At 50.7% G+C, this 287,403-nt stretch overlaps 9 protein-coding genes and 2 long non-coding RNA genes across 17 annotated transcripts in view; 9 read left to right on the plus strand and 2 right to left on the minus strand.

The window, feature by feature from the left end:
* Positions 1-205: 205 nt before the first annotated feature.
* LOC122366436 (peroxiredoxin-5, mitochondrial-like) lies at positions 206-3,224 on the plus strand. Its single transcript, XM_043338683.1, has 2 exons — positions 206-1,538; positions 2,573-3,224. Exons 1-2 carry the CDS (start codon positions 1,476-1,478, stop codon positions 2,780-2,782), a joined length of 273 nt encoding a protein of 90 aa, XP_043194618.1. The 5' UTR covers positions 206-1,475; the 3' UTR covers positions 2,783-3,224.
* Positions 3,225-22,948: 19,724 nt separating this feature from the next.
* LOC122366420 (vang-like protein 1) lies at positions 22,949-114,386 on the plus strand. Of its 2 annotated transcripts, none has more exons than XM_043338666.1 (5): positions 22,949-23,197; positions 60,648-60,829; positions 63,073-63,991; positions 82,832-82,994; positions 113,201-114,386. In XM_043338666.1, exons 2-5 carry the CDS (start codon positions 60,669-60,671, stop codon positions 113,626-113,628), a joined length of 1,671 nt encoding a protein of 556 aa, XP_043194601.1. In that variant the 5' UTR covers positions 22,949-23,197; positions 60,648-60,668; the 3' UTR covers positions 113,629-114,386. The 2 variants fall into 2 exon arrangements, with proteins under 2 accessions (XP_043194601.1, XP_043194600.1); XM_043338665.1 differs by having other exon boundaries at positions 22,957-23,197; positions 63,070-63,991.
* Positions 73,721-76,886, plus strand: LOC122366422. Of its 3 annotated transcripts, none has more exons than XR_006253887.1 (4): positions 73,721-73,730; positions 73,819-73,902; positions 75,190-75,311; positions 76,042-76,886. It is a non-coding gene; the product is annotated as an uncharacterized LOC122366422 (long non-coding RNA). The 3 variants fall into 3 exon arrangements; XR_006253886.1 differs by lacking the exon at positions 73,721-73,730 and adding an exon at positions 73,740-73,756; XR_006253885.1 differs by having other exon boundaries at positions 73,726-73,902.
* A 1,117-nt stretch (positions 114,387-115,503) lies between the features above and the next one.
* On the minus strand, positions 115,504-123,259 carry LOC122366421 (E3 ubiquitin-protein ligase CBL-like). The gene is made up of 6 exons (XM_043338667.1): positions 122,474-123,259; positions 120,494-120,640; positions 118,818-118,949; positions 117,408-117,624; positions 116,782-116,922; positions 115,504-116,295 (listed from the first exon to the last, which is right to left on the minus strand). Exons 1-6 carry the CDS (start codon positions 122,998-123,000, stop codon positions 116,092-116,094), a joined length of 1,368 nt encoding a protein of 455 aa, XP_043194602.1. The 5' UTR covers positions 123,001-123,259; the 3' UTR covers positions 115,504-116,091.
* Positions 123,260-123,659: 400 nt separating this feature from the next.
* Positions 123,660-124,808, plus strand: LOC122366419. The gene is made up of 3 exons (XR_006253884.1): positions 123,660-123,796; positions 124,113-124,427; positions 124,754-124,808. It is a non-coding gene; the product is annotated as an uncharacterized LOC122366419 (long non-coding RNA).
* A 1,382-nt stretch (positions 124,809-126,190) lies between these two features.
* Positions 126,191-173,233, plus strand: LOC122366423 (dynein axonemal heavy chain 6-like). Its single transcript, XM_043338668.1, has 71 exons — positions 126,191-126,406; positions 126,858-127,023; positions 127,547-127,682; positions 127,971-128,175; positions 128,487-128,722; positions 128,978-129,110; positions 129,349-129,445; positions 129,666-129,840; positions 130,104-130,233; positions 130,539-130,640; positions 130,898-131,047; positions 131,234-131,362; positions 131,633-131,746; positions 132,000-132,143; positions 132,565-132,783; positions 133,142-133,267; positions 133,459-133,545; positions 134,966-135,112; positions 135,395-135,499; positions 135,683-135,754; positions 135,972-136,133; positions 136,339-136,485; positions 136,798-136,908; positions 137,182-137,318; positions 137,627-137,817; positions 138,121-138,236; positions 138,414-138,559; positions 138,841-138,986; positions 139,285-139,417; positions 139,699-139,837; positions 140,149-140,274; positions 140,633-140,719; positions 140,901-141,086; positions 141,400-141,596; positions 141,955-142,368; positions 142,661-142,872; positions 143,133-143,382; positions 144,067-144,259; positions 144,477-144,700; positions 144,879-145,119; positions 145,354-145,544; positions 145,779-145,951; positions 146,186-146,369; positions 146,681-146,852; positions 147,080-147,241; positions 147,506-147,682; positions 147,973-148,169; positions 148,787-149,032; positions 160,524-160,761; positions 160,963-161,123; positions 161,577-161,718; positions 162,290-162,475; positions 163,030-163,202; positions 164,171-164,351; positions 164,583-164,762; positions 165,063-165,299; positions 165,588-165,740; positions 165,903-166,090; positions 166,401-166,602; positions 166,837-167,077; positions 168,651-168,851; positions 169,145-169,243; positions 169,393-169,535; positions 169,775-169,948; positions 170,122-170,301; positions 170,499-170,591; positions 170,839-171,000; positions 171,230-171,337; positions 171,654-171,777; positions 172,113-172,220; positions 172,678-173,233. The coding sequence occupies exons 1-71, from the start codon at positions 126,206-126,208 to the stop codon at positions 172,797-172,799; spliced, it is 11,730 nt and encodes a 3,909-aa protein (XP_043194603.1). The 5' UTR covers positions 126,191-126,205; the 3' UTR covers positions 172,800-173,233.
* Positions 149,574-152,390, minus strand: LOC122366433 (organic cation transporter protein-like). Its single transcript, XM_043338680.1, has one exon. The coding sequence runs from the start codon at positions 151,794-151,796 to the stop codon at positions 150,192-150,194; it is 1,605 nt and encodes a 534-aa protein (XP_043194615.1). The 5' UTR covers positions 151,797-152,390; the 3' UTR covers positions 149,574-150,191.
* Positions 154,954-159,322, plus strand: LOC122366432 (organic cation transporter protein-like). Its single transcript, XM_043338679.1, has 2 exons — positions 154,954-156,755; positions 159,117-159,322. Exons 1-2 carry the CDS (start codon positions 155,253-155,255, stop codon positions 159,225-159,227), a joined length of 1,614 nt encoding a protein of 537 aa, XP_043194614.1. The 5' UTR covers positions 154,954-155,252; the 3' UTR covers positions 159,228-159,322.
* Positions 173,234-182,625: 9,392 nt separating the features above from the next.
* Positions 182,626-192,850, plus strand: LOC122366427 (cytochrome c1-like). The gene is made up of 2 exons (XM_043338671.1): positions 182,626-183,237; positions 191,168-192,850. The coding sequence occupies exons 1-2, from the start codon at positions 183,081-183,083 to the stop codon at positions 191,959-191,961; spliced, it is 951 nt and encodes a 316-aa protein (XP_043194606.1). The 5' UTR covers positions 182,626-183,080; the 3' UTR covers positions 191,962-192,850.
* A 5,990-nt stretch (positions 192,851-198,840) lies between these two features.
* Positions 198,841-287,403, plus strand: part of LOC122366430 (neurexin-1-like) — an 88,633-nt gene continuing 70 nt past the window's right edge. Inside the window, exons 1-26 of one of the 4 annotated variants that reach the window (XM_043338674.1) lie at positions 198,841-199,670; positions 212,410-212,545; positions 223,052-223,201; positions 226,822-226,910; positions 230,603-230,674; positions 232,207-232,236; positions 235,953-236,111; positions 236,810-236,962; positions 240,864-240,914; positions 243,515-243,619; positions 246,562-246,754; positions 268,861-269,052; positions 270,720-270,866; positions 271,413-271,526; positions 273,373-273,473; positions 275,249-275,357; positions 277,126-277,722; positions 278,252-278,410; positions 278,680-278,799; positions 280,596-280,774; positions 281,105-281,276; positions 282,118-282,156; positions 283,025-283,257; positions 283,710-283,836; positions 285,791-285,958; positions 286,346-287,403. The exon at positions 286,346-287,403 is cut by the window's right edge and continues 70 nt beyond it. In XM_043338674.1, the coding sequence (XP_043194609.1) occupies positions 199,077-199,670; positions 212,410-212,545; positions 223,052-223,201; positions 226,822-226,910; positions 230,603-230,674; positions 232,207-232,236; positions 235,953-236,111; positions 236,810-236,962; positions 240,864-240,914; positions 243,515-243,619; positions 246,562-246,754; positions 268,861-269,052; positions 270,720-270,866; positions 271,413-271,526; positions 273,373-273,473; positions 275,249-275,357; positions 277,126-277,722; positions 278,252-278,410; positions 278,680-278,799; positions 280,596-280,774; positions 281,105-281,276; positions 282,118-282,156; positions 283,025-283,257; positions 283,710-283,836; positions 285,791-285,958; positions 286,346-286,929 (4,773 nt within the window). In that variant the 5' untranslated portion in view covers positions 198,841-199,076 and the 3' untranslated portion in view covers positions 286,930-287,403. The remainder of the gene's footprint in view (positions 199,671-212,409; positions 212,546-223,051; positions 223,202-226,821; positions 226,911-230,602; positions 230,675-232,206; positions 232,237-235,952; positions 236,112-236,809; positions 236,963-240,863; positions 240,915-243,514; positions 243,620-246,561; positions 246,755-268,860; positions 269,053-270,719; positions 270,867-271,412; positions 271,527-273,372; positions 273,474-275,248; positions 275,358-277,125; positions 277,723-278,251; positions 278,411-278,679; positions 278,800-280,595; positions 280,775-281,104; positions 281,277-282,117; positions 282,157-283,024; positions 283,258-283,709; positions 283,837-285,790; positions 285,959-286,345) is intronic. The other 3 variants (XM_043338675.1, XM_043338676.1, XM_043338677.1) reach the window with 3 other exon arrangements.
* On the plus strand, positions 203,720-206,590 carry LOC122366428. The gene is made up of 2 exons (XM_043338673.1): positions 203,720-206,405; positions 206,499-206,590. The coding sequence occupies exon 1, from the start codon at positions 203,730-203,732 to the stop codon at positions 206,247-206,249; it is 2,520 nt and encodes an 839-aa protein (XP_043194608.1). The 5' UTR covers positions 203,720-203,729; the 3' UTR covers positions 206,250-206,405; positions 206,499-206,590.

Consider the following 287,403-nt stretch of genomic DNA (forward strand, 5'->3'; position numbering starts at 1 on the left):
GATAAGCATGGCTAGATAATTCATCGGTGTGGCGTGATAGGCCTAGTATCTTTATCTGTATGATGACTCATGAGTGGCATCGGTCCTGGTTATTGACTTTATCCCAGCTGGCTGTAATTGGGCCGGGTGCAGTGCTTATTACTTTTGCTATCTTCTTGCCATCTGTCGTGCACACCTTCGTTCTGCTGGGAAGCTGAGGGACACTGTTCGGCGTCGGCGCTTTATTGCTTGGTTTGGTCGTAATCACGATATCTGGGGTATTGGCTCATATGTATGATCCGCCATGGTCATTGAACTTCCCAGCTGTTCCTGTTTTGGCCGAACGCTTGTGATATTAGCGAATTCGTCAGTTATTACTCTGTTTGCTGGACGCTCATTTGTCCCAGCTGCCGTCCAGTATCAGTAGTAGTACCCGACCGTCGGCGTCGCTGCTCGTCAGGTGAATGCCAGATATGGGCATTGGCGTGCCCCACTCTCGGCACGGAACATCTGCTCTTCTGGACGTACATATTTGCACCTCCGATTCCGCAGGGAGGGGTGATTGGAACTTTTGGTGAGCGTCCGTCGGCGGCTGATAACTTCGTCGGTGTGAGCGTAATTTTGATGGCTTGACGCCTTCTATTTGCGGCACTTGCGGCATGATACGGCCCGAGGGGTCCCTGCGTCAGCTGTTTCTTGTTTGACATGCTCACACCGGTGTCGATCCACTAGGTCGAGGCGGTGCCGGTGGCGATATCCCAGGCGCAGGTGCAGAGGGTTGGCGCACAGGATGCCGGCCGATTGCGCTTTGGAGAGATAAAGTTCCGTTATGAGCTTTTCCTGTAGATGCGGGCGGGGAGGCGGCAAAGTTTACACCTCTGCAGTGCCAGGTGTAGCCCGTTTTTTGACGTGGCCACCCAATTGGCGTGCGACCGATAAGAGGGGTCGGCGCTACGTCGGGTCCAGGTGGGGTAAGGCCATCTGCCGCCTGCGCCCTGTTGACCCGCGTTATCCATGAAGGTGTCGGGAATTGAAGCGCCGTTCTTCTCAGATGATTTCACTTTTGCGTGTTTGGCTTTTAGTCTCACACCAATATGCATGCCTTATGATTCTGTCAATTCCTGTAAGCTGTGATTCGAAAAAAAATGTGGCTTCCGTCACAACTACATCAGGGAGTTACAGCAAGCTTGTCTCCCCGTCCCCCGTAACCCTAAACTTGTCACTGGCAACCCTATTCTCTTTTCTTCTTGCTTTCAGACTCACTTTCCCGGCCACTTCAGGGATGGTGACCTGCGTCCCCATATTCGGCCATCAACGACTCAGCACCCTCCTCCTTTTTCAGACCCACCTGCCCGGCTACACAAAGGAGGCTCGTCTGTCTCTCTTACGACCCCGGTATTGTTACTAACACCCTCCTCCTTTTTCAGACCCACCTGCCCGGCTACATCAAGGAGGCCGACACCTTGAAGGCGACTGGCGTGGATGAGATTGTCTGCATGGCCGTCAACGACCCGTTCGTCACCGCCGGCTGGGCCAAGGCGCAGGGAGCGGAGGGCAAGGTGAGACGTCCAAGGCTCAGGGAGTAGAGGGCAAGGTGAGACGGCCAAGGCGCAGGGAGCCGAGGGCAAGGTCAGAGCCGGAGGCGCAGGGGGCAGAGGGAAAGGTAAGACGACCGGATGAGCCAAGGTGCAGGGCGCCAAATGCATGGGAAAACGATTCGCTGGAGGAACGGGCTTGGGGCTTTTTCTGAGAATGCTTTGGGATATGTTCAGGGATGCAGAGAGCAGAACAGTGGGGTGGAGATGGTCTGTTAATTATATGGCTGGGCACTGCGGGATAAATGCACACCTTTTACAGAAATGCAGACTTGATGCCCGCGTATCTGGCGTAAAATCGCCAACAGGTACGGATAAAATGACAAGTCAGTAACGATCAACTAGCCATCGGTGCTGTTATTTTTGCACTGTCACCGACCCTCTTGATGCGTGAATTGCAAATATGTAACAAATTATTCGTAGCGTGAGCAATAATTCTAAAGCAATAAACACACCATCCCTGGAGTACGCTACCGTTTTGGCCAGTCGCTGGCTCCTGTTCACCGACGCCAGCGCCGCCTGTATGTTTGTCCGTCTGTCTCTCCGTCCCCGTGAGCCTGTGTATTCCCGTCCTGCTAGATGGCGCCACTCGGCGGGGAGCCCCTGTAACTGACGCGGGCGCGAGAGGGCACTACCAGCTGGCTGGTATGCTCTGACTAGCCTCTCTTCTTCCACTGCCCTGAGCATCCACTGCCCAGTTCTGCCTGATACTGCATTGGATGCGAGCCTGTTTGGCGATAGTTAGATAAGCAAGCGAACGTGTCAGAAGATTAAAGACGAATCTGGTACGAGGACGTGGTATGCACGAGTACGACTTTTGTCCGCCGTCGACACCCCACTTCTGCTCACGTCGCAGCGTCAATCGGCTGAGACTGATCTGTGGCGACTTGACCAAACCCCTTGGTGCTCTCTAGTGTCGTGACACGGCCCCGTAGTATTATGACTCGTTCCAATGACCCCTTTCTTGAGGATTTTAACGACACCCCGTCTCTCCCCAGGTTCGTATCCTGTCCGACGTGAAGCGTGAGCTGACCTCTGCGATGGGCATGGATTTCGACCTGTCCGACATCCTGGGCACGGTGCGCTGCAAGCGCTTCTCCATGGTGCTGCAGGACGGCGTGGTCGAGTCGCTCGACGTCGAGCCCGACGGCAAGGGCCTCTCCTGCTCCCTCGCCGACGTACTCGCCAAGAAGCTGGCCAAAAAGTGAGCGCGGCGCTGGCGGCGGCGGCGGCGGCGGACCGGCCAGTACGGGCGCGCTGAGGGTGAGAGGGGTGGGAGAGCTTTGAGACGGAGGGGTGCGAAGGGAGAGCTGGGCGCGCTGAGGGCTGCGCGGGGTGAGAAGGGGAGCTGGGATGTCGGGCCGTGGCAGTGAGAGCGTAGGGCATTCGGAGAGCTGAATGTTGTAAATGTTTCTCAGAAACGTGACGTGACTTTTGTCGGATCGTTGAGAATTAACTTGTTTAGAGTCTGGTTACGAGGTGTTAACCGGCGAATCATGGCTGTTCACTATATTAAGCTTGTAACAAAACCTCTCCAGAATATATTGTTTAGAATGTCTATTGTCCAAGCACCAGATAGGTGTGTCTTTGTTTATTATACGAAGCACAATCGTGAGCACTGCACGGTGACAATAAATATTTGGTTATGAATGACCAGCTTTTTGCGTCGCAAACAGATCAGATCAGATTTTTTCTCGGGGCGTTGGCTTTGCAACGCCACCCCATCCGTATTATCTTCGTCTGATATTTTATCGATTCTTGTGATCTCCCTCTTTGGCGTTCATTTGTTATTTCTACATCTCCATAATTGAAGTTGTTCTTCTTTTTCTCCATTGACTGGTGACACATTAATTGGTGACAAACATATGACTACAGTTATAAAAAGTTCTTGGCTACTTCTCGAAAGCGAGCTCCCCCCCCCCCCCCCAAAAAAAAACAATATTGGGTCAAAAAGTGAGACGTTCTCTAACTGACCGATACTCACTAAGTTAGTACAGACACAAGGAGCCCCACGACTGTGGTACTCCAACACCAGACATACAATTTACGGTCACTTCATGGTGACGATTTTAGCGAATTGTTTTTGATTGGGCTTTTATCGTTGTTTTTTGCAGAGGGGCTACATATTAGTGTATTATGCGCCCGAGTGCAGTCATTCAAATCAAAACGATACCGTAGGTGGCTCATAAATGGTCTGAAATACATAGAGCGACATACCGTAAACGGTACTAAAATTTGTCCATGCAGCACAATTTTCACCGGTTCTTTATTTTTAATCGATGCCATTTGCCAACGTTGCTTAATGTTTCGGTTGTGGGTTTTTCCGGAACCGGTTCTTTGTTTTCATCGTTCAGAGTGCACCTGGAGTTTTCCCAATGCCTTCTCGTTAAAAACAAACCGCTCGTCCATTGTAACTAATGGGCATCGTGGAGCTGTCTTTGTTCTGCTGACGCTCTGCAAATACTGAACATCTCTACTGTCGAAATTGAAAACATCTCAAGCTTCTGATGAGGATGCAATGCAACTGCAGCTGCCTACGAACAACCAGTTGCCTGGTGTTTGGTTGCAAAATAGCGATTGATGCTTTTCAGCGTTATGCATTACACTTCATCTGTCAAAACTCTTCAATTTGTCATCGACCTTAGCACACGCCTACTGAAGCCAAGTGAATCCGAAGCCCTGTCGCTGACATTCATTTCGCAAACATGCGCCGATCGCTTTGTTTGTGTCGGCTTCCTCTCCGACAATTAATTGGTGAGATGTCTGTCGGTTCGCGCGGCGATTCCTTCTTTGAAGTCGGGAGCGTGAAAACACGCGAACCGATTGGGAGCCGGCGGCTGTGACATTCCCGGCGCGGGCCGACTGTCGCTGTTTGTGTGTGTGTGTGTGTGTGCGTCTGACCTTCTAATTGGGATCGGTGACAATGGACGGACGTTGTTAGCGCCGGCCGGCAGTGAGCCTCAGTGGCTAGCGGCTGGGTGTGAACTGGCGGAGGACGCGGTCACGGCGGGAGGAGACGGTCGAGCCGGAAACCCCGGGGGTATAACTTCTGGTGAGCCTGTGACTACCGTGAGAGAGAATGCGGGATGCGGGCCGGGCCTACAAGATGTTGGCATGTCAGACAGAATAAGATGGCGATGTTTTGGGGAGCACGTAGTAGAGGATGCAGCTAAGGAATCTCAAGTTCAAGGAGGACACAATCCCTCGAAAAAAAAAATCATTTGAAGATGAGAGAGCTGACAGCAGAAGCTGACATGGAGCTGACATGGGCGGGACAAGTGTGATTGGCTTGAATAAATAATTGTTAGTCTTCCCAAGTACAATGCTGTGGTACTTTCCATGATTGGCGTCAATGTGATACTTGATTTTAAGATAAAAACTGACTCTTCCTTGGGCTAGTTCAATGTAGCTCCTGACGTTCGCTCGATGTGCATTCTTTGTTCGTTCGCTAATATGTAATTTAACTTACATTTTTGCACTTAACTGTTGGTTTTGCCTCTGTGGACTGCAGATGATTGACACCGCAGCTCCAGGTCGTGCGTCCCTCCCCCCCCCCTGACTCAGCGGCGCTCCCGTCGGCCCGACGCACAGTCGCACAGTCGCGTGCCGCCGGCGACCGTCGCGTGCTACACTCGGGTGGGGACAGCCGCGCCGACTTACCCAGCCGGTGCCAGAGTTTTAATTATACCCGTCGGTGGCAGGTGTTTGACAAAACGCAACCGAATTTATAACGGTGTAATTAGGTAACTGGGTGAATGAGTGTAGCACTGGCCTAATTTCTAACTTAGGAGAAATAGGGTTGTGTTATCGGCAAGTGCATATGGTGGAAATGTCCTTTATGAAGTTGCTGGCAAATTTTCCGGCAATGATGCTCAAACATAAGTGGCTATTTTTGGACACTTTCACGCGCTATCTTGTAGGCCTACTCTTTTAACCCTCGCCCGCACATGGGGGGGGGGGGGTTGCCACCCCCCCAGGCAGTCTGAAAGAAAAGTACACCTGGGTAATTTGAATTTGATTATTATACACCGCCATTACACCGAAATCAAGAATATTTATACCCTTGTTCGACGTATATGGAGAATAAAATAATGCTCCGGTGCGAATGTACTCTATCACGAGCGTATTCTTGGGGGTTAATTCAATCCAGTTTAACACTCATGGTGCGATTCTAACTTTTGAGATATTTACCCCTCTAATTGATGGATGGTAAAATTACTACTATAGTGTATTTTCTTCAAGTGGGATAAGAATACCCATCTGATAGCATAAATTTGCACTCTGATTTGTCAGCTGATAATTCAACCCTCATCATGGTGTAAATATACATCCTTGGTAAAGTGTGTTTCGATGAGGATGGTGTTATTTTATGACAAGGATTTAAAATACCCTAAACATGATAGTTCTGCACCCATATGCTCATTATTTTACGATAGCGTCCACGTGCGGCTCGCGAGCCTTCCGTTTCCGCCATTTTCATTTTTGTGTCTGCTCCGGACCGGAGCCACGGAGAATTCTGGCGCTTGCAAGTGATCTTCTGGCGGTTGAAACAGTGAGATAGGTGCGATTGTGCTGGTGCGTTCGATGTGGTGATGACTGACTAGTGCTGGACCCATTTCCGAATAACTTTGAGGGTAAGTTGACTTGATAATGTTTCGATGTAGCAGTTGATGAAATTGATTTGCTGCTGTCTGTATGAACGTCACTCACCTAGCTGTTTGTGTCAATACGTGGCATTCTGATTAGTGATTCCAGAAGCTCAAATTGACCCTCTCAGTTTGTTCTCAAGGGCAAATTGAGAAATCAGTTAAGTAGGTACCTACTGAGGTTGTTAACTGTAACTTCATCAAATGTTCAATGTGTCGATTGATCAATATATGTTTAGGTAAGCTTAGTAATTTTATTTCTCTACGTTTTACAAAAGTACTAGAATCTTGGCCTGAAAAAGTTGCTAATTTATTTTGTGTATTACTTTCAGGTTTGGGGTGACCTGGCTCTAGTCGTGGGTCACGCCGGCGAAAATGGCATTAGGACAAAGTCACCTCAATGACGCGACAGGCGTGCTACACCGCACAACTCCTGCCTCCGGAGGGCGCCACACCCGTTGAAGGTGAGTTTTAAACTACCATTAATGATGACTGACGACAATTGTCCGTCTGTCCGTCTGTCCGTCTGTCCGTCTGTCCGTCTGTCCGTCCGTCTGTCCGTCCGTCCGTCCGTCCGTCCGTCCGTCCGTCTCGCCTATCTCATCCATGGGCTCCGCCACCGGGGGGAGGGGGAGGGACGGGGGACGTGTCCCCCCCCCCAATATTTTACATTTGTCTGTTTCGTCTGTCTCGTCTGTCGGTCCGTCCTTCCGTGACATACAATATCGTTCTGTACTTAAATGTTACAGTGCTTACTAGTTATATCTTTCAGTTTTCACGGACAGACATACAATTAACAATATCGTTCTTTGCCTTATGATTACAGTGCTTAACCCGCGCACCGACGGGGGAGGCCCCCCCCCCCCCCTCAGGTTTTGTCAGATAGCATAAAAAAGGCGGCGCATAGCGCCGCCAGATTTGGCGCGACTGTTGATACATCCATTTCGCACACCCTCTGGAAATTTTTAGTTCATATCTTAAAAAAGTCAGGCCACCAGGCCACGTTAAGTGACCTCACCTCGAAACACAATCTTCGAAGTTTGCTATCTCGTTGTTGAAAGCAGATCTTGAAACTCACAGAAATAATTTTGGTGATGAGCACCTACAACTCGTATATCTCAGAATTGCATATTGATGACCTACGAAATACGAATAGGTCATTTTTTACCTGCCCATTATAAGTCAATGGAATAAATTTCAAGACTCTAATTTCAAGTCATTCTTATTTCCATCAGATTCCTTTTTTATACGACTTTTTATCTCTTCTGTTCATGAGCTACGGAGTCGTTTGTTGAATGTTGTCGGTCTTTTTACGGTTACTCGCATAATTTGACCTTCGATGACCTCTGATGACGTCATTTTGAACCCTAGCGAAAAATGACCGAAGTACTTTTTTCATAGACCGTCTTACGAGCTTTCGAATGTCGTTTGCCGCTTCTCGCGAAGTTACTTAGTTCTTGAGATCTTTGGGGGGCGGTCATCCACCCTCTCGTCGCTTCTAAGTTGGCTCAGAACCCCTTCGGTGCGCGGGTTAAAAGATTCATCTGCATGTCAAATTTTAAGGATCGACATTCAAAATTGCTATTTTCTTAAAGATTACAGTGCTAAATATTTCTTTACATCCTCCAATTTACATGGATGGGCGGATGGACGGACGGATGGACGGCCTGACATACAAAGTCGTTCTTAACTTAAAGATTGCAGTGGTTAATAGTTCTTTTTATCTTTCAATCTTGGTAGATGACGACCTGGCGGCCACCTTGGTGATCGGTGGCGGCACGACGATTTCGGAGCTGCAGGATGGGCGCAACTCTGTGTCCGTTCACCCAGAAACCCAGTGCCTGGTCAGCGATGTGAAATATCGTCTCCCAAACAATGAGATGAAGATGCTGGCTGCCTTCGCTGCGGCGCACGCTGTGCTATATTTGCCTTTTAGAGGGCCCAGCATGATCCTTTTTGAGGTCATATATGCACGGGTTATGAAGTTCGCGATTCCTCTCAGTGCGGCTGAGAATGCCATCCTTCGTATAATCCACTGTTGCCGATTCAGAGGCACCAGTGCAGTGGTCGGGTGACCGAGCAGAACATTGAGAGCGTTCGAGGTGGATGTTTCCAATAGGAACTCAGCACCGCGATACACGTAACGCACTGTAGTGTCGTGCCGTGAAACATCTTCAGTACCTATAGGCTCTGAAGATGATGTGAGTTGAGAAGGCCTCAGTCAGTTTTTTTTACGGAGTTTTTGTTGTCAGTGCTTTCCTAGTTCGTACACCTGTGCTTTGATTTCAGAGACCGTACGTTTGGTGTCGATACTCGTTACAGGAAGAAATGCTCAGTTGTTTTTAAAGTACATGATGAAACGTGACTTAGTGACCTGATGACCTGTGCTGTGAATAAAATGTGATTTGTGCAGCTTGTGATCTCCTCAGGGAAGTCAGTGTTGGGAGGAACCAATCTGTAGCAACCTGTGATCTGTCGTTTCAAGTTATTTTAAATAAACAACACGTTGGAGAGATGCACCATAGTTGACTTTATCGAAAGTGCTCAGAAGACGACAGTAGATACAATCACGCTGGGGGATAGTTATGGCTGGCGATGTATATTTACCCAGTCGTATTTTTACTCCCTCTGGAAAAGAACATACAATTATTATCGTTTACTTTTGTTTTGTATGCGGATTATAACGTGAGCTATTTTTACATCTTGACTTAAATTGTACACATTCAGCTTCGCAGCCTGCTGGTATTTCTACACCATGTCGCAAGGCGTAGAAATTGTTTTGGCTTAAATTGCACTGTGGCGTAAAATTATTATCGTAAATTACATGCTTAATTCTTCCTAACGCCCCTTTACACCCTTTACCTAGGGGTGTAAAATGAATTGATTTGGGGTGGAGATTTGTGTACCGTACTTTTATTCCGCAACGGGTGTAGTTCTAAGCTTACGAGAATATATTACTTACTACCGGGTGGCAGAATTAATCTCCGATTGTCCATGCAAACATCTTTTACTCTGGCATAAAATGAAGTTAAAAGGGGTGGAGATTTGTGTACCGTAATAATATTCCAATTTCAGGTGTAGTTTTTCTCTGCACTCAACATTTTTAGAGCTAGAAGGCTGATTTTTCGTATAGCTGCTCGTCCATCCTTTCTTGATGTCCACTGAAAATTTCAAGTTTCTGTGATTTTTGGTTTCGGAGATATGACCTTGTTTTTCAGGTCATGTCATGACCCAAATGGCCAATTCTCAACATCTTGCGTTTGCCATGGGCCTTGTGAGCTTTTGACACCCTGATTTCGGCCTTTTTTGCCAGTCTTACCTCCCACCTATCATGAAACATGTTGTTCGACGATGTACAGGGGTCAAGTTCAGGGTCAAGGTCAACCTAGGTCATCTAAGATAATTGCGTTTTAGGCAAGCTGAATTTACTTTTTGTGAAGTTTTTTGACTGCATTTTTGGTAAAAGCTTCTCAGATCATGATTTCATGTGATATGGACCCAAAAACAATCGGTGCACACATCAGTATACACACAGACACACACAGACATACAAACACATATAATTGACCTTGACCTAACTTGACCTGAAATGACCTCAGCAGCAAAATTCTGGTCGGATAGTGTGACAAAGAGGTTCTAGCTGGCTTGGCACCAGAAAACAGCATCGTCATCGGTATTTGATAAGCAGCGCACTTGATATCCAACGGTGACCCAAAACAGCAACATTTTTTAGTTTGACCTGACCTGGAAGGTCAATGACTGACCTGAGAAGGTAAAACTGGGTATCATTGGATTCGTCTCTTCCCAAAGAATCTTTTTGGTCTTTACTGCTAAGCTCTATCTCCAACAGGAACGAAATGGCGCGGGGGGGGTGGCAACCACCCTCCCCCCCCCCCCCATGTGCGTTCTAGGATGGGAAAATGGCATGTGCGGGCGAGGGTTAAATGTATCTTCGTATGATAATGCGTCGTGCTCAGCGCATACACTGAGTACATACGAACGGTTTACTACCTCACCAGCCGATCTTTTTTGTTTGGTGGTTGGCCGTTATACGTCGCAGGATAGTTGCGCTGGTGGTCGGCATATCAAGACTTCCGTCGTCTCAATTTCACGTCGATGAAATGGAACTTCATTCCCAGCTCCTATAACCCAAAATGACATGACATCTTCTATCCCAGCCCGAGCTGAGAGCCATCCTTCCCGGTCGGTCCCCATTTACAGCCCAGTGCCGATGGTCTCCGGCCGGCTGGGCCATCCATTGTCTTCGGGTGAGACGGTGTGGCCCGCGGGGCGTGTCAGGGCCCTTCGGCGGGCCATCACAGCCATAAAACGATCCACCGAGCGAATTCGCCGGCGATCGGAGTCCATTCGAAGTTCATCTAGTCCATGAGAACAGACACTGCTGAAAAGAGAGTACTGGCGCCGTCGAGTGCGGTGGTAGAAGACTCGCGTGGGAATAGGTTGACCTCCAATACGTAGTTTCGGCTTCCACGTAAACGCAATTATACGTTTACGTATAAGTTTAAGGAGAGTTGTGTAAGATGTCTGTCTATTAACTGTCGCAACCACCATCTAAATTATGTCATGTCGAAACTAAGATCACGTCAGGGTGAGGTGACGAGGTCATAAAAGGTCACTGTGTGCTAGTGAGGCCATCGTATAAAGGCAAATCGTCAAATCCTGGCAAAAGTTCAACATATTTTACTTCGTGCAGCGTAGATGGTTGACGTAAACGTATACACGTGTGAATAATGCAGACCTCATCCCATTCTACAGAGCTCATCTGTTTCCAATCAGCCGCTAGCCTCTGATCACCGCAGTCCACCCGCATTACTGGCAGACAACACTGGCAACCCCTCTGGGACAGCAGCAGCCATTCTCATCTCGACATATAATTAATTAATTACTCCGCTCAGAAGGGGACGAGGCCGTGGTCAATAGCCACTGTAACAGCCGGCCCGCCACCCGGGACCCCGGGGCTGATCAGTTCCCTGGCCAGAGAATTAGAGTCCTTGGCTACCAGCGACGCACAGCATCCACTATTAATGACGGCAGATTCTGAGGGAATTGGTTTCTGGAGATGCAGTTTATATGGTGCTCTCCGACTCGGAGATTACGTTCCCAGATCTACCGATGCACATTTGATATCGGTGAGAGGTCGAAGTATCAGCGATTCGGTGTCCGAATTGAAAAATCAAATAACACTGAGTTTGAGACCGTTGTATTCGTGGTCTGCTAATTATAAAAATAGAATATTTTGTGTGATTATGCACGTTCAAAATTCGAACTACATTAATGTTAAATCGGTACAAATTACAAATAGTCGATGATTTTGCATTTATCCACGGATAATGTATGGTGTGCCATCTTGCACGTCAATTGCCTTGCCTAGTTATAATTTCAAAATTATATTTTTACAGTTGAGCTGTGCCGCCTTGGCCCTTGCACATTTTGTCTAAGGGATGCTGTGCCGCCTTACACTTTTTGCCTAAGGGATACTTGCACCACCCTACATATCCTGTCTAAGGGATGCTGTGCCGCCTTACACATTTTGTTAAAGGGATGCTGTGCCGCCTTACACATTTTGTTCGTGGGAGACGCGGAGACGGGAGTTACGGTTGTATTTAACCCGCGAGTTGCTGGGGGGGGGGCGTTAAACGCCCCCACTTTTTTCGCCGGGCCATAGCATAAAAAAGCGCGCCAAATTTTGGGTACCTGTAGGGAATTGAGCAACGTTTATTGTGACAGAGTTTTAAAAAAATCGGTCGGAAAATTTTTGAGATATCGAGGTTTTAGTGACGTCATGATTTCTGAGTTTTCGACCAAAAACGGCATATGTTCAAAAAATCATATAAAATCACAAAATAGTCATACAGACATGCCGTAAACGCCATTAGACTGCCAATACCATGAACAATCAAATGGCTATCTTCGATTATTGATTATTGTTCCGCATTTTTCAAAATCTTGAACTGAATCTCGGCAATTTCTCGTGACTACTTCACGACCATGATACATGCATTTCTTAAATTTAACTTTTTGAGCCAAACACGTACACATATGATAAAATGAATGTCTTCATCGTGTTCTACGCCCCAAATTACCCATAAAACATGTGTCACAGGCTGCGAATATCAGTTTTGATTTTCGGGGATATGTGCCTACCCGGTTGACCTGACCTTGACCCTGACCTATGCTTGACTGACCCCTACATGGAGCTGACACTCTTGTAGGTCTTATATGATGGATTGTGCACCGTTTTGACAGAGTTTATGACGAGAGGCGCCCATTGCGAAGTCCTGAAAACCATGCTACTGAAAGCCCGATTTCAGGTGTTTGACCTGACCTTGACCCGACCTGTGACCTCAAAATTCAACTTTAAAGTACTCATCTGAAGCGTCTCGTCGCGTTCTTTCGTTTGCCGCCTCGTGCGTTTCGCTGCGCCTATTGGTTCTCGAGTTATCGGCTGGGGGCGTTTAACGCCCCCCCCCCCCCAGCAAACGGTGGGTGGCGAAATACCCCAGCAACTGCCGGGTTAAAACCACTAAATCACCATGGTTTCATATCAACCGTAAATTTACTACAGCTATGGTTCATCTACTGTCAGTTGTCACATTATTTACAAGTTAAAACTACCGCTCACCTTTAGTTCCCTGTCATTCTATGTGACGGGTACGTTTCAGTTAAATGACTCTATCAAGCCCGTTTGGTCGATATGATCCCTGCCTGTGAATACAAGAATTATTTCTGCCGGAGGATATAAAGCTTTCATGTGGCGCTATTCTCCCGGAGTCCAGTAATGTAGGTGTGCGAGTTAATAAGAAGTCGGTCGTTGGCACATAGCAGGCCATGCGAATTATGATGCCAGTGTCTGTTTTCGCCGCTGTCCAGCTCTCCAAGTTTACATCGATGAAAGGTAGCAGCAAGGCACGGTTTGCAATGTTACCTGGTGCTTCGTTCACGTCCCTCCTGGGTCGTGGATGCCTACATTGGCGACGTATTGCTGTTTATTTTCATTTGTATGTCCATTTGTACCTTCATTAATTTGGACGTTATGTATTTGTATTTATGAGCCAATAGCGATTACGACACATCAAACGAAACGCACTCATCCAACACGTACTGAACGTATAGTGCGCCCACCATCAATCCGTTTGCACAATGGCTGCCATTCACCGGCCGCGTACGGCAATGAATGCACCAAACCCCACGCCCTGCACGCAGCCGCCTGGGCCCTGGCGGGTCTGTCACCTTCAGATCCCGATGACCGAGTGGCCGGTGGCGCAGGGTGGGCGAATGGGCACATGACGGTCGGCGGCGACCCCCGCACGGTAGGTGACTGATGGTACCGCGGGAGTTATGAGGTGTCGCGGCTCGATGGATCCCGGCGAGAATGGATAGGGTGGTGCTACTAGTGCGTGCTATATTAATGGATCTGAGTAACGTCTATAAATGTCATTTGTGGGGTGTAGATATGTCGTTATCGCTAGGCAATGTGACTTGATGGATTTCTCATGCAACCATCAGCTGGTAACTGCTGCCACAAGCACCCCGCCAGGATCCATCATGCCCCAAAATATATTACCCCGAATGTTGATGCAACTGTTGTTTGCTCGTCCCTATTTCTCATCATCAGTGTCTGTGCTTATGAAACCCGTGCCGCCGAAAAAGAAAAGCAAACATGCACATCAGCGCTACACCGCTGCGCTGACGCAACATCTATGCCGCTGACGATATCCTATCCACATCCGTTCTGGGTGGTAACCTATCGAGCGGGTTCACAGGGGCGCATACCCAGCGCGTGGCCAGGTGGGCGTCGGCCGGGGGCGCCCTGTGGACGCCCGCGGCCAGGTTCGTCCGCGGCGGTCGATAGTCGAGGGCTGAGTCACCTCTGGCCTGCCGTCGGCGCCGCGCACACTCGACGGTCGATACCGGCCTGATGCATGGCACTGAACCCGCCGCGAGACGGGCAGACTCGCAGACAGCGCCAGAGCTGGGATGAGAGTTGATGGGCACGCTGGGAACGGGACTGATTAGAGATTCCCCTGTGTGCGTGTGAATCTCCACAGGTGCGGATGTGGCAGTATATGTATTGGAGATTGGCAGGAGGGTTCTCGATGTGGGGACGGCACGGCTGGTAGCGCCATATCCTTGGTTATTTTCAGTAGTGTCTTATTCAAATTACGCATTACGCTGGCATAACTTGGAGCATTGACGTCCACAAGCTCAAACGAGCAAGTTCGTTCACAATTTGCATCGTCAACCTATCTGAATAAAAATCGTGCCATTCTATTTTATTGACTAACTGGAAAAGTGGGCCCCAAAACGCTATAACTGTCTATTCGGTGTTATGCACGTTTTAACAGGGGCGTCGCCACGGATTTTTGAGTGGGGGGGTCGGGTTTCTAGTCTTCACCCGATGGGTAGGGGTGTTTTTTTGCCACACTTGCCAGTTTTGTGCGTGCGTATGTGCATGTGTGCGCGTGTAACAAAGCGGCGTGCAGCGCCGCGAAATTTGGTATAACCTATTAGGTAGGTATACCTACCTACATCACTTGCGTAAAAATTATCACTGGTCACTTAAGGTCAGGTCGCTATGTCAAGTTCAGTTATACGGTACCCCTCTATCAAACTTTCCCCTCTCGCCATTCTTGTAGCTGTTCTCCCATAACTTCGAAATTTGGTACACTGTATACCTAATGTATGGGGTTATACGTGTCAGCAATTCATGATTCTGAGGATTTACATCTTTGATCTGGAGGCAGGTCAAATACGTGACCTCATCATTAGAAAATAATGAAAAATTATAAAAAGCACGAATGCCTCTTGCTTTGAAAAAGTTCGTCAGAAACGCAAAATATCTTTGGAGCCATGACAAATCAGCTCATCATTGCCAGGGACAGGGTGCAACTTATGGCAAGTGATGACTCGAAAGGTCATTAGTGGAAATGTCCATCGATGGCCACCAGCATTTTTTTTCTACAACTTTTGACGAAGACGCGGTAGAGCGATGACAGCACCTGGAAGGTGTTGTCATCAACACGGAAGGTCAACAACACGGATCCATTCATATGCAGCAGGAGGTCCTTTTTCGATCTGGACATAACGTTGACCTGAGGTCGTTTTAACGTTAATTCCGTTACGGTCCAAGGCGGACATGAGGACAGGTGGCGCCGCCGCCACTCGCATAGCGGCGGGAATGTGAACTAACCTGTTTACCATAAGGCCGCTGTGCTAACGGCCGCTGCGGGCGCCGTTTCGGGCTAGTTTTGACTTTGTACCGCAATTAATGGTTTATTTATAATAAAAAAATAGACTAGCGAGAGTCGTGCCGGAGTCAGAATTCAATGTTCTACAAAACTAAGCCATTTTCATTGTGATCACGTCATCGACTTCACCGCCCAACCCAATAAAGCAGAAATATGTCGTGTCACCGGTGATTACACGCAAAAATTCTTTGGCATATAGCATAAAAACCAGAACACCTTTGACTGCAGCGACTATGCGGTACTACAGAAAATTGTATGGCCTACCTAATGGTGCCCATTACTTAATAATCAAGCTGAGTATTTCGTCGCCTAACTCTTGTAAAACCGTATGTCCGCTTGTCTATGGAGTTTGGACCGTAACGTCTGAATGGTCAAATTTTAACCCTCGCATGTGTGCGGCGTTTGCCAGCTTCTAATGTGTAGGGGGGGGGGGTCGGTTGGACCCCCCCTTGCCGTTTGGCCCCTGATCGAGCTAGAGCTTCGCGGAAAAAACGAGCGTGTTGCCCGTGACGAGAGAAAGCCGATGATACCCAATTTTAAGGTCCTAGGTCATTGGTTGACCTTCCAGGTCAGGTCAATGACCCAAAGTCGGGAAAATCGGGACCTATTAGAAAGTCGTAAAGTGTGGCTGCTAAGGGGTTTTTCGGGGTGCTGATCACGAATATCGTGTTAGTTTTGATCACAGATGATGTCTTTAAGCATTTAGACCAGGTCGGGTCAGGTCAGGTCAGGTCAACCAGTAGGCGTCGTGACGGGTATTCGTAGTACGTGTCAACCGCCTCTGACAGCTTCGCAACATGTTACGAAGGCACCAAAACTGCTTCGTAAATGTTCAACTGGTTGCTAAATTCGAATTCAGCTCCAAAAACTAGCCTAGAAACATGTAAAACTCGAAAAAGTGAACCGAGGTCACCCGAGGTCACCAAAGGTCAATGACCTGACCTGACCTTCAGGTGACCTTGACACCCACCCTAATGCATGGGAGTAACATCAAATCACATGTTTGAACGTTTGAAACCACGAAAAGCTTGCAAACGCGCGGCTAATGCGAGCCGACATACGCGGAATCGCGATTCCGGCCAAACATGGTCTCGGAAAAGAGGTCACATGTCAAAGGTCATTTGGGTCAGGGGCATGAAATTTTCAGGGTCGGTGTAAAATTGATCAATGCGAGGGTACTGAAAGTTTCGTCGCGATCGGCCGCTTTTTACGCGAGTTATTCGCGAAAAACCATGGGGGGGGGGTCCATCCGACCCCCCCCCCCCTACACATGCGAGGGTTAACTCATGTGACGCGTCTCAAAGAGATAAACACAGTGGTGACAAGACAACATATGTAAATACCATACAAACTCACGGAATCTAAAGTTATTGCAAAGCAAATGTTTCGGCAGAATCTGTCCAGTTAGCTGTTTGCCTTCTATGGGCAAAACATAGACCTGAGATGAAATCTGACCCGAAGCTAGCGAAAGAGCGTTGAAAGAGCTATCAAATATGTTTTCTGCTTCACTGTAGCCCTTCTATTGGTGGGCTCCCAGTCGCTAACTTATAACGTATACTAAAGTAACGCTGATGTATGCTTTCGACCCCTGATCGATCTAGAGGTTTGCGGAAAAAAGAGCATGCTGCCCGTGACGAGAGAAAGCCGATGATACCCATTTACAAGGTTTCGGGTCATCTCAGGACTCAGGTCATCGCCAATACGTAGGGAAACTCGGGACCTGCTAGAACTTTGCGAATGTAAGTTGTGATGGTTTTTCGAGGTTCTGATTACGAATGTTATCTTAGTTTTGAACGAAGATGATGACTCCATGCATTTGGGGTAGATCAGGTCAGGTCAGATCGACCAGTACCTAATAGTGGATGACCACCACCGATTGCTTCCTAACATGTTATACATATGTATAAGCAACACAACTACTTCTTAAATGTTCAGATGGGCGCTAAGTTCAAAATCAGCTCCAAAAACTATCCTATACCTAAATTAAAAGCATGTTATGAAAAAGTGAACCAAGGTCATCTTTATTTGAATCAGGGATATCGATTTATTTTTAAGTAGGTGATTAACACGAGCGCACCGGAAGTTTCGTTGCAATCGGCTCCTTTTGCGCGACTTCTTTGCGAAAGCCCGAGACGGTTTCATCATGACTCCCTTTCCCCTACATGTGCACTGTACAGCTAGTTGTGACGATAGCCATGGGGCTGAGGCTAGTTTGTAGTTGTAGTTAGGTACTGATCCGACGAATCGACTGCGACCATTTTTTTTTTTAAACGATCAGACGAACGCTCGGGGCAGTTTTGGCGCGTCCAATCCTTTGAGGGATAAAAAGGTACTAGAATGGTAGCTACTTAAAAATATTGTTGTGCTGGTGTTCCCCGCCCACAGCTAATTGAACTTTAGGTAATTGGCTAATTGGCTTTAGGGAGCTCTTGAAGCGATTCTGAATCTGATGTATTTGTTGGTGTTGCTGACGCCTGCTTCACTGACATAAAAGCTAAAAAAGCATACTCAGCATCGCAAAAAGTGGGGGGGGTCGACACCCCCAGTTTTCAAGAGTGGGGGGTCACGACCCCCCCGACCCCCCCGTCGGCGACGCCCCTGCGTTTTAAGATTCGCCTTGCAATTCGTCGAATCGGACATATGTCGTTTCCGCGATGTTGTCAGCCCTCGTGGCTGAGCGGCGTCCATTTAAGTGCATCTGGAATTGCAATGCATGCAGAATATCTGATGACTCCCAGAACTGCATATATGCCGCGTGCTTTCAGCTCGGGATATTCGGCTGGAGATCAGGCCCCCGAGTCTCACTGGCAGCTCAGTGTTCCTGGGAAACGGCAGAGGTAGGCACTTATATCGTAGCCCAGATGGGTGGTACTGGAACGTTGAAATGCGGAAGATATTGTTGCCCTCGCAAAGGGGTAATAAATCATATTAAAAAGCTCCAGTTCGAGCAAGTGAAGCTTGGTAGGTACTCTTCCAGTCTTCATGAATGTTTTTCCCGCTTTTCATATTCAGCAACATTTTTATGAGTGGATTGTCGTCATTCATCCATGGCTTGTCATTCGACACGAGTTATTTATATCTACTTATTCATTTAAACATCAAACCCAAGAAGACGTTTTCGAGACTGAGCTGGATCTCACGAGGTCCAGGCGCCAGAGGTTTAGTTTTTCTACCCATGCTCTCTCAAAAGTGCTATGCAGTACCCAGTACCTACTACCTACCCGCTAGAGCATTCCACCGTGAGTCATTCCAGTACCAATCTCGTCAGCTGTGTCAGGTCAACTCCAAAGAGCGTCTACTGACGTCACTAAGTATTATAAATACAACACTCAATGGCAGCCTGCCGCCTGATGCAACACGTTCTGGCAGACTGGCTGTTCCTGTGCCCAGTTGGTCCCGTGTAGTACGAGCTACCGTGTCCCCAATTACTGTCTCTGACTGTGGGCGAGCCAAAAATCAGTCCAGTGTCATCACCTATGGCAGACGCTCACCGACGACCGGCCAACTCCCGGGGTTTCGTCACCCGGGTGTCCAGTCCAGGAACGGGAGACACCTGAATGGCCGCAGAGACGCCGCCCGCCGCCCGAGTGCCAGTTGGCATTGGTCGTCCGCCAAACGGAAGGTGGGTGGTCGATCAGGGACATCGCGACTGACGTAACCGAGGCAGGACGAGAAATAAACGCGTCTGCAGTGACTTCGTAACATAACTTCATAAATGAATACCTAGATAAATAAGCCTTTTAAATTGCTGAAAAAGTAATTGGGCCCTATCACACCAAACGTCGAACAATTTTGTAGCAGTGGCCTACCAACGCCGTTTAACTGATCGTGAAATGTCGAGAAAGCTCTAACCGTTATTCGATTTCAAGCAGCATGGAAGGGTAAGGGACTGTTAAGGGTGGTATATTATTGCAAGCAATATTTACAATAGGTACCGCAACCCGCAACAATGCATATGGCGGTGCAGCATCCTCGCAGGCGAACAGTGTATGGCGGTACAGCATCATTACAGGCGAACAGTGTATGGCGGTACAGCATCCTCACAGGCAAGCTATGCATTGCGGCACAGCATCACCGCAGGCAAACAGCGTATGGCGACACAGCATCACCGCAGGCGCACTGTATATGGCGGTACAGCATCACCGCATGCGAACTGTGTATGGCGGCACAGCATCCTCGCAGGAGTGCAGTGTACGGCGGCACAGCATCATCGCAGGCAGTCCATGCATTGCGGCACAGCATCATCGCAGGCATGCCGGGGGAATAGAAGAAAACTGAGGCAAACTTCTCCACTTCCTCCGAAAAGTCAATTTTAAACCAGCGTAAGTGGTTGAAAGTTACCAGCAGCTTAGGCGTTTAGCCCTTTCCAAAAATCAAAACGAATCCACACGCGGTTTCATCTCCTTATCATTATCATTGTCTCGAATCTGTTACAGCTCTACTTGTGCATCAGGTGTGTCTCACTCTTGATAATTTTCAGACCAAAAACTGCTAACGGAGCATTAAAACGACCATGCTAAAAATTAAGCCTCACAGATACTTATAGTGGGCACCCCCTTAAAGCCCAACATGGAAACAAATTTTAATAATACCTCTTGCGTTATACGTGGGTTATTACATAAAGCATACTTGCCTTCTTAGCTGTTACCCAAGCTCTTGGCCATTAACACTTAAGGCACTGAGGTACTGACAAATTACTTCAGGAAGTGGTGACTAGTCCTGTTTGCTCCAATAACCTCTGGTCTCTCGTAATGGCTGGATGTCGTGCGACAGAGCGACTCGGCCCGCTCTCGGACCCCTGGGTCACGCTGGTGTCCAGTCAGCGGTGCAGCCGGGCGGCGGCAGCGGTCACCTAAGTGGCGAGACGATGACGACCGCTGATGACGGCTGGTGATGACGGCCGGGCGCCGCTCTCAGGACGGGGAAAGTGGGTGATTGGGAGCACCCCGGGTGCTGGCGCCGGTGGTTCTCCCCCGGGGTGTGGCGGACAATTACACCGTGACCCCAGCGGCACCCGTCACCAGTGCTGGCTCGTCGCATTACTGACTTATCGGGAAATTTAACTGGTAATAGGTAAGCAGGTTCACTCAGGTCGCTGGAAGGCATCAAATCGAATGAGGTGTTGACAATTTTAGGAAACATGAAGCCTGACTTTAAGCACGTCAATGGCAGTGCCGAAACGAAATTTAAAAACCGACCATTGTCCATCGATTTTGGTGGGTATCCTCGTTCAGTCTCAACTGAGGCGCGAGGCTGCCAATGGCGCCTGAGGCCTGAGCCTCAACTTTGTCTCCAGCCCAGCTCCCACGACGCACCTGACCAATATCAAAAGTGGACGCCGAATCAGTGTTTACCTTCAGAGCCGAGGCTCAATTACATTTGTCGACAATTTAGCTCCGTAAATCTGCTCCCCTTGACACTTATAGGTCCGAGTTCAATTTAGTGGCGCATTTCGTCCTCGCTCGAGATTGATTCTTGCGGCCGGAGGTGCTTGGGGCGACCATACGAGGCGAAGAGACTCTCGAAATCGAACGGCCGAGTTGTGCGGCTTGTAGCGTGCGGTGTTTGGGTCCCTGGAACCCTCCCCCTGCTTCAAGGCCACACGGCGCACAGTGGGCCGATATGCCATTCTAGCGCGACAGGGCCTGAATCTTCGAACGGAACCCTTGGTTTTTCGCGAGTAATTCGCGTAAAAAGCGGCCGATCGCAACGAAACTTTCAGTACCCTCGCGATAACTACTTTTACAGCTAACCTGAAAATTTCATGACCCTGGCCTTAATGATCTTTGACCTGTGAGTTGTGACCTTCTTTCGAAACCATGTTTGGCCGGAATCGCGATTCAGCGTATGTCGGCTCGCATTAGCCGCGGGTTTGCAGTCTTTTCTTGGTTTAAAGCGTTCAAACATGGGATATTATGTTGCTCCCAAGCATTAGGGTGGGTGTCAAGGTCACCAGAAGGTCAGGTAAGGTCATTGACCTTTGATGACCTTGGTTCACTTTTTCGAGTTTTACATGTTTCTAGGCTAGTTTTTTAGCTGAATTCGAATCTAGCAACCATTTGAACATTTACTATGTAGCTTTGGTGCCTTCGTAGCATGTTACAAAGCTGTCAGAGGCGGTTGCCACCTACTGCAAATAGGTACCCGGCAAAACCCTTACTAGTTGACATGACCTGACCTGACCCGAGCTGGCCTAAATGTATGAAGACATCATCTATGCTCGTAAATAATATTATATTCGTGATCAGCACCCCAAAAACCCATAGCAGCCACCCTTTACGACGTTCTAACAGGTCCCGATTTTCCCGACTTTTGGGTCATTGACCTGACCTGGAAGGTCAACCGATGACCTAGGACCTTACAATTGGGTATCATCACCTTCCTCTTGTCACGGGCAACACGCTCGTCTTTTCCGCGAAGCTCTAGCTCGATCAGGGGCGAAACGGCGGGGGGTCCAACGGACCCCTTCTATACGTTTGCGGCTGGAAAAACACCACTAGGAGCGAGGGTTAAGCCAAATCTGAGGGCTTATTTCAGAAAGACCGCTAAAAGAGCAATTGCACTTTTCCGCGACGATGTAGCTCTATTGGTCCCCGAGGTAAGAGCCGGTTTTCGATAAATGTTGATAAATGCAACATTTTACCTTTGATGACCTCTGGTGACGTGACCTTTGACCTGACCTAGAAATGACTAATTACTCCAACTGGAATTTCGGACGCTCTTTCGAATGCCACTTACTACGTGTCGCTATGTGGCCCAAGAGCCGAGTTAGAAGGGGAGTGTTCAATCAACACCTCCCGGCCCGGCGCGTTTGACGCCGAGCACCGGTCCGGCGCGGGTTGATGTTTGGCTGCTACATCCAAAGTCGCAAAAAGTCGCAAAAAATGACTGTTGGATCTTGTAGTGCAATGAATCATTGACATGTAGCGAGATTTTCGAAGCGGTACTCTGCGGTACTTTTTTTAAAAGTCTATTTGTGTGTGACATCAATTATGTGAAATTATATTTTCGTCTTTAAATCTTTGCGGTGCCAATACATCATAACCAAGTAAGACTTCGCCATTTTGATGTGGTTATGTGTGTTCTGCAGACCCGGAGCTATCGTTTGATGTATTTAAATGTGGAATTCCTCCTCAAATTGTGATTGTTTTCGTGGATCAAAGATACGTTGTCGAAGAGTGCGGGGGACGAGTTCGGTCCAAACGATTCCGAAGTTCGTGTTTAAGCTGAGTTTTCGCCATGAAATAGCAATTGTGTTGGAAAACAAAGACCACAGCAGTGTAGTATGATCATTTTTGAACAAATTGGTATAGGATTCATTGCACATCCACAAAGTTCGATTTTTTTACCCATGTCGTGCTAGACCTGGCGATCGGCCCCGCCTGCGGCGGCTCCGTGAGTAGTTCCGCGTTCGGCCGCCAGAGGCGCTGCAGTGCCGGCACGCCGTCGCCGGGCTCTAAAGTCGCAGCAGAAGCGGAGTGTCCGTCGGAGGTGTGGGTTGTCGGCGGTCGGGGCGCGTCCTCAAGTGGAATTCGCGTGGGTGCCACCGTGTATTGCGAGTGATTGGGCATTGTGTGAAGAGAGGACGAATAGTGAGTGTCGCGTGAGGTGTCTCGGTCCTCCCGTGATCTACCTCGTGAGAGGAGTGAACTCTACTCGGCACATGTGCGCGTCGCCACCGGCCGCTCCAGGCCGCTGCTCTGAACAGGTAGGTCGTTGAGGCACGTTGCTGACATTGGACGCTACACCGGTCTAGGCTACAGCTCGAACCAGAGCGGCGAGGTTGGGGGTGGGTGGGGGGGGGGGGGGCTCACGATGCCGGCGGGGGCGGCAGGAGTATCGTCGTCGTCGGCTGGCGGGGGCGGTAGGGGTGCTGGTGAGGCGGGGGAGGGCTCCAGGACCACTGGCGCCAGCTCACATCGATCGGCCGGCCCTATATTGCAGTCCTCACCGCCGAGCGGCCCGCCGTGGAGCAGCGGTCGATGGCAGCAGTGGGGCGAGGGTCGGTCAGCGGACCAAATCGGAGCCACCCAGACCCCACTGGACCACCGGTGGACCAGCAGTGGACCACGGTCCCGTCACCACCGCACCACGAGCGGTCCCGAGCCGGCACAGCTGCACCGCAGGGCCTCTAAGTCCGCTCAGAAACATTCGTAAGCCCTGGAAATACTCAACAATCAGATAACGTGTCGGCAGTCGGCACTCGTAAGTTTTCGTACATGACGACAAGACAAATCCGTGTATCGCTGAGAGACATCTTAATGTCATCTGTCTAAATATAATTCATGTGTTTCGACTAAACAAGAGACAGATCCGACTAATCGGTCTATAAAGACCACAGACTACAGAGAGACGAGAACAAAGCTATCACGATTGATTTAGCTCGTCGTCCATTCGAGCCCCGATATTGATCGGGGCTCGTTAATGATCTCGTGGATGGTCAAAACAGGCGGGTCGCTCCGGTCGGCTGAATCCTGTCCGCCTTGCTTTCGGCATTCGTTCCACGCTGAAAGGGATGATGCCCAGTCACCCAGCTAACCCTCTATTTCGTGGCCGGTGGACCGACCGTCGATGTCCTTCGGATTCAGTCAAACTGATCGATCTGGCGTCCAAAAAGGCTCCATTGAGGGGCTGTGGAGCGGTCTCCATTCACTGGGGAGGGGTCGCAAAGGGCAGGGTGCGCCTGCGACACCACCCAGCTGGCACAACTTTCATAGTGAAACGGAGAATGTGATGCAGACGCAGAAGAGCAGGCAACATGATAACCATTAACCAGTATAGACATTTCGCGTCTATGTAGTATGTAATGTGTTTGTTATGACTGTCTGAATGCGTCTTGTTTGCTCATATTGTCATCGTTTTTCCCAATTATATACGGCCTCCGGTGCTCTTTTAAATTGCTCACATAGTAACCCGACAGCATTGAGGCGGTATAATTGTTTGCCAAGTGGGTCACAGACGGCTGAAAACCAGTCTGTCCTCGGAGTGGCTCAGGGCAGGGCCCGCTGTCACCTGTTCACCGACCAAATCCATCACGGAGTACAAACGTCTTCAACCGGACGGGCTCGGTCGTTTGCCCTTTCACCCTGCCGGCGCGCGGCTGTAAAACCGCTGCCTGGCATGTCCGCTGCCGCCGTCCGCCGTTTTCAGGCGCTTCGGGTCTACACTCGACTGTAGTGCCTACTGGCAGTGTGCCACTGACGCGGCTCGGTATGAATGTGCTCGTACAGACGGTCTAACAGTGGAAATGAGGTGAGAGGGACAGTTCACAACAGACAGCAGACAACAGTGGAACAGAAACAAACAGTGGACAGTGCGTGGAGCGAACAGTGGACAGTGCGTGAGAGCGAACAGTGGACAGTGCGTGGAGCGAAGAGTGGACAGTGCGTGGAGCGAACAGTGGACAGTGCGTGAGAGCTGTCAGCGGACAACGGGACAGCAGAGAGCGAACAGCGGGACAGCAGAGAGTGAACAGCGGAATGCATACCACAGCTCTGCTGCCGCTCACTCGTCACAAATCTCGCTGTGTTTACTCACAGAACTGTGAGCGAGCATACCTTTGGGCAGCGCGGGGCAGAGTAACAGGCAGTCCCTCTTCGGTGACATGGAGTAAATATGATCCCATAGGGTCATTGGATGCTCGGCGCTCGCGGCTGTGACGGGTTAGATGGGGGAGGTAGGGAGCGGATTACGGTGTTTCTGAGGTGACGATAAGTGACCAGCAGGTGGTCGTGACCCCACGGCGGCTTCTGTTTGAAGCCGGACGATGACCGGAGCTCGCCCTGCACTAAGCTCAGCTTTAGACCAGGTCCCAGTAGGAGAGCAGACAGATCCAGCTGTTATACGGCCCACAACTCTCTACTGCTCCCGTAATTGACTGCAGATATAACCTAGCTCGGCTCCTGGCTCGCTTTGTGTTCGGCTGACTCGCTGCAACTCATCACGGTGATTTAACTCAGCAATCGTGTTGTGAGTCAAAGGTCATCGGCCGACTCTTGTGTTCCAGTAGCCTCTACCACGACCCACAACACACGAGTTACAACCGTGACCGTGACTGGCTCCGTGCGCTCCGCTCGAGCTGTGACCTGTCAGCTGCTCAGCCAGGCTGTCCCGCCTACCCACCGGACTGGCAGGCCGGGCGCACACCGCTACCCCGTGGCTAGTGTGATCACTGATCAGTATTCCGGCTGCTGCAGCGGCCAGCCGGTGCCTGTCCCCACCCCGACCTCCGCGACCGGCGCCGGCCTGTTCTCGCGCAATTACTGCCCTGATTGGGCCGATAGCGGCGCCACCCAGACGCCACTCGTCGCCGCAGCTCCGTCGCTGCTCGCCGCGCTCGGCCGTATTATTGGATTATGCAGGCAGCGGTGCCGGGCGAGACGCGTATTGCGGAGATATTGGTCGGGTCGGTCACGGTGACCACGTCTGGGGTAACACGTGCTCGACGTGGTGCTTATTGCGAACCACCCTGAAATCGAGGAGTTGGAGAGCCTGCCTTCGAGCTATTATTTATTTCTACATTTTACACTTGAATGTGTTTCATCATAAACTCATATATGCTAGGCAAAAATATACACATTTTACTTGGGTATGAGGTGTACGAGTATAGGGTAAATGCTGTGGAGAATAAACCCTTTTCCGACCGGTTGCGGTCAGTGTGTCGACACGGTCATTTCCTGTAATTTCCTTCCCGTCGTCTCCTTCTCCACGGGTCGCGCAGCCGGTCGGAGATGGACCGACCGAGACGATTCCCTCAGATCCTGTCATTAGTCGTCGAGACCGTCGGTCACAGCGGGGTCGCCGCCCGCCCCAGAGCGCTGGGAACAGGCCCGGTCCGGTGGGGGCGCGCCCTCCGCGACCAGACTCGGATGTGACCTGAGCGGTCATTATGGCCACTCCCTGGCGATGGGGACACGGTGTGACGACTTAATTACGGCCGCACTAATTGTCAGCGCAATCAGTCGGACTTGGGTGGGGAGCGTTTCCATGAGGGGAGCAGGGAGAATCGTACCCTGTGGTTGTCTGTGTCTTCGCAGGAAATGAGGAAATTTAGTGTTTTTTGCTGTTTTTTTTTTGCGCGTGTCAGAGAAGAGGAAGAGGTCATGTTGAACTATTGTTGCTCTTAATTAGTTGGGACCACCCGTTACCACTTTTTCAACCTCCCCTATTAGTCATTTCTTTGTTGCTACTGTCTCCCTTCATTTCAATATCACGCTCACGCATTGTCTGTTTATTTTCACATTTCCTTTCGCTTCCATTTCCACCTCCCTAGACCCCAATTTCATTTCTCGCCTCACATATTGCATCTCGCAATCGGCAGTTCGTTGGAATGGGAAGCCAGAACGTCCGCCTTCCCCCCGCTCCCCACCGTTTTACAGCTGCTGTCTGCTCCAAACGCTCGTCGGAACTTCAAAGACAATGCGGCTCTCGGCCGGTGAGACGGAGACGCTGACAAATGCCGACCGGTTAGTTTTATGTGCCCTGATGACGGAGTTGGTGGCTGACACGCTAGCGCTGCGGTCAGGAGTGGCGTTAGGAGGGCGGCTGGGGCTCTCACCGGTCGGGACACCGGTGTTTTGTCTGCGACAGGAGGCATGTCGGGGTCTGGGTCTGCCCTCTGCCGTGACCTCTGACCTCGGTGACCTGGCGCTCGCTGGCGCGGCAGGCGATACCAGTTGGTACCAGTGTGTAATTCTAGTGGCACGAGGCGGATAGCGTGCTCTCCAGCAGACGACAGACGCTCTCCAGTGCTTCTGAGATGAGCTGTTCGGCGGTCTGGTCGCTGTGTTCTGCGGTTTGACCACTGCACAGTGGCCCTTTTTCAGAATTAGCACGCATAAATCCAAAATATTTTTTCTCCTCTTTTGAGTAAAAAGCAGTCTAATCGTGTGCAAAACATTCCAAACTATCCGATGGTGCCATTTTTACCTCCTAAAAGATAATTATCTTTGGTAAAACTGACCGCAAACATGAAGTTTGTCGAGAGGCGCGCAGACACCACCGGCGGACCCTAAAAAGTAGGATAAGATGAACATCAATTTGTAAGGCTTTCGGTGAGAAAATATTAAAAATTAGTGGCATGGCTGTGAAGCTGAGTTTACGTAGAAGCCCTAGAAACCACAATTTTCATTGTACAAACTTAAATAGACCACTTTTGCCAAATATTGTGGACACAATAACAAGACAATTATTAACTGGAGATGGCGGCATACATATGAAGCTTTATGTTAAGTAGCACACTCTGGGACATGTCGTATTATACATCGTTCGAATCGTCGATCTCTTCTGACCATGTCCACCAAAGGGCATCGCGCCATTTTGCGCCATTTTGCTTCTACGGTGGATAACGTGAGCCAGTTCAGTCCGCGAGCGGCTGTGGCTCCTGTCCGATACGACTAAGCTCATTGACCTGGCTCGAAGCTGGTGTCACCTGGTGTGCGCCTAAATGTGGCTTGACTTTTGCCATAAGATGTGCTTATTGAAATGTCATGTAGGCATAACGCTGTGCTCAAGAAAAACTGTCCGATTTCTTGTCGCGTTTGATGTCCAAGCCGCACAAGTCCCGTGGTCGGCTTAAGATCTAACGTCAAAAGCGCCTATGTGTTTGTATTGTTCGCGTCGCGCTGACCTTAGTTGCTGCCCGGCCGGGGCCGACTAACGGTGGCTGGCAACAGCTGTAGATGCGGTCACGTGACGCCCTGGGGCGTCCTGGCGGTCAGTGCAGCGCGGTCGGTTGGCGGGCTCGCCACACTTGCGTTCGGAGCGGCCTGGGCCGGCGGGCGAGCCGTGCGAACGTGCGCCAAATCTTGGGCCGAGCGGCCTGTCGCTGTTGGGCCGAATCTCCTTGGGCAGTTCGTTTCTTTTCTTCTCTTTGCATTGGCAGGGAATACGTCCTTGATCACGTGGTGATGTCTTGCACTACTTTCAGGTAATGTGAGAATTAATGCGTGCTAATTCTGAAAAAGGGCCACTGTGCACTGTTTGTGTGCCACACCGCCGCATGTTCCATGCTGGCTGCGGCTCGATTGTCCTTGCAAGAGTTCGGTTTGAGGTGGCGCCCCGCATTGTCTTTGGTATGCTGCCGGATATTTTCCCCTGGCACACCCACCCTTGACGGCTGGCTGCCAGACAGTTGCGGGAGGTCTAAAGATTGCACTGCGTCCTAGATGCACATGCATGCTCTTAGCATGTGTTAGTAGGGCGTCGGCAGTGTGTTGATGGTAGCTGACGAATAGACAATGTATTCTCAGCGCTACCTCTGACATAAGCGAGTGTTGAGAGCTGCCAAAGTGCCCTGTGTGCAACAGTTGTTGATAGGTTTTTGCTGGAATGCCAAGCATTGTTCACTGCAGCTCACTTTTTTGGCTGGCTATCCGGCAGTTGGTAGACACAAGGTGCTAATTCTCTGACAGGCCTCTTGAGCACGCGCTACCTGTGTCTGCAGTCTGCACCGGTTGCTCGTTGTAGTGAAGGAGTGTGGTGGGAACCCACTGGCCAACATTCTAAGCTTCTCAACCTGCTCCAACCGCGGTGATATTGCTGTGTCTATGTCCGCTTTTTCCGTCTTAGTAAATTATGCATCCCACTAAGCCGGACACAACTCCTTCGTCCCAGATAGGGGGAGGTAAATGCTAAAAAATAATTCCAGTCGCTGACTTATGGCAATCCGATCCCTAGCCAATACATCGGACAAACTCAAAACTATATTAGCAGTATCGTTTGAGCTGTCAAGAATTAACATGACAATATCAGTGCATGGGCCTTATTGAAGTAATTATACGCATTAAAACGTTACTTTTGTCTGGAATTTGCATATGGTATAACAAAATTACAAGCTGCTTTGCTTGTGTACGCTTCGGAATGTTTTAAACGTAGCACACATGACATGCAAATAAGATAGCTGTCGCTGAAGAGCGGTAAATAACAACAATGGTAATTACTACCTTATAGAGGGTGCCGTAAACATTACGTTATGCCGCCCTTATATTGTCAGCTATGGTGACAGGAATTGTCATTCCAATGACACATCCATCTCATCTCACACCGTAGCTATACTGTATAACTGGCTGAATGATTTACATAGATGTTAAGATTTTGCGTAATTTCTATCTCTCTTATCCGCCTTTGATTCGTGAATGATAAACTTAGTCTAATGTTTTCTGCATCGAGCCACCGAGATCGTCTAAAATTCAACATCGAATCTGAAAAGAGGCTGAGGTTTAACAAGCTCATTTCCCAAGGGCCATTGATCCCTGGTGATTGAACGGAGCAGCTCTGTCCTACGTAGTAAAGATACCTACGATGCAAGAAATCCATCCTTCTATCGTTTATTTCCCGTTTATTGACAGAGATGACTTGCCATTCCCTGCTTTCGCGAGAACCTGGTAAGGTCTGAACTGGGCGTCTATCATGCTAATGACGTAATTTGGGCGCGTGCGTTTAATAGTGCAGTCTGATTAATGATGATTCTGCCAGCCAATTTGGGCGAATGGAGAACTATCATAGATCAAATTACATCAGTTGTAACATGGACCAGTCTCTATCGCCAGCGTCTTAAAATCAAAGTTGATCAGTTAGACGTCTTACATAATCATGATGTAGGATTAAGTTTTTGTTTAATATATTTTTGAACTTAGAGGTACTTTAATTTAGGACACATTACCACAGGCTGATGTTGAAAACTTTTGAAAGCATAATTACTGCTATACGTGGGTCGATTGTAAATAATGCACAACTAGTAAATGATTCTAATTATAGTTTTGAGCGGCATTTCTGCGTGTGGTCGAATTGGTCTGCGTGTGGTCAAACTCGCGATCAGTTCAGATTTAATTGGCCGATGAGAGGGGACAATCGCAGTGGGCGGATGAACACGGGACTTCTGTTATTTGTGTTTACATGACTCGAATAACATGATGCCTTGTCTCCGAATCATGATCGATCAGGCATTGAGAGTGGTGTGAGCAGGCCCGCTTGTGTCTCTCCTCAATTACCGTCTGACCGATCGCTCTGCCTTCTCGTGCCGTCTATATCTGTCGGGCGGCTCCTTATTCTGATGCGGAACATATCGCTAGCATGGGGCGCTGCGGGAATAAGTACCATTAGCGACCGGCTCCGGCGGCATTATTCTTGTAATGGCGGTGCGTTTTCCTGATCTTCCCCGGCCGGCCGACCGATCGACCGACGGAACGACCACACCAGGTGGGGTCCGAACCGCGTGCGGTGACTGACAAGTGGTCAGGCTGCGCCGCGCCTATGTGGTCGATGGACAGTATTTACTACTCGGTGTATGGTGGTCAGTACTTACTCGGTGGTTGATTTGATTGTCAGTGGTCAGTGATCGCTGGTCAGGCTATAAGCTGGTTCAGTGTGTGGATACTATATCCAACACCTCGTACTGCTATGCCTTTACAGTGCCGGCGTGGATACACGGTTGCCGGGCCAAACTTGCTGACTGCTCAGGTGCCTCGGATAAAAGTGGGCACATTCAGCCGGAAGGTGCCGATTTTCTCCAAACTTCTCAAAAGAAAATTCTGCCTAAGCTGCGCTTTTTGCGTTTGCTGGAACTGGCATTCGTGCACGTCAGCTCGGCACAAGTCGGGTGGCTCAAATTCGTTCACCACTTGTGGTGACGTCTGTCCTTATGAGCTGAATGTTCTGTCCTTAAGACTTCACATCCGCGCAGCCTGACACTGGCAAGCTAGTTAGCTACGCAATATGCATGGCTGGACAGTCAATGCAGCACTTAGCGCACCTGACTTAACCTCCCACTAAAAACTCGGGTGCTCATTAAACTGTCGCGCTCCGCCAGTTCCGCATATGCGCAGAAGCTGACCAGCATTTGGTGAATATAACGAGCACGGTTGCAGTCCACTTCCGCTAGCTCCCGAAACCGGTTAGCTGCTCCACATTATGCATGCATCTCTCATGAGTATCGCCATCGCTCGTTTCTTTCTTTGTCTGTGCGCGGCGTGTGTCCCGCCCCCCGGTCACGCGCGCGATGACGGGCGTTTCGGGCGGAGAGGACGGCTGAACTGGACTGAGATAGCAGTTCGCATGGGCTGTGTCAGCACCGCTGTTCACTCTAGACGGCTGGCGAGGCCTGGGAGGCTTTGGCCCGGTAGGCCCGGTACCGCTGGAGAACCGGTCTGTGCGGTGACGTTATACGGGCAGCAGTCAGCTGCTGCGTGACGTCACGGCGTCCCTGCCAACCGGCGTGTGGCGGCCTAATCCCGAACGTATTTATGAAAATGCTATAACAACAATGACACACCTTTCTGTGAGACGAAAATTAACAATACGAGCTCACTAAAGATGGCCAACTAACAATCTTCCCCCAACATTGTATTGTATTGTATTGTATTACCGTCATGCAGGGCTCCGGAGTCGATGGGTTTACGGCGACTCCGACTCCGAATCCGACTCCGGCTTTCAAAAACCAACTCCGACTCCGACTCCGACTCCGGGCAGAAATGTCGACTCCGATCGACTCCAACTCCCGACTCCGACTCCGCACACCTGGCAGGGCTGCGGAGTCGACAGATTTTCGGTGACTCCGACTCCGACTCCGGCTGGGGTTTCCAATATCGACTCCGACTCCGACTCCGACTCCGGTCACAACCGTCGACTCCGACCGACTCCGACTCCGACTCCGACTCCGACTCCGCAGCCCTGCCGTCATGGACAATCCACACGGGGCGTGGCGATTACAGTCCAACATCCACTCAGTACAGACTAACGTGAAGCCATGTGGAGCTGTTATGTCCCGGTAGGAAGGTAAATGTTGTTGCTAGGCGATAAAAATGACGTCACCAGGCTGCTGTCTCAGTTGATAGTTTATAATTTATATCACATAAATTGAACGGCACACACCCACCACCGGACATGACTATGAAAGTCGAGGCCTAAACCAAGGAAAATTACGATTTATTGGCCAAGATAAGCTTGTCAAGATCTCGAACAGCCGGCTGTGTAATGTTCGGGAAACCCAGGGTACCGTATTATTTTGAGTTGGGGTGTGGAGTTAATAGAAGAATGCACCAAGAGATCAGTGCCATAGTATGGAAGCCTTTCGTGGAAATAAGACTTCTTAACATTTGGAGGATTTGTGAGCTCCTGGTTTAAGCCGTTTATAAACGAATGCTCTGGATCCTCCAGCGACTCAACGGGCTTACAGTTTCGAGGAACCGTGCAGCAACGGCTCAGATGAAGACTTTCATTCATTTTTGATGCGATTAGAAAATGAGTACAGCTATGCCGGCCACATTATTTCAATGATAGGAACGTCACTTTAGGTTCAGTTTCACATGTAACCAACTTGACCAGAACTGACAGTGACATTGACAGATCTGCTTTCCTTGTCACACGCATATATCCAGCGTTGTTTTCCATATCGCTGCGCCCGTCTCTCTACATACGGCGCTTCTGTTCTGCGAGTAACATTTGGGCCGAGCGGAGCTGCTTGACATTGGGCCGCTGTCGGCAGTAATTTAGCGGCTCGTTTCCCTCCGCTTCCTGAGCAGCCCGGGCCCAAAGTGGCACTAAATTACGCGTGAAACAACGCCAGCGAGAGACGGTCGGCTCAAATTGCATGCTCCAAGTGCCATATTTCAATATCGATAACTGGTGTGGAGGCTTTTTAGCCAGCCGGCCGCTGGCGTGCTGAAAACTTATATAGTTACGGCAGTGATTTAATACAGACATTAATCAATGGTTCTACACATGTGGTCTTCCATCTTAGCGGAGCTAAACCGTGACCGTGCCTGGGGTAGGTCTGTAATTAAAACTCTGTAATGTGACACATTAGCCACTAGCACTGCATGCACATCATCTTTATCCGTTTTTGCAAACATGTTCAGAAAATTGACATGATTGCAGCGCGCTAACATTTTCTCATTCTGCTAATTTCCATTAAAAGTTGGTTTATGTGCCTGGTATGCCCAATAATTGATGGCATCTCATATTGTTGAACACGGTACAGAAACATACATAGGTGAAGCTCGACCAGCTCATTGGAAATTTGTGGGTACCTAAGCGACCCTTTTACATAAGATACTTTTTGCATTTGATCTGGGGGAGGGGTGTTCACAGACATACACGCACCAGGAATGCTATTTGCAGGAAGGAACGGCCACATCTGAGGATGATGCAGAGGATGGAAGAGACCGTCCCTGTGATAAGGCGCCGAGCGCGGGTGGGGCGGCCGCGCTGGCCATGTTTTATGTGGAGCACGGCCGAGTAATAGGCGGGCGCGTCGGTCGACGCCTTACAAAGCGGCCGTTTAGCTCGAGCCAGAATCTTAATTACCGGTTTGTGGCGCGATCGTGCAGTCGGCGCCGGGCGATGCGTCACCACAGCGAGGGCTGGGTGGCGGCGGCGGCGGCCGGCGGACCGCCCCTCGACCCCGCCCCTCCGCTCGACCCGCCCCGCCCCGCCGCCGAACGGTTTGCGGGAGGTGGGCGGGTGCCGAGAACCGTTTGCACGGGACTCCGGTATCGTGTATCGCCGTCCGTGTCGAGGGAGATGGATCACGGTAGAACGGTGAAGCGAATGACCGGGCAGCAACGCTGAAGTCGACACCTGGTGATGGAATCTGCAGTTCGACATTCGACTGGGATGCTGGCTTATGCATTGGTGATTGTTTTTGTAATTTGATTGAGTTTCGCCGGTGTGCTTTTGCTCATTCCTATCTCATTTGATCATATTCTTTTTTATACCTATGCGATCTTCTTTCAGTCATTTTGACCGCTGTCCTTTTATAATCGACAATCGACCTTGTTAGATATGAACTTGATAAAACGGACTTGTAGCGAAAGCAACATTTTTTTCGTTTGGTTTATTATGCTGATTATGTTGTCTTCTAAAATGATTATTTGTTAGTAGGTGGTTACCTGCCGTGGTAATACTAAATCACAGCATGTATCCCCTTACCTAGCAGTTCAGTATGCCTATATTCATGAGAAATAAGCCGGTTAAGAGCTTGATACGACGAAAGGTCCGGTCACTATCCTTTTGGTCATATCTGATCTGAAATTCAATTTGCAATTCATGGCCAACAGTCGTTTATTCGATCTGTTTGCATTACTTCCTGGTTGGGGAAGCTAGGCACGCTGCACCCAGGTAGCATTGCGACATAGTGTTGCCGTTTCTGGCTGTGGCAGCCCCTCAGTACGCCGCCCCAGCCGCCTGCTCGGGCAGTGTTTATCCGGAGAGCACGGAGTGCCGTCGGTACGGCCCCTCCCGCTAGCTCGCGCTATTCCCCACCGTTTACGGCGGCCATAAACCTCCCGGCCATGTTGGTCCGTTCGCCGGCGGCTCGGAGACACAGCGTGGAGGAGGCGGCAGCGGCGCGGCGGCCTCCTCACTGCACTGCCGCCGCTGCACGAGCAGACCGGCGCGCCGGGTCATTGCGAGGTCAACGCTCCTCGGCTGGGCTCGCGCGGCCGCCTCGCTCCAGTGGTCAGCACGGTCGGTGGCTGTGGACGTGCGAGCGCGCCGCGCCTGGTTAGGCCGGCCCGCTGCTGATTGGGAGGTCCGACAGACTCGGCTCGCCGCTCCGGGACGCACGAACGCGCGCACTGCGGACGTGCGGAGCCCGGTGGCGTGACGAGACACAATTGATTCGAGACGCTGCGCCGTGCGGTTTGGTACGGCTGGCGAGGGAGGAAACAGGAGCCGCGCTCTCTGAGGGAAGACAGAGCCGAACTGCTCGGAACTACTCCTCACTCGTCCGAGAGAAAAGATGAGTGTCATCGGAGCTAGCGCAGCACTAAGGTGTCAGGCCGGGCGTCCGCTGACGGCGCCGCGCGCTGCCTCGTCATTGCGTTCGTGCCTGCGCCGATCTGCGCCGCCTTAGTACGAGGCTCGGCCGGCACGCTCACCGAGACAGACCGGCGATGAAATCAGACTTGGTGCGCCGAAGTGGCTGTCGTCCGCCGGCCGGCGACACGCAGTCCGCTGGCCGACCACGCCGCACTTTTTGCCCGTCACCTGCGTCTGACTGGCATTTTTACGGCAGAGGCTGTAATGTGTGAATATTTAAAGTCCCGGGGCGCAATTATCCTATTTGCTACGGCGGCCGAATGAATAGTCAGCGCGGCGATTGTGGCGCCGATAAGCGGCGGACGCGGCGCGCCGCGGCGGTCGCGGTGCGCCGCGGCTGCGCCGCGCACGTCTCTCTCGTCGTGCTGCGATGCGTTACGCTGGCTGTGGCGTGATCGGAGATTGATCTATCGATGGTTAGACGTAAATGGTCACGAACAAAACGAGATACTATCCTGTCATGTTGTCTCTAATTTCCCGTGAAAATTCTGTGAATGAACCATCGCTAAGGATCATAGAGTATCCTACCTCCTGTGCAGACAAGTGTTTCTTTTACTCTATGAAGTAGCCCTGGAAGCCTGGTAGCCAACTGCATTGACAAAAAGCACCGTTTTTCTGTTGAATGACGTACCGCATGAGTGAAAATGCTTGCAAACTAAACGACAAAAACCCTCACTTGAAGACTGTTCGTCGTTCAGAGTGACACTTAGCGATTTAGATCAGAGGCTCTTCATCTTCGAAGCTGCTGTGCGAGCGAGGTGAAAATTTGACCGTCATCTTCCCACGGTTGGACCGTTGCGTATTTTGAGCTAATCCACTCGTCTTCACAGTCTGCTGCTAGTCATTGAGTCTTCTTTAGAAACTGGACTGGAAGCTGCATACCTATGCCGTAATCATTTCATTGCAAGAACTGAGAACGATTTGTTGTCCTCCATTATTGCAATGGTGAAGCAATAATCCTAATATTTAGAGCGTTAAAGATATGTCAAATAAAGTGTGACACTTTTTGGGCCTAACGAACGACCACGCTCTTACCGACCGCACTTGACACTTCACATACGTAGTGGCTATAGTGGTCACCTCTGACACATCGATTTCTGTTCGATTTGTTCGATTTCTCGATTCGATTTCTTCGATTCTGTTCGATTCGATGTTCGATTTCTTGGCCACTAGCAGCACCGTTTTCGCGATACGCCACACACGGCCTGCCCAAGTGCCCAGCCCTCAACCCTCTCCGGTTTTTGCGCGGCCTCACGCCAGCCGTCATGGTCGTGGGCCGCCTGGGGAGGGCTAACCCTCCGCGGACCCTTGACGGACCCTGCCGCCCTCCGCGGACCCGGTGAGCCTCGGAGGACCCGGTCAGGACCAGCCGTTCTTTGTTGGAGCGCCCGCGGGCCGGTCCGTCTCGGCAGCACGGTGTGATTTATCGATCGGAACTGACCGGCGGCCATTTGTCCGGCCGCTAAACCGACCATTACCACTGGAGGCGAATGATTTAATTCAGCGGCCGGGCGCCGGCTGCCCGCCGTGAAATGCCGACGATCGGGGAAGGTTCGATCGGTGCGGGTGGTGGATCGACCGACGCGGGGTGGAGCCGTATCGAGCAGGGATCGGTACGGCGTGTTACGGGCACGGTAACTCGGTAAGATGATTAGGTAGGAGATCTGCCCAAATTAGACAGATCTTTGTTTATCGATGATTTGAGCGATCAGCTCAGAGAGCATAACTGCCACTTTGTCCAGTCAAATACCGTATAGATCAATGATAAGTTCATATTTATTTATGTCAATGATGTCATACTAATAAGACGGCACTCAGGGCTTTCCATCGCTGCATCCGTTCTCATATCCGCTCTGATATCATAGAGCCAAAATTTGCAGAGCGGAGCTGTAAATTGTATACTTCTGATTGAGTGATGTATAGACAAATAGATATATATTGAGTAGGAAAAACATACAGCACATGGGTGGACGCTAGGCCCCGTCATATTTGATAAAGTTTTTGGAAGACCAGCTCCCCTGGTGTTTTCCCATTGCTTGTTGGCCCAACAAGAAGTGTGCAAAATTTCAGCTTCCTAGCTCAACGTTTGCATCTGCCTCAACGGCCTCGAAGTTTGCCTCATAGGGCATAATGGAGACTGCAATGCCGGTGTTAGCTGCATTCTCCCGGCAGCGGCATTCCTTGGCACAATATCGCCACGGATCAACTGCTGCCCCAGCAAGAGATGAACAAAACTAATCTTTGCCTTCGCCCCCCCCCCCACGCACGCCCCTCCCCCTCCTCACCCCCCACCCGCCCCGATTTTTTGTGCATCGTTTGATTTTCACGCATTGTTCACGATCATTTTGTTTTTTTTTTTCATAATGCCTAAATGCTGATTGAGACAAATATCACGTTGGTTTAAGATAGTACCTATCTTAAACATGCATGTACGTATATCAATATCGACTCAATACTGCGGCGACGGCAAACTGCTAACTACGAACGACAGCAGCAGCCAGAGACCAGGACGGCGGACACGGCACTGGTGACGCTGACGGGCACCGGTGTCACTTACTATGGTCCAGCCTGTGTGTCCGGTGTCGTGGCCTACCTACAGCAAGAAGGTTTTCTTGCGGGGCTTTTTGGAAAACTCCTTCAGTGCGGTCTAGGAGTGAACTCCGTAGTCCGCACTATTCAAAACTCAAGTCATTTCTTTCCATGCGACCACATAATATGAGGGCGCCTTTAGCGTCCAAAGAGGGGGGCAAATTTAAAAGTACAGGACAATGGGCTTGACCTGAATGCCCGCGAATGCTGGATACGGCTCTGCTCTGGAGGGTGAGGGGCGTCATGTTTTTTTTTTTCGATGGGACGCCCAATCGCCTGTGATCTTCAAAGGGGCGCTTGTTACGCTTTGCAGATGCGTCTGTGGTGTTGGCTTGTGTGCCGAGCGCCCTGATAACGCTATATGTAAGGCGCGCTTTAGCACTATCAATACCCACGACCCGTGCACCTGCGCCCCACACAAACCTCTGACGCAAGCAACATGGTAGTGGATTGCATACATAATAACATGAATCCCTGTGGTGCCCTTTCAGATCCCGACATCGCCCCTATCAGTATTATGTGCGCATCATTCAGAGTACCTATATGACGTGCCCCTTCCGAAAAAAATGTTGCCCCCTCTTGATCACTCGGTACGCCATTCAACACCACCGACGTGTCTCTAAAACGTATCAGGCGACCCATTGAAGATCACGGGTGAGTGGGCGCCCCATTCATTATCGCTAGCGTCCCTCTCAGAGCATCCGCCGCACCAGTAAATATCACTGGCGCCCCTCCAGAACATCCCGCGCCCCATTTTAATATTATTGTCACCCCTCAAGAACATCCCGCGCCCCTCTGAACGATGACGCCCATTCCGCGGGGCAGGGCACTCGGCACACTTGTCAACACCACGGACGCATCTGCAAAGCTTAACAGGCACCCCATTGAAGATCACAGGTGATTTGGCGCCCGATTGAAGAAAAAACCTGGCGCCCCTCAGCCTCCAGAGTAGAGCAGTATCCAGCATACGCGGGCATTCAATTCAAGTCCATCGTCCTGTACCTTTAAACTTGGGGCACCCCCTTTGGGCCCTGAAGGCGCCTTCATATAATGTAGCTGCATGGAAAGAAATGACTTGAATTTTGAAAACTGTGGAGTTCACTCCCAGACCGCACTGCAGGAGTTTTCCAAAAAGCCGCGCAAGAAAACCTTCTTGCTGTAGGTAGGCCACGACCCCGGACACACAGGCTGGACCATAGTAAGTGACACCGGTGCCCGTCACCGTCACCAGTGCCGTGTCCGCCGTCCTGGTCTCTGGCTGCTGCTGTCGTTCGTAGTTATCAGTTTGCTGCCGCCGCAGTATTGAGTCGATATCAATATACGCACATGCATGTTTTAGATAGGTACTATCTTAAACCGACGTGATATTTGTCTCAACCAGCATTTAGGCATTATGAAAAAAACAAAATGATCGTGAACAATGCGTGAAAATCAAACGACGCACAAAAAATCGGGGCGGGGGGGGGGGGTGAGGAGGGGGAGGGGCGTGCGTGGGGGGGGGGCGAAGGCAAAGATTAGTTTTGTTCATCTCTTGCTGGGGCAGCAGTTGATCCGTGGCGATATTGTGCCAAGGAATGCCGCTGCCGGGAGAATGCAGCTAACACCGGCATTGCAGTCTCCATTATGCCCTATGAGGCAAACTTCGAGGCCGTTGAGGCAGATGCAAACGTTGAGCTAGGAAGCTGAAATTTTGCACACTTCATATTGGGCCAACAAGCAATGGGAAAACACCAGGGGAGCTGGTCTTCCAAAAACTTTATAAAATATGACGGGGCCTAGTGGACGCGTTTCGTCAGAGACTTTTTCAACACCCGAATATCGACAAAACAATACGAACACACAAGAACAAAGCTAGCAAGCACAGTTTCATACCTGTTGATATATCGCGTGTACATATTATGAGAATGTGCCTAAATGCAAATACACTTCCAATACTGCGCGTCAGTTAAATGGCAAAGAAAGAGAGAATACATATATAAGACAATTCATGTTGACAGTATCTGTTTTTCTATTTAACATTTATTTTATAATCTGAGTACAATATACGGCCGCAGATTTTGCCCATTTTATAAACCCAACCCGTGTATTGATCGTTTCGTTCGTTGCAATGTATGCCGCTTCCGTCGCCTTTCTACTCCCCTTGCTTTTGCACTTCGCTATCACTTTCGCCCCTCCCCAATTCGGTAAATGATTCGTTGAGTGAGCATGAAGCACGAATGCACTGTGTTCCATGTCGTTTCTTACATCTCTCCTATGTTCCTTTAATCTTTTGTCCATGCCTCTACCTGTTTCACCTATATATGACTTTTCACAATGCCCACAGGGTACCTGATATACAACGCTAAGATCTACATTCTTACTTATTTTCTTTTGCGTGATCTCTCCTATTTTTCTGCCAGAAGTCAATGCGACTTTGACGCCTGTCGTTTCAAGTTCTTTCGCGATGTTTTCGGCTGCTTTTGAGTTCGGTAATGAAATATATCTTATGTCGTTCTTTCGTTTCGCTTCAGCTTTTGCTCTGTTTCGAATGTTCAACGCTTTTTTCTTGAGACGAATGAGATAGCCTTTGGGATATTTAAGCTTCATGAAACTGGAAAAGATGTGCTCAATTTCTTCAGCAAGATACTCCTCACTACAAATACGAAAAGCCCTTAAGAAAAAGCCCAATACCACCCCACTTTTCACTCTATCACTATGACCGGAAAAGAAATGAACATAATCTTCCCGGTTTGTAGGCTTACGATATACTTTGAATTTTGCACGACTATCGCGTCGGACTACTTCCGTATCTAAGAAAGCAATGGAACCTCCCTTTTCTGTTTCCACAGTAAACTGAATCTTCGGGTCGACTGCGTTGAGTTCGTTGACTTTGGCGTTCAAATCGATCGTTTTTGGTACTACTACCAGCACGTCATCGACGTATCGTACCCACAGAACATTGTCCCCCATAATATTTTGGTACCTGTTTTGTTCCAGCCATTCCAAATACAGGCACGCTGCTACTGGACTCAAGGGTGAACCCATTGCCAGCCCGCTGTGTTGGCTGTAATCATCCGACTCAAATACAAAACCCCCAAATTTCATACACATTGACACAAGCTTAAAGTAGTCAGACTTTGCGAGCGGCAACTGGTTCGCATCGATCTTATCAACTACATCTTTGATCACTTTTAGGGCGTCGTCTACGGGTACATTCGTGAACAGTGATTTTACATCAAGACTAGCCATGTACTTATCTGTGAAGTCGAAGTCTTTAAGTCGTTCAATTAAGTCGTTGCTGTTCCGAAGGTGTGCATCACTGATGGCACCCAGACTATTCGATAAGGGCTTTGCCAGTACTTTTGCGAGTCGATGTGGCGCGCTGCCGATTCCTGACGTAATGGGCCGTAGTGGGATGCCGTCCTTGTGGAGTTTTGGAAGTCCACGCATCTTTGGAGTTTCCGGTGATTCTTCTAAAAGATGCAATAGCTGTTTTCCTTTTTCCGATTTTCGTAGAAGTTTTCTTGCCTCCTGGTTGAATTTCTTACTTGCCTTTTCGACAAATCCGTGTGGTCTTTTCTTGTATGTGTCATTGTCATTCAGCAGCTCTTTCATTTTACTTACATAGTCAGCCTTATCCATAATAACCACTCCCCCACCTTTGTCCGCAGGTGTGATCACTATAGTCGGATCGTTGGCAAGACTTTGGAGTGCCTTCATGTATCGTCTGGGTATCTTGTCTGGTTCATTGTCCGATAAGGCTTTGCAGCACAGCAGTATTCCTTGGATAAATCCCTTTTCTATATCATCCTCATGATTCTTGTAATTTCGCTGGACGTGGTCCATGTAGTTGCTCTTATCTCTTCCGGAGTCGAATTTCATGCCAAGTGCTAATGCTTCTTTCTCATCGTCATTTAGATGTCGTGAAGAAAGATTTGTCAAAATGTCCGTGTTACCTGCTTCGCCCCAAGGGCTGTTCATGCACAGCGTGTGTAACTTTCGTTTCAGGTTCATCTGTTGGCGTTCGTTGAAATCGTTCAGCTTCGTTCGTAAGGTTGCTGGTAGCGGTACTCCAATGACTTCGTCCTTCAGTTCATGTATCTTATTTCGTAACTCGGTACAAGCCTCTTCTAGATAACAACGAGCTGATTCGCCAAAAGGGTGATTTTTACTTTTGTTCTTAAGATATTGTGGAGCAGATTTAGGTAATACTTGTTCCAATAAACACTCACGTAAGAATTTCAGACGATTGAAACTGCTTGCTAGTTTCTTCTTGGTGTTGTATTCTTTCATCTCTGTGCTGCTTGTTCCACTCATATCTGACATGTTGAGTGATGTATAGACAAATAGATATATATTGAGTAGGAAAAACATACAGCACATGGGTGGACGCGTTTCGTCAGAGACTTTTTCAACACCCGAATATCGACAAAACAATACGAACACACAAGAACAAAGCTAGCAAGCACAGTTTCATACCTGTTGATATATCGCGTGTACATATTATGAGAATGTGCCTAAATGCAAATACACTTCCAATACTGCGCGTCAGTTAAATGGCAAAGAAAGAGAGAATACATATACCGGGTGGCCCAAAAAATACGTTCCGAACTTTGGAGGCCTATATCTCAAATTCGAGTGCAAATAACGAGCCAAAATTTTCATCAAGTTTGCGTCACTTCTTTGCGCATTGGTATGCCAAATTATAACACTGTACCATCATTGTCAAGCCAGCAATCTTATGTTGAATGAAGTAAGACGTTTTTGCTTTTTTTGCCGTTGTTGAACGGAAGTAATGATTGGCTTAGACGTACAATGTTAGAAAAAATGCAAAAAATAGAACGGCTTGAATGATACCAGCACGTGTGTTGCTATTTTATATTTTTTGTCACACTTATGTGCTAAATATTCAAATACTAAGCCAAAGTTGTGTTAATGGATGCCATTCGTTTCAACACAAGTTCTGTTTCAAGGCGAAGGAGTGGCACGGTGCATGGGTTACTGCTGATCGCCCTCCCTTCAAGAAGATCAAATAGTAAATCGACCGAATAAGGAAAAAAGCTAGAGGGAGTGTGTCACCCTGAGGCCTGAACCACCAATGAGACTAGTTGCCAGTAGCAGTCATGGCTGTAGGCCGTGGTGCCGAGATGGAAGTGGCCCGTTCAGGCGTTCACTCACATTTTTGGTAAACATCAGAGCAAAAAAGTGATTTTTACATGGCATGCTAGAAACACGAACCGTTTAAAAAGTAATTGACCGAATAACATAAAAATCACACCATTTACTGAAGATGTATGCCGCATTGACTATTCGAAGTTTCAATGTTGTATCTTTATCACTTTCTGAGAAATATTGATTTAAAGTTGGGAACGTTTTTTCTGGGCCACCCGGTATAAGACAATTCATGTTGACAGTATCTGTTTTTCTATTTAACATTTATTTTATAATCTGAGTACAATATACGGCCGCAGATTTTGCCCATTTTATAAACCCAACCCGTGTATTGATCGTTTCGTTCGTTGCAATGTATGCCGCTTCCGTCGCCTTTCTACTCCCCTTGCTTTTGCACTTCGCTATCACTTTCGCCCCTCCCCAATTCGGTAAATGATTCGTTGAGTGAGCATGAAGCACGAATGCACTGTGTTCCATGTCGTTTCTTACATCTCTCCTATGTTCCTTTAATCTTTTGTCCATGCCTCTACCTGTTTCACCTATATATGACTTTTCACAATGCCCACAGGGTACCTGATATACAACGCTAAGATCTACATTCTTACTTATTTTCTTTTGCGTGATCTCTCCTATTTTTCTGCCAGAAGTCAATGCGACTTTGACGCCTGTCGTTTCAAGTTCTTTCGCGATGTTTTCGGCTGCTTTTGAGTTCGGTAATGAAATATATCTTATGTCGTTCTTTCGTTTCGCTTCAGCTTGTGGACTTCCAAAACTCCACAAGGACGGCATCCCACTACGGCCCATTACGTCAGGAATCGGCAGCGCGCCACATCGACTCGCAAAAGTACTGGCAAAGCCCTTATCGAATAGTCTGGGTGCCATCAGTGATGCACACCTTCGGAACAGCAACGACTTAATTGAACGACTTAAAGACTTCGACTTCACAGATAAGTACATGGCTAGTCTTGATGTAAAATCACTGTTCACGAATGTACCCGTAGACGACGCCCTAAAAGTGATCAAAGATGTAGTTGATAAGATCGATGCGAACCAGTTGCCGCTCGCAAAGTCTGACTACTTTAAGCTTGTGTCAATGTGTATGAAATTTGGGGGTTTTGTATTTGAGTCGGATGATTACAGCCAACACAGCGGGCTGGCAATGGGTTCACCCTTGAGTCCAGTAGCAGCGTGCCTGTATTTGGAATGGCTGGAACAAAACAGGTACCAAAATATTATGGGGGACAATGTTCTGTGGGTACGATACGTCGATGACGTGCTGGTAGTAGTACCAAAAACGATCGATTTGAACGCCAAAGTCAACGAACTCAACGCAGTCGACCCGAAGATTCAGTTTACTGTGGAAACAGAAAAGGGAGGTTCCATTGCTTTCTTAGATACGGAAGTAGTCCGACGCGATAGTCGTGCAAAATTCAAAGTATATCGTAAGCCTACAAACCGGGAAGATTATGTTCATTTCTTTTCCGGTCATAGTGATAGAGTGAAAAGTGGGGTGGTATTGGGCTTTTTCTTAAGGGCTTTTCGTATTTGTAGTGAGGAGTATCTTGCTGAAGAAATTGAGCACATCTTTTCCAGTTTCATGAAGCTTAAATATCCCAAAGGCTATCTCATTCGTCTCAAGAAAAAAGCGTTGAACATTCGAAACAGAGCAAAAGCTGAAGCGAAACGAAAGAACGACATAAGATATATTTCATTACCGAACTCAAAAGCAGCCGAAAACATCGCGAAAGAACTTGAAACGACAGGCGTCAAAGTCGCATTGACTTCTGGCAGAAAAATAGGAGAGATCACGCAAAAGAAAATAAGTAAGAATGTAGATCTTAGCGTTGTATATCAGGTACCCTGTGGGCATTGTGAAAAGTCATATATAGGTGAAACAGGTAGAGGCATGGACAAAAGATTAAAGGAACATAGGAGAGATGTAAGAAACGACATGGAACACAGTGCATTCGTGCTTCATGCTCACTCAACGAATCATTTACCGAATTGGGGAGGGGCGAAAGTGATAGCGAAGTGCAAAAGCAAGGGGAGTAGAAAGGCGACGGAAGCGGCATACATTGCAACGAACGAAACGATCAATACACGGGTTGGGTTTATAAAATGGGCAAAATCTGCGGCCGTATATTGTACTCAGATTATAAAATAAATGTTAAATAGAAAAACAGATACTGTCAACATGAATTGTCTTATATATGTATTCTCTCTTTCTTTGCCATTTAACTGACGCGCAGTATTGGAAGTGTATTTGCATTTAGGCACATTCTCATAATATGTACACGCGATATATCAACAGGTATGAAACTGTGCTTGCTAGCTTTGTTCTTGTGTGTTCGTATTGTTTTGTCGATATTCGGGTGTTGAAAAAGTCTCTGACGAAACGCGTCCACCCATGTGCTGTATGTTTTTCCTACTCAATATATACTTCTGATTGTTTAGTGATCTTATCCAGGCGAGTGACCGTCGATGGTTCGCTGAGAATTCGTTTGTCCATTTTCGATATGACTTATCTTTTACGTAGCCCATGCAAAGGCCAAATTAGCCCGTGGCGGGCTTCACAGATAAAATACTGAGAGAAACGCCTCCTTATCAGGATTCAAAGACACCTTGTTAGAAAGTTCAGTGTTAGTTTCATTTTGATCCACGCGCAGATATCTGCTTTTCTCGCGCGCACAGCTGATGTGAACCATAAGGCCCCTCCCGAATGCACCGACACAACTTTCCCTGTGACTTATGATCTACTCTCGTGCTGACGGTGAAATCAATAGGCTCGTCTGATATCTTCATTAGATCTGGTTATCCCTGCCACACAGACTCCGCCACCGCGTGGCATCCCCATTGAGCTGACTGTGAGACCGCCGACACAAACACCTCCATATTTCAGTTCAAATGGGGCTCAGGAGCCACCCGCGGGCCTGGAGCACGGGAAGGTGGCTGGGGGAGGAGGGTGCCGCGTACCACGCTCTACCGGCACTCGCGGTATTGCCGGTGGGTCGTGCTCCCTGCCCTGTCATCACCTGTCTCCGCCGACCGAACTGACGGGACGGGTGCCGCGCAGAAAACAGCCAATTTGAAGGCGCCGGGAGCGCGTCGCTGCGGTGATGACGGGAGATGAAGTCGGCTCGGATGTGGGCAGATTGACACGGAGCGCGGGTGCGGGCAATCGGTGCCGCTGAGATGCTCGGGTGACAGCTGACGCTCGCTGTTTGCGGTGTTTGCGGCGGCGGAGGAGGCAGGCAGACCGCCTGCGAGGAAACAGCAGCTGGTGTGTTTGTACAGAAGACGCCGCCGCGTCGGCCGGCGTCGTCCTTTCCCACGAGCGCGGCGGAGATGCGCGTGATTTCTCGATTCCCGACGCTGGAGGCGTTCACACGGCTCCGTCGGGGCGGGGGCGGGGGCGGCGGGCTGTCCTGTCCGCCAACAGAGGTCGGTAGTTAGTACTGCCCGCCGGGCGGCGCGCGCATCGTACTGGAACCGAGTTTTCTCGCTCGAACGCGCACCGGCGCCCGTTCCGTCCTGAGCTCTGACTGGCCTGGGAATATCGGCCGGGAGCAGACACCTGCACTCAGTAGAAAGACACCCTCCCACTACCCAGTAGACAAGGGCAGGCCGGCAGTAGACACCTACCCACCTACTGTAGACACCCACGCAACAGTCAGTAGACACCTACTCAGCAGCTAGGTTTGACCATTCGTAGACACGCAGCAGCCAGGGGCGGCCGGCATCTGCAGATACGCAGCAGCCGGGGCCGGCCGGCGCGGGCGTGTCGGCGACGGGTCTAGTGAGCACCAAAGGTGTACCATTCAGCTGTCACGCACGAGCGCCGTCGCTGAAAGAGCCGCCTTCCAGCCTCCAGGACCGCCGGCGGCCGGCGGATGCTCTTCTTCTTCTTCTTCTGCATCCCGCCGCCAGCCCGCTCAGGGGGGCGGCGGCGCAGGCGGGTCGAGCGGCGGCTCGGTCCGCCCGACACCCTCGATGAAGTCGACGACCCTCGCCGCCGGGCCGCCGAGGACGTCGACCAGGCGAGGGTCGACACCCCAGCGGCGGCGGCGGGCCGCCTCATAGGCCGGACAATCGGTCAGCAGGTGCGTCACGCTGTCGGGCTCCCCGCACGCGGGGCATTCGTCGTTGGCTGCCAGGCCAATCTTGTAGAGCGTGTCGCGCGTCAGCGGTGATGTGCCGGTCCTCAGCTGGGACAGCGTCACCGACCCCCAGCGCGCCAGGGAGTCGTGGCCAGGCGTGGGGTCCGGGTGCGGGTGGGCAGCGGTTGTCCTCCGTCGCGACAGCTCCCGGACATGGCGCGTGACGGCGGCCCGCGCACTCGATAGGTCAATCGGCGCGCTATCTTGGTCGCCCGCCGCGGCCTCGCCAGCCAGGCGGTCGGCGGTCTCGTTGCCGTCCAGCCCGGCATGGCCTGGCACCCACTGGAGCACCGTCTCGGTGCCGTTCTCGGCGAGGGTGTTCAGCAGCCTCCAGACCTCGGCGGCCAGAGCCATGGTCTGGCTAGCTGGGCCGCGGCCGAGTAGTTGAAGCCCAGACCTTGAGTCGGTGAGGAGGCGGACCGACTTGATTGATGCCAGCTCCCCTTCCTCCAGGCCGGCCACAGCCGCGAGCGCCTCGCGCATGGCGGTCAGCTCTGCTCTCAAGCTGGAGCAGACCGCCCCTGCAGGAGCGCGCACGGTTTCTTCATTGTTGTGGTGGTGAAACTGGATCAGCGCGCCTGCGCCGCCCTGTTCCATCCCGCCGCGAGCCGAGCCGTCCGACCAGATAGTAATATCCGGCGGATGCTCTCCAGCACAGCGTTGCAGTCTCCACTCACTCCGGCGCAGTCTACCAGCCCAGGGCGATCGGCGGCGGCGACTGCGACGCGCACAGGAGGCTATCCGTCAACCGCCAGAAACCAGCGCAGAGCCGCCGCCGCCGCCTCCGGGCCTGCATCTGATCTCTCCGAATGGGCGCCACTCGGAGACGGTCATGAATAAATTACGGTGATATTTGCGTATTCGGCGTCCCTTTGTCTTCCTCCTGTCCGTTAAGACAAATTTGCGCTCGACTGTGAGGTAAGTGAAACGGAGTGTTTACAAGACCTCGGGTCGGACGCCGGGTCGCTAAAGGACAGTTAATGGCTCTGTGTGATGTTCCCAGGTTGTTGGCACCGGCGGCGGGGCGGTTCACACGCGGTCGCCGCCGGGGACGATTTGACAGCAGGTGCCACCTCCGCCGCCGCGCACCACCGCCGTCAACTCCGCTACCGCCACCACGCCGCCACAGTCAGCTGCAGTCCAACTAACCAGTTTTCTTATCGCACCACAACGTACAAAGGAGAACCCACAATCGCACCGCAATATCAGAGGCGTGCTTGTCCGTACGGGGAAACCGCTCGAGCCAGCGGAAAATGGCCGTCCACTGCTGCCGCGCGCCGGCTTCTGAGGGCGGTATGTTGTGCTGTGTTCGCCGCTTTGCGTCGTGCCGTGTCACAGTGGACAGCTGCCTGATCCACAGCCGGATATGCTAAGTCGACGCGTTTGTTGCCTGTAGATCACACTGATGGCCCGTGCGTCGGCGAGGGCTTAATTCAAAACCACCTGAGCTCATGACTGTGAACTCAGCGGGCACGAATCAGGTTGTAAGACATGGTGGCGAACATTGTCTGGGTTGGGTGGTGCTTGTCACATCTCATTGGCAGGTGTCTTCTGGAATGTTTACTGGCTGAATGCCGACAAGTGGGAAACAGTTGATGGCGGAGACTGTTCATGACAGTGACTGATAACGGCACTGCTACTGAAGAACAGTGACTTAATGCGGGACTGAGTAACTACCAGACTAGACCCGTGGCAGTAACTGGCAGCGGGGAATGCACCGTATTCCGCTGGCTGACTGATTCAGTCAGCGGCAGGAAATGCCGATCGCTGGTCGAGAGGTATTTGGTTGGGCAATGTCGGATTGCTGGAGACAAGACGTCTTTTATGGCGACGAGGAAATTAAACTGGCATATTGTGTTCAGGGACGATAAATGCTGGGGTTGCGAGAAAGCCGAGTCGAATCATTGCTGGATCGCGATTGCTGTAGTGCTTCGACTTTGATTAATTGCGGTACCTACCAGCAACCTGAAATGGCTCATGTATTTTCTTAGAATAACCGGTGAAACATTTTTTTAAGGGTGAGCTAGCGGGCTATGATAGCCTTCAATTCCCAATTCCATGAATCGGTGTTTTGGACAGTTAAGTTTGCAGTAAGTTATTCACTAAACCGTTTTCCATTGCATGCAAGTCTGTTTGCATTCGGCTGTATCCTCTTGATCCCATATGTTCCGAACATTTGTCAGAATTTAGCAGAATTTAGCATTGTTTGTTCAGTATTTGATAGCTTTCACTGTGCCAACCGCCAACTGGTATCATGTTCATGCGGAGGTTATCCTTTCTAATCTGGACTGGATGTACCCTCTGCTTTCTGTGTGGATCTGGAAGGAGGCTTACCTGTTCCAATGGCTAATGGTCATCCTCGTTATCCTCCGATTCGTCGTCTTTTTGGGCTGCACAGTCTATTCGATCATCTCTCTGCATTGACCATCAGGACCGTTAGCTCATCAGCTGCAGTACCATGGACCGTATGACGTATCAAATTAATGGCTTCTTGTTTCATCATCACAGCAGTGAGCCAGGTCTTGGGCGTTTATTTTACAAGCCGTTTTCAATTTATTTTCCAAGCAGAAGTTTTGCGACCATGGTACATTCTACACGATTCTTGGCAATCCTAGGCCAGTGCTTCACTTGCCATTTCTCCCAAGCCTCCTACCTCTCAACTGCAACCGTTGCCGCTTCTGCGTCACTTATCGCTCTGTCTACGTCACTTGCCGCTCTGCGGAGCGTGAGACCGCCCGAACCACCACACGCACTCAGTGAGGCGTCCTGCGGTGGCAGAATCCGGCCGGCACTTTTTCTCTCACCGCCCGCAGCTCAATCATAGAGCACGCTCCTAATGAGCTGAAAATGAGCGGCCGCGGGCGGCTCCAATTGCCGGTCGCGGTGCGCTTCTTTTGGCGCTCATCAGCTCTGTCGGCTGTTCCGTCACGCACCGAGCGACCGCTCCCAGGATCGACTCCGTCGGCGGTGACCGGGGTGACCCGAGAGGTGGGTGGTGTCACCTGAGTGACCCGAGGAGTGTCTGGTGTCGCCGGTGTCACCGCCGACTGCGAGTGTGGCCCCGACGGACGCCGCTAATGACACGCTGTGGAGATTGCCGCTCAGAGCCGACGCACGACCACGCGACTGTGGCGACTTGTGTGGGGCCTTACGGGCGTCAGTCGGTAATAAGAGTCCTTGAATGATGTCGCACACTTATGCCTAAGCTTGTGGCTCTGCTAATGCCACTGCAGAAGATTCACTGAAGGCCGTTGGGGGAGAGCTGCTGCTGATGCCTCGGGCAGCACCCCTGTGGTCCTCGTTATTTGCATGACAGGGTAGCGACGGAACACAATCAACCCTATTTGTCGTCGCGAAGAGAGGACTTGTTTGCGGGCGGGTGGTTCAGTTTGTATTCTGGAAGTGGCGCTTCTGCGAAACTTAGCCGTCACAGGCGAAAAATACGGTCGGCTAATGTTTGTTAACTGCCAGTAAAGCGCATAAACATGCAGTTTGCGTAGTGTCGCTTATGGGACGCGGAGTAAATGGTTTCACAAGGGGAATTTAAATGTCCCGGGCTCTTTAGCAAGTTGATATTGCCTTGTGTCCCGGGCGCATATAATTTGATTAGGTTGGACAATATATGTCCATACAGGCTCAAATAAACAACTGACTGGGTTTACTTTCTCAAATTAAGTGCGGCCTTGTTAGGCAGACGTTGCATGTTATGTGAGGGCCTGTTATGCATCAGGCTTTGACCAGATACATGGATTTTGGTATGTGTAAGTACATATTTTGCAGCTTTGCTGCAGCCGTCTCGTGTAGATAATGAACAAAGAGTTGAGGTTCGAGTAAACAGCGGCTGATTTTATTGACATGACATAGAAAGATAACATGCCATTAGCCTATTATAGCGAAAACCGTGAAACCACAAGCGCCTCAATTATTACCTTATAAAATTCCTTATGATACACCACTACCTATTTACGGCTAAGTGTTATATCGTGTAGTAAATATGTTACGCATGATGTCTAAAACGCAGCATCGTCCACCTCTTGTGTTCTGGTTTGACCCTGAGGTTTCCTCGCTGCTGAGCGAGCCAGCGTACAGTGCTCGGTCTTCCCAGCCTATGACGATTTATCATCAGAGTGGCCCGGGGCTGATTGAGGTAGCGCCCGCCCTGTCCCATTCCGAACTCCTTAATTGAAAAGGTAATCTCTTGTAGGCACCAGTCTGGTAGGCACTGGTAATGGTGTCTCGGCGGCTGTCTGCGATCACTTTGAGAAGCCATTTGTTTAAGATGATATTTTTAATAATTAGAAAATGGCATCTTCTAAGTATTAGAAAATAAAAATTAAAACTTAGAATGTTAAAATAAAGCCAAAGTATAACATATTCAGCTCATCCGTGTATGGGTCAGACTTGTGCCAAGGTCCCAAAAAGATCCGAGATCCAGGGTTCGCAGAGTCCAAGGTCTGGGACCTTGATGGATCCTGGACCTTGCATTGTCATTTTTGTCGCGAGACCTTGGAAACCCAGGACCTTAAAACATCCATATGCCGCGAGACCTTGGAATCCCAGGACCTTAAAACATCCATATGCCGCGAGACCTTGGAATCCCAGGACCTCAACATGTGCATATGTCGAGAGACCTTGGAAGCCCAGGACCTCAACATTTACATATGCCGTGAGACCTTGGAATCCCAGGACATCAACATTTCATGCGACATGAGACCTTAGAAACCCAGGACCTCAACATTTCACATGCCGTAAAACCATGGAAACCCAGGGGTTAGGACCTCAAAATTTTGGTATGCTGCAAGACCCTGCAGAATGCAGACCTTCAGTACCAGTTTTATTATTTGTCATGGGATCTTAGGAGAACGGTCTGGACCTACACCACCATTTTGTTGAGGGACCTCAAGAATCCTGGAAGCTGGACCATGAGGTTTATGTTGCACATGGGCCACTAAGGACCCTGCACTAGGTTTTGTCTGTAAGCACTTCAATAAATATCTATGGTTGAGCGACCAGCTGCAAGGGGCTTGATAGCTACACGAAGAGAAAACGAACCAGACTGTGTAGACATATATAGAGCAAAATCATTGCCATGGTTGTGAGGCAGGACTGGAACAAGAGACCTGGTAGCTTTTTACATTATCAATGCTATGGATTATGAAACTGTCAAACAGTGGACAGTGGTGGTTTGGAAAGTTCTTTTCTAATCTCACCTCACATATTTTCTGGGTTGTGATATGCCGGGCTTGAAGCTACTTGGAAGCTACCCACTGACCAAGTAAGTGTCAAACTTATTTGTTTTGCAATTCATCAAATCACCATTGAGCAATGAGCAATATAAGCAAACATTCCAATTTCCATGACAGTTCAACTTTTTCGTTTAGCAGGTTTTCGTCGGACAATTTTTCGTCTGCAGATTTTCGTCCGCAGACTTTCGTCTATGCATTTGTTCGTCTGTGCATTTTTAAGTCCGCGCATTATTTTCAAAGGACATTTTCCGCCTCGTCCAGACGAAAAAATGCCGGACAGAAAAATACTTAGACGAAAAATGCACCAAATTAATTCGAACAGACGAAAAAATGCAAGACGAAAAAGTCAGACGAAAATCTGCTGACGAATAACCGGCTGACGAAAAAATTGTCAGATGGAATTTTGTTCAGAGCCTTCAATCTAATGTGAATGAACAGTAAGTAAGGTTTGCGCTCGCTGATACTCTAATTCTATTGGCTTAGTCGATCAGTTTTTCTGTGAGCGCTCGCGCAAACAAGACTTAGAACATATTTTGCTTTTTATCCTAGGTATTATGCACTGTATTATGTAACTGAATGTGCAGAAAATCGAAAGCATATACCTATCCAATTCAACTTTTCCATTTCTATTAAGCCTGTAGGTTTTATTTCTGGTTTTTTATATTGCCTGAAAGAATACTTGAATGTCTGTCTTCAATAACTGTAAGGTGCTATCCTACATTCCTACTGATAAGGTAAGATTGAATTGAAAGGGACATGACAATATAAATTGCAAGGTACCTATTACCTACCTATATTTTTTACGAATTTGTCAGGTTAAAGAAGGAGAGATTGATATTATGATTCATTTTTAACTTGTGTTGAAGCTCCCCCTACCTATGTTGGTTAACGATAAAACCACCACAGTCCACAAGTTTGCCTGGTTCTGCCCCTTTAAATGTTGCTGGGCATCCATTGGCAGAATATTTAGAAGTAAGTCTGCTCATCAGAATGTTAGTTTGTTTAAGTTCTTGTTGTGGGACCCAGGACCCTGAATACTTTGGATCCTGAGATGTATTCTTGCCGTGGGACCTTGAGGACTGTGGACCCTGAACTCTGAAGTGTGTACTTGTCATGGGACCTTGGGGACTGTGGATCCTGAAATTCACACTTGTCGTGGGACCCTAGGGACTGTGGATCCTGCAATGCATTCTTGTCGTGGGACCTTGGGGACTGTGGACCCTGCAAAGTATACTTGCTATGGGACCTTGGAAACCTTGGATTCTAGAAACTGAATTTGCCATGGGACCTTGGAAACCTTGGATTCTAGAAATTGAATTTGCCGTGGGACCTTGGAAACCTTGATTCTAGAAATTGACTTTGCCGTGGGACCTTGGAAACCTTGGATTCTAGAAATTGAATTTGCCGTTGGACCTTGGAAACCTTGGATTCTAAAAATTGAATTTGCCGTGGGACCTTGAGGATCCTGGATCTTGATTTTTGGTCCCGGCACAAGTCTGGTATGGGTGTGTTATATTGTGAAGTAAGTAGTAAGTATAGCTGACCTTTGTTTCCCTTTATATATGTAGTTCAAGTTACGCTCGTTTCCCTTCACTCTGTTCTTCAATGGACACATCACGTTTGTTCCTCGCTACACTATAACCTGACGTTCTGATGAGGTGCCCGCCTTTTGAGCCTGCCAGCGTGCGGTCCTGCCACTGGCTTTATTCTGTCGAGACGCGTGTCGGGAACACGCTGACACCACGTCCGGCCGACGTCGGTGGCAGCGATGAAGCTGTCGGAGTGGCGCTCCGGTCCCGGCGGCCGACCCCGCGACCGACCTGGACCGTGGGACCGCCGCCGGACCGACCGGGGACCGCCCGCGGACCAGCCCGGGACCAGCGGCTGCGGTCGGCGGCCGCCGCTCCCGACACCGATCCCACCACCGGCCAGACCGCGGTGACGGCTCCATCGTCGCAAAAAAAAAATCGCCGCCATCCATTGCTCGGCCGGGCTACAAAGCGGTGGCGGCGCCGCGCTGGTGGTAATTGTCGGTGGGCCGCCGGCGCGGTGCGGAGCTCAGGTCACCGCACGGCGGCCACCGGTGGAGCCGGCGGCTGCGGCGGCACACCGAGCGGCAAATTACACCGGATCGGGCGCCGCCGCTCGCCGCCGTCGACGAGCTGCGCCGCGGGAGGGCGCGCCGCGATTGTCGCGCCGTGGGACCGGCCGGACGTCTCCTGGTGTCCCGCCGAGCGGCGCTGTCCGGAGGTCACTCCTCCGCGGCGCGCCGACGGCAGATCTGCCCACTTTATGCCGGACCCGCCGACACTAATGTGCACCCCGAGGCGGCGGGACATTTATCTGCTAAATGGAGCCGAGATCGGGCCAGCCCGTATACGTGAGCAGGCGGCTGCGCGCTCAAAGCGTGCTCACGCGGAGAGAGTTCGACAGTCACCACAAGGCGACCTGACAGCTCCGCATTCGCGGCCCGGTCAGAATCCGCGGTATTCGCGGCTCCATTTCCAGGGTGGCTTACGAGAACTGACGGCCTTCGCTAGGATGGAGCGATATCCGTATGCCGGGCCGAATCTGTGGCCTGAAACGGGCCCATGCTCTAATCCTCAGATGTGCAGCTGTTGCCTAGTCTCACAGCTCTCTCAGAAGTCTGAGGCTGGGCGGCGTGCCGCTGTCTCTGGCTGGCCGATTAGCAGAGGCGACTGTGGATTTATTCATCATCGATCAGAGTCCGGCATGGTAGCCGCCCCCGCCCCCGCCCTCCGGCCGCCGGCTGCCGGCCGCCACACCACACAAACAGCATCGTTTGTTACCGGTAATACGGCGGTGAGAACCGCCAACGGCGCGTCGATGGGCTGCGAGCTCCTCATCTGGTGAGTCACGGATATCGACACCGGCTCCTTACTGCCGATACCAGCCCGGTGGTGCTCTCAGCTTTGGCTTCTCAGCGGCGTCCTAGCTCCCTCTGCCCATTGGCGCCCGAGCTCCTTCCCACCGTCATCCTTACTATTTCCCATCGACATCCCAACTCCTTCCCATCAGGCATCCTAGCTCCGTTTCCAGCTCCGCTCCAGCTTTCCCAACGACGCACTAGCTCGGGGCAACAGCTGGAAATCCGCTCCCCTGGCGGTGATCAGGACTTCGCTCTGAGTCCCACCAGGACCAATATGGCGATAGTAGTGGCAGACGGCACCGGGAGTCGGCGCTGGGACTGTCTCAGCAGCAATCCTCGAAAGCCGGGCGAGACAGGGGATAGAGTCATAGCTTTCAGATGTCGCTGTGAGCTGGTTAGCAATTTCTCGCACGGAATCTGGTGAGCTCAATATGAGTCATCGAGGCTTAGGTATAAAAAATGTGGCAACGCAATGCGACCCAGCTTCCAGAAGTTCGCGTTCAGCTTAGCTGACGTTCATTGCAATATCACTATCACTAATCACTATATGGGGATACCTACTTGGTGGTCGCCCGCTCGCCTGACCTGTCATGGTAACTTTGTCGCTTACGCTATACGCCAGTTTCGAAACAAATGAACCTGTCTTTTTTACTTCTGATCTTTAGCGTCCGCTGCTATATGGCTTCTTCATTCATGTTGATGGCTCCCAAAGATCCGATTACGGTTTCTTATGGACGGCCTCTGACGGCACGCCTCAGCGTTGTGCCGCGATGTTCAGATAACATCTATACCTTGTGCACCGCGCAGATTCCTGGGACGCGGGATTCCCAAAAGATGCCTGTAATTATTGCATAGTGCATACCTTATGACCTCATCTAATGTTATTGACCAGACAACTATGTTATAACGAATACAAACTATCTGAAGGGTTCATACATGTGCTGCGGGCCTGTCTGTCTCGTCCTGATGTCACGGATGTAAAAATATCGCTCTCTCGGTGTCATGACCCCAGGGTGTCAGATACACACCCATTGTCACCGTGTCGTGTCCAATACACCGTGAGGAGCAAACTACGAGTCGTGCCACTCAGTCACGATGATGGGTTCTGATAAGGCGCTGTACGCCGCCCTATGCCACTGCAATTAGACGGTGCAGCGCATTGGAGAGGCCATTGTAGTGCTACACGGCCCATACGAACGCCAACACAATGATGAACTTGATGCTCTGGGGCTGGCATGTTTATGTTCAGTTTATTTCATACCTGATTTGTCGGACGTTGAACACGTGAATTATAGCTCCGGCTGGTGCATCATGTTTTGCATATTTTCCTCCGTCCAAACTTGCACGAAGTCTGAGATATTTTTAATGTCACTCCCAATCACAGCCACTTGAGGTCCGCATTTTGATTGTGCATTTGTAAGCATGCCCTCAAAATGCATTATCATAAATGAATGTAAAAATACGTTGAGTCTGCGGCCGGCAGACGAAACGGTACCTAGAAGTGGCGTCACTTCTTCGGTCACGACTAGTCGGATGAAGACCGGCCGATTAGGGCGCACGCCACGGCTCAGCCCGTGAGCAAAATCGTGCGGCTCGCTCCAAAAACGACACCGCTTTTCGGCCCCTGAGCCCCGCTCGCCACTCGGTGCACCTTACAGCCCACTGGCGTCGGAGCGTCGGAGTCCGGCTTCCTTATCATCAGCCGACCCACGCCACCGTCCCTTGCCGAGCGGTCCGTTGCGTCGTTCCGTGTCTAACCATGTCCAAACATAGTCCCTCCCGGGCTGGGAACCGTGGCTCACGCCGGTACAAACTACGGTCGACTACCGAGGCTGGTCACCGCTGCAATTCGTCTGTCTGGCTTCGGAGTTTGGCGTAAGCCTATAGCGTCAGCATATTATTGGGTGACGATTTTTGATTGATTGCCCGTTTAACGTTATATCAGGATCCTGATTATTCATGCCTATTGTGCTATGTTTCCGAAATGCTAATTAACTGTGTAGTTTGCATTTGAAGTTGAAAGGGATTTTTGATATTCCATTCCGTCCAATCACCATGCAGGCACTGTAGTGTGAAAAGACATGGGCGTAACGTTCAGTCTCTGTGTTTACCATCCGCTATAACGATTAACGGAGTTATTTCCTCTGCCTTGAGTGGCTAAAGCCATGTCCAGCACCAACCCTCCGCGCCCTTGCTCTCCGCCGGACCTGCCGACACCGTGTCACCGACCTGTGCCACGCAGACTTGTGACAGCTCAAGAAAAAAGTGAGCTCGCTCAGCTCAACTCCGTTTTATCCGCTCCCGCTCAGCTCCCGCTCAGTTTAACACGGCTCAGCTCAGCTCACGCTCCGCTCAAACCGGCTGTGCTCCGCTCACGCTCAGCTCAGCTCAGCTCAGTTTCCGCTCAGCTCAGGTCAGCTCAGTTTCCGCTCAGCTCAGCTCAGCTCAGTTTCCGCTCAGCTCAGCTCAGCTCAGTTTCCGCTGAGCTCAGTTTCCGCTCAGCTCAGCTCAGTTTCCGCTCAGCTCAGCTCAGCTCAACTCAGTTCCCGTTCAGCTCAGCTCAGTTTCCGCTCAATTCAGCTCAGCTCAGTTTCCGCTCAGTTAAATTCACGCTTAGATCGTTCAGTCGTTCTTTTTAAATCGGACATGCTTAACCCTCGCCCGTATAGGGGGGGTTTTTCGCGAATAACTCGCGTAAAAAGCGGCCGATCGCGACGAAACTTTCAGTACCCTCGCGATAATCAATTTTACACCTATCCTGAAAATTTCATGACCCTGACCCTAATGACCTTTGACCTGTGATCTACTTTTCGAGACCATGTTTGGCCGGAATCGCGATTCGGCGTATGTCGGCTCGCATTAGCCGCGCGTTAGCAGTCTTTTTGTGGTTTCAAGCGTTCAAACATATGTATGATGTTGCTCCCATGCATTAGGGTGGGTGTCAAGGTCACCGGAAGGTCAGGTCAAGTCATTGACCTTTGATGACCTCGATTCACTTTTTCGAGTTTTACATGTTTCTAGGCAAGTTTTTGGAGCTGAATTCGAATTTAGCAACCATTTGAACATTTACGAAGCAGTTTTGGTGCCTTCGTAACATGTTACGAAGCTGCGTCTACTTGGACTCAGACTATAGTTACATGAAATGGACTGTTCTTGGCAGTGTTATCACATGTTATCAGAGTGTGCACCCGCGATGTTAACATAACATATAGGTAAGTTCAAAATATACGAACGAAAAAAGTCTGGACGAAAAAGTTTACAGACGAAAAAATGTACAGACGAAAAAATGCCAGACGAAGAAAAGTCGGACGAAAATCTGCGGACGAAAATCTGCTAGACGAAAAAAAACGCCATGGAATCATCTCAACCCTAATATACGGCCTTGATCTCAACTAGGCGGTGTTTCACGGCCGAGAGCAGCACGCCCACGCCGCCATCCGCTCTTGGCACCCTGCCAGGAGCTGACGTTACATTTTGGGGTAGTGTTGGAACTTGGAGATAAGAGTTTGTTTATATCTCCATGGAAACCCCATTTGACACGTGTGATAGCAGCGCGCTGTTATCAGTGAAACCAACACCACCCTGATCTCAACCAAGGCAATGTCAACACCATTAGAATTCATAGTCGGTGTGTGAATAAGGGAGCTTTTCCCATATTATGGACATCAGAAGGTGAGAGTTCCAGTTAGCGCCTCTGCCCCACCCCACTTTCAATAGGATATGGTTGCTTAGCCCACATTCAACCAACGAAGAGGAACATTATTTGCTAATTCCTAATTGTAAATATTTTATGCAGAGGTAAGAACCCTTTTTGATAAAATTAATTTAAATAACTGCTTGAATAACAAAGTGAAGAATGCTGAATTGTACATTGCGGAGCAGAGTGTCAAGGCGAAGCATCAAAGCCTGACAGTAGGTATTCATCTTGCAGTCAGACTTGAAACTTGAGACTGGCTGTATTAGCCTGTAAATTGGCCAAGACCCTGGTCTTCCAATTTCCATGCAATATGGATGAAATAAATTAAGCTTGATTAGTGATTAATATTAATTTCTTTAGAGTTTTGATATTTTTAAGTGCGATCACGAAGGCAGTGTAATTGCTCACTCCATAGCTAGCTCATAGCTGAAGCATCAAATCCTGAGTTAATTTCCAAGCATGAACTGAAAAGAATTAGAACTGGATCAGCTCAGCTCAGCTAAATCAGCTCAGCTCAATCAGCTCAGCTCAGCTCAGCTCAGCTCAATCAGCTCAGCTCAGCTCAATCAGCTCAGCTCAGCTCAGCTCAGCTCAGCTCAGCTCAGCTCAGCTCGCTCAGCTCAATCAGCTCAGCTCAGCTCGCTCAGCTCAGCTCAGCTCAGCTCAGCTCAGCTCAAGCTCATTCAGCTCAGCTCAGCTCAAGCTCATTCAGCTCAGCTCAGACAGCAGCTCAGCTCAATGCATTACTGATCCGGCTCAGCTCACAGCTCAACAATTTGGCAAAATGTTGAGCCGGCTCATGAGCTGAGCTGATTTTTGAGCCGGCTCAACTGAGCTGATCACAAGTCTGGTGCCACGGCCACCACTACGTCGAGTGGCCGTGAAGGTCCACTGAGAGCCGTGACGCCATGCCTTCTGAATGCGGATTTTTGCGTCCCACCGGTAAACTGTCGGCGAAGGTCGCTCTTTGGGTGGCTGGCCGTCTCTTGCTATGAACTTGTTGAAGAGCATCGTGTCCAATGGATCTAGAGGGAATCTGCCACCTCACGTGTCCAAGTCCTCGACATAAAATATCTGCCGAAGGATGAGGCCGCCACCAGCAACGGAGCTTTGCTGGGTTCCGTTTGGGTCGAATCGGCCTGGAAACTGGAATTCCCAGGGGTGTGTTGGTGTGGGAACGTGAGCGCACAGTCACGCCAGCCTCATTGAGGAAGCGGCACTGCCGTCATCAGGTACCGCTTGCTGTCAGCGCTGACAGTGAGGATGCGGATGAAGATGTGGATCGCTCGGTGCGGTGTCTCGGGAGGTTTACTGTCCGATGTGTGATGATTTCTTGCCGGTGATGACCTTTACCGTTGTGCTATTTGATTTCCTACCTACCACAACCACAAATTTGTGGTTGTGTAATGTGTAATGCCAACCTGTTCATGAGTGAGTGTTTGCATCATGCATTCATGCATGCTCAATATCTTCATGCTTTAGTAAATGTGTTTGCCAAACATCCAAGTGTTGTTTGTGCTACAATAATTTCGCCTAAAGCCCAAAGCTGTTCGCGTTCCCATTGGCACTAGCATTATGACGACTCACCTAATATTTCTGTGTGTCCGCAGGCGGCGGCAGCCGATGTCTGAATGCTGGGTATCCTGCACGCCGACACGGGCCCGTGGGCGGGGATGGAGCCGAGCGGAGGGGGCGGCACACTGCGCTCGGCCACCGTCGAGCGCAACAAGACGGGGCCGCGAGCCAACGGCAAGCTGCCCCAGCACAGCTCGCTCTCCAGACAGATGAACCAGTGAGTCACCACCTGGGTGTGTCTGTCTGTGTGTATAGTTAGCACCCATGTGTCCTTGTATATGCGGTCCGCTTGGTCTAATGATATTGGTAACCGGATATAGCGCGGCTGTTTAAAACGTGACATTTCCCCGTCGCCAGGGTAAACAAAACGCATTTTTAACGAAAGGCACTGACAAAACTTTGACTGAATTTTACCTAAACACTTACACTTATCAGGCATCTCGTGAAGATAATGCGTCAGTGTCTCCTAAAATATCTAGATTCGAGCAAAGGCGTGACTCATGGACATACACTAAACTCACCGCTTTGACGCTGTCATAAACAGGCTCACCAAAAAAGTTTTATGTCGGCGAAAGTGACAATTTAAATCCACTCACAAACCTGTTCTGCACAGCGGACATGCCGCTATACATGAAGCGCTTATCATTCCGTGATGCGGGGAGTAGTCTCGTGTCAGTCTCATAACACAACGCCTAGCAACAGACTGATGATCTCAGCCTGCGATCTCAAAGCGGAACAGCGAAACTGCGAGAATGGGGAGCGGCGGGGGATGGGGGATAGAGGATGAAGGCGGAAGGCTGAGGTTTGGGTGGCGAGAAGCGATACGGTAAATGATTTATGATGTTTCCCGTCAGCCGCATCCAGCGGATGAGGTTGGGAGCTGAGCGCGAGGATAGATGACAGAACTTTGGCAGCGTTGTGAGAAAAGTTCGGAATTCCTCCTGCTGAGGATATCGCGGAATGCTGTTTATTTGCTCCGTTCCTGGGACCAAGAGCCCAAAGTTTGATAATAAGCCAGAGCAGCAGCGGTGAGATTTGTGAAAACTTCCCAAAGGTGGCTACATGTTACAATCGCAGGCCTCCCACGAACGATCAGTGATCGTTGATCATGAAGATTTAGAGCCCTTCTGACCGCTGGCAGTCGCTGGTGCTCGGTAGCTGGTATTCGGTCTTAATAAAACCGAATCTTTCTCTACGATCGTGTCGTGAATCAGCGAAACGGCTTCCTGCGTTACACAACAAAAGAGTCGGCCTGGGTTTGCCCATTTCGACATTAGTCGAATGGCGACGGGCAGCAGCGTCGCATTCGATTGACTCGAATTAGCTGGTCACTGTGTACACCATATTTCAATTTTATCCGAAAATTTCATCATTTTTATCTTAGGCTCTAATGCATTTTAAACAACAGAAGGAACCCATAACTGTCTTTTGTGCAGTTAACTTGAAGCCACTGCGCCGTCTGTAATTGTCTTGATTCTTAATTTGCTTGCCGCTGCACATTAATGCAGTTGCTCCTTGCGTGTCATTGCAGAGACCGCTGTGTCACGCTGTTCACTCCCAGAATATAACACGTACAAATGCGCGGGTCGCCGGACCGCTGAGCGTTAGGCAGCGAACTCATCACACGAACAATTACCTAATTTGTGCTCCAATCCCGGTGCGACCAATCGCAATGATGTGCCCACTTCCGCCCTGCGCGGGCCGCGGATGACTGGTCGGATTCCGTGTACCTGTGGCCATACTGTCTGAGCTGAGGAGTTATGTTGCGGGATATTGAGGGTGAAACTGACTGAGATTTGACGAAATAAGCACGTTGTGTTGTCTGTGGAAATTTGTGTTCCTTAATTGCTCATGGTTGTCTTATTCCTATCGCAAGCTTGTCACCGTTTTTCATGTACAAGCTGAGTGATTTTCTCTACAACATAAGCATCTGTAATTATGATGGAGAGTCTGTGTCCACGTCACTTGCTTTGCACTACACGATTTATAACGGAGAAAGATGTCTTCTGTAAATGATTGGACTTTGAATGTAATGCACCCCTCCATGACTTGGAGAATATTTAATTACCGCCTCTGCTGCTTCACTGCCGACTGCTTCCTTGTTCCCGCACCCGACGCGACGCGACCGGTGCCAGTTGCCACCCCCATGACAAGCATTTGACCCGTACCGCCACTGCAACCAGTCTCGCACTTATGCCGTCTGTGACCGGTTACCAGTGTCTGACCTGTAATGTCTATGCCCGGCGTTTGTACCGGACTATCTCTATGACCTGCGTCTATAATCCGTACTGTTTCTGTGAGTGGTAGCTAACCCGATCCGTCTACTGCCTCTGTCTCTGACCTGTAATGTCTCTGCTCCCGGTATCCGACCCGCACCGTTAATAGGTATAACCGGTGCCTCTCGCCCTTCTGCCTCTGTGACTGCTGCCCCTGACCCATGCCCTTCTCTGTGACCAGCAGCAGTCGGCTGGAGGAGTCGTTCGACGGCCCCGGCTCGGGCGGCACCCCCGTCTCCACCGTGGTCAACATGTTCTCCGAGCCGACTCACGCGCAATCGGCCCAGGACGTGATCGAGGTGCAGATCCTGCCGCAGGACTCGTGGGCCGACAATGCCACCGCCATCACAGGGAACACGTCCGACGTCTCCACATCTGTCGACGACTTCGGACGGTTCCAGAAGGCGCCGGAGCAGACGCTGAGCTTCCAGTGCCAGCGCTACCTGGGCACCACCCTGGCCGGCATCGTCAGTCTCTTCGCGTTCCTATCGCCCGTCGCCATGGTGGTAATACCCAAGACTAGCCTACTCGGACTGAAGCAGGCACAGTTGCAGTGTGGCGCAGAGTGTGACGGTATGCTGATCGCGTTCGCGTTCAAACTACTCATCCTGTTGGCGGGCACGTGGGCAGTGTTTGTGCGTGCGCCGCGCGCCACCATGCCGCGCATCTTCACGTTCCGCGCCATCGTGCTCGTACTGGTGTTTGTGTTCACGTTCAGCTACTGGCTGTTCTTCTTTGTGCGGGTTCTGGAGGAGCGCGAGGCGCTGCGCTACTACACCATCCTCGTGTTCGCCAGCTCGCTGGTGGACGCGCTGCTGTGGATCCACTACCTGGCCGTGCTGCTGCTCGAGCTGCGCCACGCGCAGCCGCAGTACGCTGTGCGCGTGGTGCGCAGTCCGGATGGCGAGTCGCGCCTGTACCCGCTAGGTCGGCTGAGCATCCAGCGAGCGGCGGCGCATGTACTGGAGCGCTACTACACAGAGTTTCCGGTGTATAACCCGTACCTGGAGCGGCTGCCCACCAAGGCGTCCAGGAAGGCCAGCAGCGTCACCAGCTACAAGTACTACGACGTGGACGGCTCGACGGCCGGTTCGACACTCCAGGTGAGGACGGGGTCGGATGATACCTACAAGGGGACCGAGGGTCGGGTGACGGGTGATGTCAAGACTTTTCAGGGATGTAGTACTGTAATGATCAAGGCGTTATTTTGTGTCTGAGGGATACGGTGATTCAAAGACCTAGAAAATAGTTCTGGAGGGAATGTCAGGCTAATTGTCATCAGAAAAAAAAACGGCTAAAGGCGATAATTGAATGCTATTCTCAACCAGAAAAATACATCTGTCGGTTGTGGGGAGGGTAGTTGCTTCGATTTTTAAAACAGAATCGCGTGAGATGGAAACAAGTGCACAGCTTAGTTACGTTGAACGTACAATTCCACCAGCGTTTATCCTCATTTCTTTCTTGCTACTATTCGCATGACTCAGTCATAATGTATTTTCATGATCGGTTAACGGACCCTCCATCTACACGGTAGCATGTTGTTGATGGAAATTCTACGTTTGACACAATACTGAACATCGACAAGCACAACAATTCGACGACTTTGAAAGTTATCGATTACCAGTAAATTAATGAGCGGTGTACTGTGAAATGGAAAGTCACTACTTGTCATGGTTCGTGCGAGGGAATGATTTAGATTCCTGCATGAAATGACCGCAAACCATCACCGGCTGCTCCAGTAGTATTAATTTCGCCTGTCCGAAATTGGCGATGACAAATTGTTACAAGGCTTAGCTCAGTCTTCAGCAAGCTTATGTACGCTTCAATATTAATTGTCATCAATCATGCTGCTTGACTGCTGTAATCGTTTCCTGACCGACTGTTTGACAACTCAAATTGCCTCGTCAATCGCACGTGTGTTGTCATACCTTCGATACCGCTGTCATTAAGTCACCGCGCGGTTTCATTCGTGGTCACACTCGGGGAGCGGTGATCCAATTAGACATCTATCGCTCCCCTCTCGGCCCTGGCCTACGATCAAAGTCGCCGCTGACCTCCCGCCTCCCGTGTGTGTGTTGCCCTCTCCGCGGGACCCACAAAAACTCACCGGCGCGGGGCCGGCTGAGCAGCGACCGAGCCCCGTCCCGGTTCGGTCCGATTCATCTCCCGATAGTGGCAATGATTAATGGAGCGGGACGCCGGATAGTGATCACGGTCCAAGTAATCGGAGCCGGCGCGGGCGGCGGCCGGCCGGCTTCTGTGCGTGGCCCGCCGCCCGACCCCCGCCGGTGCAGGTGAGCGCTGCCCCGCGCCCTGTGCCGGGTGTGCCCGTTAGCGCCGCCCGCAAAGTGCACACTGCACGACGTTCATAAGCTGCAGGCATTCGGTGCCCGACCCCTGCTCCATTTGGAGCCGTAATGAATGGAGTGGCGGTCGATATGCTGGATGTCAAAGAAAGGGTTGGGTGTAGCCCCATTTAAAAGCTATTACAAATGTTCATAACACATTGGCCATGCATATCGTCGATTCTTATCGTCAATATTCAAATTGTTAAATGGAAAAGTACGACTTTGAATCCTTCAGTTCTGCTGCTTTACAATCCACATACGGTTCTTCATGAGCGTCGTAGTCATTTACAAGACCACGACTTACCGTAAAACCACCAATAAAGTCCGCCACAGTTGGAAAAGGACGCCATGTTCGTGAATTCCGTCCCGTTTTACCAGTGAACCACCGTCACGAGGGACTCCCTTATAGCGTGGCGTGCCATGATATGACAGGACGGGCGTCCTCGCCGGACTGTCGGCGGCTCCGTGCCGTGACAGTTGAGACATGTCGTCTCCAGCGTGACATGACCCGCGGCTCAGCCGGTCCGACTTAGGCCATGTATTCCCGTGGGTGCCCCGATTTGAGGCCGTATGCGGGACACGCTCGCGGATCACAGGGATGCCGCCGCCCGGGCGAGCATCCGGTCTACTTGCTGGGGTGGCCCGATAGACGGCGTCTAGCGGTGCTCCAAATCTTTCACCAAGACTCCAGAGACCTCGCCACACTGTTTCAAACGGGGTCGACAGAGTGGCGACAAGCAACGGAGAAGCGACAGGCGACACAGTGTCAGACGAGCTCTCGCCACCATATCAGGTAGCGACATGTGCTCTCAGTCACTTCAGTCTCCCAACAAGGTGGTTATTGGCCATAGCAGAGACTGTCCCTGAGCTCTATATGTACTGCGATTCATGGTCCGGCTGATAGATAAGGCGGTGCAGCGGGTTAAAGGGACCCTCCCACCTTAACATTAGATTTGAGTTGAGATAGCCAAAATGGGGTCCCTGGCTCACAATTACCGGTTTCGGCACTCACAACATCGAGAAATGCCTTAAATCGGAAATATTGAATTTCAAAATTGCAGCATTTTGATTCAGAGGGGCTAATGCTTAGGAATACCCCTCTGAATGTGTGACGTCAACGCAGATATCTAACGATTTTTAAATGTTTGACTAAAACGTTTTGTAGCACGTGGTGGTATATGCTATTTGCGCGCAACATCTGCCGCAAACGCCGCACTTCTAAAATAAAGTCGCTAGAAACAGCGGAGATCCCAAAAAAGTAAACAAAAGTAAAAGTCTAATATCTTGAAAACCGGTGAATATTTTTCGGTGAAATTTGGTAGATATTCGTTTTCGCTCTTTCTGAACCGAGCGACATCACTTTCATGCCAATTCATAAACTTTTTTGAAGGTGGGAGGGTCCCTTTAACATCAGTTGTGTCGTATCGTTTTGCCAGAATCGGCCGTCGTTGAGTACAATGAAACTTGAAAGGAGGGCGGGGTTGAACACCCATTGGAGCACATTTGGTGTGTCAGCAGTGGTCAAAGGCCGGTGGCCTGTGATCAGTGACCGGTGGTCGATGGTCGTTGGCCACTGATCAGAGATCAGTAGCCGGTTGGCCACTGATCAGAGATCAGTAGCCGATGTGTTGGGTGTGGCAAGTGCAGACAGATGGTGGATGGTCAGTGCTCGGTGGTCAGTGGTCAATATCCGATGCGATGGGAAATGATAGATTACCGGTGGTTAGTGGTTGGTTGACGGTGGTCAGCTTGGTGGTCGATAGTCGGTGGCCATTGCCGGTCAACGCCCAGTGGTCAGATGGCCAATGATCAGTAATAGGTGGCCACTGGCCAGCCGACCCCGTCCCCCCTCCGTCCACTGCCTGTCTGTCCGGAAGTGATAGCGCTGTATCAGGCCCGGGCCGTCCGCTCGTGCCAAGTTGTGCCTCAGGGGAGCTGACTGGGCAGCCGTCGCGCGGCGTCTCCCACCCTCTCTCCCTCCTCCACCCCTCTCCCCGGGGAGGTGGGGAGCGGGCTGTTGGGTTTTTATGGCCGACCGCGCGCGGAATGAGGCTGCGTTTAGTGCTCGCGTCCTCAGTCCCGCTCCACGGACCTGCCGCCGTCAAAGAGCGATGGAGCGTCACGCAGTGGCAGAGGGCTGTCAGCCATTAAAACGTCGAGTGCTGAGCACGTCAATTTCTACGGAACTGACAGGCATAGGTACTGAGTTGTCCCAATCTGTTGGGCTGAGCTGTTGACGGTGGCACGCCGCTAGCTCGGAGCCATAGTTCCTGTCCTTCATCATGAGCCTGACTATGCTGGCTGCTCAAACAGTGCACTGGAAGTCTGCTGATGTGTCAGCGGGCCGCTGTGCTCTGCGGTAGGCAGAGCAGCCGAGTGCTCACTGGGACGTGCTGCGCCCAGCTGATCGGCGGCCTCATTTGGACATACCGGTCCGACAGCCGGCTCAGCTCGGCACAGTGCTCTGCATGATACGGCACGGAGGCCGGAGATCTCTGCCGGTAACGAACCGCTGCGCTGCTCGACACGCCCACCCGCGGGTGGTGGACGGGAGGGGGATGGGAGTGGACAGCGACGACGGCGGGAGGTGGAAGGGAGCAATGGACGGCACCGACGCGACCCAGGGCGGCGGGCGGTGGGCGGTAAACTTTGGACGGTGAGTCAAGCACTGAACCGCCCGCCCGGACTCCCGCCTGCCCCGTTCGTAACGAGCCGACCGGCGCCCAGCCGAGCGCCGCCAGCTGGCCAACCGGGCCGTCACGACTTCCCACGGCCACCGGTCACGTGACACAGTGCTGAGAGCCGTCCGGCGGTCACGTGGGCGGCCGCGTATAATGGAGAGCGGGCTGAAGACGACGAGTTTTTGTTCGGGAGGAAGGACAGAAGGCGAGCGGCTGTTGTGGTAGCGGGGAGGGGAGCGGCGAGCTGTGACGGTTGGATTAGAGGGGGACCACAACACAAAACATCGTGCGGTGGAGTGAATAGCTGCAGTAGCCTCATGGGCGCCGATGACCGTGAAGTCAAAACTCCAATCATCATAACGAGCTGCGTCAGCTCTCCGAGAATAAACTGAGAGCAGACTGAGACAGAGCGCCTGAGACGAGGCTTTACTGCGGCTGTTTGGGGCCTGAAATGGACCATGCCCCCGGATTACGCGAAACATTTCTTCGCGTAAAATCCTCCTGATTGGGTTGAATGGCCCCGACTCATTGATCTGAGCCCAGGAGCCGCGTCGGTTCGGCCAGCCACTCCGTCGAACCCCGTCCAGTCACGGCGTGGCCCGCTCGCCGGTCAGACGTGCCTTCACGGACTGTCGGCGGCCACTCCGCGGTCAGAGCAGTCCCAAAAACTGGACGGCGTCGCCGGCCCGCCTCTGATCGATCGCCTGTCATCGGCTCGGTTCGCCGCGGCGGCTGATACAGGGGTGACAGTAGAGTGACCGGACTGCTACTGGCCAGGAGAAATGCCACGGCGGTTTGATAAAGGGGGACAATAGAGTGACCGGCGCGGCTACTGGTCTGGAGAAATGGCGAACCAACGGCTACAGCAGCGGAAGGGAGTCCTCCCAGAACAGAGGCATAAAGAACGCGTCTTTTTGATGGACTCGTTCAACCCTCAGTATGAAAATAAAATAAAAAGTTAAGCGAATGAAAAACACGCCTGCATTGCCAAAGTAATAAGAACTGAGCGATACACATTTTGTGTTGACAGGTCAGTGATCTGTCGCATCAGGTAATGGATCATAATTCGTAAAAAGCTTCGCTTAGTGGGCACCCGGGACCCTGGCCCTCCATTACAATTTTTGAAAATAAAATGAATTTTATTTACATACGGCGGAAGAGGCCAATACACTTCTTGCAGTCATATTTTCCCTCCGCCGTTTGAAATAATAAGTAGGCTCTTTGCCTTTATTATTTCTAGCTCGTAGGTGTAGAATTCCCATCAGGCATCAAAAGTTCACTATCGACCCCGAATTCATATCGTGTCGTTTCAACACTGTTTTCCTACTATATGCAGCCGATACCGCCGTCGCCGTACTGTTGCATGCATTGCACATACCGGGTCTGTGGGCGCCCTGTCTGCACACAGTCCTCTGGATTCGGTCCGCCCGAGTCGGATGGCGTGCCACTGACCATTGTCCGTCTGTCTGTCTGTCTGTCTGTCGGCGCAGGCCGGTTGAGGACTTTCCTCGTGTGGGTAGCCGCGTAGTGCGACTGGGGCCCGTGCAGGGGTGGCCACGACAGCCCGCAGCTGGTCGCGCGACTGGCTGCGACAGCTCGGCAGAGCTCTGACGGATTGGCTGCGCTAGCTAGCTGATGACTGCGTTGATTGGTACCACTGCGGTCGACAAGTGATTGATACCGAGCTCTGGCATACGTTCAGGTGGCGTTTTGGAGGTTATTTGAGTAATTCGCTGCATGTGCTCGATCAATGACCAGTTTATCGGCAGAATTGGTCACGGCAGGGCGATCAACACTTTTCAGTTGAGCTACCAAGAATCGTTTATTGGTCAGATAGTGATGCGCGCTACGGAATAACTGAATATTTTGCTTTGATCTATCCGATGTTAGGCTATGCCGCTGGTCGCTGGCCGATCATTGATAGGCAGAGTTTAAGCATTCAGTCGTCAGTGAGATGGTGTCAGACTCACGTCGCTCGAACAGCCCTCACTCATCACACAATCACTGTTGCTATGGATACATTACGTGCTAAATTTGCATGCTACCGCCACCAATGAGCGTCAAATTCTGATGGTGATGGCTCCTTATTACAAGGCTTACATTGGGGCGTGTTCTGTTGTCGTTTTTGGATATTGCGCGGATTACCGCCCAAAGATTCAAACGTTAAGCCTGTTAGGAATGTCCCTGTTGAAGGGATCAGATTCCGGCGAAACTGCATGCTTCTGACCAGCCAGTGGCGGATCCAGGGGGTGGGGCAAAATGGGCATTTGCCCCCCCCCCCCAAACAGCATAATTTTAACATTACGCCTATGGACGATGCATGGAAAGAATCGATAGATTGTTATGGTTTGCCCCCCCAAAAAAAAACTCTGAGCTGGATCCGCCTCTGTGACCAGCCGAACATTTTAAACGTATTTCTGTCGGAATTGCTGATATATAGTTATTCAGTTTATTTTGCGTGAACCATTCGTAGCTTGGGAGTCTTTGTTGTATGTACGGTTGATTTGTTCCTCGATAGCTGTGCGCAATAAGTAGCTTGTTATTGTTCTTTTACGCCCACCAGACAGGTGCTCATGGGTTAGTAGTTATAAGTCTCTTGAAAACTGATAATTAACTTATCGATTGTGTAAGCACGACCCTAGCCGTGGCAGCCATTGTGCCGAGGCTGTTTTTCTTCTATTCAGGTGCCGTGTGAGCCTGACGCCAAGGAGATGATGTATTGGTCAAGTGTGTAGATGAACGCTCCAAACCACTATCTCAAATAGTCCAGACTGGAATAGGGTGGCTCCCAGCGAGAAGGCTCCTTTAATTAGACTTCGCGGATATTTTTTTGTGGGGAGGGGGCTGTTGGTCGTGAGTATCGGGCTGGGCTTGTTCGGGTCGGATATCTCGGGTGTTCCGGGCTTCTAATTGAACTCGTGGCTTTTTTGTGGAATCGTTGTTTGCCAGGTGCCAATGCCGGGCACCCAGCATTTTCTCATTACGGTATAAATTAAACCTTGCTTTACAATATAACGGCGTAAGCTTGGGCGTAAGTATCAAGGACGTATTTCATCTCGCCTTTTACGTAATGCTAGCTCGCCTTTGTCACTGGTTTGGTTTGTCGTTTTCCTCTGTTCACATTTCATATCTCTGCGCGTTCAACATTCCACAATCCACATCTTCCCTCTATTATGTGTCCAACTTCTCCATTTACCTTCACTTTCATACGCACCGGTAAACGTAAGGTGGCGTTGAGGTAAGATTGTAGATTTAGGGCAAGGGGTCAATTTAACCTTTTTATATTCATTTACGAATGACCATCATACGTAGAAGAATAAGAGTGGAGTCGTCAAATAGTGTCCTTAGAATGACAACCCGTCCCCTTTCCTCCACCTCTTCCGACGTAACGGCATGTCCTGGACCAATGTGGGCACTTCTCCTACGCGTTGTGTGATCAGGCCACAGTTCTAATTTAAGATCTTCACAAAGGCCTGCTCATAGAAGCCGAGTTGAAAACGTAGGGCGATATTGGTTGCAATGAGTATTCTGGTCTGTCAGACCCAGACCGTTGAAGGCGGAGTTACGGTCAGAATGAGTGGTTTTATTGCCGCTCCTGAATTACCCAATGGCGAGGAGCTAGTTTGTAGACGAATTATTCCGCCGTCTTAAAATCGTAACAAACGGTTGAGTTGGAATTTAATTTTTGCTCTAGTAGATTATTACTGAAGGGTACAGGGTTGTATACGACTCAATCAATAGCAATCAATTCAATCACGACAAATTTGGGAAACCAATCAAATCAATCAAGTCAGAGCAGTTTTCGGGAATTGATTCAATCGACTCAAACGCGACAATGAAAGGAATCAATCAACTCAATCAAACGACTCAAACCAAGATATACATTAGGTTTTTTGCCCCACCAACTTGGAAAAGTGTCCATAGCAGTCTGGTGTTATATAATACTGAACGAGGCCGGTGTAAATAAATTTTCAAGACCGAGGTCCTTACTGGATTTTTGAACGAGGCCGAAGGCCGAGTTCAAAAATCAGTAAGGACTGAGGTCTTGAAAATTTATCACCGGCCGAGTTTGGTATGTATTTTACTGTATGCCAACGATAAATTTATTTTCTGGACCGAAGCTCTTAGCCGACTTAGGAACGAGACCATCCCAAAATGTTGGCTTAAGTGCATTCTGGTAATGCATTTTTGACCGTGGTCAATTTGCTTACACCAGTTATTACCACACCCCTCTGGCTAATGTATTTGAATAGGCCAGGCATACAGTAAACCTACCTACCTACCTACCTACAGAAGAAACAAAAATATTGTCATTTAAAATTATAAATTGCCATGCCATTCAAAGTTTCTATGTAATAAGGAAGGATACCTAGTGATGGACAGGTGGATCATGATATTGAGGTTCAATGGGTAGAATTGGAGCAGAAGTTTCATTTAATGGGTGCAAAATAACCCAGTAGTTGACTTCAACAAACGCCCCTTAACCCAAATCACCACCTTTCACCTAAAAGTTGTCAATTTAATTTTGGCCATATTCCAGCTAAGTCATCAGGCCATCTACCCCATGTAAAGCCCCCGTCTGTCTCTTATGTGAGTTATGCGGAGCTCTTCTGAATTGAACCCTGAACATAATGAACCTAGCTAGGTTACATGCCACACTGACACCATATTGATATGAAAGTGTTGAAAATGTGCTATAAATTTGACAACTTCATTAGGTATGCTTTATGAAGACAGCAGGAAAGCAGGTAGGTAGGTACCTACTTACCTGCCTAGATGTGTCACTGGCTACCAACAGTACCAACAAGGAAATGGAAAGGACAGGGACTCTGGAACTACAGGATAAGTTAAGGACAAAGGAAGAAGAACAAGGAAAATTAAAAGCCGTTGGTGCGACTGCGAAAAAACAAAGAAAACGTTTTGCCAAGAAGTATGCTAAGCTTTTATAAATCATTATTCTTCGTCTTTTGATTTTTTGGTAAGATGACGTCATTGATTATCATGTAGTATGGTAGATCATCATAAAATAAATCGGTTGTACACAACTGTCGGCCAAATGTCACGTGACATTTGACCTTGACTCGGCACCAAAATTTGATGACAAATACTGCGCGGTTGATACATTTGATGGCGTCAACAAACTGCTTGCTCCAAATCTTATACAATTTTAAGCAGGCCCATGTCGTCCCCTATCTCTCTGCGTGTCCACTAACACGAATGACGTCACGCATGTGGGCGGAGCTATGGGCGGAGCCTAACGCACGCGGCAGTCCAAGCCGCCATATTTGAATTTATATTTTAATAGAATCTTGCCGATATTTTGGGTGAAGTCAATTTATATGGATAGCTTGGTGACAGTTTAGCTATACGAATAATAATTTATTATGGATGTGCGTATATTCAGCTTGGAATTGCAATTAAAGTTCCGCACCGCATAGATTCGAACTCGGGACCTTTGGAATACTGCGCGGGCACGCTAACCACTACACTACCGCGACCGCGCGGCGGCCGGCGGCAGGGAGGCTGCGGAGACATGGGGGGACATTTTACGCTTTTGTGAAAAAAGCAAAAGATTTAGCGAAAAACACGTAATAGATAACTTGCAGAAAAATGTCTGCTCTTTCAGACAAGATACTTAAGTTTGATATATCTTGTGCAGACTTCATTCTACAGTGCTTCGAAAATCACTCATTTACATGGGGATTGAACGGGGCTTCGAGACTTGACTCCAAATGACGTCACGAGCTGACGTCACGAAAAGGTAGAATCGCCGGACGACCCTACCTGGTATATAGGGCCTTGATTTTAAGCTTGTATCAGATTTTCAATCTTTTCTCTTGTATTTTGCTGTGACCTGCCTAGTATTTTATTGCAGATTGCAGAGCTCTTACTCTGATTCAGTTTTGTGTTGCTGCAAGATGTAGGTACATTTAGGAGGTTTCCAAGAGAGGAGAAGATGAGGGTCGCTTGGGTGAGGGCTGTCAGGTAAGATCCAGATGTGTCCTTGGTAAGATCCAGATGTGTCCTTGTTAGCTGTATTGATAAATGCAATACATTATGTAGTAATGATAAATGTAATAAATGTTATGTAATGACAAGCACAAACCAGGAGCTTTTACAGCCCAATGATCACCATAGGCAAAGATTCCATTTCTCGTCCTGAAAAGTGCCTTCTTGAGGAATTTGCTGAGGAATGCAGCCATGTCATCGTCAGCTAATCAGCATTGGCATGCTGCTAACAGCCAATGGGTTTGAATTTTACAACATGATTAATCAATGCAAGCTTCCGCGTCAAACAATATTTTCTATAGAATATTGGGTAGTTGTAAAGCAGGCGTCACACTACTTTTTGCAATGAAGGAGAGGTGCTATACCCAGAGATGCTTTCTAATTGAACCAAGCCAAAACAAACCTAACTAAACCTGACCTAGCCATACCTACAACCTAAACTCTACAACCTAGGTACCTACAACTTAGAACCTACAACCTAACCTACAGCACCTCTCCTTGGTTGCAAAAAGAAGTGTGACGCCTGCTTTACTACTACCAAATATAGTTCTTCTTTTATTAAAATACAGAAAATATTATTTATATAAAGGTTTTATTTTTGTGCTGATCATAATGAGCATAACAAATCAAATCCATTGCATAAAACTAATTACAGGAAAGAGAACATGAAATCCATTAAAAGCTTATCATGTTTACCACAAGTTACCTAATGAAGGTAATGCTTTGACCTGGTAATCCGTTGAGTGTAATGCCGCAGGCAGCTCTAAGGGATGTGTTGGGATGGGTAAGGAAAATATTTTTGGTTGAAGAGGTGTGTTATAGGCTACAGGCCAAATGCATACCTCTTTAACAAAAAAAGAGAAAAGATGTAGGTACTCTTACCTAGCATATATTCCAGTTACTATGTACAAAAAAGACGTGCTACGAATGTTGCTAGCGAACCACTGTAGGTTGGGTTAGTTAAGGTTTGACCATGTTCTGAAGCATTGTAAATAATCATAATTGTTCACTCTTAGCACCTCACATTGATATAAAGCCAATTAACTACATTTTGATTGCTAGGTGAGGATGTCAACCTTCTGATTCTGGATTCTGGAGCCAAAATAACATGATACAGTGTCAGTGATACCATCTTGTTTAGAAGCTGTGGCTGTGCTGTCTGAGTCAATATCTTACCTCTAAACACAAGGCATTTTGTATGTAAAAGTCCACATGCAAGAACAGTATGCCAGTTGTTACATTTGTTGCATCTGTCATTTACAGACGTGCAGATGCAGTTCCCAGGAGCACTTCCCAGCTCTGTTCCTGTCATTTTGAGGAGGGCAGCTGCATCCCAACACTCTTCCAGTACAACGGGACATCGGGTACCAGATTGCTCATTTCCGGTAAGCACTAGCCACTTAACTTCATTGTTTGAGTCCAACTCATATGCCAGGTTGCTTACCATACCAGTATATGCATAGTAATGATGCAAGTCTTGAGCCTACGGGCCCGGGCGGTGTTTCACGGGACGCTGCTACCACGCTGCTATCAAATTGCGCGAGCTGACGTCACACTTGTGGTAGTGTTGGAGCAATGGGCCTGTTCATGTCTCCATGGAAACCCAATTTGACACGTGTAAAAGCATCGTGCTGCTATCACCGGTGAAACAGGGCCCCGGTGTCGGGCTTAAAATCGGACCCGCCGGACTTTTGCCGGGCCTAAGCTCGAGGAGGCCGGGCATATGCCGGGCTCGGCAAGGGCTTGCCTGTGTTAAAGGGACAATGCCACCTTCCAAAAAGTTAATAAATTGGCATAAAAGTGATGTGCCATAAATCAGAAAGAGCGAAATTTTTAGGTTTACATTTTGCACGAAGCCATCAAAGCGATGCAGCAGGCTAGTCATATGTATTACTTGTTGCACACTCATATCTTGGGCAAAATGTATTGATGACAAGTGGAAGAAGTGGAAAAAACGGTTTTAGCCTTTATTTGTGTATTATGTGTATACCTGTCAGCGCAGTGTGGAAGTTGAAATTGTTGGTTTGGTAAATCTTCATAAAAAAACATAATAGTTGTGGTTCAGTTCAAAGTTGATTCAAATTCACAAACTCAGTTTTTGTGATGTGGTTGCAGGTCGCCTGTGCTACACCAAGCTCAGAAAGGGAAAGCGGATCACACAGCCACCATCAGCGCGCTAGAACTCCAAGGAGGATCTGCGAGCGGCGCGCCAGGCGCCGTCGGAGCAGCCCCTGGTAGCGACAGCCGCCGCGCCGTCGGAGCAGTCCCTGGGAGCCACGGCCAGCCGCTGTCGGAGCAGCCTCTGGGAGCCGGCCGGCCGCCGTCGGAGAGGCCTCTGGGAACTTACCTGTAACTGACTGCGGCTGACGTGTGTGTCCGTGTGCGCGCGTGTGTGTGTGCGTTTCCACTGGCAGTGATAGTGACAGGTGAACGGTGTTCATGACCGATGGCCGGCGGTCTTTGTTGTTATTCTGATAATACGTATGAGACATTGTTTTAATATGTTTTGTTCTGAAACGTTTCCAAAAACTGAATCACTTCATTATCATTCTACTTAATTAAAGCATGTTTACCAGATAAAAGGATTTGCAAATCAAAGGAAGTAAAATTGTGTGAAAATTTACTCAGTTGCGCAGCTAGCCAACACACATTTGCTACTGTCAGGCCGCTATGGAACATGTTCAAAGTAGCTCAACGTATTGAATGACTCACTGCTCCCCCCCCCCCCCCGCCAACGTTGGCGCGCATTGGGCGCGGGCACAAGAGTGGTATCAACGACCGCCGTCTTGAGCTGCACCAGGGTCTGCTGGCTCTTCGTCATGTATGGTGCATTGTTCAGATATCCCCGCTGCACGCTGTACGCTGTACGCCACTGTTTCGTTATAATATTTTCTGCTCGATTTGTTTGAAATATGGAAATATGTATAGACACTGGATGTGCAAAGCGTCCGTGTAGGACATCTACTTGTTTCAAACTGTCCCGGAGCATCCATGTTTCGGAAGTGCACGGCGTCGATGATGGCGAAAACGAGAGGTGCAATAATGTTGTAGCGGAACACCGGGACTGCACACAACTCACTGCAGTTGTCGACGTTTACACCGAATTATCTTGCTCAGCTCAGGTTGGCTTTGAAAACGGCAGGGTCATCGGGCGGGCTTAAAGGCGGTTAATACAGAGGACGGGATGGAGTGAAGGTTCCCGTTCAGGCGGTAAAGGGGGGGGGGGCGTCAAAATACCGGACTGTGACCCCTCAACGTGCGGCCGCCTCCCCCCTCCCCCAACTTTCATGACAACCATGTTAAGGACGGGCGTACAACTGTAAGCACACGTTGCATTTCGGATGTTGTGCCTGTAACAAATGCAAAGTTTTGCATTTTTTGACAATCAAAGCTCATTTCCTCCCAGCGAAGTAGATATTGAAACAATTTTTGAAGAGTTGATCTACCATTTGCCTATTCCGGCGACCGCCATAAAAGCCTCAAAAGCGTGTGAAATTCAATGGGCCTGAGCTGGGCTGGGTTCGGCGCCCATGGGCCCCGCTTGGGATGGGCTGTGTTCTGTGGGTTGGCTGGCCCGTGACGAACACTGCACCCTCGAGCCCGGCATAAACTAAACATGGCCGGTTCATAGTATAAAAGTCCGGCTGAGCCTTCTTTCAGCTTAGCAGCAGCATTCTAGTATTTGCAGATACCGTGCATGTTTCATACAAGACACAATTATACCTACAGATTCGCCCATGACAACCCCGATTCGTTGTTTGCCCGCATCAATAGAACGGAACACCTATCAACTACTAGCTCCAGCATAAACGTATCAACATGGATGCTCGTATAGTCCTATTTACCTTCGTATCCATATTTGATCTAACTGCTCTTTCTGGCACAGTTCAACACAAAACCTTAGTTTGTTGTCTGGAATAGATCAGAACAATACCTATGGGTGTTGTTGGTAGGTAGTTAAAAAGTAATACCTAACGGTAACGGGTGACCTAATACACCGATCACTTCCACTCATCGGTTGCAGTGACTGAAAATGGCTTTAATGTAATTCAAAACTGCATTTATACTCCGGTTTTCAACACTTGTTCGTTGTATTTATAATTAGTGGTGGCTTCTCTTCCGTCATAAGCGCGAATCGAACCTAAAATGGGCCTGTACTTATTCAATTTTGCCGATAAAAATATATTTTTGGTACCGTTAGAAAGCTTACACACGACTGCATGTGGTGCTAGTTGTATCTTTGAAAAATTCGTCCTAGTTTAGTCAGGAGAGCTAATCAAAAAGTAGGTCCCATTGTATCCCTATGGGGGCCGAGAGCGAGTCGGCACCACAGTTACCGGGTGGTGCCCCCGCCACAACCGCACGTGCGGATCCCTCGAAAAACAGCGAGTCCGCCGGTCACGTGACCAGGCTCATTTGCCGACACTGTATTTATATACACTGTGGGTTGTACAACACCAATTTCGTTTTAATTATTATTTCAATTGAAATAAAACCACTTAATAATATTCGGTAAAATATTTTAAGGAAAATGAAATATGTTATGCCTAGGCTCTCAGAAGAAAAGGATCAACAAACGTTCTGCTGCAAATTAAACAATGCAGCAAATTAGCTATTAATGTAAACGTAATTAGCGAGACGAAAACGGCGCTTTTGTTTCAGTTATTTTTGTAGGGGTTTCAGATATTTATTCGGCGAGGACGCTGACGCGGTTAGGGTTGTTGATCTTTTTCGCTAATTTTGATAGCGAGTTCAAGGTGGACGAGCTTCACTCTCCTTTTTATTACTTGAAATCTTCTGGCTATTCGTCTCACAAATTTCTTTGGTTTATCAGTGGCATTTCGCGGTTTTCGCCCGGCGCTTGGCCCGGCGGCCGGCGAACTCCTGTCGGCCATCTTGATTTGCATTCCAAAATTGTTTCTTCTTACGGGTAAGCTTTCTCGGTTCTGCGCAGTACATTTCCTTCACTATTTTGATAATTAGACCCTCTTATTCAGCTACGAAATTCCATCTCTCCCCTCTTTCTGAATATTTTCGTGTGTTGGTGTGTTGAGGCCAGTTCACGTATTTCCGGTGACACTTCTGTGTCCCCTCCCACCATCCTGCACTCCTATCGCTGGTTTCTGCTCTCGGTGCTCAACATCTCTCCAATTTGCTGCAATCTCCATCCAAGCTGTGTCGTGTGTTGGTGTTTTGAGGCCAGTTCACGTATTTCCGGTGACACTTCTGTGTCCCCTCCCATCATCCTGCTCTCGGTGCTCAACATCTCTCCAATTTACTGCAATCTCCATCCAAAGCTGTGTATTCTTCCTACTCCATTTTCTCCTCATCACTAGACCTATTGAGCCAATTACATTCAGGTACCTAGGTACTATTCCTATCGCTGCACAGACATTTCTGAGTGTGACTCCTTGTTGAAGCTTTCATATCCATCTACCATTCTGCTTAAATCCATTTGTGGCATCTGTGGCAGAGTAGAAAATGCCACAAAACAGAGAAAGAGCTGAGGCATGCACAGCCTCCTTAGGAAGGAACATAGTACCAGGAGGGCCAGCCTTCCTACTTGCAAGGCTTGAAGGACCCAACTCTGGAACCTTTCGGCATGTGAGTCCCTATAAGACCAGGGATGAACTATACTCACTGCTCGGTCAGGCAGTCACGCAGGTTCAGGTAAAGATCCTCCGCAGTGGGGCTTTGCTTTTCAAAACCAGCAACTTCCACCAAACAGAGGTACTCATGAGCTGGACCCAATTTGGGGACCAACAAATCAGAGTCATCCCAGCTGACAACTTGAACCAGGTGGAGGGGATAGTCTTCGCCCCTGAACTAACACATGAGTCTGTGGAAACCATCCTCAAGGAAAGCGAGAGGCAGTCTGTGACCAGCGTCACTCGACTCCCCTCCAAAACCTCTCGACCAAGTCCTCTCCTGAAACTCAGGTTCAGTCTGACAGAGATGCCCACCCACTTCTATGCAGCATACATGCGGTATGAGATCCGCCCATGCACCCGTCTGCCGCGCCGATGCACACGATGCTTGCGCTATGGTCATGGCCAAAAGACATGCAGGGCTCGTGCACAGAGGTGCAAGAGATGTGCCGGGGAACATGACTCACAGGGATGCAACGCTCCTCCTCACTGCGCTGCCTGCCAAGGTGCCCATCCAGTGACGGACAAAAACTGCCCAGTCTGGATGAGCAAAGTAGAGGAGATGCAGGCGAGGACCCACCAGAGGACCAACCAGAGCAGGTCAAGGGAAGAAGAATGGCCACTACTTCCCGGTCCTCCCCCTCCCACCAACTCTGGATCAGAGGGGCAAGTTGGCAAATGGCCCCGCCCTCCCCCTCCCACCAACCCTGGATCAGAGGGGCAAGTTGGCACGCGGCCCCGCCCCACGTACCCTCCCATAGACAGGGATAGGCAGCTGATGCGGGAAGATGCCACCCCTCAGGAAGGCACCTCTCAACACCACCCACCAACAGTAACATCTCACGCCAAATCAGACTCACGAGGAGACATCTCTGCGCTGAACAATCAGAAGCTGAGTCAGAACAGCGCTGCAGCGCGACCTGTCACCTCCACACCCACTCAACAGAGTCCTTCCCCTCCCACCAGCCCTGGATGTGAATTAGTAATTAATCACACTTTATTAGTATATATGGCCTTGCACTTTATCATCTGGATTAAAAAAAAAAAAATCCTGCTGAGTGCAGAAAGGTAGGTAGGTGCATCGCCAGGTTCTATCACAGGATTGGAGCAGTTATTGCAGTTGAAAGTCAAAGTTGGCTGTTCATGTTTAGGCCCTGTTCTTTACGCCCTAACCCAGAACAACAACAACAGCCCTGTTCTTTATTTGGCCATCTACTCCATATTGCAGTTGTGATGACAAGCAGTTTTCAGTGTAGTTTTGTGATCTTTGATGTCATCAATTGGTGTCATTATATTTCGTCAACTAAAACTTATTTCAACTTTCCATTCAATCGACTCAATCATACGAGTCACTCTAATTTTCGGGAATCAAATCAGTCAACCAGTCGCTAAAGTCAAACGAGTCAGTCAACCAGTCATCTCGAAAAGTCAATCGACTCAATCCAATCAACTCAAAATACGCGCTGAATCAAATCAATCAATTCAATCGACTTGATTGGTATACAACCCTGGAAGGGTATTGATAGTTAGCTGTTGCACGTAATTCCTGGTTGTGACCAATACGATTAAATTTAGATGATTGACTACAGGGCTGTCTCGTTTTATATGCCAAAGGAAGTTCCATTAATTCATCTAGAATGATTGATTTATGTCACAGATCTGAGAGCTTAATGCATTTACCCTGGCACATCGCACATATATTCGACTGAAGCTGCTAGCGAATAAAAGCTCCATCAAACGGGGTCTTTTCAGAAACCCATGCGGCTCCGTTCTCGGTAGTCGAGATGCTGCAATCATTTCGTCCTGTCCTGGAACTGTTTTCATTTCGAGTCGCCAGGCTAGCTCCGCGAACGGCATCCAATGTGACCATTCCGGGCGGGACTCGGACCGGTGGCAGACCATTTCGGGCGGGGCTCGGTCCAGTGGCAGACTATTTCGCCGGAGGCTCGGCTCCATGATGGGCCGATTCGGTGGAAGCTCTGAGCCGTTTTCTTGGCAGCACTGAGGACAGGGTCGGTCGTAAACAGCGTCCATCCGGTCACGGTCGGTTTGTTTGGATCGTGAGTTGCTCTGCTGAGATCCACTCAAAAATGGGCCGCCATATGTCTGAGGCACCATGGTATTTTGCTCCTCGATCCAGCCCATGAAATCTCTTCCACCAGGCTAGGTGATGACTGCCTATAGGTACTGCATTGATTTCGCGAGGTCTCAATGCAATTTTTAGGCTCACTCGCATGACGGATAACATATGGTTACATGCGCACCTTGCATTCTCCAACTCAAGACTTCATCTGAATGAGTTACTACTTACAGGTCAGAGTAGTTGCTGTTTAGTTTTTAATTAGCCCGACAGAGCAACTCGGCGCCGTACTATCAATCTTCCGTGCGGCTAAATTATGCACTCATTACTCTTATCACCAGAAGGATTTGCGATGAACGCAGACATGCGAACCACGGCCCAATAAATCAGGCTGTTGTGCAGCGCCCGGTGAGCGCCGCTGAATGGAAAACGCCGCCCTGAATGGCTCAACGGGGCTAATTTAATCCAGATTTACTACAACGATACCACTAAAAAAGTACATATGACGCTCATTTGTGTAAAAATGGCAATAAAATGCCTTCGTTACGTTTTAAGGCAAATATTTTCATGTCCCTGTGAATCAAAACGCATTTAATCCAATTCATAAAGTTGCGTTTTTATGAAAGGTTTAAACAATGTGCCTTACCAGTGATTACACATCAACGTGTGTTAAACACTCGTCAATTTGCGCTGCGTTTGTTTGATTTATGGCTTAGTTTACCTGCAATGGCTGGTCGTAAATTTCCGCAAGCGTACATGCTTAGTGATTAATTTCGTTTCCTGGCTGTGTACATTTTTTTGCGATTATTGATTGTATTCACCAACTAAACGAAGCCCTCATTGGCAAACATTTACAACTCGTTGATATTCGACTCGAAATGTATATGCATACCAGTATATGTCACAAAATATAATTCACGGCATTTTGAGTAACTATTATTCAGTGGAATTTTGCTATAATTTATTGGTTTAGTGGTTATGATAACTATTATTCAGTGGTTATCTTAGTGGAGGCATTACATTGTCTAACCATCTATCTATAAACAATATCGGCCGTCTACCTCCCGTTTATTTACCATCTTGCCTCCACGGAATCACAGTCTCATACTCTTTTATATCTATCCCATACTTTGCGTGTAACCAACATCTGACCTGACCTGACCTCTCTGTATTCCAGTCTCCGTCTCGGATCATCTCGGGGCGGAGGAAGGAGGTGTCGCACAACGAACGGTTCCACGAGGAGCACGAGTACGAACGGCGGGTAAAGAAGCGCCGCTCGCGGCTGGTTACATCGGCCGAGGAGGCGTTCACCCACATCCGGCGACTCAAGGAGCAGCAGGGTAGGTGATGGGGGCGAGTCAGGGCACCGACTGGTCCTGAGAGATATCGAGGCTAGTGGGGGCGAGAGATTAGTGGCTGTGATGATTTATAGTGTGAGTACTTACATATTGTGCTTTCAGTAAGTACAGTAAAATCGAGTTTCACTGTATTCTCGATAATTAAATCGGCTGATGTGCGAATTTATAACACTGATACTCGGACTCCTATATAAAAGACACCGTGTACAGTGTACGTATACAACTTACACCTGCATTAGTTACGAATGTCGTAACTTATTTCATCTTTTATCTGCGTCTCTCCAACGAGCAACGGTACGAACTTCATTGACCGTAAAAACCAAACAATGCTCACAATAAATGCAACGTCTGTAACATACAAACCGTTCTTCGGAGAAGCGCTGTCATAACGTTTCCGCTCGTAGAAAAAACCTGCCTTTTATGCTGAGTGCGTATCTCTGTTCTGCCTGGCTGGAATAGGTTGTCGATGGCCGGGAGATGTGGCCGATCCATTTCTGATTCTGGCAGAGCTATGATTATCCCATGGCCATCAGTCGGGGAGGGCGGCTCTAGAGACAAATGGCCCCGGACCGCAGACTGGAAGGGTAGTTCATGTCCGACCACTCTCCAATCAGCCGGAGACGCTGAGGTTGTGAATGAGATAAAGGCCCAGCCTGTCATCGTGCCACCAATCCAGCTATGTTGTAAATTTATATCGGAACTACACATTGGGCCCCGCAGACATTAATTAGTGGTAATTGATCCGATAAGTGGCGATCTGGTTTGGAGACTGCCTTCTTCGATTAGGTACAGGGTTGCTTGTCAATGGGTCTCGTCCTCTAAGGGGTAAATGTCCTCTGCAATTGCCAGTAACTGGAACAGAGGAGGTTTGGAATATCTGCTCCGTGAAAACATTATTATGTATGATGTATGCGTGTAGTTCAAGTCGGTTGTTCAGAGCCAAATCGGACTGACAAGAAGACCTGGTTTGGATAATGATGGTCTGTCGTGATCGACTGACGGGTCGGGGCGAATGTTCTGCCCAAAACGGCCGTCTTGTGGGGATGTGGGATTCATTTGCATTGTTGTTCCTGGATACCTCTTTGTATAGGCACGACTGCCACTGTGTCCATGGCCACATATAAGGGGGCCGCTTTTGTTACATATGCCGTTTCCATCTTCCATATCACGCGATGTTTGGTGTAAGTGCGGTCCGCCAGCATAATACTATCATGCCTGTTTTCCTTATTATGAAAAAATCATTGAGGATAATGAGCAATTGCCATGATCGTACCAGTGGCCTGAATTTTGGTCTGAATAGCTTATCGAAACGGCTGATTTTTTTCAATCGGTTTATATGTTGATGCAGACGGTTGAACGTTTATGGTGCCAATTACCATGACGATATGCCATATTTGACTCAATCTTTATGGATGTTTTGATTGCTAACGAGCCCCTTTGTCATTTAAATGGCCCTCGTGACAGATCCGTATGTCGTCTGAATCATTATTGATGCGTCAGCAAAGTGGTACTTTTTATACATTTAGTTGAATATGGTAGAATGTTTGAATTGACGGACAGACAGAGCCAGGACCCATGGGCTAAGCAGAGCTCGTTGGACAGGCGCCGAATCCTTTGCGTCGAATAGTGTAATGTCAATTCAAGTAGCGAGAGAATAAGAATGCCAGAGGTCAAGCGTGCTCATCAAAGCCGGTAAACGTTGATCATATGGATATAACAGGAGCACAGCGGTAAAATTGCTTGCAAAATGACATCAACAGTTTTGCTGGTTAACCCGCGCCCCACTGGGGGGGGCTATTTATAGCCCCCTCCCGTTTTTCTGCAATAACTTCCAAACCGCTTGACGTATCGACGCCAAACTTTCAGTACCTTCGGCTGCATCAATTTGACACCTTGTGTCAAAATTTGAACTTCGTACCTACCATAGGTCGGCCGGAAATGACGTCAGAGTGACGTCATGTTCGGCCGATTTCGACGCAAAACATTGAACCACGGCAATCGCTCCCAAGAGCTCAGTTTTTAAGCTAGATCCAATTTCTTTGCATGAGAGGACTCAGAATAGACTGCGCTATCAAACTGTTATCTCGGATTTTCGAAATTTTGAAAATTTCGAAAATTTTATATAATAAAATTCAAAATTTATATTTTTACATTTTTTTTTTTCAAAAACTTTTTGACTTTTCGAAAAACCGGAATATATGTGATAGAACGCATTATTATGACTAACTCTAGCAAGTTTTAGCTAAATATCTTCAAAAAATGGCCAAGTTATACGCATTATTGCAAAAAATTAACAATTATTAATTTATCAAATCAATTTTTCAGCACGAATTTGACATCGTACGCCAATATAAATAGCACCATCGTGTTCCTGAGCTCAAACTGCATCCAATAGACACCTTTTTGGTCGAAAAATTTTAACTTCAAAATTTGACCTTTTTTGACCTGAAAGTGACCTGACCTGAGCTAAATTTGACTCAAAATGACCTCGAATGACACAGACGACATCAAATTCGAAATGTTTGACCTAAATGGATCATAAAACATGTGTCACGTGACCGACGGATGATATAATATTTTTCCGCTTCCCCTTCGAGCTGCCAGCAAACATAGAGACAATTAGCTATGCTATGCGTAACCAATCTCAGCGCCAACCTCACAACCAAGTCCCTCCAGAAAAACACTGTAGCTGTACAAAAAGGGGCTATTGGTATATTCAGCCCAAATGAACACGACACAAACATACTAGCAAGTATACATGTCTCAACCGAGACTGCCCTGCCAACGGGCCGCCACCCCTCCCCCCGCGCGGCGCAATGGTGTCCCCACCCAAACTAGAAACCCTGTCGTGTGTGTCCTCCCCCGGAAAAAGTCCTAACTAGAAAAAAACCGGGGGACCTAGTTGGGGAAAAAACCACATTTTGTGGAAAAACCCATCTTTATTTAAGAGTGTGGTGCGTGTAAAAAAAAAGCCCCAAAAATGGTGGTGGGTGGGTGGGAAACGCAAAAACATTTCAGAGCGAGAACACTGCTGACTTGCGTCAGACCAGGCGGCTTAGAACAGAGTGACCGCGCAAATGCACTCAAACCCCGCGCCGTCACGGTCACGTGACACGAGTCGCTCCACCAATCAGAGGAGGCCGCCGCCTTAGCGGCCTCGCCGCCCGGGGGCGCAGGCGGCCGCCCGCCTGCCGCCGAACGCTGCTCGCAGAGGCCGGCCCGGCTCCGGGGCCGCCCCAGAGAAGACGCTCGTAGTGTCGCGGAAAAACCGGTTATATCTTGTCATATATAACCGGGCGTATTTTCCGCTTCCCCTTCGAGCTGCCAGCAAACATAGAGACAATTAGCTATGCTATGCGTAACCAATCTCAGCGCCAACCTCACAACCAAGTCCCTCCAGAAAAACACTGTAGCTGTACAAAAAGGGGCTATTGGTATATTCAGCCCAAATGAACACGACACAAACATACTAGCAAGTATACATGTCTCAACCGAGACTGCCCTGCCAACGGGCCGCCACCCCTCCCCCCGCGCGGCGCAATGGTGTCCCCACCCATTCAATACATCCACCCAGACACCAATGCGCCAAAATAAAACACCCCCTTCCCGAGACCAGCAGACCGAATGGGGGATACAAATTAACACAAAAGACCTCTAGTCGCCGCCAGTGTCGAGACCAGTGGCAGAACCCACCCAAATACGTGCTTGGTTGAAGGTAGGTAATTATTTCCTCAACCTGGCCCGAAGCTTACCAGAAACGCCACGATCCCTAAAACCTGCCAACATGAATGTGAGCGATACAGCGGTCACCAATGAAGAACAATATTACGGCATTACAGCAGCCCTTACAGCAGGACTAACAACCAGTAGCATTAGCCACTACTGCGATGATAGCCTCCACCAACTAAATGCCCTCGATATACCCGCCGAAAAAAACAACCATCAATGAGTTCTGAGGCATCTGACAACAGAAGCTGTATATTCCTTTACCTTGAACCTTATGCACATGCCTATCAGCGCGACCATTAATTTTCCCAGAACTTAGGAAGGGGTTAGAACGGCATCAACGAAGGTCGTTGACAGCCGCCCAGCAAAAAAGGGGAGGGCTCTAGCGAGCTCAAAAAAGGGCAGACTAGCGAGCTGCCCCGAGACCGCTGTAGAAGGGGGCACCCCGGGCAGACTAGCCAGCTGCCCCGAGGCCGTTGTAGGAGAGGACACCCCCGGGCAGACTAGCGAGCTGCCTCGGGGTCGTTGTAGAAGGGGATACCCCTGGGAAGACGGGAGCTTCCCCGGGGTCGTTGTAGAAGGGGACACCCCCGGGCAGACTACCGAGCTGCCCCGGGGTCGTTGTAGAAGGGGACACCCCCCCCCCGGGCAGACTAGCGAGCTGCCTCGGGGTCGTTGTAGAAGGGGATACCCCCGGGCAGACTACCGAGCTGCCCCGGGGTCGTTGTAGAAGGGGACACCCCCGGGCAGACTAGCGAACTGCCCCGGGGTCGTTGTAGAAGGGGGGACCCCCCCCCGGGCAGACTAGCGAGCTGCCCCGGGGCGTTGTAGAAGGGGACACCCCCGGGCAGACTAGCGAGCTGCCCCGGGGTCGCTGTAGAAGGGGACACCCCCGAGCAGACTAGTGAGCTGCCCCGGGGTCGTTGTAGAAGGGGACACCCCCCGGGCAGACTAGCGAGCTGCCACGGGGTCGTTGTAGAAGGGGACACGGGACACCCCCGGGCAGACTAGTGAGCTGCCCCGGGGCGTTGTAGAAGGGGACACCCCCGGGCAGACTAGCGAGCTTCACCCGGGACTTGCAGAATCGGGCATCCCAAGATTCTCCGAATGTTCAGGGCAATTACCCGACCCGAATACCAAAAAATACCCGTTTTTGAAATCTGATAGTATCCGCATCACCCGCCACGGGCAACAAGCTTGCCTTTCCGCGAAGCTCCGGATTGATCAGGGACCAAATGACCGGCATACAGACAGCCCCTACGCTGTAAACAGGCCAATATGGGTATAAGGGTTGCCGTTGCTTCCTAGGTCGACACGTTTTGGAGGTCGGTTTACTGCCTCCAAACGCCGAGCTGGCTCAATGTCACCCATAGAAGGTACAGTAACTCACCCACCAACCAACCATAGGCAGGTCCTGAGTGACGTCAACCCTGATGCTGGCGAGGGGTACCCCGTACCAGTGCCCCAAAATTTGTTGATTTAGGTGGGAAACGACATCCAAATGAAAATCACTCTTCACTCGCCTCCATTTTAAGCCCATTTTCCACTCCCAATTTTACCAAGAAAAAGCATTTGCATGGATCGATAGCCATTTTACTTCCCACATACCAGCCTTGTATTAAATTTTGCTGTACATTCTTCTCCCACTCTTTTTAGGCCTTATCTGACCATCAGTTTTCCACCCTTATCCCTTATTTGGTGAGTAATTTTCATAGACCCGGGAAACAGGGGGGCAGCGGGGGCGCTTGCCCCCCTCCCAACCTGAGAGCCGAGGGGGCGGCACCCCTCAACATTGAGGCAGCGAGAAAGGACCTTCCCTCCCTTTTCCGGACTTCTTGTTTCCTTTATACACCTAAACATAAACACACGGCATTTTCCTTGCCATCTGAATGGTTTCTGCTGTTACAGTATCGATTTGACATCTGCTGTTGACATCCCGCTTTTGTTTGGGCCTGGCCTTGGCCATAAATTTGGCAGGCCAGCTTTTACACTGGACCATTTTGAGTCAACCTTGAGAAATACCTAAAGTACAACTGTGGTAAAATCGTTGCTATAGGTATAACACAGTTTACCCACTCCGGGTGAAAGGGAGGGGTGTGGGGCAATGAGTGCACTGACGTGGCGCCCTTGGAAGGCCGGTATGGGATTAAAAGCTCAGCGACACTAAGCGCTTGTATGGTACCTTCGGTTATCGTTAGCATCCTCAGAATCACCGGCGTAGGGCCCTAAGAGCCGCCGGTAAGGGGCCTTTAGAGGCACTGGTGTGGGAATGTCATGCAGGTGCCGGTGTGGGCGCTCAGAGGTGCTAGTGTGATTCCCTCAGAGGCGCCGGTGAGGGTCCTTACAGGCGTTGCTGTGGGCCCTCATAGACGCTGGTGTGGAGCCGTTACAGACGGGCGTGGGGCCTGAGCCGCGGACGCGAACCCTCTTCAAGCCGGCAGGGGGTTCTCATTGACCGGCAAGAGGCCCTTAGGCCGGCAGAAGAAGTTCTGTGGGGTCCTTAGAGAGCGGCATGGTACTATCAGACGCCAGTGGGGCCCGAAGAGTCACCGGACCGGTGTGGGGCCCTCAGAAGTCACCAGTGGGTGGCCTTTAGATGCGCCGGTGTTGGGTAGGGATTCGGGTCCTCACTCTCAGAGTCGCCGATATAGGGCATAAATAGGCACTAGTGTAGGCACTCAGAGTTGGGGGTGTGACACCCTCAGAGACACCGGCGTGGGCCCTCATAGGCGCCGACGAGGGCCCCCACAGTTGCCGTTATAGGGCTCTCAAAAAAATAATTGTGAGACCATCACAGGCGGGAAATGCCCCTAGAACTGGGCCCTCATAGGCCGGTAAGAACTTTCAGAGGCCAGTAAGGGGCCTTTGGAGACCACTGAAGGGCCCTAAAGGGCACAAGAGGCCCTCAGAATCCGGCGTGGGCCCTTAAAGAGATCTTAGTGTGGCAATTTAGGGTCCATGAGGTGCTCTAATGAGCCCCATGGGGCGCTTCTATATGGCCATTGTTAACCCCCAGTGGTCAAATGGCGCCGCAGGGCCCTTCTGACCCGAGGCTCCCTTTGAACCCGATGGGGAGGTGGGGTACGTGTCCCCTTAGACCCCTAGCTACGCCACCGTTCCATATGCATCATGTCAGGTATTTTATATGCACGTCCCCCCCCCCCCACCTTGAAAGTCGTTCCCGGACCCCTAGGAATTTTCCTTTTGACACCCAAGCCAAAATACAACTTTGGGACACTGAGGGGAACTTCCAGTCCTAACAACGCATACTGACTTACTTCATTTTAGCTTTAATAATAGTACCTGACCTGTATTGTTCAATGTTCATTCGCTGTTTTGCAGGAGAAAGGTCATATCATATTCTATAGCGACAAGTAGAAATAATTTGCTAAGAAATAGACCGCTTTGAAGATAGTTACAGACGATTTAACAACCCTCAGCAGCAGCAGCAAACCAAGGTTGGAAACACGTCTAACGTTAGAGTTGACTAGATTTCATTTTTTATCTACGGGCTCCGCCTAACGATTTTATCACAATTTTATTACTATCTTAGTATCTTACTTTCCACCAGCATTGCCCTCATGTCCCTATTGGTGGAACCAAATATCCCCTCAAAAATGCCGATATCGTCCATGCCCAAGCGTTCACTATCCACCCTATCGGGTCCCCTAGAACCTCCATTAACAGATATGCACCGGGCCCCGTACATGGAATAACGTACCTTTCAAAACCCCGGCCACCTTGGCCTATACCTGACGATGTCCCGTAAGACCTGCTAGGCAGCACCACTGGAGCAAGATGAGCTGGGTGGGGCCGGAACTCCCTCAGCTGACGTGGGAGCTGTGAAGGAAACCTCCAGCGGCCCAAGAAGACTCTGGCAAAGCGGGCCTGTCCCGCCGAGTGTGCCGACCCGTCGCCGTTGGCGTTCAGAGTCGGATGCCAACCACCAAGCCATGGAAGAAAAAAAAACAGATTGTGCCACATAGCCATTTTTAGCCGAAATCTCGTATCAATAGGGGCAATATACGAGTATACTAGAGCCATTTATCAGACAATGCGTGTGATGAGATATCGGCAGGATATGCATATTGCAGATGTCACTTATGCATGCCACGGCAATGCTCTATTGACCAACTACAAGAAAGGCACCTCACTCTGGCAAAAAAAAGATTTACAAACGTCACTACCATAAAAAACGAAACACAGTTAACTCGTACCTCAATGCAGAGTTAGAGCCACACAATCACGGGCTACCCTAAAACTGCATCCTAGAAAATGGCACCTACTGCAGCCTTTAAACATGGGTGTGAAAAGTTCCTCTGGGTAATAGCCTGTAACTTACTATGCTATCGCTAATGCATCCCAAAACCACCTTACATAAATCCCCCTCTAATCCATAATATCCTAGTCCGCCGAGGCTTATCACACCCAACCTGGGTTCCACTGTATCACCTCTGTACCTCTGTATCACCCACTAAACCTTTCATTCCAACCTATCAACACCAGATAACAATACCATCTTAGACCAATACCATTGCATTGGTTATCCTTACAATGAACTCCATTTACCCTCTCAAGTCTCACCCAGTAGTTGGTTTGGTACCCTTGTTATCAACAATCCCTAACCCACTAATGAAAACCCCGCTCGGACACGCTCGGACAGAGCCAACATCACCAGCAGCTCATTCTCCACGGGGTACGCCCACCTGGCACACCTTACGCCAGTAACCGTTCACCTGTATGGGAACCACAGTTCAACCAACACCAGGCACAACAAAACGGCAATTCTACCAACTCTCTGCACAACCACCGGCCAACACCACGTGGCCACCAAACCCTACGCCGGCCAGGCCGTGCACTCTGAGCTGCTACACCGAGAAAGTATGAGCTGATTTCACTCGCACGGAGTGTAGAAAGGCAAAGTCCGGCGCTCCGTTCCAGGGAAGAAATAAAAAAAAAAACAGTTACAGCTATGTTTCACCTAGCAAATACCTACACTCAATCTCCCAAAAACTGAAAAAACACACAAAGCCTATTTCTACCAGCAGTCCAAGTTTCGTTGTTTCATATAACCTTCAAAGAACCTATAATATACCGGGCATTTGCCGACCCATTGCTCATCGACCCTCTTCCCGTGATAGCATAGCATAAGCACAAAAATAACCAAACCTCATGCCGAAAATGAAAAAAAAATCAGACAGAAACAACAAACCAGTAAAAAAATAAACATAAAAACGCCGAAAGGAAAAACATCCTCGTCAATCAATATAACATTGATATAAAACCGAACTTATACTCCCCTTGATGTCTTCCAGTTTCCACTGAACACGACCGCAGTAAACGCAAAAACATTTCAGAGCGAGAACACTGCTGACTTGCGTCAGACCAGGCGGCTTAGAACAGAGTGACCGCGCAAATGCACTCAAACCCCGCGCCGTCACGGTCACGTGACACGAGTCGCTCCACCAATCAGAGGAGGCCGCCGCCTTAGCGGCCTCGCCGCCCGGGGGCGCAGGCGGCCGCCCGCCTGCCGCCGAACGCTGCTCGCAGAGGCCGGCCCGGCTCCGGGGCCGCCCCAGAGAAGACGCTCGTAGTGTCGCGGAAAAACCGGTTATATCTTGTCATATATAACCGGGCGTATTTCGTGACCTGTGATGACCTGACCTTGACCTGAAAATCAAAGTACAAGTTTGGTACCCTCAGAGTATCTAGAGCATCTGTTCACGAGTGTGTGAACAAAAAATGAGCCTGATCTGACTTGTAAGACGGCGGCCAGAGCCCAAAACGTGAAGAAGCCAAAATGCTAATAATTTTTACTTTGACCTGACCTGTGACGTCATCGGTGACCTCGAGGTCAATGAAATTAGGTTTCGCTCGACAGTTTTTGCGGGGCTATCAGACACCGTTTGAATTTTGACGATCGGCCCAGTAGTTTCGGAGTTAGGAGGGGGGGGGGGCTATGAATAGCCCCCCCCCCAGTAGGGCGTGTTATACGCAGACCCCAGTGGGGCGCGGGTTAAGCAAATAATATACTGCAAATAGGGCATTATTCACAACTATTCCAGTGTTATCATGGTGCCAGCGATCGTCAGTGTAGGTATCACAGCTCACCAAACTATCCCTTGTTCGTCTGCCGCTGAACACTGACCTCTCCCGTGCTCGTCTGCCGCTGAACACTGACCTCGTATTCTGACCGGCACAGAGCACGCCTTGCGCCCTCGCCACATACAGGCTGTCTCAGCTGCTGCCTGCATGTCGTTGTGGTCGGTACTTTGGCTAAGCAGTGACCGCGGCTCACAACAGTATGTAGCCGCTGCTAAGCAGCGCGGTATTTCATTGCGCTATTCACGGTCAGAGGGTAGGCCATTCACGGCGAATATTACAGTAGGTGCCCAAAGTGCTGGATGGTGTCGGACTAAAACGGTTCGTCTGTGTTTTCAATAGCACTGAAATGACCCAGCGGCATTGTCCACTGTGCAGCCAGATGCTGAGCGGGGCGCCTTACCGAACAGCACATAGTGAGTTATTTGATGCCGTTGCAGCGATAAGAGCACGATGGTGTCGACGAAATATTGAGATTTGGACAGTGCTGTAAGACTCAGTGCTACTTTTGTTATTTTGAAATTCAAATATTGTCAGTAACTCAGCAACAAAGGAACCTTAGCAAAACTTAAAAATGAACTAAAACCGTTTTAACTCAGAGGCCGTCACGAATCAGACGCAGTCTGCCTACGAGTGACGGTATTGATACGAACAAGCCCTCCCGAACCTTCATATGTGACTGTATTTAGGGCCTTGATGTGACCGACAGCCAGGCCTCCAAGCGACGTTAGCTCGCTGCCGTTATGTAAGAATGGCACTGTTCTGGGCTGAGTCGGAAACCGTCGTCTTCCTCAGAATGCGCAATAGTCGATTCGTCTCTCTAATACGTTTACACACGCTGGGAGCGGAATGATCATCGGCAGCTATTCCAATGCCGTCAAATGTTCGCCAGAGGACCGCGCGTCTTTCCAATGTCTCGCAATATGCAGCCATGAAACCATTCCAACTGAACCATTGTAGTGCGGATCATCCACGACAGCCATCCTCATGGGGACTGATTCTATCGCTATTTGAAGCATTTCCGCTCCGTGGGCCACGGTCGCCTATATATGCGGACCTGTAGCCTTTCTCATAAACATTTTTTACTATTACTGGTGTATAGTAGAATAGTGATTTCAAGTTTACTACTCACTGTTGCTCTCTGTCTCATAAACAATAGTGAAAAGTCAAGGCCCTATATAGAAGGTATGCTCATTAGGCCAAAGCAGCGATTTCCGTGACGTCACAGGTACGAAGCGTCGGACGGCTGTAATGCAATCCTATGGAAAATGACCCAACTTTAGGGCTCTCCCACATAGCTGCCAGACTCGACACCAAGGTAAAAATCGTATCATATAAAAGCTCAAATCAAGACGAACAAGAAACCTATCTGACGTTTTTACGTATTACTACCGGCTTAGACACTATTCAAGTATATTCAGAGCTCTGCATTAGCTCACTTTTTCTGCCGTCAATGCCACTACAAATGCCTATAGTCGGTGCACGTGCGCTTGTCGAGCGGGGACCACCAGTCGGGCGATTCGGAGCTGCCGCCCAATCAGAACGCCGCAATGCCGTGACGTCATTGGTCGCACACGACACGTTACGGAGATAGGGATGAGACAGCCCTGGTGAAAAGTAATTAGTAAAAGAGTAAGATTTCGGAGCTCAGTAACGCTTGAAAACGAGTCATGGGACCTCCGTGTGGAAGATATTTTTTTTAATTTTATTTTGATCGTCGAAATGCGGTAGACATCGTTGCAGTTCTGGCTATATATCTTGGTAGCTAGACCAATGATCGGGTCGGGACCAGCATCCACGTATCGATAATTGAACGAGCTATCAAATAACATCGATTTATGCCATGAAGGAACCGGTGAATGTTTGATGAATCATGCGATTTGGAGATAGCTGGCGCAACTAGATATTGTTTTCGATGGAAGGGGGTCAGAGTTTTTAAAGCAGGCCCCCACGGCACACCCACTTTTAAAATGTTTCAGTATTCCGTGCGCTTCTTGCCATTAAAGGGACCCTCCCACCTTCAAAAAAGTTAATGAATTGGCATAAAAGTGATGTAGCGTGAATCACAAAGAGCGAAAATGAACATCTACCAAATTTTACCGGAAAATATTCACCCGTTTTCGAGATATAAGACTTTTATTTTTGTTTACTTTTTGGGAAATCCGCTGTTTCTATGACGTCACATAAAGGTTTTCTTTACGTCGGCATTTGGAAGCAATAGTTTGGTATCAAAGTGCGACAAATATTGCGCGAATGATGCGTTTATCTTATCAAGGTCAATATATGATGGCCAATAAAGGATTCCAGGACAATTCTTATGGCATTTCTTCGTATCGCAATTCTTCGTCTGCAAATCTTCGTCAGGGCATTTATTCGTACCTATCGCATTACTTTGTCTCGCACCAGGGTATATGAAAATCGGTTCGCATTTCTTCTTCAACGCAAATATATGCAAGAGTAAGCATTGAGGGACAAATAAATGCACCGACGAAGATTTGTAGACGAAGAAATGCGGACGAAAAATTGTGCTACGAAGAAATGTCATGCGAGGATTCGTTCGGGTACCATGACATTTATGTGATTTCAAAGTCAAGGTTCACAGCTGATCTGCTAAATCAAGCCAAGAATCCAAACTATCAAAATACTATAAATATTTGTTTGTCTGTCACAGAGGTCTCAAGCAATATAAGGTTGACATATGTTGAATCAAAAATCTACTACCACAACTCACATCTCCTGCCTTAGTTTATCATTGTTGTTTTAACTTGCTTTCAAGAGAAACAGAAGCCAGTATCTGATATCACTTCAGATGATTGTTTCAAGATCTGAGTTCAAATGGAAATAAAAGCAAGATCAAGATGAAACAGGGATTATTGCTGTTAAAGTAGTTTGGCCATGATACAACAAGCACATAAATCATTAGCCAAATCAAATACTGGTTGGTTTGTCAAGATGTTTGTTGTCTGTCGTCTGTCGAGCTGCTATGAACACTGAACGCTCTCACTCTTACTTTAAAGAGAGTAGTTTAAGTTGAATGGTAGTGAGCTGTAATTAGACAAAGCAGCTATTCAGTGCTCACATCAAGCCAGGCTAGGAAATGGCATCAACTGTGGTGGAGGAAGCAGGTTCGGCAGCCCTATGTTGTAAACTTCTGTTATGTCTTGTGTTTGATCAACTGATGTTTTCTGCTCTGTTTTGTGCAGTGATAGTAGCAGGTAACTGCATGCTTGTCAAATTATGTGAATAAACGAATTCATAACATTGCATTTTTCTCTCCATGCAAGGAACAAGTAAGATGTTGTAGAAAATGTAATAGAGGGCTGCATTGCTGATTTTGCACTTTATCAGAGCTTTATTTAGAATTGCTTTCCTGAAAGCTACACACAGGCCACAGTGCTGAAATTCACAATGTCATAGCTTTTGGCAGAAAAAAGAAAAGACTTACCTAGGTAAAATTGGCTGAAAGTATGGCAGAGCAGGTCTTGATGCGTATGCCCATCCGTGTGCTTGCCGAAGCCGAACTGACTGCAACACATTTAACTCTGACCCACCATGGTGGCTGGCATATCCTGAACTTTCACCACTCTAAACAAGACAACTTTCAGCCCTCAGCATTGTATTAAAACACTGTACAAAACACTCAAAATTTGTTTCAGTGCCATCCACGGACAACATCAGTCGCCATTCACCAGGCCAGTAAAAACAGAATAGATAATAGCTTCAAACCCATGTAGTCAGAGTTACTAGGTCTGCACCTCAAAACAAAATCCAGGTGACATTCACCACGCCAGTAAAAAACAGGTACTTAGGTAACGTAACAGCTTCAAATCTGGTAACATGTTGGTCAGACTTTACACTACCATATTTACATGGAATAATATGATACCAAACAATAGTGCAACCATTCTGGACAACAAAAGTGTATGATAAAATTAATTTAGAATACTCTGGCAGCATGATTTACGAGCACAGGCAGGTGTTACCTACCAGCCTTCTCAAGTTCTCAATGCTCGTAAAACCAACATTGTAGTTTTGATTTTACCTTACATGATAACACACTTGGCTGCAATGGCACATTTAATTTAATACTGTGAAAAGACCAGTTATAACCACTTCACAAGCACAATTGCACCTCCTGCCGACATCCTTTTCCAAAGACAGTCAGCAGCGTCTTTCGTCAAAACTGGAAGATAAATCCCCTTTCAACTGTTAACATCAAAAATATTTCTTCATGGTATGACTGTGATCTCCATATGGAAACCTTGCAGGAAAAGAATGAATGTCAATTGTCAGCTCTTCAAATTTCTTTGGACTTTAACTTGCAGTACCATATCCAGTTTGCTTTGATATTTTGTTTTTTATTCCATGTTGAAGTTGAACACCAAGCTCCAGATATAGCAGGCAGCTTGATCATCTTCGGCCTTGGTATAATATCAGTCCAAGTTCCAGTGGTGGGTATCTTCTAATATTCAAATTAAAATGAAAAGCAATAGGCTTTCTCAGCGCCGACGACGGATTTCACGTTGATAAAAAAGGGAGCTCAAGGTCAGCAAAACTCGGGTTCAAGGAATGGCGGGCGTTGAAATGACTGCTGACGTCATCAAAAAACCGCTAATGGTTAAGAGATAGGGACTAAGCTGGTCCCACCCTGCAAGTAAAGGGAAGAAATTTCTTGAACGCCATAAAGCTGCGGGGGTTGCGACCAGGATAAATGGTGGTTTCTGAGCCTGGCCGCAAACTTGGCTATCTCAACTCAAAACTAATGTTAAGGTGGGATGGTCCCTTTAAGTTAGGGATCCCTGCAAGCAAGTTGGTTTTGACTTTTGACCTAAATTGGCTCGAGCTCAATTTTTAAGGTGGAGGTTTTTTGCGACCTTTCGTCTGGTCACTAACATTTCATTTTCGGTAGCTGCTTCATTTACAGAGCAATGCAAAGGAAAGGAAAACACCCCCGGACCTGGGCACTGGATTGGACTAGACTTTCCCTGGGTTGGATTTCCCTGCCTCGGCTAGCCTAGTCCGTACCACATCTGTACGTGGCTTTAAAAAAATGCCCATCACATTTCAGTTGCATGTATTTTGTTGTAGCTACATATTCACATGGTTATATCAAAGATTGCAAACGCACAAGCCACAACCGCACAGATACTTACGTATGTACATACAACACATGGGCGAGAAAAGAGATCTCCCACGTGCCGTCAGTACGGCCCAATATGAGCTCGTACGGGCGCGGTCAAAGTTGCTATCTGCTCGTCGGCCTTCTCCTTCACACTGTGCAGTGTGCAGTGTGCACGGTTGGTTATTTGAGCACATGACTTCGATAGCCGGCAGATTCCACTCGTTGTAGCTGACCGTCACCTACAACGCTGCTTGTAGGTGGGCATACGATAATGTCGCACACAATAGCCCCAGTGGATGGCATCACTGTATATGTAATGCATGACTCCGTCCGACCAACCGGTACAGTCATTAGAAGATCCAGAAGTTATTTGATATGCTAGGGGAGGCATGCTCCTCAAAAATGTGCTTCATTTTTGCTTTTCAAAAATTTATCGGATTGTGATATATTTATGCCTATTTGTGCTGTTTAAATCAAACTTCTTATAAAAGTTGTTGGTTTTCCTATCAATGCGAGGAAAAATGCGTAAGTTCGTACCTTTGGGGCGCTGCAGAGGGGGACAAATACTCCAACGTGCCCCTCGAACCATCAATGGTCACGGCGATGAGCGCTATTTTGCTTCAAGTTGCATCTAAGTGTTCAGCACCCACAAAGTATCCAGCATCGTATTTGTTTTGTACTCACAAGACCAATTATAATTTTTTCAGTTCAGGTTCAGGTTCAGTTCAAGTAGTAGGCTAATGTTGGACTTGCGTTTATTCTTTGCTATGCCGACATCGAAAATGCTTCGGTTACTGGATCTTCCTTTGTTATGTTTCAGTTGATAGCCCGTTGTCCATGTGTCTTGTCCTTTTTCAATTAATGTCTCTCCTTCAATGAAAATCCATCGCAGTTCACATTTTGAACGTTTCGAACATATCTCCACTTCACATTAGCTTGCTAGAAACACGCTTGACCTCGTTCAGTTTGCCAGGATGGAGAGCCAACTTTTCATATGATTTAACGTGAGGTTTTAGCAACAATAGATGTTTTTAAAGAAAAAATGAAGTTTCTTGTTTGTCAATAAAAGGCTTATGCCGAAAACTCAGGACATGCATTAAGACATAAAGCACAATTAAAGCTAAAAGCAAGACTCGTAAGCTGTTTTACTGCAAGGTAGAGCAAGGGTGAAATTGACAGCACGAAAGCAAACGTCATTCGACTTTTTTACTACGGCACGTGCTTTTATGAAACACAACCCAGGGTCTTCCTACTGGTCACCAGTAAAACTGCGCTATAGTAACCTAGTAAATTTGCAACTCCAGGTAAAAGTAATTTTTGCTTTATGAAATATAATTTTACTGGTCAACAGTAAAGTCGTGCTTTTTACTATTACTTTTTACTAGACAAAGCTTTATGAGAAAGGCTACGCAGGGTGCAGGGAGCGTACCTCATCTCTTTGTTTGCACCTGATCGCCCCTCCCCCCGTCTCCGACCAGTCTGCAAGGTCCCCTCTGCGAGGGCGCGTTTAATGGCCGTATGTGCAGCTCAGGAGAACGGTGATGACAGAGGCTGGTAAAGCGGGGAAGTGATGCAACTTTTGTCTTTATATCTGGTGACCCAGTGTTAATGCAGCGAAAATCAGCCATGCCCGGTGAACGACCAACAGTCAAATTTATATTAAACCTTTCTTTTAAAAAATTTGGTATATAAATGACTTTAAGAATGTTAACCGTCTTAAAATGCCCCATGTATTCGCTAAAAACGACAAAGCACGACATTCCAAACTTATGTGCCAGCCTGCTGGACTCGCCCGATCGCGCCACGCCCATACCCGGCGTTTGATTGACGGTGACAGAGGCGCTGGGTCAGGGAGGTCAAACGACGCCGACAGGACGGGGGGGGGGGGCAGACGGGGGAGGGTAGACGGCTCGGCGAGCCAGACCCGCCCCCGGCCAATTTGGAGACGGGCCAAAGCCGGTCAAACCGTGATGCAACTACTGGCGAATGCCGAATGGTTGAAGCCATTCACAACGCGGTGACCCGGGTTGTTAAACAGGCTCATTGGTTTCGGATTTGTGTGGTGACGCCATTTCAGTTGTCGAATGCTTTTGAACGGGTTGATAAGATGTCGCTTCATGTTCTTTTGTTACGGATATTGATCTAGTGAGGGCTAGAGGGAAACTTGATTCCCCTCTTTAACTAGGAATACCTTTACATCAATGTCTCGGAAACGCGCACTCACCGACTCAAATTCGAAGCAGAGCTTAAGTACAGCCAGCACAACAGGCACGCACCTTTGGCAGCATAAAGCCGAGCCATAAAGCCATAAAGCGATTTAATTAAGTTGCAAGCCCCGTATAACATTAGTTATGCCTCCAGCTTCATATCGATCAACCACACTTCAGGACGTATCCTTTACCGCTCCACTACCCTTTCACCGTTACATTTCCCACCTCTCCCCCGTTTATACATCCAAACACGGGTCTGCCGACAGACGCGCTCCTGGCGCCGCCGTCTCCCTCTCGTTTACCTCCAGCCGACGCGGATCACCGTGTATTCTCGCTGTCGGCACATCCAAACAGCCGCCTTCTAACGGCCGAGACCGACTGTTTGACCGACCGACGGAGAGAGCACAGGGGAGACAGAGCGACGGAGGACACGGCCGCACGTGTGTTTAGGCCGGGAGAATGCAAACGGATCGGAGCGCAGGCCGACGCACGTTTTTCTGGTAGTTTTCTCGTCAGGAGATGGCACAGATGGTGGCTGCAGGGACGGAGTTGTTTGGGCTTGCGTGGTGACTGTTTGGCCTAGCTGGGCTGATAAACATTGCGAATGGCATTAGAAATGAAGGGACACGACCATAGCAGCCACGCTCCGTTCGAGTCTCCCCGAATAAGCACTCGACACAATACTGAATCACCGAACGGTGTATTTTTGGACGTTCAGTCGATCTTATTACTGGCTAACTAGGAGTCGTTTACCTCTCATGCCGTCTTCTTTTTCGGTAGACGGACAGGGTCGCTTGACGCCTTTCCCCTAAAGCGTTGGCCAGAGAGCTCAATAGGCTCAATAGGTTTCCTTGTTTTTTTTTTCGTTGTCCCGTCCTCTCTCCAAGGCCATGTGGGTGGCAAACCATAAACCATAATCGCTCATAAACCACCCCGATGTGTATTATTGCTATGAGACTCGTCACCGGGATTTGATAAAGCAGTGGCGGCGGATTCGATTTTGGCGTGGGGGGGCAAGATCCCAGTCGAAATGATGTCATAGGCGGATCCAGAAATGCCGTTTTTGACGCTGTAGGGGACATACCCCCCCAAAAAAGTGTCCAAAATCCAAAAACTCCTCGGATTTCGATTCGTTACGGACTTACTGCTGAACAGCATAAAGCAAAAAAAAAATCCTAATACAAGTGTTATTATTAGGAAACATAAGGTACGTTTTGTCTATTTCGGGCGATGCAGGGGCCAGGGGGAGGGGGAGTAAATATTTGCTTTAAATGCCCGCTCCCTGGATCCGCCAGTGGACGATGTAACGCTTTTCGTATTGCTGTATTAGAAAAAAAGCTCCAATGGGAAAAATTGTGCCATAACCCGATCGCATATCAGATGTTGAAGAACGGTGCCAAACCTTTTGAAGTAGGCGAGCGCTATTCTTTGCAATGAGGTAACTCGTTATCATTTCCTCTGTTCATTTTACGTTCGATTTCCGTTTAACCTTCCTTTAAAAAGTATTTCTGAGACAGATATCAACTGAAACTAGCTCACAGCGGGAGGAGACCGCTCAAACATTCAGAGACAGTCGGTCGCATCTTAACCTATTGGGACAGCGATCCGCCAGAAACCCTCCCCAAGGCAGTAGTTCGCCAAATAAGCTCACCGAGACGGACTGTCTCGAACTCTCGATGCGTTTATACAGTAAGCCTACAGCAAGGCTTAACTAGGGCCCAAACGCTCGTCAAGCTGGGAACGGAGGGTGAGGGAGCGCGGCGGCGGGCTGAGGTGAAGGAACGGTGGACTGGAACGAGAATCCAGAAGCTCTGGGTGGGGCGTTTCCTTATTAGGGCTTTAAGGTGTGCTGACTGCGGTAAGGTCCATATTATCACACCAAATTTTCTTAAGGACATGATGTGGAGTTTGTTAATGTAATAAGTAAGTGAATAAGGACTTTACTCCACAAGAAATCGTTCGGGTCGGAGCTTTCGAATTGTATTACAAAACTTCGTCAGCGAGTCGTAATCGGGTTCGAGGGGTATCGGTCGCAAAATTCAGGACAGTTCGCAGTCGGTAGACAGTGGCATGACACAGATAGTAAAATACATGAAAAGCACGTGACATCCTATCTATATTACTATTTGAGGAGGGTGCGTCTGTCCGTTACCGAGGTCCCGACTTGGTCGTGCTTTGCGTGGACTACAGGCCAGACCGTTGCACCTAGCGCGCTGAAATTTGCACAACTTATAGATCAAGGATGCGCGACGTGCCTTTGAGGGGTCTGGGCTCGATCGGGTCGATAGGGAGTGCGTGGCGCGTGCTCAAAAAGTGCAAATTCGCGTCATAGACTTTACATGTATAAATCGGCTTGCGAAATCGGGCGAAAACGGCTAATTTTGGCCGACACGGGTCCAGTCCCCGTGCAATATCTTGATGACCAGGGGTCCGACCGGCACGGGGAAAACAGCATCGTGTAGATAATTGAACAGGCTATCGAATGGTGTGCGGTGCAGAGGATAGCACGCGCCACGTGCACCGGAGAGGGCACTTTTATTTGAAAAATTGCGGTTTTTGAGGGATTTTGGAATTAATTTTATTTTTAGGTGACCGTTAAACGGAGCGAGTTGAAACAACGCCTGTTGACAAGAGAAATGTACCGCCTCTCATATAAAAATTGTGAAAAGCTGATTGATCCAAATCAAGGTGGTGCAAATCACAGGAGAAAATGGTGTTTGTCAATTTTGTGCCACTTTATTAATCACACGGGGTTTGCTGCATAACCTGATACCTTTGGCAATTGAATATGGTACCATTGGATAGAGCATTCAATTCTGTCCAATATTCACTCTTCATTTTTGCATGATTAGCAACAGTATCCTTAAAAATGTAAATGTTCCAAACCATTACATCGTCATTTTTAGCGAAATTCATCGATGGCCCTCAAAAGACTTCACGTCAGTTTTCGAATCATTCTAAAGTAGAACGCATGATAATACGACACGGGCACCTCGATGCGATGCATCTTTTTGTTTTCTTACAAAATGCTTGGCCGTCAAAAAGCAATCGAACGAAATGGATATCTACCAAATCGACACAGACCAACCCAATACCCACGGGTCAAAAAATCCCCCCTTCGCGTTGCGGAGCACGCGGGTAACCCTAGTGCTAGAACTATTTAACATTTATTTAATAAAGAAAAACTAATAGCACTGTTGTACAACTCCTAAATATAAGGTGACTAAATATGAAAGCTTTCAGAAAAGTAATAAAGTGTAATAAATACCTGCATACCTTAATAAGTATACAAAGGCAATATAAGGAGAGGAAAAGGAAAAAGTGCCCTTCGCCGGTGCTTGCTTTTACCAACTGAAAAAAGCAGCAAACAAGATCGGCGTCTCACTCGTCTCCAAACCAACTCAGACACTTGGAGCGGTTCTGTGCAGTAAGACCAAGCACAAGCTACCGAAGCACCAGGAGAGCAATGTGGTCTACAAAATAGAGTGTTCCTGCAAGGTCGACGGTGATCCGGTCATCTACATCGGCGAGACGGACAGGGAGCTGGGAACGAGAGTCAGAGAGCACCGAGACTGCTGGTCTGGTTCGAGGAGCTCCAGAGCCAACGCCTCAGCATTCAACACCCATCGGCAGTGCACGCCTCGTTTTGATGATGCCAAGATCCTCGACCGTGCCGCCCACCACCAGATGCGACTCCTTTTGGAATCTGCCTATATCAGAACGGTAGGACGACGCGAGACTGTGTTAGTGTCGCCAAATGATGCCAATTTGAACAGAAACTCAGGTGCTTTGTTACAGGATCGCTGGTTACCTATTATCCGCAGTGCGTGCCGCCAATAAGTCGTGTTTTTTTTTTAACCTTTTATAGTCTTATACCCCCCCTTTGATACGGCAACTTTATATGACTTTTCTACCATACTTTGTACTTTGCTTTTAATGTTGTTAGTTAAGGCTTTCTATGCCTTTTGACTGTATTTTACATTGAGCACATATTCACATTGTTTTTATTTCATCACCCCCCCCTTCATTGTGGTCCATGTCGTGTGAAGGTGTTTTTTATACAGCTTTTTCCTTTTCCTCTCCTTATATTGCCTTTGTATACTTATTAAGGTATGCAGGTATTTATTACACTTTATTACTTTTCTGAAAGCTTTCATATTTAGTCACCTTATATTTAGGAGTTGTACAACAGTGCTATTAGTTTTTCTTTATTAAATAAATGTTAAATAGTTCTAGCATAGGATGTCACGTGCTTTTCATGTATTTTACTATCTGTGTCATGCCACTGTCTACCGACTGCGAACTGTCCTGAATTTTGCGACCGATACCCCTCGAACCCGATTACGACTCGCTGACGAAGTTTTGTAATACAATTCGAAAGCTCCGACCCGAACGATTTCTTGTGGAGTAAAGTCCTTATTCACTTACTTATTACACACCAAATTTTGCCACGACATCTGCCGGTTCAGGCCAGGGGCGCGGGAACTACTTTCCGACTGGGGGGGCACACCATGATAGAGATTAACCTAGGGTACCCCCAAATCTAGTTTTCTCACCGGTTTTAGGCCACTTATTTTTCACCCCTCGGCTTTTTCAACAAAAAAAGAAAATATTTGCAAAAAAGTGTGGTATTCCGTCTCAAAGCTGTGGGGGCACCGCCCCCACGGCCCCAGAGTTGGGGGGGGGGGGCAAGCTGCCACCACTGCCCCCCCGGCTCCCGCGCCTATGGTTCAGGCACTCGAGAATCAGTGGCCAGTGATATCTGCAAAGACGAAGCATTTCCAACCCAGCTTCAGCCTGGTGTCAGGGCGCCTCAGGTGGCTTTAATTACAGTTGCACATACCAAACGACCTCAGTGCAGCCAGTCTGTGGCCGAAACCATTCGGAACAGACTTCAACGAAAAGTGAGACAAGGTCAGTGCTATCGTTAAGTGCCATTATAGACTTGGGCCCTGTTGGCTTGACCCACTGGAAGGTGGTAGTTATCGGACGCTGCGGGGCATACTCATTTTTCCAAAATGCCTTAGATTTTGCTTTCGTGTTCATAGGCGGCGGAACAGGGAGGGCACCGGGGCACCGTGCCCCCCTTTGATTTTGGCATTTTAACGTTAGCCCTATGGGCGTTGCATGGAAAGAAGGGGACCAAAAGTCGGCAGTGCCCCCCCCCCCTTAATTGAAGGTGTTCCGCCGGGACGCCATTTAATTGCGTCCCAGAAAAGCTATTTCTGGCACCTAAAAGCTGACTCGCCCCAAAATTGGTCCTCAGCACCTATTTGGTGGATACCAGCACCAATCATGGAAAATGACCTTAATTAGCTGTTTCTGGCACCTATTCATCGGTACGCCCTACTCTTTTTTCTGAATCTGGCACCTAAATGCTGAGCGTAGCACCAATCTAGTAGAAAAATGAACTACTGGCTGGTAGAATCATTTTGCTCTGGTATAATGACCCTGGAGTCTAGCCTAAAGGTTGCCAGTGCAGCTACACTCTTAGACAGCCCCGTAGTGATCTCAGCATTGTATATGACGTTTAAGTAAGCAAATAATATTGATTTGTTTGAAAAAACAATGTCATTTAAATATTTAAAAGTATTTATTTGTAATGCTTAAAGGGAAACATTTTTGTGAGTAATTGTCTCGATTTTGACCATTAAAACGGGTATTGTATTTTGTGACGTCATCAAATAGCTCCAAAAAAGAAATGTGATGTTTTCATTCCGTTCAAGGCCGCTGAAGAAACGCGGGATCTTGCGTGGGACATTGTCCGTTGTTTGCCGCGCAGAGTTGTGCCGTGGTTGTGCCTTTTTCATCCGTTTCTTACTTATGTCATATGTGTGCATGAAGCTTTGATTTTGTTTTTGGTTATTGTGTGGCCGGTCAGTCAAACGCCCCTGTAGAAACCGGATGCTGCGTTTGATCGAGATGGAGTCAGACGATGATTGCAGAAAGCTAATAATATTGAAAAGAGGGCCGGTTGCGTGGCATGTCTGTTCAGAGTTGACATTTTGCTTTACTCCAGTTTATGACCTGAGAGCCTGGCTGGAAGTGACGGATCCAAACTTTTCACGTTAAAACGGCTGAGGGTGCAATAATCTCTAGTCTCTACATAGCGGGCTGGTATAGGAGCGTCTTGCTATGCTGCACCATAGCTGGCTTGTGATTCTCTTTTGGCTAGAAATGGCATTAATCATTATCTCCAATGGCGAAAATGGCACTTGACATCACCGAATGCAACGTTCATGTTGTTAGGATACATAAAATCAGGAAGATTACGCGAATTAGGTAGGCAAACGTGGAATAAAATAGGTGCTGGATGTTTTGGTTTTGGTGCTGAATCAGCAAACAGCAAATACGGAGTTCAACTAGACGATCTGGCAACTTTAGGCTGTGTGGAAGCAATTAGGTGCCAGATTCAGATATTAGGGTCGAATAAGCATTTGGGGCTGATCAGCAATTAGGTGCCAGAAACAGCTTTTTAGGGACCAGAAACAAATATTCCCCGTTCCGCCGCTACTGTTCGTGTTTGATGCTCTTTATTCTATAGCCAGCCTTTAGACAGAGGGGGGGGGGGGCACTAATGATCAGTGCCCTAACCCTCAAAAACTTCCATAATTAAGTTTTACTTTTTTGATAGTGACAACTGAAATAAAGCGTATACTGAACTTTGAACATCCAGTTTTAACACTGGCCCCAAACAAGCCTCCGAATGCCCAAAGCAGATCTCTGATGACTGGCCTTTGGGTGCCATACCATACCGTGCATTGGTCAATGTGGTCAATATGTACGACCTCGGCGTTTACCATTTTATGCGCTGGAAACTGTTGCGCTTGAAAAAAAATCACGGGAGTGGCTTATTATGAGCGCTCATCAGTCCTAACTACCCGCAAGCGAATGGCTAGCCCTTCCGTCTCCGCTCGCTTGCGATTTGGCATTTAGGTATGTAGGTACAAAATAGCGGCAAACGACCACTGAAGGTATGAGTTGCGTCTCTTGCACACTTAAAATATTTCTAAATCGAATCTAAGAAGACAACAAAAAAAAATGATATAAAGTGGAAATGGTTAGCATTTACACATATTCAAAAGGCACCGTTGGACAAACTGTAGGAGCGCATAGCTGCAATATCAGGTTATGGGAATTTTCCTCATGTTTAGGGCACAAACTATGGAGGGGCAAGAATATACGTTTGCCCCTCCTCCAAAAGTTTGTTAGGGGACGATGCCTCCCTTGCCACCCCGTATCTGTCGCCCCTGTAAGCGGTCACTGAAGGCCTGGGTTGCCGCTGCGTCACGTTGACGCTTATAATTCCTCCAAAACTAGGTTGAAGAGAGGAAAACTTCAATTGAACGCGAACGCTTGCCATTTAACCTTCGCCCCAGTGGGGGGGGGGCATATGTTACCACCCTGTCGCGTTTTTTGCGTGTGAATAAAAAACCGCGGCGCGTAGCGCCGCGCCGCTTGGGGTAGCTTTTGGTACATCAATTTTGGACAATGTGTGAAATTTTTGACCCCAGGTCATGTCAGGTCAGGTCACCAGGTCAAGTTAACTGACCAAGCCTAAAAAAAGTTTGCAATCATGTCCAGCCTGCAGTGTTTGTCAGAAACAGACTTGTGACAGCTCAAGAAAAAAGTGAGCTCGCTCAGCTCAACTCCGTTTTATCCGCTCCCGCTCAGCTCCCGCTCAGTTTACCACGGCTCAGCTCAGCTCACGCTCCGCTCAAACCGGCTGTGCTCCGCTCACGCTCAGCTCAGCTCAGCTCAGTTTCCGCTCAGCTCAGCTCAGCTCAGTTTCCGCTCAGCTCAGCTCAGCTCAGTTTCCGCTCAGCTCAGCTCAGCTCAGTTTCCGCTCAGCTCAGCTCAGCTCAGTTTCCGCTCAGCTCAGCTCAGTTTCCGCTCAACTCAGCTCAGCTCAGTTTCCGCTCAGCTCAGCTCAGCTCAGTTTCCGCTCAGCTCAGCTCAGCTCAACTCAGTTCCCGTTCAGCTCAGCTCAGTTTCCGCTCAATTCAGCTCAGCTCAGTTTCCGCTCAGTTAAATTCACGCTTAGATCTTTCTGTCGTTCTTTTTAAATCGGACATGCTTAACCCTCGCCCGTATAGGGGGGGGGGGGGGTCGAACGGACCCCCCCTGTTTTTCGCGAATAACTCGCGAAAAAGCGGCCGATCGCGACGAAACTTTCAGTACCCTCGCGATAATCAATTTTACACCTATCCTGAAAATTTCATGACCCTGACCCTAATGACCTTTGACCTGTGACCTACTTTTCGAGATCATGTTTGGCCGGAATCGTGATTCGGCGTATGTCGGCTCGCATTAGCCGCGCGTTAGCAGTCTTTTTGTGGTTTCAAGCGTTCAAACATGGGATATGATGTTGCTCCCATGCATTAGGGTGGGTGTCAAGGTCACCGGAAGGTCAGGTCAGGTCATTGACCTTTGATGACCTCGGTTCACTTTTTCGAGTTTTACATGTTTCTAGGCTAGTTTTTGGAGCTGAATTCGAATTTAGCAACCATTTGAACATTTACGAAGCAGTTTTGGTGCCTTCGTAACATGTTACGAAGCTGTCAGAGGCTACTACGAATACCCGGCAAAATCCTTACTGGTTGACCTGACCTGACCCGACCTGGCCTCAATGCATAAAGACATCATCAGTGATCATAGCTAACATGATATTCGTGATCAGCACCCCGAAAAAACCCATAGCAGCCACGTTTTACGACGTTCTAACAGGTCCCGATTTTCCCGACTTTTGGGTCATTGACCTGACCTGGAAGGTCAACCGATAACCTAGGACCTTAACCCGCGCCCTGGTGGGGTCTGTTTATAACGCGACCTGGTGGGGGGGCTATTTTTTGCCCCCCCCCTCGTATCTCCGAAACTACTGGACGGATCCGAAAAATTCAAACGGCGTTCGAAAGGCCTGTCAAATTTGTCGAGGGAAACCAAATTTTATTGACCTCGGGGTCACCGATGACGTCACAGGTCAGGTCAAAGATGAAATGTTTCACCGTTCACGGGTCTTCCAGGGAATGCGCTATAACACCGAGGAAAACGCATTTTGTCGGGAATCAGCGATAGGGCGTCAGTTGCCTAGTAGATATGTTGCTGTTAGAGGTCACTGGTCATACCAGGTCAGGTCACAGGTCAGGTCACCAAAGGTCACCAAGGGTCACCACATGAACCCAACTTTACTAAGGTTATGCGATGCATGTTTTATGGCCAGTTTTTCATTTCCAACTCAATGGTGTTGGTTATAAGACCATCAGGTACGGTTTAGGTCACTTTCTGGTCGAGGTCAGGTCAAGGTCAGGTCAAAAAAGGTCAAATTTCAAAGTTGATATTTTTGCATAAAATGGGTATTGATTCGATGCAGCTCGTCACGGGGAGTCTAATGGTGGTCTTTGTTTTGCGCTACGAGGTCTAGAATTGCTGCAAATTGAGTTTGAAAATTTGACGTCATCAATTTTGAACAGTTTTTTCGCTATAACTTGGCCAAAAAAAGAGGTATCGATCTCAAATTTGGTATGTAGATAGAAGGCGGTAAGGACTATCACATATATTCCGGTTTTTTCGAAATTCAAAAAACTTTTTGGATTTTTTGGCTATTAGATTCAAAAAATCTATTTTTTTGATTTTTGGGGGTCAAATCCAAAAATTTCAAAAATCCGAGATAGCAGTTTTGTAGCCCTGTCTATTCTACAGCTTTTATGTCTGTATCATTTTTCTGTATTTGCAAAGCTATAGGCCTGACAGCTCTTCCCGCGAAACCCTTTTTTTGGTCGAAAACGGCAGAACATGACGTCACTCTGACGTCATTTCCGGGCAACCTATCATAGCCTTTGGAAAAATTTTTGGTCACAATGTGTAAAATTGATGTCCGGGAGGGTACTGAAAGTTTGGTGACGATCGGCGCAGTGGTTCTGGAGATATATCGAAAAGTCTGGAGGGGGGGCAAAAAATAGCCCCCCCCCCCACCAGGGCGCGGGTTAAAAATGGGTATCATCGGCTTCCTCTCGTCGCGGGCAGCACGCTCGTTTTTTCCGCGAAGCTCTAGCTCGATCAGGGGCGAAACGGCAAGGGGGGGGTCCAGTGGACCCCCCCCTTATACGTTCGTGGCTGGAAAAACACCAATACGGGCGAGGGTTAAAAAACAGACCAACTCTTGGCACATAAGTAAGTCTCCTCTAACAAGGAGCGAGGCAACTTACACAATGGGCAAAAGAGATAAGCTCATTAAGACCTTGAGACTTTGCGAGTCGTGCGTCTACTTGGACTCAGACTATAGTTACATGAAATGGACTGTTCTTGGCAGTGTTATCACATGTTATCAGAGTGTGCACCCGCATGTTCATAACATATAAGTTCAAAATATACGAACGAAAAAAGTCTGGACGAAAAAGTTTACAGACGAAAAAATGTACAGACGAAAAAATGCCAGACGAAGAAAAGTCGGACGAAAATCTGCGGACGAAAATCTGCTAGACGAAAAAAACGCCATGGAATCATCTCAACTAGGCGGTGTTTCACGGCCGAGATCAGCACGCCCACGCCGCCATCCGCTCTTGGCACCCTGCCAGGAGCTGACGTTACATTTTGGGGTAGTGTTGGAACTTGGAGATAAGAGTTTGTTTATATCTCCATGGAAACCCCATTTGACACGTGTGATAGCAGCGTGCTGTTATCAGTGAAACCAACACCACCTGATCTCAACCAAGGCAATGTCAACACAATTAGAATTCATAGTCGGCGTGTGAATAAGGGAGCTTTTCCCATATTCAGAAGGTGAGAGTTCCAGTTAGCGCCTCTGCCCCACCCCACTTTCAATAGGATATGGTTGCTTAGCCCACATTCAACCAACGAAGAGGAACATTATTTGCTAATTCCTAATTGTAAATATTTTATGCAGAGGTAAGAACCCTTATTGATAAAATTAATTTAAATAACTGCTTAAATAACAAATTGAAGAATGCTGAATTGTACATTGCGGAGCAGAGTCTCAAAGCGAAGCATCAAAGCCTGACAGTAGGTATTCATCTTGCAGTCAGACTTGAAACTTGAGACTGGCTGTATTAGCCTGTAAATTGGCCAAGACCCTGGTCTTCCAATTTCCATGCAATATGGATGAAATAAATTAAGTTTGATTAGTGATTAATATTGATTTCTTTAGAGTTTTGATATTTTTAAGTGCGATCACGAAGGCAGTGTAATTGCTCACTCCATAGCTAGCTCATAGCTGAAGCATCAAATCCTGAGTTAATTTCCAAGCATGAACTGAAAAGAATTAGAACTGGATCAGCTCAGCTCAGCTAAATCAGCTCAGCTCAATCAGCTCAGCTCAGCTCGCTCAGCTCAGCTCAGCTCAATCAGCTCAGCTCAGCTCGCTCAGCTCAGCTCAGCTCGCTCAGCTCAGCTCAGCTCAATCAGCTCAGCTCAGCTCAATCAGCTCAGCTCAGCTCAGCTCAGCTCAGCTCAGCTCGCTCAGCTCAATCAGCTCAGCTCAGCTCAGCTCGCTCAGCTCAGCTCAGCTCAGCTCAGCTCAGCTCAAGCTCATTCAGCTCAGCTCAGACAGCAGCTCAGCTCAATGCATTACTGAGCCGGCTCAGCTCACAGCTCAACAATTTGGCAAAATGTTGAGCCGGCTCATGAGCTGAGCTGATTTTTGAGCCGGCTCAACTGAGCTGATCACAAGTCTGGTCAGAAAGGTTTCAAACTTGGTGGATTGCATGCTGTTATGGGCGCCTACAAGTTGTATATCTCGGATTTTTTATATCCGTGACCTAAGGTCAGGTCAGTGGCGAAACCTTTCCATTGCAAGTCAATGGAGAAAAATGAAAATGCCTCTAGATCCGTGTGTACGCATCGGAACAGTCAAAATATTTCAGAATCACAATGATTTAGTCCACTCGTGATGACCAAGGCGTCATTTTTGCTGATAGCCTCTAGACAGGTCATCCGAGGTCACTTGAGGCTACAAACAGTTTTTTGCCAATAACTCGCGATTGGAAAGAGATAGAACGCTGGGGATGGTCTCATTGTGTTTGCCTTGTTGAGACGCATCGACTGATATGCAACATGACCTTTTCCGGTAAGGTCATGACCTTGACCTGAGGTCAAATTTTCAACTTGACCTTTCAAGGTCAAATTATAGTTCATTCGACGCGTCTCGGCGAGAGGAACACGATTCTGGCAATAGAAATGTCGTGGCTTTTGGTAGTCGAAAGTTATTGTCGAAAAACACTTTTTGTAAAAACAGCTATTTTTGGACTTTTTGCCCTCTGGAGGCCAAACCGTTGACCTGAGGTCAATATTGATAATAACCTTTTCAAAAGAAGAGTTCAAAAGCTATCGATTGCTTTTCCCTGCGTTATTCTAGCTACCATAGTTCCTGAGATAGCGGCATGTTTTCTGAAAAATATAATGACAATTGGCAAATTTTGACCTTTGATGACCTCTGGTGACCCCAATATTGCTCTAAGGTGAAAAATGACTGAAATACTTTCAAACGTAAGCATTGAGAGCTATCGACTGCTTTTTACCGCGTCTTTCTAGCCCTCTTAGTTTTTGAGTTAGAGGTGGGTGGTAACATATGCCCCCCCTCACTAGGGCGAAGTTGGCTGAGACCGCCACTGGGGCGCGGGTTAAGAAAGGCAACGTATGAAAGTATATGGGCATCTGGTTACATCTTCAGATGATCGAACAGAATAATCAGGTATATGGTTTCTTGTCTAAGCTTTGTCACAAATTATGGGGGGGGGGGGCAAAAAGATACTTTTGCCCCCCACGATTTTGCCAGGGGGGCAGCTGCCCCCCTGCCCCCCCCCCCCCCCGAATCCGCCGCCCCTGTGATAAAGAGTTGTCGAACAGTTTTATTGATCGATTGCTTCTCGCATTCGAGAAGTTTCATCGCGTCATCAGTTTCATCGATTGCTTCTCGTGTGAAGCGTTGAGCTTGGGACTGGCCGGTTAGGCTTTCACTTAGAGGAATGCTCACTACCCAGTGTTTAACAAACCCTCTGCTGTCTCTCCCCCAGGTCCGGCGATCCCGATGGACCCGCACGAGGCGGCACAGGCCATCTTCCCGACCATGGCCCGGCCGCTGCAGAAGTACCTGCGCGTCACCCGCCAGCAGCCGCGCCACACCATGGAGGCGATCCTGGCGCACCTGGCGCAGTGTCTGGCGCACGACCTGGCGCCGCGCGCCTTCCTCGAGCGCTACTTGGCGCCGGCGCCGGTGCTGGAGGGCGAGCGAGAGGCGCGGCCGGTACAGAGCTGGGCGCTGGTATGTGACACGTTACTCTCTCGGCCTGTGGCTGAGGGTACGCTGTTCCAGCTGCGCCAGCACGACGTGTCCCTACTCTGTACCGTGGTGAAGCTGCCGCACTTCAACATCACAGAGGAGATCATAGACCCAAAGTGCAACAAATTCGTGCTACGTCTCAGCAGCGAGACGTCAGTGTAACCGGGGGAAGGGAGGGGAGGGGGAGAGGCGCCCGCCGTGCGCTCGTTTATTTATGTGATGCCTGCCGCGTGCGTTGCGTTTGTTTGTCGCCCGCGTGGATGTGAGACGCGTTCGGTGTGCTTTGAGCGGTGCTCCCTGTTTGGAAGGCCGACCTGCCCGCGACGGATCATGTTCACGAGGTCATCGTTTGTTGATGTCACATATCATCGAGGGCGACGGGGATCGCCGGGAGGTGACTACGAACCGAGTCATGAGCTGTCACACGCACCGCCCGGGCGCCGGGTCACCAGTCAGCAGTGAATTCAGATAAACCCCGCAGTCGGACCAGTCTCGAGGCTCCCTACCTGTTCTAATTGCCCCATAGATAGTGTGCCACCCCTCAGCGTTATAACGCTACTTGGACAGTTTTCCTACAACGTTTCTAGGTCTCCGACAGTACTTCCCCTCTTACCCAGACACCAACTAGGGCCAGTTTCTGTGCTTAGCTCGCGCTCAGTGGAATGGCGGACGGCACTTGGCCGTCAGACGGCAGGGTGGCAGTGCTAGGAGCCAGACTGCTCATCTCGGTGTTCTCGATAGCGATGAAGTGTTGCATGATTTTTGTTCATGTGCTGAGTGGTATAACTGTTTTTACTAGTTCACCGTGACTTTGTTTTGATCGCATGATTTGTCTCGTTTGCCCCAGACAATGTGAGTTTCTGTACAAGAATATTTGTATATTGATGTCCATTTGTACAAATATAATGGATGGCTTCTCCTCTCGTAGAATCTCACGCGCATGCCCGTATTCACTCAGATCGTCCCAGGATTCACTCAGAGCACCCCAGAATTCACTCAGATCGTCCCAGGATTCACACTCAGATCACCAGAGATACATACAGAACCCGGTCACATACACACAACTAAACAACAGCGCTGCTTCCGCGCCCGCACCATACTAATATGCAGCATCTCTGAGAAATCGGCCTCGCATCTGAACAGTGCACTGGAACGGGAGCCCAACTGTCCACTCTCGAGAACACTCATGGACCGGTCAAAGAGCGGCGGGGCGTCCCAAAACGAGCACTGACAGACGCCACATTGCAGTAACAGCGTAAAGTCGACTACAGAATGATGTTCCCACTCCTCAGAAGCTATCAGTTGACCGGAGATCTAAGTTGTGCCGTTTATCACGCAATTAAGCGTGTCGATTGTGAGCATTGGGACAAAGCTATAATTTGTGAACTCAGCCCGTGTGATGCGGCACAGCCTACCACCCCAGGCAAATAATTGTCTGTGAAAAGTGGAACATCAATCTGTAGTCGACTATACGGCGGCGCAGCGGAAAGGCAACAGACCCGGCGCGAGCGACGAGGATAGCAAAAATACGACATCACCCATACAGACAGCCAAGGACCTGATAAACTGTGACAAAACGAGATAGCGAATACGACGGCGAATGGATCAGATTGTGGCTAATCGCTCGGAGCGAGGGAAGAGCCGAGCAGTGAGCGGTAGAGCCACCAAAATTAGGCGATTTCACAGAGGACATATCCCGAACCTTGAACGAAAGCTTCCAGTTCTTTACATATCTGCGGTGGGCATACGCGGCTTTTCGGTTTACTAGTCCTAGATTCCTTACACGATCATCATTTTCATGGAAAATGACAAAATCTCATCTCCTGGGTCTGATTTTCTTCTTGACCCAAGGACAGCACTAACATAATCCCGACTGGCAAAGAACCGACAGCTGGGTTGTGACAAAAATAACACACTGCTGAGCATTTCTAAAGAAACTAAACGTGTTTCTTGTCCGGATCCCAGCAGGGCCGACCAAGGCAAGTAGAGAGCAGTGGCGACCGCAAGCAGGTGTCGATTTGGTGATCTAGTTTACCCAATTTCGGTCCCTCATTCCCGTCTATAGCACAGTGCGTAGCCGAGCGAGACCCCACGACTCCTGTAGCCAGGGCAGGCCCACGCCGTACAACTTGCATGATACACCACGTAGACACCGAGAGCAGGTGCTCAAGTCATCCCCCAGCACGAATTGAGACGGCTGGATACGGACCAGACAGCCGAGGCATCCCGAGACCGCCTGGCCCACGCCACACGTCAAACCAGCGCAACGATCACACTGATGAGCCTTCACAGCAGATCATTATGGAAAAATGTCGCACTCGCCACGATCAGATTATGCCACAGCGTCGCTTGTCTCCAGTTTTCTGGCATCCGGCAGTAGGTAATAGTTCGTCCACCATTGGGTCCCCCAGTAGACTGCCGAACGGCCAAGCTGTCCATCATACTGTCCTGATACATCCCCAGTGCCGTGTCGTGGCTTCCATCTCCACCGGCCGCGCGAATCGCGCCGTAAGTACTAAGCGTATTGAACAAGGCTAACAAGTGGGCAGGCCGCCCGACGCCAGCGCCGTGCGGCGGCCGGGCGGACACTTTGGTTTCGAGACGCGGCCGGCAGGCGGCGGGCCGTCACGAGAGCTGCTGGCTGTTGGAGGCGGCGTGTGAGGACGGGTGCGGCGGCAGGGGTGGCGGCGGCGGCGGTGGCAGCGGGCAGTCGCGACGCAGTCGACGCACGCGCGCTCTCGCCCGGCTGGCGTCGTAAGCGTCGACGACGATCTGTTCGGTGCCCTTGATTTCGGCTCGGCAGAACGGGCAGCCCTGGCCCTCAGAGTCCTGCAGGAGCGCGCAGACAGGTTACCGGAACATTCGAGAGGCGCAGTAGCCCCAAGACACTCGACATAGCAATACACGTACATATGAGGGAATGGTAAAACACTTTCTACGACGAACAATGGCAATACACTTCCAACGACGAACAGCAATGTCACGAACTCGTAACGTAAATGATGCCGTTTACAGTATCAAAGTCATATAGAGATGTCAGGCTGACCCAAAGATGCCCAATGAGTCAATAGCATAGCTCATTAAAGGCAAAGGACACAAACATGACACTGTTAAAGCTCACAAGGACCAGCCAATTCTAAAAAAGACAAGTCATTATAAGGGTGGATCAAACTGTCACAACTGGACAGGGACTGACCGCAATCAATTCTACCACGTTCAGGTCCCATTCTAAAAGCGCTGGGTGGAATTGAACAATTGCACCTCTGGAGATAATTTTTCGTCCCTAGAAATTTAACACCCCACCCCTCAGCCCACCTGCCACGACTGCAGACAGGGTGTGCAGAGCAGGTGTCCGCACGGCTCGATCTTGATATCCTTGTCGTTTTCGGCGCAGATCTTACATAGCTGGAACGTGCTGCCCATGTCGCAGTACAGTTCGTACTGCTCCTGCGTCACCTGAAAACGGCATAAAAAAGTGTTCGTGTCGCTCGTTTTACGGATAGACAGGGCACGTGGAGCCCATAATGCTTCGAAATAGGCGATGATCAGCCGGAAAGGGGTGTGGGATTCATTGGGACTTGACATGTACTGTTTCTGGATCAACTTCACACAAACAACACCGAAAATTCAACCACACACTTACCACACCGAAAATGGGCTAGCGGATCTCACACTCTCCCTGCTCTTCCAACACACATTTTCTGGAATCATGGTAAAAGCAAGATGCAGGACGCTCCGCGGTGCATAGAATAATAGGCGCGATCAGTAACATCGAATGGATCCATTAAACCTTTTTTTCAGCCAGACTCCGACGAATTCACCAAAGTGCACATCCACCCGTGTGACTGACGACCCCGTCTCCCAAGCTTTCGCACAGTAAAACTGCCTCCTATGCCTATCCCTCTCAATCACACACAATAAAATCAGTCCCGCGCTCTCACCCGGATGTGGTCCTCCGGCGTGGCCTGTACGGCCCACGACAGGTCTGGGTTCTCATCCTGTCCGTCCGGGTACAGGTAGAACCGCTCCCGGTGACCGTCCAGCAGGGCCTGACACAGGCTCTTGTTCTGCGGGATCGTCTGGAGGATACTGCCGTCTGTGGTGACGTAGCCGATGGCCCACTGACCCAGTCGGGTGCAGCTTAGACGGAACACGTAGCTGTAACACAGGCGGGAGGGGATGGTAACGCAGTGCTAGTGTGATGGCCCACTGACCCATTCGGGTGCAGCTCAGACGGAACACGTAGCTGTAAACGGCGGGAGCGGGTTGGCGGGCTCAGTGGTCATGTGACTTATTATGTTAAGGGCATATGGTGCCTTTAGTGGCTACGACACAGAGTAAACAATTACCACGACATAATGCATAATATTTTATGGTGGTAGATGCAAGTGTAGAAAGAGAGGATATGATGGGGAATTAATCTGGGTCTGGCACCAAGCGAGAACCAGTGCAGCTTCGAGGAAATAGTGCCACTACCGGGAGGCCAGGGTCAAGAATGCAGCTACCACCAAATCACAACTGAAAAACATTCATGTCACACAACCACAGGAAAAGGAAAAGGCATCTCGTTATCCTTACTTCCCCAACAAGAGCATGTTCAGCACAACTGCACAAAGGGCAGCCCTACTTTTTGAACATTTGAATAGCCCAGCAGAAAAAAAGCTACAGCTCTGCAACAAACAATAAACCACTATCGTAACATATTTAGTGCGGCTCGGCATATTGACATCATAGCTTTGGAATTCGGTTTCACGCTCTGCCCAACTACTCGGCATGCATAATTTAACAGCAGATACGGAACGACGGAACTAAGGCAGTAATGTAAAATGTAAATCGAATGCACGTTGCAGACGTTGGAACTAGGAAGGACAGGAAGGTGATGAGATCTGCGCTTCATGAATCATGAAATAAACAGCAAGCGAATAGAGTTATAAAACAAAACATTAAGTTCCTCTCAGATTAACGATAGCCTGGCCAGAAAAACTGTCAGTACAAAAAAAAAAAAACACTGTCGAGAAGGCGACACCACGCGAGCGTTCAACGCTCGGTGCATGTGCTTATGATATTTGAAAATATATATGGCAGATAGTAGGCATGCAATGCAGAACATGTCATCAAAATTAAAACAGCTGTTCAAGACAGCGAGTTTAATCGGCGTGGCCTGCGAAAGCTCACTTTCCGCGCGGAATGGCTCGAAATTTTATGAGCCTCTATCACAGTAGAACATGCCCACAGACGCGTCGTTTGGCCATAACAAAGCGAATGCGAGCATTTTCGCGTCACCAAATTAACCCTTCCTTCAACAACATGCTGAAGATATTGAGCAGCCTACTCCTCTAGCGGTGCCTCACCTGCCGGGCTTGTCCTTGAAATTGAGCAGCCTGGCCTTCACCTCGTCGTAGGTGAGGAAGGCCACGTATCCCGGGTGTGTGATGGCCAGGATCTGCCAGTTCTTCAGCAGCGTGGTCCACGGCTGGAACAGCCTGAGGGAAGTGAGGGGAAACGTCAGCTGGATATGCCACTGTGAGCCAAGGTGATACATTAACGATACAGGGGTGTGAAAGTGGTGGTGTCCACCTAAAACATTAATTTAATGTGGACATACTACACAGTACAAAGGGAAGGCTAAGCATGCCTCACAAGTGGATCTGGCAGGTTAGCTATCACAATTTCCAGTTCTGTTCTGTTAACCCTCGCCCGCACATGCCATTTTCCCATCCTAGAACGCACATGGGGGGGGGGTTGCAACCCCCCCCCCCCGCGCCATTTCGTTCCTGTTGGAGATAGAGCTTAGCGGTAAAGACCAAAAAGATTCTTTGGGAAGAGACGAATCCAATGATACCCAGTTTTACCTTCTCAGGTCAGTCATTGACCTTCCAGGTCAGGTCAAACTAAAAAATGTTGCTGTTTTAGGTCACCGTTGGATATCAAGTGCGCTGCTTATCAAATACCGATGACGATGCTGTTTTCTGGTGCCAAGCCAGCTAGAACCTCTTTGTCACACTACCCGACCAGAATTTTGCTGCTGAGGTCATTTCAGGTCAAGTTAGGTCAAGGTCAATTATATGTGTTTGTATGTCTGTGTGTGTCTGTGTGTATACTGATGTGTGCACCGATTGTTTTTGGGTCCATATTACATGAAATCATGATCTGAGAAGCTTTTACCAAAAATGCAGTCAAAAAACTTCACTAAAAGTAAATTCAGCTTGCCTAAAACGCAATTATCTTAGATGACCTAGGTTGACCTTGACCCTGACCTTGACCCCTGTACATCGTCGAACAACATGTTCCATGATAGGTGGGAGGTAAGACTGGCAAAAAAGGCCGAAATCAGGGTGTCAAAAGCTCACAAGGCCCATGGCAAACGCAAGATGTTGAGAATTGGCCATTTGGGTCATGACATGACCTGAAAAACAAGGTCATATCTCCGAAACCAAAAATCACAGAAACTTGAAATTTTCAGTGGACATCAAGAAAGAATAGAGGAGCAGCTATACGAAAAATCAGCCCTATAGCTCTAAAAATGTTGAGTGCAGAGCAGAAAGACTACCTGGGGGGGGGGGGTGGCAACCACCCCCCCCATGTGCGGGCGAGGGTTAAGGTCGCAGGTTGCGATTGAGCTGAAATGGGCCTTAGATGATTGTGCAGAATGTTCGTGGCTCAGTAATTTCTTCTCACTTCTTACTGTGTATATAAATGTCAAGCCTCAAGGAGGTAGCAATTGCAAACAGTCACATACCCCCAAAGTATTAGTTTTCCACTGATTGGACTTTGTAAATAAAACTTAAAGCATCTGGCACACAATCTAGAAAAATAGAGCTTAGAGCCTTTTAGTAGATACTGAAATGTACTGAAATACACAATTTCTGTAACTGGAGTATAGATAAACCTCCCTGAAGGTTTTTAACTAATCCTTGTTTCTACAGGGACTGAATGGGACAGCCCAGCATAACTCATTGCACAGCACACCAAACTAAGTACATGTCTTTCATCATGCATAATCCTTTGCAGCATCATTCTATCTTACCTGGTGAAGACATCAAACTCAAAGTTTGAGATGTAGTCATTGCAGGTGAGGTCTATGGTGGTTTTCAGCGCCATTGTCTCCAGCCCGGGGTTGATGGGATGCACCTCATCGAGCCGCTCTTTGAACACCTTCCATGGCACCAATGTCCTAAAAAAGCAGTCATTGTAGGTAAAAAGTCAGATTGGCACATAACACAGATAGTTACTCAACCCAAACTTACCAAACACTGAAACACTCTATCACAAGTGTACTTGGATCTCCAACGGAAGAATGAATAAAGCCTAGTTGAAATGATAAATAAGCTTTGCAATTAAAAGTGAAAACTTAACCTTGAGTAGAAACTAAAAAATGGATTCTTCATCTTTTATATTATCACTATTCAAGTTCAGTAGGCGGAACTATGGTCATGAGTTCCCAAATATAGGAACGTTCCCATTTTTGGGAACGGAGTTCCCAAATATGGGAACGGGCGTTCCCATTTATGAGAACGGAAGGCAATTTTTCGGCCGTTCGCCCACTAAAACTCAAAAGTGCATCACGTCTCAAAAAAGTGCACGCTGATTTAAGTATCTACTAAATCTCCATAAAGTTATCTTTAATCTGACCGTGGAACAAGGAAATTGACCGTGGAATGATATTTTTAATGATTTTTTAAAAATGGCAGAATGGTGGAAATATGGGTTACATGACATTTAGCATGCAATTTTAAGGAAAATGAAGCATTTTTTACATTTTGAGGTCAAGTATAATAATTTTCGCCTGGTTATGAAGTTTCATTCTAGCGACACCAGATGCTGACATATGCAAGCGAACACGCGGACAGTCCCGAGGTAATATTGTTGACTTTTGGTGTCGGGGCGATCGACCGCGTGGAACGTCAGTGATTTTACCGAACTACTGTTGTAAACTCAGTTTCAGTGGTTTAAAATCATTCAGCTGTATTTTATCAGTCCTGAAAGACATATTTTATTTGGATGCTAGCTGTTTAGCGTTGTTTTATAAGCAGCGTCATGAGCGTGGTTTTTGTCTTCGGCGTTTCTAAGCATGATCGTTTGGGGGGATTTTCTCTGATATAGGTCGCTCTGTGTGGCTTATTTATAATTTTTATGCTGATTTCGATCATTCCTCGTGCCCATCCTACCAGGCCTTTTGCCACTTACACTCATTAAGAAAGAAAAAAACTAGATTTTCATTGGGACTAGGTGTTTTGAGGGTGTAACGGGTGTAACATATTCAGCGTTCCCATTTTTGGATACTTCTTGTGCTCGTCAACTCTCGGTGATTAGCAGACAGGTGCTTGACATGTCTCCACCCTCGGCGCGGACGGTGGATATAGGTATGGAAGACCTTGTTGAACATCGCTGAGCGTTGTGGATTACGTAATCCTGCAGAGGGGGGCGTGCCCGCTGCGAGATCGACGGGAATAAAAGCGCAGAAGACCGGGCGAAACATGCAACGGTCTTGCCGGAAAGGTCATCTGATGATTGTTGCGTTAACAATAATTTGCGGCGTTGGACGTGATGCTTGTTAATGAAAAGAGCCCCTGAAAGGCGTCGGTGAAATCGTTCCCAATTTTGGGTACGCCGTTCCCATAATAAGGAACGCTTGCAGCGCCAGTGTACGAGAGCGTTCCCAAATTTGGGCTCGCGGCCCGGGTGATGGACTGCTTTAGAAATAGGGGAACGATTTGAAACTACGATGGGCCTTACAATATCAAACTCTTTCCCAACAATATTGAGACAACTATCAGGCGGTTCACGATCGTTTTATATTTTTTGGACGTCATTTAACGGTTCTTTTTCTTGTTTTAAATAATGCCTACATGGCGTTCCCATATTTGGGTTTATCGTTCCCAAACATGGGAACGAAAATGCGTTCCCGAAAATGGGTACGCTTGACCATAGTTCCGCCTACTGAGTTATTAAATTCAGGTAGAAACTAGTAAGAATAAGTAATAAGTAAACAAGCAATAAGGTTTACCTTTCTCCAAAGTACATCTTCCAGAAGTCTGCTGCATCACTCTTTGTGACTCTGAACTGGTCACCCATGAACACATGTTCTGGGAATATTGCACGCAGCTCCGAGAGCATGTGTGAGAACACGAGAGACAGCTTTGTGAGATTCCTCCTGTACACAGAGTTCTCATCATACATTTGCTCCTTTCCATCCCTAAAGTGCTTTTCTGCTTGGCGACACTTTTTCATCAGATTCTCAATGAAGACCCTGAAGTACTCATTGTTGTTGAGAACTTCCAGATCTTCATAGCGGCTGCATATCTCCTTCAAATGTGTGTAAGTGTCTGGCAGAATATCCAACAAAAAAGGTGGAGAGTTCTTCAGATTCATTCTTGGATGCTGGCAGAGTTTGACTACTCTATCCATGAGCTTATACGTCTTCTCTATTGTCCTCCTTTCAATGATCAATCTCGGTGGTCCCATCTTGTCAGCAATAGCGCCATGAATCTTACTCATAAGTGATGATTTGGAACTAGGTCTTGTCAAAGCCATTTTATTTGTGTGACTCCGGAAAATGTATCAAATGGGCTTTTCAAAAGCTTCCAGCTTCAGTGATACGACACTGTTGAGAGAAAATATGCTTCCTTCATGTCAAGTTAACTGGCTTTGAAAGCAGAATTATAGCTGGACAAAGAAATATTTTGTATCAATATGCACTGCAGCCTATCCCAGCTGATTCACACTGCAAACAATATAAATTATAACTCAGTTAATCAACCAATTATACCCCCGCGCTCTCACACACACAACACCCGCCGCTTTCTCAGCGCTTGTCGAAATCCATAAATGCCGCAATTGTCTTGGAGTCAAGGATGCCTAATTGTATCACAAATTTGCAGCAGGTTTTCAAACGCCTTGACCCCTCTGCTTTCACCCAAACACGCAATGGTCATTCAAAATAGCGACTCTCATGTAATGATTAAGAAAAAACAAAAAATATCTTTAAGTCAGGCACCGCTAGCATTTTCAAGCTTAGAGCAAAGACATTCAAAGTTACCAGCAACATTTTGCAGCTAATTACTTGGTGGGCGGAGCGTGTCGCTATGGCAACGTCAATATTTACATTGAACAGCTGATGGCCGGAAACTCTTAACTTATACGGCCTTGCGGAAACTTGCTTGGAAAGCCTCGTAAGCCAAGCCGGAAGCCAATGGAAAACGGTGTTCCCGGTGCTCTGGGGCATTTCCCGAGGGCCAAGACTTTTTGGATTTGTGCATCACTGGAAGAAGAAGCATAGTATATTTATCGTTTCGGATTGGATCATCTGCACATCAACATGTCATGTCATGTAGGTATTCGTTGGACTCCATCGACGATCTGTGTTCGGGCTTTTCCCTGACTTTTATGATTTACTTGATTTGATATGTGAGACCTTCATGATGTCATTGTCATGTTGTCTTTTGGGAACCATTTTGAATAGGGGCAAGGCCCTATATACCAATAGGGGTAGATAAATTTTACCAGGCAATCAGCGAGACCGACATTGTAATAGTCCAGGATGTTCTTTTTTTACCAAGCTCTCCCCCCTCTCTCTCTCTCTCTCTCTCTCTCTCTCTCTCTCTCTCTCTCTCTCTCTCTCTCTCTCTCTCTCTCTCTCTCTTCAGCTTGATCGTGTCCAGTCCTGATCAAGTTCGGGAGCGATGTCGGGAGACAGAAGACTGTCGGAGATGCCACGTCGAGATCCTTCCGGCGGCAGCGGCGGCCCGTCGCATGGCAGCTCGGGGGCCTCGGCACGCTCCCTGGGTCTGCCGTACTTGCCACCGACAAACCCGGCCATGGCGCGTCAGCTGCAGGAGCGGCTGCTGGTGCCACCCGGTCTCAAGGAGCGACTAAGACAGGACCCGCTGCGGCTCCCGCGAGCTCCCGGAGCTATTGCACCGGGAAAGAAATCGACCCGACCCTTCCAGCTATCGCCACTGGTGAGATGATCCTCGCCGATCGCACTTCTCGACGCATATCAACTGCACGGTTAAAAGATGCATTCATCTTTATTCGCAGGTCGTAAGGATGTTTTCGTCCTTTCACCGTCCTTCCCATATCTCCGATAGACCATATCAGAAAAAGTGTAGCTGACATTGACATTGAGTAACTACTTGACGTAGAAATATGACTGGCGTGGATAGCATCGACTTTCGAAAACAACTATGCATTTTAACGACGACTCCATTAAACTTTGTTCCGTTACGTGAAGATGAAACCATCACCGATTCCACCGTATCCAGCTAATACCCCGATCCATGCACAGGAATGGCCCGGACAAATCCGAAGTGGCAAGCGCGGTCACGGCTGCGCGTCTTACGAAGACATTCTCAAAGCTTCTTCGAAGAAAACCAAGACTAAGACGAAACACACATCTTCTGTCGGTAAGTAAACAAAACGAAATACGGGCCACCACTGACATGAATGACGTTCTGCTGATAGCATCGCATTCTCGATATATACACGTATCGGAATGCGTCATTGTGGCTGAAACAGACCCTTCCCACAGCCTGGCATGGACCTATGTGCCAGCGAGAGCATATGTATATATTTTAATAGGCTTTTGCATGCGACTTCCTTCCTCCCGAAAGTCTGTTTCAACCCCCGCACCTGTCCCGTTTGTCTGGCAGCCGTGTCGGGCCGCGGCAGCGAGCAGCGGCCGGCCGGCTCCCGGCTGAGCTCGGTAGGTGCCGGAGCCGCCTCTGAGAGCTCCGGCACCTCGGCCTCCACCGAGCTGAGCGCCGGCTCCGTGCAGCTGGACGAGGTGCCCCAGGACGTGGCCTGCATTATTGATAAGGTCCGAAAGGACGCACGCGTCGGCTTCTTCTACCTGGTGGCGTCAGTGCCGACGTACGCCGTGGAGCGGCACTACTACTGCCTCAAGTGAGTCCGCCGCCGCGCGGGGAGTGGGAAAAGATGGGATCCGTGGTGCATAATAGTTATATTGCAGAATAGATGCTAAACCAGGCGACGATAACTGTAAGCGTTGACGAGTTGGTGCCTCGGGAACGGCTGATAATCTGCATCCCGAGTATGAGTGGGCGCAGGCCCAGTGACATTCTTTTCATAATAATGTCTTTTAGCCGATATTCGTAGTTCATTTCGATCTATTTATGATTATCGTTGTATCAGTTAGTTGAAGTATGATTCTAGTCTCTAACGGTACCTACGTAGACGGCACTAACCCGAGCTGGTTGCTTTGGCCAGGGTGGCGCCCTACTCGGCGATCGACCCAGAGGAGTACTTCACGATCAGCAAGCACGGCGTCACCCACGTGCTGAACAAGGAGGCCGACTTCGTACCGCTACCCGAGTGGGAGCGAGACTACATCATGTTCCAGAAACTCGCCAGGGTAAGGACCTAAACGTGTGTATTCCTTTAGGGTAAAATGGAGTAGGATTGCAATTTGCAAGTCAGTCGGACCCGAGGGGATCCGGAGTTAGGTGTAAGAAGGGAGAAAATTGAAGTGTTCGGCATCAATATGGCAAACTCGAAACATAATACCGATGTAGTTTTATCGGGGTAGTTCGGATTATAGCTCACGTGACAGTCCGCAGTAGCATCACGATTCACGTATCTACCACCTAATACATGGTACCTACGTTATAAACTTTCCCGTCGTGTGACAGTGTGAATTTCACGCGCTTGTTACTTGGGCATAACTCCATTTACCCTCCTCCCTCCCGGCCGGCAGATCCGCACGTTCCGTCAGTTCCGCATGTGGAAACAGTTCGCCCAGTGGCGGGTGAACGTGCGCTGGTGCAAATTCCACCTGGCGCAGCGCAGCCTCTCGCAGAACCTCTTCATCCTCCAGCCGTGCCTGCGAGCCGCCCTGCTGGCCGTGCGACATCTCTGCAACGCCGTGGCCACCCTGGGCATCGTGGACATTGACGATACCAACATCTACACATTAGACAACGTGAGCTGCGCGGTCACTCGGGCGTCTGAAATTATTCTTTATTGGAAGTTGCGATAACATCTGCGAATATAGGTAGCGTTCGCATAAAATAATTGTATGTGTAGTCAGTATTATGTCTGTACGATCTTTTCCGTTGATAATGATCTATTTTATCCTCTGTCATCCACTATGCTTATCACAGCTTCCGCGCTTACTCTCTCCCACTCTAGCTTATCCCTCCTTCTTTCCTTTTTCTCCCTTCTCTCTGTTATCTCTCCGACCTATGTTTATATCGTCGTAACTCCTCTCTGCTGTTACCGCCTCCCGCAGTTTATTCAGGCCGAGTCGGACCAGCTGAGCAGCGTACAGCACTTTCCCTTCTCAGTTCTCTCTCATGACACTACATCAGTGTGCCCCGGCAGTGCCAGACAGTGGCAGTACGTCGTGACTCCGCTCTGCTGCCCACCCACAGTTTATCCAGGCCGAGTCGGATCAGTTGAGCAGCGTGCAGGACTCGCTGGCCGAGTTCCGCCGACTTGTGCGCGACATTGTCCAGACAGCCTGCAACACGGCAATGCTGGAGGCCGGCTTCCCCACCGAGGAGTACATCGAGGAGCTCGCCCTGGCAGTGAAATGCGGTATGGAACGCGGGCGGTCTTCGGTAGCTGCTGCAATGGACAGACTGTGCAATGTGCATGGTAGTTCGGTGGCGGGGCTGACTGTGGATGGGCACTGTGAGACAAAGCCTCGGATAACATGCTGCATCACGGCGTCTATCTATATGATCGCGACGGAGTGTTGAATGTTGATTTACTGCTCCACGGTTAGTGCTTTGAAGAACGTCCCATTTGTTTATGCGATTAAAAACAGGCCTTAAAACAGGCCTTTGAAACAGGTCTTTGATCGCACTCTGACTGACCCCTTATCTGCTTATGTATACAACTCAGGTCATACCCGTGCAACATCGTACATTCATACCATTCCGTTTGTGTGAAGCGCATGCAACATGCGCTGAAAAATACACGCGAAAACGTCTGAATAAAAAGATGATGTTGAGTAGCTACGTAGTTTGACCGCGATCCATTTTGAACATATCGTTGTTAAGGACGATACGTGTACGACGAGCCTTGCTCCCTTCCTCTCACCCTCCCACCACTGCAGGTCAGACGGTGTGGAAGACCAAGCTGCACATGGACCCGCAGCAGTGTCTGGCGCTGTTCAAAGTCGGCGACTACTCGCAGCAGATGTCGTTCACCGAACAGGCCGACAAGCGGCGCCAGTGCCAGCGGCTCACCAGGTCAGAACAACGGCGGCTGCGATATGGACGTGTCGCGCTGGAATCGTTAACCTCGCACATATGCCTATTAAAAGTCGCAGAGCTATGTTTAATTTGCATATACAATTTTCGAAAACCTTAGTACGAAGCACACATTTCACTGTTTCATCTGACTTTGTGAAGCTTAGTAACGAGATGTCCAACTCATTACCCGTGTTACACGACGTGGGTATGTATTTTGTGTCACCTGTTGCCGTTTGGTGCAGGTATGCGTCATTTTCATGATACTCTATTCTCTTCCTTCGGCAGGTTCATCTACACGATAGACCTGATCCTGATGACGTGCAAGCACCAGCTGGTGAAGAACACGCTGTGTTACATGGAGCGGGCGCTGTCGAGTCGCGTCGAGCGCATCCCGCCCGAGGACCAGCTGATCATCGAGCTGACGGCCAAACCGGCCGACAAACCAAAGACGGAGGCCAAAAAACCGACGGGCCCCTCCAACGAGCCGCCGGTAAGTGCATGGGTGTTTTTGTAGTGAAAGTAGCGATACCCAAAACGGCTATATCGGGTCTTAAGTCTGGATCAGCTTGTAAAGCCTAGCTCGTATTGCAATTTTTACTTTAAGAACAATTTGACATCATCATAAATATGTACGCGTTCACGATTTTGCCTTGCACCATTAAAAAAAAAACATACAAACCATACGAGTATTTAATTCGCCTTCAGCGCCATATATTTAAATGTCTCATCTCCCGTCCATTGAACCTTGTTCCCTTCTGTGGCCCGCACTATGAACCGCCTACCGCCGTGCGCCGTCTGCAGCCGCCACCGGAGCCGTCGCCGGAGCCCCCGGAGCCGCCGGAGCCGGGCGAGGAGCCCGAGACGCCCGCCGAGCCCCTGTTCCTCACGTCGCTCGAGTTTCGCGGCGCCGTGCCGCGCCTGGTGCCGCCCATCAAGGAGTTCCGGCTCACTGTGGAGAAGCTGCTCACCAGCAGCAGAGAGCTGGTCGAGAACATGGAGAACCTCTTCACTGACGACACATTCATGTTCATCACTAGGTCGGTCACTAGTCAGGGTGGCTGGACTGGATGATAAATCAACCCATACAATAGATGATCAGTTATACCTGAATAGGTGGATTATCAAATCTTCTACACTTGCCGAAAAAGAGCGAAATAATGTTATTTGCGTTCGAATCGCATATGCTACTTTTAACTTAGAGTACTTCACAATCAAAACGAACCCAAACAGGCAAAAAGCTAACTTCGCTGTTCCGTACTTTCATAAGCCGGCTAATGACCTTTGCACGACAGACCGACCATAAACGGGAAGACGCTGGGCAGTGACGACCAGGAGGGTCCCGACCTGGAGGACGTGCTGGACTCGGACGAACAGATGGCCGACGTGTCCACACACATCACCGAGATGGTGGTGGTCGGATTCCAGGTGGGTGAAGGAAGGGCGCCCGGGACAAAAACGGGGCTGGAGGGGGCGACAGGGCGTCGATTGTCCGAGTCGAGATGGAAGGATATCGCTTTTGCTTTCTCGGCGATTTTAGATAATTGTGTGTTTTGCATGATTCGTGTGGAGGGTTGCAGCCAATAGGTAGCTTAGCCATACCGGTATGTAGCGTCGTTGATAACGGGAACCTAGCTGCAGCGTTGTCGGTATTCTATGCTGACAGGCGGCGGAGACCTACATCCAGACGTTCGAGCATGTCAAGGAGTGGTTCTACGAGAACATGCGGACCGACATGACGTCTTTTGCCACCATCGGCTGCGGTAGGTAGTACTTACGACTGTGAAATTATGGGAGGGTAGTGATTGTCGTTTGAACTTATTTGCTCATCGAGGTAACGATTTATCGTTGTGTAACGATACAATCACTATGTGTCATACGTTGCAACATGGAAGATCACCTAGGCTGTATGCGTATTGAGTGTGTTCATTCTGTGCGTTCCTTCAGCCCCGGATCACCCGTATCTGTTCTCATCGACCACAGACCTGGACCAGTTCGGCTCGGCGCTGGCTAAATTCACCAGTCAGGTGAACGAGGTCAAGAACATCCCCGTCGACCGCAAACTGGGCGTGTTCTGCGTGAACGCTACAGATGTGCGCGACATGGTGCGACCCTCGCCCGAGCACTGCCTCGAGCAGATCCACAAGATCATGCCCACGTGAGTATCCTGTTCAGAGCCCAGATGCAGGTGGTCAGTTGCGGGTCTTGCGGTAGTGTCTACTACACTCTTATGGCATATCATAACGTTCTACCGTTCTACGGATAGCTACGTCGTTGTGAATTGTATTTCTTTGCATAGACGAGGTTAATTTGCCCATTTCAATGTTGTCACCAAATTTTCACCGTGCCGAATGCCGACGACTGTGAGATAGACAGTCACCGAGGTTTGGTACGTTTTCTGACCCGGTTTGTACGCCGCAGTGTGACCAAGGCACGGGTGGAGGCGCTGATGCAGGAGTCGCAGGACGCGCACTACAAGCTGGAGATCACGCCGACCACCACCGAGGAGTACGTCACGTTCCTCACCTTCCTCGACGACATCTCCATACGGGTGAGAGGCCACTGACCTCGCTTCTTTTACCATGCTGCACTGCTCCAGCGAAAAGTTATCCCGAGGGTACCTCTGGTTTGCTTGTTATGGGGGTGATACAGTGATTTGTGGCCCCATATATATCAGCTGCTGATTATGCTGATATGTTGAAGTGAAAAAGGCAAAAAAAAACCATGGCTGTGTACAAACCAGTACCTCCGGCGGTCCCGGTGTGCATTGAACATCTAGCGCCTGAGCAGGGAGGCCAACGTGGTACGACGTCCCCCGGTTACAGCCCCGTGACGTTATCTGTAAGTCCCGCACAGATCGAGAGCCTGGAACAGGAGGCCGACGTGGTGTGTCAGATGGTGGAGCTGATGGAGGACTACCAGACGCCCATCCCGCCAGAGTACATCGCTGAGTTCAATGTAAGTAGATCAGCGATTTGTACTATGCAAAACATAAACGAGTGCTGCTGATAAGCGCTGTTTGATATTTTAACCGTCCTTGTAAGTTTGGGGTAAAGGCGGGTGATTTAATTTTTCACATTGATTCAATATTTCAATATTGATTCAATATTTTCACAATTTAATCATCATTTCTGTGCCGTTTCATGTTACCAAGCGACGACCTGCTTCCGTAACCAGCCGTCTGACAGTTGAGCCCGTGCCCCCTGCCGCCCCAGACGCTGAGTCCGACCGTGGCCATTCTTCACGACCTCACCGACAACTGTGTCAGCGACCGGGATGCCTGTGTGGAGAAACTCTCCGCCTCCCTCGCCAAGGACATCAAAACGCTCAGCAAAGACGTCGAGAGCGTCACACAGCAAATTAACGTAGGGCGGGGATTTGTCGTCCTTTTTTAGCGTGAACCAGGCCATTGTAGTGCTGTTTCCGATGTTAGGTGCAATTGGGTACAGTGCAAAAGATAAGCCTGAGATAACCTTTGGCGTCCTCGAGCCAGTTGATCTAGACTGTCCTTGTCAAAGTTTGCTGTCGATGACACTCGTCCCCACGTTCAGGAGCCGGTGCTTCTTCAAATGGAGGCCGACCACAAGGTGGTGCGTGATAAGCTAACGGCCTGCACGGAAATTCTACGCAAACATGAAAACGCCGCGGCGACTCTCAAAGATCACCAGAAGAAGTTCCGGGTGAGATATCAAGTTTTGATGCTTTATAGTTCGCACACTAGCTTCGCACACTAGTTCTGAAAGAAAGTCAATTTCTTATTTTGCCGAGGAACCAAATTAAACATAATTTTGCCGCTATATCCATTTTGCACCTTAGTGAACACATAGATACGAACTCTTACTAGTACGTCGATAACATAAGTGCGTCCATGATAGTCTTCCAAGTACCCTGTCACTATACATATGCTGCCGCTGAGAAGCTGAGCTGACCGTCACTGCCACCTTCGACAGCTGGAGGTGACCAAGCTGGAGCAGCTGGAGAAGGCCCAGGACGAGCTGCGTCTGAGGACGCTGCTCTGGGACTCGCTCGACGAGTGGGACAAGTTCCTCAACGACACACTCGTGGTGAGTGAGTGAGGAGGAATGACTCAAACTGCTGGTTGGGTCTTGGGACGAAAAAAGGTGTACATTTACGTAACTCTAGCCGTTAAGCGTCAATTTACGGTGTTGGTGCTACATTCTTGTCATGCATTCACTTTGCCTCTAAGGTCGATCTCGGTACCTATCGTCTTGTTTTAAGTCGCTGAAGTTGGTTTTGTGTAAAAAATTCGACCAAGTATCAGAGTACATGCTCAGTTGGTTTATTGGATGTCCACAGGCACCGTTCAACGAACTCGACGTGGAGGAACTCACGCAACTGGTGGCACGATTCAACAAGACGGTCGTCCAGCTGGAGAAGGGCCTGCCTCCCAACAACGTCAACGCCGTGCTCAAGGCGAAGGTGGACGACTTCAGAGTCAAGGTACGGATATCACAGGGCAGTCACCTCACTCGACGTAGTGATGTAACAGCGTGTCGGCGTCGTACGTATGCGTCGGTTTCGATTCGTGTGACAGTCGTCACTCGTCAGTCATAGCCTGCTGTGCCGCAAAGCACCTGTGTAGTGCGGCACAGCATGCTCCAAGTTCGTATTATGTGGACTACATGAACGGGCCAGAGGATGAAGTGACTGGGCAGTCTATGCTGGTGAAGAATAGTGAATTGCTGTTTTATATGTCTTATATGTTTATATGTAATATGTGTTATGCGTTGCGTTACCCTAGGGTCAGTCCTGCGTCCGTTCGTTGTCCATTCAGAGTACCGTCTATCATTCGTCCCCAGCTGACCTGTACCGTCTATCATTCGTCCCCAGCTGACCAATACCCTGCACTGTCCATTCCCAGCTCACCACAATCGCCGACCTCCGTAACACCACTCTTCGGCGTCGTCATTGGGAGGCCATTGAGCGCCTGCTCGGCCGTCCGCTGCTGGACCTGGACGAACAGACGCCCCTGACGCTGCGCCTGCTCATCGACTATCAGGCGTTCGCCAAGGCCGAACAGATCAAGGAGATCTCTGGCCAGGCCAGCTCTGAGGCCAGCCTCGAGACGCTGCTCGGAAAGGTGGGCGATGGGCGGTGCTGGGTCAGATTAAGCTGGGTCCAGGCTTGGTCCGACGTTGTATCTAGAAACGCTGAGTTTCAGGAACGAGACCCCCCACTCATAGTACTGGCTCAAGCACTTCCTTGGAGTGTCCTGAAAAGATCGAAAGCCAATAGGAATATAACTTCAAAAATATGTGCAGCTATATTTTGACGTAGAATAGACTAGCTGATGTGATAGAATATTTCTTATTTACGCCCATCGATAGCCCACTGTCATAGACAACTCTACATCACTGTAATACAGTAGTCTACGAGTATGCCGCTGTGAATAGTGTTTTTGCAGTGTTATGTCATCACGCGTCTGTCGCGTCGGTCAGGTGGAGGCCGTGTGGAAGTCGACAGAGTTCAGCGTGGTGCCTCTCAGCGGACAGAAGGACGTCTTTATTCTGGGCGGCACGGACGACATACAGCAGCTGCTCGACGAGTCGAACATCAACATACAGGTATGTAACCGGACACATCACACTCCGCATTCCTGTACACATGCATGTCGTATGACAGCTCTACATGGGTGTAAGTGGTCTGTCATTGCGTGTTTGGTGTACAGTTGTCGATCATGATTAACAAAACATGACGCCACTAGAACTTACCAGCATGTTTGCGTGTGAGACTGACGGCGTTTCGCTCCTTTCAGACCATCTCGTCGTCCCGCCATGTCGGTCCAATCCGGTCCCGTGTCGAGGACTGGGAGAAACGCCTGGACCTGTTCGCCAAAACTCTGGTCAGGAGACACTACACACTGACAAACAACCAAGCTTTAATGTTTGTATTCCAAGGCGCCATTATAGGGCGCCTGTTGAATTTGCTTAAACGTAGAAATGCACCTCTGTTCACCCCTAAACGCACCTCCTGTGGAATGCCTGAGTTTGGCAATCAGCTTGAGCCGCGGGAGACATTGTTGTGATGTTAATGATTGCCGTGTCCGGCCAGTCGACATGTTAGTTTGGTGGTAATCTACAATTGAGTAATGGAAGATCCACACAACACATATATGTTTTCAAATATAACCTTATGTTCAATGATTGCGAAATGCAAAAGGTTCCAAAATTAATTACAAAATGAATATATTTCGGACACTGTCCTTCTTCAGTTCAGAATTGCAAATTAAATCATTTAGTCACAACAGCGCCAGAATATGTCGATAACAGCTAAGTTAGGAAGTCTCACATCGGTAAATTCTCGCGCAAAATAGACAACCATCTTACAGTTGAAATGTTCACAAGGTACCCTTTCATATAAATATAATGCATGTGTCCACAATTTACACATTAATTCAACCCTATCATCTATTAATCACTAGACCACAAGCATCTAGTCGTCTATTCGACCATCGAGCCATGCAATCAGTCAAACATCCAACCATCCATGTACTCACACATCACTCAGCTATAGATAATTTGACAATCAAGTCATCAAAGGCCACCATATTACATCAAAGAGTACATATAAGTACTTTACCATTAAACCATTCTTTCAAACCTCGAAACAATACTCAATCGTTCAATCATTCATGTTCATCCATGCATTCATACATTCATTCATTCATTCATTCATTCATTCATTCCTTCATTCATTCATTCATTCATTCATTCATTCATTCATTCATTCATTCATTCATTCATTCATTCATACATACATTCATTCATACATTCATTCATACAATCATCCAATTATTCAGTCCTTCATTCATTCATTCATTTTCTCACACACCATTCATCAATATGGTTGAATGTGAAAGCCACTTGTCATCAATACACACATGATCAGTGAATCAGTGGCAAAGGCATCAGAACAGAAGACGTTACAATAGCGAAGTTGTAAATGCTGTCCTTCTTCGGACACTGAAGAAGGACAGTGTCCGAAATATATTCATTTTGTAATTAATTTTGGAACCTTTTGCATTTCGCAATCATTGAACATATGGTTATATTTGAAAACATATATATGTCATAATGCTGTTCATACAAGTACTTCGCCATTTACTTGCAATCCACACAACACGTTGGATTTCAGGGAGTGTGCAACGTTACTGGATTTTCGTGACGATCCCGAAGCTCGCACCCAATGCGTTACCACTTGCATTGATCAGGACCCCCGCCTCACCCTGTCCTGTCCCACAACCCTCACCGTCGTGTCCCCAGGACGAGTGGCTGACCTGTCAGCGCACCTGGCTCTACCTGGGCTCCGTGTTCTGTGCGCCCGATATACAGCGGCAGCTGCCCACTGAGGCCAAACTGTTCATCACCGTCGACAAGTCGTACAAAGACATCATGCGCCGAGTCTATAAGGTGAGGGAGGGAGCGGTTCGTTGCCTGTGTCGTCCGAATGAGGGATATTTAAACTCATTTCCATCTTTATCCTAATGATATCGTGATAAGTCGTGAGACAGTACCAAAAAGGAGTGAAAATTCGGAGAGTACCTTGCCGCTGTATTGTAACACACTCATTTTATTCAATTTATTAGCGCTTTCGATCTAACACCTGTGAACACGCACAGCTATGTTCTCTGTCATTGAGTTCCGCATGTTCTCCGTCACGATCTTCATGCCGGCGCGTGTTTCCGCCGTCAGGTTCCGCTGGCGATCCGCGCCGCCACTCAGGCCGGTATGCTGGACGCCCTACAGACCAACAACGGTCTGCTCGACCAGATCATGAAGTGCCTCGAGGCCTATCTGGTAGGTTCCGCGTTCCAAGGCGAGATACAATTAATCTGGGTTAACGATATTTGTTGCAACAATACGCACTCAACGTAAAGCAACGCTCGGCATGATGTGTCTGTGTCCGATTGATTCACTGGGGTGACGTGTCCACCAGTATTCGTTTTGTTCCAGTACTGACAGTGACCGTTTGTTTTGCAGGAATCGAAGAGAGTCATCTTTCCTCGGTTTTATTTCTTGTCGAATGATGAGCTGCTGGAGATCCTGGCCCAAGTAAGACACTCTACATAACGTATTCACACCCTGTATCGGCCCGTGTATGCTTCACAATACTTGCCAAGGCCAAACGCAGATGTCAAATTATGTAGCTGACCGAGTTTGATTCCTTTGCTGCCACCAATCATCCATGTTCGCCAAATGTTTGACGCTCCTCTTCTCTGATGAGATGGCCTATCTTGATTCTTGAGGGATAAGACGTTTTCTTTTTCAGACGAGAAATCCACAGGCTGTTGAGCCTCACTTGAAGAAGTGCTTCGACGCAATTCATAAGCTGGAATTTGGCACGAAGGAAAATGCCGAGGGACAGATAGAAATGAGCAACGAGATTCTGGCCATGCTCTCGCCAGAAAAAGAGCATGTCCCTCTAACAAAGGTATGCAAATTGAAAATGGTTTGCTTCCGTTTAACTGAAGGGTTTCCCATTTTCGGTGCACACATTTATGCTCGTTTATTCTTATCATAAATGTTTACTTCAAAATGTTTTCGGCAGCACCTAAATCATTCGTATTACATACTCATTTAATATTCGTCCAGGCTTTGGTAACGATCCTTTGGTTTACTCCCGTGACGGTTGACAGGGTCTGAAGGCTCGCGGAAACGTGGAGGACTGGCTGGGTAAGGTGGAGGAGGCCATGTTCACCTCGCTGCGGCGGGCCATGAAACAGGCGCTGCTAGACTACGCAGAGCCCAGCAAGGAGGCGTGGGTCACCTCGCATCCGTCCCAGGTAGAGTAAAGACAGAGACACCATCCCGTGGAGGCTTGGACACCCCTCCTCATCCTTGCTACAGAAGAAATACGGGACACAAGACCCCCCTAATCAGCTGTCCCAGGTAGGGTAATTACGGGAGATACGATTATGCGTGATCACGTCATGAGCCGAGACTGGCAATAAACGTAGGGCAGTCGTGTCTCCCTCGTCATCCTGTCACCAACTCCCATAGTCCCTAGTTCCCCACATCACGTCGGACCTGCCGTCGCTCTCCGGCGTCTGATCTGCTGTCATTGGCTCCATTTAACCTGCTGTCACCGTTTCCAGGTGGTACTGACCGTGTCCCAGATCGTCTGGTGTCGAGACGTGCACGCCGTCCTGGACGGAGACCACGACCGGCTGGCCGCCATGAAGGCCTTCGAGGACGAGATGTTCCAGGTCGGAGAAAGTTTTGGGAAGGGGCCATTGTGGATATTGTTGTAGACGGGTCGTGTGTTGCGTAGTGATTGTACCGCCGCTCATTTTCCGTTGCCTTCAGCCAAATCAATGCGAGATGGGATGAGCGGATTGCGGTAGTACGGTGACAGTACCTGAAAATTCGCCAGCAACAAGGAAAAACGTATTTGCTCTTGACCTGCATCAGCGCACAAGATATGGCTATTGTCTGATTGTCAAGACCTAATCGCTCCGTACGTGATCGTACTTTCCCAGACGCTGAACCAGCTGGCGGCGATGGTGCGCGGGGAGCTGAAGGACCTGGAGCGGAACGTGCTGTGTGCGCTGATCACCATCAGCGTCCACTCCCGGGACATCATCACCGGACTGGTGCAGTCCCAGTGCGACTCCAGGTAGGGCAGTGAAACTGGACAGTAGACAGATGAACAAAATGGCGAGGAGCAGATCAGTTTCGTCTGCATGATGCCGCACTGTTCGACACCAGTATCAAGCTTTTGAGTGTCGAACGAACTAAATTTGCTTTAAAGTTCCGTTGATGGTTTTGGGTTTTCCATAAGGAAACACAAGAAATAACTTATTGCTGTACGCAGAGTGACGATCCGACCATTATTAGACTGTGCGGAGACCCGCTCAGTCGACCTCAGTCGTTACCCGGAGTGAACCCTCGCCGTAACTGACTGGTCCGTTCTGTCCTGTGCAGCGGCAGTTTCGAGTGGCTAAAGCAGCTGCGCTACTACTGGTCGGTGCAGGCCGACACCTGTGAGGCGGCCATGAGTCTGGCGCGCCACACGTACGGCTACGAGTACCTGGGCGCCTCGCCGCGACTGGTCATCACTCCACTTACCGACCGCTGCTACCTGTGTCTGATGGGCGCCCTGCAGCTCGACCTCGGTCAGTCAGCAGGGGCACGGGGTGTTGTGGTTAGGGTGGTTAGGGTGTCTCCCGCTTACCGACCGCTGCTACCTGTGTCTGATGGGCGCCCTGCAGCTCGATCTCGGTCAGTTAGCAGCGGCACTGGATGGCGAGGTGGAGGTGGGGCTGCTAGGGACAGCTCGAGAGAAAGCCAACAGCTTCAGAGTACGCTTCTGGCGGATATAGAACGAGCTTAGCGTTGTGCAACTTTTGCAATGCACCTGACATGCTACTGGCTCGTCGATAGACCGTGTAACGCACTAACTCCTGTTGATCCGGCAGGCGGAGCGCCAGCAGGACCAGCCGGCACTGGTAAAACGGAAACCACCAAGGACCTGGCCAAGTCGCTGGCCATCCAGTGTGTCGTCTTCAACTGCTCAGAGGGCATCGACTACAAGGTCAGTCCTTGACTCAGACATCGACTATCTTGTTACTTGACACACAAAGCGGGATTCTACATAGTAGGACATGGTCTAACCCTACTGAATTAACACCTGGGAGCATAATGGACAACGGGATTCATGTCCTCACGAGCATGAAGGAAACTCATGGGTCACCCGTCCCTCTCTCGACAGATGATGGGTCGTTTCTTCTCGGGTCTGGCCCAGTCGGGCGCCTGGTGCTGTTTTGACGAGTTTAACCGGATCGACATCGAGGTGCTGTCGGTGATAGCGCAGCAACTCATCACCATCCGCGGCGCTAAGGTGGTCGGCGCGCAGAGGTGAGTGGCATGTCGGACCTTGGAGCTACGGGGATAGCCGGGCTGGTGGCAGACTTGGCGACGATGTGCTGGAGTTAATGAAATATTTTTGATGGGATGACGCAGTTCAATGCCTGAACGCTTACTTTGATACGTTTGCGTTTCGGGACCACTACGGACCCTTATTGAAGTTCCCTTTTAGGACGTATTCTATTCAGAAGTAGGTGGAAGTCTGGCTCTCTTGCTCTCCTGTCAGTTCAATTTTATCCCGTAACGAGTTGGTTGCTGTGTGTTTGCGCCAGGTTTATGTTCGAGGGCCGCGAGATAAAGCTGGTACGCAGCTGTGCAGCGTTCATCACAATGAACCCGGGGTACGCGGGCCGCACGGAGCTGCCAGACAACCTGAAGGCGCTCTTCAGACCCATCTCCATGATGGTGCCCGACTACGGTAAAGGGTCCGGTCGGCCTGGGCCGGCCACCTGATATTGGGTAGGGCTTCACTGTTTTTCAGCCGCTGCCAGGCGAACCACTTATGAAGATTTTGATATGCTAGAAAATGATCAAAAGATCTGTTAACATGTACTTTGGAAGGGCCGGGGCTGCAGCTGCTATGTCATAAAACATATTGTTTACATCACATTTATGTACCAAGCCTCTGAAATGACAATTGTTTAGTAAATTACATTACCGATGTAAATCACAACACAAGCGCTCTTATATTGCGTCCATTTCTCTGGCTCCCACAGGCCTGATTGCCGAAGTGATCCTGTACTCTGAGGGATTCGAGTCGTCAAAGAACCTGGCCAGGAAGATGGTGCACCTGTTCCGACTGTGCTCCGAGCAGCTCTCCCAGCAGAGCCACTACGACTTCGGCATGCGGTAAGTGTGCCTGATTTACCCGCATTTTGGGGGAAACTTACATTAGAGAGTTGAATGGCTTTCGACCGATAGTTTTGTTTCACGTTGAATGGAAGCCGACGTGTGTGCAATCCATGTTATCCCGCTCAATATTGGTCCCCCGACCTCCTTTGGCTGGTTGCGCTACTCGCTGACACCCGTTTTGGATTGTGCGCCATTTCGTTTTCGGTCCCTCGCTCTCGTCTCTGGGTTGCGTCGTTGTCTCTCCTCTCTCACTCACGCCCTCCTCTCGTCTCCATCAGGGCGCTGAAGTCTGTACTGGTGATGGCCGGTCGACTGAAGCGCGAAAACCCGCAGATTAACGAGGACATCGTGCTGATCCGTGCACTCCGAGACGCCAATGTGCCAAAGTTCTTGTCCGATGATCTCGTACTCTTCAAGGTGAGTGTAAGGGTATGTTGCAACGATAGTCACTGTTTGAGGTATGATTTGCTGATCAACAGAAGGGTCATATATTGCGACCTTCCGAACGATTTTTTTTTAGAATTGAACCGGATTTCCCTTTGAGTCCTTTTTTAACGTGTAAAGGTTCGACACGCTACATCACGGTCACATATTCTGGCACAAGTCGTTAATTACTCCAACATTCTTGTTTGCACATAATTGCAGTACGACTTATGGCCGCCGAAACCTCTTGTCAACATGCACCACGATCCTGACCCATAGTTCTTGCTAACTCATTCGGTCGACAGGCAATCCTGGACGATCTGTTCCCGGGAGCCGTCATTCCCGAGATCGACTACGGTCAGCTCAAGGAGTGCATCATAGACGTGATGGTGTCGATGAAGATGCAGCCAGAGCCGTGCCAGATCAGAAAGGTGAGCTTTCGTCGACTAGCTCCGAACACCCTCGGAAACGCTCTGTGTACGAAGTGTGGTGAAGGTTTGTACGAAGCACTGTTCTAGTCTAGAAACCTGGCATTCAATGTTTGGCGCGATTTTGGAGTATGGTCAGGTTAAACTCTAGGTAACGGATATACCTATTGGCTTCGGAGTGAATCTCAGCGTCTGTCTGACACGCATTTCAGGCTTCAACTCATTTATAAAAGATAGCCGCGGTTGTTGTCGCGGAGAACGTAGCTCCATGATTGACCGCACGCGTCAGATAAAGCCAGTTCCATTGTAGCGGATGCAATGATATTTGGATTTATCAAGTCCGTTCTGGCGCCTGTTTCAGGTGATCCAGTTTCACGAGACGATGATCGTGCGCCACGGAGTGATGCTGGTGGGACCGTCTGGCGGAGGCAAAACCACCATATACAGGGTTGGTATAATTGGATGAGACCATAAACGTCGTCTGGATTCTCTCACGTTTGCCATCGATATTTATGACTGCAGTGAAACTAATTTCCGTAGCCTTTTCTAAGAACATTGTCGCGTTTCTGGCTGTTTATTTGCCGCGAAGTTCCGTGCAGATTGATGACGGCTGATTTCCGCCACGGCAGATCCTGCAGAAGTCGCTGACAAAGATGCTAGAGGACGGCCACGAGTCGCCCTACTACCGGGTCGTGCACGTGGAGGTGCTCAACCCCAAGTCGATCACCATGGGCGAGCTGTACGGAGAGGTCAACCTGCTGACGCTCGAGTGGCGCGACGGTGTGCTCGGTCGGCTGGTGCGCGGCGCCGTCTCGGTTAGTACTAAACCGTCACAGACTGGCGGCGGTCTGCGGGCTCCCGCCTCAGACTGACACGGCTACCAGCCTAGCGGCGCTTTAAAATGAAGTTATACGTGAAAATGTATATCAATGTACTCTGTGACAATTTTGAGATAACATGCTCATTTTAGTCTTTTTGACTGATAGAGAAAGGAGCTGAACTATTTACTTGACGGTGTGAATCTTCGTACATAAGTGTGATTTTCTACCTTCTTTTTTTTGGGGAGAGGGGGGGGGCTGAACAGGATCACCACACTTTATCCGACCTTTCTACGCCTATCTGCTGTAGGACACCACGGAGGACCAGCACTGGATCGTGTTCGACGGACCCGTGGACGCCGTCTGGATCGAGAACATGAACACCGTGCTGGACGACAACAAGCTGCTCTGCCTGACCAACTCGGAGCGCATCAAGCTCACGCCCGGCGTTCGCATGGTGTTTGAGGTGGACGACCTGGCGCAGGCCTCTCCGGCTACAGTCAGCAGGTGGGGCCACACAGGGGACCCGGGGAGGCTGGTGGTTCATGGGGTATTTCATTAATGTCGTCCGATCAGGGTACGAGGAGAGGTGCGCTCGGTAGCTTGCCGAACAATTCTGTGACGTGTCCGTTTTGTGATTCGATGAAATGCTAAGGAAATGAATCTGCATCCAGGACAATTAATATGTCATGGTTGGATTTCTTGGGTCATTGTCACGACGTGCAGTGTATAGTGTATACGTATGATGTTTATAGACCTCTGTAAAGCAAATTGCTCTCTAAACCACCAGTCGCAGGACGGTATCGCGTTTGTCGACTCCGGCGATACAATTAACTGCGCGTATATGACCGTGATTTATTCACAGGTGCGGTATGGTGTTTGTCGACCCCGGCGAGATGAAGTGGCTGCCATTCGTCAAGACCTGGCTGGACGACCTCCAGGAGACGGGTCAACTGCGCGACTACATGCGCGACCAGCTGCAGCAGATGTTTGAGCGATACGTGGAGGACGGCCTGCGCTTCGTGGCCCGCTCCTGCACGCAGGCCATGGCGCAGGCCGAGGTCAACAAGGTGGCCATGATGTGCCGGCTGATGACGAGCCTGCTGTTCGGGCCGGGCGGCCTGAACCCGGTCAAAGAGCCGCTGCGGCTCAACGAGCTGCTGGCGCAGACGTTCGTCTTCTGCTACCTATGGACGGTCGGCGGGAACCTGGTGGAGCAGCACCGCGAGCAGTTCGAGCAGTTCATCCGCAAACAGCTCGAGGACAACGCGGAGGTCAAGTGAGTGGCGATCCACCGGGAGGTAGATAGATTGCGGGGGCAGGCGACGAGGGTCAGCTGCTGGGAGAGTAGCGTCATTCGCCTGCTGGGCATATAACTGATGGTTCGTTTCCCTTGAAAGTAAATGAGTGTCCTTGAGAGAGATCGAAGGCATGGTTGCTTTATGCATGACATGCAGCCTAACTATTACCTAAGTGCAATGTGTGTCACAACTCACAAGCGTACGAATGACTATTCGATAAGACACGACAACGTTTCCTACCTTCACGCCACTGCCCCGATATCCCGGCAGACTGCCGACCCACTCTGACCTGTGGAGTTTCCGGATGGACTACACCAACAAGAAGATGGACCCGTGGGAGCGCATCGTGCCCCCGTTCCACTTCGACCCGGAGATGTCGTTCGTCAACATCGTGGTGCCCACGGTGGACACGATCCGCTACAGCTACCTGCTGGACAAACTGCTGGCCGTCAACACGTCCGTCATGTTCACCGGAGGAACTGGTCAGTGTGTGGCGGCAGCGGGAGCTGAATCGCAAGAGCCAGCCGTCAGCAGGTTTTTTAACATCAGATGAGGCCTTCTTTTTGATTAACTGGTAGGCAATTGCTTGAACATATTCTGTCACTGTAAACATCCTAAGCCGGCTTCTATATCGTGCAAATCTGCATTTTGGACCATGCTTGCACCCTTTTTCTTACGGCAGAGTGTTTTACCCCGCTGCCGTCCTCACTGTTCCCTGAGCTCACGCATTTCCACCGCGCAGGTGTCGGCAAGTCGATCATCGGCCGGTTCCAGCTGCTGGCGCTTGGCTCCAAGATCGTGCCCGTGTTCTTCAACTTCTCTGCCAACACGACGTCGATGCGTGCCCAGGAGGTGGTGGAGAGCAAGCTGGAGCGGCGCCGGCGCACCGTGCTGGCCGCGCCCGCCGAGAAGAAGGTGGTCGTCTTCATCGACGACGTCAACATGCCCCGGCCCGAGATATACGGCGCTCAGCCGCCCGTGGAGCTGCTCAGGTAAATTACGCACTGATTGGGACGATGGAGGAAAATGATCTAGAGGCTATTTGTGGCTTGCTATCGTGGCGTCTTGTTCTTTTCATATCTCGAATGGTTCATCCTGCATTATAACGTACGGGTGTTTATCGAAATATTAGGCCTTGCGTTATTTTCACTTCTAAGCGATCTTTCAACTCCCCAGACTCACTTCCTAAGGCCACTCTGTCCGGCAATGTTTCTTCTGACACTCCTGTGTTCCCGTTCCTTATGGCCGCCCCACACTGGAACTCGCATGCGGGTTGCGAGTTTTCGGGTTTTCGGGTTTCTTCAGAATCAAATAACACAATCCAAGCTGAGTGACCCACACTACCGTGTAACAATCCAGTCTGCATATTTTTAGGTTGCGAGCCACCTTGCATCGCATTCCAAAAGTTGATTTTGAGTCAACTTTCGATTTTCCTCGCTGCGAGGTCTGCGAGTTCTGCGAGGTTTGCGGGTTTTTCGTTGGAGTCGAATTTTGGTTCGTTGCGCTGGTATTGCGACTACATGTAATTTCCTGAAGGTGTACCGGCTTCACTGCTTTCATGAAGTTACCACAAGGGAACGGTCTAATCGCTCTATGAATTAGTTTTATGCCCACAAACTCAAAACCCGCAAACTCGCAACCCGCATGCGAGGTCTAGTGTGGGGCGGCCTTTACAGGCAACTGCTGGACTTTGGAGGCCTATACGACCGCAAGGAGCTGTTCTGGAAGTCGATCCAGGACGTGGTGGTGTGCGCTGCGTGCGCTCCACCCGGCGGCGGCCGGCACCAGCTCAACGGACGCTTCCTGCGTCACTTCTGCATGCTGCTCATCCCGCAGCCCAACGAGGCCACGCTCGTCCACATATTCCGGGTGAGCGCAGAGCGGTAGAGCCGGGGAAACCCTTACGCTCGGTTTCATACTTAGCTAGAGATGGGACAGTGGATTTCTTCTCAGCCATGATGATGTCCCTACTCGTTCAGATGAGCAGATGCGGGATGACAAGACCAGGCTCCATCTTGTCACCGATATTATGCCACTGTGGACGCTGTAAGCTGGTTGGTGACCGAGTGTCTATCGCTGTCCGCAGTCGATCGTGCACGGTTTTCTGGCCGGATTCGCGGCGCCGGTCAAATCACTGGCGGACGCCATCGTCAACTCGGCCGTGGAGATCTACATCCGGATCAGCCTGGACCTGCTGCCGACGCCATCCAAGTCGCACTACATCTTCAACCTGCGAGACCTCTCCAAGTGCATCAACGGCGTGCTCCAGGCCGATCCCAGCGTCATAGTCGATAAGGAGCCCATGTTCAGGTCCGTGGGTAACTTCGGTTTCGGCGAGCTGCTTGTACGGTAGCGTTCTTGGTGCAAGGAGCGATTCGTGGATGGAGCTTGGCTATTTCTTCTTGTGGACGTCAGACGATATAAATGTTGTTTTTCTGGAATGCGTTTTCGTTGCGTTGATTATTTAGAATCTACCGCGTTTCCACAGGCTGTTTACGCACGAAGCCCAGCGCGTGTTCCACGATCGTCTGGTGACCGATGATGACAAGATGTACTTCAACACGATGATGTTGGAGGTAGCCGGGCGCAACTTCGCCATCAATATGGACCCGCAGGTGCTGCGCGACACGCCCATTCTGTTCGGAGACTTTATCAAAATGGGCGCCGAGGAGGACCAGAAGATGTACGAGGAGTTCAAGGATCACGACAAGCTGCAGAAGGTCCTCCAGGTAAGGACGTCTGTATAATAATCGGTGATGACGTTTCACAATTTGTTTGGGTATTGAAGCTTAGGCATTTTGCTTTCAGCGTATGTGATCACGGCAAATTCCAGTTGAGATTAGCTTCCATTTCCGAAAACGGTCATTTTAAATTCCATCTCACATGATGCGCACACATATTCTAGCAATGATGCCATGAGTGTGTGTTGTACTTAACGCAATGGCAACCTCCCTACCCGACAGGATTATCTGGACGACTACAACGTGAGCGGCGGTCGCGAGATGCAGCTGGTGTTCTTCCGGGACGCTGTGGAGCACGTGACGCGTCTGGCACGCATCCTCCGCACGGACCGTGGTAACGCCCTGCTGGTGGGCGTGGGTGGCACCGGCAAACAAAGCCTCACCCGCCTGGCCTGCCACGTCAACAACGCCACGTAAGGCGGGATTTGACCTTCAGAGGGGATGGTGCGATGTGAAGCTTTGTGGAACGATGCCGCGCCCTGGAATCGCAGGCTAGGACCGACGCCAGGGCAAAGTTCCACCGATCGTGCCAGAAGTGTTGACATCTTGTAAGGAGCACCTTGTAGCAAAGTTAAGCGATTACGTTGCTTCAGCGTCTCGACAACGTCTTGGCCCGTATATTACGTCGTGCTATGCCCCCGCCACAGGTGTTTCATGATCGCGCTGTGCCGCGGCTACGACCACACTTCGTTCCGGGACGACCTGCGCCAGCTGTACTGGCAGGCGGGCGTGCAGCGCAACAAGACCGTGTTCTTCTTCGCCGACTACCAGATCGCACAGGAGGAGTTCATGGAGGACATTGACAGCATCCTCAACTCGGGTGAGCATCGTCCGTGACAGCCCTAGCCCAGCAGCGCGACATATTTGGACGTGCCATACACCGTAGATTCAAGGTCTGAACGATCCCAAAGATAAAATGCAATTGTTTAACACAGGCGAAGGTTCGCACGCCCCCTCTCCCCGCCCCCTGTCACACAGACGAGATGTGATTCTCGCCCCGCCTCTCACCCTCTTGCCCCCTTACGGCCTCACGCTGGTCTCCCATCTTTCACAGGCGAGGTGCCCAGTCTGTACGATCCGGAGGAGTACGAGAAGGTGATCATCGCCAGCCGGCCGTTCGCCAAGCAGGCCGGCATCCCCGAGGGAGACCGTGACGCCATCTTCAGCCACTTCATCAGTCACGTCCGCTCCAACCTACACATCGTGCTCAGCATGAGTCCCGCCGGAGAGGCATTCAGGTCGGTGGACTGCTGTCCGACCAATATGGGGGGGGGGGAGGAGCTAATGGGACTAGAAGACAGGTCGACAACGGGGAGAAGCGGTAATGAGTGATAGGCGTCACAAGTGGAATTCGTGACGCTCGTCTCGAAAGAGAGTGTGGATGAATAATTGGGCCAGGCGATCGGGTGTCGCATCAAAAATGTATTGTTAAAAACGCATGACGTATGAAACGTGTTATCGTGACGCAAACAGGCTTGCATCAAACAGCCTTGCTATTTGATATTGAGTCGCACTGCGGCTGACCCCCATCACGTCCCGGCGTCGGCAGGTTCTACTGCCGCATGTTTCCGGCCGTGGTCAACTGCTGCACAATCGACTGGTTCAGCGAGTGGCCCGCCGAGGCGCTGCTCGAGGTCGCCAGAAAACTGCTCAAGAAGGACGAGATCGGCGACCCCGACCTCACCGAGAACATCTGCAAGATGTGCGTCACCGCCCATCAGGTACGGTGTGCGGATGGTGGGGCGAGGCGAGAGGATGTGTTTGTGGGGAGGGGAGGGGTGATACAAGACAGGCTGGATGGATACATCAATGCTAATGGATTGATTAATATAATTTGCTGGTACTCACATCGATTTCGTGGCAGTTCAAAATTAAATAACCGTGGGAATAAAAAACGCGATTCTTGTCGCAATATTAAAATGTCCCACGTTGTCGCTTTTTTCGTCAGGACGTGGTGGAGGCCAGGGCGCGCTTCCTGAACCAGCTGAAGCGCTATTACTACGTCACCCCGACCAGCTACCTGGAGCTGATCAACCTCTACGGCACCATGCTCAAAGAGCAGAAGACCAAAATCAACGGGGCCAAGGAGAGAATCTCCAACGGTCTCAAGGTTTGTATCGGAGCGTCAGAGCCGTCCGTCGTCGTGGTTCACGAATCAAACACACCTCCGGTTGCGTTATAAATCCGCTGGAAAGGCTCCTCGCTAACCCTCACTTTCCTGAATATTGATACAACACTGCTAAGCCCGCTCCGTTTGCTTGCCGAACGTCTTCCTGGCACCTCTGACTACAGTCATGTCACCCCGTCTCCCAGTCCCTCTAACGCTGAAAGGTGCTCCCCTGACCCGCTCTTTCCACCCGCTGTGAACCTGCAGAAGCTGAAGGAGACCAACAGCCTGGTGGACACGATGTCGGTGGAGCTGGTGGCGCTGGAGCCGGAACTGAAGAAGAAGTCGGCCGACACGGAGCTGCTGATGGAGCGGCTGGCCAAGGACCAGTCGGCCGCCGACAAAGTGCGAGAGGTCGTCCAGGTGGAGGAGGCTGCCGCTAAGGTGAGAGAGATGGGCTGAGACGGCACAGAACACAGGTCGGACTCATTCACAGACGACGCAGAGAAGAGTCAGCTCGATCTGCAATAATGCCGGAATCGTGCCATTGCGGACATTCATTCATAAATGAATGTATTGCCTAGACTTATTTCTGATTGCTGAAGCACAATTGGTTAGTGCATTTTATCTTACAGGATTAGACCGAAATGTGTTGCGTTGCAATTGCGCTAAGCCTCCATCTGACCTACACTTTATGCACGGTCCCTCAAATGCCGCTGCCGTCACCCCGCCAGGTAAAAGCCGATGAGACGCAGACGCTGGCCGATGACGCCCAGAAGGACCTGGACGAGGCGCTGCCGGCGCTGGAGGCGGCCGTCAAGGCGCTGGACTCGCTGGACAAGTCAGACATCTCCGAGATCAAGGTGTTCAACAAGCCGCCCGAGATGGTGCAGATCGTTCTGGAGGCCGTGTGTATTCTGCTCGGCGCCAAGTGAGTGGTGGCGTGGCGTGGTGGCGGTGCGGGTGGCAATGGGCTGGGCCTAGTGCACTGATATATTAGGGAGGGTCTGTGATCACATAGTAAACGGTGGGGGCAGGTCCTGTACACACTGCACAGACTGCTAATAACAGCTACTGTTAATTATGCGTACGGTAAGTCTATATCTTGACAAATACTCGATATGTTAGTGTTTGATCGCCGCTATCTCAACTGGCGCCGAATGCATTCCGGCAGTATGTAGCGCATTCAGAAGCCTCGAAAATTCCTCATTAATTGACATGTTAGCGCCGCAGTGATACGAATGCTTGGAATATGTGGAGTTTGTGGTCCCCGACCGCCCAGTCCAGCCCGCAGCTGAGCAGTGAGGGGTGTCTGGTTCCTGTTAAACGCGGAGCAGTTGGAACTGTAGCGGTTGTTGCGGCGCCTGGAGTCCACGTTTATGATATAGCGCTACTAGGCTGCTCTTTAAATCACAAAGTACTGTCTGTGCGCGCACAAGGCATGGAAAGATAGTCGTTAAATTAGACCCCGGTCAAAGATAACTGATATCTGTAGGCGCTGTGATATTAGTTTCTAACATGAAATAACTAGAACGATGTTTATTTCAGAACCGATTGGGCTACCGCCAAACAAGTACTGTCGGACAACAATTTTCTAAAACGGTTGATGGAATATGACAAGGAAAATATTCCGGAAACGGTGCTGCGCAAGATCAAAAAGTACATCGACGACCCCAAGTTCGTGCCGGAGGTGGTGGAGAAGGTATCCAAGGCCTGCAAGAGCATGTGCCTCTGGGTGAGGGCCATCGACCTATTCGCGAGAGTCTTCAAAGAAGTGGAGCCAAAAAGAGCAAGGTAAGCACTGCATGCAGTATGTTCGGCTAAACGTTGTTTCAATTGAAAGTGCGCTGGTTATTTGATCATTATACTGTTCGCAGCTTCCACTATGCGTAGCATACGTTTTTACGATAACATCCTAAACACTTCAGCCTTATATCAGTTTGTTATTTTGTTATAAGATCGATATCTGCTGCCAGTGGTATATACGATCGGTATTATGCCTCCGGCAGCGGTACCGTCAGATCCGTTCAGCACGCGTTCCTGGGCGCACGTGATGCACTGAGGACAGGCGTGTCTGTACTTTCTCCGATACATGGCTGGAGAGCACAGTTTATTTATAGAGCACCCAATAACCGCCCGCTGAGGCGTGTGTCGCACGAGCTGTGAGTGTGTAAGGACCCATTATTTACACACATTTAGGGTGTCACGTTCGGATGCATGCGCTGAAGCACTTACGAAAACAAAAAGATCTACAAAAAAAACGTCCTAGCCAGCTTCCTTATGCTGGCTTCAATTACGTGCGCGCTAATGAAAAGTATCATCCGCAAACTTCCAAGTATATTATTTTGCCACCAATTACAACTTCGATACTTAACATATCTTGTACACTGCATTGATTGACAAGCTATAAATAGTCTTCAACAAAATTTTACATCATAGGCAAGAGCAATCCCGGTTACATTTAAATGGAAGCCAGTGTATTTCTAAAAAATCCAATCGGTATAGCCATAGCCATAAAAGGACCGTCCTTTTCATGTGGAAAGTTTCTATTCTTGATACCATACCCCACATATAACAACATTGATCAACTATCAAAGATTCTTAGTCCACATGTTCATCATCAGTCAGCACCGCACAAGTCGGGACATTGTCGTCACTGACGTCGTCCGGTCAGGATGTTATTTGAAGAAAAAAAATATATCGACCAAAAACTAACAGGTTTACAATGCTGACATGATTATGTTGACTGTATTCTGTCGTGCTAGCAATACAAGTAACTTGTTTGAGAGGGAATCATTCCTTCGAGCAGCTTCTTATGGGTCTTATGCCTCATATATTAATCGATCGAGTTTGGTCAAGCCCTTTACACAACTTCACTCAGATCGAGTACATATCTTCACAAAGCTAGATTTCTCTTGCATCACGCACCGCGACTTCGTATCCGAGACCGTCGTCACCGTGTTTTCTGTACGTCTCTGACGGTCTCCGGCAGCGGCCGGCCGGCCGTCTCGGGCAGCACGAGCAGCGTCACCAGGCCGGCCGACACGGCCAGCACGCCGAACACCACGCTGGGCGCCGCCCAGTGCCAGCCGCCCAGGCCGTAGGCCACGTGCGGACTCAGCGCGCCGCCCACCGACTCGGCCATCGTGGACAGACCCAGCGCCGCATTGCGCACCTCGGTCGGCATGTACTCCTCCAGGTGGACGTAGATGACGCCGAAGCCGGCGCCGATCGCCAGCTTGCCGAGCATGCCGAGCAGCAGCACCGGCCAGCCGGGGGGCACGGCCGGCACCGGCAAGATGGCCGCGCCCGTCAGCAGGTAGGTGGCGGCCATGACGGGCCGCCGGCCCAGCCGGTCTATGAGCGGCACGGCGGCCATCGAGGGCACCTCCACCAGACCGGAGAGCAGCATGGCCAGGTAGGCGTTGTCGGCCAGCTGCGCCGCGTCGAACGCGATGCCGTAGTAGACGACGGCCATGACCACCCAGAGCCAGGCGGTGGCCAGCGAGAGGCAGCACATGCGGCGCGAGCTGAAGAGCAGCAGCGCCTCCCGACAGCGGCTGGCGTCGGCGACCGGCGGCGCCAGCGACAGCCGCCGCAGCCGCTCGGCCACGTCGGCCGGCAGCGCGAGCCCGTTGACGGCGGCGATCTGGCGCAGGCCGGCGGCGGCCCGCTCGGTGCGTCCGTGCGCCGCCAGCCAGCGCGGCGACTCGGGCAGCAGCCAGACGCCGGGCAGCAGCAGCAGGCCGGCGGCTGCGCACACCAGCTGCAGCTGCCACCAGGAGCGGAGCAGCCAGCCGGCGGCGGCCGTCAGCATGATGCCGGCGGCCCAGGGCAGCACCCAGACGAGGCCGGCCACCGAGCGGTGCCGCTCGCCCACCGACTCCATGCACAGCGTGAACAGGCAGATGTAGAGGCCGGTGTGGGTGGCGGCGGTGGCCGCAGCGCCCACCAGAAGCGTCCACAGGCTGGTCGCTGCGGCCATCAGTGGTGCGAACACGGTGAACAGAATCACGGTGACGGCGGCGCCACGCGCCCGGCCATACCAGTCTCCCAGAATGCCAAACAGCGGCGCGGCCACCAGGGCCGCCAGCATCTGTACGGTGAACACCATGGAGCGCAGGTCGGATCTGTCGCACACCAGCTCAAAGTCGGTCACCACCGTGGACTGGTAGACGCTGTGGTCAAACTGCCACTGCACACAGGCGGGACGCGGGCCGTCCGTGGCGTTGGAGCCGGGCACGAAACACGACTCGACCTCACAGCCGGCCTCGGTGGGCACACACGAGAGCGAGTTGTTGGCGGCGTCACGCACACACCAGTGGTCAGGAGAGTCGACTTTGAAAACGATGCAGAAGGTGTCGATGGCGGCTGTGAGGGCGCCCAGAGATGTAGCAAAAACCAGGAGCAGTTGGAAACGCCCGCCTCCACCAGCCAATTCAAGCAGGTCGTCAAACGTTTCTTCTTGTGATGGCTCTTCCCGTTTTGCAACTTCCGACTCTTGAACCGCAGTCATTTCCAGACTGTCGGTCTGATGGGGCTTTATACTGCCAGTCATAGTTGAGCTTGTTTGGGCGCTGCAATGATTTCAAAAGACCAATTGAGTCCCACGTACTGCGATGGTTCTATATTTTTGGTGCAGGCCAAAGTGCAGCGATTGGAGACTGCGACGTTTCCCAAGGCCGAATGGGGCCGGACGGTCAGTTGCGCTGGCGTTTCAATACTATAGACCGGCGCGAAACGGTAGCGCAGGTTTACTCAGAGAAGCGTCAAGGGACCTTGAGCCTGCGATCCCCTTTGGTCAATTTTCGTGTCGAAGTATCGGTCGTTTAGTTCCGACTTTTGAGGCCTCGACGTGTTTTCGGGTTTTCTTGTTTCTGCTGGTCGGCTCTCCGTCGCTTCAAACACCAGCAATGTTTTACCTCTCACAAGCTGAACCGTTCGATTCCTGAGCAGCTAGCCGAAGCCATTTTGATTGCTCCACGGGATGCCTCTTTTTGCTCCTCCGATCGACGGTCGTCTCTCCGAAGACTCGCAAACCTCTTGTGTCACACAGCTCCTCGTCTCACTCTCTGGAGCCCCTCCGCAGTCCCTCGTGTACTGCTGCGCTGTACCGGCGCGGACGGGGGCACTCGTCACCGCTCACGGCGGACTCCGGACCGCGACTGGGCGCCGGGAGGGTACGGGTCGGTCCGGCCAGCCGCGGCCCTCACCCGCCGCCGCGCCTGGCCGCCCTGCAGTCACAGTCGAGCCGCTCCCAACAGAAAAACGTGATGGAATGAATGGACTCGGGTCGCGCTGACGCTCGGTGCATGTCTTATTCCAGGTCAAATCCATATACAGTGTATGCTAAAGCAAATATACACATTCGAGTACAGCAATAACATGTTGTTTACAAATAGCATTGGCTAAACAGTGTCGTTTATGGACTTTCTATCTTAGGTAGATTGTTAAATGGGCCGTTTTCAGATTGCACACCCACGCTAAGCCGGTCTGTCTATAGCCGGCCCGGGCGGCCACCTTCCGTCCTGCTTACCAACATACCTGAAGTATATGTAACGTGACCAACGCAAGTCATACCCGCCTTGAGTCATCAATGTGCTGCGTACGTTTGAGTGCGGTAACTCGAACCGGGCTCTCAACATCGGGGAGATCACGAGACAGGCACTCTCCAATAAGTTACTTCGGTGGACGAGTTACCGCCATATGCACAGCGTGCACTGATTAATTGTCTGGCATTGTCTACCCTGCTGGCGATCTGGAAATGGTCTCAAGGCCTGTGGTTTTCGCTCACGTCAAATAAAGGAATATTTAAGAAAAGGAGGTGCCTAAGGGAGCATTTAGACACCTCCACCGCCCTGTCCTTTTCCATCCTTGGACGGTCGAATTCTTCTCCTCCACGCCTAGGTAAAACCCCCTGATACGGGCTGGACGGTCACCTTCAAACGGCGTGAGTAGCTTCCCAGGAGAAGGCTCGCGTGCGGTGGGGTGACCAGTTGTGAGATCGGTTGGCCTGTTACTATAATCGAGATTCGAGATGGGCTCAGCCTCGGCGCAGCGGCACACCAGAATGACCGCCAAGACCACAATGTCTCCTAATTCCCATTATCCTTCCGGCTATGACAAGGTCTTGTTAGACCGAAAGGGCCTCACCGTACCAAGCAAACTAGCCAGAGGCCACCTCCAGCAATCGAATGTCGAACGTTCGAGATTCGACCAGCAACATTCGGGCGAGTTTTGAGTGTTAATGACAACTCTGCAAAATCACTTATGGTGCATTGATTATCATGCATTTAAGTCATGAGCGTCACCAAGAGGGGGAGGGGGGGGCAACTTGTCTCCTTCCCACCTCAGACCGGGCACCCCCTGAGATCGATTCAAATCCGATGAGATTTAGGAGTCGGGAAAAATGAGAGTGATTTTCTGAGAATGAATGTTGAGTTGAAATCAGTCGGATTTGGCAGTTCCAGCCAGAGTTTGAGTCTCAGACGTCAAAATCTTAACCAGCTTCGCCCAAATGGAGGGGGACGTTTTTGGCTACACTCGCTAGCTTTCGCGTGAGCAAAGAGAAAGGCGGAGCGCAGCGCAACAAAACTTGGTATGTATTGCTACATATGTATGTGCATCAATTTCACATCGTGTGTGAAATTTTCGACCCCAGGGCCTCGTTTCATAAAAAGAGTCCGTAACTTACGCCGGTTTTTGGTCTTGCATTGCAAATGCATGTGAAGCGATGACGATAGTTGAATCATCGAATTCATTTATATTGCAAGCAAGAACAGAAGGGAGACGGGGAAATAAATTAATCGCTTCACATGCGCTTCCAATACAAGCCCAAAAACCGGTGTAAGTTACGGACTCGCTTTATGAAACGAGACCCTGGTCACAAAAGGTCATGACACCAGGTGAAATTGAACCGCGAAGGCCGGGAGGTGTTTGGACATGGACAGCCCCCTGCGTTTTTCGCAGACATCTAAAAAAGCGGCGGTGCTCCGTGTCGCCGTTTTGGACACACCTTTCCACGCATCCTTTTCGTATATGTATAAATTTCAGACACGGGTCGCTCAAGGTCAGGTCGCCAGGTTATGTCAAGTGAGTTGGTAGTGACCTTACCTCAGAAAAACAGATAAAATGCTCCTCATAGCAACACCGTTTGAACGATCGCCTTCAAACGTTCAGAAATTGCTAACAGTAACAGTACGTACAAAATGTAAATCTCGGTATTTTGATACTGGTGAGCTAAGGGTCAATTTTGTGCCCTCTTACCTACCTAAGTCAATGAGAGAAAATTAAAGACACTCAGACATCGGGAATGGGATGCAGGTAAACTTGAAACACTGAAGAAGGGCATTGCACCAGTGACCTCTCGTTATGTTCCCGAGGTTATCTAAGGTCATGGAAGGTCCCCAGCAGATTTTTGGCAATAACTTTTGCTAGAGACTGCTAGAGCGATGAAAACACCTTATGATGCGTTCATGTCGACGATACGGATCGACTGATATATTTGTTTTAAACTGCACAGCAGTGCGTAAGGAATCGAAATAGGTATGACGTGTTCTTGGAATTTTAATAAACTTTTTGGGGAGTATGCCTTCCCCGCAGCGTTCAAGACCGCCTTTCTGGATCCGCCAGTGTAGGTATCGTTTGCTGAGCGCTCGGTCGGCGCGGCGGACCACTGAGCTGGAATTCACTGTCGGCGGGCGGACCGTGCCGGGGCTGTGACAGCGCCGCGCGGGCCCGGCCAGTCCAGTGGCTGGCCCGGACCCGAGCGGGGCGGTCCGGCAGCGGGCTGTGCTCGGCGGACGAGACAGTGGCTTGGAACGGTCAGCACGGAGGATGATTCGAACAAGAAACATCTGACAACTGCTGAGAGAAGAACAGAAGGAGGAACGCCGAAAAACTGTCGATACTCTGGTATTACTGTTTCTTGTCAGCAGCAACAGGCTAGTCCTTCTGAACTATCTGGGAAATATTCAAAAGTGAGCTTTCTTGCTACATTTAACCAGTAACCACAATGTCATACCCGGCAAAGGATGACCCTGGAGAAGATCTGGAGAAGCCTCAGCGCAGTGGTGATGGACCGGACGCCGAGAAGCCTCAAACGAAGCAGCCATCGGAAGAAACGTTCGACGACCTGCTTGACTTAGCTGGTGGAGGCGGGCGTTTCCAAGTGCTCCTGGTTTTCGCTACATCTCTGGGCGCCCTCACAGCCGCCATCGACACCTTCTGCATCGTTTTCAAGATCGACTCTCCTGACCACTGGTGTGTGCGTGACGCCGCCAACAACTCGCTCTCGTGTGTGCCCACCGAGGCCGGCTGTGAGGCCGAGTCGTGTTTCGTGCCCGGCTCCAACGCCACGGACGGCCCGCGTCCCGCCTGTGTGCAGTGGCAGTTTGACCACAGCGTCTACCAGTCCACGGTGGTGACCGACTTTGACCTGGTGTGCGGCCGCGCCGTGCTACGCTCGATGATATTCACGGCTCAGATGCTGACTAGCCTGGTGACGTCTCTGTTGTTCGGTCTGATCGGCGACTGGTACGGACGGGCGCGTGCCGCCGCCCTGGCCGCCGGCCTCTTCGTTCTGATGGCGTCGGTGACTGCTGCCACGTCGAATTATAACGTCTTTCTCTCGGTCGCCTCACTTACGACGGGGGCGCGTATGGGTATCTACATCTGCCTGTTCACGCTGTGCATGGAGTCGGTGGGCGAGCGGCACCGCTCGGTGGCCGGCCTCGTCTGGGTGCTGCCCTGGGCCGCCGGCATCATGCTGACGGCCGCCGCCGGCTGGCTGCTCCGCTCCTGGTGGCAGCTGCAGCTGGTGTGCGCAGCCGCCGGCCTGCTGCTGCTGCCCGGCGTCTGGCTGCTGCCAGAGTCGCCGCGCTGGCTGGCGGCGCACGGACGCACCGAGCGGGCCGCCGCCGGCCTGCGCCAGATCGCCGCCGTCAACGGGCGCGCGCTGCCGGCCGACGTGGCCGAGCGGCTGCGGCGGCTGTCGCTGGCGCCGCCGGCCGAAGACGCCAGCCGCTGTCGGGAGGCGCTGCTGCTCTTCAGCTCGCGCCGCATGTGCTGCCTTTCGCTGGCCACCATCTGGCTCTGGATGGTCATGGCCGTCGTCTACTACGGCATCTCGTTCGACTCGGCGCAGCTGGCCGACAACGCCTACCTGGCCATGCTGCTCTCCGGTCTGGTGGAGGTGCCTTCGATGGCCGCCGTGCCGCTCATAGACCGGCTGGGCCGCCGGCCCGTCATGGCCGCCACCTTCCTGCTGACGGGCGCGGCCATCTTGCCGGTGCCGGCCGTGCCCCCCGGCTGGCCGGTGCTGCTGCTCGGCATGCTGGGCAAGCTGGCGATCGGCGCCGGCTTCGGCGTCATCTACGTCCACCTGGAGGAGTACATGCCGACCGAGGTGCGCAACGCTGCGCTGGGTCTGTCCACGATGGCCGAGTCGGTGGGCGGCGCGCTGAGTCCGCACGTGGCCTACGGCCTGGGCGGCTGGCACTGGGCGGCGCCCAGCGTGGTGTTCGTCGTCGTCGTTGTTCCCTCCAGCCCCCTAGGGGGCGTAGCCGATGAGGCTCAATTGGGCGCGGTAGCCGGCGGCCAAGGCCGCCACCGCGCCGTCGTCCCTTGCCATAGACGCTTCCAGGTGAATATTACCCAGGCGCCGCAGGCGGCGTCCCGCCAGCGCCGGGCATCGGAGCAGGACGTGTCGTGGAGTGTCCGCCTCCTCGCGGCAGACGCGGCATCGTGCAGCAGGGCAGCCCATGTCATTGCACTGCGGGCAGTCGGCCTCGGGACGGCGGCCGATGCGGTGCAGGTACTGCGCCGAGCCGCTCCAGTGTCCTGCTCGGAGCTGGTGAATATCAACCGCGACGGCACGGTCGGCCTCCAGGACGGGGCCGGGACGGCGGTCGGCCCATATCGCCCGGTACCAGCCGTCCGGCCAGCTCCGCTGCCAGGCGCGCGCAGCGTCTCGTGCAACGGCCTTGCATATCGTGCCACCGTCGATCGGAGTGTCATGTTGGGGTAGGGCGCTGGCCTCGCGGGCGAGGGCGTCCGCTCGCTCATTACCGGGGAGCCCGCAGTGTGCAGGGACCCACTGCATGGTTACTGGCTGGCCCCCCTCGGTGAGCGCGGCCAGCAGCCTCCATATATCTGCGGCCAGCGGAGTCCTCTGGGCCGCCGGGCCGCTCCGCAGGAGGGCCAACGCCGCCATCGAGTCGGTACAGACGACAGTCGGAAGGGAGGTGTCACGGCCATCCATGTTCAGGAGCTCCTCCAGCGCCGCTCTCAGGGCGAATAGCTCCGCGCGGGTGCTGGAGCAGAGGGCGCCTGCCGCGACACGCACCTCCCTGATGTCGCCGTTCGGGGAAATGATGGTGGCTCCTCCTCCTCCATTCAGCACCCCATCCGCAGCGGAGCCGTCTGACCATAACCAGGTCGCCTCGGCCGGAAGCTCCGCCAGACGGCTCTCCGCTGCCTCTCGTCTTGTGTCCGGGTGGCAGTCGCGGCGTCCCCCGGGACCCACCTCCAGGACGATGGTCACACCGGGGACATCGCGCCACGGCGGCCCGGCGGTTGCTAGCCGCGCTTCAAAGGTCAGCGGCGCGCCGCCGCGGCAGACCCGTGCTAGGGCCTCACGACCGCGGTCCCTCCATCCGGTCGTCGTCTTGAGGCGGCGCGGCGGGGTCGACTCCGCCAGGGCTCGGAGAGGGTCGCTCTCTGGCAGGGACATCGCCAGGCCCAGTAGCCTGGCTGCCACCACCGAGCGGCGCGTGCATGCGGCGGGCATGCCCGCCTCCGACAGCAGGGCGAAGGCGGGTGTTGAGGCGGGGCAGCCGGTTATCACCCGGGCCGCCGCCCGCAGCTCCCTGTCGACCAGCTCCAGGTGTGAGGCGGAGGCCGCAGGCATCCACGCCCCCGCCGCGTACTCTAAGGCCCCCCTGATGTACCCGTTGGCCACCGACCTCAATTGGCGTTCACCCAGTCCCCAGCTCCTCCCGGTCATGCGTCGCAGCTGGGCGACACGGGGGCGGACCTTCTTGCGCAGCTCGGCACAGTGGGCGCCGAAGTGAAGGAGGCGGTCAAAGGTCACGCCCAGGAGTCTGAGGGAGGGGCCGGCAGTCACCACGGCGCCAGACACCTTGATGCTCAAGCTCGACGCGTCGCGGGCCCATTGGGATAGGACGAGGGCCTGTGTTTTCTCGCCGGCGACCCGCATCTTCCATCTTGATGCCCAGCTGGCGATGATGTCCGCAGCTCGCTGGGCTCGGCGGCCGGCCTCTTCGATGGAGGCGCCGCTGCTGAGCGTCGCCGTGTCGTCGGCATACATGAAGATGTCTGTGCCTGGCACGGTCTTGAGCGCCGTGATCAGGTCGGCCGACCACAGCGTGTAAAGCGTTGGGGCCAGAACACTGCCTTGCGGGAGTCCGGCCCGGAACGGGCGCTCGCCTCCTCGGGCGCCGTTGACCTCGACCGCAGCTCTCCTGTCCCGGAGGAACGCCCATATCCATGCGGACATGCACTTGGGCACCCCCAGGCGGAGGAGCTTGAGGCGGAGCATCTTGTGATCGATGACATCATACGCCCGTGAGAAGTCGAAGGCGAGGAGTACAAACTTTTCCGCGGTCTTGCCCTCTTCCGGTCGTCCTCTCGGTTTCGGCTTGTTCCAGCCATCTTGGACCCGCTGCACCAGTCTTGCCAGGTTCTCTTCAGCCGATCTGCCTCGTCGGAAGCCGACCTGTTCGGGCGGCACGAGCCCATCGCGCTCTACCAGATGGTTGAGGCGGGCGGCGATTAGGCGCTCGGCCAGCTTCGCCAGGTGGCTAGTGAGCGCAATCGGCCTATGGCTGGCGATCATCTTTGGGTCCTTCCCAGCGTGGTGTTCGGCGTGCTGGCCGTGTCGGCCGGCCTGGTGACGCTGCTCGTGCTGCCCGAGACGGCCGGCCGGCCGCTGCCAGAGACCGTCAGAGACGTCCAGAAAACACGGTGACAAAATTACCAGGCACGCTGATCTTGACTTTCGGGAGTCGTCGATGAAAAGCGCAACCCAGCTGTACGTTACCTATATCACCTTATACCTATTTATTTATATCACCTATATACCTATTTACCTATATACCTATATCAGTGTATGGAGAAATTAAAAACATGCGAGGGCAGTGCGTTAATTGCCCGGGATTGGTAATGTTTTTCTAATTACGAAATATACCTGATGCTAGGCAATATCTATGTTTTAATCGCTAGCAAAACTTTTAAAATGAGCTTTTTAAACTTTTTTAATATGCCGCCGATATTTAATATGCAGTGTAGCGTTGTTAAGCCGCTTGGCGGTCAGTCGGGGCCGCTACATATGAGCTGCAATAGTGCATGATGCACTATGTGACATTTCAGACCTGCGACAATCAATCTAACGATATCAGCAGTGTGTTAAAACTTATGTTTGATGGGGGCGGAGATGGACCCCTAGGTTCATCTCCTTAACCCCTGAACCACCGAACCCCTTGGCAGCTCTGTGACTCTTGCTCGGACCAAAACGATTGCATGCCTTTGGTACGTGCAAGTCTCCCGAGAACAGTCAGCCGATACACTACCTAAATACAGGCCGGAATGTTGTAGCGACGTGAGGGCCATGCAGCTACATGGTTATGCTCACTTGTGACGGGTTGTTTTGATGAGTTTGCGACATTTTTTGTGTTTTCGGCAGTGACGAAAATTTATCAATGTACCGTCGTAAATCCAATGTCGCTGCAAGATCTTGGCTGAGACGTCGCAATATTCTGAGATACAAATAAGTGTCGGATGATGGACTGGAGGAGTTATGGTACCGGTCAGGGACGAGATCGAGCCGCGCTGTGAGGGCGACCGTCCCTCTCTGCCTCTCGAGGTAATGCAGAGGCCCCAGCGTAGTCCAACTGGAAGTGACAACTTAAGGCAGTCTGCAGGGGCTTGACGTGGCCGATATTGCCTACTCTCCCTCTTATTTCCTCTCCCATATGCTGCAGTCCGTGGCTGTGCTCCCTCCCCTTATCACGAGCTGCAGACAACGTCTGACTGTCTATTCCTTTCCCTCCCTCACATTCTTCAGATGGTACGTGAGTCCGTGACCGTCTCCCGTCCCTCTTCCACATTCTGTAGGCCGCGACTGACTGCCTTCCCTCGCTCCCATAGACTGGAGGCGGCTACTGACTTCCACTTCCCTTGCAAATCAGGGGAGGCAACTGTCTCCCCGCCTCTCCCGCAGGCTACAGGCGGCACCTGACTGTCCCCCTCCCCGTCTCTCCCACAGGCTGCAGGCGGCCGAGGCGGAGCTGGCCTCCGTGATGGCCACACTGAAGGAGAAACAGGACCGGCTGGCGGCCGTCGAGGCGCAGATCGCCGAGCTGCAGAGCCTCTACGACCACTCGGTCGGCGAGAAACAGAGTCTCGAGGACAAGATCGCGGTGACCTCGGCCCGCCTGACGCGCGCCTCCAAACTGACATCGGCGCTGGCCGACGAGGGCGAACGATGGGCCATCAACGTCGAGGTATGGGCCAACGGCAGGGACAATACACCAATAGGCACAGATGGAGGATTGGGCTGGCTCAAAATGAAGTTAATTATGGTTAAATCGGCATTTGACTATTTCATAATTGTTTTTCGGTGAATTTCTCTGGAACTGGACCTCCACTGCTCACGCTCAGTGCTCAGTGCTCACTCAGCTCACCCTGCCGATTTTCTCCCTCAGACGTTGGACGGCGAGCTGAAGACGGTGGTGGGCAACATGTTCATGGGCGCCGCCAGCGTCTCCTACCTGGGCGCCTTCACCTCCCAGTTCCGCGAGGAGCTGCTGGAGCACTGGGTGGAGATGTGTCAGCTGCTGGCCGTCCCTATCGCCGACAACTTCAGGTATGTGCTGACCGCGGGACGTTTCCGATGCCTGGGGTTGGGTGGACGCGACGCTCCATGGTCCCAGTGTGCGTTGTGAGCGGCGGGCTGGATACTGTGCCGCAATACAGCGGTGTAGTCCGGAACGGCAGCATTCAGTCGGGAGCGCTTTCTGAGTTTCTCGTTTCGTAAACGGTGTCCGATGGCTGTTTCCCACGGTATTTGGCCGTCTTGTCAGGTAACACATCTGGCCTAGCCTGATGTATTCAGCGGATTTGTTCCATTTCTTCAAAGACTACGGCGTACGACTTATTTTCTCATGTGCTTACCGCGTCCTGTGCCTCCTCCACAACACCCCCAACCAATCCGTAATGACTGCCCTGCCTGCTCCCACGCATCCCTCCAACATTCCCCATTTCAACCCCACGACTCTGAGCCTGATCCCCGCGGTGACTGTTCCCTCAACACCCTCAGCCTGTCGGGGGTTCTGGCCGACCCGTACCAGATCCGTCAGTGGAACGCGTGCGGTCTGCCTCGGGATGACGTCAGCACGCTGAACGCCATCCTCTCCACGCGGAGCCGGCGCTGGCCGCTCATGATCGACCCGCAGGATCAGGTCAGCGGTCAGGGGTCAGACGACACACGTCAAAGGTCAGGGGTCAGACGACACACATCAAAGTCACTGGGAAGTCCAATTAGGATACCTACAGAGCGTGTGCTTTCGTACCCACCTCTGGTCTTCCGGCACTGTGGTCCAGAGCATCGATCCAGCTCACTGACGACAGGCGAATCTCCAGTTTTACCTGGCTTCTGAACAGCGGGTTCGGTGGTAACGAGCAGCCGTGGGTAATAATGTTCGGCGCCCGCAATCTGTAAGGACACAGGAACAAATAATCAACCACAGCTAAACATAAAGACAAAATAAACCCGATAATGTGCAATGGGATCATAATGGTATCAGTCGTTTGTCATGCTAAACCTAATGACCTAATGTAATGTAGGCAGACGCTCTCCTCATCCCCACTGCCCATCGCTGATTGGTCGGTCGGTCTCTCTCTCTCTCTCTCTCTCTCTCTCTCTCTCTCTCTCTCTCTCTCTCTCTCTCTCTCTCTCTCTCTCTCTCTCTCTCTCTCTCTCTCTCTCTCTCTCTCTCTCTCTCTCTCTCTCTCTCTCCCCTCCCCACACAGGCGAATCAGTGGATCCGCCGTATGGAGGCGGCCGACGGGCTGAAGGTGGCCAAAATGTCGGACGGACAGCTGCTGCGCGTCCTGGAGACCTGCATCCGACTGGGCCTGCCGATGCTGATCGAGGCCGTGGGAGAGACACTGGAGGCGGCACTGGAGCCGATTCTGCTCCGTCAGACGTACCTTTCGGTCAGTGTGGGCACAGAGGAGGACAGAGGGCGACAACACCCGCGGGCAGCCGGGGGTCACATGTGCGGGTGGGGTTCAGGACAAATGTGCTTACTTGTTACTTGTTTTGTTTCATAATTATGGTACTATTGCATCATTACAAAACCGAATCGTAATCGATGGTGATTATTGCTGTTTTCTTGTGATTTTTTTTTCGATGTCCGCGATCGCATTGAGGTACACTTTGAGTACACACCCATGACTGTGTTCTAATTCCTTTTGTCCACGGCTTCAATTATGCTGGACGTAGGCTGCAATCCGAATGATCAGTGCTGAGGGGACAGGAAGGCCTCAAAGAGCCTCACTGAGCCGGAGAGCACAGGTTCGCCGGCTACTGGCCAGCTCATTCTCAGCTGTCAGACCAGCCCATCGACGCTGACAGACCGTCTCTCACTAAAATATCCTGGTCAGACCAGCATATCCCCAAATTTATCTAACCAGCCCGTCCCCAGCTGTCCTACCAAGCCTGCTACCAACCAGTTGCCCTCTACACATTTTCTCGGCCGTGTCGACAGGGTGGCCGGCTGCTGATAAAGCTGGGCGACTCTGAGGTGGATTACGACAAGTCGTTCCGTCTCTACATGACCACCAAGCTGGGCAACCCGCACTACCTGCCCGAGGTGTGCATCAAGGTCACACTGGTCAACTTCACCGTCACGCAGAGCGGACTCGAGGACCAGCTGCTAGGGTGAGACATACGGGCGAGTTGACACGATATACATACCTATTACAGGCCGGGCCGCTTTCAGTCGGTGCGACAAATAGTACGACATTTCTAGGTCGGTCATAGGAACAACAATATATGAATGGAAATTCATTTCATTTATTTCTTGTTATTTGGATGATGGCAAACTCGTCGTCTTGTTTACGAGGAGTTAATTCAGTTACTTGAGTACTTGAAGAGTGATTTAATCATTCTTGATTCGGGCACACTTATCCTAACAATGGAGCCCGTGCTCCAGTCAGTTCTGGCACTCTATGTGACGAGATGCAACGAACCATACACGGCCACTTGGGGGGCGGGCGGCGGGTTTCACAACACATTGCTGATGCCGACGTCCCTGCATCAGCATCTGTCCAACTCGCCAATGTGGCCGTACCCGGCAGCAACTCCGACCTTCGTGTGACCTGCGTGTGTTGATACCGCCGTGCGAGTTGAGACGTGAAACACCCAGAGAGCGGGGATGAAAAACTAACACGGAAACCTGTTGGACCAGTGCTACAGGGAGAGCGCGCTGCGCAAATGCAATTAAACTTCGACTAATTGGCCGTGTTGAGATTTGACTGGTTTTCTGTGAATGTAAACACACGATAGCCTCGGAAATGCGCTTGGTCCATTTACGTCAAACGCGTAGTGATCATCTACATGTATATAACTTTTGCTAATTAAGGTGAAACCGTCGTAAACCATTTTATGTTTTCTATGATAGCTATGTCCGAATATTAGTTCAATATTTTTCCATCATCTCACTTTAATTAATACAATTAGTGAGAGGTCACACAGTCCGCTCTGCCAGTTGTAACTATCATGCACTTGGTTGCATGTTTGCACACTTTATTGTCACTGAATCGCGATTTCAGTGGGTTTTGTCATTTGCCCCTCCCCCCTCAAGCTCCGTTTCCTGAGTCCTACCCGCCCGTTCGGTTCGCCACCAGAGACGTGGTGCGGCTGGAGGAGCCCAAAATCGAGGAGACGCGCAACAAGCTGATCGTCCAAATCAACGCCGACAAGGCGCAGCTGCGCTCCATCGAGGACAAGATCCTGTACATGCTGTTCACCTCCGAGGGCAACATCCTCGACAACGAGCAGCTCATCCTGACGCTCAACGAGTCCAAGGTCTGGTGGAGGGTTGGTCGGCGGGACCTCGGGAGACGATGTCGGTCGTCTTGGGCTGTGTGAGCTGCTGATACAAGCCCGTGCTCGAGAGGCATGTTCATGAGGAATAGCGTTGAAAACTGACCATCGTCACCAGCATTCAAGCTGGTGCAGGTCCGGGTGTCATGTTTCTCCCAATGACTTAAACGGCAGTGTTTGATGAGTACTAATGCCCGACTGATTGTCGGTCAGATCACGTCGCGCGACATCAGCATTCGTCTGGCGGAGGCCGAGTCGACCGAGATCAAAATATCGGCCGCCCGAGAAAAGTACCGGCCGGTGGCGATGCGCGGCAGCATCGTCTACTTCGTCATCGCCCAGCTGGCGGAGGTCGATGCCATGTACCAGTACTCGCTCAAGTACTTCAACCAGGTGGGTACTGGCGACGGTACTGCAGTTGACACGATGTAACCAGAGCCGACTGACCAGCACGCACTGCTATGTACACTGCTCTTACTGCTAATGCTAACGCAAAGGCAAACGGCTCTAAAAAAGTGAAAACCTAACAATACCTTATTAGCCATATGCCATTGTCGTTTATAAAATGGCTCGTTAGGTACTGTAAGCGTGTCTCATGTCAGCAGCCACTACTCCGACAGTCTTGGTCTCCCGACGTCGGCTCCTTTTGACTAATAACTGCTAATTACCAAACAAACACCTCCTGCCTCTCAGATTTTCACCACACACATCGAGAGCACGCGCAAGTCTCCCGACCTGGAGGAGCACCTGGCCAATCTGATCGAGAACACCACTGTGGCCGCGTACACAGACGTAGCGCGCGGCCTCTTTGAGAAGGACAAGCTCATCTTCAGCTTCGTCCTGTGTGTGGATATCCTACGTCAGCGAGGCACCGTCACCGACGCTCAGTGGAACTTCCTGCTGCGTGGAGCACCCCATCTGGCCGACGCGGTACGCGCCGGGTGGGGGCGGGGCAGGGGACCTCTAAATCATCGACGAGCCGAGCCGTGAGCCGCTTATGGCGGCCGGCCGTGAACGGGGCGGGACCAGGTAGACAGGACGGGAGGCGAATCCCATGATAAAAAGCACTACGGTCATTTTTTAAAGACGAATGTTGCCTCAATTTTGTCTCATCATTTTTGTCTCAAACGAACAACTGCAGACCTGTGTGGATACACTTCTCGATGTGTTTTAGTCCCGCACTGTATGCCATACCGATGTGTTCCGACTCGGTTTCAGCTGGGCGACCCGCAGTCGCCGGTGAAGTGGATGGCCGACGGACAGTGGAAGGGACTGCTCAGTCTGGAGCTGGCCTTCCCGGACGAGTTCGACGGCTTCCCCAGGGCCATCCTCAAGTCGCAAATACGAGTCACCATCGGAAACGAGACCATCGTGAGTCAGGTCATCACTATAAGTCGGTTTAAATGCTTGCAGCTCTCTGCGAGCCCACGGTCGGAAATATGCCTCAATTTAGCTTCTAATTTTGTTGCGTGCGAACTCGACACGCAGATGGCGTAGCTATATGGTTGCCATAACGTTCTGTTCCGTGCCCAGTTGCTGAACCCGGAGGCCCAGGAGACGGCCAAGATGTCAGAGTGGAGCACCCGGCTGAGCAGCATGCAGAAACTGCTGGCGGTGCGCTCGGCGCGACAGGAGCAGCTCTCGCTGGCCGTCACAGAGTTCGTGCGCGAGAACCTGGGTGCCGTGTTCATCGAGAGGCCGGCCATCGACCTGCCCACGCTGTGAGTGTAATTGCCGAGAGGTTTGTCGTTGCTCCAACGTTGATTGCTATTTGTTCAGAGTCCGATAGTCATTGCGTATAGTTCCGATATTCTGTTGAGCGAAAGGACGCATGTCCTGTTTGCCTCGTGGGGATTTACTGTGATGTGAACTTACTGCGGTGCCAGCTTAACTTCCCTGTAAAAACTTTTTGTCACGCCCGGACAACTGTCTCCCCTCCTCCCCGAGCAATCCATTCCGGTTTCGGTCGACCACTGGTTCAACTTCCCGCTGCCCAGTTCTGACGCCTTCTCATCCTCGGCGCTGCGACAGGTTCCCCAACATCGACCGGTACACACCGCTAATCTTCGTGCTGAGCCAGGGCACAGACCCGATGGGCGAGTTCATGTCGTTCACCCGAGATCGCATGATGGATGAGCGTGTGGCGGCTATCTCGCTGGGCCAGGGCCAGGGTCCCGTGGCCGAGCGGGCCATCTCCGAGGCCACTAAGACCGGCGACTGGGTCTTCCTGCAGGTGAGTTTCGAGCGGGGGAGGAGTGGGGCAGTGGTTAGCATTCAACATCCTTGTGTGGGCACCAGTAACAGTTACGGGTAGTGATTTGTGGTGGCACGTGATCTGGAAATTTTACGTATGTCTTTTTGACATGTCACAACCTAGGTTCATCATGTTTTTGTTAGGCGTGTCTTGTGCGGCAATCGGCCGTTAGAACTGGCCAAATTGATTTGATCGTTCCCCATCGGCTGGCAGAACTGCCACCTGTCTGCGTCGTGGATGCCGTGTCTGGAGACGATCATCAAGGACCTGCCGGAGGCGGCGCCGGCCGTCCACGAGTCGTTCCGGCTCTTCCTGTCGTCGATGCCGGCCAAAGCATTCCCCGTGGAGATCCTGCAGAACTCTGTCAAAGTGACCAACGAGCCGCCGCGCGGACTCCGCAACAGCCTGCGTCAGGCATTCTCCGCCATCACCAGCGACTTCTTCGATGATAATCGTAAGTGACGCGTTTTCTTTTGTCTTTTACAAGGCACTGAGGTGTCTAGGAATCGCCAATCCGTGGTATCACAGGCTTGTAAACAGGTGCATCTAGACCACATTTTCTGTATCAGTCACATTACAGGGTGTCCCATAAGTTCGTTCTCACATTATGTTTGCATGTGAAACAGAGTACATTGCGTTTTGTTATATTTATGACCCCTCAATGTGCTCCCCATTTAATAGGCAAACACATGAATACATGCTGCGGCATGCCAACCGGCATGTTTGGCTGCATAGCAGGCTTAAAGTTAACCCAGACTGACTTGACATGCGCCGTGAGCTCCTCGAGGCTGGAACAGCGCTACGCTTCAACGAGCCTCAACTTCAGCATAACCAACAAATTTTTATGAAATTTTGATCCGATGAGGTGCCTGGCATGTGATCTTGCCACAAACGCCTGTCACAGTCTCCTTGCGCCGCTTTTAAGCTTTGCTTGACCTGTGCACTGATGCACTGTCTTGCCTGAAGATGGGCCTACGACCTCCCGGATGCCATTTTCTCCTCTATAAATGTGTTCATACTCGCGGTTCGAGTTCAGCTTGAGGGCTGAAATTCCTCCTAGATGTTCTTGGAAAAGCATTCTGCTTCCCAAAACTGTTTCCGGGTTGCCACTTGTAACTTGATCAACTCCAGAACGCCTATAACCCCACAACACAGTGACCCTGGCCTTTTGCATAGGAAGTAGGAACATAACGGGACGAAATGAAGGCCTCCTCCTTCGCCCTTATGGGGTTGTTTTCGGGTTTGGACGGGTGTTTCATCTCGAACGTGGACTAGTTAGTCCAGATGACCTGGTTGATGTCATCAGCCCTCTAGTTTTGTTTAGCCTCAGGCATAACGAAACTCATGTTTGGCCATTTTAAGACGTTTTTGACTGTTTTGAGCCCTCCGGTAAGCAAAGCTTAAGTCACCTTGAGTTATGTACCCCGAAAGAACACTCTTAGACAGCTGGTAATCCATCCTGAAAAGTCTGTTTACCAACTTTCTAACCCTTTGACCTTTTTGATGGCCACTTTGGCGCCACACAGTTTTGGCCACTTGGCTCATTCCTGAGGGCTGGCTAGAAAGAGGATAAACTTGCAGTTATTGACTCCCAACAAATCATCGGCGTCACTTGCTGACTGTGCGTCCAGTTAGCGATGGATATTGGCTACAGACTGGTAGGCCTCAATCACCCTCAATCGTCGCGAATGGTCACGTGCTGACTAAATACTGAGACGTACCCGTATCGGAGACCTCTATGTTGCGGCGTTAGCCGTCTCTGTAGGAAGCGGGCTCTCTAGCAAAAACTATTTTGTCTACAGAAATTAGCTACTGTGGAGCATATTTCTACCAGCCATGGCAACCATGTAATCTCAGTTACGAACCAATTTCAGCGTGCCTTTAAGCAAGAAAGCCTAAAAACGTAAAATTTAGGTGAGAACGAACTTATGGGACACCCTGTACATGTTTCGCAACAGGATGCTCAGCTTGACGGGCGTGTGTCCCTATCTCGGCAGCTCTGACGGACATGTGACCCTATCCGACAGCCCTGGAGATCAGCTGGCGCCGGATGGTGTTCGGCCTGTGCTTCTTCCACGCGGTGATCCAGGAGCGCAAAAAGTACGGCCCGCTCGGCTGGAACATCGGTTACGAGTTCACGACCAACGACCGCGACTTTGCGCTGGACAACCTGCGGCTCTTCTGCCAGGACGCCGAGATCCCATGGGAGGCGCTGCAGTACATCACCGGTCAGTCGGGCGTCACATCGGGGTTAAACGAACGGTGCATGGCTGGAGACGGTCGGTTGGCCGGTAATCTGTTGACATGTTGGCTACTGATGTGACTATCGGATACTGTTGGAGATCAATTATGGTGAGCACTGATCAGGCTGCAATTAATGACTCCGGAGCAAGGCGAGCAGCTGTCAACGCTTACCTGTACTCCTACTTATCCAAGTTGCTCGTTTCCCCGATAACGGTTAGCCGCATGTCGTATGTAAAGGAGTGGTAATGCTGAAGGTCTCGTTTTCCATCGTTCGCAGGAGAGATCACGTACGGGGGTCGGGTGACGGACAACTGGGACCAGCGCTGTCTCACCACCGTCCTCAAAAACTTCTTCTCACCGGCCGCCATGGAACCCGGTAAGTGGCGCCTTACACCATCGGCGACCACGCGTTTGACATCGACTGTTTCTTTTTTCAGTCATGTGCCCTGACTGACGGCGACAGGCCCGCCCCCGCGCATCCCTGGCTCTGGTTATAACTCTCAACCGTTCTGTTGCTGTCCGCAGACCACAAGTACTCTCACTCTGGCACGTACTACGCGCCGAACGAGGGCGGTCTGATCGAGTACCGCCGCTACGTGGACCGGCTGCCCGTGGTCGACTCGCCCGAGATTTTCGGCATGCACGTCAATGCAGACGTCGTCAGTAAGGTAGGTAACGGCGCTGGACTGTAAGTCGAGGATAGGACAGGCAGTGTAGGCACACAAGACTGCGGGCCGGGGGAGAGGGACGAGTCAATGTAGGCAGCGAGCGACACTGGACTAAAGGCCGGCGGACGGGACACTGTCATGGTGTCACATCTCTAACCACATTTCATGATATCCAAGTGAAGTATACAGCTGATAGCTTGGCACACCTCTGACACCGTCTCTGTGTGTACGCGGTGCAGGTCCAGGAGACGCAGCGCCTGCTGAGCACCATTCTGAGCATGCAGCCGTGGCTGGCGACCAGTGCCGGCGGTGAGGGCAGCGGAGACCAGTTCGTCTACGACCTCGCTGAGACCATGGAGGGGCGCATACCCACCAAAATCGACATGGAGCTCGCGCACAAGAAACTCTTCCAGGTGAGAGAACTGTCCAGTGTCCACACCACCCCAGTCTGTTCAGAAGCGGAAGCGGCACCTGTAGCACACCTCAGATGACCCTATATCCACATCACTAATGCTACGACCAAGAATACCCCGAGAGCTGGACTCCTGAGCTCCTCTGACCTCTCGCTTCGCCGTGCTGCCCTCAGCTGGACTCTTGTGGCCGTATGAACTCGCTGACCACGGTGCTAGTTCAGGAGGTGGACCGCTACAACCGACTGCTACGCTGCATCCACAGCACGCTGAACGAGCTCAAACGCGCCATCCGCGGACTGGTGGTCATGTCAGAGGAGCTCGACCGCGTCTACAAGGCGTTTGTCAACAATCAGGTGCGTGGCCGTCACACCGAGGCTGCTGTGTGTTTATCTTCACTCAGGAACTAATTGTACTCGACAACATATTCTGCAGAGAGGTCGTATAGTGCATGCTATTCTGGGACAAAATGCTAAAAAACAGACATGCAACGGCGTTAAGCGAAACCAACCAAGATGTGCAACCGTAATCCGCTACTCCCTTTGTGTCACAGGTGCCGGCACTCTGGGGCCGGGTCGGCTACCTGTCGGTCAAGTCGTTGGGCAGCTGGGTCAATGACCTCATACTACGCGTGGACGCCTTCGCCGTAAGTCACGACTGAACAAAATCATGCTAAAATGGCGCTCGCTGTTTTGCCCGTTTGAGACATTTTAGAGGCACAAAAAAATCATGAGCGAGAAAGATGTGAATGTTAGCAATACACACTGCTCATCGTTGATGTTACAGATCGTCCCAACAGCATGCATCAATCCAGATCCCCTTTCATGGTTGTGTCAGCCGTTCGCTCGTTGTCAGTGACCTGACACAAACGTCTCCACCGTCTGTGCCGTCAGGACTGGAGCCGCAACGGTCCGCCGACCTCGTTCTGGTTCTCGGGATTTTTCTTCCCGCAAGGCTTTCTGACGGGGATCCTGCAGAACTTCGCCCGGAAGCACACGCTTCCCATTGATCAGCTGAGGTTCCAGTACAACGTCCAAAGCGTGTGGCGCGACCAGGTATGGCAATGCAAAGTCTCTAAACCAAGAATGATTCTACTCTCTAAACGTTGATTAGAGAGCGAGATTTCTACTGTTGCCAACCCTTGCCTTTGTCCCCCTTGCGTCATTCTTCTTCCTCACTCCAAGGTTAATCAATGTGACCGGTGTGCGTCAATCCAGGACGGTTTTCGATGACCCTGTGTATCAGTAAAAGGCTCCCGCTGACCGATGTTTTCGTCACCTGTAGGCGGACATTATGAAGTGGCGCCAGGATCTCAGCACCCGGGAAGGCAGCGCCGGATCGGAGCCGGCCCCGGAGAGTGCAGGCCCGTTTCGCCGGCCGGCCAGCGGCAGCGTGAGTGGACCCAACGGTGTCACAGTCACAATTTTACTAATGAGACTATGGATTATAGATGATCTTTCTTCATTCAGCCCGATCAAAAAGTTTGCCGTTTATGGATAGCAACCTCGGCAGGTCGGCAGGCTGGGTATTCCAGTCAATGTGTTCCTCTCCTGGGTAGGGTACCACTTCGCACCTCCCGACTCCCTGAAACGGCTAGTAGAGATTTTTCTTAGCCATGAGTCTTGGTCCACCAGACATGGCGTTGAGCAACACTAAACCGCAGCTACAGTGAACAGCTGAGTGTGACCCTAACCATGGACTGCTGCAGGCGTTCATTAGCTGGCTCGACGACGAGCTGGAGGTGCCCGAGGAGGGACTGCTCGTGCACGGACTCTTCATCGACGCAGCGCGATGGGACATGGAGACCATGATGCTGACCGATCCCGCGCTAGGTGAGAGAGCTCTGTCGTAGCAATGAGGTTGGGATTGGTTGGTCTACTGGGTCGTGAAGACCGTGATGCCGACCGATCCGGCGCTAGGTGAGGTGTCTGGCGAATGGGGTTGGTGGTGGGTTGGGGTGTGGTAAGGCAGACGGTCTTCTGCGATACTGACCTATCCTGACCGACCCGGCATTAGATGAGGGATTTCAGAGTTTGGGATGGGAGTGGGACGCAGGGGCGTGCAAGGGACTATGATGCTTAAATCCTCGGCGCTTGATATGGACGTATGCCTAAGTCAAAGTGTATGTCACTAGTCAGCGGCATAAATGCAACATGTCTGCCTTCAGGTGAGCTGAAGGCGGTGCTGCCGGTGCTGCACGTGCTGCCGGCGTTCAACCACGTGCCGGAGCCGGGCGAGTACACGTGCCCCCTGTACCGGACACCGGTGCGCGCAGGTAAGAGCTACAGACGTCCGACATCGAGTCACCCGAGGACATTATGTGCAGAATTGCGTACAATAATGTGCATGATAGTGGTCATACAGTCAGAACGCGTATTGACTAGGTAACGGAATGAATGATCAGGCCTAATTTGGTGCCAAGGAATCATGAGTGATGCTTCGTTGATCCCTTGCAAACCAGCTTCCAGTTGTTCCCGGCAGATTAGTTGGCATTGCGAGTAGCCCTGGGGACAGCATGACTACTGATTATCCCGCACTCGGCTGCAGGAAGGCACATGGACCTTCGGTTTCACCCCGCAATCCTGTCATTACTTATTGCTTATCTTCCGCCTACTTCCTGCTCATTACCAATAAGTGTCCCTATCCTGCACCCACCAGTGCCTTTCACCCTTGCCGTCGTCTCCGCCCACATCCGTGTCACTTGACTCACCTCACACCTATCCGCGCTGCAGGTGTGCTCTCGACGACGGGCCACTCGACCAACTTTGTGGTGGACATCCAGCTGCCGTGTGACCAGCCCGAGGAGCACTGGATCACCCAGGGCACCGCGCTGCTCACACTGCTCCAGGACTGAGCGCGACGGGCGGCAGGCGGACCGCAAACGGACCATGGCCCGAACAGCCGGCAAGCGGCGGTCTGAAAGAGGAGAGAAACATATCAATCAAATAGTGAAATTAATGATAATGCGTTAAACCACCTCACTTGTTTTGCGAGTGGGATTATGGGCGTTGAGTTTTTGTTGCGTACCGAATCATGCAGACAATTCTGCACAGAGAGCGAATGGTGCTTGTTGTGCTGTTACTTGATTCAAAGATGACAATCGTGACATCTTCTAGTCACTTATTGTTAAGCTTTCAATCTGTCCGTGGTAAATATGTGTTGTTATGAATTACTGTTAATTGACTGCATAGGATATTTTGTCCATAATCATGCTTTGGTAATTGCTGGTTCATGTGTAGATGCAAAAATATGAAGGAAAAGTGCAATAAATGACCAGCTATCACCGAAGAGTAGTTTCAGAAAGCAAACGGAAAACGAGTTACCATTCAACTTTAGCACACTTGAGACCCTGTCCTTAGTCCTTACCGCCTGCTCGACGGTGCACCAAACATTGACTTCCCAATCTCAATCGGGGTGCCACTGAAACCGATAGGTAGTCCTGTATCTCCTACGTCGGGTGTACTACACGATGACTAGGCCAGCTGACAGGCAAATGAACGGCGACTTCTCAGGGCTGGATCTGCTGAGAACTGCTTTCTCAGCTCATTGTCACCCACCACGCCGGACTAAACAGCCGGTACTTTCTCAGTTGTCTGCCAGCTCAGCGTGGGTCCGTGAGCCGTATCCGGTGGCTTCATCTCCTCAATAGTCGTATTGAAGCTACCCTCTACTATTGCCTAGACAGGAGGTGGCTGATCGGCTGTCACCATCAGACGGAAGATGCCCCATGTTAGATGGGACATCTTATCTATGGGGCTACGAGTTATACCTATTGAACACCCTTAACTCGCGACGAGTCTAGGAGACCATAGATCGCTGCTGCTTCGAATCGATACAAACTATCGAATAAAGCTTGTCTTGTAGGTGAGCTACTGCACGAGGTGGAGGCTGAGCTCTGAGCGCCACCACCAGGCAAAAGGCCGAACTAGCGTTTTACAGCAGCAGCTAGATGTCAGGACTGGCAGGAAAGCTTGCCTAAGAATGCAAGTACGGGTTTCTTCGTTGGAACGATTTTCTCGAATGACATGCAGTCCTCTGAAAATTATCACATTTTAAGCCTGAAAAAGGATAACGCTCCCAAATGCGTCAAATCACACGGTTTTTAACAAAACATGACCACTGATCATTTCAGCGATTGATAAGAACTGAGTGACAAGACGCTTGAAACGCATTTCTATAACTTTTGCAGGTCTCAGATTTAGCATAACTATATTTAAATGTAAAGTAGTTCATTTTGGCATCCCTCAATAAAAGTTACGGCAGCGAGAAAAAACATACCGCGACCGAGAGGCTGAGTTACAGTGGCTTGAAAACGCACACCGTCTCGAGGCATTACGATGGGACGGGTGATAGACGGGTGAATGGCACATGTTAATGACCTATAGATTAAATACGCTTGAAAAACGATTTAATGTGACATATTGACAGAGGAATGTTTGTGCGAGCCTTGTTGAATGCTCACTCATTAATGCTTCAACGAAACCACACATTAAATCTTCAACCACATCGGTATCTCAGTTATCACTGAGAGCCAAAATTACTTTACTAATAAAAAAGATTACTAAGCGCATCTAAGAGCAAACTGCATGTTCCGTTATGTGCCTTTTCTCTGAGCAAGCAGCTGCTAATGCCCCTTTGTGGCGGCACCGGCGACCACGGTCATCTCCGCGGCGGGGCCATTGACCCCCCCCCCCCCCCCCTGATCCGACCACCTCGGCACGCCAGCCGCGGAATGCTGCCGTCCCATGCTAATCAGGAGCCGGTCTGGGGACTGCGCAAACCCCGCCGACTCAGCGGGCGGCTCAGCGGTCCCGGCTGCCGGCCTTTCCGTCGTCCCAGTGACGTCACTAGGGTCACAGCGGCCAGTGACGTCACTGAGGTCACACCGGCCAGCCCCACCGGGATGTTGACGGCGGTGGTGGCGCAGCGGCTAACACTGGCCGGTCCAAAGTCCGGGTGGTCCTTCAGTGCTGTCTGTCGAGTGACTGGCTCAGGAGGAATGCGACGTGCAGCGCGCTATGCTGCATCCGACGCTCAGATACCTACCTACCGGTTTTGAAAATAATTGACGATCTTCAGCGATTAAATAGCGTAAGAGGTATGTTGTTTTGTCATATCTATGCATATGTTATTCATCCCCAAAGAAAATGAGTGGCGTCAGGAAAAGTTAGGAGTGCGGCACAGGCTAGGATACTGTAGAAAGTAAAACGATGTCACCTTAGTCGTGGACATGGTAAGTCAGACCTCATGCCTTGCAGTTGCATTAGATCTGGTCGTTGGTAGACAGAGAACAAGAAGACGAGGGGTTTAAGAAACTACCCGGTTACTACACTAAATAACAGAGCCCGGTTCTTATAGCCATACTTTCAAGCCTCACTAAGCCTAGTGACACTTGGAATTGGCGATTTTGTTCTTATAGCCACCCTAAAAGTCTCACTAAGCAAGTGACACTTGCTAAGTGTTATATAATACTGAACGAGGCCGGTGTAAATAAATTTTCAAGACCGAGGTCCTTACTGGATTTTTGAACGAGGCCGAAGGCCGAGTTCAAAAATCAGTAAGGACTGAGGTCTTGAAAATTTATCACCGGCCGAGTTTGGTATGTATTTTACTGTATGCCAACGATAAATTTATTTTCTGGACCGAAGCTCTTAGCCGACTTAGGAACGAGACCATTCCAAAATGTTCGCTTAAGTGCATTCTGGTAATGCATTTTTGACCGTGGTCAATTTGCTTACAGGGTGGGGCAGAAAGATTTACCTGTTTGTTTTCAGTCCATTACTTAAAAAGTTATGAACGGATTTTGATAAAATTTTACATGCAGCTTCCCAACTGACTCATGTATCAACTTTAAGATCGTTTTTACCTTTTGTAATAGTTGTTGGTGAGCTATGGCGAAGATGACTAAGTGAGCCCAAATTGCGGCGCTGAAGTAGGTTGGCCACAGCTCCCGAAGCGTTGCCAAACAGCTCGGTGTTGCCGTAAAAACTGTTTGCAGTATAATTAAATGACTTAAAAAGACAGTGTTAGTGTCGTCGAAGTACATGCCAGGCAGAACAAGGGATTTCCGCTTCAAAAAGCTAGTTTATATCGTGCACAAGAAGGTGTTTCAATTCCTAGGCGAAGCATGCGCAAACTGCCAAGGGAACTCTCTGTTTAGCCCAGAACCGCCAAGAGAATCATAAACGACGGCTTAGGCTTTATGTCATACAGGATGCAACGTCGACACCTAATTTCGGCGGCATCCAGAGAAAACCGGCTACACAGGATCCAAAAGACATTGGAGGAGATCAGGAGCGCCGGTAACAAGGCATTCTGCTGGTCCAATGACAACATGTTCATGCCTGAGCCCCAGAGACACTCCCAAAGCGTCTACATTTTGGCAGATGGTCCATCCAGCATCGATCCTGCTATTCGCACCATTTTTTGTTGCTTGAAGCCTGCTGGTGTCATGGTTTGGGCTACCGTCGCATCCGACGGCTCAAAAGGAGCCTTGGTCTTCATCAAGGAGGCTGTGAAAGTGAATTCAGAGGTTCAAGTCCATCTGCTGGAGGAACATGCTTTGTCTTGGGTCACTCAGTCGTTCTGAGACGGATATGTCTTCGTCCAGGACGGTGCGCCGCCGCAAACGGCCAACATCGCTCAACCGTGGTGGAAGACCCACATGCCTGGGTTCTGGGACAAAGACATTCGGCCATCATCAAGTCCAGACCTGAACCTGATGGACTTCGCAATCTGGGCCATCTGAGAGAGGAGGGTGTGTGCAGTGCCACACAGCAGAATCGCCGCCCTGAAGCTGGCCCTCGGGACGGCACCGTCGAATCTTGGCGGGGACACAGTGCGGCGCTCGTGCCCCTCCGCAGAGGGACGTTTCGAAGCAGTGGTGAAGGACAAAGGTGACCATATTGAGTCATTATGCCGTCGCTGAGATGTGTACATGTTACTGCAAATATGTGCCAGAAATCAATTTGATATCTTTGTTCGGGGCCGAAATATTTAAGAAAATCAAGAGGTAAATCTTTCTGCCCCACCCTGTACACCAGTTATTACCACACCCCTCTGGCTAATGTATTTGAATGGGCCAGGCATACAGTAATAGTGAGAACCGAGTTCTCGGTTCTTATAGCCACCCTAACATCGAGCTGCACTAACCCGGAAAGTGGGACTCGTTCTTATAGCCATACTAGCCTTAGTGATACTTACCGGTAAGTGTGACTTTGGTTAGGGAGGGTGATACCACCCTAACCGCAGTTAGTGTGACATGATTATAATAAAGCACTTTTGGGACGCATGTATCTTCGCAACCGTTCAACCATTTGATGAGCAGTCTTCTCTGTTTAGTGATCCCATCCCTTATACCCCGATATTGGCTAGTTTCGATGCATCTGGGCGACCGTCACTGCACGTGCCGAATGCAAAATGAAGAGGTGTCACGTTCGTTCACATTACAATAATCCGGCAATTACTGGGACTATTGTGCTGGAAGTTAGCATGTAACTAGGTAGGCGCCCACTAGACAATGCATATCCATGTGCCACAGTTGGGGTGCCGCTGCACGTGCGCACGTGCAGGGGTCGATTCCAGATCTCGAGAACGGCTGAACCAATTGTGCTGAAATTTGGTACATGGTTAGGGACCGGTTAGTAGAGTGCCGTGTGCAAAAGCCAGTCGGGAACCATTTTGCACGTGCGCACGTGCAGGGTGCCGCTTCCAGATCTCGAGAACGGCTGAACCAATTGTGCTGAAATTTGGTACATGGTTAGGGACCGGTTAGTAGAGTGCCGTGTGCAAAAGCCAGTTGGGAACCATTTTGCACGTGCGCACGTGCAGGGTGCCGCTTCCAGATCTCGAGAACGGCTGAACGAATTGTGCTGAAATTTGGTACATGGTTAGGGACCGGTTAGTAGAGTGCCGTGTGCAAAAGCCAGTTGGGAACCATTTTGCACGTGCGCACGTGCAGGGTGCCGCTTCCAGATCTCGAGAACGGCTGGGCCGATTGGACACTTTTTAAATGGGATTATTCGCGCCTCCCGGAAATTCAAGGGAGAACAGATATGGGGTTTGGAAAAAAATGCGTCGTTATGTATCAGGCAACTAACGCTTTATCGATGATTTACGATAACCCGCGCCCCGCTGGGCTATTCAGCCATACGCGCCCTGCTGGGGGGGGGGGGCAGATTCTGCCCCCCTGTCTAACTTCCGAACCGATGGTCGTAGAAAGACGGGGAAAACGGCAATCGAAAGCTCTCAACAAGGCGGATCTTAAGAGCCCAATTTTTTTTAACTCAAGTAGGTCAGAGGTCAGGTCAAGGTCAGGTCAAGGGTACAAAATGCAAGTTTCTACAGTATCGGCCTTGCACCGTAGTTGCCGAAGAATGGACTGAGACTGATTGCCCAAAACGTGTTCTTAGACTACCAAGACAATATTCGTTGCATACAATGTCATTCAAAGGTCAAGGTCAAGGTCAGGTCAGGTCAGGTCAGGTCACCAAAAACAAAATATAGAAAAGGGCATGTGCGACACATGTTTTATGGGTCATTTTACTCATAAAATTCAATAGGCCACTCAATAAGTGATATGGACCACCTCTGGATGAATTTCAGGTCGAGGTCAAGTAAGGTCAAATTTTGAAGTTTGGAAGAAGGCCTAAAAAGGTGTCTATCTGATGCAGTTTTTCACGGCGAATCGAATGGTGCTATTTTTGTTTCCGTACGAGGTCTAGAACTTCCAAAAAAAATCTTTTTTTTCAAAAAATTTGTGTGTCGTGACGTCATAAAATTTTGAATAACTCCCACATTTTTGAACCGATTCTTCTAAAAATTGGTATGTAGATGCACATAGACCACTTTTCTGACATATATTCCGGTTTTTCGATACACTCAAAATTTTGGATTTTTAATTATTTTCCCAAAAAAGTAAGTTTTTTGAAAAAAATTGGGCCAAAATCCAAAATTTTCAAAAACCGAGATAGCCATTTAACCCTATTAGTGGCAGGGGGGGTTGTTTTTATCCACTCCTCAGGTTTTTCGGGAATATCTCCGAACCCGCTGAAGCTACGTTGCTGAAATTTTCTGACTTATCCTAAAACTAAATTCGGCACATTCCCTGAAAATTTCAAGTTCATAACTTTACCAGGGGCGGCTCCAGAGCACTGGGAATTGGGGGTCCTATTCGTGAAGCGAGTCATTTGGGCGAAGATCACGATGCTGCACCAGTTCTACGAACAGTGAATGAAAGGTATCATGTGATAACATCAGGGGCGTCGCCACGGATTTTTGACTGGGGGGGACGGATTGGCTGACTAAAAACCCAAAAGCTAGTTACCGTACAATTTCAGGCCTATGCACTACTTATAACGCATACACAATACACATGTTCTCATGTTCTCGCGTGGAGGCGTTATTAGTCACACTCTTTTCTATCTGTGCATGAATTGGCGGCGCGAAGCGCCGCGAAAATTGGCAAAAACTCTTGGCAAAACAGTCCCAAAACGCATAAATTTTGCATCCCGAGTAATAAGTTTGATACCAGGACAGTTAGGATCTGGTCACCAAGTCCAGCAGCCCTGCCTCTAAAAAATCGTGTGGTCCTCTGTCAACCATAGGTACAGCTTATTTCCAAGAAGTTGGAAACTCTGTGCAGTGTAGCTGCAGGACCGCGGGGTCGGAGTCGACTTCGGTCGTAGTCGACGGTTTTGGTCGGATACGGAGTTGGAGTCACCAAAGTCGTACCAGACTTCAACTCTGAAGTCAGAGTCAACGTCATCCCCGAGGATGGGTCGGATAAAAGCTGGAGATTCTGTTGGCTGTGGTGATTGAAGGCCGGGTCATGGTAAGACCAATGTAGGACCATACTGAGTATTACATCCTCCTGGGCTCTCTCAGACCAGGACGAGGTCCTCTCACCCTCAAGCATCAAGCGTTCAAAGGACATGGTGAGACCTTCTGCTGTCGGATGGCCTTGAACGGGAAGAGGGCCGTTTGAGAGTGAGCTGAAGGTCTTGACTATTACGAATATCCTACATAAAATGTGTGGTCTTTGCAAGCTTGAGACTTTGGGACAGATCTTCAGCCCTTGTTGAATATGGTCGCCCCTACAACTGGAGCTTTGGCTCCCTATCGAGGACCTGGGACGGACAGTCCAGAGCTGCACCTCGTAGGTAATGTTATCTTTTAACGTGCCAAGAAATGTTCAAAGAGACAAAAGCATCACATCACATGTTTTTCACTCCGATGCGGGCCGAGGGATGCCGTGATCGGAGATGGGGTGGGGACTCCGAGCGATTTTTTAAAAGCCGGAGTCAGAGCTACCAAAATCAATCTACTCCGCAGCCCTGCAAGCAAGTGCAGTGTCAGCAATTCGCATGATTCAATTTGTATACGAGTAGGTATCCGCAATTTCATCCCAAAACGACAATACACCAATTTCGTTGATCACTTTTTTAATCATTCATGAGGATATTTTTGCGGGGGACGTCCCCCCCGGATTCCTCGACTGGGGGGGACGCGTCCCCCCCGTCCCCCCCGGTTTCGACGCCCATGGATAACATATATAAAGTTATTGTGCATCCTCTTTTGACACGTTTTTGCTATAATAGGCGGATCCAGGCGTCCAAAAAGGGGGGTTATTTTTACCTCCCAACATAGGTGCCCTGACACCGCCTATGCATGACCAATACAATTTTAGTCGTTCTCTCATAAGAAAATTGTAACATAACAAGACCATTGCCACCCTTTTTAGAAACAGTACCAACAAAAACCTTATTTACTATACTTTTTGTGTACCCCCAACCTCAATGATCTGTATCCGCCTATGATTTTTGAAAATGCATATTTTTAGGATCCATGTGAATTCCTGGTTCATTCTCTATCGATTGGCAAAAGTTGCGTTAAGATTGGTTCAGAAACCTGGCCGTGATAAACAGTCTAAAATGTATCTGCAATTTGCCCGTTTTTACCCCCCTCTACCCCCTATTGACATTTTTTAATTTTATTTTTTTTAGAAATGTAGATCTCGTTGAGCCAAATCGAATGCCGTTTGAATTTTGAAAATCAGCCGGTTAGATCTCGAGATATCAAGGGGGGTCGTAAACAGCCCCCCCCCCCCCTGCCACTAATATGGGGTAGCCAGGAGCCTGCCACTAATAGGGTTAATAGACAAAGTAGAATCACGTACCTATAAACTTTTTGTTACGTCTTGATTCCTTTAACAATGAAGATGTTAGCGGCGTTTGAAATTTTGCCGTTTTTGAGGCGAAAATGGCGAACATGACGTCACTAAACCGTCAATTTCTCAAAAATTTCCGACGGATTTCGCTCAAATTTTCAGGGAACGTGTCAAATTGATGTATAATAAGGTACTGAAAGTTTGACGTCGCTGGCGTAACGCGTTTGGAAGTTATTGGCGAAAAACGGGAGGGGGCAGATTCTGCCCCCCCCCCGCGCGCGGGGCGCGGGATAACTTTCCTTTTGCTCGATGTTATAACGCATTCCTTAGAATTAGGCCTCTAAACGGTGAAAATATGACCTTTGACCTGACCCGTGACTTCATCATTTGGACCTAGATCAATGAAATTTGGTTACAAGGTAGTTCCCCGATGGAGCTATCGAATGCCGTTTAAAATTTGAAAATCGGTCGGTAACCTTCCAAGATCATAGGGGGAAACGCCCCCCCCCCCCACCCCCCTACGGGTGGCAGGGTCCGCCGATGGCGGTACGGGGCGCGGGTTAAGTGCTATTTGTCAATGGCGTTAATAATTTCCAAAGAACAACAACAACAACAAAGAGTCAAAGGTAAATATAAAACTGCATCTCAACGTATTGGTTCTTATTCGAATATTCGGTCATATGCATATCCAAAGTACGAATTGAACAAATTGCACGTGACTGCTTCCTAAAATGGACAGATTTGCCAGAAATGACCAGAAATGACAACATTTTAGAGATGCAAAGTTCGTTTTGCTTGTCTCACTCAAAGTCTCCCTAAGGAAAGTAACACTTATCATAGGGAGGCTTTAAGTGTGGCTATAAGAACCGAGACTTCAAGTCGCCCTAAGATAAGTGTCACTTTGGCCCAAGTGACACTTACCGGTAAGTGTTTCTATAAGAACCGGGCCCAGGTTTACAAGAAAGGGGTACAGTTAATAAATCAAAAATGTTTATAATTTCCATAGTTACAATAAAATAGCTGACTGCTGGCGCCCACTTTATGCGTTCAAACTTCAGTTCAAGCGATCGATTAGTAGGTGAGATCAAAGTGTAGGAACGCTCGTGTTATTATTCATACCGTACTGGCACCAATGCAAAGACTTCGATGAACGGTTAGGACTTCCCGAAACCACTGAATATGCAAGCAGCTTGACCATTGATGGGCAGCTACCTCGTAAAATAATCACGAGATCGTATGTCACCTCAATGTAAACGCGAGGCTCACGATTCCCATTGCGCCGCGGACAGGCCGCAAGCATCCCTCCCGAGTCCGTGACGTCCTCTCAGAGTCCGTGACGTCCTCTCGGAGTCCGGGAGGATTCCGAGCGAGAACAGCCACGCTGACAGCCGACAAGGCGCCAACAGAGCCGGCGCGGCGTGCTTATCCGATTATATTCCGACCGTCTCTCCGGCAGCGGCGACTGCCGTCGACCGTCAGCCGCGGACGTTGCCCCAGTAAGCCGAATTACACTGACAGAGGCAGGCTTAGCTCGACCGGACGACCACCGCGGTTTGGCCGCTGGGTTTTCGGTTAAGCAGTGGGGGTGGGGCGGCATTGAATAAAGGGTTGTGTGATAAGATATTTGTAGTTTACGTCAGCTTATGTCAAGTTGCGATGATTATTCAAAGTTGCGGCATTTCTTTCAGAATCGGAGTACTAAGAACACGTCTCGACGTTATCCACTGTAAACACCGCGCCCCATTTCGCCTCAGGCCGAGCTGAGGTCGTCGGGCAAGCGCGGAGCTCGGGCCGGGGTTCCCGCTGCCGCCGCGCCGGCCGGCCGGGTCCAGGGTGTCGGGTCGGCCCGTTCCGCGGCACGGCGCCACCTGCCCACCTGAGCGGGGTGCCGCTGGACCGGCCGGCACACCGCGCTCAGTCGGCCCCCGAACTCAGCGGCGCTCGCAGTCCACCTCTGAGCCCTGCACGATGGCACTGCGCGCCCACTGTCTGCTGGCGGCCCTGCTGCTGCCGCTGGCCGCCCCCGCCCCCGCCCCCGCCTCGCCGGCCGAGAGGACCAACATCGCGCAGAGGAAACAGATCGCGGCGCCCGAGGTGCTGCTGAGAGCAACTGTGCCACCCGCAGGTGAGCCGCTGACGGCACGCGCCAAACACGCGTGTCTAGCATACCTCTCAGTGTGAAAGCCCCTTAAACAACCACACCAAGGTGGGTTGGTGCGGTCCTCCATTTACTCAAACGCTAGAGATAGCTTACCACATTCGCTAACTGGCTGCCGCAAAAGAACCGAATGAAGTCTGCAACAGGCATGTACGAAGCAGCATTTGAACAAGTAGTTTATCATTCATCCTCCACTTCGATAAAGTTAAAAATTCCTTTTCTTTTTCCAATGATAGCAAACCGAGCCAGAATTGACGACTTCAGGCCTCGAGAGAACTGCAATGCCTTATTAGATAATTACATGCCCATATCGTTTATCTCCGAGGAGGATAATCGTTTATCCCTTTCATGTGCGACGCGACACGCCTTTGAGCGCAACATCGCGCACTATGTGCGGCTCGGGTTGAAAGTGAAACGTGATCTACGACTCCAGGAGAAAGTAAATGCGTGTTTTGGAGCCTTCAGTTTCCAAGAAGATCAGGTCCCATGTGATAAAGAGCAGTCATGATAAGAGTTGCCTCAGAGGACACGCTGAAATCTATCCGTCACACTCATGTGGCAGATGTCACTAAATATCGTCATGTTTGCATATCACAGCTGTCACGAGAAACTGATAACGGTCAACGGATTCGCATCTCTTCGTGACATGCATAGTCTGATGAGAAATAAAGTACCTACCACTTAAACCGAGTGAGAACGTCATGCCACTCTAAGCACCCCTCTCTTTTATGAGGATAGACTTAGATACTGAGGTATCAGGCATTGATGTCACTACAACAGAGCTTGACGCGACTGATAGTCATCAACAAAAATGATTGAATTTCCAACACCTGATGAACTACATCACCACAGAAAAATCAAGTTGCGCTGTCCTTCGATCAACCGAAAGCAAACAGTTGGCCGGTCCCATCCCGCCGTCCGTATGCACCAAGGATACGCTGACAGCCGGCCCCAGCCTGTCCGTACACATTGCATGCCGTCCGTATACACTATACGCTGACGGCCGGCCCACTCCCGCCGTCTCCGTTATTGGGCGCCGGCAGAATATTCCGATAGCCCGAGAGCGGCTGGTCGCAGCTGGCAATGACAGTTCAATAACCGTTATACCCACCCCGTATATTTAGGAGCGCTGAAATATGGCTGGTGTGCTTGGAAAATTGCGCTTGCAGATGACTGTATCAAGGAGCTCGCCGGGTCCATTGTGCCATTTAGCAGCACAGAAGCTCTCATTGTGTGGATGGTTCAGAAACAATGGCCGTTTTCATTACCATCATTTATTGTTGGGCTCAAGAATAGCTCGGTACCAGATTGAAAGCGTAGGAAATGAATTGTACAGAAAGTTCAGCATTGAGATCCTGGAAATTATGCTTGGAGCTGAGTTGTAATTTGGAAGTTGCACTATGGTATTATTTGTACCTACATCACAAAGGACGTTTTCGCATAGTTTAGTCACTGAAAGACGCTGAGCGACTCCCTTTTCCCATTATATTTCAATCAAACACCATCGACGCCTAAATAATGACCATAATTGTCAATGTAAGTCCGTAAATTTTCAGGATATCAGACATAATTGTCCTCTAGCAATAACGTGGTGTAGGTATAGTTAGGCATCACGGGAACAATGCGTATTGCGTAAACAACATTATATCTTGCAGATTTCCCAGATTCTTGTTATTGTGTCTCAATAAATCAAAACTGAGCTATTATTTCCGTATGCTAGTATCATTGCGATACAATGTTGCTGTTATGAATATCACATAACGAGAAAGCAATTTGCGTCTTCTAGGTATGTAGATTTAAGGACATAAGACCCAGTATAGGCTCCTATTGTGTCCTAGATGCATCAATGCTAGCTCATTTTCTTTTACCGATACCTGTTACATAAGGCAATCACCACTCAAAAAGACGTCAATATGTGAGTCTCGCTTATGTTGTCAATACCGCCATTGGCACCCGGCATCTCGGCAGCGCCGCGGGTAAAACGAATCCCCCGAGCTCCCAGCGAATGGCCCGCTCGATTGCAGGGAGGTATGGAGCTATAAATGCCGCGGTGAATAACTGCTGGCCAGATATTGCATTCAGCTCGAACTGGGGGCTGTTAGTAGGCCACGGGTGAGCTCTGAGGTGGCACGCAGGCCGCAGGGAAAGCAGGGCCGTCCGAAAACCGCCAATTTTCGCACATTTAGACTCACGTTCAGCCGTTTGTTAGCACAAAGGACAGAATTTAAATATTCACGTTTACATGCTGCATATTGAGACAGTTCAACAAGGGAACTTGACATTTTACGTGTTTCAAGTAATCGCTGCATTTTCCTAAATTGTTTATTGTAGTGGCAAGCAAAAACCTGTTTTCGGCGAGGTACGATCTCAAGTCACTCAGAGTGACCGTTGTCGGGAGCCATTGTCCCCAGACATCCTGGTGACCTTCACCCATGGGTGCATAAACGTTCGTCATTTTCCTGCCCCTGCTATTTTTACAAGTAACTTACTAACAAAGAGTCTCGGAGGAATGCGAAAGTGAAGAAAGGGCTCACTCATGTGACGTATTCAGAGGCCGGAGGACGATAGAGCTGATGAGAAATGCAGTTCATGATTAAAATGCAAAACATATGTGTGCATACAGTACACCACCTTTCGTCTATTCAATTCTCCCCACCCAAGTATTACCCAAGGCCAAAAGAGCGACATCGCAATCATGAATCATCAAAGCGCTGAGAAAGAACCGGCCATCTCGGTTTTCCTTACGCTACCATTGTGCAAACGGGTGATGTGGCCGTCGTAGGTCGTGTCCAAGGCCCGTGACTACTGATGACATTGTGCATGCCATTCGCTGGCGTCACTCAGCTCTCTGAGAAAACTTCTGCAACATGAAATAGAGACGCAAATTGCCACCGGTATGGCAGCGTGCGAGCAGCATACTAACAAAAGCAAATAAAAAAATGCCTACAGTGATGAAAAAATGACGAGTTTCGTAATGAATCCCTGAAGCGACCGGTACGACCCGATTCGAACCGCTTCGGCATCGTTTAGGTGTTATGTTTGAATGGTTATGTAAGAAGATCGTTTCACGTTTGATTATTTTCTCGCAACACTCCACATTGACACACGACAAATAATCCTGATATAGACTTTAAACGCTTTTAATATACCCAGTAAAGAGTAAACATTTAGAGCGTTAATAACATCACATGCACTGTTTTATTCATGAGGTCACAATATGTTTATTGTATATGTCGTTAAGATTAAATTCACTTCCAGAGCTATCAGAAAACAAGCCTACGACTTCAGCGCGCTGGATCGGTCGTTTTCTGCGTCGGCCGTCGGCCAAATTTTCGATGTAGCTGGTTATCTCAGAATTATTTTCATGTCAGAAAAAGCTCGGTAATCTCTCCGTCAACGTGTGACCGTGGTTCGTGCCTGGGTGCTTAGAGATGCATTCATGCAACCATGAAATTGTTGCACCTCCGTCCTAGCTATATAGGTACCGTGAGACGGACGGACCCGAGCCAGCGGGTGTTAGGGCTAACTAACCAAAACTCTTCTTGAGCCATCCCCAGATACACACCATCAGCTTCCAAAGATCAGTTAGCAGTTTGCAGTCAGTAGCAACGATAGCTTCCGCAAAAGTAGCTTCCGCAAGCAAAGCAAAGGTAAAGCAAAGCAAAAGCTAACAAGCAAAGGTAGCTTCCGCAATGCTCACACCGGGGACAAACTGGTGAATAAAAGTGGAACCAGTTCGCGTCCAGCTCTGAATAAATAAATATAAAATGTTCAGTTCGAGCCTCCATGGCCGACGTGGCGATATCGTGCCACACCAGGAAATGTCCACTGTCCAGCTAGTACCCACCATCCCAATGACTCTGACCCCAGTAAGACCTCCAAGATATGCACCACGATTCTTGCTTACAATTTAACCCGCGTCGGGAACGTGCTCGGCGCTAACCGCGCCGGGCCGGGGGATGTTTGAACACTCCCTTTTCTAACTCTGCTCCTGGGCTACGTAGCACTAGCGACACGAGGTAAGCGGCATTCGAGGGAGCGTCCAAAATCAGGACGAAAATACTCGGGTAATTTTTCGGTCAGTTCAAAGGTCAGGTCACCAGAGGTCAAGGTAAAATGTTGCATATTTGAACATCTTCCCTAAAGCCGGCACATAACTCGGGAACCGTTTGAGCTACAGCGCCGTGGAAAAGCGCGTTCGATAGCCCTCTTAACGCTTTTTCTGGAACAAAGCTCTCCAATTTGACCTAGGACCAACGGTTAAGCCTCCAGACGGCATAAACTCGAAAATAGCCGGTTAACAAAAATATATTTAAAAAAAAAAACTTTGATTCAAGAAGGGCACAACATTTATTTTGCCAGCATCGTCTTCCTCTCGTCGAGACGCGTCGAATAAATGAACTATAATTCGACATTGAAGGGTCATTTCTTAAAGTTGACCCAAGGTCAAGTCTTGACCTCACCGGAAAAGGTCATGTTGCATATCAGTCCATCCGTATCGTCGACATCAACACACAAAAGTTCTTTCATCACTCTAGCACGGCTCTGTTTAAAGGTATTGCAAAAAACTGCTGGGAACCTTTCATGACAGGATATGACCTCGGGGACATATGCAGGGATCACAGGTGCAATTTTCCTATTCAGTGTCAAGTTTACCTGTATCCCGATGTTTGAGAGTGTCTAGAATGGCGTTCGTCCAAAAGAGACGCCTTTCAATTTTCTCACATTGACAAAATGGACAGGGCACAAAAATAACCTTACCTTAGGTCACCGATATAAATATTCCGAGCTATGCATCTTATACATACTGTTACTCTTATCAATGGCTGGAAGTTTCAAGGCGATCGTTCAGTCGGTGTATAGCTATGTCGAGCTATACACCGAACTTTCTGGTGAGGTCACTTGACGTGACCTGGTGACCTGACCTTGAGCGACCTGGGTCTAAAATTTTCACAACATGTGTGTAAAAGAGGCATGAACAGATGTGCCAAAAACGGCGGCGCACATTGTGCATGTATGCGTGATCACTCTGAGTTAACTGATAGCCAGCCTACCCTTGTATTCCCCGAAGTGTAGGCAATCCATGTAATGCTCCTAATCGTGCCACATTATCTAAAATGCATGTACGTAATTCCTGCCCAAACCTAATCCATCTCCCGGTGTCCCGTTCGGCTCGGGTTCGCTCGGTTACTCGGTGAAGGTTATAAGCTGACCCACACCCCGAACCAGCGCGCGCGCCAACCATTGTTTTCAATTACCGTCCGTTGTGCCTGCGTGACCATGCCGCATTACTTTCCCGAATCGGAGTTGCTGCTCTTGGGGAGCCGATCCTCCACCGCCGTAGCCTGGTAACCACTGAAACCCAACAGCATTTACCAGTCACTAACCGAGCTCTGCCCTCGGCCGTCTGCCGTTCAATCTATTGTCTCCTTTCGGACGTCATCTGCGCTCCGGCATCAGCTGCCTGAGACGCTGCCGGCAAATGGCGTGTGACGTCAGCAATCTCAGCGTCTGCTCTGTGACGTCATCAGCCCACTGGCTGACAGCTGGCTTATTCGATATTGCGGGAGGATGCTGAGTTGGATGCCGTGGCGGCATCGAGAGTGGCCACTTTCGTCTCAACATTCATCAGCTGCACGAAGCGCCTCTATGCAATATTGTTTGGGTGTGAAGGGTCGACGAACTGACAGGAGCAGCCAATGCCGTTTGAGTCAGAAATGACGTCACGTTGTGCTGACGTCACTGCTGTCTCTAGCGCCATCGGCGATAGATGAGTCCACAATCACGGTGTAAAATGAAGGAAAACTGTGGTACCATAACACAGGAAAGAGCACACAACTGGATTCACTATCACTGAACGTTCGAGTCTTCGGCTCTGGAAACATCAGAAAGTAGGAACCACCTCCATACCAGTATAAATAGCCCTCCCATTCCAGATATCTCAGAGACGAAGATGGATGCAGCACACAAATCCTCGAGACCGCTCCTCCCCCGCTGGAACTCGCAGAACAGCTTCCTAATCGCGTGACGCCCTCCCTGTTTTCCGTCCAAAAGTCCAGTCGGTTGCGCAAAGGGAGCGTTGTTTTGCGGCGGCTGCGGCGGTGGTCGTAACGGCCGAGGTGTGTCGCACAGGTAGGGCAGAGGTGCCGCTCGGTGGTCTGTCCATCCTTCCGAGTACCGGGCTGGCCGCGTCCCGTCGGTCACCAGCCCCGGTAGCCGGTGATCGTCCGACACGACACTCCTGCCTGAGTCGCCGCTGCACCTCCGCCACCTTTCCCGGACCCGACACGGCAGTTTTCTGGCGGATATATTTGTCGATAACGGGTCGGCGTCTGGCAGGGATGTTAGTCTGTCGATTCATGGGAGTGTGGGCGACCTGCAGACAGTCGTGGGAGGGGGTGGGAGTGAGTGGGATGGGGTGGGGTCGAGCCGACGACAGAGGCTGGATTCAACAGAGGGCAGGCTCAGCTATTACTGACGTGTCCTGTCACAAAGGAGCAGTGTTGCGTTTCCAGTCAGATGTAATCTGCGTCTGCAAAGCAGTTGTTTGTGGCTGGATATATTTCTCGATGTTCAGTTTTGGCCCCTAACTACCGACGCATCTGGTTTACACTTGCAAGCCGCTGCAGATGATACACTGATTCTTATTCTTCCTTCTTCAGTGACAAATGATTCGACGAAAACAATGCAGCATAAGGGATACAAGATAAGCCCCACAATAATCAAGCATCATCGTTTCGCATAAACAAAGCAGAAATTCGCTCCCGCGCAGGGTCGGCACAAACCACTGTGATGTTCGCATTGATAACCGAATAGCCGCCTACCGTGCACGAACCGTGTTGCAAAGACTAGACGCCACAATACAACAGATTCGGGGAAACAAATCGTTTGCTTTCACTAAAATAATGTAGTTATGATAATGAATCCGCTCCTTGTAACCAATGCTTTGTTTATACGATGATTTTTTTTTAGTGGTGTAGGAGGCACGGAAAACTAAGCACCCGCTCAATGCGGATGTCCCAGTCCTGATAACACTTGGATGATGACTATTCGTCCGGATATAAAATGTGATGACTCACTAATCTAATTGATTGTTGATTTCTCATATTTCTAGGGAAGTAGAGTACTGTAGTAAGCAGTATAGGTGCGTTATATGTCCTTGTTTCTCTATAATGTTCTGACGTGTTTTTCTTATAAGAAACAGATTCACGCATAAAGTTGAATATGGATGAGTCAGCGCGTAACACGATGTTATATTGATATAAAAACGATGTAAAGGTAACTACTACACAATGAAACGGAACATTAGATGACCTACATATTTTCATTGTGTATTGTTTCAGAAGTCCCAATAATACATGCATAATGTTCAATGAGAACCAACAATAAGCGTATCAGTATATTGTTCGTAGGATTCGTGGTTAGCTCGTAATTTCCCAACACTTTGAAGTCCCCTCATCCTCTACGACAACTGAAATATAGCGGATCTACAATACCGTATCAATCACAAACGTTATTGTATGTGTCCCGTCAGTGCCGTGAGCCTCCTGATGTCCGCGAACTGTGGACTTTTTTCATTCTCCATAGGCGCGAAAACCGGGGGGGGGGGGGGGGCAGTTAAGGCAGCTTGCCCCCTTAACTCTGGGGCCGTGGGAGCGGTGCCCCCATAATTTTGAGACGGAATACCGCACTTGTTTGTAAATGCTTCCTTTTTCGTTGAAAAAGCCAAGGGGTAAATAATAAGTGGCCTAAAACCGGTGAGAAAACTATAGATTTGAGGGTAGCCTAGGTTGATCTACATTATGGTGTGCCCCCCACCCCCCAGTCTGAAAGAAGTTCCCGCGCCCCTGCTCTTCCCGCACCTGATCTGACACGACTTATCTTTCTTTGTCCGCAGGCGAGGTGACACAGAGCATCGACGTCTCGGACACCACGCAGGCGCTGGTGTGCTCGCAGATCTTTGGCGTGCTGCCGTACCGCGCCTTCCGCCGCCAGAGGTTCGACTCGTTCACTAGCTGCATGTGCGTGACCGACCTGACCGCCGTCTGCCAGCCCGACACCTTCTACCCGACCGTGGCGCCCGGCACACCCGAGGCGGCGCTGGCGCAGGAGCACAGCGCCTTCGGCGGCGACAAGTTCATCGAGGTGCTGAACGCCTTCTCCGTGCAGCAGACGTGCTTCTTCGAGCACCTGCGCGGCCAGAAGCTGTCGCCGCCGCGGCCGTGCGCCTTCTCGTGGGCGCGCGACGACCGGCCGGCCTGTGACTGTGCCCAGCCGCCCGAGCCGCCTGCCGAGGTCGAGACGGCACAGGTGGAGGCGGTGGCGCCCATGGACGACACCAAGCCGGCTGCTGAAGCCCCGGCTCCTGAGGTCCCAGCCTCTGAGGCCCCAGCCCCTGAGGTCATGACTCCTGAGGTCATGACTCCAGAGGTCATGACTCCAGAGGCCTCAACCTCTGAGGCCCCGACCACCACTTCCCAGGCGCCAGTGGTGACCGAGCGAGCCACGAAGGACGCCGTCCAGTCCGTGGAGAGAAGCGAACAGGCGCAGAGCGCGACCTCCGAGCTGCAGGAGGTCAGCTCCTCGGAGTTGCCCGGTCAAAGGGCCGCCGATCTGGGTGAGGAGCGTCGCGGCCCCGTGGTGGCCGAGGAGTCCCACCTGAGGCGGGCCCGGTCCGCGCGCCGACACTAGATGGGCAGACGGACAGCGAGCTTCAGAGATTGACATTGAAAGGGTCGTCTAACCGTTAAACCAATCGAGCTGCTGAGCATAAGTATGCTGAGTATGTGTATAACAATGCAAATGCCGCTCCGGTATGAGCTAAAGCGCGACTGACTCTCACCTCATCCGAGTTGGAAAAACACTGTGGACCGTCAGATAAGCAAAACCTTCCTTCAGCGCATGCGACAGACGACCAAAAATACCGAACTCAGTTGGTCGTCACGTCCCTTGTCGAGCCCGGTGCCTCCCAATGTCACAGACGACGGCAGAATACCGACAGTTGGATTTCTGTTGCTGCATTCCCTCTCTGCGGTGGCGCGGCGCGACAGGCGGCAACGTCCTAACATAATGCTGCAAAAGTGCTGCGAACCGGATTGGATCCGCCCACGCGTCGTGAATGAAGAGACAAGTCGACAAGGTCAAGGCGCATCAGCCCGGCCACGCCAACGGCCGTCCGCGAAACACCGGACGTGAATCTGATAGATCGGAGATTCGGTGCTGCACCCGGGTGCAGGGTGGTTGCAGATACAGTGAGTAGGCGATGTTTGTAGGACGGCATTGTGCTATTTTATGGTGTGCCACTGCTTGCGACATCGAGCGAGTTCATTTTTAGCTGCGGGACCATTCTAAAAATATGAAGGTTGTGCATAGTGGCACGCGCACGGCGTGCTTAAGACTGATAAGAAGTTAGTGGTGTGCTTAGCTACTGTTACTCCATTGTAATGGGCATTATTCCTTGACGCTAAGTTGAAGTGATGCAAGAGTCTCGGAGATTTCGAGTCTCGTGATGGTGTTCTCTTGTATTTTGTACACATGCGGAGCGCCAAGTGGTAAACAAAATATATTACACTGAACGAGATGTACTGGATATAAATTCGACCGTCTCCAACATCAACATGACATCACACAGACGAATCTATCCGGCTGCTAGCGTCGTGGATTGTCGCGTCTGATTAGGCCGAGATTAATTAGCGTTTGAGGTGACTAATGGTTGCACAAACTAGCGGAGCCAGTCCAAACATCGACCGCCCGGGCCGGTAACGTGTTAGCAATACATCTGAACGTCGGCGGCGATACGGTCGGAGCGCAGGGCGGGGTGGGCCGGGTCTATTCACAGTGAATCATCTCTCAGATGCTACCGAAGGACACACAAACTATGTAAACATACGCATAAATGCATACACGCTGCGTGGAAACGCATGGATAGTAGCATACAGGAAAGGGGGTAAGCTGAGGAGTCTTGTCTAAAATTCGAAAATGAGTATAGAATATAGATGCTTACGATGAGGCACAAACGCACCGCAACATTTACATGCATAATGCATATAGGGACGGGGATCGTTTGAGGTCAATTCCGAAGCAATCAACTTAATCACTCTCCTGAATTGAGTCCTCTCTGGCGCTACTGTTAATTCGACGACACTTTCTCCATCACCCAAACAGGCCTCGCCAAAGCTGTACTGATGGTCCATCGCAGTCCACCAAAGTCCCTGCTGTCAGACTGCCGCAGCTCACTGAATTCACTTTACCCTCCTGCTGCCACAGCTCGGCACAGTGCCCTGCCGTCAGGCTGTCTCAGCTCAGTGGCACTCAGCGCTGTCCGGCTGTCGGGCTGCCGTAGCTCACCGGACCACTACCCACAGCGGCGGCACCAGACTCCTGTCAGTCGGCATCAGGCTGGCTCGTGTTCGGACAGAGGTGGTCGCCTGTACCCCCCCCCCCCCTGACCTGGCCGGCACCGACCCCGCCCGGACTGCCTCGTGTCGTGCCGTCGACCATTAGCGACAGCGCGCCCTGCGGTCACCCTGGGCAGAGCCTCCCTGTCTGGTGGTAGGTACCGCAAGGGACGGGCCTAAGCGGTCGCATTTTCAGGGATCTCTCCCCGATGAGAGGCACAGCCGAAGGAAAGCCGTGGTTACCTGGGTACTGGGCAGTGCCTCCTTGCCGGTTGGACAGCTGGGGACTGACCCTATGCGATCAACCCCCCCCCCCTCCCCCCGGTTCGCCCTCTCCCCCGTCGGCGCCTAGGCAGCTGAGGCCTGGGTTCAGTTCATATAGAGTCCCTTTGCTGCTAAGTGACACTTATTGGAAAGGGCGACCCTACAAATGGCTTCATATAGCTACCCTTACACACCTGCACCAACGTTCCCAAAAGTGTCCCTTTGATAAGTGGCACTTTGGCAAAGTGACACTTGCCGACTGGCCTTTCTATGAACTGGGCCCTGGCCCTCTGTGATAAGTCTGGATCGACCTCCCGCAGCTGGGTGGTACAGCTGATCGGGACGTCCCTCCACGGTGGTTATCTCCTTTGGCCCAAGCTTGAACGGGCATAGGTTGATCTTACTCGCAACTCTCCGTTAGATCCATCCCTTGATTTTACTACGTCCCTGTTGTGGCGGATACAAGCTCTCTGCAGACAGTTCACGCATCCCTGAATAGATGTTGTGGAAAAACCAAACCAATATCAACAAATATGCTGTGCACGCAGCTTTTATCTTTGCAATCCACTGAAGTAGGCAAAGAAACACAAAGCGCTTCATACGTGCATTTTTCTGAGAAAACATCAATACGCCAAAGTAAGTGAGGTGCACGTCTATTCTACTTATATAAGTGCATCAAGCTCTATCTGATCCTTGGGACGTCCTTGGCAAATCTGGGTTTTCTATATTTGCCACAAGTCTGTTCAGGGCCGCCACCCGATTAATGCCGATGAACGGTTTTCTGAGACGCTTTCAGCTTAGGACTGCCGCCGCTCTTCGCCTCAAACCAGCTGCACTCAGCGGATGGCAAGTTTGCTCCACAAAAGTCGCTTTGCGAAATACACCAGTAATCAGTCTCTCCGCCCTGCTTCTCCGCTATCTTTCTCTCTTTATTTCTCTCTTTTCTCTCTCTCTCTCTCTCTCTCATTCTCTCTCCCTCTCTCTCTCTCTCTCTCTCTCTCTCTCTCTCTCTCTCTCTCTCTCTCTCTCTCTCTCTCTCCAACCCATTAGCGTCCGCCACAAGCTCCCCAGGATTCCATTTAGATTACACTCAGCGTCATTCTCAATTAAAATCACCACCCACGAATCGCTAAATTCAGCGCGTTTTGCCGGCAGGATTCCCGACATTGGTTTCACCTTGGCTTCTGAAAAAAACCAGAATGCCAGCATTTGAACGGACTGACCAATACGGGACAAATTACGCCCAACAAGCGCTTACCTATCTGTTTTGAAATATAGATGATATACTCTTCATTGATAATGATCGGCGAACCAGGCCTGAAATAGCATGATCGGTGGATACTTTTCTTCGTTTGTCAGCAAGGGAATGGTTAGAAGTCATTGGGTCCAGTTAAACCACGCCGTGTTGGCACGATTTGGTTATCGCACTGCAGGGGGAGACGTTTTACGAGCCCTTCTTCCTCGGCTCCTGGGTTATGTAGCGGCGAGCGACAAACATAAATATGATTACGAATTATGTGTTTATGTGAATTATGTGTTTAGCTTATGTGTTGAGAACGAATCATATAAATATGATTCGTTCTCAACACATAAGCTACAATGACGTCACGTTGTGATAGGGAAAATTGCTCCTTGCATATGATTTCGTCGGACCACGGAAAAACGATAAAAGCATCATGCCGTTATGCGTATGTGTCCTTTCCTCCCGGCTCATGCAGGTTCACGTTCATGGCGAGTTGAATGGTGAATATACCTCCCCCTCCCCACCCCGTCGGCTTCCCCAGCGGTGATTGGTCGCGGACGATTGACCTACTCGACTCTTTGACCGCCGTCGGGACCGAGACATCGTCCCAGCAGCGACCGCACACGGTATGATGGGCTCAGCGCGGCCCGCAATAGCCCCGTGGGTCGATCCTGTCAGTCATGGTCCGCGCAAACGAGCGCAGATTATGACTGAATGCCCATGGACCTGCGAGCATTACCGCGGCAGAGTTCACCTGAATGGAGACGGTCAGGTGGAGTCCGTTATATGACAAAATCCGACACAGACGGCCCAGAAAAGGCAGGTTATTAGCTAATATCACGGTCCGTCCATGTCGCTGAAAAACGTAGTAGCATCCAGTGCCAATCTAACATACTTCGTAGTCGTTTGATGCAGGAACGATAATCCATTGAGTACCACATCATTCGCCTGCCACTGGCATGCCTGCCTATATTGTTGTATGTGTTTAACTGACGAGGCACCGTAAATACCGGTTTCGATCTTCTTATAACCCGAGCCAACCATAAATTTTCCTTTAGGAACTCAGATTCGTCACGTCTTTCGAAAACCAACAATTTAATGATTGAAAGATGTAGCATTATCCATGATCGCATATCCGGAAGCGATGTTATCGTTCTGTCGAACTAGCGGGAGGATCAACCGAATCATCAAATGCAACGTTTACCTGCCTCGCATTATATAATTATAATTGCGTCTAGAAACCCGGATAATATTCCAGTAACACTGCACCCTATTCAATGAATATTTTTGGATATACGGATGTGGATAATAATATTCCTGTAATGATGCGCCCTGTTCAAGCAGCATAGCAATCATCCTGATTTTTCCTCAATAAATTTGTTTAAAATCCAATCAACATTCGTCAGGGCATATTTTAAGGCACTTACTGCGTCCCATTTTGGGACGCAGCCCCCTCGCCTTGTGACGTAGCCCCTGCTGATTTGGCCCACTGCGTCCCTGCCCTGTCCGGTTCCCTGACCTGTGCCCTGCTGTCTGCCCTGACCTATACCCGGCCTTCCCTCTAAAATGTCCTGTGCCATGACCCACAACCTGCCGCGCCCTACTTTCTGCCCTCCTCAGTGCCCTACTCTGTTCCTTGCCCTGTGCCCTTAGTCGTAGCACGTGCCCTCTGCTCAACTTTGGGACGCAGTAAAAATTTGTTAAAATATGCCCTGACATTCGTTACCGTCCATCGTCAGGCGTGGGCTCACCATTTAATGGATAACCATTTAATGGATATGCGGGCCGCGCTGAGCCCATCAGACCATGTGCGGTCGCTGCTGGGACGATGTCTCGGTCCCGACGGCGGTCAAAGAGTCGAGTAGGTCAATCGTCCGCGACCAATCACCGCTGGGGAAGCCGACGGGGTGGGGTGGGAGGGAGGTATATTCACCATTCAACTCGCCATGAACGTGAACCTGCATGAGCCGGGAGGAAAGGACACATACGCATAACGGCATGAGGCTTTTATCGTTTTTCCGTGGTCCGACGAAATCATATGCAAGGAGCAATTTTCCCTATCACAACGTGACGAACCAGTGATATGAATATTCTGCCTGTATCAGTATCAGTGCATCACAGATGCAATTTTTGTGAGTGCTAGCATTTCCCAAAATGCAACGTCCCGTCCATCTTCTGAAAGCAGCAGCCCTCCCGGTTGCGTCGTTGTTCTTGTGTCGTTCAAATTTAGAAAATGAATGTTTAAATATGTTCTATGAGGTCCTCCTAACTTTTCGGCCGTACAATGTGCGATGCTACGGTATGACTGACTGAAACTGACAGGCGACCGACTTTGAAGCGCGAAATAGTCACTGGACGATAAAACAGTCTCTAAATAAGACACTCCGTCTAATTTAAGTTCAAGGCAAAGCGTCTGGGACATTATCCAGCGCATCTGTTCCCAACGAGCGGTGTCAGAGCTCTTCAAGAATAGCGCGCATCAGCACAGTTAAAATGTCAGAGCGCCCAGGTGGGAGTGCCAGGTGTAAAAATAACCCGTCTTTGTTTGACAATTTATGTAAGCTCGCAAAATAATGCACAAGGCATTTGCGTCATACCGCATACAGTAAGGCGCAGTGTGAAACGTCTAACTGCATGATGGTCTACTAGAAACACTTTTTCACGGCGGTGCTTAGAGTTCTGCTGATAGAGCAGGACTATCATTAAGGGATGAAAGGCTGAATTCGTTCGACGGATCTTCACTCGACTGTTTTTACTACTCCCTACAGTTTATGAGCCACCACAGCACGAGTCTGAGTCCGGATGTAGGAACCCATTTTATGAATTACCTACAGTTACATGAGCTGTTGAACTGCTCATGGCGCCACATCCCACAAGAACCAAACAAAAAGATGTTTGATGGTTAAATGGCCGAAAATATCGCTTTCCAGCCATCCTTTAAGTTCTGACTTGACAAAACGAATGTTTAACTGTCTTCTCTTCCTTAGTGGTTTTTATGTTTTCCATACGTGAGATTGGTGGTTTATTTTCTTGATGAATAACCAAATTTCCTAGGGATTGCGCTAATCCGCTGCAATGTACACCCGTTCTCATTCCGTCTTATTTGTGTGTGCTTTTTGCTGCCATTTCTGTGGACTGCGCTAAGCCTTCTTATTTGTTGGTGAGCTCGGCATTACGGCCGTAATCTGGCGCTGCCTGTTGTTGGCACCGCCGGCCGCCGCTGTAGTGTGAGTCGGAAAACGTCGCAGCGGGCAGAGCGGGGAGCCACTCCCAGCCCACCCCCTGCGCAACGCGTCATCAACCACTCTGTCCGCCTCTCTGGGCTGTCCAGGACGTCACCCGCACGCTCTGCTGTCGTCCCGCCGCCGCCGGCTCGGCCCTCCACAGGCTCTCGCAAATAGCCGTCGACAGCCGACGCGCAGAGAAATCTCCGTCGCGAACTCAACCCAGTTATTAATTATATCGATTGTTTAACGGCGAGCCGCATCCGTGTCAGCGCGCAGGCCCGAGACCCCCGGGCCCGGCGCCGAGCCATCTCCGGCGGCCGAAACAGAGCTCGGGCTTCGAGTCCGCGCGCGCGTTTCTTCCGTGCGGAGCGCCGACGCCGTATCGACCGAGCGCTGCCGACGGCGGCGACGCAGTCGACGCGGCGCCAGTGGCCGGGCGCGCGCCGACGACGACGGAGGGGTGCCGCGGGCGCGCGACGGGACGTCGGCGAGTGCGCGAGTCGCTCTGTGTCCCGGTGAAGGTGCTGACGAGGGAGGCGGAGGAGCGGCGGCAGAGGTCGAGTCGCGGCGGACCGCGGCGCGGCGGAGGGCGGACTGGGGGGCCGCTGAGCGGACCGCCGCTCTCCGGACTGTCCCGCGGCCGGCCGGCCCGGAATCGATGCGGCCGTGCCAGTGATGGCGGCCGGGGTGCTCGCCGGGCCGCTGCTGGCCGCCCTGGTCGGCCTCCAGCTCGGCCTCGGGCTCGGTATCGTGCTGGACGGCGCCGAACACTCGTTCGCACAATACCCCCGATGGCAGCCCGGCCTCAACGGCTCGCTGCAGTTCGAGTTCCGCACCACGCAGCCTAACGGCCTGCTCCTCTACACGGACGACGGCGGCTGGGTGGACTTCTTTGAGGTGAAGCTCGTCGAGGGCTCTCTCAGACTGCGCTACAACCTCGGCAGCGGCTCGGAGATCCTGGGACTGGGCCGGGGTCTGAACGACGGCCGCTGGCACCGGGTAACGGTGGCGCGGCACCACGCGCGAACCACCCTCACCGTCGACCACATCTCCGAGCACCGGCTCTCGCGCGGCGACCAGTTCACGTTCGATGTGGCCGCCGCTAACCAGTCGCACGTGTATGTGGGAGGCGTGCCGCAGTCGGTCCGAGTCAGCCAGCTGGCGCTGCCCAGCGCGCGCTTCGAGCCGCGACTGACCGGCGAGGTGCGCAACCTCGTCTACAGCGGCGAGGATGGCGTCGAGCGCCGCCAGGACATGAAACACTCCAAGGTAGGTGATGGCGCAGGATTTGAGAGAGGTGAGAGAGCACTCGCAGTACCCTGATATTGTTGATGGCACAGAAGATGAGGTAGTGGCGGCGAAAGATGCGTTTCAAAAAGAAAGCGTTCAGGACGGCAAAGTCCAACGGCCTGCGGTAGCAGTCCTTTGTCCTTGTCTTCATGGGTAATGTGCATTGAAAATGCAAGTGAATATCAAAAAAATAATGGATCTAGCTTGCAATATGGAGAGATAGGAAGGTTTCATGCTCAAGCGATAAGCTCAGCGTATAGAGTTTACGGTATCTTCTGTAGTGTATCGTAAACCGTTAAAGGGCGTGGCCAAAATGTCAAGGGCAGCTGTGAAGCCTATCAAGGGCTCGGAGGATGACGTTGACGGGACATACACTGGATATCACGGCAGGCGGTGGGTCAATAGGTTATCGGGTCCGCGAGCAACTGCACAAATAGAATCGTGTAGTCGCGTGCCAAGGCGCATCGGTAGCATTTGATGGATACATGTGCGCAGGACCCAAGCATTGTGAGCTATGTATGATTTATATCTTCCATATTTCTTGGATAATGCTGTCTGCAGGGAAATATGTAGATACATGACATACAAACATGTTCCTAAGTGTATTGCAAGAACTGCAATAGCGAAAAGCGAATGAAGAGTATCGCACGAGAATATCATGTTTGAATTTTTACGCAAGATTTGTCGTGACTTCTTGGTCCACATATTTTGAATTTTGGCTGCAATGAAGTAAGGATTATTTTGGTGAATATGTGTCATTTAAATTTTCTGGCTATATTAATTTCCATTATTTGTGCTGATCAATGTCTCGTCTTGTTTCAGGATGAAATTTGTTACATAGCAAGAACTTTGATCCGAAGACAATTTGTTCTGTTTCTTACTTTGTGTTGATACAAATTCTACATCACATTGCAGTTTTATTTTGAGTTTATACACGAATATTACATTTCATCTTCAATGTCATAACGACTTCTTTGAAACTTGAACAAACCTTGATTAAGAATAACGTAATTTGAGTAAAGTAACTTAAAATTACCAAAAATGAACAAGAAGGAAGAGGAGGAACCACGATCATCGGATACAACGAAGGACATACGAACAGCGAAACAAGAACGAGGAAACGCAAAAAGGAAGTTTACTAGGAAAATGTTGGGCTTCCGCGACATGATTGAAAAGGATGGTCCACTAATGGCGATCCAAGAAAAATTTGAAGACATAAAGGACTCGTACCGCCAACTCGAAAAGTGTAACGACTTTGTCAACGCAGCAATTAATGAAACTGGGCCACATCATTTGATTGATAAATTATTGGAAGAAAGTGACGAATATATGACTGATATTGAAGCAAACATGGATGAAGTCAGAATGCAATTTGCAACTAAAAATCAAAAGGAACATGCTAAATTTTCAGAAATAAAAGTCAAACCTCTAAATGCGCCGCAGTTCTCTGGCAATATCCGGCAATATTCCAGTTTCAAGAAAGATTTTGATAGGCTAATGAAAAAACAGTTTGGAAAAGACGCGTATGCCTTACGACAATGTTTAACGGACGACGCATTGGAGACGATCAGAGGAATAGAAGACGATTTTGACGAAATGTTTCGGCGACTAGACGCGAAGTACGGGGAGCCACGAAAATTAGTTGATTCAATCATACACGAAATTAAAGTGTTAAGACCTATCGCTGAAGGAGACCACGTTAAATTTATTCACATGGTGGATATAGTAGAGAAGAACTGGTTGGAGCTGAACAGAATGGGAATGGGAAATGAGATGGACACAACAACAATGGTAACGATGATAGAAAGGCTACTTCCGATGACGCAGAAACGGGAATGGGTCACATTACTGGACCGGCGAGAACATTTAGATGCACCAGGCGGTTCGATATTTCTAAAACTTTTATCATATTTACTTCAGGAAAAAAGGGTAATAGAATATATGGAAAATGACGTACGAAATCCAACCGCTTCTAAATCGAAATTCACCAGCAAAACAGTACATAACGTTGAAGTCGATACTGCGAAGCGGAACAGCGAAACGAACGACGATTCCAAGGAACCAAACGAAATGAAAACGAACGATTCTCAGAACAACATGATTCAACTATGTAATCAAGTTCAAAACATGACCGAACGCATTGAACATTTATTTAACGATCGAACGAAACGAAACCACGAACCCAATCAAAAGAAACAACTCTCCAGTGCCGACAACAAGATTTGTTGGATACACAAGACAGACGCACATCCAATTTATAAGTGTAACGCATTTTTAAAATCAAGTCATGAAGAGAAACTTTGCAGTCTAAAACAAAATGGAGTATGTTTTAATTGTTTGAAGCAAGGACATATAGCCATGGCATGTCCTTTTGTCAATCAATGTGACAAACTAAATCATCTGCGACAAAAATGCGGCAAGCGCCATCATCCCTATCTACATCTTGACAGAGCTCCAGCCAATGATAACACAAATCACAATGCGATTCACATGGCTAGAAGGAAAACACAAGAGCCATTACTTGCAGTTAGCCATGTCATATGCAACGAGAGAAAAATTGCGGTGTTATGGGATTCCGGAGCGAATGTGTCACTTATCGATCGGAAAACTGCAGCTACATTAAATCTCAATGGTATAGAGGTTGAATTATCGATCACGAAAATTGGCAATCAATCTCAGGTATTGACCACTAAACGATACGTCGTTCCTCTATATGACGAAGACGGAAAATGTTGGAAAATCCATGCATATGGAATAGAAGAGATTACAGCAGAATTAAAGGAAATCGACATGACCAATATTGCAAACATGTTTCATATTCGACCAGATGACATCCAAAGACCACACGGTAAAGTTGATATGCTTGTTGGGACGGATTGCTGCGTCCTTCTACCAGAAGTTGTCAAAACGATAGAAAATATCCAATTACTGAGAAACCAATTTGGGTTTTGTATACGTGGTTGCGTCCACTCTGATGCAGGAAACACGTCATCTGACATGAAGAATGATGAATCCAACACTGTCATGAATTTTTGCGATGTCAATAATATTCGTATTGACTCAATCACCACTTTGAAGAAGAAATTAGATGAGTACTTCACAGTAGAAAATCTCGGGACGTGCTGCACACCCAGGTGTGGCGGATGTAAGTGTGGAAAATGCGCCACGGGCAACGGAAATTACAGTTTACAGGAAGAAAGAGAACTATTACTTATCAAGAAAGGCCTAACATATGATCAAGATCAAAGAAAATTCATTGCTCACTATCCGTGGATAAAAGATCCAATGCAACTTCCTAACAATTTCACAGCTACATACGCGAGATTGAAAGCTACCGAAAGAAGACTAAGCAAAATGGGAGAAGAACATGCAAATGATTATGCCAAGCAAATGGAAGATATGATTACACGAGGAATAGCTCGAAAATTATCAGATGAAGAGATAGCAAATTTCACGGGTCCCGTACATTACTTACAACATCATGAAGTGATCAAACCAGATTCTTCATCGACTCCACTGCGCATTGTTTTTAATTCATCGGCATCATTCATGGGCCACGTTTTAAACGACTACTGGGCAAAGGGTCCGGATTTTATCAACAATCTGTTTGGCATATTACTGCGATTCAGGGAAGAGCGCATTGGTTTGGTAGCGGACATTAGCAAGATGTTCAATTCCATTCTATTAGCTGAAATGGATCAGCACGTGCATCGTTTCTTGTGGCGAGATATGGATTGCAGTCGAGAACCGTCTCATTACATTTTATTAGCCGTTACCTTCGGCGACAGACCAAGCGGGACGATATCAATGGTAGCTTTGAAAACAATTGCGGAACTGAACAGGAACACACACGAAAAAGCCGCTGATATGATAATAAGAAATAGTTATGTTGACGATTTGATTCAGTCAGTCCCTCAGGAGAAAGATGCTTTTAGTTTGGCCGAAAATGTGCAAAGCATATTGAAGAAAGGTGGTTTCAACATAAAGCACTGGATCATGTCCGGTGATGACAGCCTAGCGTCAACTTCAAGTGTCAAGATGGTAACCGTTCATGAAGAAAAGATATTAGGAATGCGTTGGCTTCCAAAGGATGATTATTTTGCTTTTCAAGTCAAAATAAATTTTTCTCCGAAACGCAACAAAATTCCAACAGGACCAGATTTGACCGAAGAAAGCTTTGATAAAGAATTTCCAGAAATTCTTACAAGGCGAATGGTTCTTAGCCAAGCAGCGCGCATTTATGACCCTTTCGGGTTCATAACACCGGTAACTCTATCTGCTAAGATCTTACTGAGAAATCTGGTGTCACAACCTACTGAAGGTCGCACGGAAGCAACGTCAATAAGATGGGATGATCCAATACCAGATGGTTGCAAACAAGCATGGAAACAGTTTTTCAAAGAATTATACAAGTTAAAGGAAACAACATTTGCTCGGTGTCTGAGACCGGAGAATGCTGTTGGTGAACCTATACTGATTATTTTCTCTGATGCAAGTATTCAAGCATACGGAGCTTGCGCGTATGTACAATGGAAACTGAATACCGGTGAATATGAAACTCGCCTTATTGCGGCCAAGCAAAGAATAGCACCAACAAGACAACTCACTATCCCCCGTCTTGAACTTTGTGGTGCAGTACTAGGGTGCCGACTGAGAAAAACAATCCAGCAAGAAATGAATTTCATTTACAAAACTGTTATTCATGTCGTGGATTCTGCTATCGTGAGGGCTCAAATTCAAAAGGAATCGTATGGATTTGGCTCGTTTGTCGCGACGAAAGTTGCAGAAATTCAAAATCACTCGGAACCAAATGAATGGTGGTGGATAGCAACTGCTGACAACCCAGCGGACATGTTGACCAGGCCCACCCGACCATGTCAAATCGGCCCGGAATCTGTATGGCAAAGAGGACCAGCTTTCCTGTCGCTACCTATCGAGCAATGGCCTATCAGCCAGGCTCTGCAAGTGCAAGAACGGGATTTACCTGATCGTATCGGGGTGCATATCGCTCAAGTGACAAACCTGTTCGAAAATTATGATATTGGAGACGTAGTGAAGCTCGAAAATTTTAACGGCTACATCAAGTTACTCAGAGTCACGGCACGCATCATTCGAGTCAAGAAGCAAAAGACGTTTGGAGCAACTTTGGAATCTCCGACAGCTATAGAGTTACTGGAAGCAGAAATACATTGGGTGAAGCATGCCCAAAGAGAATTGGTTACCACCGATTGGGAAAACCGATATAAACGCTTGGGACCCAGTCTCAATAGTGATGGTTTGCTGGTTGTTGGCCAGCGGATGAAGAAATGGTTAAAGGATGATTGGAACCAAGAGTTGTTCATCCTCCTACCTGCAAACCACCGGTTCACGGAACTCTATATACGATATATACACGCGACGGACCATGCCGGCATAGAAGTTACAATGGCTAAAGTTCAAAGAAAATTTTGGGTACCAGGGGCACGAAGAGTCATCAAACAAGTAAAATACCAGTGCGTCACATGCCGAAAGCTTGACAAAAAGTTACAAACGCAAATGATGGGAGAGCTGGGACCAGAGAGACTACAGTCGTCGCCTCCCTTTCATCATACAGCACTAGACCTTTTTGGGCCCTTTGTGATCCGCGATACGGTGAAGAAAAGGACGAAAACAAAAGCATATGGGATCATTTTCAATTGCTTGGCGACAAGAGCAGTCTATTTGGACTTGGTTGATGGCTATGGAACAAATGACTTCCTTGTTACTTTCAGACGCTTTGTCACTATTCGTGGATTCCCAGCGACAATTCATTCAGACAGAGGATCGCAGCTGACAGCCGCAAGCAAAGAACTGAGAGAGATGACAAAATCTCTACATTGGGAAGACATTTGTCAATTCGGTGTATCAGAGGGCGTGAAGTGGACATTCAATAGGTCAGCCGATGCACCATGGCAAAACGGATGTAGTGAAGCCTTGATACGATTGGTCAAAAGAGCGCTAGTTTGTGCCGTTGGAGACAGCGTGTTAACGGCCGGAGAGCTACAAACTGCATTATTTGAAGCTGCCAATTTGCTGAACCAAAGGCCCATAGGACACAAACCTGGAGCCGACCCAATGCTAGGTACCTATCTGTGTCCTAATGACCTACTGTTGGGACGATCGGACATAGCTGTTCCCCAGGGCAACTGGGATGAGTCCAAAGGGTTCACCAAAAGGATACGAACAATACAGCAAATAGTGACAGTGTTTTGGAAGAAATGGCAGCGTGACTACTTTTCGACGTTATTAGTACGACAGAGATGGCATGTTGCCAGAAGAAATTTGAAGATCGGAGACATTGTGCTGATCCAAGATACAAATGCTCTCAAAGGAAATTGGAAATTTGCAGAAGTATTAGAAGTGCACGTCGATCAAGATGGCAAAGTCAGGAACGTCACTCTGCGATACAAAAGCCAAGCACCTCCCCGAAATGCTACCGATGCAAGGAAGTACAATGGCCAGCCCGATGTCATAGTCAAACGTTCTGTGCATCGTCTTGTACTTCTACTTGAATCACATGAAGATGACGATGTCGAATGATGATGACGATGACGATTCGTGGGGGGAGTGTATTGCAAGAACTGCAATAGCGAAAAGCGAATGAAGAGTATCGCACGAGAATATCATGTTTGAATTTTTACGCAAGATTTGTCGTGACTTCTTGGTCCACATATTTTGAATTTTGGCTGCAATGAAGTAAGGATTATTTTGGTGAATATGTGTCATTTAAATTTTCTGGCTATATTAATTTCCATTATTTGTGCTGATCAATGTCTCGTCTTGTTTCAGGATGAAATTTGTTACATAGCAAGAACTTTGATCCGAAGACAATTTGTTCTGTTTCTTACTTTGTGTTGATACAAATTCTACATCACATTGCAGTTTTATTTTGAGTTTATACACGAATATTACACTAAGTGATAACTGTTTCATTGAATACGACTTGTGTGTAATTGGTTTTTTCCAACGATAGATTACATGCAAGAAGATGAGCTAAGAAGTACCGGCATGCAGGCAAGCGGACAGCATACTCAGACGCGTCAAATCAATGCATCTAACCCTTGCATTCCATTGAGTGGTGTGCGTTTAACGTAACTGATGAAAACTAGTTATGACTGATGATAGCAACTGAGATAAATGCTGAATGACCATTATGCCATATTGAAGCTCCATATAAGCAGTGCATTTCTCTATGCCTAAGACCATTCTCCTCATTCCCCTGTACACATTCTGCCTCTCTCGGGCCCGCCGTGACCGAGATGGTGCAGGCCGTTCCACCTAATGTTTCCAGTGGCCCCGGGCCGCGACTGAGCATCGATTCCAGCGCACGGCACAGATGGGACCAATAACGCCTTATTCCGTTACAGACGGCCCCAGTGCCGAGGATAAAACCCGCCCCGGCTGAGCGAATATAACGGAGCGATATGGGATTTGGAGGACAGCACAGGCGGTTATTTTTGCACGCAAAAGATGGATTGGACAATATGCAGGAAAACGTTTAGTGTGCGCCACCCGTACCTACCATACTAAAACAATGGTCAATGGGAAATGAGACCGGTATTACTTGCTGCTATGACTTTTGCGACATTGAATGACCTAAGCACGTTTACAATCCTCATCGGATTCGTTCTCTGATATTTTGACAAAAGCTGTTTTGACCTTGCAAACCACGGGGCACGGACAAAAGACACAAGCCGGCGTCTCTGTGGACGCGGCCGGTGCAGTGGTAGCGTGCCGACTCCTTTGTGACCACACCAACCTCACAACTGTGTCTGAATATTGATAGATGCTAATCACGAGACTGACAGCGACTGTGTGGTCGACTGGAGGCGCTTAATGACTTGTTTCCATGCCATATTCTTCATCCACTTTTCTTTTCTTCTTGAAGCTTGAAGCTAATGAAAATCAAACACTCAACTGTGTTGGTAGAGCCACAAGAAGCGCGCTGAGACTTCTTGTTCCAATTACCCTGGGGGCGCTAATTTCTGTGACCGCGACGGGCCTGTGTTGACCGAGGATCGTCGGCCGCCGCGGCACCTGTTCGTCGCTGCCGACGATGGCCACTGCCGACGATTAGTGGCGACCCTTCACCGACGAACGGCCGCGGGTCGAGCTGCGAACGAGCTCATCTATCGGCTCCCGACTGCCGGTACCGGTCACAGAATACGTGCCCAACACACCGGTCGGATGCTAGACGCACAGTGGCGAGACGACACACTCGTACGGCGGTCCGTACGTGTAGAAAACCCGACACCGCCCGGCCACATAACATGTATCAACATTGCTCTAATTGGCTGAGACGCAGCCGGACACCGCGCCAGCGCCACGCCGTTTGATCTTTACTTGGATGGGCTTCGTCGAGTTTCTCGGAAAACCGCGACAGTGGGTGTTTAACGTATTTAAATTGCATCATCAGATATAAATTGCACACATGCACACTACACAGTGCATTGTGCAAAGTACAGACATTATAGCAACATAAATTGAAACCTACATGATGCACATAATAATGGTCATCATAAATGTGTCGCCCTATCTCCCAGTCGTCAGAGACTGTGTGCCAGCCAGTTGCTCCCCTGTGACTGGGCTTTGTCCCTCGGTCCCAGTTGGCTCGTCACTCCATGGGTACGTATGTACGCCCCCCCCCCCCCTCCCCCGCTGAGCCGTCGTCGGAAGGCGGCATTAGCGGCGGGAGCAGCCGACAATGGTGTCTGGCCACGGGCCGGGGAGGCGACGGGGCCGGGCCGGAGAGGTGACATGCCCACGGCCGCAGAGGTGACAGGCCCGGGCCTCAGAGGTGACACCTCCGACCGAGCGCGCCGCTTCGGTCGGCGGCCTTTGTTTGGCCGCGTGTCTCCTCAACCGCTCAGCGGCGACACCCTGATGTGCGCCGACAGTGCAGCCGTCAGTTCAGACGCGCTGAGCGAGCCACGGGGTACGGGCAACAAACAAACACACTGGCCCGCCGGAGGAGATGGGCTAGTTCTAGGTCAAGGAGCGTTTAATGGGTGGCTGGGAGTGATCGAGGGGTGCATTAATTAGTCATTAAGAGACATCAATTTCGGACCATCATTGCGAGGACTAGAAGTAACCTTTCACGGTTACTGATGCTAACATCATCATCACATGGACGAAGGCATGCCTAAATGTATTTCCCAGAGGCTTCTATCCCACACTGGGACTGATCAAGCGATTCGATGCAACTGAAAACCGACAATGCTTTCAGTCTTGCTTCAATAGACAAACATCAAATCATCTGCGCAGCAGACGTGACGACGTGAGACGTCTAGCTTCGTACAGTCTCTCTGAACTACCTCCAAAACACGGCGCAGAGGCAGCTCTGAGGCAGATCGACAGCCGCAGTCAGCAGCTATTGTCCGGGTTCAAAGCCGTCTGGCGACTGATGTTGTGTCGACCTGGGATCTCCGATGTTGTCGATCGGTCACTGATCAGTGAAACAGCAGTCATTGGGTTCACCTTGGCGCCTGCTGGTCGGTAGGATTAGTGTGCTGACGACAGAAGAATCGCATAGGGTGGGAAGAAAGGAGACATGGCTTATGGTGCAGGTTACGTGACCTCCCAAGGTCGCGTGATCAGCAAGCATCCCCAAACTCAAGTACGCCAGAGGTTTTTGGCATGACGCTAGTCGACAATGTACAGAAGGGACTTTCCCTACACAGAAACTTTACAGCCTACAAAGAAAACTGCCAAAACTTTTATGTGCATCGTCAATTAACCCACGCGGGGCTGGGGGGTAAATTTTACCCCCCCCCCCTCGCGAATTTTTGCAATATCTCAAAAACGGCGGCGCGCAGCGCCGCCAAACTTTCAGTACCTTTTCTTACATCAATTTGACACGTTCCCTGAAAATTTGAGCGAAATCCGTCGGAAAATTTTTGAGAAATTGACGTTTTAGTGACGTCATGTTCGCCATTTTCGCCTCAAAAACGGCAAAAGTTCAAACGCCGCTAACATCTTCATTTCTAAAGGAATCAAGACGTAACAAAAAAGGATATACGTAATTCTACTTTGTCTATCAAATGGCTATCTCGGTTTTTTGAAAATTTTGGATTTTGACCCAATTTTTTTCAAAAAACTGACTTTTTTGGGAAAATAACTATAAAATCCAAAATTTTGAGTGTATCGAAAAAACCGGAATATATGTCAGAGAAGTGGTCTATTTGCACCTACATAACAAGTTTTAGAAGAATCGGTTCAAAAATGTGGGAGTTATTCAAAATTGTATGACGTCACGACACACAAAAATTTTGAAAAATGACTTTTTTGGAAGTTGTAGACCTCGTACGGAAACAAAAATAGCACCATTCGATTCGCCGTGAAAAACTGCATCAGATAGACACCTTTTTAGACCTTAACAACCACCTTCAAAATTTGACCTCACTTGACCTGACCTTGACCTGACCTCGACCTGAAATTCATCCAGAGGTGGTCCATATCACTTATTGAGTGTGCCTATTGAATTCTATGAGTAAAATGACCCATAAAACATGTGTCGCACATGCCCTTTTCTATATTTTGTTTTTGGTGACCTGACCTGACCTTGACCTTGACCTCTGAATGATATTGTATGCAACGAATATTGTCTTGGTAGCCTAAGCACACGTTTTGGGCGATCAGTCTCAGTCCATGACTCCATTCTTTGGCAACTACGGTGCAAGGCCGATACTGTAGGAACTTGCAATTTGTACCCTTGACCTGACCTTGACCTTGACCTCAAACTTAACCGCGAGTTGCTGGGGGGGGGCGTTAAACGCCCCCACTTTTTTCGCCGGGCCATAGCATAAAAACGGCGCGCCGCAGGCGCGCCAAAATTTGGGTACCTGTAGGGAATTGATTGAGATTTATTGTGACAAAATTTCAAAAAAATCGGTTGGAAAATTTTTGAGATATCGAGGTTTTAGTGACGTCATGATTTCTGAGTTTTCGACCAAAAACGGCATATGTTCAAAAAATCATATAAAATCACAGAATAGACATACAGAAATGCCGTAAACGCCATTAGACTGCCAATACCATGGACAATCAAATGGCTATCTTCGATTATTGATTATCGTTCTGCATTTTCCAAAATCTTGAACTGAATCTTGGCAATTTCTCGCGACTACTTCACGACCATGATACATACATTTCTTAAATTGAACTTTTTGAGCCAAACACGTACACATACGATAAAATGAATGTCACCATCGGGTTCTACGCCCTAAATTACCCATAAAACATGTGTCGCAGGCTGCGAATATCAGTTTTAATTTTCGGGGATATGTGCCTACCCGGTTGACCTGACCTTGACCCTGACCTATGCTTGACTGACCCCTACATGGAGCTGACACTCTTGTAGGCCTTATATGATGGATTGTGCACCGTTTTGACAACGTTTATGACGAGAGGCGCCCATTGCGAAGCCCTGAAGTCCATGTTACTGAAAGCCCGATTTCAGGTGTTTGACCTGACCTTGACCCGACCTGTGACCTCAAAATTCAACTTTAAAGTACTCATCTGAAGCGTCTCGTCGCGCTCTTTCGTTTGCCGCCTCGTGCGTTTCGCTGCGCCTATTGGTTCTCGAGTTATCGGCTGGGGGCGTTTAACGCCCCCCCCCCCCAGCAAACGGTGGGTGGCGAAATACCCCAGCAACTGCCGGGTTAAAATTAAGTACATGTTTTTAGTTGTTCGTGATGAGATCTTTCGATTGGCGTTTGAATTTTCCAAATCGGACCATTAGTTCGGGAGATAACAGGGGGGGGGGGTAAATTTACCCCCCCCCCCAGCCCCGCGCGTTCGGCTGGAGACCCCAGCCCCGCGCGGGTTAAGAGCGGTGGGTAACTCGGCCTCTCTCGACAAGAACGACGCCAAGTATGCATTATATTTTACGACAAAGTTGCCCAGCTTCGACAGTGCGCAGAAAACCATCCAAAACGACCTTCCCAGCTCATGCCAGTGCCGTACAAAGTAGTCTGCCGAGAAACTGACATGATTGTGTGCTTCCCTTAGTGGATCCAAGTACATTTCAGGGAACTGACTTTCAATTGGATTTATAAATTAAAATTGTAAAATAAAACAAATGAATGGCCCCGTTCTTCGGGAACTCATAAAAACTTGGTGCTGGGTGGTATCGTTGTATCATTTATTTTAAATGTATTTTAAATAAACTTATTCATCAGAATTCAGATACACTGATGAACTTACATATATGGACATGCCACTGCAAGGCGAGTCAAAATCTATCGGATTATACATTTGAGAGCCAAGCGGTAACCGGAGACTCGTCTTCGTGATTATCTACCAGTATCTGGCAAACACCCTGCAGGAATAATAATATAGGTAAGACAGTCAACTAAGATAGAAGGCGACTTTGTTCTCTCATTGAGGCTTTAGTGGCTCCTCTCAAATGCTACTTAACAATGCTCAACCTTTTCTCCACTTGGACGAGTCCCCAATCTTCCCTCGTACTTGCACTGCGTGCCCCGCCCCGCTATCCAATGACACATCCTTTCCATACTGTGCCCCGCCCTCCTCCCAATACAGCTACATTTCGTAAATGACACATCCTTTCCATGCAGTGCCCCGCCCTCCTCCCAATACAGCTACATTTCGTAATCTGTTCACTGGATGATCGTCAGCCCCCACCGACACACCCACCCGAGTGTGCCCCGCTCCCACTGACACACCCGTGTCCGTGCAGGGTGTCCGCTGGAACGGCGTCGACACGTGCGCCCAACACGACCCGTGTCAGCACGGCGGGATCTGCATCAGCACTGACACGGGCGCCGCGTGCGAGTGCCGCAACCTCGACTTCAGGGGAGTCTTCTGCGAGAAAGGTCAGTCGGGATACGAGACCGCTCTCCGAGTGCTCGAGGTTTTGTTTTATAAGCTGACATTTCGCTCCAATCGACATTCGATGATAAATACGACAAAAACACAATATAAAAAGTAAAAAATAAGTATAAATATATACAAACAAAAAAAAAAAACGAAAATACGACAATCGATATTGTTTAAATCTTTTGCATGTGGTTAGGGCCATATACCTGCGGCGTAGGTTTATTTTAAAAATTGAGGCGGTTGTATAAAACCAAAATTCCTACGCATAAAACAGCGTCGTAAAAGAGAATACTGCAAATGCGGCCGTGTCGTTTTCTCGGGTGACATTTTGGACGTGGTACCTCTCTGAGCAGAACAGCGCGCGAAGCTGTCTTCCATTTCGCAGGTCCGTAGGTGGCTTTGGTGTCTTCAGTGCACCGGCTTACGGGGATTTAACAGAGCCTGAGCGGACTGAGTCTTGGGATTGTCCGGCGCCGCTGGCACCGGGGCACACCGTTATGGACCTTATTGTGGCCATGTAGCTCGGACGAACAGCAGCGTTTCATGGTATCGCGGTCTTGCTATTGTAAAATGAATTTTGAAGATTGTACTTTTTATCAGCTGGTCATTGATCAGACGGTAATATCAAATCGGGGAAGTAATAAAAAAGGAAGGTTTTAATAACTGAAATGATTCTCAGAAAAAAATGCATTCAAATTAAAACAAGCAGCAAGCCGCTCGTCGCGTGGCACACCATACCTAATGGTCACATATCAAAGCTGCAAAAAGCATAATTATCAATCGATGAAGGCTCAAGCAAAGCCTTGTGATGAGACTTGAATCACCAAAGCCGGCCTGAGACTTCCTGAGAAGATAACGCCACCAGCACCCGGGGACCGAGCTCCTGCAACATAGCTCTCTGGTCTGTCGGTGGAGATACGCCACCTGTACCCGGAGGCACCGCGCCCGTATCGCACCCGTGCAGCTCCACGAGCCAGCCGCAGCCAGCCCGGGCCCAGCCGCCGTCCGACTCACTTGAGCTGCAGCTCAGGAGGAGTTCTGCAGAAGCCCCGTCTGTCTCCGGGAGACCATTAGACCAACAGGGCCCACTTCCTTCTCCGGTCCCCCGACAGCCACCTAGATCGAGCGGCTTCGATAGACTTGACCCGCGATCAGAGCCAATAATGTCGTATATTAAATGTTCCGGACATCAACGGGAGACGCCTTTGATGGATTACGCTGCCCAGACTAACTTCGGCGGCGGCGCCTCAAAGCACTGGACTGATGGATCGACGCCGGTCAAGAGCACTCGGACCGGCCCCTCATTCCGGAGTGTAATTCGCTTCACTCTAACCGGCCCCTCAACCCGAGGTGTAGCTTGCTCCCCTCGAAAGCCACTGCACCGATCAGCGCCCACCCGAATCGAACGCAGTCAGGGCGACTCGCCACGTGACAGGAATGCAGACAATTCCGCCCTTTTCAGCACGGCTGTGGCGGTATTGGAGTCCGGTCCGTATCAGCTCTCCAGTTGAAGTACCGGAGCCGGACCGCTGAGCTCTCATTGGACATATCGACCACAATCGGGTCCGTTCGGGGAACCGGCGCCGGTCCAACTGCTGCCGCAGAGCCAGCGGGGATGATCCGGCGGATTATCAGAGCGCCGCTGAATCCTCGGGGCGGCACGGTGTGCCCCATTAACCGGGCCATTCGGCGGCCGGGCGCCGTCCGAGCGAATTAAACGGGCTGCTCTCCGCCGACCGGCGCCGTCCTATGAAGTGTGGACACTGGCTCCAATTGGTCGCCGGCCAGTGCACGTGGACAGAAACTGAACGGCGCCAGGCCAGGGTCAGGCGATAAGCCGATGGAATATACGGTGGCGACTCGCATTTTCATATCGCGCTGCACTGGTGCGTGTGTTCATGACCTCTGATATTTATACGTCAACAGCCAGCGGGTTGAAACAAACACCGTGTCAGCTTTCGACTCTAAATTCAACAGCAGGGACCATCCCACTCCCTGTTGAACTCACCATCCATTAGGTAATCACCCGCCGGTGTCGCGTTAACCAGCGGGTCACCGCTGCTCGGACAAGTGTCTGGCCGGTCAGCGCGTCATCACGGTCATGTCGCCGAAATCCCCCCTCCCTCCCTCTGAGCAAGTCTCGGTTGACGCGGTCGGCCGGACTACCAAGCTAATGCAGAGGGAGGTGCAGTGTCACAGAGCCTCCGATATGCATACTGAGGCGGGATCAGTTTGACAGGGTGACTGTGCCGGTGTAACAAGGTTCTGCAGACGTTATGCTGCAGCTCTTCAAATGGCATAACGGAGTTCTTCACACGAAATAACGAGATTCTTCATACGGTGTGCGAGGTTCCTCAAACGGCATGACGGCGATCCGCGGGACTGTATGACGGGTCATGATCGATCGGGTGCCGTCGAACGGATCACTGACAGCTGGCTGGCCCACCCCCGGTTCCGCTAACAACTGCTCGGTCCTCAGTCTTGCCGCAGTTACGGTCCTCAGTGGCAGCCTCGCTGGTTTTCCCAAGATGCCGCTGTCTCTCCCCTCGCCAGCCCCGGTCCACCTCAGGAACCCCAGCCCAGTCCGCTGTGTTTGGCTCAGCGGTATACAGTGTCGGCAAACGATGACTACCAATGGAACGATAAGGTCGCGCGCTGGCATGCAGTCCGTTGAGCAAACAAATTCTTTCGGCGTTTCTCGCTAATTTGGACTGCATGATTGAATGCACGAGCGCAGCTCAGGATCGGAGCTCTCCAGCTATGACAAACCACTACAGACAGCCCGCCACTTCCTATCGCATCTGATAAGATCCGGTTCGGTAGGATATGCAGCTTTGGGCGGAACTTCACTATATCGCTGGTAAAATGTTTTCGACGAGCACTGTCCTCCGCATCTAATTCGATTCCATGCTGCCGATTATAATGTAATCGGACGAGCTACGCAATATGCATTCATCATTGCAGCTCAGAGCCTTATGCCCGCAGGCTGGTCTTTATGCCGAGAACAATCAACTTATATGTGGCAAATCTTCGTTTCCCCTTTGCCACTCTACAACTAAAATCAGCATAAAAAAATATAGACCCAGGAACGTGTAAGACACAGCATGCAAGATAAAAATGAGAGAAGTAGCCCAAAGCCTTCTTGTCATTCTTCATCTAAACAGATGACACCATGACCTTGGCTGACTTTTGACTTCAGCCGGCGTTAGCTCGGGGTACCGTCTCCGTTCTGTGGCTCTGGGCACCAGCCCGTCTCAGAACGGTGCCGGTTCGGGCACGACCGACCTTTGGAAGCCGGCGGCAGCGGTGTGACTGTCGAGCCTTGGCTGCCAACGTGGCCCGTCCATCGCGGCTGGGGTGACAGCGGCGGCGGCTTGGGTGGGGGAGGGGGAGGGGGTTTGGGCTGTGGGAGGGAGGAGGGGAGACTGAGGCGGGGGCGGGTCGAAGACGACAGACAGGACGGCCGTCTGAGAGCGCCAGGAGGATTTTTTCGGTGATCAGAGACCAGTCTCCGGGGTGACAGATTACTGCGGTTAGGGCAGCGGCGTGCAGTATTGACGTCTGAAGAACGACGAACCCCAACTCCCGACATTTGCGAGCTCAGCTCTCAGACTCCACCAACCACAGACCGCTGCTTGCTAGCTGACGCGCTGACCGCTGACCACTGGCTGACCGCTGACCGGCCTGCCTGTCAGCTGGCTACCACCCGTCAAGCCGAGCGTTGATCAGATCAGCGACCAGTCAGGCCTAGTCTTGTGGGAGCTGAGTGCTGACCACCAACCGCAGTCAGTGAGCCGGTGAGCAATGTGACCACGGTGATTAACAGGTCGGTAACCTCGTCTTGATAAGGTCAACGAAAAAGTGACATGGGACACCAATGTCAGTGACCAAGGTCAGGGAACAACGACCGATGACCTATCGATATTGGTTCTGACCAGACCCGACTCAACTGCGCCTCATTGTTCGGTTACGGTCCGGATTTAGCCCAAGCTGCCCTGCTGCCGGCACGTAGCGACCCTGAGACCGTCGGACGCGGCGCACCGATCGCGTCGCGTCGGGACCACTGACCAGTTACGAACGCACCGTGCCGTCGGGACATTGCATTCGACGTGATGGCCCATCTCGCTTTATTGCGACCGGACTATTGGGAAATACAGCGTCTGCGTGAGCCATTTGGTTTCCGAAACTCGCGGTACGAGGTCCCCGCACAGGGTGGAGCTCGTATAATCCTCTGAAAATTCACCGTCTCAGTCCTGTGAACGGTTCTGATCCTCAGCGTGTCAGACAGAGTTGTTCGACACGCACACGCTCGGCGCGCGCGGCCGATGGATGCTCGCGGGGCGGTCTCCCGTGGGTCGGTCCTGCGGGGCTTCTGATCGCTCAGAGCCGGGCGCGGGGCTTCGCGTCGGCTGTTTGCAGCGATCACTGATGTGTTTGCGATGACGCAGAGCCGGCGGATCGGTAGCGTGGATGTGCCGTGCCGAGACGGGAGCTGCGTCTCGTCTTCCTACCACTGCACTTCCTCGTCTGTCTCCCGACGCCGTAGGTATCACATGCACCTTCTGACGCGGTGTCTTTTCTGTCTTCGCCAGGGCGTCTCAAACTCCAAACTTCATCCCTACGAAGTGCTTCGCCTTCTTCCAATCGCACTATCTCTTCCGCTTTCTACCGCATTAGCCCCTCATTTCTCCCGCACCCCAGTCCCCATGCTTCCCGCAGCAGTATCTCGACTTGTTCTCGCCGGCAATCTCTCCTGTCTTCCTCTACCATGCTCGTGAAGGCTGTACCTGCGTGTTTGGCGCCGCTGCCACCCCCAGTGATGCACGGGTTCTGGCCCGACGGCGATCGCTGATATATGATGGCGATAAAAACCTGTTGGTAAATACATCAACCGAGTAATTTACAGGCAGGGTGGTAAGTGCATAATGAGATGAGACGAGACGTTCTGGTTTCTGATCACTAGTGACCTGCTAAAAAATGGTAGTGCCACATGTGGCGAATTAAACATTCGAGAAATTCTGCTATGAATTGGCTCTTACATAGGGTAAGTGATACCAATTAGGTAACACATTTTGTACAGAATATTCCTGCTCATGATTCCAGCTATTTTAGCAATAAAGGTTGCTTAGTGTCAGAAAGGACCATGCGACAGCAAATATGACGTCATCACCCGGTTAGCATGTGACGTCACTCCAATCGGTCCGTCGCCAGCCGGCTGCTGTTGTTGGTGTCGTTTTTTGGCAGTCGGAACTCGGCGGGGCGGCGGTGTCACGCCGGATCGGTCCGCTCGGGCCGGGGCGGGCTCCGGGGACCCTCTTGGGGGGGGGGGGGGCGGACTGCGGGCCCCCCTGGGGGCGGGGAGGGGTCTCGAGGGCGGCACACCCCGGGTGGCAGGCCGACGAGCGCCGGAGGCGGCACACAAAGCCACACTCGTGTCGGAGCGCCAACTGGAATAGGCTCGTCTGTCAGCGACGCGCCGCGGCGGCCCGGGACCGCCGAGATGCCGGCACCGATCTGGCATTGCGGCTGTTTCGGCCCGGCCGAGGGCTGACGAGCCAACCCAGTTACAGTTGACTACAGCCAACACCGTCACCGTCCGCCGACGCGGTAAAATTCAAACACGCCATATATGTACATGAGCTTGAGCATACATAGGAGCGCCACTCCTGACACAATTTAGTTACCGGGAATGGTTGACCCAGACCTATTCAGCGCACAACAAAGGATATTCCATGCTCAGTATCGCTGAGCTGCTTAACAAGTAGCGACTGATAGGAAAACCGAGAACAATTACAATGATTGAATTGCATCGAAATTCGTATAATCTCAGTTTGAAAGCTAGAATCAAATTCGGCTCTTATGTCATAAAACGAATTACACAGACCTTGCATAAAATCAAATGCAAGGCTTAAGGTTTCCGAAGCTGGTTAGAGCGTTTAAAACAAGGTCCTCAAACACCTGTTCTCTTGATATTCGGAAGGCCGAACAACTGCTTTCATGGCACACCACGTCGCCTCGATTATGTTATCCCGCTGAGCACGGAGATTAAAGTACAAAACAGGCTGCCTGAAGTAATGAGGCTATTACGTTAACCTTATTATCGAAATTAGGCGACTGTTAGCGCTGGCGTTGAAATAGCGAACAAAATAGGCTAGCACATTCAGGTAAGCTTTCATATAGGTATCTCATTCCATTGCATAATAAATATGGGCAGGTAAGTATCCACTAGTCAATCATGTATGCTGGCTGCTGGGAAGGTCACTCCGTTCAGCGGTCAGCTGTCAGATGGCTGCATAAGCCAAAGGTCACTTCACCAGTCAGTACATTCACCAACACGATCTTCATAAGCCGATAACGCAAGACATCTCCGGTCGGCACTTTTCATAAACCACCTAAACCACAGAACCCGTCCTGGGTAAAAACGAGTAGGTATCCGACCGGCCGGTAGCCGGACACTTTAGAGGAGCTGAGCGCCCGCGCCTCGTCTCAGCGGCAGGTGAGCGACCCCGGTAGCCACCGGTCAGCACGAAATTCCACAAACGAGTCCGGCTGTTGGCATTGGCAGGAGCGGCCAAGTGGCCCGTCACCGTCACACGGGCCCGCCGCAGCGGGCGGGTGGCTTACGGATCAAACCGTACCAGAGATCAACAACTGGGAAACTAGCGGACACCGCGGGCACCGCGGGCGGGCGGGCTGATCACGGGCTTACTCCGGAGCCGCGAGGCGGTGGCGAGTGATCAGCACTGGGGAAACCAGTGGACACCGTGGCTGGCGGGGCGGAGCGGGAGGGGAGGGTGGGGGGCTAAAGGATACCGCCGTGCAAGCGGGTGTTTGGTCAAAGCCGCTGCCTGTAGAGGTCACGTCACTGACCTTCCTTGTTTGAGGAGAACAGGTGGGATCACTGGTATGATCTATGAAGGGCTGCAGGACCACCACTACACGGACTTCGGCTCTGGAGTAAAGCATACGATCCTTTAAGGTTTCCATTTCGAAATCGCAAGTGTTTTTCCTACAATAAATTATGCACTTTACTTTTAAAAGGCGCATCCTACACATCGACGTTCTATACGGGTCGTTACTCACAATACCTTGCTCATGGTGCGTCTGGGTTCCATCATCTCCAACCACCGTCATTTACAACGGTGACGACATTCCAGGCTAAGATCCCCTGTGTGTAAAACTGCCCTTGTCTCGATAAACTGGCGGGTTTGCCGGTCCGTCCAGCTCATTACCTTTCCGGTGACACACACTGAACGCTGTAGGGGGTCCCGATGACAGAGCTGACCCCACTAATTGCGTGTGACAGGCGCGGCAGTCGTCATCTTTCCGCGACATACCAGGCCTGGCAGCGTGACACGGCGCCGTCATTTGGCACCACTGCGCCGAAATCGCCGCGAAAACGTCATCCCAGACGAGCCTATCAGCGACTGCGAGAGGGCAAAGGAGCGATCTTATACCTTTCTTTGATCGACTAATGACTGCCCACTAATCAAAGAATGAAAGAGGCTCTCAGCCATCGCCAGAAAAGATTAACGCTAGATTTAAGGATCATTGAGCGAATTAGGCCGTCACATATGATAGAATATTAAGTGTGATTGGTATTAATCGTCTCAGAGTGACCCATTTCATTGGTAATTTGTTGCACATTTTACGGCCAGATAGGTGATAAAAAGGGATGCTGTTAGCTCGCACATTCATCCACATCTACATTCTGTACTACATACATACATTTCCCTGTACACTTACTTATGTTCATATTTAGCTCCATCACTGCAGCTAAAATATATAAAACACTATGCAAAGAACAGTATACACGCATTTAACTGTACAACTGTTGAACTCCATGGCAGAGGTTCGATCAGGTGATTTTGGATAAGTCTCAATACATTTTCAGATTCATTACGCTATTTTTCACCATGTTCTTCAATACTTCGTAAATTCTTCGTTTAATTTAGCTTGGACACCACCGAAGGTGATATACACATATCAAACAGTCTGAATGTGTTTTGGACGGTTCCTGCCGATCGATGTCATACTGCTGCCAATGTAGCTCTAAGAGCAGGATAAATGTTGATCTAATACAATAATAACCGTAACTCTCACCGAACGTTATTTATAGCCACCAGTGCAAATAAACAAACCACAATAATAGGAGGGTCGATCAATCAGAGACGTTGGGCTGATCATGGCCGTCAGTCAGCTCAGGACACGGGCGAGGGCGGTGACACGGCTGCACAACACACTGCAGTCTTAACTCGTCACTGTGACAGCTCACGGCAAGCCATATACCACTACCAAACTTTTACATCCCCGCATTGACACGGAAGGCTTACTCGTTTGGCAAGCAATTCTGGACTGTTGTTATTAATACTCTTCTTAGAAAAAGTAACTTTCCGAAAATCCGCCGCCGGCAATTTCCCACGAGGATGCCGCGGGCGCAGTTTTTTTCTGGGTTGCGCGGGCTTTCTTAGCACTGATCACGTCTGAAACTAATTGAACTGGCGCCGCTGCTGGCCGTCCAATGAATAAATAATCCGTCGACACGCGGCTCGGCTCAGCCCGGGCCCCTCCTGTTGACGCGCCGCGCCGGGACGCAAACAAACCTTACACCACCGCCGCCGGAGGGGACAGCCGCCGCCGCCGCCGCGACAACCCGACTTCAATTCTCTGCCGAGCTGGTTGAAGAAGAGCGACATCGGCATAAACATTCGTGAGCATAAAAAACACTTTTATTTATTACTAGCCATCAATTTCCAAGAATGAATACGGAAATAATATTTCAGTTGCGAACGTTATCAAGTTTTGACGATATCCTGCGCCCGTGTTTCAGAGGAAGGTGATGCAATTAACTGGGACGCTCTCAGATACATAAATTCCAGATGCACGCATAATTTAGGAGCCGCCTCATACTGTCGCTCAGAATTATCAGAAAACTGACGTTAATATAAATGCAGCTTCTGGTCCGAAGGGGCGCCAGGTGTTTTCCAGGGCCCAGCCGCTTCGGCCTGTCCCGTTTCAATTCAGCGCACAGCCAGAATGACGGAATGAAAAATAGTGGGGGGCAGCTGGTGCGAATGGTGGCCCGTAAACTGGCCGCCGGCCCGCCGCGCAGCCCGACATAACGTCCAGCTAGCTGACATCGATTGGAGACAGTCTGAGATATGACAGACATGATTCATGCATAATATTATTAGATGAGCCGCCATGACGTTAGTACTTCTTCTGAGACGTAATTGCTTAATCAACCAAGCACTAAATCGCATGCCTAAGGCCGACCTATACAAGAATGAACAAGAAATATGCTCAACTTGCTCAGCTTGCAAGCCTTGCAGGCATGTAAGGGAATTAAATAAGATCGCAAATCGAGTGCAAATGTTGAAACCAATTTGCTGAATGTTGCTGCTTCTCATTAACATTAGCTATTTAAATAGCAGGGCACATGATGCACAGCTATTCTGCCGGTTCCTCCAAATTCCACAAGGTACCGCTTGTGCAGGGCCAGTATGCATTGAGGTCAATCACACGTTTGGTCATCCACGATGAAAATTGCAGCACAACGGGACGATTAAAAAAAGTTTTAAAGCTCATTGATAGTTCATAGCAATTGCCGCATTGGAGCCGTCCAATGTAGTGAGTCGCAACCGAATGTTGGCATTGGTTCGGCCACGGATCTCGCAAGGTCCGGCAGTAGGCTGATTAGTTTTTCACGTGGAGGGCAGCAGCAGTGCGCGCGCTCTCCGATGATAGTTTCAGCATGTCAGCATAATATAGAAGAATAAATTAACAAATAAAAGATTCATCAAATGTCTTATTTCAATTCAAATTTACTTCAAATCCTGTCCAGGATATGCAATCCCGTATAGGTGGATGCGCTTTTGCTGGGTAATACAAAGCACACACCGTTTTGCTAATTGGCTGTGCCGTGTTATACGGGCGCTGAGAAATGTGACACGGGCACGCCCACGGATCTGCGGAGTGCGGACCGTCTGAGAAAGAGAACGAAGGAAGATGGCGTAATGCACATCATGAACAGTGGACATCTGCCGTACTGAGACCTCACAAGGTAGTACGAGCAACGAGTTTTGTACGAGCAACAAGTTCTGTAATGACATTTTGCAATCTTAAGTTTTGAATTTAATTTAATGTAAAGTATAAGATTAATATTAACAACATAACATTATATTATCAAAATCAAGTTATACAATATAAATTCAAATTCAGCACGCTTCTGAGTGGAAATTGTTATTTTTTATTCTAGTTTCGGTCAGCTTTGTCAGTTATCATTCCGAGAGCTATTCAGGCAATCCGTTTTGCTGCTTATTTTTCTAACCCGCTTTACCGTGCCCGAGTTGCCCGCAACCTGTTGTGTTCGTGGCCCATTTCATGCAGCCGCTACTATCCCACTGTGCCCTGATTCCGTTTCACCTGACCGCACATCCGCTCTGCTCTGCTCCGCCCTCCCGTCCGGTGCGCTCGTGTGACCGGTGTTTCCTGCCCCACAGAGAAGCCACCGTCCGAGGCCACATTCCGCGGCGCCGAGTACATGACCTACGACCTCACCAACACGGGCGGCGGCGCCATCGCCAGCACCAGCGACAACCTCTCCATGTTCTTCAAGACGGCGCAGCCCAACGGTCTCCTCTTCTACACAGGTAAGGGGCGCAGTTGTCAGAAACATGAATACATAGCAAACGCCTAGACTAGCGCCTGGTGCACTCGCTCCATAAACTGATGGAAACCATGTTTAGCATTATTGCAACACATATTTTGAAGCATAATTGTACAATGTCTTGCTTCGATACTGCATTGGAATGAGTTATAACAGCAAAGTTCACAGCGGGTTATAAACTCCTTTTGACTGCGGCTTATTTTTCAAATAAAAGGGGAATTATATGAAATGACACAGCAGTCGGCGGCCTAACTAGCATGCATGCACCATGCATACTAACAAGACCATATGGTCCAAACGATGTCGTGAACATGTGAAATAACACAGCACAGGATATTACTTCCTTATGCAGTTCGTGGGCCATTTTCCAGCTTATCACCTCACTAAAACCCAGTGGCAGTCATGTCTGGTTACCATTCACCACAGTCCCTCATTATTATCATGACTTAAAATGGGTAACTTCGGCCCGTGTCCCCACATTCCTATTTCGAGCTGTACCTCATGCTCTTTGCACGGGGCAGTCATGGCCCTTACTCGACTGATCTGCTGTCTTTAAAAACCAGGTCGACCGGGTGACTCCTCTCCGTGCAATGCACTGCACCCTATCCTCGATGTATGTTGACGGAATCAAAGACGGGTGTTTGTGTAGTTAGCTTCACCCCCCCCCCCCCGTCCTGTTACAATCGGTCACGGAGCACCGCTGGCCAGCCTCCGTCAAATGAAAAATGCATCTTGGCTACACCACCACAACGGCATTGAGTTTAGTCCAACCTCCAACTAAGCTGCATCAAATGAGGAGAACCAAGCTCTACCAGCATCAAGTACCTTCGACAACAGAATGACCGAGGGACAAAACATTCTGTCCTGCGGATGGAGAGGCTGAAGCGGATGTTCTGACCTGCGGATGGGGAGGCTGATCAGTACTTATAGCGTTCTATACCATCCTCACTGGCCTCCTGATGGGCCCCTCTCCGTCGCGGCAGAGGTTGCTCAGCACAGGTCCCGGGACAAAACAGCGTCCGTCGAGGACAGCGACCCTGCACGGCGATGTGGTGTGACTGACGTAGGCCCGTTTAAATTAGATTAGGCAGCTCAGTTGGGCGGCAGCCGGTCTAATTCGGGCCGGGGGCGTCACTGTGGTGCTGGCTCTATTGCTGGCCGCGAGACGAGTGACGAAGTCGGACGGATCAGCAGCGTGGCAGCGGACCAGGCACCAACAGTAACACACGCTGCCCCCCTCCCCGAGCACGGCCCCGCCCCGCTGGGTAAGGGGGCGGCAACCACAGCACCGCCAGACTCCGCGAGTGCGATGGAAAAATACGTGCATTTTGAACTGAGAATTGTAAAGCCTCTTCAAAAAGTGATGGCAATTTCAGCAACAGGTTGATTTTACAATCAACTTATCAAATTAAAAAAAAAAAACACAAAAAAAAATATAAGAAGCCTTTAGGAATTTTGGGAAAGGATTGGCATCCGGTTGCAGGACAACAACTCTATTGAAACTCAGGAACTCAGGTCTCAGGACAACAACTGACCTAGGATGAATATCCCTAGTTGAAATGATTTCCCATATTTTGCCAAGCCAACATATGTTTTACGGACAAATGACAATAAATATAAAAAGTAATTAATTTCAATAGAGCGTTGAATACACTCGAGTACGAAAATGCCTGAAATTTAACAACAATCAATCATTATAACATCAATCTTAAATCAATTTCATGACAAAATATAGAGCCAAACATAGCGATTAACTCCTGCTCCTTTCCGACCAGGGAGTACATACGGGCCAGTTGACCGGGACTCGTGCAGAGGAGCCGGGGAGATGGGGCGGGGCCGCGGGGTGCAGGGAGAAGGAAGCGCCGGCCGGGGAGGGACGGCACGCAGCGTGTATTGATTGCCGGGTAATCGGCCGAGCGGGACCGAGTGACCCGCCAACACCGCCCAACAGCACCAGGGGGGGGGGGGGGGAGGGCTGCTCCCGCGGGACCAGAGACACGGGTTCGGTGATTACAGAGACCCGGCAGTGTTCACCCAGGGTGCTGATTGAGTAAGAGTTACGCGGACATTTTTAAACAGGATAGAAGGGCTGACAAAACTGATGAATCAGATGAATATAACGGTGAGCGTGTCATGCCTGTGACGACTGAAACAGCATGCGAGCAACAGCAGTGACAGGAAAAACAAACTCACAGAAAACAATGTAAAAGGATGCCACCATCTATCTCCTAGCAGTTACGACCTGAGGACGGATGCTGTCGGCTCCACAGCATGTGAACCACAGACTACTTGGTCTGTGGCCCGACATAAGTCCGTCCGTTGGGGACCGTCAGAGACGCTCCCTCACACCCCGAGACAATACTGGGATCACGACCTGTCACCCGGGACCGGCCGGCGTCCGGGCGACCCCGTGATGGATCCGTGCGACCCCCGTGATGGATCCGGGCGCACTGTGATGGATCCGGGGATACCGTGGTCACCGCCGGCCTACCACCGGTCTGTCCGGCTCAGAGGGCTGTCATCCCCAGACGGGCATTGGACGACATTGGACGAGCGCTGAATAAGAGACCGACGGATATACACGGCAGGGCATGCCGTAGCTGAAGAACCAATAGCACTCAGGATGAATGGTCGTTGCGCCGGCGGATTGGCCCGGGCAATGTGGCAGACAGAGCCTATCAGAGACTATTGCAGCCACTGCTCCGAGCCGGATATTACCAGCCGCTCGCAATGAATGGGTCGATGAATGCAGATCAATGAACAAGTTCCAATGAAAAGAGCCTTGTGACCAAATTGTGACCGAATCTGTTTGGACACGAGCCAAAATCAACACTGCTGGGCTAATGACGGATTATCCATGAGTTTCTGTCGCGCTGCGACGCACAAACACAAAGAAACACACCAGTAGTCGGCCAATGAGGAGCCTCGTGGCCTCTGGCCCGGTCGATCCAGACGGCCCCCGAATTGCCGGAGGCGGTCACGTGACCGGTGCAGGTCAGTGTGGTCGCGGGGGGAGGGCGGGGAGCGGGCGGCGCCAGGCCCACCCACACAGAATGCCACTTTTGCGGACAATGTGGGCAGCTGGACTCGCTGTTCAGCTGCCCATGGTTTTCGTAGAACAGACTGAGAATCCTCAGACATGGTTATGGTCTCATTTGCATGTAAATTGCAAATTAAGCTTGCCCTCAAGCATGTGTGTTCCAGTAATTCGCTTCAGGAATGAAACGCTACAGTTTTGGAGGTTGTTCAGAGATATAACACAGCGTTCTGCGGCACAATGACTCAGGCTCCACCACGGCGCCGGCGGATGTTTTGTGATCTGCGCCGAAATAACCGAACGCATATAACTCACATAACCTACCCAATATATATAGTTTATCAATTAAAATACCCACAGGAACCCAATGACTGTTGGCAAAAGGTATTTTAAATCATTTCTCAATAAACCCTGACGTATTTTACATTATCTCAATGAGCGTTTATGCGTGCGGGTTGAGAGATGATCCGAATATGACCGCTAATGTGGCCCGATCTGCTTGCTTTTCGCAAGGGACGGAGACGATTCCCTCCCACAGTTGGTTGATATGGACTCTGTTTTCGCAGGGGACGGCGACGACTACATGACGCTGTCTCTGATGGACGGCGGTATCAGTCTGGCCGTCAGTCTCGGCAGCGGGGCGCTGCGCTCCAAGGTGAGACCCCGTCACTCAGAACTATCTGCGCCGGGCGCTGTGACACCGCCCGGAGGGGTATATCGGCCACTGACAGCGGGGTATCGGGCCAGTCAGTGCTGGTTAGTGCTGTGTAACTAGCACTGGCCGGCGAGGTATCTGACCGCTGTCAACGCCAGTCGGGGCTGTAACGCCGCACCGGCTGGCGGACTAGCCATGACAAAGTGGCACCGACCGATGGGGGTAGCGGGCTATCGAGCCAGCCAGCGCTGTTCTATGCGAATTTTCGGCCGACACCTTGCCACTGTCAGCGCCGTTCAGAGCGGGCCGGCGAGTGACACGCTCTCAGCTCAGCGCTCGGCCGCGAGCCGCCGCGGCTGTTTAACGCGCGGCGCGCGGCGGCCGCTGAGAAATTGGCCACAGCCGCGCGCCCCTGGTGTCAGATGGGAATGGAACGGCGGCCGCTGACAGCCCGTTGACAGACGGGTGGCCGGTGACAGTCGCTGACAGACTGCGGCGCCCACGACAGACACGGCACCGGGGGCCACGCCACCTTCTGCGTAATTACACGAGAAAATGCGGCGTCGGTAGCAATTATGACGGAGGAGCAAAGGGAAGCATAAAAATGTTAATTGATATTGAAACGGGCTAAGTAAGCGAAATAGAGCTTGACGGATTTCGTCCACATAGACCAATGACGATTTATGACAATCTATCCGAATGTTTTGCTCCGCACGATTATAACGATCAAGCTCATTCGCAACGCTATAGATGAAAAGGGCACTGAACAAGACGAAGGATTAGTAAAAACAGACCCTATCGTTTCGGGCACACCACGTCAGTATAAAGGACAATGTCATAGATTTTCTTCGTTCTTCACTAATCCACATCTAAAACACCAACTAGTTTCATCTCATTGAAATAGCCACTGCCCATCTCACGCCACCAAATCGTTTCTGCGGCGCCGGCGACTCACGCCCCACCTCGGCTGAGCGGTTGCCCGCGGCGCGGACCGGTCGGCAGGCGGTCGGCGGTCGGTCGTCGGTGACCGATGCGGCTGTTAGCCGGGCTGACACGGCGCCTGCTGTCATATCGGCCCCCGGAGACGGGTGCCGAGCCGAGATCTGCCGCGCCGCGCCGCGGGGCGCCGCCGCACGCCGTCGAGCCGTGCCCGGGCGGCACCTTGCCAGCCGCGGCGACGCCCAGGCCACGGGCGGGGGCATCGTCATCCAAGCCCGGACCGACCGGAGCGTCGTCAAAAGGACGGGTTAGAACACCTTCATCCAGCTCGAAACGAATGTATAGGCACCGCCAACACTATCCATGCCACGTAGAGGACCCTTCTACGTCGGGGAACTGCTCAATGCGTAAAGCTCCTCTCCGAACTGCGTGTGGCGAGATTGATTTGCCCAGGTCAAGGACGCCCGCGCTCGTCCGTCGCTGTCGCCGACACGCCACAAACGTCGCAGCCTTGTGCCAGTATAAATAAGCGCTTGTGCATGGCTGACCTTATGATTGACGGTGACTGGCCGTGACGACATGGGCACGGGGTGTGACGGCGGCACTGCCAGACCGGCCGCCGGGGGTCGCAGTCGAGACCGACAGAGAACGTCGGCTCCGACAGAGTCATCAGGGGACGGGTCAACGAACGGAGGACGGGTCATCGGACGGAGGGCGAGGAGTGGGCCGACGAGGGCGTCCGGAGACCAGTGATGGAGTGCTTATGGAAACGAGGCGTCACGAGAAAAGCAATAAAACATTACCTAATCAGAAATACCTAATTAGGGTTGATGACGCCGATAAATGTGGGGAGCACATTTCGAAAAGAATGGTTGATCAGTATGAAGTCTTGTGTTTTCAAAGAGCGAGATGTTGAGAATATTCATATTTTTAGGTAATTCTGTAAAAGGTAAAAAAGGTCTTCATAAACACTTATTTTTAATAGTTGAGGAACGGGTCTGTACAAAACCTTGCTAAAGCTTCTAGTATTTATCAAAATTCCCACACTTCCAGAAACATAGATTCAGATTTACTCATCTATAACTTATCTCATATGGTTCAGAGAAATGAGCTAGCATCATCTTTCGACGGAACAGTACCCATTGCTTGACACTCGCGCACAACAGCCCAGGTACTTTCCATAATACACCATATCTCACGTCTTGAATCGCCGCGCTGGTGCGTGCCTGCACACATAAGCTCCGTGTTTTCGCGAGCGGCGTCGTTTCGGACGCGGAGGGTGACAGGATGTGTGGGATTACCCTCGGAACCCGGCCGCGTCGCGCCGGACGAGCAGACGCACCACACCGGGCCGTCGACGGATTTGCATCGCGGATTCAGATCGGTATCGCGGCGAGATGACAGGCGCATCGCGGATGAGCGATGAGCCGAGCCGGCGAACGGAATGATAAATGAAGGTCAACACACCGCAGAAGACGACGCCGGCGAGAAGATAAACAACGCCCGAGTTTCTCGACTGTTAGTCTCGCTAAGACGAAAAGGTCAAGGTCGTTCCGTTTCTTCTGTATGCCAAAGCCCGACACTAAATGCGGTTGAAGTTCGTCAGTCTTTTTTATTTGGACGCTCTCAGATGTAATTTTGGCAGTCGTGGGAAGGGCTGGAAAGCTGCTTCAAAGTTGGCGGGATTGATGCACGCATAATGTCGTCTGTCCAGTGTTCCGTGACAGCAGAGTCGGGTCCGTGATCACAGGATCTTACTCCATTACCACAGCCCAATGTTCCGTGACTGCAAGGTCGTGTTCTGTTACCAAATCTGTGTTTTGTTCTGCGACTACATGCTCGTGTTCCATTATCACAGTCCAGTACTCCGTCGTGACCAATGCCATGCTTCGTGAGCCCACAGTCCAGTGCTCCGTTATCAAATTCTGCTGCTCCGTGACGGCAGGATCGTGCCACATTGCCAGTCTTGTGTTCCGTGACTGCAAAGTTAAATTTCGTAACTGCAGACCAGTGCTCTGTGAGCACAGTCCTGTGTTCCGCGAGCAGTGTCCCGTGACCAGAGTCCAGTGCTTCGTGACAAAAGTCCAATGTTCCGTGACCACGAGGTCGTGTTCCGTGATCAATCCAATGTTCCGTGAACCCGGATCCTGTGTTCCGTGACTACAAGGCCGTGTTCCATTTGCACAGTCCAGTGTTCCGTTACTGCAAAGCCATGTTTCGTGACCGCAGTGCAGTGTTCCATTACCACAATCCAGTGCTCCGTGACTGCAGTGTCATGTTTCGTGACCGCAGTCCCGTGTTCCGTGACCGTCCGGCTCGGCACGGAGCGCCGTCTGCACGAGCAGCCAATGAATCTTCCGGCGGGATTATTGGTTCGAGCGCGGCGCCGGCGACCCGAGCTCCACACCAATAAAGGGCCGTCCAATAGCGGCACTGCCGGCCGGCGCGCGGCCGTCCGGCGCCACCAGATTGTAGCGTGAGCCTTTTCCACAGCGGCTCCCTCAGCCGGGCCATCAAGGCTGATGGGCCACCGACAATGCGCTCCTCAGTAGCCCAGCACACTATGATGTCGGCCACCCACCGCGGTAGCAGTGTTTACAGCACCTGTTATCCGAGGACAGTCCTGATGACATACCAAGTACCCAAACCACGATGTGTTGATGTGTTTGTCCCCCGAGTCTCGCCAACAGTTCAGTTTTGTTTGTTTACGTATACTTTGACTGACTATTTTTCACCGTCTCTACTTCGCACAGGTGCGCCCGGTCGGAGTCAGTTTCCATGACGACCAGTGGCACAAGGTCACCGTCAACAGGATGGCCAAAGAGGTAAGGATGACCTACCTGAGGTCACCACTTTCTCGACCTGTCTCCTGCCCTGAGCGAGTGCCGGGAGTCGCGCTCAACTAACACACGAAAGCATGCTTGCAGCCTGGCACAGGCTACACCTTCTTTGTGTGAGCGTTTGTACAGATAACTTTTCATCACTTCCCAGCATTCCCCTAATTGTTAAATTTGTAACTTATATTTAACGTTAAATGATGCCTATCGGAGCCTGCGAGGGCGGCTGGTGATATATAAGTGGACCATTCCTGGCGACCAAAGTCAAGTCACCGCGATCACGAGAAAGGGCTAGGAGGGGAAAATGAAGTGAGAGCCGTCCTCACCGAAAAGAGTCGCATAGAATGGTCCCACAGTAAATGGATGATTGAGAAAGACACTTGGGATGTTTAATCACTGGAAGAGCATTGTTAGATACTACACAATATGTGGACAATAAAAAAAAAATTATCTCGTTAGGCGGCACGGGCGGACATCGATAGCAGCGCCTCTATCGGTCACTAGGGAAAGCTGGGCTGTAGGCGACGATATACCGGCTGAGTTGTCACACGTTGAATAGGTTTATAGCCATCCGTCTTGTGAAAAAGTTGAACTTTTGCCTTTAATATTTCTACAGGCAATTTTAGAAGTGTCTTCACATGGATTACAAAACCGTTTAGATTATTGTATTCACTTCAAGCCTTCCCTATTGTTCTTGATGATGCGGGAACTATTTCTAATTAGTGTTTCTAGCTTAGTAAAAGAACATACTGTGCAAATGATGAAAAAAAACATAAATAGAAGATTTTAAATGCAATTTTCTCTGACAATTAATGGTAAATTTTCTACATATCAAGGAAAAGGTGCATGCTAACTGATAATTTAAAGTTCTTGGGGCCAGTTGTTTTCTTCTTTTCTTACGTCGCCCCGATGGCCGCGAATACACTTGTGATAACGCCCATCGTCAGTAGCACTTGCTGATCTGACAGAGTATGGTTTAATGACGCGAGGTTCCAGCTAAAGCCAAAGAGGGATTGAACGGGATAGGTACAGCAAATCTCTGCTGCTCCGAATAGAGCCATTATCACATGTAGAGGCATTAATGGCTCTATGCCAATTAAAAAAGGAAAAACAGTAAAATTGCTTGCGACAATCGACATCAATTCAACTTATGTAAACATTTTTGTAAAAAGTTGTTTATAAGCAACAAATGAACGATGCTTACAGGTGATTGCACTGTTTTGCTTGACATTGTGGTCGTTGACGTCAACACTTCAGCTTTCACTCTCTTCTGCATGAAAAACACGATAACAAAATCTTTGTAAGAAACACTGATGCTACTAATGCCTTGCCTTGCCTCAGGCCTTGTCAGGTCTCAATTTTCAGCGTGTCTGTTTGTATGTGCGTGTGTGTGTGTGTGTGCCTGTGTTGTGTCGGCGTGCCTCGCTAACGAACCGGCGGGCTTGTGCGCTTCACTGGGAGCCGCGCGCACAGCTTTCCGGCCGAACCTGACACGATGGCTTTTTCCTTGGCTGCCGCAGCTCGTGGGCTCCGGACACAGCGTTTGCTATGTAAGTACCGCGCATTGCGGCAAATGTGTGCTCTCTGAGTGCGGCCGATGGAAAATGTTCTTTGTAACTAACACAAGAATATGTGTAATGAACGGTTCCCCCGTATAGGTACTATATTCATAAGTAATAAGCATTGACGGTTAGTCGCTAAACCGCATCATTTCCCTTTTCACTCCAAAACTTTTACCATCGTCCCCACAAAGACTATCGCATTTCACTTCAACAGTCAAAGACGCAGAGCCAATTCCTGAACTGTCCAAGAGCCAGCAACTTGATGGCCACTCAGGATGGCACTTGTGAAATCTCTCTCGATACCTGCAACCTGACCACGTCTCTGGAGGCGGATGACGTCATTCATTTCTCTCCGGAGTTCCCTGTTCATCCGCAGCATAGTTCAGACGTCAGCGAGTGCGAATTCCCTGTAACTGATCATCTGGGTAGCTCAAGCTGTCATACCCACCACCAATCGCCAACATGGCGTCCCAGATCTCGCCTGGAAAGACCGCGTCCCATCCCGCGCTCTCTGGGTATTCCCCGGGTCCGTCCCAGTGCAGCGAGGTCACCGCCCCGTCACCAGTCAGGTCCGCCGGGTCGGGCGGGAGGCTCCGAGGGCTGCCAGGTGATGGTCAGATGGAGGGAATTGGGACAGCTGCTCCATGGAGAAGATAGCTTGGGTTTTCCTCGTGTGTAGTTGTGTGTCAGAGGTATATGATGAGGACGTGTTGCGCAACGGAAAGCCCGACAGTTACGAAATGCCTGGCGTTGTCCGGCGTGCATGTAAATAGTAACCTGGAAAAGTCATCAAGATTGTGTTATCCGGGTCTAATCTTAACCGTAAAACATCCCTTATGACATCTACCTATGTGTCATCCGTATGATGATTGATTATGTCTTAAGACACACAGGCGCGGATACAAGGGGGGGGGCCATGGGGGCCATGGCCCCCCCCTTGGCCGATTTTTTTTTCAAAAATAAAATAAAAAGTTAAAAAGTAAAAAAAAGCTGAAAAGGGGGCCTCCTGAAAATAAAGTGGCCGAAATCCGATGAGTTTTTTTTTTTAACCTACCCACTTAGTTATTTCTTAGAAGACTAGCTGAGAAGACTTCTTTGTTAGAAGATTGGTAAAGCTTTTCATAACTTGGAGGTCTCTTATACTCACAGAGATGACCACTTTTACAGGGCCTCCTAACCTGCACAGAGGGCCTCCAAGCCTGCACAGATGTTGAGATGTTGCCTGAACAGCTAGATAAGCTCAATAGACGCAGTTTTTTTTGGGGGGGGGGGCCCAACAAGTGGGAAGATGGGGCCTCCAACAGGTGGGATTATGGGGGGGGGGGCCTCCTGGTTTCTAATGGCCCCTCCCTTGGAGATTTTCTGGATCCGCCCCTGAAGACACATAACTTATGACAGATGTCAGTTGATGACACATAAGCTGACCTTCAAGCGTACCGGGTGACCTCTGAGTGACCCAGAGCGCCCCGTCTTCTGTAACGTCACCGGACAGGACGTCTGCGGCTGACCGGGCGGTGACCAATGAGCCCACTCGGCGGGGGGGGGGGGGTGGGAGTGGGGTCCCCGGGCACCCACCCACCACCCCTAACGAGGCCGCGGCGACCCCACTGACACGGTGTGACCGATGGCCGGCGGCCGCGGCCCGGCCGTCACCGCCAGCGCCGACCACAGACCGATGGCCGGCGCCGCACGGGTGCTTCAGGGCCGACCACGCCCTGCGCGGCACGCCACGCACGGCGACACTCCTTCAGCTGGCGACAGCGGCCCAACAGCATCTCCTTCACAGAGAACTGGTGGCGCCAGAGGACCCGGGCAGTGGTTCCGAGAGGTGGAGTGGAGTTGACAGGCGACCGAGGAGGTCCCTCTCGGAGCGAGCTGCTGATGACTCAGACACGGTGTCCCTATGAGAGAACGGCTGGGATACAGCCCGGAGAAGTGCTCATTCAATGACAGATCATGAGAACACTTGGAACTCTGAGCAGATGACGAGGGATCCAGGAAATGACACTGCAAATCAGAATGTTACATCGTGTTTATGAAACACACCAGACATGTATAGAATCTCGTTCAATAGTTCGCAATGTTTTCGGTCTACACACTTAGCAGGGATTCACTGGTTTTCTATTTCACTGAAACACTTCAGCACATTTGAAGTATTCTGCTAAAGTTGTCCAGAGCACATTCATTAAAACTTGCCGAGCGGAAAACAGTTGCGTCGCTGCCTGATGACGCATAATGTGGACCGAAATGAGTTCGCTGGCTGCCGCGCCAGACACTGTCATCTCCGCTCGGCGCTGCCGGCAGTAATGATGGCTTCACTCGGGCGGCCCATTGGACTCGTAAGGGGCCGTCCACTCCGGCCGGGAGGCCCCGCCAGGCGCTGCAGACAGGCCGACTGGTACATGGAGCCCGCTACTGGTTCTGTGCAATACTTACAGTGACCTAACAGACTGAGCAACGAGAGTCGCATACGCTGATGCATTGGACGATGTTAGGTCGAATGTAAATAAGAATGGACGTGGAAAGGGCCAGCTAACGCGGTCAGCCATAAATAGCGCATTGGCATGAATTCTGGTCACGCGAGGAGTTTGTACTTTGTATGTACCATACCAACTCGTGCAAACTCAGATTACGTGACGTTAGAAGCTGACTCCCGAGGAACCGGAGACTATTCGATGATCAGTCTGCGAACCTGGTGCCGAGTCGGCATATGACGCAATCAGCCCTCAGAACCGACAGTCTTGCTGACGGAAGGTGAATAAAGCGGGGCTCGTCAGCGAACTAGACAGGTGGCAAATTCAGGACATCTTCAACCAATAGAACAGACCAGTCTTGTTTGAGTTCAGCTCTGATGATGCTATATTATGGCTTGAACATTTAAACAGGCCCGGTACTGTCAGGCAGTGTCAGTTGCGAGCGGACATCTCACTGCTGGCAGAGTCTCTCAGCTAAATATTAATGAGAGATGCCGGTGATATTAATGATCTAGCATGCGACACACCAGTATGTATATTAATCTATCTGGCGACGAAGGCAAAACACCGTGTGCGAGGCAGTCCGGGCATAAGATTCGGCCTTCGGAAACAGCGCATTGTTTACGAGTCCACAGGTCATGATTCGTATCCAGAAACCTGTCCAGAAGCATTCGCATAAGCCATAGCCCATAAGCCTCTCTTTCGTAGAATTAAATATGCGTGTACTTATGTATGTGAACAGTGTATACGCAGTCCACCTCCACACGTCCACATACTATAAAGATATACCTAATTGACGAGCAATCAAATTTCTTCATGGATTGCAGTATTTTAACTCACAAAAAAATGAAGATGACATTCGTTCTCGGAAAAACAATATTCACATAGTAAAAGGGATGAGGGGAACGAAAGGGATTAAAAGAGGAATGCTTTTTTTTTAGAGGCATCATGGACAAAAATAGGAGCCCGAACTGAGCCATTGCCTATATGACTACATTTACAAATAACCACCACTAAGTCCTGCTGACTCGAACCACTGCTACATACATACATCCCCTCCGACGCGAATTTCGCAACCAAAGATGCATCCTGCCAACACCGTAACCACACTCCACAGATGTCCCCTGACCCAAACCGATGCATCCCTCTGACTCGATCGAGTCGATCCACATGTGGCCCCAACTACAGCCAAGACCGTCCCCCCGCTGACCCCCCACTCTGCGGCCACAGGTGTCCATCAACGTGGATGGCGTGTACACGGAGCGGGGTACCACGTCGGGGCCCTTCACCTACCTCACGTCGTCGCGGCTCTTCGTGGCCGGCAGTAACGACACGTCGAGTCTGCCCGGCAGCCAGGCGCGACACAACTTCGTCGGCTGTCTCAGGAAGGTGGGTGTACCGGCGCGGCGTGACACAGCCCTGCGGGGGAGGCGATGTATGGTCAGAGCGGAGCACGGCTTTCAGTCTCTGCGGTCCCAATCGGCAGCTTCTGACTGCAGCCAAAGGTCGCCGAATGGCGGTCCTAGGTCTCAGTGGACCCGGTGTGGCCACTGCTCAGAGTCGGGATTCTAAAGGTCACCCACGGGGCCGCAAGGGAAAATGTGGCGCCGAATGGACCGAACTTCTTGATATCAGAGTAGATATATGGGGCGTATAAAAGTCACTTGTAATGAAAGTTTAAAGTAGTAGAGAATAACATTTTCGGAAAATAATATCGCAGGCACGAATAAACATAAATCAGACAGCTAAAGAGAAAAGGAAACGCGTAAGTGTCATTAGAGGGCTACCCATGACAAGAACACAGCAGTTGCCATTTCAGAGGCGTTTTTGCATTCAGCATCATTCCCAAGCATAATCCTACTCTCATATATCTACCTGCGGGGTAAGCAGGCAGGGTCCGACCCAGAGTATATAGAACACCGTCCGACCCACCGCTGGCAGAACGGGATGGTCAGCAAGAGCCATGCCAGAGCCAGAGGTGAAAGGAGAGCCATGCCCATTGTCGACTCTGCTTAGCATAGGTAGCCCGACCCATTCATACACACTTCGACCACGGCCTGACCCCTTCTCTATTCACCATGTTCCAGGTCGAGTACCGGGCCGACTCGTTGCACCTGGACCTGATCGAGCTCAGCCGCACCGGTAACCCGCTGATAGCCGTCCAGGGCCGGGTCGAGTACATGTGTCAGAGCATCGAGGCGGCCGACCCCGTGTCCTTCGCGTCCCGCGGCTCCTACCTGGTGAGTGAGGGCGAGTGGGACGTGCTGAAAGATCATCTTTCGCGTCCCGCGGCTCCTATACCTGGTCAGTGAGGGCGAACTGGACGTGCTGAATGAACTGTTGGTGTCAGGGTTTTGTCTTCTTTGTCCCAGCAGGCTTCCGACAGGGCCCGACAGTGATTTAAAAAACTGGCGGTGTAGCTTCAGGGGTCTAGGTTAGGTATGAACCGTTATACTACCTTGTTTGTAGTCTTCATGCTAACAAAGTGCCAAACTGCTTTCTGGTGCTGTTTTTTTACATTTAAGTTCAACCATTTTTTGTAGGCTGCTTACGACAGGTGTTTAGTCATCTGTTTTCTCCCCGTAAAGGACGACCTGTGGTGACTCTTTCACTCCATTATTTGATGAACTAGACCGTCACTGGGTTCCTCGAAACTTTGATCATGCAAGGATGTAAAGAATTAAGCAATATAATAGTTCTATAAAGTAAATTAGCGTCTTAATTTTACCAAAGTTACCAGAAGTTAATTACAAGACGGCAGTTATATTTGTAATTGCAGATATGATACGTAGTGCCATGTAATGCCAATCCCATTGCAAAACAACATGGTGCAATGCATTATCAATCCATTAGCAAACTTGACAAATGCACTTATACCGCGGTCGACTATGACCATGAAAGCTACAAAGCTGTCAGGCGCTGTAATTCACTTTAACTGGAACAAATAGCCACGCAGCCACGTCAAGAAACGTTGACTGCAGCGTTCGCTGTCCCGTCACCTTCGTCAGCAGTATTACGGCTATCCCGCTGGTCACCCTCTGAGGCCTGTATGGACCCGGTCTCTAGCACATAGCACATAACGTCTGCCAGTGTCCCCTGTGTGCCGGAGCTGTTACGTAGCGCCTGCCGCGGTCGCCTGTCTGCCAGAGCTCGTATAGTGCCGCCCACGTCGGGCCATGGTCGCCGATATATACGACAGGAGCAGGTGTTGCCGAGCCGAGACAATATGCCCCACCCTGTCAGCGAGAGACCAGAGGCGTCCACCGGCCCGGCTGCGGCCTCTCGCCTGTGTAATTGGACTGCTGAGGTGGCTCGTCCTCTACAATGGCAGCTGCGCTCGTTAAATGATCTCCAAAACCTCAACCTCAGGCAGCGGAGGAGAGTGAAAGGCTCAGTGAAAGGCTCAGTGAACATTTGCTGAAGCGCCCGGTCACAAAGAACGCCAACAAAGGCGGACCATCCATGATCTTGTGAGGGGTGCGGCCGTTGGCGGTGCGGCTGAGTCATCCGGGGCCGTCTGCAGAGCGGGGTCACGTCGGTCGGTGACCTCCGGGCCGGGTCCGGGCCGGTCTCCGTCCCCTCAGCCTGCCTCACTCGATCGCTGGCCGGGCCGGCAGCAGTGCGGCCTGAGACCCATCGATCGACATCGGCCGCCGGCCCGCTATAGTGGCGGTGCCGTCAAACTTTGTGACGGCCGAACCCCTCTGCCCCAGCAATCCTAGCTGCCCAACAGCTCCGCGCTTTCTACCAGTTCTGTCGGCCACTGATTCCGCTGGCCTAGTTTCGTTAACTGCTTTACACAATCACCCGCCGCTGACCGCTGAACTCTCAGTGCCTTTCCCACTGCCGTGCAGTGCGGCCATCTTTCACTTCGACTGGGCTCAATGGCTGGTGCCAATGGTCCTCACACGCTTCAGGCACTCTTGTCCACTGAAGATACTCTATTCTGTCCATCATTAGCGTGGTGAGCTACCGAGTCGCAGAAGGGGATGTCGGTCACATTAAAGCTATGGCATTTTCTTATAAAAAGGTCCTATAGTCGGTCAAGTGCGTATGATGCCTTTAAAGTGGTCCCAATTTAAATAGCTTGCAGCTTTCCTTGCTGCGTCTATACATGGGCAACGACCTGATGTACGACTTCCAAGTTCTAACAGCACATCACACTGTGACACAGTCTCTTCCAAAACCACCGCTCCCATTCTTGCATCGCGGCCATGCCTTATCCGCCAAATGAATCGCGACCGAGGACAGGATTTCGGTATCGGCACTGTCGTACGGACGATAGCACACACGTGAAGTTGTGGCGGCCTCCCGAAGGCCGATAGCGTCGTTAGGTCTGACGCGCGGCGTCCCGGAGACCCAGTCAACATCGATCTGCCTGTCTGGACGGCAGACGCGGGTCTCATCCTGATTTCAGTCCGTCCCAGCCGGGAGACATACGAAGGTGGAGGAGGATGAGTTTTGAGATGTAGGTGCCACCACACTTCACCGTAAGAAAAATTTCAAAACAGAGCAGTAACTTCCATAGAAAAATGTACCTAATTATTAATCCAGTAAGTCATCTAACGACAATGAAACAAGAAATCGGCAGCCTCTGAAATGTCCAAAGCACTCCATTCGCCAGCGCAAACGCATTGCTCATATAGCAGTGGCGGGACATCTGACGGCCGTCTCTGGCCACGGCTGACTTCCTGAATACGGCGCCGACCGGCTATCGCAGCCGGCACCGGCACGTCCTGATCAGAGGTCCGCGCGCCGCGAGACGCCGGTCCGCTCTGGCATGTGATTGCCTGTTCGCTGGATTGACGCATTTGATTGGCTTCTGAGGTCAGGCTGCTGCCTACCATTGGGTTATGTGTTACGGGTGGCTCGACCGGGGCTGGTAAGACCAGGAAGTGGGTTTTTGGGAAAATGACTAGAGGTAAATGACACGGAAGAAACGAGAGAAATCGTGTGTAAAATTATAGATTTAGTTCACCCACAAAATTGCTGTACTTATAGGGTAATGCCACTCCAGACAATCAATTTAATGGCAGCTGGCAAGCATTCATGCATTGTAATGATATTGCATGGATCCAGAAATCATGTTCAAAATCATTAGATTTCACCAAGATACATGGCAGTGATAAATCATAATCCACGGGTCTCGTTTTGCCGCTCTCGCTCCAGCTCTGGGCTGCAGGTATCTCTCTGGGGAAGGAAGGGGTAGGGTGAGCTGTGCCAGCCCGGCCCAATTGGACAGCCTCTCAGCCCCGGGGCACGGACGGACCCGTGGCACCGGCAGCTATTAGCTGTAATGGGCCGACAGTCGGTCCGTCCAGAGTCGACCTCCCGAGCCGAGCTGCAGAGAGCCGCTGCAGCTCCCAGTACCGACCTGAGCACCTCGCTGCTAATCCTGCGAGCATAGCTGGATTTACTAAAATGTTAAACCTTCACACGCGAACCGTACACGAAGCCTACATGGGAGAAGCCTATTTAGAATCGTGCGAGTTGCATCACACCCTCCTGCCTTACTGTTTGCACAGCGCACAGCGTGCTAACACCGGAGCACACAGCGAGCTGCAGGGACCTCTGTCACAGCTCTCGAGTGGCGCCGGAGCGGCCGGCCGCCGCATACCGCCACACAATTTGTCTATTTACGCTGTACCCTCGGGACGTCGTGCCGCGACTCACCCAGTGTCAACAGGGCGACGGTAGCGGAGAGGGAGAGGGAGAGGGAGAGGGAGAGGGAGAGGGAGAGGGAGAGGGAGAGGGAGAGGGAGGGGGAGAGGGAGGGGTTGAGGAATAGAGAGAGAGGGAGAGGGAGGGTGAGGGAGATGGAGAGGGAGAGGGAGGGAGGGAGAGGGAGAGAGGGGGGAAGGACGCACAGCCGGTTGACAAACACGACAAATGGGGGTGGCCCAGTCGCCAAGAGCGGCAAACTGGCAGTGGGAAGCACATCCGTTTACCTGTCATTTATCCAAGGACTACAGTGTATTACGCGTAGTGCCAGATGTGAGCCTTTTACAGGGTCTTTCAGGTATACAGTCGGCTGCTTTCAGGTGCGATAAGGTCCTGCCGTTCTTGGTGTTGGATGTGGCAATAATCAGGTGTCTTTTGATGTCGGTCGTGCCGGTAAAACTGTGACGTTTTCTCGCCCAGGAGGACAGTAGAACAGTGCCAATCAGCCTGCTGACACCGGAGGCCAACCTGGTAAGGAGTCGAATGCCCGATCGTTATGTCAACCGTCTGCTGACCTTCATGTATGCAGCTGCAACTGCCACCCTGCTTACTCATTGTCAACCCTGCTAACCGTGCTTACCCTTACCCACCATGCTTGTCACCCGAGCTAACCCTGCTTACCCTAACCCACCAGGGGTCTGGCAACCTAGCAAACCCTGAAGTGCTTACTCAGTGGGCCTGTCACCGCCGCTAACCAAGCTTACCCTTACCCACTGCGCCTGTCGCCCCGCTAGCCCTGCGCTGCCCGACCCGCCGATCTGACGTCATTCCCAGCTGCCTCTGCTGCTGCTGCTCTGCTGGAAGGATATCGATCGTGCAGTCGATGACGCTTTTTGTTCCACCCTGTGTCCCTGGCTGCAGCAGCTCCGAGCTTTGTTTTACAGAAAATCTGCAGGCCTCGCCTTCCTTAATGTGTGGCTGCCCTCCGCTATGAAACGCTTGAACCTAACCAGCAAATACTTAAGCCATTTAACCAGCTGCTTGACCCTGTATCGCTTACTTTGCCAAACGGCATAATTGGAGCATCATGTTACCGAACTTGCACGTCTTCGTCCCCTTCATTTACTTTCGAAATTTCATTCTGCTCATTCCACCCGCATGTGAGTATTTTCCTAAGCAGTCCCATCCGCTACATCCTCGAATTAAGGGAATACGTGATGTCATTTATACATGTGAGTGCATTCACAATCTGGCTTGAGCTGAATAATGCTTCGGACTGTCGCTGTTATTCATATAATCATAACAGTCATGCGATTATAAAAACAAATGCCTATCAACCTATAACTTGTCTTGGGGCATTGGATATTTGTTTGTTCGTGCTGTACACTGTGTAGCATTGATTCGACCGTGATACCCAAGAAAAGTCCGATTCTGGGCATCTAACAGGAAGATTAACCCAGCACATGTCTACACAGCTCAGCATAATTTCCAGTTACGTTCTAGGCCATCCATGTCCAACGATTTGCTCAGCCCCCGATCGCCATGGTCACATCAGCACCTTCATCATGCCAAGTCCTCGATTTCCAGAATTCATACCGAGACATAGCTGGTACTTTTTCCGTGCCATTTCCCGTCCAGCATCCCGTGCCATCTCTGGTGCCAGGGCGGTCCGGCGAGGGGAGGGGATCGCGCCGTCCTCCCCGGGACAGCCTGCCTAATGAAGCCCAGTATCGATCACACCCGGCGCCGGAACTGTGCTGGAAGTCGGCCGGAAGTGGGGCCGGAAGTAGCACCAGAAGTGACGCGGGAAGAGGCGCCCGCCGCCGGCGACCCGTTCGTTGGCTGCGCGCGCAGACACCCCGACCCACCGAAATCTTCACCCCACGACTAGCCATAGCCTGTTTCATTCCTCTGTCTACGGCGCGGCGCGAGGAAAACAGCGGCCCCGATTTACGACTCCGCCGCGGGGCCGGAGCGCCGAAGACGGCCGACTCTCAGTCCGGAAATTGAACCGCTCTCGTCTGACAGGCCTGGAGGGCCGGCTGCGCGGACGGCTGATCCGGCACCGTGATACAGCCACCGGTATCGCCAGAGGTGCCATCGCGCACAGAAGTGATCATCGAAGTGGATAATCCTCGGCTATGCGATGGTTGACCGTAGGGGTAATGGCTGTCACAGCTATTTTTTCTAATATGTTACGATCCCCCAAAAGCCTGGACATTCTCGTTATAGTTCTTATGTTGTTTTTTATGGTTATAAAAACATATGCTCATTCTTGCTAATGCTATGCGGCAGTGCAATTTTCTAGTGTTGCACTAGCCAAGCTAGCCAGCCACTAGCCATGTAAAATGTCATGCCACTGTCTTCATGTCAGGACATATTCTAGCTACTCGAGCCGGAGCGTCAAGCTCAGCTCTGGCCAGTCGAGATGGCCGTGTATGCTGGTCTAAGCTGTGGCAGCTCACAAGGAATTTAAACACAGTTCACCGTAGCAACCACAGAGAGATGACTGTCCCTGTGGCTGCTCCCCACCCCGCGACACAGATCATTGGATCAATAACAATGGAAGCCCGTCGACCGGTCACGTGCCCTCCACGGGCCGCACCGCCCTAAATCACGTGACAGACACGCCCGAGCCGCTCACATTGACGGCGTTTTTGCGATAGCTCGTGAGCAGCGAGCGCACGTGACCTATTCAAGGGGTCACCAGCTGCTCGCGGCATTCCTATATCGCCATAACAACCATTCACCCCGCGTCTCGGCCCGCTTTGTTGATCGACCACGTGACCGACGCAGGTCTACGTGATGGGCCGCGCCACGATCCTTCTCTGAGCACGTGACTGCAGCACCCCGGCATTTCCCGTCAGCGAGCGATCTTAGGCCGAGGTCATGTAAATCGAAACTCCAGTAGCTGAGTGATTATCCCTTCCTTACCACGGCCTCAGTGCCGCTGCTAATGTTCTATCTGACAATGCTTACCTCTTCCAGGAAGGACACGTGACGTGTGTCCTAGCACATCACGTGACTGGCGGGCGTGACCAGCTCTGTCTGATTGCGTCCTGGGTGACCTATCACGTGACCTGTCTGTACCGTTTCGTGTCGTGACCCGGTACCGACTGTCAATCCGCCAGGTTCTGCCGACGTGGAGGGCCACACAGACGGGCTCGATAGCACTCAAGATCCGCACCAACGAGGAAGACGGGCTGATCTTATTCAACCGAGGAGATCCCAACATGGTAGGAAATCAGCTTGTCTCCGCCGCGACCCTTCCCGAGCTGATAAAGGCATGCGGTGCATGATTGTGGGCGTGGAGTAGTTGTGGAAGCTAGAACTAACATGTTCGTTTCGTTCAAACAAATGACACATCTGTATCATATTTCCGACATATGCCGGGAAAACGAGCTGATATTTCCACAGCCCAGTAGTTGCCTACCAATGGACATATGTACCACGGGTGTAGCATGGTTCGTTAGCGTTGGCAAGACAGCGAAGATATCTGTAGCCACGCGATTTCTCCCCAAGCAGGTTATTAAGGACAGTGTTTTCAGTTACCCAGAGAGGATCAATGACCAAGCTGCACATAAAGGACAATGCATTCGGTGTCGGGTAGCGGCATGTCATTTACGAGCAAAGCAAGTGAAGGAAATAACACCAGCCGGAAATGCTGGAATACAATTATATGGGCGCTGTTTGCTACTGAGAATCAGGCTCCCGCTCTATGAAGCTAGCAAGTCATCAGCGTTATAAATTCTGCTAGAACTATGGGTTGGTGCATTTGCAGCTGCAGTGATGGTCGGGTCAATACTGTTCGCAGATCATATCAACCCAACGACGCTACTGATGGCTTTTAAGGTGAATAGACATACACAGATGCCCAATGCGGTAACCTATGCGGTAGCTTACCGCAAACTGGAAGTCTCTAAGAGAGCTTCAAAACATTTGATGTTCAAATGACCAAAATGGCGATCTATATAATCTACTCCGGCCTCAGTCGGTTCAGTTCACGGCCATTTTTTTCTCAATTGAACAGGGGGTTATATATGTAATCATCGTTGAAGATATTATTCAGTTAAGATATTATTCAGTTAATATGCCATTGAATTAAAGATTAAACTTAGTGTCTTACATGCGAAATTATAATCCAGAATTGTTTGAGTAGTTAACGAAGTAAATTTATTTCTTCTTAGTGGTTTGAATTTAAAATACAACATTCTACCAACAACAAACACAATCCAAGCAATCACAAGCTAAATCTAAGAACCAGATAACAGTGGCCATTTGGGACTTAGGGGAAGGAGGTCCAATTTTGGGCCGAATAACTTGCCAAAAGGCGTCATAGTTCCTTTTTGTAGGTAATGCCACTCAATTGGCAGCACACTGTAAAGATTCCTAGATCATACCTATATATGAAAGACATCAGACAATTGTTTGCAACTCACAACATGCATATTGCATACTTCATAAGTGCTATACCTACTGGAGCACGAGGCCACCGTCGTTTCGCCTCTGATGACGTCATCTACAGGCGATGACGTCATTGGCTTCCGGCGTGATGAGGTTGCGTCTGGAGAGGAGGTAATCTGGCGGGAGGGAGCGCCCCCGACTCTGTCCGCGTGTTTTTCTCGGTCCTGGTGAGCTGGGGCTCACGCACCTACCAGTGAAAATGTTACCACTTCACTCGGCCTCTGACAATAAATAACACATTAGGCGGCCTAATGTGCGTTTCATTTAAACCGTGGGGAGTGGAAAAGCCCAGTTTTACTTTCACATTTGCCTCAAGAATTGTAGGACCTGTCGAAACAAAGTGGCTGCCCGGAGCCCCGTCGAAATAAATACCAGCTCTTAGCCGGAACGAATTGTCGCAACAAATCATCCGCAGCATGCACTATTAACACGGCGTGTCGGACGAGCCACTTTTCAGCAATAAATGGAAGAAAAATCTTTGCAATTTATCACCAGCAGTGTTATTACCAGCCGATCGGGTGGTCAGGCCTGTTCCGCATTGGCCGGCCGTAATAACACCAGCCGCGACCCTTTTTTGTGCATCCGCTCGGCGTGAGGGATAATGCTGTTGCTATGTTTTTCTCCGCGCTCCACCCGGCACGTCAGTCTGGTTTTCGTTCAATTTGCTGCGCCGCTCCCGTTGCCATTCAGGGCGCCATTTTGCTCGTCATTTTGTGCGCGTCCGCGCTATTCTCGCTGCAAGGCAGACGAGTCGACCTATGATGCCGTCTGGGATGGCTGTTCACCGTTAGGAAAAGTTGTTGACGGCGTCTCACTCTCACCGTTGGAGTTTCTCTAGCTCAGTCAGAAGGGAAGATAGGGGTCATTCCAGATTAAGATAGTGGTGTGATTTGCCCCTTCTTCTACCTGTATTGTGGGTTTGATGCATCTCGTTTCAATTTTAGTGAAAGCGGAAACTGGTTGCAGATTAGATTATACCAAATGCATTTTAAGTTGATAAATGCCGACATCTCCTTCCAGTGCAAATTTCAGTTCGACACATTTCCAGACCGACTAGGCTCGTATCAACTGCACCATTTAAAGTTCATCACAGGCAAGCGCGTATGTAACGAGCACTTTACTACCGTATAACTGTATAAATTAATCTTAAATGCACATTATCAATCCATCTAAAATTTCAATGGAAAACATTTTCAACATCTGCCATCAAAAACCATGCCGCATTTCAAGGCATGAACGGTGGACGGCCACAGCAGGGTTTCAGTGTCGTGCGGTACAGCATAACTTCAGGCGCTCACTACTAGTGCCATCTATCGGCGAGAGCTCAAGTGGGACGCGCCGCTACAATCCGACCGATACGCGTCGGCATCTGCACGGTATATGTAGATACTTGAATAAGAGTACTGTTTGCTTAGCCATACGGGAACGCAGTGCGTCACGTGACCAAGGCGTCACGGAATCCTGATGATATGCTCTTGTTCAATGAACATGTCTCCATGCGCTAGATTGCCTATGCATCCAAAGTCCGAGTCCAAAGGTAAACGTATCATTGTAATGAAAATAATTAATGCATAACTTCTCCGGCGAGCTACACCTAGTCGAACACTCTGTTCAAAGTATTATTAAAGTATTCTACAGCTGCATAGCTGGCCTCCAGAGGACACCCCCGCCTGACGCCTCCCCTCGCCCCTCCCACCATCCCCTGGACTGGCAGGACGATATGTTCGCCCTGGAGCTGCTGGCCGGCCACATCTGGCTGCACGTCGACCTCGGCTCGGGCTCTGTGCGCGTGCGGGCCACCAAACGACGCGTCGACGACGGCCTCTGGCACCAGATCAGCGTCTCCCGGGACGGTCGCAAGGGGCGCGTCACCGTGGACGACACGTCGTCCGACTTTGTCACACCAGGTCAGTCGGCCAGGACGTCGCGCCCAGTCAGGTATTTGTTGGTGAGTTGTGATGCCGGATGCGACACCATCACAACGGTTTATAAAGTCACGGCCAGTTGAAAAAAAGTTTGAGGTAAACTTTACTTTACAAGGCGATTGGTGACGTTGCAATAATTATCTTCAGTGCAAATAAACGCAATACGATACTTTTAAGCGCCTTGGTGCTCGCAATCGATTGGGCCCAAGTAGATTGAACCCGAGTGTACATACACTGCAAAAGGGTTCTGTAACGCAGATGCGTTACATTTTTTCATCTTTCATGCTGAACTGCAAGCTGTGCCACAAGCTGAAACACGGCCATCTGCGAGCGCCGCACAGACACGGTCAGCCGGCTAAATCGGCTGTGATACCCTCTCTCCGTCCCAGCTGGCGTCCACACAGACGGCGAAGTCGGCTCTGACAAACAGGGGTCCTCTATAGATGACCACCCCACTTCATGAGAACCCGGATCTGAAGCCAACAAATAGCATACCAAAACGCGCCATTCTGCCAGCCTCGAGCCATTAATCAGTTTAGCCTTCGGAAAACAAGACTCTGTCCCACGCTCGGCACCCCGCCAGAGAACAAGGAGAGGGGAGTGCAGACCGGCCCTGATTTGAACAAAAACAAGAAAGGGGAGCGGGGACCGACCCGGTTTTGTACGAAAACAGGATGAAATGGAACTCGGTCGCCAACGACAAAATATAGGACATCTGGCCGGAGCTGACTTCAAAACAAGGTGGAGCGGAGGGCCAGGCCCGCCACCTGGCGCCTCAGGCGCCGTGAGCGCCGGCGGCGAATTCCACCCGATCGCTGCGTGAAAGGGTGCGACTGCCATGGCCGGAGGGGATGCCGAATTTTGTCAGCAAATCACGAATGTTTGAGGGCGGAGCCGAGTGCAGCTTTTGAGAATGGAGGACGAAGATTGGACACGGAGATGCTGCCCGGCCCTCTGAAGTATGACGTCATCAAAAGTATAAGTTGATGAAACGGAACTGGAACGCTCTCGCTGGCTCTCTCTCGGACGAGGCATTCGGCCTCTCGCATCACGGACAGCCCACAAGACACCAGCGGCTGGCATCACGGCGCCGGCGGCGGCTCTGGCCGCCGGGCCGGCCGCTGGACGGACACGGCCATCATGTCAGCGACTCCATCTCAAGTAAGGTCACGCGGTGAACACGGGTGCGCACCTAGTCCCTAAATCCTTCAAGTACCCCCCCCCCTTCGTTACCGCTATGTGAGCCACATTATATTCCCCTTTTTAGGTGTCGTTGCGCAATAATTTAGGCCATTCAGTTTAGGTAGTTCAATTTTATTTTGGGAACCTTCAGTCTAGGTAGCTTAAGTTCACAATTCGATTCGGTCAATTATGTAACTGTGCGCGTGGTGCGAGACGCGTGCCGACGTGGACCCTCGTCCGGCGCCCCGTGGTGATTAAGGCGGACGGAGGGGATTATGCTCCGTGGGGAGTCGGGAAAGGGACGGGCGACTGTGCACCGCACCGTGCGGCGTGTGAAACTCAGTTGATGGGCGGCCTGGGCCCAGAACGTTTCCTTTAAATTTGACGTGTAAGGGAATTTAAGGTGTTGCGTCGGAGTATGTAAATAAATGGGACTTGTAAATATTGAAATACGAGTGTGAGTAGTGCTGAAGGGCAGGGATCGGAGGATGGAGCATAAAAGGCCATATGCCAACTCACAGTCGGGAAAGAGGTCATTTCCAAGGTGTCTGGCCAGAGTAATTTACAACGATCAGTTTTCTTTATCTGTTTGATTTTACACAGCACACAAAGGGATTATACAGGGAGCACACACATAACTCTCAGGACCTCCCTACCTTACCCTATGCTGGGGAGTGCTCTGGCTGTTATCATCCTATTCCTACCGTATCACCGTCCTGTTTCCATAAACATTACGCGTCAGCGGAATTCCTGGCGCTCCATTTTATCCGACGGTCCGATTACAAGCAACACGCACAGAACACGCAGGACCTCCTTACCTTACCTGTGCTGGAGAGTGCTCTGGCTGCTATTATCCTATTCCTACCGTACCATTGTCCTGTTTCCATAACTATTACGCGTCAGCGGAATTCCTGGCGCTCCATTTTTTTCCGACGGTTCGATTACAAGCAGCACGCACAGAACACGCAGGACCTCCTTACCTTACCTATGCTGGAGAGTGCTCTGGCTGTTATTATCCTATTCCTACCGTACCATTGTCCTGTTTCCATAAACATTACGCGTCAGCGGAATTCCTGGCGCCCCATTTTATCCGACGGTCCGATTACAAGCAGCACGCACAGAACACGCAGGACCTCCTTACCTTACCTATGCTGGAGAGTGCTCTGGCTGTTATTATCCTATTCCTACCGTACCATTGTCCTGTTTCCATAACTATTACGCGTCAGCGGAATTCCTGGCGCTCCATTTTATCCGACGGTCCGATTACAAGCAGCACGCACAGAACACGCAGGAACTCCTTACCTTACCTATGCTGGAGAGTGCTCTGGCTGTTATTATCCTATTCCTACCGTACCATTGTCCTATTTCCATAAACATTACGCGTCAGCGGAATTCCTGGCGCTCCATTTTATCCGACGGTCCGATTACAAGCAGCACGCACAGAACACGCAGGACCTCCTTACCTTACCCTATGCTGGAGAGTGCTCTGGCTGTTATTATCCTATTCCTACCGTACCTTCATCCGGTTTCCATCAATATAATGCGTCAGCGGAATTCCTGGCGCTCTACCCTATCCAGCGGTCCGAATATAAGGAGCACACATAGACCTTGCCGCACACGAAATATTTGTAACTTTACCCCACATGGACACTGGGGACACTGTAAGGGACGGAACCGGGGAGATAGATGATGCACGTCACGCCCCTGTGCGTGGAAAGTCCACCGACGCGGCCATGGGTTAGGAGGGAGATGAGACGCGAGTGAAAGGGAGCAGGACTGTACAATTAGATAAATCGGGTTTCCCGAATGACGCTAAACTCGGACAGACCCCACTAGATATGAGGCCTCGATTGAGTAAGCCCTGGATGCGTGCAATAAGTCGCGAAATTAAACGTGAGGATGAAGGCGAGTCGGGCACAGACCGCCGAGGAGGGTTTCAAGAAATGTTACCCGGTCAGCCTCGTGTCCTGGCTCGGAGGGGACGACGGGTTGTAGTCTGTCTAACCTCTGGCTAGCGGGACACGGGACCAGTGGCCCGATTGTTCCGGCCCAGGGTAGGCCTGGGTGATAATTAAGGTCACGTGGGCCGTCGCCTGGGATGTGTATCGGCGGGTGGGCCGCCGCGAGATGACGGTGTTCCGTCTCGGATTAACAGCCCCGGAGGCTGGGCAGATTTTAGGCTGCCGGGCTGGCCCGGAAGCCCTGAACTATGACTGGAGCGAGATGCGGTCATCAGTATCACGGATGGACCTTAGTTACCCAGCCCGGTTTCAAAAGGATAGGTAGGCCCGCTATCGGTCCCTCAAGTGGTCGGCGCGGGACGTCATTTGAAGAGCGACAGATAGTTTCGGAGGTGGTTAGGACCCCGGGCGTCTTAGCGAGGGAATCGTATGCCGCCGGAAGAGTAATGCCCCGCGAAGGAACGTATAATGCCGCAAGACGGGGGTGAACATTAGATACCGAGCATTCGAGTCGGGTGATCGCAGTCAGACGGTGCTGGCCACCCGCAGTCAGTCGAGTAGCTCCGGCCATGCTCTGGTCCTTTCGAATAGGTCTGTGACGACAGCTTAACTACCAGCCACGGATAGATAGGGCTTTGGACACCTATGTGCTGGTAGTCGACGATGTGTGTTGAGTGCAGGATGTCCCCGAGTGGACCTGCGTGCGTGGAAGACGCGTGTCGTCTTTGTAGTTAGCCGACGAGAGCTAACCCTTTTTAGGTCACCGGGTTGGCCCGGAAACCCTGAACTATGGCTGGTGCGAGATGCGGTCATTAGTATCACGGACGGACTTTAGTTACCCAACCCGGCTTTCAAATTTTAGATACGTCCGCCGCGGAAAGCCCGGGCTACTGAGTGCCCTGCGAGCTCTAGCTCCGGAACCGTGGGCTGGAGTGTGTTAGAGATGCTGACTGACCACTGGCAGCAGAAGGTAGGTCCACACGTGAGTGGCAGTAAGACAAGGGCTGCGTACGTTGTTGCAAAGGTTTACCGGCCCATGCTGTAAGTCCATTGTTCGCTCAACAACCTGCGTGCGTGTGTGTTTATTATTTGTGTGTAGGTAGTTCGGCATGGTCTTGGACCCGCTATAAGTCGCGAAATTCAAGGGCGGAGTGCCGAAATCTGTGGTGGTTCGTATATTATATTCGTATAGCGTGAGCATTATGAAGCGTTTGTCTGATGTACGGAGCATTGTGGTTATGAAGGGATAACGGTTAATGAAATTTAAGGCCAATGACTCAATAACGACTTGCGCACGCCTTAGCACCACCGGGGGAAGTTAGGCAAAGAGGGAGGGATCGGAGACGGCTAACTCTGATAATTATGAGGTATAACTGGACGTATGACAGAAGTGAGAAGGGATGCACGAGTGGAAGTATGATTGTTGTGTATATCCGGTGGGAGATAGCCCTCAGCTAGGAAGGGCGCTGTTGTTTGAGAGTGGGACCTTGGGTTATGTAGAGTTGAGTTCTTATGTCAATGTGATCAAGGATAATGGGTTATTATTTATCTCTCCTCCCATTCCTTAACCCTGGCCTATGTGTTTCCGATGATTGATCGCCCCGGAGAATGTAAAGACAGAGTCGGGACGAGTTCGCGAGGGGCTGAACAGAGAAGGGCTTCTAGGAGCGCACCGACGGGTCTCTCTCTCTCTCTCTCTCTCTCTCTCTCTCTCTCTCTCTCTCTCTCTCTCTCTCTCTCTCTCTCTCTCTCTCTCTCCCTCTCTCTCTCTCTCACTCTCTCTCTCTCCCTCTCTCTCTCTCTCTCTCCTTCTCTCTCTTCTCTTCTCTCTCTTGCTCTCTATCGAAAGACAATGCCCGGTTAGCCCCGCTACGGCGAAACCCCGCTACAGACTTGGCGCACCCAACGTGGGGTAGGATCAATCAAAGGAATCATGAAGTCGGTGGACGGACGTGCATTGCCGAACCCAATGCTAAAATTTCAGAGGTAATGCGAGCGTTGGTGAGAAAACTTATTATGTCTGAGCTAGATGCAGTGGGAGCTGGTCACTCAGTGCAGCATTACTCGGGTTAAATTGATTTGATTGAAATCAGAAAGCGTGGATTGCTGGAGGGTGTATATATCATGAAGTGATAAGGGTAACTCGAGAATCAATTTTAAGTGACTGGCGAGCGGGCTTAGTATAGTTTTTTTGGCTACAGGTATCGCTAACCAAATTTATGTGGCTCACATCTAGCGAACCCTAACCTTGAGTGAAATCCCGTGATCCAAAGTTAGAGTAATCACACCGAGGATGCCATTTTAACCCAATTTTTAAGAGATTGTACCCATCCTATACCAAAAAGGTGCAGTGACCTATGTGTGACCCGTGGACTGACCCGCCTCTGGAGAGAACTGACAGGAGACCGGCAACCGTCCACGAGCCGTTTTCCCCGGCGGGAAACCCCGTTACAGAACAGGCTGTCACGTGTTACCGAACCCGATGTACATACTGAAGATACGACTGAGCGCGACGCTATGAAGGTATCGAATGTTGTGGAATGAAATCAGGGCTGAATAAGGCAAGAATGACAAATAGAACGTATGATATTGAAATAAAGGTGACGGCACAGATTGAAGATGATCGAGATTGTTATTGAAGCAATGGGAACAGTAAGGTGAAAGAAGGAGGGCACACAGCGGAGATTGACGGCGGGAAGAGAAGATATTGAAGGAGGAGACCGATGAAAACGGTGCCACTGATACTGAATTACAGTGCAGATACGAAATCACAGAAATAAATCAACAGCTGAGAAAAGAATATGCAAATGATTGAAGAACTATAACATCACGAAGCCAGTTGGAAAAGCAAACGTGCAGCGGAGAGAAGAAGAGATGCCGACAGAAGAACAAAAAAAAAAAGCTAGTCATCAACAGCGACTGGCTGATGCTGATAGCCAGTGCCCAAGGGAACTCAAAATGAAGACAAAGCCTGAAACAAATAACAACAGAGACCGGAAGCAGGAGGAGGAGAAACTGATAACCAATTTATGTCAACAAAATCAGGCAGCAACTGGGGTGATGGTGACGACTACTACAACTATAGAGCGTCATTAGATAAGACAATTCGGACAGATCTGAATGCTGCCTGTTTCGAGCGAAATAGACAACCGTAATGGACCGGATCAGCCTGCGAGCCCATTTCGGGGCCGCCCGCTGCACTGGGAGGTGGTTATCTGGCATTACATCAAATGCAGGCGGTCCCCACTGCCACTTCCCACACTTCAAGACCGACCCACGAGACCTGCACCGGGCCAGTACATAGTCACGGCCAAACAACCAAGAGCAGACAGCAAGGACAGCAGGCCTGGACAACAACACCGACTACATCCGTTCCAGCATCGGCAGTCAAGGTGGGCTACCTCTCCCGTGACTACCAGACCAACTGGGATGCCGGCGACGACCGGAGCTGTGCCCCGGCTACACTGAGAAAACAGTGTCCCGATTTTCGGGCTCAGAGACCAGTTTTCGGGCTAATGTACCATATTCAAAACAGACAGCACATTTCGAGAATACTTTCTGAGCTAGCGCCACATGGGCTCATACGATCCCTTAAATCGGTATCATTGATCGCAGAAACAGAGCTCAGTCAGTACCCATTATCGGTGTCAAGCTCTAAAACTAGTCTCACTATGATACCAGTTTTCAGCCTGATCCCCATTTTCGAGCTCACCTGATTCCAGTTTGAGGGCTCAAATTGTGTGGTGAAGCCAATATTAGGGCTCACGTCATCGCTTTTCGGGGCTTTGGTAAAAGCTGGATTGCGTCAGCTGGCTGGCCAGCTGGCGACGCACGAAAGGTATTTAATTTTAGATATACCTAAGCGCGGTAGTAGGATGGACATAAATATTTCAAATGGCTTTAAATGAAAAATTGATTGGTAAATATTCATTCTTTTATATCTAGCATTGATATGTAAGAAGCTCTGCTAGCGCCACCATACGGCGCCAGCTGGCAAAAAATCCAGTTAATACCAGAGCCCGCTTTTCGTCCGATGCAGCCCCTCCTCCCCCCTCCCCCGTGTCCAGCAGCTGCGAATAAGACGAAGCCGCGGACAAACTTTTTTTTTTGCTCGGCCAGCCTAGCGCCAGTCTCGAGCGGTGGGACAGTTAACCGGCAATTTTGGCCGGGATGCAAAAGTTACGTTAAACCGGTTTATGTTAACCCGGGAGCAAATAACAACGTGGGAGCCTATCTTAGGTGTGGCAAAGCTAACGGATTACTTACTTGTTGCCGAGGTGCCCAAAGAAGGTACTGGAACCGAAAACACAACATTGGTTCATGTATTTATTAACATTCATACACACAGTCATACTTGTGCAAGGTGTCAGTGTTCGGTTGTGGGGTGTAATAGCCAGGGAAAAAGTTCTATGAACTGAAAAACCCGGCGCCTATTACTTCGCAACATGGTTGTGTATTCAACATGAACTGCAAGGAGTGCAGACGACATTGCCTGTGCTAACTTAACGTCTCACGGGCAGCGCCGCGCTCTGACACCTTGGTCCCAGAAGCGGCGGCGTTTCTGACCGCAAATCGCCGGAGAGCCGGTCGACGCCGTTGAGGGGACTGAGCAGGCCGCTGCCAGCTCCACCTTCACGTCCGCGCGGCGCAGCTCGGTGTGCGGCGGCGGCTCATCGCGCGGGCCGCACCCGTCCGTCCGCTGCACGAGCCGCTTTTCGATCCGACAGCGCAACACCGGCACGCCATTGTGCTGGCTGAGCGGCGGCAGCGGCACGTAGGCAACAAAACAGTAGAAATCGATGGGCCTGGATCGGCGTTGCCAGCAACGCCGGCAGCGGCGCGGCGGGAGGCGCCAGTGCCGCCGTCGGGGACGTGTGCCCTTCGCTGCGCTCATTCGAGTTGGCCGGCCGGCCGCGCGGCGTAGTCCTTTTGACACGGTGCGAGAAGAGCCGGATGAAGGTGGACTTTTTATTGGCGTTGCTGGTGCTCACGCCGCCGGCGTCCAGTTTGGGCGGCAAGTCCGAGTACCAGGAGTCGGACAAGTCCCGCGCGAACGCCGCCAGCCGGTCGTCGTCACTGCTGGCGGCGGCCCGCCGACGGCGCTGCCTCATAATCGGACGAGTCGGTGGTACTGAGCACCTCGCGGGACGGGTAGCTGGGAGTGGGCCGGCCGCGGCCCCTGCCAGGCCGCGCCACCTTCACCGGCGCAGCCGCCTTCAAACTGCCCTTGCTGGGCGGCGGGTTGGTCGGCGGAGGCGGCAGCGGTGCCTCGACGTCAGTCCGAGTCGCTGTCACTGGGCGGCCGCCGCGGAGACGGCTTCTGTTTGACCCGCAGCCGGCCTGGGCCGGCTCGGCGGCCGGCGCCCTCGGCCGGCGGCGCGCGCCGTTTCGAGCGTTTCACCTTTTCACTGTTACTCTCGCCTGGTCCTCAGCGTCGAGCGGCTCGGCGCTGTTCGGTTTCATGTGGCCCATGCTGCTGGGAAACTCGGGTGGGGACAGCTTTCTGACTGGAGTGCCGTCGAAGATGGAGGAGACGGGGGTGCTCGCAGAGTCCTTGCCCAATGCCCATGATAGAGCCGAGGCTCCACTGGACGCCCAGCTTAATCGGGCTATCGCCGCCCTCCTTCTATGGTGGATTCTTCGGCCCCCTACAGCCACTAGGGCCATCATATACTCCCAGATGGCGGCACCTAGGGGATGAGGGGGGGGGGTGTCTGGGCCACTTGTCCACCTCGTGGCGTCGCCAGCGACGCCTGCGAGTCGGAGCAAATGATTATGGGGTCTTCCTCGAAGGACGGGTGCTCCAGGAGATGTTGCTTTGCCGTCTTGAGCGCCACCATCTCAGATCGGTAAATGGAGCAAATCCTCCCCGCCGCCTCCCGCAGTATCAATGTTGTACTGTCTGGGTGCTCGGTGAGGACCCCAGCGCCGCCTTCCTATTACTCCCCCGGTCGCAGACCCGTCGACCCAGGCCCACGTCGCACGCTGGGGGAGCGCTCCCAGGCACGCCTCCGCAGCACTCCTCCTCGCTGTCGCGGACGCCCCGATCGGCAGCCGGTCCAGGTGGACCGTGACGCCGTCTGTTGGCGTCTACGGGGGCAGTCTCGTGGATAAGCGCGCCTCGGCAGTCGGCGGGCAGCGCCACTCCAGTGGTCCCACACCGCTCCCCCGCGCTCTCTCCAGCCGGTCACTGACTTCAGTCACGGTTGGGGGGGGGGGGGGCTTCCGCCACGACGCGGCGGGTCCTCCGACGGGAGGGAGAGCGCCTTCGCCAGTAGGCGCGATGCCAGCGCATCCCTCCTCATCTCTCCATCGGCACGACGCCCGCCTCGGCCCTCACGGCGAGTCTTGGAGCATGGAAATCGGGCAGCCAGTGATGACTCATGCCACCATCAGCATCTCCGCCTCCAGGACGCCAAGATGTGTGGCCGCAGCCGCAGGCAGCCACGCCGACCTCGCTGCCCGCATGCCCAAGTAGTCTCGAATCGCTGACACCTCTCCTGAAACAAGAGTGGTGTCGTAAACTTAAATCCCTTGCTGGCGCCCGCCAGCCGCGACAACACCGCCACACCAATTTTTGTGACCCCGGAACTTCCGTCCCGAGCCTTATTTCACGGCACGATGCTACAGTGCGCTACACGTATTGTGGTATTCAGCTTCCATGGAAACATCAACTAATTTGGACGCTCAAACATGGGAGTCAGGAGTGGTTAAGGCCCAGAGCGTTCTGTCTGGTTTATAAAACCTTGGCCAGCAGATGTAAACGTGCTTTTTGTATAAGTGGCTTAATTTTGACGCAAAAGGGCACTAACCTTCGGCGCAAATAATGCAGAAATTTCAGCGCAAATTGCAAAATAGCTTGCGCCGAACTTCGGCGCATGACGGCTTCACGGGCGTCCGGCGTACCATATGGATGTTTTCCAGTTTGGGCTGCAGGTTTTAGCTCTAGGTTTTAGACTGTAGGTTTTGGGTTGGGTTGGGCTGGGCTGGGCTGGGCTGGGCTGGGCTGGGCTGGGTTGGGCTGGGCTGGGCTGGTTGGGGTGGTTGGGTTGGGTTGGATTAGGTTAGGTAAGTTTAGGTTAGTTTAGTTTAGGATAGATATGAATACCTATTTTTTGTAAGTTGAATTATTTTTTCATTTTGTAGCATCATATGCCTTCCATCTTTGAACTGCCATATTCAAGCACCAGAATAAGTATGGACTTGAACCTTTTCCAGTCTGGATGCCTGTATGGAAGTTGTGCAAAATCATGCAGTTGAAGGTATTGTAACCACAAATAAGAGCTCATGACTCAAGTCTCAACTTGTCCATAATTGGTTATCTTGATGTATACTTGTAGACCCTTCCTCTTACTTGGCACACAGGCATGGTGTCACAGTGTTCTAAAATTGGATTTCAATTGGGTGTCCCAATAAAAAAAAATCTGAAGACAAAATGAGATAGATTTAGTCTTTCCGCAAAACTGCATAATGCCATTTTTACCTCAGATTTTGTCAGAACCTTCACAGGATCTGAAATGAAATGATGTAGAGTAGATGCATCAACTGTCAAGTCATGCATAACCTGGCAGCTGGCTGTTGAATCAAACTTTTGACATATTTTTTTAGCAAAGATGAAATAAAGCCACTTGTCATATTTTTAGGATGAAAACATTTTCCCCATCATGTGTGGTTATTCACCTAAAATTCTGAAACATGGAACACTGTCATACCAGCATTCCATCATGTCAACCAGCATTCCGCAGCATGTTAGCAGAAGCAGCAGCATGTTATAAGTATATGAAAGATCCAAATAGGTTGTAGGTTGGTAGGTATTGGTACTAAGTTTAACTTAATAGGTTAGTAGGCAAGGTTAGGATTAATTTTAGTTGAGCATCAAGATAACCATCACGAACAAGTAACAAAATCCTTACCTACCCTTGAAAGCATTGCTTCAATCACATCATCCCGAAGAACCAGACAAAATTTTTGCACATTCTTACACTATTTGACATCCTGAATCCAGATATGATGCTTTCATGTGGCGCAAATACAAGAAAAACGAATAATCAAACCCGTGCGTATTCGTATCAACGGCGCCACAATTGTAGATCAGACCTTTTCTGAACAAATGCCACTACAATTTTAATTGATAAGGGATAAAAATGGCATGAGCATCAACATCTTGATTTTTTCTAAAAGATAGCGATAACTGATAACTAATAACTTACCATTCATTTTGAAATCACGGCGGTAGGTACACCAACACATGGCACTGAAAACAGCAAAAGACGGAATGGCGGAATGTCGTATGGAGCCCTAAAACGCAGCTCGAATTGAGCCCGAAAAGGAAGACGAACTGATGCCGCTTTCGGGGCTAATGTACTTTGAGCCCGAAAAGGGCGCCTAACTGATCCCGATTTTAAAATCATACAGATTTGAGCCCTGTTTTGGCACTCATATGAGCCCTTATTCAAAAATGTTCTCAAAGTGTTTTCTGAGTGTATAACATCACAGCCAATAACAACGAAGCAGGCTGCAGCGTGACCACGTCTGCCGCTGGACGTGACATCCGTTCCATCATCGGCAGTCCACACCAGAGAGCAACCTCGGTGGCCGCTAGATCGGCGGTGGCAACTGGGACGTGCGCTGGAGCCACGTTCAACCCAGGCTCAGCCACAGACAACGAGTTCTGGGCCGATCATAGCCAGCCCTGACAGTTCACCAGGGCGGCCGCAATCGGCAGCAATGACGAACTACGACTGCAACTGCGAGACTGGGGGAGTCCTGGGCGAGTCCGGGACTGGGACCAGACTACAACAGCAGCCGGCCGGTTCGAGACCGAATTGCGGGCGACCGCCAGTCCGTCATCGCGGCCATCCCGGACCGGAGCTGTCGTGGCTCATGGAGCCACCATCAGGTGCCGGGCTCACTCCTCTGGCATACCACAGTCTGCACCGGTATGTTATCGCTAGATTGATCTGAATTATAGTAACCAAATGTACCAATGTTATTTTTGTATTGTCATGTGTTAATTATTTCAATGGTTTCATTCAATTTCCATGGTTTTGCGCGCTAATTATTTGATGTGTAGTTGGTGGTGTTTTACGGGATAGTACGTGAATGTTTTAGTTCTGGAAATGTAAGAATGGCCCGAAATACTGTGCAATGACACAAAAACCCGCAATCCTTATGTCCTAATCATCCAAGCTCGTCCTACCATCCTCCCCAACCGAACACTCCTGTTGGAATAACTACCGATCCTTTAGAAGACGGCCACCCACTCTCGTCACAGAAGTCACCAAGAAACACGACGAAACGGCACCAAATAGCACGGCAGAAGCGGCCTCTCAAACGTTTAGTCGCGGGGCGCGACTATAAAAAGAGGTCTGAAAATGTAACGCAGATGCGTTACATTTTTTCATCTTTCATGCTGAACTGCAAGCTGTGCCACAAGCTGAAACACGGCCATCTGCGAGCGCCGCACAGACACGGTCAGCCGGCTAAATCGGCTGTGATACCCTCTCTCCGTCCCAGCTGGCGTCCACACAGACGGCGAAGTCGGCTCTGACAAACAGGGGTCCTCTATAGATGACCACCCCACTTCATGAGAACCCGGATCTGAAGCCAACAAATAGCATACCAAAACGCGCCATTCTGCCAGCCTCGAGCCATTAATCAGTTTAGCCTTCGGAAAACAAGACTCTGTCCCACGCTCGGCACCCCGCCAGAGAACAAGGAGAGGGGAGTGCAGACCGGCCCTGATTTGAACAAAAACAAGAAAGGGGAGCGGGGACCGACCCGGTTTTGTACGAAAACAGGATGAAATGGAACTCGGTCGCCAACGACAAAATATAGGACATCTGGCCGGAGCTGACTTCAAAACAAGGTGGAGCGGAGGGCCAGGCCCGCCACCTGGCGCCTCAGGCGCCGTGAGCGCCGGCGGCGAATTCCACCCGATCGCTGCGTGAAAGGGTGCGACTGCCATGGCCGGAGGGGATGCCGAATTTTGTCAGCAAATCACGAATGTTTGAGGGCGGAGCCGAGTGCAGCTTTTGAGAATGGAGGACGAAGATTGGACACGGAGATGCTGCCCGGCCCTCTGAAGTATGACGTCATCAAAAGTATAAGTTGATGAAACGGAACTGGAACGCTCTCGCTGGCTCTCTCTCGGACGAGGCATTCGGCCTCTCGCATCACGGACAGCCCACAAGACACCAGCGGCTGGCATCACGGCGCCGGCGGCGGCTCTGGCCGCCGGGCCGGCCGCTGGACGGACACGGCCATCATGTCAGCGACTCCATCTCAAGTAAGGTCACGCGGTGAACACGGGTGCGCACCTAGTCCCTAAATCCTTCAAGTACCCCCCCCCCCCCCTTCGTTACCGCTATGTGAGCCACATTATATTCCCCTTTTTAGGTGTCGTTGCGCAATAATTTAGGCCATTCAGTTTAGGTAGTTCAATTTTATTTTGGGAACCTTCAGTCTAGGTAGCTTAAGTTCACAATTCGATTCGGTCAATTATGTAACTGTGCGCGTGGTGCGAGACGCGTGCCGACGTGGACCCTCGTCCGGCGCCCCGTGGTGATTAAGGCGGACGGAGGGGATTATGCTCCGTGGGGAGTCGGGAAAGGGACGGGCGACTGTGCACCGCACCGTGCGGCGTGTGAAACTCAGTTGATGGGCGGCCTGGGCCCAGAACGTTTCCTTTAAATTTGACGTGTAAGGGAATTTAAGGTGTTGCGTCGGAGTATGTAAATAAATGGGACTTGTAAATATTGAAATACGAGTGTGAGTAGTGCTGAAGGGCAGGGATCGGAGGATGGAGCATAAAAGGCCATATGCCAACTCACAGTCGGGAAAGAGGTCATTTCCAAGGTGTCTGGCCAGAGTAATTTACAACGATCAGTTTTCTTTATCTGTTTGATTTTACACAGCACACAAAGGGATTATACAGGGAGCACACACATAACTCTCAGGACCTCCCTACCTTACCCTATGCTGGGGAGTGCTCTGGCTGTTATCATCCTATTCCTACCGTATCACCGTCCTGTTTCCATAAACATTACGCGTCAGCGGAATTCCTGGCGCTCCATTTTATCCGACGGTCCGATTACAAGCAACACGCACAGAACACGCAGGACCTCCTTACCTTACCTGTGCTGGAGAGTGCTCTGGCTGCTATTATCCTATTCCTACCGTACCATTGTCCTGTTTCCATAACTATTACGCGTCAGCGGAATTCCTGGCGCTCCATTTTTTTCCGACGGTTCGATTACAAGCAGCACGCACAGAACACGCAGGACCTCCTTACCTTACCTATGCTGGAGAGTGCTCTGGCTGTTATTATCCTATTCCTACCGTACCATTGTCCTGTTTCCATAAACATTACGCGTCAGCGGAATTCCTGGCGCCCCATTTTATCCGACGGTCCGATTACAAGCAGCACGCACAGAACACGCAGGACCTCCTTACCTTACCTATGCTGGAGAGTGCTCTGGCTGTTATTATCCTATTCCTACCGTACCATTGTCCTGTTTCCATAACTATTACGCGTCAGCGGAATTCCTGGCGCTCCATTTTATCCGACGGTCCGATTACAAGCAGCACGCACAGAACACGCAGGAACTCCTTACCTTACCTATGCTGGAGAGTGCTCTGGCTGTTATTATCCTATTCCTACCGTACCATTGTCCTATTTCCATAAACATTACGCGTCAGCGGAATTCCTGGCGCTCCATTTTATCCGACGGTCCGATTACAAGCAGCACGCACAGAACACGCAGGACCTCCTTACCTTACCCTATGCTGGAGAGTGCTCTGGCTGTTATTATCCTATTCCTACCGTACCTTCATCCGGTTTCCATCAATATAATGCGTCAGCGGAATTCCTGGCGCTCTACCCTATCCAGCGGTCCGAATATAAGGAGCACACATAGACCTTGCCGCACACGAAATATTTGTAACTTTACCCCACATGGACACTGGGGACACTGTAAGGGACGGAACCGGGGAGATAGATGATGCACGTCACGCCCCTGTGCGTGGAAAGTCCACCGACGCGGCCATGGGTTAGGAGGGAGATGAGACGCGAGTGAAAGGGAGCAGGACTGTACAATTAGATAAATCGGGTTTCCCGAATGACGCTAAACTCGGACAGACCCCACTAGATATGAGGCCTCGATTGAGTAAGCCCTGGATGCGTGCAATAAGTCGCGAAATTAAACGTGAGGATGAAGGCGAGTCGGGCACAGACCGCCGAGGAGGGTTTCAAGAAATGTTACCCGGTCAGCCTCGTGTCCTGGCTCGGAGGGGACGACGGGTTGTAGTCTGTCTAACCTCTGGCTAGCGGGACACGGGACCAGTGGCCCGATTGTTCCGGCCCAGGGTAGGCCTGGGTGATAATTAAGGTCACGTGGGCCGTCGCCTGGGATGTGTATCGGCGGGTGGGCCGCCGCGAGATGACGGTGTTCCGTCTCGGATTAACAGCCCCGGAGGCTGGGCAGATTTTAGGCTGCCGGGCTGGCCCGGAAGCCCTGAACTATGACTGGAGCGAGATGCGGTCATCAGTATCACGGATGGACCTTAGTTACCCAGCCCGGTTTCAAAAGGATAGGTAGGCCCGCTATCGGTCCCTCAAGTGGTCGGCGCGGGACGTCATTTGAAGAGCGACAGATAGTTTCGGAGGTGGTTAGGACCCCGGGCGTCTTAGCGAGGGAATCGTATGCCGCCGGAAGAGTAATGCCCCGCGAAGGAACGTATAATGCCGCAAGACGGGGGTGAACATTAGATACCGAGCATTCGAGTCGGGTGATCGCAGTCAGACGGTGCTGGCCACCCGCAGTCAGTCGAGTAGCTCCGGCCATGCTCTGGTCCTTTCGAATAGGTCTGTGACGACAGCTTAACTACCAGCCACGGATAGATAGGGCTTTGGACACCTATGTGCTGGTAGTCGACGATGTGTGTTGAGTGCAGGATGTCCCCGAGTGGACCTGCGTGCGTGGAAGACGCGTGTTGTTGTTGTTGTTGTTTGTTCCCTCCAGGTCGACCTCAGTCGACTGTAGCCTGACGGCTCTGCAGGGTCCTGAACGCGGCCGCCAGGGCCGCGACAACTCCGTCGCTCCGCACCTCTTCCCTGTTGGGTCTGATTGTCCCGGTGAGTCGCAGCCTGGCGCCCATCAGGGCCGGGCACTCGACCAGGACGTGGTACGGAGTATCCGCCGTCTCTCTGCACAGGGGGCAACGGGCACCCTGGCAGTCCACGTCTTCGCACTGCGGGCAGTGTCGCGACGGGTTCCGGCCGATTCGGTGGAGGTACTGGGCGGAGCCTGACCAGTGCCCCGCTCGCAACTGGTGCACATCCACCGCCTCCGCTCGATCCAGGTGTCTGACTGGTCCCGGCAGCTTCGCTCCCATGAGGCTGCGGTACCATCCGCGCGGCCAGTCGCTGACCCACTGGTCCCGCGCCGTCCTTGCCACCGCGCGGTACACCGTCATGGCGTCGACGGGGACTTCCTCTTGGTCCAGTGCTGAAGCTTGCTTCGCCAGCTCGTCCGCTCTCTCGTTCCCGGGCAGGCCGCAGTGGGAAGGTACCCACTGTAGGTAGGTACGCCTGCCGCGGGCCGCCAGCTGTTGAAGCGCCGCCCAGATTTCTCCTCCTATGAGGGTTGTTTGGGTAGAGGGGCCACCCCGGAGTGTCGCCAGAGCTGACTGGGAGTCCGTGCATATCACGATCGGCTCAGGAGGGAGGGTTTGTCGGTCCAGCAGGAACTTCAGCGCTTCTCTGAGGGCTACCATTTCAGCACGGTAGCTGGAGCAGACGTTCCCCGCCGGCACCGTGAGTAGGTGCTGCTGGCCGTCCGGGTCCTCGATGAAAACGCCAGCGCCGCCGTTTGTGATGCCTCCCTCCACCGAGCCGTCGGACCAAACCCAAGTCGCGCACTGTGGCAGACTACCTAGGTGACAGGTCGCCGCGTCTCTCTTCTGTGTGGAAGTCGCATTCAGTGGTAGTGGTCCCACGTCCAGGCTGATGGTGACCCCGCTCTTCACTTCCCACGGGGGGACGCTCGCCTGCGATACTGGGTCGATAGGGGGGCCGACACCGGCCGCCTCCCACATCTCTCGTCCCAGGGTTCTCCAGCCCGTCACGGATCTTAGACGGGCCGGGGCGTCCGACGCGGCTACTCGATGGAGCGGCTCCTCCGGGGGGAGCGCAGTCGCCTTGGCCAGGAAACGCGCAGCCAGTGTCCTTCTCCTCACCGATACCGGGAGAAGGCCCGCTTCCGCCATGAGCGCGTCCGACGGAGTGCTGCGAGTGCACCCCGTGACGACTCTCGCCGCTGCTCTCATTTCCCTCTCCAGAAGTTCCACGTGGGAGGGCGGCGTGGCAGGAAGCCAGGCTGCTGCGGCATGCTCCAGGGCTCCTCGGACATAGCCGCTGGCTACTGTCCGGAGCAGGTCCTCCTCGAGGCCCCAGGAGCGTCCGGACAGCTGACGCAGCTGCGCGATGCGTGGGCGGACCTTCTTCCTCAGCTTATGGCAGTGGGGGCCGAAGTGGAGCAGACGGTCTAACTGCACGCCGAGTAGGCTGATGGAGTCCGTGGCTGACACTGTCTTCCCCGCCATCTTAATCTGGCAGTCGACTGCGTCGCGGTGCCACTGTGACAACACCAGCATCTGGGTCTTCTCAGCTGCAACGACCATCTTCGACTTCTTTGCCCAGGCGAGAAGGGCGTCTGCAGCCCTCTGGGCCCTGTCCTTGGCTATCTGGATGGAGTTCCCGGCGCACAGTGCTGCGGTGTCGTCCGCGTACATATACGGTGAGACACCGGGGATGTCGCGAAGATCTTGCACGAGTGTCGCCGCCCATAACAAAAACAGGGACGGCGAGAGCACACTGCCCTGGGGCAGGCCCGCTCTAAACACTCTCTCCCCGCTGAGCACCCCGTTCACCTCTACCTTGACTCGACGATCTCTGAGCCACTGCCACACCCAGTTCACCATGCAAGCCGGGAGGCCCAGTTCCAGCAACCGCAGTCTGAGGAGGCGGTGGTCGACTTTGTCGTACGCCCTCGCAAAATCGAACGCGAGGAGGACGTACTTCTGCGCTGTGGCGCCGTCTTGATGGTTCTGGTGTCTCGGTCGGGGGAGCTGCCACCCATCTTGTACCTCCTGCACGAGGCGGCCGATGCTGTCCTCCACAGAGCGGTGAGCTCTGAAGCCCACCTGCTCCGGCGGCACCATGCCCCTGCTCTCGCTGAGGTAGGTGAGCCGGGCCAGGATCAGTCGCTCTGCCAGCTTCCCGACGTGGCTCGTCAGGGCAATGGGACGGTAGCTGCTGAGGAGCCTCTTGTCTTTCCCGGCCTTGGGGATGGGAATCACTGTCGCCGCGCGCCATTCTCTTGGGACTTCTGCTGTCGCCCACGAGGTGTTGATGAGACGTAGCAGGGCGTCACGCGCGACAGGACCGAGGTGCCGCAGCATCTCGTTTGAGATCCCGTCCGGGCCAGGGGCTTTCTTCAGCTTGGTTTCTCGGATGTGTTGAGCGAGTTCTTCAGGGGTGAAGGGCCCACAGCAGCGCCCGGCCTCTCTGTCTCCTTGACATTCCGCACAGCGCTTGAGGGCGGGTTCTTGCAACTTCTTCTTGACCTCTCGGTCTATCTTCGTTGCTCGGATCTGCCGGGACACATGGGCATACGTCCTGGCAAAAGCATCCGCCTTGGCGCGGTCGGTGACAAGCAGTCGGCCGCCGTCCTCCATTGCCTGGCCATCTCGCTGTTCCTCATCCGTTGACTTGTCCCACTTCTTTAGGAGTTTTGAAACTCTCCCCAGACTGGCTGGTCGGTTCAGCGTCTCAGAGACGAATTGACGGAAGCGATCACGGGACACTCTCCTCTCCACCTCCGCCGCCCTCTGTTTCGCCTCCGTCCACCTGGTCCTGGACCGCTCGTTCCCAGGCTGCAGCAGGCGTCGGGCCTCCCGGCGCTCCGCTACGGCCTCCCTCAGCTCGGGGTCGAGTGCCCACGGTTTGGGGTCCGCGCGGGCCCCGCAGGGGATATGCCGCACGCCCGCCTGACGTAGGGCCGTCGAAAACCGGTCGCTCTGGAGCTGCGCCGACTCTCCCGGAGTCCCGGCCTCAAGGAGGGCCGCCTCACAGGTGTCGCGGAACGCAACCCAGTCGGCCTTGTCGTAAGCCATCCTCGCCTTGCGGATCCTGCGGGGTTGCTCTCGAATTCCGCGCATCTCCACCACCATCGGCAGGTGATCGCTCCCGAGGTCCGGACCGATCCACCACCTGCTCCTTCGGGCCAGGGCCGATCCACACACCGCCAGGTCGGGCGCGGACTGACCTCCGGAGCGGTAACTGGCGAAGGTCGGGTCGCCGCTGTTGAGTGGCGCCCAGTCGATCCTCTCGAGCCAGTCCGCGATTCGCGTTCCGACCCGGTCTGCAGCTTCGCAGCCCGAGTCCCAGGAGGGGTGGTGGGCATTCAGGTCACCGACGATGAGTGTTTCGTCGTCACTGGGCAGGAGGTCCGGGTCGAAGTTGTCCTCCCGGTCATCGTTCGTCGCTCTGATTGGCGGTCGGTAGATGTTCAAGATACGAGTCGGGGTGGGTCCCAGGATGCGTACCCCACACAGCTCTGTGGAGTCGTCGGTAGCGGCCAGAAGGTTGTCGATGACGGGGGTGAAGGCCAGGCCAGCTCGCACGTAGATGGCCACGTCGCCCCCCTTCACCACCTCCATGTCCGCTCTTCGCCCTCGCGCTCTCCGCACCACAACGGGTGGCTGAAACCCTGAGAGCCTCGGCACGGCCTTCGGAAACTGACCCTCCTGCACCGCCAGCACGTCTGCTCTGACCGTGGGAAGCCAGCGTTGGAGCTCGGTGATCTTCGACCGGAGTCCCTCCGCGTTCCATGATACTACGATCATGTGGCTTCTCGTCCGACGGTTGCGACGATATCGGCGATTCTTGGCTCGTCTCCGGCCGGCCGGGCGCCTCCCGTGTGGCGCGCCGCCCCCGTCGGCGGTATCGGGGGCGGGCGCGGCCCGCTGACTAATCATCTAGCGGGCCGGGTCGCGCCGGCGCGCGACTCCGGACCCGCTGGTGGCATACGCTGCCCTGGGCGATGAGGTCGATCTGGTAGGTAGCGCTGTCTGGAAGAGGTGCGAAGCAACAGGTGGCGCGGCGGGAGGCCGCTGCCAGGTCCCTCTCGGAGAGGGCACGGTTGGAGCCCGTTTGGTGACCGCGTTCCGGCTGCAGACCGGGCGCGGCGGGCCTGATGGCCCACACCTCCCACCGTGACGCCAGGCGTCTGAAGGCGGGCTCCTCCAGGAGGCGGAAGACGCGTGTCGTCTTTGTAGTTAGCCGACGAGAGCTAACCCTTTTTAGGTCACCGGGTTGGCCCGGAAACCCTGAACTATGGCTGGTGCGAGATGCGGTCATTAGTATCACGGACGGACTTTAGTTACCCAACCCGGCTTTCAAATTTTAGATACGTCCGCCGCGGAAAGCCCGGGCTACTGAGTGCCCTGCGAGCTCTAGCTCCGGAACCGTGGGCTGGAGTGTGTTAGAGATGCTGACTGACCACTGGCAGCAGAAGGTAGGTCCACACGTGAGTGGCAGTAAGACAAGGGCTGCGTACGTTGTTGCAAAGGTTTACCGGCCCATGCTGTAAGTCCATTGTTCGCTCAACAACCTGCGTGCGTGTGTGTTTATTATTTGTGTGTAGGTAGTTCGGCATGGTCTTGGACCCGCTATAAGTCGCGAAATTCAAGGGCGGAGTGCCGAAATCTGTGGTGGTTCGTATATTATATTCGTATAGCGTGAGCATTATGAAGCGTTTGTCTGATGTACGGAGCATTGTGGTTATGAAGGGATAACGGTTAATGAAATTTAAGGCCAATGACTCAATAACGACTTGCGCACGCCTTAGCACCACCGGGGGAAGTTAGGCAAAGAGGGAGGGATCGGAGACGGCTAACTCTGATAATTATGAGGTATAACTGGACGTATGACAGAAGTGAGAAGGGATGCACGAGTGGAAGTATGATTGTTGTGTATATCCGGTGGGAGATAGCCCTCAGCTAGGAAGGGCGCTGTTGTTTGAGAGTGGGACCTTGGGTTATGTAGAGTTGAGTTCTTATGTCAATGTGATCAAGGATAATGGGTTATTATTTATCTCTCCTCCCATTCCTTAACCCTGGCCTATGTGTTTCCGATGATTGATCGCCCCGGAAAGATAGAGTCAGAGTCGGAACGGGTTCGCGAGGGGCTGTACAGTGAAGGGCTTTTAGGAGCGCACCGACGGAGCTCTCTTGCTCTCTATCTCACTATCGAAGACACTGCCCGGTCAGCCACGCAACGCCGCGAAACCCCGCTACAGTTCCACCTAACTTTCTAGCAACCAGCAGTCTCGATTCGAAACAGTGCGAACTACGAACCACCAGAGTACCCACCGCCTCGGCAGAAGTACCGCCTCCGGCGATCCCTGCCATACTATACCCCGCCTTCCCTCCTTCAAAGAGCGCCCCACAGCCGACGGAGCACCGAATAAGGCCGACGGCAGGCGCCCTCGTAAACACTCAGAGCCGCGGAGTACCCCCGAGTACTGGGGTTTGAGTGTCTTCGAGCCCTTCCGGGTGTCGGAAGAGCCACTATGTGGTCCCATGGTTAATATTGTGCCGTTACTGTTACCCACTCCGTTGAACCGCAAAAGCAATTAATCGGCTAAGCCATGTTGTATTGATAATTTGTATGGTAATTTATGGACTGGCTGTCGCTAGAATGCACCCTCACTCCTTTATATGAAGACGTTTATTGCTGACCTGCAGGTCAGCAATAAACAATCACTTTATAGTCGAAAAGTGGACCGGAGACACCCAACCACACAGTCGCACTCACATTACCGCGGAGCATTGATTCCCGACAATAGCGTCCCCCTAACACCCCACTCCGGCCCGTTCCAGGCACGCACAACCGTCTGGACCTGGACGGGACCCTGTACGTGGGCGGTCTGGGTGCCGACTACGACCGGGTGCCGGTGCCGGCCCAGGTGTGGTCGGGCACGCGGAGAATAGGATACGTCGGCTGCATGAGGGATCTGGTCATCAACGGCTCCGTCATCGGTTTGGCCACCTACGCGCGTCGCCAGGACAGCAGTGAGTTTATAGCGCCGACGAGACGCGATGAATGAACTATGCAGTGGCTAGTGTATGTCTCGTGCGATGTAGAACATACCTACTTGTCGCGGTCGGTAGTACAGAAGTTTGACACGTGCAGTGTCTTGGTCGCCAGCGTACAGACTGTGGGTTGAGTAAGGAGTTCATGGAAGGATATATTTGAATCTTTAAGTTTGGTTTCAAACTTAGGTACGCGTGCTGGTTACACTAAACGGATGTCACAAGTTGTATGCGAGTCAGTCGCTGCCTCGCGGGTAGCGGAAAACATGCAGCAGTTCAAGGAATACCACCCATGCATTTGCCCTTGAGTCGTCAATAGTTTGCTAACAGCTCTTGAAGCGTAACCAAATGGCTGTTTAACATGCGACCACGTCGGTCGTTTCCAATGCACCGTCTGCAAAGCTGAGGGCCTTTCAGTTCGAGCTCACACGACACGGTCGTCAGAGAGTGACCCTTGACCTCTGCCGGCCTGGCGCTCCGCGCGCGGCGCCGTGTCATCAGACGACTTTGCCGGCGACTTGATGTCCCGCTGTCTTGGCCATTCAATTTCCGGCCCAGTGAGTGGCACTGCGCTTAGTATGCAGTCTCAGCGCGATCGGAGGCCACTTGGTAGGCTGGCCGGACGCGATTCTCCGATATGACAAGCTTCACGGCTCGATTCGCATGCCACTGAGGGGGGTGACGCCCATCTGTGGCGACGACTTGTCGCCGAGAAAGGCCCGTCTGGGCGAGTGGAGTGGCCTGAGAACACGGCTTTGACGACGTGTTTCAACACAGCCACCTGAGGAGACGTCTTGGGTAGGGAAGCTGGATGGTGACGGTGTTTCAGCTTTTCTAAATACTCTTCTAGTAGGAATATCTCATCAGAAAACAAATATCCACGAATCAGGTTATACAAATAAGACCGCACTTTTATCACGCCAAGGGGTACAAAATAACCATATGTCACAGTAATATTCCAGATGTAACCGATAAGAATTATAAATGACAGATAACAGTAGAACTGTGTTCTGTAGAACTGTTCTGTAGAACTGTGTAACAGTAGAACTGTGTTCTACTGTTATCTATGTAAATGACAAAAAACAAGGTTGGTTCGTCATTAAATAACTGATGTCGATGATTAAAGAAGTAATTCATGACATGCTTTATTTCTCAGAGAAACTTAATCGATTTTCATAAATATAGTAGAGGTCGACATAGGTCACTGTTCTAATCCTGAAACTATGTGTCGCATGTGGTAGAAACATGTGTTCCATTCTGCCCAGACTGTAGCGTGACAGATGATTCACGGAGAACTTGTGGCACATAACTCCAAGTTATTACAATATTTACGGTGTCTGCCTACAGCTATTAGTCATTTTTAATCAACAATAACATGCTGATACAACTTTGGGTCTGTGAACATGTGCGCGCTAACCAATGACCAGTTGCGAGTCTTCAAACCACTATCGCCCCCCCCCCCGCCCCGCTCCCACCGACAGAAGGATTGATTCTCATCTCCCTAGTCCCTCGCCCGCGCACAAGAGGATCGAATTTTACCACCCTCTTCCCTTTCCCGTCCACAGGATCAATTCTGACCATCCTCGCCCCTCGCTCTCCCTCAGAGAGGTCGATTCTGACCTCCCCCGCCCCTCTCCCGCCCACAGGAGGGTCGATTCTGACCGAGTGTCACTCGGGACCGCCGTCGTGTGACTCGCAGCCGTGTATGAACGGCGCACCCTGCTCCAATGGCTGGAACAGGTTCATGTGTGACTGCACCTTCACCAGCTTCACAGGAAAAACGTGCACTGAAGGTAAATAATAAATGACTGTAAATGGTAAGCAGTCAACAGAGTCATAATTACAAAGGAAAGTAAACATGACGTCATTGTCATTGTGCAAGAGCATCTCTCGCCATAACTTCATTGAGGTTGCGTCATATTTCTACTGCGATATTGTAGGTCTATGCTCGAGTCGTTTGATTGACGTTTTATATGGTACACCTCCGGATGGGAGTTGACTGAAGCTGATTACGACAGCCACATTCAGAGGCTTTTGTTCTGGTGTGCAAAAATCAAACATTTTTCATTATTTTCTCTCAGAGCATCAATTCGCAATCTTTCACCAAGTTTCATCTCGCTTCACTAAACTTAAAGAATTTTCTGTGCTGTGTAATATAGCAGCTCATCTGAATACAGACCGTCCCAAAGTTAAGCTTCATTTAAAAAGTTGGTCGCTGTAATTCTATCACGCCTTCGGCCGGGTCGCAGCCCTAGCCCAGTCAATTCCGTCCGGCCGAGAGGTCACGCAGGGACGCCGGGGCGGGTCACATGGTAAACGAGTCCCGCCTCCTGCCGCAGAGGCGACCACGGTCAGCTTCGACGGCACCCAGCACATGATCGTGCCGCTGCAGCGCGAACAGCACACCGAGGCAGACGACATCACGCTGCGCTTCAAGACACTGCGGCCGTCAGGTAAGCGGGTGGTGCAATGTCGTGACGTCCCCTTCACGATATGCGCTGACCAGCTGCAGCCGGGTGGCAGCTCATCCTGATGTAGCACATAGCAATGCGTTTAACGATCGAGTTTGTGCGGTTCAGAGGAATACTTTTAAGACAAAATAACTTATTTCATTGTTGCAACGCATTTCAACATTAGCTATTTATCGTTTTATTCAATCATACCATCCAAGCCAATGCCAAGTATCATATCATGAACCACTGGACTCCCTATGACGACGTCACTCGCCAACTCAATAAGTTCGGAAATCTGCCGATGGCCGCCGGTGCGCCAGGTCGTCAGGTTTCAGTCGCGCCCCACGACCCGGGTCATTAGCTGGCCGACCGGCTGCGGCTCGGCTGAGCGGGCCCCATTAGTGGCCCTGTCGCCGGTCGGCCGGACCGCGTGCTGTGCCGTTACACTGATAGTTGGACTCACTGACCGCACTTAGTGGGCTCGCGCCTGCCACTGCTAGTTTGAACGGGAATCTTCCGGTCACTGGGCGACAACAAATCTGAAAAGTTCGGAAATCAATTATTCGATCGATTTGCTAAAACCAAGCGAGGTTGATGAAAATGGCTTCGGATGTTGGATCCATCAACGAACCGATAGTTTCTATAGCCATTCAGTCATGAGAGCACGTCCGGCACTATTTTGCTTTACGCGCTCAATCATGGTGAGCCGTTTTATCTGCGGAGTTTTAGTGCTGACACAGCCGGGGTTTACGACCGGCCCGGTCGGCACCAGCTGTGCCCCCAGCACCATCGACTGGAGTGTGCTCCGAGAGAGAGGCAGATAACGAGCTGTGCTCCCGACCTCCCCGGGGCGGGGGGATGCGGGGGGAGGTAGTGGGGTAGCTGGGGCGTGGCAATGACCTCAGATGAGAGAATAAGTTATATTGTCGCGATCCGAAAATTACACAGCTCGAGGATTGGAAGATAACAACACCAAGGTGTCTTACAAAAACATAGTATGAGCAAGTTGATGAGAACGACCTTATAGCCGACAGGTCCCTCGGGTCTGCTCTTAATCACCCAGTGAGAAGACCTCACAGGCCCCGCCTCCTGCCCTTCATGCCTGCTGTTCGCTACCATGGTTGGTAACTCAAACTGTGTGAAGCTGGCGCTGGGGTTTGAGCAGCTCTCACTGGTCCCGCCTCATGTCGCTCAGGTATCGCAGGCCCAACCCTCAGGTCTCACAGGCCCCGCCCCTGTCCCTCAGGTCTCACAGTCTCCGCTCCTGTCCCTCAGATCTCACAGTCTCCACTCCTGTACCTGAGGTATCACAGGTGACACCCCTGTCCCTCAGGTCTGCTGTTCGCCACCACGGCCGGTAACTCGGACCGTGTGGAGCTGGCGCTAAGGTTGGCTGGGACAGGTCTCACAGTCTCCACTCCTGTACCTGAGGTATCACAGGTGACACCCCTGTCCCTCAGGTCTGCTGTTGGCCACCACGGCCGGTAACTCGGACCGTGTGGAGCTGGCGCTGAGATTGGCTGGACCAGGTCTCACAGACCCCTCCCCTGTCCCTCAGGTCTCACAGACCCCTCCCCTGATCTCAGGTCTCACGCAGTTCTCACAGGCCCCGGGTTCTCCTCAGGTCTGCTGTTGGCCACCACGGCCGGTAACTCGGACCGTGTGGAGCTGGCGCTAAGGTTGGCTGGACCAGGTCTCACAGACCCCTCCCCTGTCCCTCAAGTCTCACAGACCCCTCCCCTGTCCCTCAGGTCTCACAGACCCCTGCCCTGTCCCTCAGGTCTCACAGACCCCTTCCCTGCCCTCAGGTCTCACGCAGTTCTCACAGGCCCCGGGTTCTCCTCAGGTCTGCTGTTCGCCACCACGGCCGGTAACTCGGACCGTGTGGAGCTGGCGCTGAGCGGAGGAAGGATCCGGCTCTCCCTCCGCATTGAGGACACTTATAAGGTGAGTCGTCACCGCGCCACAGTCCTCACACAGTGGATTTGGGGGTGAATGGACGCTGGCGATACCAAAATGACTTAAAGAATGTATTTATGAGGAATCATTCTTAGTCCTCCTTCTGTCCTATTTTTAGAATGTTGGTAGCTTGCTTTGGCCTAGACACGAATTCTTCCCGTGGGTTATGAAGACATTCCAAGCATAATAGCGTAAAATGAAATTCCTGGCACAAATGAGTGGCTAAGATGATGTAGCACCGAATAATTCGTGTCCTTAAATCACTTTTTAAGCGCTTCAGCGATATCATACATCACCAAGACTTAATATTTTTTTAAGGATTATTCACGAGATAACTGACCGCAGAAAAGCAGCAGGAATAAGCTTATCGAAACACCTTTTCATTCAACACGTATAACAAAAAGTCTCAGAACGAATTACACAAGTCTAATAAGCGCAACGCTGGGTAACAGATGACACCCGTCATGCCAGAACATGACCGACGACTGGCACCGAAGACCAATGACCGCGAGGGTGTGGGAAAACGGGGGTCGAAAGTAACACGGTGCAGGGAGCTGTCGCCAGTCTCGATATTGATTTACTACCCTGTCAACTTCAGATATTTATTTGTTTGTCTTGCATGTTCTTTGTTCAAACTTGCAACGGATCAAACAGTACTCAGAAGCCCATAAGCAGCTTATAGGCATGTCATTCGTGCAATGGGGATTGAGACAAAATGACACGCTAATCCTCAATGGGCATAGTCATGTCAGAAATGTAATATTATCACAATGATTTGTTTCAAAATGCATTGCACCATACGTCCTGTCATGCGGGTAGCAAAAATAATAAACTCGAAAAACATGGTCATCACCCAACCGGCAGGATTATATGGGAACCAAAAGAGACCATACTATTATATTATATACCTAACTAAACTCGAACCAGTCCAGTGCATACCATACTACAAAGACCAACCTAGAAAGACGTGCTCAGATAAGGCCACACCCGATCTTCCCTGAGGCCAATACGGATAAAATAAGACAGCGGTTCGCCAGCTCGACGGACCACACCAGACCTCCCCCCCCCCCGCCCTCTGCCGGGCGGCACGTGCCGGGGCTATGACCCCCGCCGGCCCCATCGATCCCGTTCCAGTCGTCGGCCGCTCCACTGTCGGCAATACCCCGAGGCGAAATGGCTGCGGTCAAACGGAGAGATTAGGATGAATCGATTCCCAGTTGACCGAGATTGTAAGAGACGTGCGCTTATGCGCAAAAGTCTAAGCGGTATGAAATATGCTGATTAGTGTAATCAAGTCTGATAATGACGTCCTCTAACCCCTTGGCGAATGGTGTTTGCTGTCGTGGAGTGGACGGCCGATGGGTCGCAATGACCGGTGGATGTGCGCTAATTCGTTTGTTTTCGTCGCATATAATCACGGATGATTGCATAGTGCCGGCGACAGAGACTTATTTGCTACATGCCACGCATTTCCAGTGTCCGGTTGTCTATAAATATGAAAACATTACTTATGGTTTATTGGTAATTGGTATGTAACTTTTGTTTCTTTAAGAATAGTTCTGAATTCTGATTAGACGCGAAAAATACCAATATAAGGAACAGGTAAAAAGTTACGTTTACTGTCGGCCCTCTAAAGTCGCGAGGCAACAAGTCATCTGCTGGGCTGTTTACTATTGTATTTTCACGCCCACAGTTCTTGATGGTTCGTCAATTGTTTTGCTTATTCAACATTTACATTTGACTGATTTCTCTTTCTTCCACAGCAATTTCACGAAGGCCAGTCACTCAACGATAACCAGTGGCATCGCGTGATGGTCAAACGGCGCAACCGAGACATTCAAATCTTCATCGACAACGAACAACCCAGAAACGGTAAGCTCCGTTCAGTTTCCAGCACAACATCCAACTCAGAGAACACAGTCTGATCCTGTGTAGTTTTCCATTGTCCTTTTGTACCATCAATCCCCAATCCACACAGTCACGTTCCATTCCAACCCGTCTATAGCCCCCCCCCCCACACACACACACAAATCCACTCTCTATAATCAGCCTCACACCGAGCCCTCTCTGTCGTCTGTTCGGGGCTCTGCGGTTGTTCTGGTGCACTGCAGTCTAGTGGAAATATCCGCCGGACGCGGCTCTTGTATACGGCTGGCGCCTGCTGGCTAATTTGCATGAAATGGCGCTTTCGGCATGGCTGGCGACGCGCCGTCATCCGGCACAAGTGCGTGGTTGCGCAGTGCAAGCCTTCGCTGCCAAGAGGCGTCAATGGGATGAATACTAGAAAGGGTTTGGATGTTAGTTTATGAAAACGTGAATACGGTCATCGGATTCTTCTTTATAAAAGGTAATCGTTTTGGTCAATCACTTTTTAGTTTTTGCAGACAAGCTTTCGAACATAAAAGACGGCGAGCATTTCTGCATTTCTTGTTGGTTTTGTGATTTCCGAAGCCACGACAACACTGAATAGGGTTTCTCTATTTCCTTATTTACTTCACTTCACCGCCCTCCTCCACCACTCATCCTCCTTCCACGATTCTCAAGGATCTCTTTTATCCAACCAACCGTCGTAACTGGAGCCGGAGGCGGCCCTCAGGCGCGATCGTTAAAGAATCTCGTCGCTGGTAATCATGCTACCGACGCTATCATAGTGGCACTTTTCCTCCATCCGCCGGCGGCGGTGTCCACCAGATACTTTGCGGGGAGCCGCCGCGGGCTTATCGCGGTGGTTTCTCAAAGTTTCTGGTGGTGATCTGCGCCATGAATAAACCATGGCACGGCTCTGCCATCTGCATCTCCGGCTGGCCACCAGCCGGCGGCCGTCGGATCAGACAGCCGAGGGAACGTGGTGAGCTCAGGGGGTCCGGGAGACGACGCCGCCGGTCAGGGAAGGATGGGAGATAGACGACGATTATTGCCCCAAATCGACACCGCAGATACTTGCACCAGTGCAATATATAATCTTGGACATCCAGATGAGAAAAAGTTGTGCCTTAAAATCTCGCACTTCAAGCGTGATGCCCGAGAGCCGACCGATTTCTCCACCCGCCCGTCAGATTTTTGCTCCGGATTTGACCGGGCTCCGCTCACCGCGCGTGCTCCAAAAGTTGGGTCGACTTCATCTCACCTCCGAACAGTTCTTTCAGAACAGTAGCCAGAGTCGCCTCACAGCCGACAAAGTATCCGTTGCCGAACTCATAACGGCCACGCTTCAACTGACGCAGAAAACGCCACGTTCCGCATGATTGAAGCACACGGGAGGGTGGCGGAAGGGCGCAGGGCAGGGTTGTCACCGACCAGACTGTTTCATCAGGCGGTCGATGCGGCACCCACCCGAGTCACATCGCTCTCCAAGCAGTAATGTGCAGATTTAATATCGCATTTGTTACCGAGGGCGGCTGCAATAAAGATGGTTTAATGTTACCTTTGCTTCGACTCAACACTCGTAGAAAGCTAGGCAGAATCGTTGCAGAAAATGTGAATGCTTACGACTCTCCTGATAACTATTTGGTAAAAATGAATGCTATTCACTAAAAAATACGCATTTAGTTAACACTTCCATGGCTATGAGGGATCTCTCTCCCCCTCTCCTCCACTCATCGACAACTTGTGACGCTGCTCCCCCCCCTCTCTCCAACAGAGGCCCTGGAGCCGGGCGTCTCTAGGCTGCGCACCAAGTTCCTCTACATCGGCGCCGTCTCGCCGTCCTCGACGGGCGCGTTCGGAGCGCCGAATCTGGTGGGCCAGCTGCAGCACTTCTACCTGAACGGGCAGCCGGTCCTGGCCCTGGTGCGCCAGGGTCGTCTCAATGACACCCAGGGCGGCGCGCGGTTCGGCCGCCGGCAGCCGGCGCTGCGCCGACCGGTCACCTTCCAGTCGCGCTACTCGTACGTGGCACTGCGCCAGCTGCGCGCGCACACCACCGTCGACATCCACTTCCAGTTCCGCACCCGCGAGCCCACCGGCCTGCTGCTCTACAACGGCGGCAGCGGACAGGACTTCATCGCTGTCGAGCTGGTGGACGGCCGGCTCTACTACGTGTTCAACCTGGGCGACGGCGCCGTCAGTGTCACCGACAACAACCAGTTCAGCGCGCTCAACGACTACAGCTGGCACTCGGTGGCCATCGGACGGCCCAACTCGCGCACACACACGCTGATGGTGGACGACCACACGTCCACCGTCACCAGCATCGGATTGAACGAGAACCTTAACCTCAAGGGCCGACTCTATATCGGTGAGACATGCGCTACACTGGAGGGAAATGGGAGGGGAAATGCGCTGTGAGTTTGTGTTGCTTATAACCTCAACTCGGCGTTGTGCCCGCAGCAATGTTCTCTCTGTGTTAGGTAGTTATATCGTATGCCTCACTTTAATGCAAGAGTGAAAATCACTTCCCAATCACAATCATTTCCCACCCAAATACCTTCATAAACGTCAAACGAGTGTCTATTTTGCGCTCCTGTTTTGAAGAGAAGGCGTTGACGTATTTTGATTACCCCGTTATTTGCTTTCTCAATGAGACCTTCACGTCTTTACGATGCCTCAATGGATCTACTGACAGGCGTGCTGGCACGACAATGAATCAGGCGGCACTAAAATAACGCCGAGGGTCGACCGACGTTCTTAACGACACCCTGAACGACTTTGTTGGTCCGGCGCAGGGTCAAGGCTTTATCCTGTTTTCGCCGTGACTGGAGCGACTCATCCGCTGTCTTTCTGCAGCCGTGAAAACGTCCTACTGACGCCCCTGACCACGCCCACAGGCGGCGTTCCGACCGAAATGTACAGTCAGCTACCGCCCGAGATACAGTCGCACTTTGGCTACAAGGGCTGTCTGGCCAGTCTGACGCTGGGAGGAGAGACGCCCGACCTGGTGCGACACCCCATCATACCCAGCACGTCCGTGGTGGCCGGCTGCGTCGGTACGTACCGTGAAACCGGCTGGACGGGGCAGACGGACAGATTTATACTTCAGTCTTGACCTTTCAAAATGCTCATATGTAGCAACTACGAGTAGCAATAATGCTGAAACAGTCGTAAGGCATTCTCTCACGCAGTAAATGAATAAGGTCATACAACGCAAAGGCTCGTATATTAAAAAAGAAGTTATTTTTACATTTTTTGGAAGAATGCTACCATTGAGCATCGAATGTTCTTACTTGACATCAGTTGTTATGATATATTTCCCCAGGCCCGGACTCGTTCTGTTCGCCTGACTCGTGTAAGAACGGCGGCATCTGTAAGCAGGAGTGGAACTCGTTCACCTGCGACTGCACGCTAACATCGTTCGTCGGACTGCGGTGTACCGAAGGTAACACAATATACATATTTGTTAATTAGCAGTCGAAAAGCCAGATCAGGTAAAAATGTAATAGAACAGAATTGATGATTTCGAGACCTTGTCCTTTCTTAGCATATAGCGTACCTACTCTAAAAACTTATAATGCCCATAATTCTAATGATATTTATTCGCTGGAGTAGCATAGCTCAACATCACGCTCATGAAATACCATCTAAAAAATGATCACTACCCTCTGTTGTTTCCACCACCAATTCGGCGCCTGGCGCATGCCGTACCGTTGATATGAGAAGCGCTGCGGTACAGCCTAAATTCAGGCGCCCACCCCTGCTGCCATCTGGTGGCGGGATTTAAACTTACTCTGCGTGCCGGTACGGTTGGCTTGAGGTGCGGCGGCGGTTCGCGGGACCTCCTCCACAGGAGCCTCAAGCAAACTCATGAATATGTAAGAGTCCACTGACATTCATATTCATTTCAAAATGATGAAAGATGTGCCAGCAGCAGCTAAAGGGCATTCGCATAAATATACATCAATTAGGTAGGTAGGTATCGACCTGAAATGACACGCATAAATCAAAAGTCAATGGGCCACGTTCATTCCTAGCTCATAGTGCAGCCCACCTTCGCAGTTCATTGAGTGTCTGTTTCTTGAGCCGGGTAGTAGAAACAGCCTGACTTGAGCTCCTCCGGCGCTCATTATTTACTCCCAACTGGCACGACTGGCAGTGAGAGCTAGTGGTCCAAGCCATACGTCAGGTTAGGTCGGCGAGCGAGCCAGACCGTATCCCGATACTGGATATGTGAAGCGTTTGAATTTAATTCTGTTGTAGGTAGCCGTGGAATTTCTCGATCAGGTGATGTGGTCAGGATCTTGGCTTAGCTCTGCTCAACCTGAAGTTCTGTTTTGCATGGATTTTGGCCTTAAATACGCCCATTCAAAGCACTGCACTGTCTTCTAAAAATCCTTTGTATTACCCACTAATAATCAAATAATCAAACTGCACACTGTGCCTGGTAAAAGTAAGCTCGAGGTAAACTTCGCGCCGTGAGAATATACCCTGCAACTCCGCAAACTTGCCCGTCCCCGCCGGCCGCCGATGAATGCGCTGACCGTGACCTTTGGACGGCCCCCGCTGCTGCCACCCCTGCCCGCGCCAGTGGAGCGTCTGATTGAGCCCGCGGTGCGCCCGATGCTCCCGTTCAATCGCGGTCGGCCGTGCGTCGCCGCCGGATGGCGTCACCGTCGCTGAGTTAGGACGGTCGTTACTCGGACCCCCGCCACCACCGGTCGAGTTACGGCCGCCGTTAGTTGAGCCGGCCGCCACCGGCCTGCCACAGAGCGAAATTAAGAGTGGCGACGCTTATTCGCGCCTCGTCCCCGGTGTATTCAAAGCCATCGCGCGGCGGCCGAGTAACTCAGTCGGCCCGTAAGGCCGCCATGGACAATGGGCCGGCGCGTCGCAGCTCGTTCTGCGCACCCACTTGTCAGCGGTAGGGGCTCCCCGGTGGGCTTATCAGACAGCTAGTCCGGCTGGCCTACGGGTCCGCTGTGGACGACAAGGGCGCAGTGGGCCGTTTGAAACCCCCGCTTGAAATGATTAGCACCTCTACAAATCAATGACTCTGAAGGTCAAAATGAAAATGCAGAGTAATCTCAAAACCAGCAACTTATTCCACGTCGTAGGCATATGCCGTACCTTCATCGATGCATGACGCTCATCACAGGAAGGTGAAAACCCTTCCATCGCCATGCGATGTCTCACTGACGTTCCCAGTTCCAACATCACGCTCTCGCCCGTGTTTCACAGAGTCTGTGAGCTACGAGTTCGGCCCGGGAGGTGGTCAGATCGAGTACCAGTATGAGCGGAACCGGCGGCCCGACCGGCGCAGCGACCTGATAGCCGTCGGCTTCAGCACGACCAAACCGGACGGCACCCTTCTGAGAATCGACTCGGACACTCACACAGACTACCTGGAGATCAAACTGGTCAGTGGAGCACTAGCAACACGGGTGACCAAATTACCGCAGACAAAATAGAGCTCTAGAGTTGTACGAATACAGTTCCAGGTTTTGAAAGTTAACGTTGTCAGCAGATGTCTATTGGGTGTTTCAAATGATAAACACATGCATTGCAAATCATTGCGTTCCCTTGCCCGATTAAAGGCGACGTTTCAGATCACAACATAATCAATAAATCTTCCTGATTACATCGAGCCTGATTGAATGCAAAGGAGTAATATTGCGTATCCCACATGGCTCGAATGAAATAGCTCACGTCAAGGTCCGATAACCCTCCGCACCCTATCTTTTCCCCAGATCGAGAGCAACGTTTACATGGTGTACGACGTGGGCTCGGAGACGCTGTCCATATCCGACCTGGGAGCCCGCGCTGACGATGGCCAGTACCACGTGGTACGGGTGACCCGCAACGGACCCAATTCCACCCTTCAGCTGGACCATCGGCCTGTCCAGACCAAGTTCCCACGAGGTCAGTACAGTCCCCGTCGACCCAAAAGATCCGAACGCCACCCCAGCGAGACAGACGGAGGACGGTCACAGGGCGGGATTATGGATTCATCTCATGCGACGGCCGTAACCGGCTTTGGAAGATGGTCTGAGAGGAAAACTCGATTCGCTTTCATAGCGCTTGGGGTGCATATAGACACTCGGTTAAAATTGGAATGGCTACATAGCGAGGATGCCTGTGGGGAAGAGGCTCTCAGATCAGTCCATGTAGACTGTGAAAATGCTTTGGATGTGCCGACAAAACCTATAACTATGCTCTGTGGAAAGCGAAGCAGCGAAATAGTTCAGTCAATGTTAGAAAGTATCGTTAGCATGTTCAGAAATAGTACGACACGATAGCTTCATATCGTTGTCGTTATAGCTGAGTTCGATTGATGCTTGTTTCAGGAAGACAGCGATGTTAGCCATAGTTCAGAAAAATTGTAGTTTACCTAGGGCTTAATTTAGATAGTATCGGCCAATTAAGTAATGGTAGAAAGTGAATTAGCTGCTGTTGATAGCAAACTGACGACAAACCCAAAAAAAACGTGAAAGGAGAGAAGTTGTACTCGAATACATTAAGGTAAACATGAACATGACTACAGTGTACAGGTCAGGATGATCGAGGAATATCTGAAATGGTACAGTATAAGAAAGGCTTTACAGCTTGGGACGAGTGAAGCCTCGCCCTAGCCAATTTCTTCTGCGTATGTCCCATGTGTCTGACAGATCATAGGCCTCGTTGCATCATGTCGAACAAACATATGGTTGTGCGTGTCTTGGGTGACCTGTCCGTCCATTCATGGAGTTCCGGGCGCTTTCAGAGCTGCTGACTCAGCGTGCGCGCCGCCGTCGCTCGGGGGGTGAGATACAGTTTGTGTGTCTGTGACAGCACCGGTATGACGTCGCACGACTGACGTGGTGACGTCATATCGCAGCACCAGCACCGCGCGCGCGACGCACCCTGCACCCACTGACGCACCCTGCACCCTTCTCTTGGAACACTGAGCGCCTCTGACGCGTCACATATTCGTGGTGCGATGAGCAGTGAGCACCCCTGGCGCACAGAGTGCCTTTATCTGAAAATGTGAGCCCCACTGGCACACGAAGCACTACCTGACGCACTGAGCCGTTACCTCTGACGCACTTTTCAGCATCCCGTGATGTTCTCTGAGCACCGCCACCGAGCACCTCTGACGCGCCTCTTTGCAGTTTCTGCTCTTTCTAGAGAAAAGATCTTGGCAGTAAATAGTTCATCCATACATAGGACGCATAATTGGTCACTAATTCAGGAATGCAAAATGCATTGAAATGGGACTACCATTCATCTTATCATATTGGTTGCAATATTGCGACCGACAATATCTTGAAGAGAGATCCTATGAGGCTAAGAATAAGCAGCGTAGACTCTTGTTAGCTCACGTATTTTACCTAGGGCCGATCTCTTTTCTTAGCACCGCATGACTGTTAGTTCGTTGCACCTAAGCATGCTTACCATCGATGTGTAAGACACAGATCATCTTTGAGAGCCCACATCAGTCGCCAATCTATAATTCAAACATTCTCAGAACAGTTGTTAAGTTATCAGAAATCCACGATTTGGTTTCCACGGATCCGCCATTGATCACACCACTCCACTCGGCAGGTTCTGTGCCGGCTCCTCTGCGGTCACCAACACCGCACACTACCTGACCTGTCGTGTGACCCTGACCTCTCCACCCGCCCCAAAAGGTCACCAGCACGACGTGTTCCACGCCCCCTCGGTGGTTACCGTCGGAGGGGGTCATTCGGCGCGCTCCGATAACTTCGAGGGTCTCATCTCGGGCGTGGTGGTCAACGGCCACCGGGTGTTGGAGAAGGCGGCAGAGAACAGCCGCGACGTCCGACTGGCCGGCGAGCTTAGTATCCGCGCGCTACCCTCGCGCATCAAGGACGCCTACTTCCGGCACAGCGAGATGCAGGCCGTGAGTTCTAGTAACGGTCGAATGGGCGAGTGGGGTGTTCTGTCTGCTGGGAAGTTGATGTATTAGATAATGGTGGGGGGTCGCGCAAGCCGCATACAGCAGAGCGCGCACAGTCGCACAGAGGCTTTGACATCACAGAATGTGTTCTCTTCTCACCGGTATTCAGTGTGTTGAATTACATGCGTTGTTGGATGAACTCGTGATCTTGCCCAAACGATAGCACCACCAATATCTTGCGAGACCATTCACAAAAAAAGTATTTTGCAGACAACAATGTGCATCTTTGTAGGGAGCGTTACTGGGTCAATTTTGTACCCATGGCTGGGCGATCAGATAATCCCAACTAGAATTCTTAAATGCGAATATGCTAGTCGTTTTGGTCCTTTATCTAGTCGGAGCAAAGACTTGCGCTACTCGGTGGGTCGATAACCGTCTCCCGCTGCCGTTATCAGGTGGCTGGCGCGGCGGGCCCGTCTCCGGGTATCAACGACGACCTCATCTACTCCGGAGCCGGCTCCGGCTGCGGCGAGACAGACGACCAGGAGTGCTCGGCCGTCTACAAGTCCGACATGGACACAAGTCAGTGCATACAACATCTACAACGTCATCAAGCGTACAAAGATGGTGGCAGAACTTAGAGATGTCCAGACGATCTGGTGATAGTTTGTGCATTGTGCAATGTGCATTGCCAAGTGCTCCATTGATAGCCTCCTAACGGTCCAAATTCGGCAGGACATCTCCATCAGGGCTACAGCAGTCTCAACCCCGAACACCATTTCACTATTGATTCACCCATAGGCACTACATATCATACCAAATCCACCATTTCGAAACCCAGCAATCCTCAATTGTTCTTGCGGTCATGCGGTCACCACAGTCCATTCAATACATTACCGTCTACGTAGGTGGCCTAAGAGTATCTTTAACCCTCGCCCGCACATGCCATTTTCCCATCCTAGAACGCACATGGGGGGGGGGTGGTTGCCCCCCCCCCCCCGCGCCATTTCGTTCCTGTTGGAGATAGAGCTTAGCAGTAAAGACCAAAAAGATTCTTTGGGAAGAGACGAATCCAATGATACCCAGTTTTACCTTCTCAGGTCAGTCATTGACCTTCCAGGTCAGGTCAAACTAAAAAATGTTGCTGTTTTAGGTCACCGTTGGATATCATGTGTGCTGCTTATCAAATACCGATGACGATGCTGTTTTCTGGTGCCAAGCCAGCTAGAACCTCTTTGTCACACTACCCGACCAGAATTTTGCTGCTGAGGTCATTTCAGGTCAAGTTAGGTCAAGGTCAATTATATGTGTTTGTATGTCTGTGTGTGTCTGTGTGTATACTGATGTGTGCACCGATTGTTTTTGGGTCCATATTACATGAAATCATGATCTGAGAAGCTTTTACCAAAAATGCAGTAAAAAAAACTTCAAAAAAAGTAAATTCAGCTTGCCTAAAACGCAATTATCTTAGGTGACCTAGGTTGACCTTGACCTTGACCTTGACCCCTGTACATCGTCGAACAACATGTTCCATGATAGGTAGGAGGTAAGACTGGCAAAAAAGGCCGAAATCAGGGTGTCAAAAGCTCATAAGGCCCATGGCAAACGCAAGATGTTGAGAATTGGCCATTTGGGTCATGACATGACCTGAAAAACAAGGTCATATCTCCGAAACCAAAAATCACAGAAACTTGAAATTTTCAGTGAACATCAAGAAAGGATAGAGGAGCAGCTATACGAAAAATCAGCCTTCTAGCTCTAAAAATGTTGAGTGCAGAGCAGAAAGACTACCTGGGGGGGGTGGCAACCACCCCCAGGAAGCCAAGACTACCTGGGGGTAACCCTCGCCCCCCCATGTGCGGGCGAGGGTTAACGGAAACACAATGTTTCCGTTCGTTAAGTTTCTGAGTACGGGTGGGTGACACCGTCCCTGCTCTGTAGCACCTGGTTTACAGTCAGACAGAGAGCTCTCAAGACCTTTGCCATTTTGTATAACGATGTTAGCGCGGCAGCCGTCCGCCAATTTACAGTTCCGAGCTGAGTTAGTGCAGCTGCTCCGAGCTCCATGTGCTCGTAACTCGTCACAACTTAGATGTCACTGACATGAAATACCCCTGCCAGCCAGCCAAGAGGAACACTGAACACGTCAAAAACCTAACGTGTAACTTCTGTTGACGAAAACCGAGGCCTGTTTTGGCTGCCAGAAAATGGACGAGCACTTCTTTAAAAAAAAAAGGAAGTTTGTGAGATAGCCAGTCAGCAGTAATCAGAATTCACGACGATTCCTTCCACACGTTTGCACCATATCACTAGCACAAAAACGGCCGTTACAGCGCAGGCAACTCACCTATTTAGGACAGTATACACAAAGCCCAATGCTGTTTTAATATTATTTCCATTCTATCCACCCCACTTACTTATCCCTCTGGACCGGGCTAGGAAAATGCCACCACTTCCCCGCGCGATGGAATCTGTACCCGCGATAACGAAATATGTACCCAGGATCTGTCTAAAACCACGATGTCGTGTGCCCCAGATGATGACCTGGTGACGCCGGTGTACATTCGGCCGCCGACGCGGGACCGGCCGCCGCCGCCGGCCAAGCCGTGTGATGACGAGGACTGTCTGAACGGCTCAGGACACCCGCCGGACGAAATGGACGGGGGCAGAGGGCGCGTGCGCGGCGGCCACGGCCAGTGGAGAGGTGTGTTCCCATCCACCAGCCGCCGCGGGGTTGGGATCGTAGAGATCAATACCCAAGGGGATTACGTGCTGGTGTGCTGCAATGTGTCCTTTGGGTGCACCTTATCAGGGTGTTATAGTTGTCAATTTTGTATCCATCATAACGTAAATGTTAACGGTAGAAATCTAGGCCGATCTTCCAGCCACAGTTCAGGAGTGAGTAGCTGGCAACTTTTTGCGGCACAGCGTAATTTACGGCGCAGGATACTAGTGCCACCTGTCGGCCAGACCTAATAGTTTGGTAGGGTCAGGGTGCGCTACAGGTCTCCACTCTCCACCGATTCCATGTCTCGGAATCAGAAGGCGGAAATAAGTAAGAGTGATTCTAAACTAGACTTCTTGTTTTCAGTGCCAACATCGAGGAAGCCAATCAACAGCGCTGCGACTACTTCTACCACTTCTACTACGACCACTACCACTACAACTACCAGAACCACGACCACACTTCGGTCACAGTGGAGGGTGACGACGCCCCGCACCGGGCCGACCTGGCGGCACACGACGCCACGGGCCACACCCTCGTGGCGAGTGTACGGAGCCACCACCCCCGGCAGCCGTCTGCCGGCCAACGGGGTCGAGTGGCCTCCGCCGCCGCCGCCGCCGCCGTCAGCACGCACTCCCGCGACAGCACCGAACCGGCCTGCCGAGGAACCGGGCGAATACGTGGCCATGGTGATCGGAATCATCGCCGGCGCGCTCATCGTCGTCATCATCTGCATCCTGATCGTGCTGAAGGTGCAGGGCCGCAACGAGCGTCGCTTCAAGGCGGACGAGAGCAAGGCGTACCTGGCGGGCGGCGGTCGGGCCGGCTCGCCGCAGCCGCCGCTGCTGGCCGGCGGTGGGCAGACCGAACTGAGCGGCGCGCCCGGCGCGCTGCTGCCCCGGCCACCGCGGCCCAAGAAGACCAAGGATGTCAAAGAGTGGTACGTGTAGTGAGAGAGACAGACACTGGACCAGTCGGTAGTGATATTGCTCGTTGTTGGGCGCGGTGGCGCGGCGGTAGGCAGGCCTCCCTCAGTCTCGATGTACCCAGCTCTTGTTCCGTGCCGCCGCCGCCGCAGCCCGATTCTCGCTTTTATAAGATGATTTCATATGTGATGTTCGCTTTAGCTGTTGGGTCGCGCCTCGCCGTCACGCGGCGGCCAACCAATCAAAGCGCGCGGTGCGACTGTGCGAGTTGTCGATGGGTGCGCGACCGGCGGACAATGGGCGCCGACCCGCGCCGCGCCGGGCGCCGACCACCGCCGGGCGTTCGAGGGCGCCCGGCCACTCCAGGGTCTCTCCAGGGCGCCGTTCCGTTTGTTGATGCCATATTGTTGGGCCACTCGTCCCGTTCGGTCCACAGTGAAGCAGTTGTGACGTTCATGTTGTGAGAGGCTGCTTCCTCCGAGTCTATAGTATATATCC

The sequence above is a fragment of the Amphibalanus amphitrite genome, unplaced genomic scaffold (assembly GCF_019059575.1).
Source record: "Amphibalanus amphitrite isolate SeventyFive unplaced genomic scaffold, NRLGWU_Aamphi_draft 000805F_arrow, whole genome shotgun sequence".
NCBI lineage: Eukaryota > Metazoa > Arthropoda > Thecostraca > Balanomorpha > Balanidae > Amphibalanus > Amphibalanus amphitrite.

Coding starts and splice junctions, on each gene's coding strand:
- LOC122366436 (XM_043338683.1), top strand. CDS start 1,476: ATGGCCGTCAACGACCCGTTCGTCACCGCCGGCTGGGCCAAGGCGCAG. Junction 1,539..2,572: donor CGCAGGGAGCGGAGGGCAAG/GTGAGACGTCCA, acceptor GTCTCTCCCCAG/GTTCGTATCCTGTCCGACGT.
- LOC122366420 (XM_043338665.1), top strand. CDS start 60,669: ATGCTGGGTATCCTGCACGCCGACACGGGCCCGTGGGCGGGGATGGAG. Junction 60,830..63,069: donor CTCTCCAGACAGATGAACCA/GTGAGTCACCAC, acceptor CTCTGTGACCAG/CAGCAGTCGGCTGGAGGAGT. Junction 82,995..113,200: donor GCGACTCAAGGAGCAGCAGG/GTAGGTGATGGG, acceptor TCTCTCCCCCAG/GTCCGGCGATCCCGATGGAC.
- LOC122366421 (XM_043338667.1), bottom strand. CDS start 123,000: ATGGCTTTGACAAGACCTAGTTCCAAATCATCACTTATGAGTAAGATT. Junction 116,923..117,407: donor CGCCGGAGGACCACATCCGG/GTGAGAGCGCGG, acceptor TGCCGTTTTCAG/GTGACGCAGGAGCAGTACGA. Junction 116,296..116,781: donor CCTGTCTGCAGTCGTGGCAG/GTGGGCTGAGGG, acceptor GCGCTCCTGCAG/GACTCTGAGGGCCAGGGCTG.
- LOC122366423 (XM_043338668.1), top strand. CDS start 126,206: ATGTGGAAACAGTTCGCCCAGTGGCGGGTGAACGTGCGCTGGTGCAAA. Junction 131,747..131,999: donor TCCTCAACGACACACTCGTG/GTGAGTGAGTGA, acceptor GGATGTCCACAG/GCACCGTTCAACGAACTCGA. Junction 132,144..132,564: donor TGGACGACTTCAGAGTCAAG/GTACGGATATCA, acceptor GTCCATTCCCAG/CTCACCACAATCGCCGACCT.
- LOC122366433 (XM_043338680.1), bottom strand. CDS start 151,796: ATGACTGGCAGTATAAAGCCCCATCAGACCGACAGTCTGGAAATGACT.
- LOC122366432 (XM_043338679.1), top strand. CDS start 155,253: ATGTCATACCCGGCAAAGGATGACCCTGGAGAAGATCTGGAGAAGCCT. Junction 156,756..159,116: donor ACTGGGCGGCGCCCAGCGTG/GTGTTCGTCGTC, acceptor CTTCCCAGCGTG/GTGTTCGGCGTGCTGGCCGT.
- LOC122366427 (XM_043338671.1), top strand. CDS start 183,081: ATGGCACTGCGCGCCCACTGTCTGCTGGCGGCCCTGCTGCTGCCGCTG. Junction 183,238..191,167: donor AGCAACTGTGCCACCCGCAG/GTGAGCCGCTGA, acceptor CTTTGTCCGCAG/GCGAGGTGACACAGAGCATC.
- LOC122366428 (XM_043338673.1), top strand. CDS start 203,730: ATGGTAACCGTTCATGAAGAAAAGATATTAGGAATGCGTTGGCTTCCA.